Source organism: Tiliqua scincoides, chromosome 3 (assembly GCF_035046505.1).
Source record: "Tiliqua scincoides isolate rTilSci1 chromosome 3, rTilSci1.hap2, whole genome shotgun sequence".
Lineage (NCBI taxonomy): Eukaryota > Metazoa > Chordata > Lepidosauria > Squamata > Scincidae > Tiliqua > Tiliqua scincoides.
The window spans coordinates 216,989,169-217,263,695 of NC_089823.1; the positions used below are offsets into that span (position 1 = coordinate 216,989,169).

At 44.6% G+C, this 274,527-nt stretch overlaps 2 protein-coding genes and 1 pseudogene across 5 annotated transcripts; 1 reads left to right on the plus strand and 2 right to left on the minus strand.

Moving 5' to 3' along the window:
- Positions 1-48,014: 48,014 nt before the first annotated feature.
- Positions 48,015-211,918, plus strand: KCNAB1 (potassium voltage-gated channel subfamily A regulatory beta subunit 1). 4 transcript variants are annotated; one of them, XM_066619808.1, is made up of 14 exons: positions 48,015-48,235; positions 143,054-143,097; positions 156,780-156,817; positions 165,439-165,518; positions 167,566-167,610; positions 168,414-168,458; positions 176,273-176,316; positions 183,017-183,103; positions 196,640-196,725; positions 199,089-199,209; positions 201,188-201,282; positions 206,519-206,639; positions 209,824-209,912; positions 210,258-211,918. In XM_066619808.1, the coding sequence occupies exons 1-14, from the start codon at positions 48,015-48,017 to the stop codon at positions 210,345-210,347; spliced, it is 1,206 nt and encodes a 401-aa protein (XP_066475905.1). In that variant the 3' UTR covers positions 210,348-211,918. The 4 variants fall into 4 exon arrangements, with proteins under 4 accessions (XP_066475905.1, XP_066475906.1, XP_066475907.1 ...); XM_066619809.1 differs by lacking the exon at positions 48,015-48,235 and adding an exon at positions 64,681-64,828; XM_066619810.1 differs by lacking the exon at positions 48,015-48,235 and adding an exon at positions 87,476-87,504.
- Positions 167,890-168,009, minus strand: LOC136647206 (5S ribosomal RNA; annotated as a pseudogene).
- A 3,387-nt stretch (positions 211,919-215,305) lies between the features above and the next one.
- On the minus strand, positions 215,306-221,705 carry SSR3 (signal sequence receptor subunit 3). Its single transcript, XM_066620702.1, has 5 exons — positions 221,462-221,705; positions 218,479-218,605; positions 217,395-217,493; positions 216,583-216,714; positions 215,306-215,789 (listed from the first exon to the last, which is right to left on the minus strand). Exons 1-5 carry the CDS (start codon positions 221,598-221,600, stop codon positions 215,723-215,725), a joined length of 564 nt encoding a protein of 187 aa, XP_066476799.1. The 5' UTR covers positions 221,601-221,705; the 3' UTR covers positions 215,306-215,722.
- Between the last annotated feature and the right edge of the window lie 52,822 nt (positions 221,706-274,527).

The window sequence follows — 274,527 nt, forward strand, 5'->3', positions numbered from 1 at the left end:
GTGGTGAGTAAACTGAACAGGTTATGGAAATACGGTTGTCGACTTCTGTCATCAATATTTAAAGAACACTAGATCACTACTCTGGGAGCAAAGTCATTACACTGTCCCTTAATTCTACATTTTTCATAGGCTGGTTTGAGATTACCTGGGGTGGATGAGAGGGCATTGTCACCTGAATGATTACCCTGCTATAGCATTACCTACCTCAATAAATGCCTTAAAGGAAACATCTGCCTTGATAATGGCCTATTATGAGGTGAACAATTGTTCTTTTGGATTGAAACTAGCTGTGTGTGTTTATTTAATGTTTTAAATGTAGCTCCCTGTCATTTAAAGCCTCTTCTGCCTTTGAAAACCTGCTGTGTGCCTCCAGCCTGCACTGGAACACATTATACACCTTGTTGGGCTATAACAGGGGCAGCCAAACCACAGTTCATGAGCCACATGCAGCTCTTTGACATAGAATGTGTAGTTTGCGGAAATATGTTGGCTGAAGCTCCGTCTTGCGTCCCAATTAATATAAAAGGTAAATAAAAAATTGTCACGATTTATCATTATTTACCCGGTGTAAACGGAGAATCCACTGGATTAAAATGCATGTTGAATGTTCATGATGAGTAAATATATTTAAGAATTTAATGCTTCTTAAATATTGTGGTTCTCAAACATCTGAAGTTTATTGTATGTGGCTCTTACGTTAAAGCAAGTTTGGCCACCCCGGGCTATGATGCAACTGGGTTGCAACTCTGAACTGATTTGCAGTTATATTAGCATTTATTTTTGATGGTTGTTCTCCATATGTATAAACTTACATTTGCTATCCAAGATTATTTTAGACAAGGCCTGTTCAGTAGGGGTACCACGTCTGCTTTTCAAGGAAGGCTTTTGAACTGAACTGATCTGGCTCACACAAGCATTGGTTCTTATTGGCTGGGCCTCTTTTTATCTTCTAGAATGCATTCTTCTGTTTGTTTTCTGTGTTTTCTGAATATATTTGCTTATGTATTTTTGATGTCTGACTAAACTGGAAGTTGCTTCCTCTTATTTTTAAAGAGCAAGTAGAATGCTGTTTCAAAAAGATGCATTCGCTCCCTGTTCATAAATAAGTGCTGGACTATCGCCCTGCTCTGAATGGGGTTGCACTGCCCCTGAAAGAGCAGGTTCGCAGCTTGGGGGTTCTCCTGGACTTGCAGCTCCTCCTGGATGCCCAGGTGTCAGCTGTGGCCAGGGGTGCCCTTGCCAGCTTCGGCTGATGCGCCAGCTGCGGCCGTACCTGTCTCAGGTGGATCTGGCCACGGTGGTCCATGCCATAGTGACATCAAGATTAGATTATTGTAACGCACTCTACGTGGGACTGCCCCTGAAGACGGTCTGGAAGCTACAGCTAGTGCAGAATGCAGCGGCTCGTGCAGTTGCTGGGGGTCGGCGGTTTGACTCTGTCACGCCGCTAATCCGGCAGCTGCACTGGCTGCCCATTCGCTTCCAGGCTGAATTCAAGGTGCTGGTTATGACCTTTAAAGCCCTAAACGGCTTGGGACCAGCGTATTTGAGAGACCGCCTTCTTCTGTATAATCCAGTCCATTCTCTAAGGTCATCAGAAGGGGCCCTGTTGGTTGTGCCGTCATTGAGAGTGGTGAAGGGAATGGCGGCCAGAAACAGGACCTTTTCGGTGGTGGCACCTGCACTATGGAATTCCCTCCCCTTTGAATTGAGAGCTGCTTCCTCATTATTAGCGTTCTGGCGGGGCCCTGAAGACTTTTTTATTCAGGAAAGCCTTTGAGGAACCATAAGGGCTGTTTTTATAAATTTGTATTTTACTGCATGCTATGTATTTTATCCATGTATTTTATTTTGTTTTAATTGTTTTTAACTCTTTTGTATTTTTAATGCTTATCTGTTGTTTTGTATTTTTAACCTGATTGTTAGCCGCCTTGGGTGCCTTTCGGGGAGAAAGGTGGAATATAAATCAAATAAATAAATAAATAAGTGGGCATTATTACAAAGGACTGGAAAGGCTTTAAAGAATGCCTCTTTCTTATTCTTTGCAAATCTTGGCTCATTATAACACATCTCTTTTATGACCAGCTAACTTATCTAAAAGCTGGGCGGGCACCAGATTACTGCAGGACCTCTCCCACCCCCCACCCGATGGTGCATATGGTGATATCACTGGTATTGAGGGTTCTAGCTAGCCAGGTAGGTGCTTCAATGAGCCTGAGATCTTGACCAGTGCCACCTCCCCATCTCTGATGTAACCCCAAGCCTGGAAGTACTGAAAAAAATATGTTCATTCATGCACTCTTAATTAAAAGTCATTTAGAAGTTATGAGCTTCCCAAATTCTCATATAAATGACAGTATTTTGAAAACTGGTTCTAAGGTATGAGTTTCTTGAAGCTGAGAGGCAGGGCTGTACCAGTTAAGTTTGTCTCTCTTGTTTAAATTCAGTATGTATGATTCCCCAACAGAAAGTGGAGAAAAGGTGCAACATCAGTGAATATGTTCTCTAATGCTTCAAACAACCCAGTCCTAAGCGCAGGGGCTGCCACGAGGTGCAGTGGTCAAAAGGGTCACTGCTGTATCCTGTGGGGTTGGGGCGGCCACTGGAGTCTCCTCGGAATAAAGGAACAAAAGTTACCTTACCTCATGTCAAGCTCCTCAGCGATGGGTCTCCCCGGAGTTGCGCTCACTATTTAGTGGATGCAAAACTAAGGAGGTCCATGTCAGGCTTTCTGGCTCGGGTGCCTCACCAGGATTCTGCCACCATCTCCACCCCCCCCAGCTTGAACTTCCTTCTGGCCTACTCTCCCCCACCCAGTTCTGCCCCCTCCCCACCCTGCTCCACCCCAAAAGCCTCTCTGCCAGCCAGCGGTAGTACTTACCACTGGCTATGCTCCACTGCTATCTTCTCAGCCCTGAGGCCCAGTGCCATCTGGTCCTGACCTCAGCACTGGTGCCAGATCATCTCTGTTGGCACAGGAGTGCCTTATCACACTTTTGTAATGGTGGTTGCCAGGGCAGTGTAGCAGCTGCCAGTACTGCCCTGTGGCCCCAAAGCCTTAGTAGTTCTAGTTACTATTTTGTAGTCTAGCCTACGTTGTTGGGTCGTTGTGACATTTATTGTGACCCTAACCTGAATGAGGAAAGAGAAGTTTGAATGCCACCCTGAGATTCTTGGAGAAAGGGTGGAATAAAAAGGTGATATCTTCCTTTTATGTAACATCTGACTGAATTAACTCCCATTTTGCAACATTTTCTTTTTCATTCCTGTTCATATAAATGTTGCAAATTTGCTTTCTTGTGCAGTTTTGGCCTTAATTTGCATCAGTGCCTCACCGGGATGAGGATCCATTTTCAGTACCAGTGTTAAGTCCTGGAAAATGTGAAGTAGCATTAATGAGAAGTTTCTCTAATCATGTACAGAGTAGATCCACTGAAAAACCATATCCTCAGGGGCAGGAATCCCAAGGAAGGTGAGAGGACTTGAGCCCCGCACAAGAAATTAAAGCACTGGGGCAGTAGATTGAAAGGTAGATGGCTTCTACCGGATGTGTTTATGGAAAGGTTACAGCTCTGCTTTCTGGTTTAAGCCCTGTAGACATGTATCTGATTACAGCTTTGTGACAGGATAAGGTTATAGAAGGATGAAAGTGCCTGCTGGAAAAAAAATCAGTTTATATGACTTCAGGCCAGCGACTTAAGTCCCAGGTGGTGGTGGCTCTTTGCACAGACAAATCACCAGGATGTTTGCAGCTCGCACGAGTGGAACAGTGAGAAAGAAAAACCCAGAGTCAAGGAAGCCATGTAACCTTCCAAAGGTCTCCCCGGAAAGGGAGAACAGGCGTGCTGCCATCGGGCAGATGCAGCAGAGGGCCCGAAAGCTGGCCATTCTCCGTGAACTGGAAATGAACTTGTACCTGAGGACGTGTGAATTGTCCTACGAATACACTGTAGCCCACACAAGTGGGATGCCACACAGGTAAGCTCTTTAAGCGTGTCCTCCTTTGGAGACTGCAATTTGAAATGATGATGCCTTTCCGATCTACACCCAGTCGTTCTGCATAATGCTTCTGATGCTCTCTCAAGATACAGGGTTTTGTGGTTGTTGCTAGAAATCAGGAAACCCCAGTGCAATACTTCTGTTCCCATTCATCAGCTCTGTTTCTTAGATTTGCAACAGGTTGGCTACTTTGCCAGTTTTGGGCTTGATTAGAAGGGATTTCTAATATATGAGGGATATGCTGAGGACATGAGGCTTGCCAGACTCGCCTTCTTCCGTGTTAGTATTAGGTTGAACTGTTTTTGTGAGACTCCCTGCTCTTGGATAGTTCAAAGTTAAAATGCAAAAAATGGTAAACAAGCCAGTGTATTTAAAGAGCATTTCTTGTGTGGGTACATGTACTGTTATAAAATATAACTGTCTTTTATGAGTGAGAGAGAGAGAACCCTAATCGAGCTACTTTTAATGTGTCGTGTGTTCAAAACTAAAGGGATTTCACAGGGTTGATGTACGCAGGCCCAGTTGTTTGTTTGTAAGAGCCAGAACTTGATCTGGAGTATGGTCCCAATCCTATCCAACTTTCCAGTACTGATGCAGCTATGCCAACCGAGCATGTGCTGCATCCTGCAGTAGGGGGGCAGTCATGGAGGCCGTTGTTTTTATTTATTTATTAATCACATTTTTATACTGCCCTTCCTCTGGTGTACACAGCTGCTCCCCTCCTTTTGTCCTCACAACAACCCTTTAAGATAGGTGAGGCTGAGAGAAAGTGACTGGCCCAAGGCCACCCAGGAAGCTTCGTGGCTAAGGGGGGATTTGAATCTGGATCTTCCAGGTCTGAGTCCACCTTCTAAACCACTACACCACCCTTACCTCAGGCCTGCGTTGCAGCTGCATAGGTGTTGATAGGATTGGGCCCTAAGAGTCCCCACACACAGTTGGTGGTTTAAGCCCATTGGTTTCAATGAAGAAAATGGTCAAGCCATTTGTTTGTGGAAACGCATGATAAAGAGGCCTGTTTCAAACTGTTAGTGCCTCTTTTTATGTAAAAACTGCTATGGAGTGAGCCTGTTCAGGACTGCAATGCATGGGGAGGGGGAACTCTTCCCTTTCGGCACCATTTTCCCATCAAAAATAATATCTCCCTAAGTGATTGTTACACTTTGGAAATAACTTTCAGCTTCAAGGGCAATTTTCAGAGGGAAATTGCTCCAAGGAAGAGAATAAATTGTCCTCCCTATCATATGGTACAGTCCTGGCTGGAATCTTTCCCTCTTATTTAAGAAAAGGGACATGCTCAGTAGGAAGTGCAACTCTTCCCCACGTGTTCCTGTGAACATGTGGTTTGATCCTAAGTATGCTTAACTTGTGACCTGGTTCAGATGCCTACCAACAGGCAATCCAGCCGCCACAGGAGAGGAGCCAATGAGCACCTCCTAACTGGCACACACATTGGGTAACATGTGATGTGGGTATTTCGCGAGGAGGCCTGAGGAATAATTCCAAGTGATTTGAAACATAGGTTGAGAGGGGATCCCCCCACTGCAGCCTCCATCAATAACATTCAAATTCTCAACCTTGGGACTAGGCATCACTGTCTAGCTTGCCTTGAATACTTTTTCCCTTAAATCCGTGTGAAATCTCATGAAAAGTTCAACCTTCTTAAGTGCAATCAGTACTGGTGACATATAGTGTGAGATTCATATTGTTGGATGGGACCCAACAGATAATATATCAAAGATTTAAAACTGTATTTGATTTTTGACTGCAGTGGTATGAATTTTGCCCCTGATTTTGATGCAAGTGTATTGCACCCAAAGTGAGTATTGGTTTAAATATACAGTATTTGTTAGAGAGGTAGCAGTGGTAGTTTGTCCCACCAAAACCAACAGAGCCTTATAGCACTTGGGAGGGCAACTGTGAGAGAATATACAATACTTGTTCCCACCAAGATCCAGGTCTACAGAGCTTGCATCCTGAGTATACTTCTGTACTGCAGCAAGTCATGGACTCTTCGCTCACAACAGGAGAGGAAACTGAAGGCTTTCCACATGCGCTGCCTCCAACGCATCCTTGGCATCACCTGGCAGGACAAAGTTCCTAACAACACAGTCCTGGAACGTGCTGGAATCCCTAGCATGTATACACTGCTGAAACAGAGACGCCTGCGTTGGCTCGGTCATGTCGTGAGAATGGATGATGGCCGGATCCCAAAGGATCTCCTCTATGGAGAACTCGTGCAAGGAAAGCGCCCTACAGGTAGACCACAGCTGCGATACAAGGACATCTGCAAGAGGGATCTGAAGGCCTTAGGAGTGGACCTCAGCAGGTGGGAAACCCTGGCCTCTGAGCAGCCCGCTTTGAGGCAGGCTGTGCAGCATGGCCTTTCCCAGTTTGAAGAGACACTTGGCCAACAGACTGAGGCTAAGAGGCAAAGAAGGAAGGCCCATAGCCAGGGAGACAGACCAGGGACAGACTGCACTTGCTCCCAGTGTGGAAGGGATTGTCACTCCCGGATTGGCCTTTTCAGCCACACTAGACGCTGTTCCAGAACCATCATTCAGAGCGCGATACCATAGTCTTTCGAGACTGAAGGTTGCCAACTGTTTCCACCATTTTATATATATTTTTGTATGCTTAGAAAGTGGGGTACAACCTTGCCAGAGGAGGGGAAAACTTTCTTGTGAGGCTCAGTCTAGCTTTAGGCAGAAGGGTTAAAAAGTCAGCATGATTAATAGTCAACGCAGGAAAAAGAAATAGAAAGTATAGTTGGAGCCTGTTTATCTACAGATTTTTCATCCGCAGATCTGGCTCAATGTGGGCCCCCCAGACCTGCATTGAGCCACACTCTGCTCCACCTGAGCACTCTGGACGGGAGCAGTGCACAGCTCCCTTCCCCTTCAGAGGGAGAAAGAGGTCAAAAATCACAGATTTGAACATCAGTGATTTTTGGTATCCACAGAGGATCCAAGAACATATCCCCGCGGATACTAAGGCTGTACTGTTCAAGAAACGGAGATACAGGCTAAATGGTAAGTTCAAACATGTTACTTTGGAAAAATGAAACTTAAAATGAGCATCTGGTTGGATAAAATCTTGAGTGGAAAGGTCAGTGTTTTCTTGAACGCAAACTGGACTGAGCCGTAGCATGGAGACAAACTGGGAAGTGTCAGAACAAGCTGCTGAAGGTTGGAAGGGTAGAGAGAGATTCAGGCAGACTGCTGCATGAAGCTGTCCTGGAGGGCTGAATCACATGTGTCTATTGCTTTAATATAGCTAAAGACTTATCTAGATGTGCTTATCCCTGTGTTTGTTACGCATATGCTTTTAAGGCTTCTCCCCTTGAAAGCATTAACGATGGTTTTTCTTTTTAACTAAAGTATTTTTCAGTATTTCTAGAAAACATTTGAGCCTTGTTTCTTGATTGAAGGAAAATTTTAGCTTTATTGAATTCATACTTTTGGAACCTGAATGCTTTGGTTTCCCATCCCACTCCAAGTTGTCACTCAACCCAATACTGGTACAGTGGCTAGATCATAAACAAAACATTTCCTAAGGTAGAGGCCTGCGTTGGTGGAGGCATCTATATAAAAATTCTGTGGAGTGGGCAGTGGGGAAGTGCAAGGAGGAAGAGAAGGGAAGAAGGTTGGTAAAGAAGCTGTTGTTGGCTTGCCATCTCGGTTAACCTTTAAAATGCCAAGGGATTCTTTAGTTAGCTACCGTTTCTTGATCATTTCTCTGTTGACAAGTTTTTAGAAACCTTGCAATAACAGTAGGCCATTTCATTAATCTTTTACATGATAACATCCAGATAAATTTTTTTTTTAAATCTCTACTTGAGAAGACATTTAAAAAAAAAAAAAAAAGAACTAGAATCAGTTTTCCTGCACTGAGGTTTTGCTGGGTTTGGTTTCCAAACCCATGCAAACATGTAAAGGTTTCTGATTCAGATAGTGTGAGGCTCGTGCCCAAACACAACTTGTGCCTTGCAAAAGTCACTTTTAATGCACTGCAGATGCCAAGAGAGGGGGTGCCAGGATTATACTGTTGATCCCCACTTTAAAAGAGATGAGCATTTTTTCCTTTATCTGTGCATGCCACAAAAGTTTGCTAAAATGGGGTCGGGGTGCATTTTATAAAGGTGAAGAAGTTTCATGGAATGGGATCTGTCTCCTATCCTGGTTCAGCCCGAGTAATTAAATAGTAATCTCATAATAAAATGATTTTTTTTTTCAAAATAATTTAGAACAAGGATAATCATATTTTCAGCAAAAAATAAATAAACATGGATTAATAATCCTTTTAAAGAATGGTATCTTTGACCTCTTCCAGATTTTAGTCAACAACCAGTTTTGCCCTTTGATAAAGGGGCTGATATACGGTGGTCTGTTGCCAAGTTCTCTGAATTTAGATGCTGCTTTAGCTTTTGCAGGGACATGGTTTACCTGTGAGTTGTCGAATGCTGTCCAGAATCATAGATCCATAGAAGCTTTTGCAACCTAGGTCCAGGCCTCTTGGTTCCTTTGGCCCAGCTTTGATGGCAAACATTACATTATTTTCTTTTGCTGATGCCTTGGTTCATATGATTTTTACAGCTGAAGCCAGAGCATCATAACTCACTGCTCTGTAAAAAAGAAAAATGTGGTCAAGGGAATTCCCCTTTAAGGGGAACGGCCCAGAAATCAGCAGCAACACAGTTGGGACGACCATGCTGCTGCTGGGGAAAGAAGGGATTTTACACTTACCTGGGGGTCGCTGTAGCTCTCTGGAGGGTCCAGGGAGCCTGTGGCCCCCTCTGCAGCACTTTTGGTAGCTTCAAAGTCCTGTGAAAAAGAAAAAAAAAACCTACTTCCAGTTTTGCAACAAAAACAAGAAGTAGATTTTTTTTCTTTTTTCCAGCAGTTTATGGCTGCCAGGAGGGGTCATCTGCTCCTAGGCAGGGTTGGGAACTCAACTCTGATGACTTGGACTTGATTTGCAGAAATGCAAATTTTTCACTGACTTGTAGAATTGTGAGTCACGCACATGGAAGACTCAGAAAAACACTTGAGTCAGGGGCCTCCTGACTCGGCACTTGTCCCCACACACGCTGGCTCAGGTCTGCTTGTGTCTGGGTGTACTTACTTACTGTTTTTGTGGCGTGAAAAACCTAGTGCATCATTCCAACAGGACGAGCAGCCAGGAGGCAGGGAAGAGTTAATATTTGCTTTTGCATGGGGGGAGGGTGGAGGTGGGACCAGGTTCTCTGTTCCTTTGATGATCATTGGACGAAGGATGGACAGTCTGGTATTTTCTTTGACTGAAGTAGGGCAGAAGGAGGAACCAAGGGCATTCTTCCCTTACAATTGGCTGCAGAAGCCCAGGGAGGGGCAGGAGGCAGGGAAGGGGGGAGGCAGTTCATAGCAATCATGCTTTGCACTGCATGGCCCTGTTGTTATTTGGGGGTAGGAAGCCTCACTGAATGACCAGCTACAGTGGGTTTACTTTTGAGTAGAGCTGCAAGGGTCAGGTTGTCCTGGTAAACCTGCTGCTGCTTGTGACCCTCCACCCTCTTGCAGCTTCTGTCCCCCGCTCTCTCACAGTCCCTCCCACCCCTTCCTGCCCTGTTTACAGAGGGGTGGGACAGCAGGGGAGTGTTTAAAGTGAACTCCAACACATACACACACACACACCCTGGCAGCAGTCCCATTTCCCTCTGAAGAGCTGCAGTAGGCTTTTTAAAGTGGGGGAACTCAACTCAAGTTCTATTGAGTTGCAAAAGGGTGACTTAATGACTTGGAAAGTGCCCTCGTTATGACTTGCTCTTGAGTTGAGTCACGGGGTCGGAGACTCTGCACTCAACTCGAGTCAGGTCACACTGGGTTTTCCCATCCTCTCTTCCTAGAGAGAGGCATCTCTTCCTAGAGAAAATCCCTTCCCAGCAGCATTGTATTGCTGCCCCCTCTCCTCCAATGCAAATACTTACAGGGTTCCCAAAGTCAGAGTAGGACTTTACGTGGCAAAGCCCTAGTGTGGCAAGATTGGGGAAAATGTCTGCCTGATAACCTGCTTGTTGAAATGAGCACAGCTGGGTGAGATGAACCAACTACCCTTGTTGTTTTATGTGTTTGTGGACGATGCACAATAATTTGTCATTTGTGGTGAAACTTCATCTGTCCTATTTGAGGAAAAAAATGGGGGAAAGAGTAGGCTGCTTTCTAATTAAAGCAGGAAACAACTAAGTATATGAGAACAGTATTACAAATTAGGAGACATCTGCTGACTCCTTGGGCAAATTGCTAACAATGTGCTGGGAAAAGGCCAGTATGTAAAACTCACTGCAGTGGTGTCACTAGAGTTTGCATTACCCCGCACAGGAGGCCAGCGCGTCACCCCATGATGGACCTCCTCTCATGCAGTGGATGGGGCAACACCCCAGGCAGTGGCTACGGCGATGTGCCATTTTTTGGCTCTACCTTTTGACAGAATAGATATATTTCAACAAGGTTTGTTTCACTGCATTCCTCAAGAAATTACACATCAAATGATGTATAACATGATGGCACTATTCAAAAATACCAAGATTTTAAAAATGTTGGCTAATAGTGGTATCATTCCCCCCCCTGTGCTCATCACCCAGTGCAGCCTGCACCCCCAGCAACACCACTGACTCATTGTGCTTGTGTTCTTCCCCAGTCTTCTTGCACTGTTTCTAGTTTCTCTGGGTCTAGGACTGTTCCAGCCCTGAGAAGACAGTACAGGGCCAACCATTGGCTTCTGCTTCAAACCGTGGCTTCTGCTTCAAACCTTAAGCACCTCTCCCAGTTCTCTTACATGGCCTCTCATCCTAAGGCCTTTGGAGCGTGCCTCTTACAGACGCAATACCCAAGGGTCGCTCGATTCTTTTTTGGTCATGAAATTCAATTTCATCAAATTTGGAAGGTCCTCCATGTTCATTATTATAGTGCAAGTTAAAATAGTAACTTGGCCCTGCGCATTGAATCTTTCCCATTATGCTTGGAAATGGGTGGTGAACAGTACTTTCTGACTGCTATGGAAACACATATCAGGTCTCCAAAGCAGATGTTAAAAATAGGCTTGACCTTTATAATTTATACCTGTGAATTGCTTAAATCTGGACATAAGGCCCTGATGAAGCTTTGCTACAACTGGCACTGCCAAGGTCATAGGAATCCCACAGGTCAAGGGTCAACTATTGCTTACAGAGCAAGAATAAGCCAGACATCCCTGCCAGAAATCACTTTTTCTCTGCTACACAGAATTATAATCTTTCCAAAACATGTTCTCTCTGCAGATCAATCTTGGCTGATCTGCTTTTGAAAGATTTTAGGATTAGCCAATCCCATGAGACATCATCAAATGAGTTGATTATCTAATCGTATTCCGCTTGAGAAGAGCTGGAGCCAGTAGAACGTGCTGGAATCCCTAGCATGTATGCACTGCTGAAACAGAGACACCTGCGTTGGCTCGGTCATGTTGTGAGAATGGATGATGGCCGGATCCCAAAGGATCTCCTCTATGGAGAACTCGTGCAAGGAAAGCGCCCTACAGGTAGACCACAGCTGCGATACAAGGACATCTGCAAGAGGGATCTGAAGGCCTTAGGAGTGGACCTCAACAAGTGGGAAACCCTGGCCTCTAAGCGGCCCGCTTGGAGGCAGGCTGTGCAGCATGGCCTTTCCCAGTTTGAAGAGACACTTGGCCAACAGTCTGAGGCAAAGAGGCAAAGAAGGAAGGCCCATAGCCAGGGAAGACAGACCAGGGACAGACTGCACTTGCTCCCAGTGTGAAAGGGATTGTCACTCCCGAATTGGCCTTTTCAGCCACACTAGATGCTGTTCCAGAACCACCTTTCAGAGTGCGATACCATAGTCTTGGTGGGTAGTAGGAGGAGGAAAGCTGGAGGAAACAAACAAACAAACAGAACTGATGGATTAATAGACTGAGAAACTAATGGCTGATGGACTACTGGAACTGCTGATGGAATAACTGACTAAAGGACAGATGGGTGGATGGACTTTGTTGACTGCTGGAACAGGGACTGCTAGAGACACTGGAGATTAGTGTGTGGCTGCCATGCCCAAGACCTGCTGAGGACCAAGATGTTGCTGTTGTGGCTGGAGAAGCTGCTGGTAGGAGAGAGGAGGAAGGAAGACCCCGAAGGTTGAACAGGCGAGCTACCCTGGTGGTGGCGGCGTCCAGCAGTGCAGAACTATGGTCATTGTTGGGGAGCTAATTAGCTTAAAGTGGGCATAGGTTCTCCAGGTGGAGCTTAGTCTGGGAATCTGGCAGAACATCCTAATACTGTAAAAATATTGAGAAATGTACGTGAACCACTTTGAATGCTTGAGAAAAGTATCTTGTTCAATGTTCACATCATCTGGGCTTTTCTTTACAGTTGTGGAAAGCACCTGGCTATTTTAGCATTGATGCAACATGTTAGCATGTATCTTTGAAGACTCATAAGAAGAGCCTCACTGGATCAGGCCAAAGGCCCATCTAGTTCAGCTTTCTGTATCTCACAGTGGCACACCAAATGTTTCAGGGAGCACACAAGACAGCAAGGCGCAACCTGTGTCCTGGTGCCCTCCCCTGCATCTGGCATTCTGAGGTAGCCTACTTCCAAAATGAGGAGGTTCCACATACCTATCATGACTTGTAACCTGTGGAGGACTTTTCCTCCAGAAATTTCTCCAATTCCCTCTTAAAGGCATCTAGGTAAGATACCATCACCACATCCTTTGGCTAGGAGTTCCAGAGACTAATTACACACTGGGTAAAGAGACATTTTCTTTTGTCTGTCCTAACTTTCCCAACACTCAATTTTAGCAGCTGCCCCCTGGTTCTGGTGTCACGTGAGAGCAAAAAGAGTATCTCTGTATCCACTCTAGCCATCCCCTGCATAATTTTGTATGTCTCAATCATGTCCCTCAAGCGCCTCTTTTCTAGACTGAAGAGCCCCAAACACTGTAGCCTTTCTTAGTAAGGGAGGTGCCCCAGCCTAGTAATAATTTTGGTTGCTCTCTTCTGTACCTTTTCCACTCTTCTGTACATTTCCAATATATCCTTTTTTGAAATGTGGTGACCAGAACTGGATGCAATACTCCAGGTGTGGCCTTACCATCAATTTTGTCCAACAGCATTATAATATTAGCCGTCTTAGTCTCAATGCCTTTTTTAATGATCCCAAGCATGGAAAAGCTTGCTTTACCCCTGCTGCATATTGGGTCGACACTTTCATCAAGCTGTCCACCAGCACCCCAAGATCTCTCTCCTGATCTGTCAAAGACAGCTCAGAACCCATTTGCCTATATGACTCAAATGGGTTTTGTTTCTAATTTCCATGTAAGAGTTGAGAGAGGGATAGCTTTACTGCAGAAGGGCTCAAGTTCATTCTTCATTTTGCTTTTAATGGGGAGGAAATGATTACAATGGCAAGGGGAGAGAGCACCTGTAGCCTGCAAAGAACTAACAGTGAAAGTATGATTATCAGTTGTTACTTTGATGGCATAAAGTGCCTTGCCAGGTGTAGCACATTTTGTTGTTGTGAAGGCTGTGTGAATGCGATGCATTAAGCTTGTGATGCAGAGAAGGCGTGCTTCGCCTCTAAAGAATTTTGTTGCAGTTTTTAAAAGGCTAGAATTGGGATAGATATCAATGTGAAATGATGGTAACTGATGATTTTGTAAGCACTGGCCAATTTGGCCCTGTGCCCCAACTGCAACCCCAAATGCTAAGTGGGTTTTCATAGTTCCCAAAAACCAAAATATTCTATTTTGGGTGTTGGGAAAATGCCATTTCCTACTAGATCTGTGTTATCTTGGGAAAGGATATTTGGGTCTCCGACCACAAATAATTAACAACTGTATGTGTATTTTGGGCTATTCCAAATATTTTCCCCCCAGTCAATTTAGCCTAAGGCTTTAAATAAACTCACAGGCGGCACACAAATACCAGCCTTGGACTGAATTCCAAACAAATGTATTTCTCTTTACCTAAATATAATTGCATGAGAAACAGGGTTGGCATTCTGTTCCCATGGCAGTGCCCTACCTCTTGTACCAATACATGATCCTGGAAACTTAAGAGTTGCATTAAAAAAGACTAAGGTCCATCTTGGGCATTAAAACAAACTGGTAAGCAGCAGAGGGACTTGGAAATAATTAGTGGTCTGTATTTGGTGGCTTCTGGGCAAATACTGTCTTCTGCTAACAGAAGCAAAATACCTATGGGCTCCTCAGGAAGCCAGTGGAGATGATAATCTGAAATCTGAGAAGCAGACTTTAGCTTTTGGCTTTTACTCCAGAGGATGCATCTGTATAAGCCAGTTTACGCAGATGTCCCACCCCCAAAAACAAGTGTGCAGAAGTCTAATGAAGTACCTTTGAAAGCAAAAGGACAAAGGATGGTTCCTAAAACTTGCTTTCCTGACAAGAGCTGCTGTGGAGGTTTACGTGGCCAAACTGAACAGAAGTTACTGGAGAAGTTTCTGCTTCTGCACGGACTGTCACTACAACAGACTGTCAAAGCGGCAACAGGAATGATATACAGGTACTGACAGATGCTGTCTACAGCATTAACAATTTGTGCTAACAAACTGGTGAGTGTACTGTGCTTGGGTTCTCACTAGCCAGTGTATGATCAGTCATGCCTTGGTCTGCATATCCTTCATGTTGGGCTGAGCTGATGCTCTTGTAGTTGAAGCACGACACATTTCGGGGGTTTGTTGCAATCCTTTTCATGTCTGCTCAGAAGCTGTGGAGTTGAGTGGGGTTTACTCCAAGTACGTGTGCATAGGATTGCAACCTTAGCCAATCACTTAAGCAATCATGCTTATTTTTGGGGAGTAGGGGAAGAATTTTGAATTTTTAACAACATGTTCAGGGTGCACAACTTAGGGCACAATCCTAACCAACTTTCCAGCATTGACCTAGCCACAATGCAGTTCCAAGGTAAGGTAACAAACATGCCCTTACTTTGAGGATGCTCCCTTGACTGCCTGCCCACTGTAGGATGCAGTGCATGCCACATTGGCACAGCTATGTTAGTGCAGGAAAGTTGGTTAGGATTGCGCCCTTAGATACTGAGGGAAGGGGCAAAAGGAGCATCATTTCCAATACATTCCCATTTTGTTGGAATTCAAGCATTTGTGGAGAGAGGTCAGAATAGATTGTAGTCCTATAAAACAGTCTGATCTCCATGGGGAACTGGTACCTGAATGATTGCATGGTCTACCCAGATCAAGAAAGTACAGTAAGTTCCGCAATGCTCAGGTTGTTTCTTCTGGTATGAAGGTAAAAACCTCCTTAATTAAAGGGGGGGGGCTTTATTTTTATTTGGCAGAAGTCTTTCACTGTTCTTAGGGCCCAATTCTATCCAATTTTCCAGTGCCAATGGGGCGTGTGTTGCATCCTTTGGTGGGGAGGCAGTCACAGAGGCCTCCTCAAGGTAAGTGAATGTTTGTTCCCTTACCTCAGGGCTACATTGTGTCCACATCAGTGCGGAAAAGTTGGATAGGATTGGGCCCAGAGTTAACCCACGTTGACCATCTGCACTTCCACGTGCTAAGCTAGTCATGTGCTTTACAACCAGATGGTGAAGCCAATCTAGATTGTCTCTTGGCTTCCAGCTGCAACTGATACCTCCTCCAACACTTCCAGATCTGCAAAGGTGTTTTGTTATCCTGAGTGAGCCATGTTTAACTGTAAACCCTTTTGGAATGCATCAACTTGAAAAGTAGTATATAAATGTCTTAAAGTAACACTAGGACCTGAGAAACTGGGAAAGTGGTCCTGTCTATGATGTGCTGCAGAGTGGTTTTCCAAAGATTACCACTGGCCATCTTTGGATGCAGAATGTTGGACTGGGAGATGGATCTGTTTTGTTTCTGCAGGGTGCTTCTTATGGACCTGCAGTACTTAAAGCTCCAGTGTCTGAAATAGAAGAATAGGAGGCATGAAATGTTTACATCTGGTTTCTGTCATAAACATGGGGCAGAGGTCCATTCAGTTACTTTTGATTGAATGCCTTGTGCTCAGCCAGTATCTACTGCCATTGTTCATGAAAACTATTTTCTCTCTCCCATAAGGTGGCATAGGATAACTATATAAACAGCATAAGCCACAACTCCGCTCGCTTGCAAGTTCTAAATGTGCCTACTGCAAATTTTCCATGTGATTTCATGTTTAATACAAACAAACTTCCAGTGAATCAGTGGAAACTGGTCACAGAGTTGAAGCCTCGTGAGAAGCAGAGCCCAAGGCTAGAGAAAGCAAACATGGAAAACGCTCTTGGAGGCTGGTGTAAGCCTTTGCTCATGCTTTTAATTCCAACAGTCTTGCATAAAGACAACCTGTAAATATGGGGTATATGAGCTACGTTACGAACAAAAGTGAGCCGAGACAAATTAACAGCATTAATGTAATTTCAACTATTCCACAATAATCTGAATTAACAGCATTTGTTAATGTTACGAGATGAAAAAAATCTAATCATTTATCAGATAAATAAAATGGCTTATGAGTATTTAATGAGTGTTCCATATTAACAATTCATTATTTTCCATACTAAATTAAACAGCATGTAATAACGCGTGGCTTTTCTTACAACCTGCACTTAAGTTAGATAAACATGCTCTTTAGTGTCAAAATCCCAAATATAGATGTGACAGGTAAACAAGCATATATATATATATATATATATATATATATATATATATATATATATATATATATATATATATATATATATATATGGACAAGGAATGTATATATTCCATATAAATTCCAAACTGAGCAGGAAACTGAGAGAGCTTAGTTTAAGTAGCAGTCAATGAGAGAATGAAGTTTTTAAAAAAGACAAAACCCATTTTCAAAATAATTCAAATGCAGAGTGCTTATTTTTCCTCTTTCAGACTGTAGAATTCCTTAATTGACCTTTTTGAAAGAGTTTATTACTCTTCTTTCCATATCAGGGGTCTCCAAACCCTGGCCCGGGGGCCAGATGCGGCCCGCAGCAAGCCTCTTTCCGGCCCATGACCAACTTCTTGTCCTCTGAAAGCCTCTGGCCCACTCAACTGAACTTGACCAGAACTGTGCTCTGATTGTGTCTGAAGGGTGTTCTGAGGGCCAGAGAGGTTGAATGAATGAGCCCATTCATTCATTTATTCACTCATCTAAGTTCCATCTCTAATTTCTTTATTTAATTTTATATTTAAATTTTTTTTCTGGCCCTCCACACCATGCCAGATATTTGATGTGGCCCTCTGGCCAAAAAGTTTGGAGACCCCTGCTCCATATGCTTACAGCCCAATCTTATCTTATGACAACCCAGAGTATGTAGCGCTACTGCACAGAGTACATGCTGTATACTGTGGGCCATCAGGGGAGCAGATAGACCATGAGAGGTACGTAAAAAAGCTTTTTACATCACTAGTAGGCTACCTGGTCCCCAGTGGATCTCCTTGGAGCTATGTCTCAAGTCCGAGGAGACTCCTGAGGGTGAGATCACGTTGGATAGGATTTGGCATGTGCAGCTCCTGCCAAGATCCAGCCACCAAACCGCCCAGCCTGCTTCCTACCCAGATCCACCCTGCTGCTGACTTACCAGCCCTGGTGGAGGATGGTGGCAGTTCAATGGGCCACTGTTGCCTGCACATGGTCTCTGGGCAGCTGCAGCATTCTAAATGGTGGAGCAGCTTTTGTGCCATTGGCCCGGGACTTAGGGTGCTCAGTTGTGAAATCTGGCATCCTAAAGTCTAGTTAGGATTGGGCTATTAAACAAGGAAGCAAGAGTACAGGTCATTCTCTAACTAAGCTTCCCCTGCCACTGGACAGTCTCTTGTTTGTTTTGCTTCCATGGTGCATCTCAACAAAGCCCATGTCGGTGCTGACGCACCACTGTAGGTCTGTTTAGCATTGGCTGTCTGTCCTCAGGCAACTGATCATATTCTGTAGCCCACGGTGGGTGGTTTGAACACTGACTACACAGTAATGCATTGTCAAGCTTTTGGAATCTGCTTACAAAACTGGCAAAAATAGTTTTCCAACATCTACACAGTGCCAGGTTGTCCTGATTCACGCTGCCCTTGGTCTGTAGTAGGGAACAAACTACAAACAAACTGACCTTACGGGACAAATCCATAAATGGCAACTAAACCTCTGTGCCGTTTCTTGCTAACTAAACTTTCTTAGTTGCAGTTGTTCAGTTTTCATGGCCAGGAACCCATTCTCTTCACCTCCCGCTTCCAGGATTCTTACAGGGAGCTTTTGTCTCTGTTGACAGCTTACTTCATTACAGGACTTGCATTGTTTTCCTAACAGAGGATTCAAACTGTAGGAGACTGCTGACAGTTGCATGGACCTTGCTAGGATCCCTTGGACAACCTAAATAGAAGTGGCTATGGTGTGCCCTTGCATTGTGTTGCCACCTTTGTTTTAGCCAGAGGGAGACATATGCTCACTTAAGACATAAGTGGTTTAGACAAGAAATATAAAAACACTACAATAAAAAAAAATACATAATATTGTCTTGAGTTCTTTTGAGTAATTAGAATAATTAACCAAAGGTCGTGCCTTGGTCACTAGAGGTATTAGATGAAGAGCAGATTCTACTGTAATGTGTAGTTGCTTTATTAAAATAATACACTTCATAGGTGCCTGTGGTATAAGTAAACAGTATGGCACTAAGCAGTAACTATCAAATTATTTTTCTATTAAAAGGCAGCTGTAATGGCTTTGTTAATTATCATAGTGTTGTGAGTTCTGACACTAGGACCTAGACCCATCGTGAACATAGTAACTGACTTTGATGTTGTTAGCTTTGCAGCTGCCACTATTACTAAACGTATGTCCTTGGTCAGACTTGCCTGCCACCATAGAGGGTGACCACCTCCAGCTTGCCGCAGAGGTGCAGTTGGGTGAGGCAACAGGAGCCGCACTGGACTGCTTGTAGCTGGGTCAGAAGCTGTGTCTGCACTGTGGCCAGCAAGGTGTTTCATGCAGGTGCTAGGAGGGAGAGAGCTGAGTTGAGCAAATAAACACAGAGGGTGGCAGGTCTGAAAGCGCTGTTGCTGACCAAGGATGAGGATCCACACCAGAGGCCACAAACAGGGGACATTAGTCCAGAAGTTGTGGCCAAGGGAGGCCCTACTCCTGCTATAATCCATTCTGTCATTTCATGATCCTGCCAGCTCATACTGTTGCACACATAGTAGACCGGACTTTATGCAAGGAACTGGTTTCTGTAGGAATGCCAACTCCCCAACTTCAAAGAAGAGAAGTGCATTTGGAGACACCATACTGTGTGGCTCTAAAGTAGAACTCTTCCCCTTTCAGTTACTGTCACTTTGCTATGGACTGGCTGTGAAAGTCCAGCAGGCCACCACTACTGCTAAAGAGCTAGGTTGGTCACTTTCTGAGCAGTGTCTGCTTTCCCTATCCTTGCAGAGCTTGTCGTTGTACCTGCTTCCCAGCATCTGCTGCCTACTTCTCCTGTTAGACCTGCAAGAACAATCTTGCAGTTGTATTTCTTGGTAACCAACAGACTTGCAGACCAAACCCTTGTGGCCATTAGGCCAGTCTCTTCCACCCAGATTCAGGCTGCTGGAGGCCCTGGGGTAAAGCCCTTCTGCACCACCCCCTGCCAAAACCAATGGAGGGTAGCAATGAGTGATGGCACCTTCCATCCTGTTCATTGGTAAAGAAGCGCCCCTATTTATGAAGAGATTAGTTTGTAAGGAGTCTGTTCTAAGTCACTGTGTTTGGAAGAACAGCAATTCCCCCCTCTTGCTATAGCTGTCAGTTTCACTTCTGATGCTGTCAGTGTCACTCCAAACCCCAAGCAGCTTCCTACTTCGCAGCATCAGCTGCAAACCGGACATGAAAGTTGAACATTAGTAAATAGAGGAGCCTCTGTACTGGAGAGGCTTGGGGTCAACCTGGACATAGGCCTTTGGTCAGTGACTGATCTGGTCATCCTCTGGTCCCAATTCTGGCCTCCACCCCTATATACAGTGGGCAGGAGGGCTGGTCTAGAGGGTAGAGCCTCCGTTAGCCCGAAGATAACATCAGAAGCTTGCCAGTTCGAGGACACCGGCAGCTCCCTGAACGGCTGAGAGTGGCAAGACCTTGAAGCAGCTGACAAGCCAAGCTGAGTGATTCCACCTGCTCTTGGTGTGGGCAAGAAGCATCTTGGCTGCCCTCCATGTGAGAGATGGAGCTGCTTGTCAGCCTGCGTGGGAGAACTGGAGGCCAGAAGTGAGACCAAACCAGGAAAATCCATCTGAAATGTTGGTTCTTGAAAGAGATAACCTCTATGTTTGTAAAAATCCCCTTAAGGGATTTAGAAACACCTGCCGATGTAAACCGCCTTGAATAAAATCAGAGGAGTAATCTGATGACCAGAAAGGCGGTATATAAATACCTAGTTGTTGTTGTTGTTGTTGTTGTTATATGTGCTGACATGAGAGCAAATGCAGATGTGCTGCCAGCCTTGCCTTTTGTTGATTGTGCATTTGACTTTTGTGTGCACTAGCCAGAGCCGAATGCGTGGAGAGTTCCTTGGTGTGAATTTGGAGTCCTGATTGGCCAGTATGTCTGATTGGTGGAAGGAAATCATATAGCCAACATCCGCAATAATTAAAATACCTTTGGGCGTTTTCTACTGGCAAAATCAAAAGACATGAACAAATAGCTGTGGGAGGAAGGCAAGAAATTCAATTGGTCTGAAATGGGAAATTGAGTTCCTCTGTTACTTATTGCAGTTGCAAGCTATTTTGCCAAGAAGTGTTGTCCTCTGCTTCAGTATTTGCTGCCAGAGTGAGAGTGGGAAACTGCAGAAGTGTGCTTTTCTCCAACCCACCCACCCTGTAAGATATTATGCCAACAGAAGATGTAATTGCTGCCAAGGAAACAGGCACCATAAGGCATCAAAAACTCAGAGGGAACAATTGTGGCATTTGATCAGGTGTACTATTACGGTATACTTTTTAAAATGGTTTGTACTAGTTTTAGAGAGTAGTCTGTGTAAAAGATGCTGGAGCTTCATTATGAATGTAAATGAACAAATCAGTCCTTATGTCTAAATGCCATGGGCAGAACCGATTGCTGATGTCTTGCCAGTACTATGGGAGAGCTTACTTTGACTGGTCTGGGAGCGTTTCTATGTCTTCAAAAATAATGGAACTGAAATCAAGCTGCATGCAGGCATAAGGGACAATACTGTAGCAGAGGAAAAAGTGGTGAGGTCATTGTGACCTACCTCACAGGGACCTTTGTGAGGACAAACAAAAAAATTGCAGAGCACTGTATGTGTTAATGATCACTGTGATCTAATACGGCAAGAAGGGGCTTGCAGCTGAATTTTTGGCTGGTTATTTCTGTATGAATTTCAGCCTTCCTCAGCTCCTGACCACATGCAATTCATCCCATCCCTCCATCTATTCTTTAGCAGTGTTTCTCAAGCTGTGGGTCGGGACCCACTAGGTGGGTGGTGAGCCAATTTCAGGTGGGTACCCATTCATTTCAATATTTTATTTTTGATATATTACCATTATTTTTGATTATACTACCATGACACGTGACTGCATTTGGAGAAATGATACATATCTGTGCTTTTAACAGGCTACTATGCTTGCTCTTTGAACAATGATAGTAAATGGGAACACACTCCTGGTAAGTGTGAGTAGGATTGCAGGCTAGGATTGTTAAAAATGTTCCTGCTTAATGATGTTACTTTCAGTCATGACATCACTTCTGGTGGGTCCTGACAGATTTTCATTCTAAAAAGTGGGTCCTGCTCCTAAAAGTTTGAGAACCACTGCTCTACGGCAGCCATTTTCAGCCACTGCCATGGTACATTGGTGTCACATGAGTGGTCCACACAGCTGCGCCACAGGAATTTGGGAGAGGTCTTTTATTAGTAGGGCCAATGGGGGAGGTGAGCCCCACACCGGCAGCATGGTGTGCCTTGTCAATTGTCAAAAACCTGGTAGTGTGTCTTGACAATTTTAGTGCCTTGTCAGTGTGCCGTGAGATGAAAAAGGTGGAAAATGGCTCTATGGCATTGATTTTAGGGCATAGTATTTGTTTTACTAGGTTTACACATGATTGAAAATTGCATGTGCCAACTGCTTACCAGGGATGGTCCCTATTTTCTGACCCAACTAAATCCTTGTATGTAATTTTGTCTTTGGAAGAGATCTATTTGACAATTAGTCTGAATGATTTTCAATTTTTATACATTGCTGGGATCTGTGTGGCTACATGTTGCTCTCTAATGAATGTAAACAGACATGCTAAGAATGCAGTCCTAAGCAAATCTGCTCAGAAGTCCCATTGAATTTAGTGAAAATTTCTCCCAGGTAAGTATGTATAGGATTACAGTGCAAGCATTGGAAGTGAAGGGTTATTGCTAGCCCTTGGGCAAAGGGGCGGGGGCTCAGGACTGTGCACAAACTCAAGACAACCTGCTACCCCATGACTCTATTCCTTCCCCTAATCTCTTCCTTTTCCTGTTCAGCCTTCTCTCACCACTTACTGACTGATTACCTAACTGTTTGGGCATACCTTCTCATGGTCCCAAGTGATAAGAAGGCCAACTGGGCACTGCGATGGAAGGAAGTGGATGTTCATGTCCTCCTTCCCTCCATTGCCATGGACAAATGGCCTCATTTTTTTTTAACCTTTCTAGATGTCTGGGAAGGTGAAAAGGAGGTGAATCAGGCTCATACCTCTCTTGACATTCCAACAGCACTGAGAAAGGGGCTGTTAACGTCCCCCTTTTTACTAATATTTTTTAAACGTTAAATATGTGTTTAATCTTCTTTGTCGACTGGCAAGTATACTAATTTGCTTGGATCTCTTTATTTCTGCCAGGAGATCTTGTCATCCTATCTCTGCAAGGGCTTTAGAAAATGTTAGCTATGATTTTGACTGACATTCACTAATGTAGGCATCTAATTCTATGGTATATACTTTGATGGATTATCTATTTATACCTAAATTTGTATGTTTTTCTGCCATATGGCCCTGTGATGAATGAGATCCCCATGCTCCCCTATCTTTCCCCAATCCCTTACCCTTAAGAAAAACCTCAGGTTCAATAGAAAAAAAGGCTCATGAAGATTCGTTGAAACATGGGCAACGGAATTTTTCAAATAAGTATTTTAACTTCAAGTATCTTTTGATACCTTGTGTCCCCCTTTTCTGGTTTCTAATTCACTTGATGTTGCACTCCTTCCCGTGTGCTTATTACGACCACAGGTGTCTAATCTTCATGTGAGATAGAATGGGTCAGGGGCTCAGTGGCAGAGCTCATGCATTGAGTGAGAAGGGACTCGGGTTCAATCTCCAATAGCTCTCCATAGGGCAGAGAAAAATTTTTATCTGAAACCCTGGAGAGCCAGTGACAACCAGTGTCGACAACACTGGACCAGTGATCCAACTCTGCATAAGACCGTGCCATATTCTCTGTATAAGAACCAGATCAAACTTTTCCTTTCAATACTGTGGGTGAAAAAGGAACTTTTCCTATGCACAAGATACATTGTCTGTTTAAACAAAGTTAAAGACCCAAGTTAAGAGATTATCGTTGTGGTTTCCAGAAACACTAATTGCTTCGCTGTAAGTTGTGAAATGAGAAACTGGGATATTTCCTGGTAAAACCATTGAATGTTTCCCAGCAGGGGATTTTGAGGGCCAGTTAGACCTTGTGATGTTTTGATTTTGCCTTTAAGTCTGGTGGGGCTCTGAATTTATTTGGAGTAGTAGTGTTGAGGCTCTTTGCCCATCTAACAGTCCAATCCTACCTAAATCTCCGCATGGTGATGCAGTGCCACCAGCTATGCTGCATCCTGTGGGGGATTTTTGTCTGCTGGAGGTTTCCTCAGGGTAAGAAGACATATGTCACCTTGCTCTGGGGTAAGCCCCAACAGCCATGATGCGTCACCAAGGACCTGAGCCATCAGTATTGCTGGTGCAAGTCTGTGTTGATCCATGCAGGCGGATCAGGTCCATGAAGGGGGGTCAGGATTTGGTATACCACCACCAAACTGGCCCCCCTCCCAGGCCTGATCTGCCCACTCCCTGCTCCTGTTTCCTCCCCACTCCACCCTTCTCCTCCCTGTACCACCCCACCATGCCAGGCTTATCTGCTCCTTCAGGCCTCCATCACTCTGCCAGCATGCATGGGAAGGCTCTGGCCTTCCCACCAGTATCCTGGCTCCCTGTACTACCACAAAACACTTTATGGCACTTTTGCAGCAGCCAGTGCTGGTGGAACACTTGTTTCACCGGCACTTCTTTTCAATAGGATTGGGTTGTAAGTTGCCCATTAAATACAAGTAAGTTGTCCAAGCCATTAAATACAAAATAAGACAAAAAAGAATTTCCCCCATCATTTTTTGCTGTGATTCAGTTTGGAGACCCCTGAACCTGCTTTAAGGTAATGGATTAAAAAAAAAAAAAAGTTGGAATTGCAAATCCTGGTTCTCTTGTATTATGTGTACCTTGGCCCTGAGGGAATTAATCAGGATTCTAGGAAAAAGGCTTCTTGACTTTAGACTGTGCCTCACATCAAATAGGATTTAAATATAGAAATCTATGTTCTTTGAGTTGATCCTGAAAGCTTATGTCTGTAATTTTAATATGGAACTGTATAGATGCCTCATGTATTTTAAATTGGTACATAACAGGTGCCAAAATATGGAAAATTACCCATTTGATTTTCCTCAGCTATGAATCAGTTTGATTAAGACTTCCCAGATAAAAGCTTTATTTATAACACAAGTTTGCTTTCTTCCATCTCTAGGGAGATTTAAAGGAAATGTAAACACTTCAGAGGCTGTATTATGAGGTTTGAAACCTTCAAGAGTCTCATTGCAGGTCGTCCTTGCTAAATAGAAAGGAACCATTTCTGTGGAGAAAGCTTGACCTGTTGTTGTCCAGACCAGTCCCAGAAATGCATGATGCTTCTTGGAGAAGGATGACCCCACTACATACTAGAATCATGGAGAGTTGGTTTAAACCTTTGATAGAACACAAATAATTCCGCACAGTTTAATACATTCTTCACTAAATCACCCAACAAATGATACATAACTTTATGGCATTGATTTTCAACCTTTTTCATCTCACAGCACACTGACAAGGCACTAAAATTGTCAAGGCACACCATCAGGTTTTTAACAATGGTCAAGGCACACCATGTTGCCAGTGGGGGGCTTACGTCTCCCATTGGTCCTACTAATAAATGACTTTCCCCCAAATTTCTGCGGCACACCTGTGGACCACTCGCAGCACACACAGTGGTTGAAAATGGCTGCTTTATTGTATTATTCATAAATACCAAAGTTTCCACAATTTTGGCCACTAGTGGTGTCACCCCATAGGCGGATCCAAGGCAGGGGCCATTGCTCCTTGCCCCCCCCCCCCAACCAAGGCTGGGAGCTGAGGCTGACACTATGGCTGCTACTCTAAGGAGCAGAGGACGTGACCAGGCACATTGGCTGACTTCACCTCCAAATCAGGTTGGTGCTGTAGTGCTCCCCCAACATTACGAGGAAGGCTGTGCTCCCACATGCGCCACCTAGAAAGCACCTTGGGTAGAGGGTGCTGAGGACGAGCTGAGGCAGGAAGCAGCAAGGGAGGCAACCACGCCTACTGGGCTCTGAGGCTCTCCATACTTTCCAGGGAGTAAGTCCCAGTGACCCTAAGGGAACTGACTTCTGAGTATACATATACTTGGGCTTTCCATCATAAATAAATCATAAATGTCAGGTGAGATTTTCCAAGAACCCTTCAACCCACAGAAACATCCATTATCTCTCAATAATATTTAGGAAGGTACATTGTGTTACCCACACTCATGAAATGTGCACAAAGGCAATGAGCTATTCTACATGGTACTTCAAGGGACTAGTGATCCCCATATTAGAGATGCACAAAAAGCTCCAGGTTGGACACAAGAAGGTACCTGTAATGTATTTGCTAATTCACTGCCATGGGAGGTGATGAGGACTGGTGGCTTTAAAAGGAGATAGAGCAGTGGTTCCCAAACTTTTTAGCACTGGGATCCACTTTTTTAAACAACAGTGTATCAGGACCCACCTAAGTTTACCAGACTTTTTTTTTATAAAGGAGATCTAGAAAGAAATAGTAGTAGTAGTTATCTTGCAAACTGCTGGAGCTCAGTCCAAAATGTGTGATGCTCTGGCCAAAATATGGTGCAAAAATATGGTTATCACAGGAGGCCAGGTTTTTTTGCCTTGTTCAACCTAATGAGGCCAGAGGCTGTGAGGATACCTGATTGGTTGCTTTGACTGCCTTGGCATTATTTCCCTCGATCTGCACCTGAGCTCAATGGCTCTTCCCACCCATCCAGGAGATCCGTCTGGGATTAGATAGATTTTTTGCTCTCAGATTTGATTGGCTGAGGTTGTTAACTTCAGACTAAACAAATTGGTCAGGTGTTTCCTTTTAGAAACCAAGTGGTCACAACTGGCAGGAATGGTGTGGTAGAGATTAGGAACAAATTGGTGTTCATCAAGGGGGTGTGGAGTGAACAATTGAGGGACCAGACCTGATGCCCAGAGATTTCTTGGGTCCAGGATGCTGACTGAGAACCTCTTGTCATGGATTGCATAGTCAGCCTCAAAGGCTGAAAAGAGGTGCTTCTGCAGGAATCCAGGAGGACACTGGGGAAACTTGGGTGAATGGCAGGGTGCCACATAAGGAGGAAAGGGAAACCTATTACAGTGTTTGGAATGTTAACCAGACCAATTGAACTTGAACTGAGGGCACCCTTCAGGTACAAGTCAAAACTACTCCCTGCCCCCAGATGACCCCATCCATCAAAAATCAAACAGATAGCCCCTCATTTCTATGAGTTCCTCTTGGTTTCTTCCTCTCTGCCAGTCTAAAATTGGGAACTAAGTTATATAGTCTAGGAGAATTACAACCCAATCCTATACACACTTTCCTGGGAGTAAGCCCCACTGACTGTAATGGAACTTACGTCTGAGTAGACATGCATAGGATTGGGCTCACAGGCTACAATTCTACCCACACTTTCCTAAGAGTAAGCCCCATTGACCACAATAGGACTTACTTCAGAGTAGATTCACTTGGTGAATAGGCATAGGTTTGGGCTGTTACTCCTGTAATGATGGATGTTGAAAGGGAGGGTTTGTATGCTGCAAAAATCTAAGAATGCTAAGACACATTATACACATTTTAAACATTCAATCCCCATCCAGTCTAAATCACCAAGTGTCAAGGACTGATCACAGAGGTTTCATCTACCCCCAAAGCAGCCCAAATGCAACATTTAGTAAAATGTTGCATTTGGGCTGCTTTGAGGGTAGATGAAACACTCTGTGGAAGTGTATTGCATTTCATTCATTTAAATGGACAACAGTAGAGGCATGCATGGATGTTGAGGCTGAACTTGTTCCTCGAGAGCCCGTGAGATTCATGCCTGCTTCTATATGCAAGCCTTCATTTGGATCCAGAATTCTGTATCTTGCTTTAGTGACATTCAATGTCACCAATGTGTATAAAAAGGCCAAACTACATATTGCACATAGCATATAATTGTCATCCAAATACTCCCTCCTTTGTTTTAAGATCTACTTCAATAGGGTGCAGCTAAGAATGAAAAAAAGTGACAAGGGAGGGGCCTTTCCCCCACTTGCTGCTTCTTTTTGAGGGTTTGAATTTTGTGGCCATGAATCCCAGGTTAATTGTGCCCATCCTGACTGCAGTGCAGTAGGAGAAGCAATGCCTGTGGGATGTTTTAGATGAATCCTTTCTCCAATAGTATCTATTTTAAGAATGCTTTGATTCTCCTCTTGACTTGGTGCAGCAGAGTTTTATCATCCTGGCAGGGTGAATCCTTCTTTGAACACTGAGGTACTCACTTGATACAAAAGAAAGAATTGGGTTATGACCCTTGTTCCTTTCCACAAACTCTTCAGGTTCTTTCACAAGTTTCCCCTGGCTTCTTCTAGGAGTGCAAACCTACCGTATTTTTCGCTCCATAAGACGCACTTCCCCGCCCCCCCCAAAAAAGTGGGGGGAAAAGTGTGTGTGTCTTATGGAGCGAATACTGGCAAAAAAAACAAAAAAACAAAAAAAAACTCCGCCCCAGCCCTGGCCCCACCCCCTGCCCGCTCGCTCTGCTCTGCTTCCCTGGGCAGTCAGAGGCTACTCAGAAGTAAGTCTCAGAGTCACTGGGGCTCACTCCCAGGAAAGCGTGGGTGGGGTGGCAGTCTCACTGCCCAATCCTGTGCATGCCTACTCTGAAGTAAGTCCCATTAGAGTCAGGGGGGCTTACTCCCAGGAAAGCCTCTCTCCCCCCCCCAAGCCTGGAGCATCACAGCCTCTCTTTCCCCCCCATCCCAAGCCTGGAGCATCACAACTTCTCTGCAACACAAACACTTTCCCCCCTCTCTCTCACACACAGGCTGCCCCCTTCTCTTACACACACAGATGCTCTGCCCCCCCCCACACTCACACAGCAGGGAGGGGCGCTTTCACTCACCTCATCCAGCATCTGAATGTAAGCCCCCCCCCCCATCACAAAAAAAAACCAAAACTGTCTCCTTGGTCAGAATGTCAGTGTTTGCTTATTGCACAAGCCCCAGGTAAGACTCTGTTCTCACCATAAATCCAGAGGTTTGTTGTGTCTTGAGAATTCAAGTTGTGGTTGGACTTTCCATTTGTTCATTTGTATTGGAATCACGGAAGAACTGGGGAGGAGGTAGATGTGGTGTCAGCAGTGGCCCCTTTAAGGGTAAGGCCTGGGCATCCAGCAGAGTGTGCTGCGCCCACTTGAAGGCAATAGGGCCCTCAGGAGTAAGGAGTATCTGAGGCAGAAAGGGTTTGTGGGTTTTGAAGGAGTGCAGGTTGGAGAGGAGACTGACTGGGTTTATTGAATTTGGAATCTGACTGGACTTGGATACCCTGATGGATTTGACTGACCTTGGACTGTAATTTGGCTTATTGGTTCTGGACTATGGTTTGGCAACTCTGGTTGATGGGACTGATTTACTTGGCATCTGTGGACTGGAACTGGACTCACTTTTGCTTGCTGCACTGGTGAGTTGCATAAGGGGGACTGATCAGCCTTAAGCGGGCACGAGGCCCAGTGGATTGGGATTTGGTAGAACATCATTGTAGTAGAAAGATAATGTGATCCTCTATTTGTGTGCACCTGCTTTTGAGAGCTTCATAAATTCTGACTCTAGCAATGATGATTTCTTGGGGTTTTCAGAAAACTAGAGTACTCAAACCTTTGAGTCTCTCCATTTGTTAATGACAGTGATAATGGTTCTTAATGCCACTGTTGACTGCTGTTCACTTTACATGGTTCAAATGTTCTGTTATAGTTTATTAAATATTTTATTACACTATTTGGTTCAGAATATTTTTCTTCCTGTTTTCCTCCTCTAAAAACTAAGTGCGTCTTATGGTCAGGTGCGTCTTATGGAGCGAAAAATACGGTACGTCTCTTGAATGCAGGTTGCACAGTTTAAAAATTCATTCTGTTATGCTAATAAAGATTAAGAATATTTGGGTGAACCTTTAGTACTACTAGTTTCTGATCTTCCCGTTTTCCCAAAACTACGTACTTCTTGAATTTCCATTGTATAACACTTTTTTCTTGCAAACTTTTGTGGAGAACTTGGAATGTACAGATTCAGAATGTATAGGAGGGCTGGAACAAACCCTGGCATATGTTGGAAATGCAGGAACTGCCTGGGGCAGTGAGGGGCTAGTAGCCCAATCCTATGCAGGATTGGGCTGAACTGTGAAGGGTTTTGAGACAGTGGAAGACACTTCTGCTGTAGCAAAATGGCAACCATGAGAGGAGCAGTCCACTCTGTCAGCCTCCTGGCCTATCTTTGGCCCCCGGAGCAGGTAAGGCAGTAGTGGGGGTGGGAGGGAACAAAACAGGGGAGATTGAGGGGTGGAACGGGATGGGGAGACTGAGAGGGGGTGGATTTGGTGGTGATGGCACATGCCAGATCTTACTCCCTTATTTTTGGCAGGAAGCCTCCTGCCCCCTTCTGCCCCCTTTCTCTCCTCAGTCTTGCACCAGCTAGGAGTCCCTGGATACTCCTAGTGAAATGGGAGGCTTATGGAGAGGTAAGGGAATTTAAATCTCCTTTCCTATCTGAATCCTACTGATCCAACCCCCCCCCCCCCCTTGATACAGTGCACATCGTTTTGGCATGGCTATACCACTGGGGCATGTGTATGAATGATTGCATTGGCCTGTAAGCCAAACCACTTGGGGCAAAGCTAGTAGTTCCTTTAATGGCATGTTTAAATCCTGAACTTTAGAATTTGCCATCTTTTTTGTCTACCAGAAGCATCTGTATGGCCTATGAGTGATTGGGACAGAGGTACAGAAACTTTACCTTTAACCTGTGCCATTTTCCCCACTGGAAAATGGGGACCTTAAGTAGTTTTGGGGGTAAATATTTGATCATAGCAGCTCTATGGGATGGCATTTTAGCAGGAGAACATGAAGTATAGGATTAGCATCCCCACGACTATCCCCCCCCCCACCGTGGTCCTCATGGATTCCCTCCCCCATTGCTGCTCTTTTTATGCAGAAAAAGGTGTGGAAAATCCCTAGTATGAAATTTAAACTCACCATGTCTCATTTGGTCCTTGACTTTAACTAATATCCTGATTAAGTACAGGTCCAGCCTATTTATACACAGATTTGAATCAACACGAATGGCCACTGCAAATGAGAAGGAATGTGCTGATCCCCTGGGGAAGGGGGAAAATGCATCCTTTTAAAATCAGTTCAAAAAACTGAACAGTCCTTTAACAACAGCCTCCTTGATGAGCAAGAGAGAGAGGGCAGCTGGCTGACAATCCACCAATCCTTCTCTCTCCAGCTGCCCCTCCCTTCCCCCTGAGCATGTTTGCATTGGTGAAGGGAGGGGCTGAGTGAAGCGGTTGGAGGAGGACTGATTGATGGATTGTCTTCTTAATGACTCTTATGTTACACCACAAAGGTCATCAAGGCTGTTTTTCAATCACCAGAGCAAAGAAACTTTGTTTTTTAAATTGATTTGCTATAGTGTGTTTTTTGCCATCCACGTGAGTGCTTGGAATGGAACCCACGTGAATAATTAGTCTCAACCTGTATATTGATTTCTGTGGATTCAAGAGGCCGAATTTATATATTTATTAAATTGTTATCCTGCTTTTCTCCCAGATGGCCTTTCCAGTCTCTTTTTCTGTTGCTGTTTCTACTTTCCTATATTTGATGGGTTTGGATTATGAGAGGGGGGATATCTTGAGGCGGTAATTGCTGTTGAGGGCATATTTATTTTGTATTATAGTAAAAAATATCTCAAGTTTTAAATATTAAACATTTTATCGACATGGGGGTCCACTTATGTAAATGCACAAAGTTGTTAAATTCATCCTTACTGTTAAGAAAATATCTAGTTATTTGCTTCTAGTTAATTAGCCCTTCATCAACTACTTTTGAGAGTCTCCTGGACTCAGTCAGTCCTACAAGAAATCAACCCTGACTGTTCATTGGAAGGACAGATGCGGAAGCTGAAGCTTAAATACTTTGGTCATCTCATGAGAAGGGAGGGCTCTTTAGAAAAGACCCTGATGCTGGGAAAAATTGAAAGCAAAAGAAGAAGGGCACAGAGGGTGAGATGGTTAGATAGTGTCACGGAGGCAATGGACATGAATTTGGACAAACTTCAGAAGTTAGTGGTAGACGGAGGGCCTGGTGTGCTGTGGTCTATGGGGTCACGAAAAATCGGATACGACGACTGAACAACTACTACTTCTGTGTAAAATGGAAGGGATGCTATCAGAGATGTGCCTGTCTTTCATTATTGAGTTTTCACAAAAAAACAACTTTGAACAGTAGTCTCATCTATCATTTTTATTTGTCTTCAATTTCAAAAGTGACTGTAACAGTTTAGGCAATATATGTATAACACTAATCACGGATGAGCAGATGTGTCAGAGGCTGGCTTGATGAAAGTTATAACAAATCATTTACTTTCTAGTTTATATTGTAATTCCTGCAGCAATTAATTTGTTGAATTTATGTTTTTAATTAGTTTTAAACTTCTGGCACCCTTGATTGATCCAGTACCCTTGAAACTACTGAACATCAGTGAAGTAATAGTGGAAGGCACCAACAGCTGTGTCTGACATGTAACTGACTGGATTCTAAGTTTTGTACGGGTTCATAATGGCAAGTGATATCTATCTTTTAGAGCAATGGTCCCCAAACTGTGGGTCAGGAACCTCTGGTGGGCTGCAACCTGATTTTTGCTGGGTTGCCAAAGGGTGATGGAAGGATCAGATAATTCATTGCTAGAGGTGTTTGGAAATGGTGTTATTTGCCTTACTCAGCCCATTGTGTTCTGTAAGATGTCGGATGTAAACTTATCTTACCCACCAGAATCAAACACCTCTACTAATTGCCTGAAACCCAAAAATCTTCAGTCAAAAATCAGATACTGTAGCTGGTAATTACCCTGCAAAGAACTCAGCTCCTGCAGTATGCAAGCAAGTGCAAGTATAGGGAGATAAATGTTTGAGGGTCTTTTTTCTGGTTATTATTACTTGTAAGTAAATAAAAAAAATACGTCTTTCCAGATCTCCTATTTTAAAAAGTCTGCTAAACCTAGATGGGTCCCGATAGATTGTTGCTTAAAAAAGTGGGTCCCAGTGTTGAAATGTTTGGGAAAAAATGTTTTAGAGCACATAGTTAGGTGAGTTAACAGATGGGCAACCCAATCCTGTTGAAATTCTCCTGTGCCAATGCAGCAGGGCCAGCACAGCTTGCGCTCTTTCCCGCACAGGAATTTTGCAGTCTGGAGGTAGGTCTCATCAAGGTAAGGAAGCATTTATTCCCTTGCCCCAGAGAAAGCCATAGCTGCAGTAACAGGTCTACTTGGACCTCCACTTCCTAAATTGCTGGCACAAGTCCAAGTGACCCTGTGTCAGTGGATGTAGTTCAGGAATGGAGATAGGACATGGTGCGTGCCAATTCTGCTCCCTCCCAGGACCCAATGCACACATCCCCCACCCTCTCCCTCCCCTGCTGTCTTGTACCTCCTCCCCATCCTGCCCTAACCTTCCCCTGCCCCTCCAGCAAGGAGCTTGCCTCCTCCATTGCATGCTGGACCATGCACTGGCCGGATGGTGCAGCTCCTATACTCTTGCAATGTGCTTTATGGCACATTTGCAATTGTGTAGGCAAGAGCGCTTGTTTGCCAGCGCAGAGGCACAACAAGATTGTGTTATTGAAACTGAGATATGATCAAGAGCTGTGTAATTCGAAAGCATTCTCACATGTGGTCTGGAAAGCACCTTTGAAGTCATGTTGTACTATTTGTGTGTACCATGTGAATGTGGTGTTAATATAAAATAGCTGGTGGAAGAATGGCATTCTTGTCTCCTTACAGCAACAGCTGGAGACTGTGGGCTGAGCTGCACATCATGTGCATCTGTATGTACCTTTCCCCCCCTCTCTATGTGAGTGTATGTTTAACTGAGAGCAGCCTCTGAGGCTGTGAGTTTCAACAGAGGAATGGGCTTATGGCACAGAGGTAGAAATACATAAGTCTTTTTTCTTCTGGTCATTATTCACCCATACCCGCTGCCCCCCCAAACTGTTTTTCTAGCATTCTATAGGGTGTGCAAGAAACAGCAGGACATACTTGAGGATACTATTTTGAACATGGTCAGAGAACGTTCAGTGCCAGTGACCACAATAAAATAGGATTTCTCTTGGCTAATCGAGATAAACGCATACTGGAAAGAGGAGCCAGATTTGTGATGGCTGCTCAAAAGCTCAGAAAAAATTGTTCAAGCGTTCAGTGAGTTAACTGTAACAATATAGCATGAATAATAGCAGAATAATAGTTTTATTCTTATAAACTTGGGGGAAGCACAGTAGATTAAATGCAATTCTGTGAATTCCATAGACGCTGGGTGTAGTGTGTTTAAAATATTGCAATCACCTGTATTTTTTAATCATATAATTGTCAAAAAGACAACTGTGTTTGGATAATAGCGCTTCTGTTGAAAGTACTGTGACCTGGATATTAGCAGTAATGAACTATGTGCTGTTACTAATAGATCAGTCCACAAACCAGTTGCAATTAAGTACTTGCATTTAAGAGGATTTAGTACAAGCCTGCCAGCTTAACCAATTTATAATTTGAGCTGTAAATAACTTCCAGCAACAAAGTTGCTGCTAACTTGCAAAGACGTTGTCCGCAGTAGACATCTCTAATGTCTAATTATTAGACATCTCTAATTTAATGCACTTTCTACTTGTATCTGCAGCATGAGGAGACATGGGGGAAAGGTGTTGACTAATTTTCTCAACCCCTTACAAAAAGTCTCTAAAATTGCCCCCCTTGCATTTTTTCCTGCCAAGAATATGGCGGAGAAAATGATGCATGGGTTGGATCAACCCTATATAATATGACCTCTATATGGAAGTTCTTTGGGTGAGCAATATTTTATTTGTATTCATCTTTGCCCTTGTTCCAAGAAGCTCCAGTAGTATATCTGATCTCGGTGAAGACCCGGGAAAGGATTCAGGATGTAGCAAGACACTGATCCTGTATAACTGCCTTTGTTTTGATCTGGGTTCTACTCCTTGTGCCAGATAATGCCTTCCTACACACCAGAGAACCCCCTACTTGTCCGAGGGAGGAAGTCAGTGAAGTCCCATTTGAGACTGATCCTTGAGGACTCACCCATTAGCTGTACAGGTTAGCTGTGGCTCTATTGCAATGGTGATAGGGGTGGGCCCAGTTTTTCCATCAGATCTTCAAATCTTGCTAAGTTTGGGAGAGCCACAGAATGCCAGTGTAGCTCGCTGGCTTGAAAAGAAGGAAGGGAGGGGATGGTAAGAAGCTGCCCCTTTCCTTTGCTTGGAACAAAGAGGGAGCAAGAGAGCCAAACTGCTACAATCCTTCTCTTCATCTTTTAAGCCTAAGACATGTCAGGGGCTCACTTTTTCAATGCTTGTTCCACTGCACTCACACTTCAGTTGCTCTTATACTTTCTAGCAATTGTGAGCTCATCAACCCTCACAAAATATATTATGTATTTGTCGTATATAATTGGGTTTGAGTAGGTCATGCTGATAGTATCTATCCCTATGGGCAGGGCACACTTTTTAAAAAATAGACTGACAGCCCGATCCTAACCCGTGCTGGAACAGGGAGGCCAACTGACTTGCCCCATATCTGCCACGGGGTTGGGGCTAGTTGTGGCTTAGCCCAGGGCAAGAGGAATTCATTTATGCCCAGGGCAAGGGTAACGCCTCAGCAGTCCCAATGGGGTTACTTGGATCTTTGTCACGTAAAGAAGTGGCACAGTTCTGAGCAGCCCAGATATGCACTGGGCTCCCCCCACCCCAGAACGCCTCCTCCCTGCCCTCCCAGATTCCCACACTAGTCTGACTCACAGGGTTACCTTTTGTGCCAGCCCCACAGGGCTTGGGCTGGCCTCCGTCCTCACTTGGTTGTGCACCTCTGGGCTGGCACAAGGGACTTGCTTGTCCTATCCCATCTTCTTTTCGGGATTGCACCCTGAGGAACAGTGCTAGAAGGTACTTGGATTTACTCCTGCTGTATATTTTCTAAAAGAATTAAAACCAGTTGTGTGTTTAACAATCCTTTTAAAAAATGAAATTTACTCCTCAGTGATCTGTGCCATTTTCAGCCCTCAAGGTATCTGCATGGAGAAAGTGTAGAAATTAACAGATTCATACTTCTTTTTGAGCCTTTCCCTCAAGATTTAGGAGGTTGAGCAGATTCAATTTAATTGTGGCTGAAGCCAAGCCAAAAACCTCTGTAGATGTAGCATAGATTTAACTATATTTCAGCAGTGTGCTCCAAAGTGGCAGCCTATTACTTCTGCTTAGCTATGACTTATCAACAGTTTCCTTCCTTCCTTCAGGTCTCTGCATAGTAAGCTATGTGATGCCTAGCTAGCTTAGCAAGGTTTCGTTTATCTGACAAATCAAACACAGGCACCTTTCCTTGGATTACCTGTCCTTAAAAGAGCATACGCAGGGTTTCTCAGAGCATTACTGTGGGTTGGGACCCACTAGGTGGGTCATGAGCCAGTTTCAGGTGGGTCCCCATTCATTTCACTATTTTATTTTTAATATATTGGAGTTGATGCTACCCTGGTATGGGACTGCATTTGGGGAAGCGTTACACCCCTGTACTTTTAACAGGCTACTATGTAAAAGCTTTTAACAATGATAATGGAACTCACTCTTGGGTAAGTGTGGGTGGGATTGTACCCTGGGATTGTTAAAAAAAATTTCCTGCTTGATTATGTCTCTTCTGGCCATGACATCACTTCTGGGTGAGTCCTGACAGATTCTCATTCTAAAAAGTGGGTCCTGGTGCTAAAAGTTTGCGAACCACTGGCATAGAGGAAGACCCTCCAAGGAAAACAATGGAAAAGCAGATGGGTGTTCTGAGGTTCTTTGGCAGTATTATTTTGATTAACATGGGATTGCAACACATACCTCCAACCTGGAGGGGATGAAGGAGGAGACTTGTCTCCTGCTCCCTTCAAGGTAGCCACAAAACCTAAGAGGTGTGTGTGGCGGTGGGGTCGTAACTTGCTTGTGGCATGTCTTACTTGTGTCACTTTAGGAACTCTTTGGGCTTAGTTGCACAATGCTCTAAAAGTGTTACCTGGCCTGGTATGTGTGTTATCTATTTTAATTTTTAATAGGCAATACAGCGTGGCCATGAAATGGAGCAGAACTGCAGTTGGGAGGGTATTCCAAGGACTTTAATATTTTGTTCCTGCTGTGGTTTTGCTCTGAATCCCCCATCCACATGCTATTTGTCAATTGGCTTTCAAATGTTTTGTAGGGAAGGGGCTCAACCACAGCAAGTGCATGTTCTAAAGCCTCCTAGCCCCTCCCTCACTGCAGTTTCTCTCTGTTGCCTGGCCTTGCTTAGGATAGAAGGCACATTCTTAGTGGAAATATTTTTTGAACACTTGTAATGTGTACATGGAGGAAAAATTCATTTGGGTGCAAAGCGGTCGATGGCACAGCCGGGCACTTTGGTGGGAAAAGGGGTGGGTAAGAAGATGGACTGGAATGTATGGGCGAAGGTGGTCCCTCAGATAGCCTGGACCCAAACCATGAAGGACCTTAAAAGTCAATACCAGGATGCTGGCCGAACAGACCGCTCAGCTGCCTCCACTCCTCCTCTGATTATCCACCACCAGGGTTGTGCTGGCATCCAAACTGTAATGCTTTATGCCAATGTTGTGCCAATGTGATTGGCACATCCATTGTATGTATTTATTTTTATTGTTATTAGTTGATTTTCACCATGGTCCAAGGCAGTTTGCAATGATTAAGTAAAACGCAATGAACTAATAATTGCAAAGGTGTTCTGAAAACTCACAAAGAGACCTGATTAAACCTCTAACTCCCCCCACATCCCACGCCTGCAGTAATTCCAAAAGCTCAATAAAACAAGCATGTTTTCAGTGGATACCTGACAATTGAGAGGGGTGCGGCAGTGCAGATTGCATGGGCTGGCTGTCTATTCAAAAGGGTTGTGTACAGTCTGAACCTACTTTTCAGTAGTCAGGTCTGTATGTCCCATTATTCAAACAGGCCGATATGATTACAAGTACTGCATAGATGTTTTAAAACAATGTATATTGTGTGCACGAGCCTGAATAAGCATTTTGAAAGAACAGGAAGGAAGCAGCCAGGGGTTCCTCCCCCCCCCCCCCCACTAAAGAATATATTGCTCTCCTCACAGTTTATTCTTCTGAACGCAGGAAGATGAAATTACATTAACCATCCTCACAATGCTAGGCATGATTCCAGGAAATAATGTAGGGGGGAAAAGCATTTGTTCCAGTTTGCAATTAAAGGGGAATGCAATCTCTTCAAGCCATTTATGATTCTCCCCTAGGACTGAGAAGTGGCATTTGTCACAGTTGGGTCCTGGTTCTTCTACTGATGCTTCTTGCGAATGCAAATCCCTTTTCTTTGAAGGAACTGACAATAAAAAAATGAAACCCATGGAGAAGCATAGAAGTTGGCACCTGAACATTTCTTTGGCATTTAATAAAGTCTTTTCTATTCAGATCTTCATCCCATCACGTAGCTCTCTTTTAGTGCCTTCCGGCAGGGCAGCAGCTGTTATCACATCGAGGGCTGAATATCCAGGGGTCTTAAGTGGGTGAGACTAGTTCTAGTCTTTCTCAGTAACATCACTCAAGAGACTTGGGCCTTGTTCATTCACATTAAAATTCTTCACTTGGCATGAACATGGAAGCAGTGAGGTAGGAGCAGTGGTGTAGCTAGGTCATTTGATACCTGGGGCCCATAAATTTTTGTCTCCCCTCTATATGACAAAATTAATTTGTCAGCGGGTAAGGTCACCCACCAGGATGGGGAGCAAAATCTGGCACCAGACAGAATGGGAGCTCAGGTCTACCTGGCAAATAGTTCTGGAATCAAGTCTAGATGGGAGTCCATGCCTACCTGCCTAGAAGAGGTGGTTCCAGAGATTGGTTGGAATGGAAGCCCAGGTCTACCCAGCAGGTAGATCTGGGCTCCAAATCCAGGCAGGAGCCCAGGTCTACCTGCCTAAGAAGATGGGTACAGATGGCAGTTGGAATGGGAGCCCAGGTCTACCCAGAAGGTAGATCTGGGTTCCAAGTACCGATGGGAGCCCAGGTCTCAGAATGCCAGATGCAGGGGAGGGCACCAGGATGCAGGTTGTTATCTTGTGTACTCCCTGAAGCATTTGGTGAGCCACTGAGAGATACAGGAAACTAGACTAGATGTGTCCTTGGCCTGATCCAGCAGGGCTCTTCTTATGTCTACCTGCCTGGAAGAGGTGGCTCCAGAGGGCAGTCAGAATAGGAACCCAGGTCTACCCAGCAGGTAGATAAAGGCTCCAAGTTTGGATGGAAGCCCAGGTCTACCCACCCAGAAAACCTTGACCACAGAGCAAAAGTTCAACCAGGAGCCCAGGTCTACCCACCTGGGCTGGGCTCTGGAGTTAAGGTAGTAATCATGCCTCCCCCCCAAACACAAACACTGCATCCACCCCTGGTGTCACCCTCCCCCCCCCCCCAGGGTGTCACCTTGCTAAAACCTTATTGGTTCCATGCTGTATCAAAAATAACATCTCATTGGCTCGTTGAAAAACCAGTCTCATTTGTCTGGTTTGAGTTAAGGAAATTGTACTTCAGTTACATAAGACAGTTGCATTTTTGTTTTCTGGCTTTTTTGCCATAATGTTTGATAGACTGGAGGTGTTTCATTCTGGGTTTTTTTTATTGCATTCTGCTTTAGATTACACATTGAATGGTATATAACATGATGCTATTATTCCGAACAACCGTGATTTTAGCAATTTTAGTCACTTATAGTGTCACCCTCCCTGAGGGTGGAATCTGGGACAGACTGTGTCAAATAGTGGGTCTATGCAAATAAAGGAAGACATACATAATACGTGAAGGAAGATAACAGCTCAACACATTTATTTCATCTTCAGAACAGAACCTGGCAATGAATACTCAAGGCAAACACCCTGCCTTTATACCCCTTAGCTTTGCCCAGATTCCCCATGATTGATGCTGTTGAAACACTAAACTAGAGGGTCAATCAGACGGTAGAATTTCGATCCACCACCCAATTGGCCAGTCATAAGACTGGGCCAATCGGTTATGCAGGATTTTGATCCTGCATAACTTGCATACATAAAAGACTGCCTCCTGTCCCTGCTAGCTACGGACTTGTGCAAATGAAGTGAGCAAAAAAGCACCTATGTGTGCAGCTGTGTGATTGTGTCAGTTCATAACACTGCTTCTTTCATACACTGCATGGCAATGTTAGTACTAGTGGCATTGCTGGAGGGGGTGCAAAGCACTAAGATTTGCAGGGAGCCTCACTGTGGCATGCAAGTAGCTCTTCCCTCTGGCCTTTGGAGCCATTCCAGGTGGGGGGAACAAAATGGAGTCATACACCTGGCTCTGAAAAGGAGGGGCTGCTTGCATGCCATGGTGAGGCTCCCTGCAAAACTTAGTGCTTTGCACCCCCTCCAGCAATGCCACTGGTTAGTATGTATGAAGTGTGTCATAGAGGTTGATCTTGCAATTGCTAATTCTTCTTAGTTCAGGTTGTTATCACTGGCGTTCTATCCCAGAAACCCCAGTGGATAAAAAAATCAGTGGATTTCAAATCAGTGGAAAAATAGCTTTAAAGACCCACTTCCAGGTTTCTTGCACCTCCATTGTTGCCCCAGAATGTATTGGTATAGATGCTATACCTCATTCAGCCACTAGATGAGGTGAATAATGGAGTCTAATAGAATGAAATTAAAATTATTTAACAGCGCCAAGGTAGGAAATAGGGTTTTGGTGCTTTTTATTTTTTTCTTGTTACAAGGCATTTAAAGGTGGATTTCATTATCAGTGGTGAGTCAAATCAGTGGTTGCCAAATCAACGGATACCAAGGTCCCATCTGTAGATGGTTAGAGAATATAGAGCAGCATGGATTGAGCCATGGTGAGACTAGAGCAAAGGTCTTAAGAGTCTGGTGGGGTAAAGTCTACAGCAGAATTGGGTAAGATCTGAATTACAGGGGGTAAAGTGACTTGGTGACACCAAACAGAATCTGCAAAGTGACTGGCACTTCTGTTACCAAATCCAGTGCAGCTCTCTGGGTGTTACAATGGTTTGGGACACTCAGACCAGGAACTCTGATGGCAAGACCAGGTGCCTTATTCCTGCACCGCCAGGCAGAGGGAGTTCTTGGTCTGATCTGGGCTGTAGCACTGCCCAGATAAGGGTCAGAAACACTGCACCTTATCAACCCAGTATATTGACCCAGACTGGCCAGATTCTCCCAATCTAAAATCATTGCTTTAGGTATTAGGTTAGCCCCTGCTAACTGGGTAAGAGGCACTTTTTAAGTGGGTGCTCTTCTCTTATTTAGCGGGGGGAGAGTAACTGGCCCTCCTCACCCCAACACTGTCTTTTCTAGTGATTATCTGCTGGTGTTATTTTGCATCCTTTTAGATTGTGAGCCCTTTTGGAACAGGGAGCCATTTGTTGTTTGATTTTCTCTGTAAGCCGCTTTGTGACCTTTCCGTTGAAAAGCGGTATACAAATACTGTCATTATTATTAATATTATTAATATTAATAATAATAATAATAATACAGGTATTTATATACCGCCTTTCTTGGTCATCAGATTTCTCCTTAGACTTTATTCGAGGCGGTTTACATAGGCAGGCTATTTAAATCCCTGTAGGGATTTTTACAATTGAAAGAAGGTTCTATCTTTCAAGAACCACAACATTTCAGATGTTTCTTTCTGATCTGGTTTCACATTCTGGCCTCCATCCTCCCACGCTCAGAGCAGATGGAATAACTCAGCTCAGCTTGTCAGCTGCTTCAAGGTCGCACGGTGCCGGTGGCCTTGAACAGGCGACCTGTGGATGTTATCTTCAGGCAAACGGAGGTTCTACCCTCTAGACCAGACCTCCTGCTAATATTAATAATAATAATATTGTTCCCCAGTTTAAGTTGGTTGTTGCAGGAGTAGCCATGCAGACTCTTGTGCTTTGCCTTACCTCCCTTGCTTGGTCTGCTGACTTTTTGGATCTCATAGTCTGCTTGGTTTTTATAAAGTACCTATTTTTTGACTCCTTCTGATCTTGGTTTGCTGCTGTGGTGGACTGTGAATGGCCTGACTAGATATTTACCTCTGATCCCTCAAATCAACTGGTTGCAGCCTTGCAAGAGCCTCACAGGTAGAATCCAGGGGAAAATCCAGTGTTTATGTTTGGGGGGTGGAGGCATGAGCACTACCTTAACTCCAGAGCCCCAGTCAACCAGGTAGGTAAACCTAAGCTCCCAGTTGGCCTAGATGGCTGAGGTTTGCTGGGCGGGTAGGCCTGGGCTCTGTCTGGATTTAGAGCCCAGATCTACCTGCCAGGTAGACCTGGGCTCCCATTCCAACTGCCCTCTGGAGCTGCCTCTTCCAGGCAGGTAGACCTGGGTTCCCGGCCATGCTTGGGCTGCTCCCCATCCCAGTGGATGCTCTTCCCTGCTGGAACAACATTTTGGGGAGGGTCACACACCCATGCCCGCCCTTGGATCCACCCTTGGTGGAAACACACCATACAAACAGAGCTTCTGCTATTGAGAGGCAGGGGCTGAATGACTGCCCTGACCTATGTCATGATTTTGCCTCACTGGTGCCCTTTTCTACTAGAAGTTTGGAACTGTGGTTCATTCTGGTATTTCTTATCAACATGGTTGAGGTAGGCAAAAAGGCAAGTCTGGGAACTATGGATTCAGGGGCTGGTTGTTGGTTCAGTGTAAAGTTTATCTGCTGTCCCAGCACTAACAGAACAACAACTTTTTGTGCCCGGCACTCTTCTGTGACTATTCAAATTATCCTTGTGACTGGATTTTCCATGGCATCCTCTCTTCTTGGCATCTCTAACTCTGTGCACTGCTGTCTTCACTGTGATAAGCCCAGCATCCTGCGTAACAAAAGATACATAATTAAAGCAGTTGTGGAACCAGAACATAAAGAGTTATATATAGTTAGAGAACAATTTATAGATGTCTCCTTCCAAAACTGCTGGGTAAGGCACGATTGACTTCCAATGAACATCATTTTAACAGAGTGTTTCAGAGAGAGAGAGAGAGAGAGAGAGAGAGAGAGAGAGAGAGAGAGAGAGAGTGTATCCATTTTCTTGAGCCAACAAATGGGAGAAAGTCTAAAAAGCCTGAAACTGGACGTCTGAAAGTCTATCCTTGGATGAACCTTTTGTGTCCTAAGTCCATCAGGAAGCTTTGTCATTGTGCTTTGCTTTAACACAACATGCTTTTTAAAAGAAACTGTAGACGCTTGAAGCTGAGGATGTGGCAGTTCCACTGTTTATTTTAAGATGTTTTTGCTCTGGTGAGCTTGAATGAGATACTTAAAGAACTTGCTCATGTGAAAAGTTTGGGAGTGTACTTGGAGAGGAGGGATTAAGTCAGTGTGAAGTGCAGGCAGGCTAAATTTCATATAACTCTTAAAAGTCCCACACTTGTTCCTGAAGACATTTTAAGGTACAGTTGGAACCCGATATCCTCAGGGGGTTCCATTCTGGAACCCCCTGTGGATACCAGAATCTGTGAATACTGGGGGTTCAATATTTAAATGCCTTTAAAAACAAAACAAGCCCAAATTTGGAGTTCCTACCTTTTTGTGGCCAAACCAAGCCATTTCCAAGCCTGAGAAGCTTTTGTGCTACTGAAAGACCCACTTCCACGTTGCATCGAGGTTCTTCCCTTGTCCCAGGTTTGCCCCAGAATGCATCACAACTCCTCCTTATTGCCATGTAGGATTATTGCAGTCATTTATACAGGATCAGTTTGGCAACTACAGTCCGCCAAGCGCAATGGTATATACGCTGTATGTTTCATCCTGGAAAAGCTGGATTTGTGTTGAGGAAGAGGTGTGCTGTTATTTAGATTTATCTTGTACACTTCTCCTGAATACTTGTACATGCAGGAACTGCTTGTACTTCTGAATCCCCATTATAACCAGAATATTATTGGTACCATAATTCTGGCTGTTCCTTTTTTAGTGGAGATTCAGGGTCAGTCTAGACCAGGGCTGTCAAACATAAGGTCCATGGGCTGGAGACAGCCCGCTGAAGTTCTTTATCCAGCTCACATGATAACTGGGCTCTCCCAGTGACGCCCTTTTAGCAGCACTGCTTCCACTGAGGCTTTGGGATGGAGAGACAGAAGGAAGCCTCAAAAGGTAAGTAATGCTAGAGAAGAACCTTGTTCCTTTAAAGACCCAGATGCTAGGTTTTCCTAGTCTTCAACAAGCCTTCGTTTTCCCTTACAACCTTCCCTAGCAGTTATCTGACTGGGTTTACCATTAGGGGGAGAAAAACTCTCCTCCGGCTTTATTCTATTGGGGACTGGTCTGCTACATTGCTTGTTGAGTGGCATCAGAGATCAGATGCAAGGGAGAGCACCAGGATGCAGGTCTCTTGCTGTCTTGTGTGCTCCCTGAGGCATTTGGTGGACCATTGTGAGATACAGGAAGCTGGACTAGATGGGCCTTTGGCCTGATCCCCTGGAGCTGTTCTTATGTTAGATAGTTAGTTCACTGATCATTTCATATCTGTGAAATAGGTTAGTGCTGCAGGTACAAATCCTTTTTCTGAACTCCTTGCCGTTGCAAAATATTCTGTCACCTCTGAGACTTTTAGATGATGCCTCTTTTAAATGCAAACCTTCTTAGAAAATCCTTGGTTAAGGCTGCTTCATAAGAACATAAGAACAGCCCCACTGGATCAGGCCATAGGCCCATCTAGTCCAGCTTCCTGTATCTCACAGCGGCCCACCAAATGCCCCAGGGAGCACACCAGATAACAAGAGACCTCATCCTGGTGCCCTCCCTTGCATCAGGCATTCTGACATAGCCCATTTCTAAAATCAGGAGGTTGCGCATACACATCATGGCTTGTACCCCGTAATGGATTTTTCCTCCAGAAATTTGTCCAATCCCTTTTTAAAGGTGTCCAGGCCAGATGCCGTCACCACATCCTGTGGCAAGGAGTTCCACAGACCAACCACACGCTGTGTAAAGAAATATTTTATCTTGTCTGTTCTAGCTCTCCCAACACTCAATTTTAGTGGATGTCCCCTGGTTCTGGTGTTATGTGAGAGTGTAAAGAGCATCTCCCTATCCACTCTGTCCATCCCCTGCATAATGCTTCCCTGTACGCACTTTCCTGAGAGTAAACCCGATTGAACACAATGTGAGTAGACATGCATTATTTGTGAGTAGACATGTATAGGATCGTGCTCTGAGTTTCTCCTTCCAACAAGGATGTCCCTTTCACTTGCGTTTTATGAAAGACTCAGAGTGCTAGAAAGGGCATCACCTCCCTTCTTTGCCTCTATTTTCGGTTTTCACATGTGATGATGCTAAGTCAGAGTTGACCTTCTTTCAGGTTCCTGGGATTTATTTTATGATCTGTGAACTCAAGCAAGGAGGAGACAAAAATTGGAGAGGCCTATGCCACAGGATTTGCACTCCCCTTTGAAAGATGTCAACCAGGTGTTTCAACTCGCTTGGCACAGGATTTACTCCATTACCCCATGTTATGCTCCAGCCTGCCCAATGGGTCTACTCAGATCTGTGCCAGTGAAACGGCTGGCACAAGACTAAAAAGCCCAGTGTAGAGCTTCCAAGCCCAGGAAGGGAATTAAGATATGGCGTCCCCCACCCAAGTCTGAACTGCCCTCCCCTGCCCGGAAACATCCTCTCCTGCCTACGTTCAACCCTTCCCTGCTGCTTGGTGCTGTACTTACCAGCTCCAGCAGTCATTGGGCAGGATTCAGTGCTGGTGGGATGGTGTAGTCCTTTCCACCAGCCCTCCCTGCTCACGAGTTGTTGCAAACATGCTTTACAACATATTTGCAATGGCTAGCAACAGTTCATCGCCTGTGGCTATTTTCTTAAACCACAGATACTACAACTTCAGAAGCCTCAATTTTGAGGGAACCCCAAATGTAATTTCCTTGACCTCTTTCCTCCCTCCCACATCTAATTTACCACAAATCCATGAACTTTTTAGAAAAAGCACACACCGGTGCTGCATCACCTCAAGTCATCCTTCTGCCACCTGTGCAAAATACTGTATCGGTGTTTCTCAAACTGTGGGTTGGAACATACCAGGTGGGTCGCAAGCCAATTTCAGGTGGGTCCCAATTCATTTCAATACTTTATTTTTAATATATTAGACTTGATGCTACCATGGTACGTGAATGCATTTGGGGAAATGTTACAGACCTGTACTTTTAACAAGCTACTATGTATATTCTTTTATTTTTGTATTGGCAACCTTCAGTCTCGAAAGACTATGGTATCGCGCTCTGAAAGGTGGTTCTGGCACAGCGTCTAGTGTGGCTGAAAAGGCCAATCCGGGAGTGACAATCCCTTCCACACCGGGAGCAAACAATGATAGTAAATGGGACTTCCTTATGGGTAAGTGTGGGTGGGATTGCAGTCTAGGATTGTTAATTTTCCTGCTTGATGATGTCACTTCCAGTCATGACATCACTTCTGATGGGTCCTGACAGATTCTCATTCTAAAAAGTAGGTCCCGGTGCTAAACGTGTGAGAACTACTGCTGTATATTGTTGTGGCTCCTGTTTCAGGACTCTTTGGCTTTTATCTCAGACTGAGTGCATAGTCTCCCACAGTGACCTGGGCATTGTGGAACAGCTTCTGCAATGCTGCAGTGTTCCAGGTCTGCCTGGAAGCCTGTGGTACGCCTTCACTCAGATGTGCTGGTTTGTCTTTTCTTATTTTGAGTCCAGAGCCTGCCTTGCTATCAACTTGAACAGTCTTATGGGGCAATGAAGCGCTCTGGGGCAATGAAGCTCTCTTGACATACAATGGGAGAGCCAGCCCTGAAAGTGTGCAAGGATGTAGAGCTATTGATCCACACCTTTTCAAAAAGATGGCCCAGTATCAAAAGACCATTTTGTGCCAAGTCAAACAATCATTGGGACTATAGACATGGAGCATAAGAGTTCCCTGACTTTACACTGGATGTGCCAATTATTTAAGCTTTTTTGCAAACCTCAGCAAGTGTTTTGGGCACTTCAGCACATTTGCAGTGCCACACTGCAAGCGTAACCCTGCACACAGTGGAGATTGCACGGGAGTGGTGGAAAGCTGGTGCATGCAGGCTGCTTGAGTGGTTTTCCTGCAGCTCCCACTAGCCCTCCTGGGAATTGGTGTCCATTCACCAACTTTGTCTCCAGTCTATCGGTATAATCTGATTTTACAGCAAAGCGGTGAGATTTAGATCAAAGGGCAAGCACAGGGTATCTATTTTAACTGGGGATGTGTGTTGAGAGGAGAGATTAACCCTGGCGCAACCAACAACGCGTGGGTTTTAAAGGCACGGTCTTCGCGTGCCAGTTGCGAGAGAATAATGAGTTAATTCGGCAATGTGCAATAGAATAGTAATTCTCCCTCCCACTGACATCACTTAAAGTCGTTAGCGTGCTTTAACGGCAATTTGTTCAGTCAGTTTGAGAGGTCTGTGACTCTCTTAGCAGAGCTGCCAATTATTGTGACAGCCTGAATCTGCTGGAAAGTGCTTGTCTTTATGCTGCACACAAAGGAAGAAAGCCAGTCACCTCGCACGCTTCTCCGCAAGCTCCTTCAAGGAAGCAGTGCATGTTCCACCATCGTACAGCTGCATCGCTGATATCTCCGCGCGGAGTCGCAGTTTCACCTCTGCTGGGCTTTCGAGCCGTCAAGGAAGAATAAAAAGGGGGATCCTGATGAGGCGTAGCGTTTCGCAGGGGCTGGCCAAGCCTAGATGGATATCCTGGGTCTTTTGAGACTTGCCTGTGATTAAATGTTTCTTGGGCTCGCAAGCTGTGCGTGTTCAGCATTTCATGGTCCAGAGGGTGTTGGAGACGCATCTTGCAGTATGCCTGCATTGATTGAAAAATCCAGCAACTAGAGGCAAGCCAGCATTAAAACAGAGTGGATACTGCTGCTACAACCATGAAGGTGTAGGTGTGGGTTTCTGAAAGCAGTTGACCCAATGGAGGTCTCTGGCTAAGTGCTGGGGGAAAAAAATCTTGCAAAGGAAAATTCAGAGAAGCACGTTGTCTGCTCTTTTATTTTTTTTGCCCGTTTTGCTTTGGCAAGTTCAGTGCTTTGTCTGCCTCCTTGTATCCCAGGGAGAATCTTGTTCACTTCTGCTGCTGTCCTGCACCAGACCCAGGTTACTGGAGTTGGAGCACAGCTTCGAGACCCCTTCAGCTGCATTGGGAGACCGCTGTCTTCAGCTCACCACAGAGTCCTGGTCTCTGATCCTGAGGAAGTTCTCTCTCTCTCCCATAGAAATCAAAGCTTGGTGAGGGAGAAATGCAAGTCTCCATAGCATGCACAGAGCACAACCTCAAGAATCGGAATGGGGAAGACAGACTTATCAGCAAACAGAACACCACCACCCCAAATGCGGTCAATGCAGCCCGGGCAAAATTTCGGACGGTGGCGATTATCGCGCGCAGTTTGGGAACCTTTACTCCTCAGCATCACATTTCCTTAAAAGAATCCACCGCAAAGCAGACTGGCATGAAATATAGGTATGGGCAAAACATTTCTTTTTCATAGTGCTTTGGTGTTTTTCTCTGTTCCTGTGAAAAATTATGTGCTCGCCAGCAAAGGTGCCCTTTGATCAGAAAAACCAAAACCTCAAATAGCTATTTCTAGAAATGAAGTTAACTGAGGGATGTTTTCAGCCTTTAGAAACTAATTTGGGTTGCAATATCTGTTGGAGCCCCATCAGTTAGGTACTTCATCTTGTTTGGTATTCATCTGAATTGCACAGGTTAAGTCTTTGCAATAAGTGGCGTTGTAGGGAATGCCTGATGGTGATATAGTCATATTCAGGTCTTTGAATGAAGACCTTTGAATGAAGGCATCACTTTAAGCTCTGCTTGGGAGAAAGTTTTGCCTCTCCAGGCAGTACAAAAAAGCAGCACCTGGTAAACTAAGTTGGAAGCTCTTTTGTACTGTAATTGCTACTTGCAGGCCTGTAATTCTGACTCGGTGTCTAAGGACATGGAGGATTTTGCCTGAAGGGAAATTCTGGCAAAGTAATAAGCAGATTCCTAGAGAACACCATTATATGAAATTTTTTCTGTTGCAAAAGGAGACAAGAGCATGAAATGAAAGCTGTTCACTAATGTCTTTGCAATTTCCCCAACTGAACATTTACCTTGAGAAAGTATTTATTAATAGGGCTTCCTGCTTGATAATTGACTCAATTGAAATCCGTCTCATGTGCTTGATTTCTGAATGGATCCTTTCTACCAGACACTGGACGTAGCTTTCATCTGATATCAGAGTGGCTCCTTCCCATTAAGAGGTGATGAGCGCAGCAGCATTCTGGTACTCTTGGGAGTCACGTTCTGACTTCATAATCGAAGAACTCTGTACACTTACTGCAGTTATGAAGTGAAAAGGGTGTGCTGGACTTTGGACCTAGAAGACCTGGTTTTGAATTCCAGGACCCATTGAGTAGCTTTGAGAAAGTCTCTCACAGCCCAAATCTGCGCATGTCTACTCAGAAATCAGTCCCATTGTGTTCAATCAGCTTTACTCTTCAGGAAGAGTGCATAGGTTTGCAGCCTTGGACAAAAATACTCCCAGGAGAGCATGCCTACTAAGCCCCCTTGGACATTGTGGGTTTTACTTCTGAGTAAAAATATGCAGGCTTGTTCTGTTCTTGGTTAGTTTTAACTAACTACCAGTAACTAACACTTTCCAGCTGCAAAATATTATTTATAAGTATTTATAAGTAAACTATCAAAGAGAATGGTTATTCTATTATTCTTAAAAAAATTAGTTTTAGTTAGTATGATTTAAATGGCTAGAAGATTTTAAGAGAAGAATAACATTCTTGGATAGGAGACCACCTGGGAATCCTGGGTGCTGTAGGCTTATACCATAGTCTTTCGAGACTGAAGGTTGCCAACCACCATTCAAAGTTACTAGCCATTCTAAGTTTTTCTTAGGGCCCATCCTATCCAACTTTCCAGCACCAGTGCAGCCTCATTGTAGCCCTGCGGTAAGGGAACAAATGTTCCCTTACAATGAGGAGGCCCACATGGATGCATCCCCCTACCCCCACTGCAGGATGCACATACCCTGTTGACAAGACTGCATCAGCGCTGGAAAGTTGGACATTATTAGGTCTTAAGGTTGATGTTGAGTGCCATTCTGGGTTGGTAGAATTCTCTTCTTGCTAAGGGGCCAAGGAACGTGTTTACATTTAGAACTGGGATGGTACAACCTGTTGAGAGGTCCCTGCAATGGGTCGTGGGTTAATATCACAAAGAACATTCTGTATTTGAAAAAGCACCTCCAGATAGTTCAGAGTTATTTTAATGGAAGCTGTGAAGCGTACACTTGTCCGGCTTTTCCAAAGAGCTGCCGCTGGACAGATCATCGCAATATAATTGTGGGCTAAGAGGCAGGAGGTTGGGCTCATCTTCAGGTGCTCATGAGGTGGACACTGGAGCAGCAACTAATCTTCACCATGATGATCCCAGTGTTTACGGATGATAAACCTTTCCCCCCCCCCTTAGTTGGAGCTCCTTTACTCTGCCCTTAGAATGAGAGATTTTGAGTGTTGAGCCCATTTCTATTTGCAGACCCCATCCCCCTTTTCTCTTCATAGCTCTGCTCAGAGTTCTATTTTTTGACAAGCTATAGCATGAGAAGAATGAGGAATGGAGTATAATATATCATAAAAGTGTGTATTTATAATATTAGACATCATCTTTGCATATAAAACCAACAAGGAGTCAAAAAACACTTCCCGAAAATGCAAATTGTGCAACTGGGACTTCTGTAATCTGTAGAGTTTGTTGATTCTATGGTCAGGTTTACGTACTACCTTTAACTCCTGGCAGGTAGACCTGGGCTCCCAGTTGAATTTTGGCCTCCATGGCCAAGGTTTGCTGGGTGGGTTGATCTGGGCTTCCACCTGGACTTGGAGCCCAGATCTACTTGCCAGGTAGACATGGCCTCCCAATCCGACTGGTCTGGGGTAGGGATTATGAGTGACAGATACAAAACAAGTATTTTATATTCTACTCTGGCCCCTATGCTTTTGTCTAATTGGAAATAGCTTTTGCATATCTAAATCCTTTCCCCCCTGACTATTGGTTACAATTAGTGTAACCTCTGGTTTTATCATTCTGGGATAGTGAATCACAGGACAGCAGTAGATTCACTCCCTCCAAACTCAGCACACACATTTAAATTTCATCAGCACGTGTGCTTTGGATGTTGAAATGTCCTTAGAGGAGACAGATGCACACAGAGATGGAGGCAGTGCTGTCATGGTGAAGAAAATGATGGGAGACACTGAGCAACTAGTGGCAACAAAGTGGGAAGAGGGGGAAAAGCTTACTTCAGCATGTTGCTAAGAAAGGTAGCAAGCTTTTGAGAGGTTCAGATTTATTCTCGGAGGCTGCCTCTCCCCACATGAGGCTGGCTGACACTTGCATTTAGAGAATAAGGCCCTGTTCTATGTTTCCTCTTGCCTGAAGGCAGAATTGTGTTCAGATAGGAGCAAGGCCTTCGCTGCTCTTGCCCCAAAGCTTGGAAGCAATCTCCCTAACAAGATTAAGCATCATTCTTCCTTCTTTTTGACCAGGGACATTATACACACATCTTTTGAAGGCCATTAGGTCACTAGCTGTTGAGTGTTTGGGTGTAAATTGCTGCTTTTCTTCAATTTAGCTTCCATTGTATTAAATCTATATTCTTTCTCAAAATGGTGTTCTTTGATTTTATGTTTTAAAGCTACTTCAGGCTTTTGAGAAGCAGGTAAAAAGTGTTTAAAATAAATCTCTGGACGGGCGCATGAGATCACGTGGATTGAGGAAGAATTTGTTTAGTGCTGAGGGGGCTTTTGGTGTGTCCTTTGCTGTTTTATAAATGTCTTTTGCATATAACCGGTTTGTTTGGGCTGATCCCAGTTCTTACACTGGACTGGTTTCACTTGAGGAACCTCCACCGCCTTGTTGTGTGAAGTTCATGTACTGTAATCCATCTGGGTTACTTTCTTTAACTTTATGTCCAGTGACTTTGCAAGAGCAGAGAGGATTCATCGCTTTTATGTGTTGGCATTGTCAATGAAACATACATCATTCGAGTGCAGGTGTGGGCTTCTGATGTTAAAGATGTGGCAGTCATGTTAACATACTTGAAAGCTGAAATAATTAGTAATAAATAATATCCATTCATCTTTCCAAAGGCCAATTTCCTTTTAATGGAAATGCGTAGAAGAAAATTTTTGTATGTACAACTTTGACACAAGGAGACATACAACTTTTGCTTTTTGAAAGTCATACCTGAACAGTAGCATAGTTGGGGAGGGAGTGGTAAGTAATGCAGGAGCTGCAACACACTGTGTAAGTAGTCCCTCCCAATTCACTATTGGAGCCATTCTGGGCAGTAAGGGCGGCGTGCAGATGCTCACTGAACCAAACAGCATCTCCTGTGTGTTGTGGTAGCTGCCCAGAATGGCTCCAATTGTGAGTGGGAGGGGCCGCTTACACTGCGTGTTGCAGCGCCTGCAGTACTTACTGTTCCCCCCACCTAGCTATGCTACTATTTGCCAACACAACCCCAGCCTCCCCAGACTTCCAAAGCTTGGCGATAAATTCTTCTGTTCAGCGTTTGATCAAATTGACATTGATTTCTATGATTAGGATAGGATCATAGACTGAAGTTAATAATGGAAGAGCCTGAACCTATGTGATTTCCTTCCTCCCCCCCCAACCCCGTATTTCAGATTCTAGTCCTGTGTGAACTTACTAGAGTGGAAATCCCTTGAACTCAGTAGAACATGGACACAAACTGCATGCTATGGATGAGGTGGTTCAGATCTTACTTCTGCTTTTGTGTAGCTACTGTGCAGGGCTGCAGAGTGGAGGGGTCCTTAACCCACTTCCTACATTAAGAGTTTAATAACCATGTTAGAGGTGTGATTTTTGGTGCTGAATAAAGCATCTGAAATCCTGAAAATCTTGGGGTTTTAGAAACGCAAGTTAACTCTTTACACTGGGATGATTAAGAGCCAATTGTACCTTGCGAAATATCAGGAACCAAGTGATTGGGGGGGGGGGTCTGAAGAGATGTCCATGTAGTCAGAGGCCCAGAGCTCCAGTATTATACACTGCATCACTTGTACCTCTCCATGACCAGCAAAAACAGGATAAATGGTGCTAAATAAGCAAATATATGCTGTGGAGCTAGAGTGGTCATAAACCCAGATGGGGTTGCTAATAAAGTTTTAAGTTATGGATCTCTGTCATCCTTTGATACCAAAGTTTCTCCTCTAACTTTTCTTTTTAGCTTTTAGTTATGTTAATGATGATAAAATGTCAGTTCGAGTTAGCAGTGATTTATTTTGGTTTCTGATGAAGATTGAACCCATCCCCTCAATTAAAACTTGCTAAGACCTAAATAGCACGTTTCTAATAGGGGCGGGCCTATTACTTTTACTTTTGTTACTTTTCCTTTCACAGTACTTTCCCTCCTATGGCTAATTGTTAGCTTTTGAATGGGTGCAGGCAAAAAGAACAGTTCTGTCTGTGGTTTTGGATAAAGGGAGAGAGAATGAGAACAGATGCCTATTTGATGCAAAGCTGAGCAGATGGGGGGGGGGGGAGAGCATTGTTATATGCACATAGTTTTGGGCTACATTCCAGACCACAGACCAGATTTAGATTTTAAAGGAAATAACATTCTCTCAAATAATAAGGGATTCAATCCATATCCCATTTAAATCAACAGCAGAATACCTGTAGTTTCAGGGGACCTCCAAAAAGAAGTAAATTAACACTATTTTCATTTTTTTCAGGGAGGCTTAGCATCTGCAATTTTTTTGCATAAATTCGCTTGGTGGAACAGGGCTGGCTTCTTCCTCATCTCCCCTTCTCTGGCTACACCCTGCTGGCTACAATTCATGGGATAACCAGGGCTTTCTTCCCAACTCATGATCTCCCCTTCTTTGTTTGGAAAGGGATACAATTTTCCCTAGATACACCACTGGGAATACCTGGAGGAAAGTCTCTTGATGCAAGCTGTTTTCTTCCCACCCAGTGGGCTCCAGGTGCATTTTTCCTCCTGTAAATATATCTGGAGCGTCAATGGGAGAAAAAAAATCCACTTGGGGCAAGTAGGGGATCCTGAGCAGAAAATAAACTAGGGAATGGATGAAGCACCTTCCATTCCTGCCACTTGTCCATTGTATGTTCTTCCCTTCCCAAAGCTGCTTTGTTGTTTAAAACAAAACATGGCCTCAGGATACTGTTGCATGTATTATCATGTTATGTGCAATTAATCTATGGGAAATGGTTCTCCAGAAATGTATGCATAGACAGGGTCAACACAACTGTTCAAGCAACACAAATAATTGTTTTAGGAAACGATATATTTTGGGGTGCCAATGAAGCAGCAGGTTGTGTGGTATTGCACACTAGGATCCTTTGCTCCATTGCAGAGATCTTGGTCACAATCTGTAGGTTGCATGGAGCTGCATGTGATTGTGCCTGGGCATCCTCTATGACTTTGCAAAGGGATCTGGGGATGTACATATCTGATCATGTACCACAGCTGCTTATTTATACAGGTATTTATATACCGCCTTTCTTTGGTCGTCAGATTTCTCCTCAGACTTTAATTCAAGGCGGTTTACATAGGCAGGCTGTTCTAAACCCCCGTAGGGATTTTTACAATTGAATAGTTCTAGTCTTTCATAGAACTCCTCGTTCCAGCTGGATTCCTTCCTGGTCTGGCCTCTCTCTGGCCCTTTGCCTCCCACGCTCCACTTGACAGCAACTTCTCTCTGCCACCGAGGGTCAGCTCATCAGTATATCAGCATGTTGTCAGTTCTCGGGTACTTCCGGTTGTTTCGAACTGGCAGCCTCAGATCTTCAGGCATACAAGACGGCAGCTCTACCAGTTGAGCCAGACCTCACAGTGTCTTGCAGCTGCTTATGGCCTCACAGTTTCTTGCACTGGCCATCCCCACAGAGGCAGGTATTGAGTAGGATCTGGCACAAAGGTTTTCCGCTTGAACAGGTGCACCTACTTGGCTGTACAGACATATTGAACTTGAGCAGAAATCAGTTGGCTGCACAGTGCCTTCTCCATGAAAACCACATGTTACCTTGTCTAACGTGGCATTAAAGCCTGCAGGAGTTCCAGATTTTACTCAGTGTGAGATGGCAACAACCTGACAACCTAGAGAAAATATTTTCAGTCCTTGTAACTCCATTCAGATTCTGGCTCATTAACTCTGTGGCCTAGAAATGGTCCATATGCTCAAATGCTGCTCTACCAGGTGCTGCAACTCTTTGCAAAATACTTTAGAAATGTCTAGATGGGGGGAGGGAAGTCCTCAATTTCCTACTTTAGAATTAAAATTTAAAAGTGCAATAAATTCTGTCTTACTCAGATTCTCTAAGAACCTTCCCTAAAGTATTCTGTCAAGTATTCTGTCAACGGGCAGGAGGTCTGGTCTAAAGGGTAGAGCCTCTGTTAGCCTGAAGATAACATCAGAAGGTTGCCAGTTGGAGAACACCGGCAGCTCCCTGAATGGCGAGACCTTGAAGCAGCTGAAAAGCCCAGCTGAGTGATTCCACCTGCTCTTGGTGTGAGCAAGAAGCATCTTGGCTGCTCTCCATGTGAGAGATGGAGCTGCTTGTCAGCCTGCTGGGCGAACTGGAGGCCAGAAGTGAGACCAAACCAGGAAGATCCATTCTGAAATGTTGTTGGTTCTTGAAAGAGAGAACCTCTATGATTGTAAAAATCCCCTTGAGGGATTTAGAAACGCCTGCCTATGTAAACCGCCTTGAATAAAGTCAGAGGAGTAATCCGATGACCAGAAAGGCGGTATATAAATACCAAGTTATTATTATTATTATTATATGTAGCCAAGGAGCTGCCCATTTTCATAACTCTATGCTAAATTCATCCCCATTTGTTCTGAACTCTCCTTGACATAACAACGTTTACCATTCTGATGGAGCTCATTACAGGTGACAGATAACAGCAGAGTCATGGTCTGTTCAGATTGACATGGAAAAGTGTGGTGTCTGCCCTGCCCATCTCTTCTTCCCACAGGGGCAGGTCCACATCTTCAGGTTGTGTGAAAGTCATTGGCCCCTCCCCAAGGACAGAGGCAGCCAACATTCTTGCACAGTCCATCTTTAATGCAAAACTTAGGTATAGCCCAGCTGAGGAAGACTATAACACAAATAATAGGTTGCTTCATCTTTTCTTGTCCGTGTGTTCTTCTAGTCAGGGTATCTTGGTTGGGAGGTAGGAGGAAGGTCTCAGGTTGAGGCCCTGAAGGCTTAGGAGGTAGAACGAGAGAGCCTTAGGTTCCAGTTAGCAAGGTGAGCCATTATGATCCTGTAGTCCTCTGCCCCACTGGCGTTCCTGGAGGGGGGCAAAGCAGGCAGTTTCTTCAGGTGCTGGAATGCCCGTGTGAAGTGCCACCTCTCCCTTGGCTTCCAAGCTGTTCAGGTGACCTCCAAAAAGAAGTAAATTAACACTATTTTCATTTTTTTTTTTAAAGGGAGGCTTAGCATCTTGCATAAATTCACTTGGTGGAACAGGGTGATGCCTTCACTCTGCTTTTGCAGCCATGATTGACTCAGAAGCCAAGGGGGAAGAGGAGAGGCATTCTGTGCCTGAAGAAACTTACTGCTTTGTCGCCCTTCAGGAACGCCAATGCTCTGCCCCCTCTGAGTGGTCCTTTTGGGGTGCTCACAGTATGAAGAGGGGTCCTTTGATGCTCCTGCTTTTTGGGGGTCTGGTCAGGCAGGTTCAGCCATTCCTTGGTTTTGCCTGAGGCTGGTTGTCTGCCTCCACTCCTCCCTCCCCCTCTCTTTCCTGGGTTCTTCTGTCCTGCTTTCTTTTCCCAGGGTCCTTTTGCTTTCTTCTGCTTTCTCCAGCTTGCTCCTCCCCCAATTGACTCCATCTCTTTACCTTCTCCTGTCCATCTGCCTGCCACCTCCTCTTGCCTCTTCTGACACCTTGCCTCTTGCCTCTCTTACCTCCTCCAGTGAGCAGGAGAACCATCATGGATGGGGACAGGAAGGCACAGGACTTCCTGTTGGCACTCCCAGCAGCATACTAAAGTTGCACGCTGCCAGAGAGCCTTTTGCAACAGGCACTGACTGCTTTGTGGCAGTCAGCGCCATCATGGAAGAGGAACCAAGGATGGGCAGCTGTTCCCAGGAAATACTATATAAGATTGGGCTCAAAATGTGCATTTATTTTAAAATTGGTTTTCTTTCATATTCTTGTCCATATTTTTTTTTATTAAAACGTTTTTACCCCACCTTTCCATCCCTGAAAGGAAACTCCAGATGGCTTACAAGATTGAAATAAAGCATAATTCAACAAAACAAATTTAAGCAAAGCATAATGCCTTAGCAGGATAGTGTATTGGTGAGTGATGTGCTACATGATTTTGGGCGCAATCCCAGTCAACTTTGCAGCACTGACATAGCTGTGCCGGTGTGGCATGCACCACATCTTGCAGTGGGGAGGCAGTCGAGGGGGGTCTCCTCAAGGTAAGGGCATGTTTGTTACCTTACCTTGGGGCTGCATTGCTGCTAGATCAGTGCTGGAAAGTTGGTTAGGAGTGTACCCTTTCTTTGTAAATCTGAAAAACAGAGGAATTTTAAGAGAGGATATTTATGTCAACAGCAACAAAGACAGAAAAGAAATTAATATTTAGGGAGTCTGTAATTATGTCCTTTTTAAAGAACAATTTAAATTTAAGGTTACAGTTTAAGGTTTATACAATTCAAGGTTATCTGACTGGGCTGAAATGCTCAGGATGAAAGCATGCACTGATGTTTTTGGTCTAATTCCCTGGCGTCCTCGTCCATGTTGCTGAAGGCGTAGACCTACTGGCCTTTCTGAAATGTTCACTAGAAGGATGAAATTCTGAATGAAACCTGACATTTAAAGGCCTGTTCCAAACAGTCAGATCTTTATAGCAAAGTCAATATCTCTCCCACCCCCACTATGCTTTCTCTAAAGCAAGGGTGTCCAAAGTTTTTGGCAGGAGGGCCACATCATCTCTCTGACACTGTGTTAGCGGCCGGGGAAAGAAAGAATTAATTTACATTTAAAATTTGAATAAATCTACATAAGTTTACATAAATGAATATATTAAAGATGAACTTATATGAATGAATGAAGGTCTTGCAATAGCTCAAGCCCTATAAAAGGCCTTGCACAAAGCAAGACTGGCCTTTCCTTTGCTGCCACTACTGCATCACAGACATGAAACAGCAAGCAGTGGAGGAAGCCCTCATACCACAGCTCATGCAAAGAGGTCAGACAGTTGCCTTCACACTGAGAGCAGTTGTGTCGGGCCAGTGTGGGCTGCAACAAATCTCTGGAGGGCCAGAGGCTCATTGGAGACTGGGGGCTCCCTGAGGGCCGCATTGAGAGGCCTCAAGAGCCGCATGTGGCCCCAGGGCCAGGGTTTGGGCACCCCTACTCTAAAGAGTCATGGTTTTCAGCATCTGTTCTCAGAAAAGTTCTGAGGTCACCCACACCACCCATGAAAAATTCAATGTTTCACTTGGAGTGCATTGGACAATTATGAAAAAGTAAGTTCTATTCATCTGTATTTCTAATCTGAACAATATCAAGATATTGAGATGGGTGCCTTGCAGAAGTTGAAAGTGGGTGAATGCGCTCAATGTTGGTATGAGAAAATATTATAAACCTGAAACAAGCGCAGAAAAGAGCAGCCCAAAATACTATGGGACTGGAGCACCTGCCCTGTGTAGAGTCTGACATGTCTGGGGCCTCAATCCTTTCCTCTGCCCCCAGTGCCAATGCACCCATGCCAGAAAGGTGCATGCTTATATAAACGTTCTTAATAAATATTCTTAATAACAATAATGCCCCATGCTATGGTGGTGGGCTGACTTAAAGGCAAATGGAAAATAAGTAAACATATTTTTTTTTCTTAAAATATTTTTTACTTACCACCATGAAAGCCCTGTGACTGCTATGGGTCTCATCAGACGTATACCACCTATTTTGATGGTGTATGTCCAAGAAGCAAAAATGGTGGGGATGTTTCCAAAAGAGGGGATAGGATTCAATTGGCACTGGATCCACCCCTTCCCACCTCCTCCCCAGAATTCCCAGTTCCACCCCTCCCCACCCATGTTCTACCTCCTATGCAGCCTTCTCTGCATGTGTGCACTGTTGTACAGCCTCTAACAACAGCAGAACTCTGTTCCCATGATTATAACTAGCCCAATAGGATGGAGCTGTGAGGTTTTTTAAAGTTGGTATGGGGGGCAGTGATGAAATGATTGGGATTTATCGAGTTATGCATGGCATGGAGAAAGCAGGGAAACTTCTATGCATCTTTCATAGCTGCGGCTTCAGGTTTCATGAATTTCATCTTTAGCCGCCCTGGGTCCCTTTAGGGAGAAGGGCGGGATATAAATAAAGTTTATTATTATTTATTATTATTTCATCAGTCACTGAATGAAATGATTTGGCCAGGGACTTGGGGCAGGTGCTGCTGCTTCACACAGAGCCTGACTGACTTGGAATTTACAGCCTAAGGATGTTTTAGAGAGTTTTAAAAGGGGATCATTCATGGGGGAAGAGTCATCTGTCAATGACTTTTGGCCCTGAAGGCTAACTGGAAGTTTTTGGAAGCTAACTGGAGGCCGTATCGCTGATGGCAGGGATGACATTGGGAGATGAATATCTCCTTCCTTCCTTCCTTGCTTGTGGTTTTCCTAGAAGCATCAAGGATACTTCACTAGATTAGATGGACCTTGTGGTCTGATCTGGCAAGGCTCTTTTCATTTCTTATGGAAGTGGTAATGGGTGCAAAGAAAAACATGAATGGGGAATCTATAACCAGAACTTGAAAGGTCTGGTCTCCTTATGGAGGCTAAGGCTGCAATCCTAACCACACTTTCCTGAGAGTAAGCCCCATTGAACAAAATAGGACTTCTGAGTAGACCTGATTAGGATTGTGCCCTACAAGTCGTTATGATTACACTGCATGAATCTCTCAAAGCTTTCTACACATTTCATGTATCCTTACTGTGTAAGCTCTGGTTCATCCATTGGGGGTGGCAATGCTCCTTCTGATTAGTGAAGGAATGGGGCAGCCCCATCCCATTTCTTCCACTATGCACATGACACCAACAGCTGACTGTGCTGCACTCTGTTCACTCTGCTTTTTGTTGAGGGACAAAAATGGTGCAATTTCAGCACCTGGGGAATTTGGAATGACCCATTCGCACCTGAGGTCATCAGCATGGTGAAAGGGAGAGCATGTAGCTTCGCTCCAGGTAAGAAGGAATAACCTGCAGATCAGTGTTAAGAACATAAGAACAGCCCCACTGAATCAGGCCATAGGCCCATCTAGTCCAGTTTCCTGTATCTCACAGCGGCCCACCAAATGCCCCAGGGAGCACACCAGATAACAAGAGACCCCATTCTGGTGCCCTCCCTTGCATCTGGCATTCTGACATAGCCCATTTCTATAATCAGGAGGTTGTACATGCACATCATGGCTTGTAACCCGTGATGGATTTTTCCTCCAGAAACTTGTCCAATCCCCTTTTAAAGGCGTCCAGGCCAGATGCTATCACCACATCCTGCGGCAAGGAGTTCCACAGACCAACCACACGCTGAGTAAAGAAATATTTTCTTTTGTCTGTTCTAACTCTCCCAACACTCAATTTTAGTGGATGTCCCTTGGTTCTGGTGTTATATGAGAGTGTAAAGAGCATCTCTCTACCCACTCTGTCCATCCCCTGCATAATTTTGTATGTCTCAATCATGCCCCCCAGGCATCTCTTTTCTAGACTGAAGAGGCCCAAACGCCGTAGCCTTTCCTCATAAGGAAAGTGCCCCAGCACAGTAATCATCTTAGTCGCTCTCTTTTGCACCTTTTCCATTTCCACTATGTCTTTTTTGAGATGCGGCGACCAGAACTGGACGCAATACTCCAGGTGTGACCTTGAGTATTTGTACAATGATTTGTACAACGATTTGTACAACGGCATTATAATATTAGCTGTTTTATTCTCAATACCTTTTCTAATTATCCCAAGCATAGAATTGGCCTTCTTCACTGCCGCCGCACATTGAGTCGACACTTTCATCGACCTGTCCACCACCACCCCAAGATCTCTCTCCTGATCTGTCACAGACAGCTCAGAACCCATCAGCCTATATCTAAAGTTTTGATTTTTTTTGCCCCAATGTGCATGACTTTCCATTTACTGACATTGAAGCGCATCTGCCATTTTGCTGCCCATTCTGCCAGTCTGGAGAGATCCTTCTGGAGCTCCTCACAATCACTTGTGGTCTTCACCACTCAGAAAAGATTGGTGTCATCTGCAAACTTAGCCACCTCACTGCTCACCCCTGTCTCCAGGTCATTTATGAAGAGGTTGAAGAGCACCGGTCCCAGGACAGATCCTTGGGGCACACCGCTTTTCACCTCTCTCCATTGTGAAAATTGCCTACTGACACCCCTGCTATGTTTCCTGGTCTTCAACCAGTTCTCAATCCCTGAGAGGACCTGTCCTCTAATTCCCTGCCTGTGGAGTTTTTTTAATAGCCTTTGGTGAGGGACCGTGTTGAACACCTTCTGAAAGTCCAGATATATAATGTCTACAGGTTCTCCCGCATCCACATGCCTGTTGACCTTTTCAAAGAATTCTATAAGGTTTGTGAGGCAAGACGTACCCTTACAGAAGCCATGCTGATTCTCCCTCAGCAAGGCCTGTTCGTCTATGTGTTTTGAGTTCCTATCTTTGATGAGGCATTCCACCATATTACCCGGTATAGACATTAGGCTGACTGGCCTATAGTTTCCCGGGTCCCCCCTCTTTCCCTTTTTAAAGATAGGCATGCCATTTGCTATCCTCCAATCTTCTGGCACTGTGGCCGTTTTGAGGGACAAGTTGCATATTTTAGTCAAGAGATCAGCAACTTCATTCTTCAATTCCTTAATAACTCTTGGGTGGATGCCATCAGGGCCCGGTGACTTACTGATCTTTAATTTATCAATGAGGTCTGAAACATCTTCTCTTTTAACCTTTATCTGACTTAATTCCTCAGTCAGGAGGGGCCGATTGGGCAGCAGTATCTGCCTGAGGTCTTCTGTCATGAAGACAGATGCAAAGAACTCATTTAATTTCTCTGCCATCTCTAAGTCTCCTTTTATCTCCCCTTTCCCTCCCTCACCATCCAGAGGGCCAACTGCTTCTCTGGCGGGTTTCCTGCTTCTAACATATTTGAAGAAGCTTTTATTATTCCCCTTAATGTTGCTGGCCATGCGTTCCTCATAGTCTCGCTTGGCCTCCCCTATCACCTTCTTACATTTCTTTTGCCACAGTTTATGTTCCTTTTTATTCTCCTCATTAGGGCAATACTTCCATTTACGGAAGGAAGCTTCCTTGCCCTTTACAGCCTCTCTAACTTGGCTGGTTAGCCATGTGGGCACCCTCCTGGATTTAGTGGAACCCTTCTTTCTTTGCGGTATACACCTCTGCTGGGCCTCTATTACTGTTGTTTTAAGCAACCTCCATGCACTCTGGAGAGATTGGACTTTTTTTACCCTCCCTTTCAACCTCCTTTTAACCAGCCTCCCCATTTGAGGGAAGTTTGCCCGTCGGAAGTCAAGGGTTTTTGTTAGAGATTTGCCTGGTATTCTTCCCCCGACGTGCATGTCAAAACAGATCGCAGCATGATCACTGTTCCCCAACGGCTCCGTAACATGACATCTCTAACCAGATCCTGTGTACCACACAATATTAAATCCAGAGTCACCTGTCCTCTGGTGGGCTCCATGACTAGCTGCTCTAAGGCACAGTCATTTAGCACGTCAAGGAATCCAGTCTCCTTTTTGTGACCAGAACACAAATTGACCCAGTCAATATGAGGATAATTGAAGTCCCCCATGATTACAACCCTGTCCCTCCTTGTCACCTCCCTGATCTGTTTCCTCATTTCAAGGTCCCCTTCCGATTTCTGGTCTGGAGGACGATAGTATGCCCCCAGTATTACATCGCTCCACAGGCCTGGTAATTTAACCCACAGAGATTCTATGGTGGAGTCAGACCCTCCTTCAATCTCTACTTTGCTGGATTCTATCCCTTCCTTAACATAAACGGCCACCCCACCTCCAACACGCCCCTGCCTGTCCCTCCTGTAGAGTTTATAGCCCGGGATTGCAGTATCCCACTGATTCTCCGCATTCCACCAGGTTTCCGTTATGCCCACTATGTCAATGTTTACCCTTGTCACCAGACATTCCAGTTCTCCCATCTTTGCTTGGAGATTTCGGGCATTCGCATAAAAGCATTTGTACACAGAATGCCCCAGGGTGGGCTGCTTATTCGCTCCTTTGTCCCCGCATCCTCTCACTGTGCCAAACCGTCTATCACATCCCATCAAGCTACCATTCCCAATTTCTTCTCCTACTCTGCCTTTACCTTGAAAGACCTATTCCCGTGGTAGTCAGTGCTGCTAAGTTTCGGTTGCTGATATATTGCATGTTTGCCATGCAAAATTAAAAAAAAAAAAAAAAGCAAATCTTGGATGCAAACTCATCTTTATTATTATTGAGCATTATTGGATATTGATGAGATGCAAAAAGGGCTCAGTGTTTTCCTCTCAAATGCCCTTTGTTGCTCTGTATTGATACCACTATGGTATACTTCTTTCTGGGATCATGTGTTTTCTCTACTCATTTTGAATCATTTCATTCTCCTCGGACTCCTTGAGAGAACTGTTGGGCATTGGGAGAAAGATTCTGTTTCCTTGTTTATGCTCATCCCTTTTCGATCTCATCAGTTCATCTAGTCTGCTTTTACCCAGACTAGAGTTTTCCTTTCCTATATATATTGTGCAGACAGAGCATCTGGGAAATCATAGCATCCTGTGTTAATGCTAGAGGCGACAGCATTGAGCATGACCCGGTGTATAGTCTCTGCTCCAGCCTCTATTCGGTTTATTGTATGGGAATTGCAATATACTGAAGAAAATTACTACCAACACTCTGGGAAATCCATAAGGAGCCAAGTAAGCAGATCAAATAACCTGTTACAAGATTGTCTGTGCATTTTTCTTACTTCTTAAAAGCAAAGCTAGTACTGCCGGAGCCTGTTACGTTTAACCTTTCACTGTGTAGGGAATTCCATCATGTGACAATGAGAACAGATTACAGAAAATGCTATAATTGCCCATCACGGCTCTAGTGTCTTACTTTTAATAAATATCTATATGTTCAGTCAATCAATATGTTCAATTAGCATATTGAAGTCGTATATGCTGGGACCGCCCTCTTAGGTCATCTGAGGGCTTTCCTGCAAATGCCGCCTTTCTCCCAAGTTAGGGAGATGGCGGCACAGGGTGAGCTTTCTCGGTAGTGGTGCCGCAATTATGGAGGCTTGAAGTGTGGCCCCATGAGAGCTGACAGCACCATGTTGATATTTCAGATAGGAAATCTGTTACCAGTAGAACAATTCAGCAATGCCTTCCCTTTCACAAAATGTTTATCATGGTGTCTGGGGGGGGGGGCAGGCAGGTGGACAGGATAACCTTCAACAGAGGAGGAGACCATCTCTTCTACTGGCCCTGCCTCCTGGTGGTGAGAGGGACATTCCCAAAGAGTAAGCAAGGCCCCTCTTCCTCTTCCCAGAACAAGAGTTTACAAGTAAAAATTCTGGTTTTTTCCTCTTCCCCATGTGGTCGTGTACTATTGCTTTAACCCAACCTGCATTCACAAAGCTTGTGCTGTTGAACATGGCTTGACATCTAAAACTTCTCTAAACTTAGCTAAGGGCAAATGCTATATCTGAATTCCTTTTTGCAGGCAGCCTGGATACACTCTGATGAAGCTGAATGTTGACAAGTACTTTTGTCACTTGGCATCATAAACAAACACAACTGAAGCCCAAGGGTACACTTTGGAGCAGGCCTGATTTTTCCCTGTAGGCATGCATGAGCTGCTGGCTTCGAGTAGCACCTCTATGGGGAAGCTTTTGCAAACACACTTTTGTGAAGGGCCTGGGATTTAAAATTGCTGAATTATGGCTGGAGACAGGCTATCATTTTCCACAAGAGCTGTAAGTAGCATTGTTTCACACTCCCCCATTTCTTTGCATGGCAAAAAGTTTCAGGAGCAGCTTCTAATAGGTTTCCTGGTAAGAGGAGTGTATTGGAGACTATGGTGTTTTTGAAATATCTGTTTGTTTGTTTGTTTGTTTGTTTGTTTGTTTGTTTGCAGGTACAAATGGGGGAAGCAGGCAAACACCCAGACAGATGGTGCTACATTTTAAAGAAGCATCAGTTCCCTAAAGACAACAGCATGACCTTAGAGCCCTACAAAACTCCTCCTTGTGAACTAGTTGCAAAAGTCAGACTTTGGTCTTTTTTCTGGCCACATTTCAAATGCCAAATTGTTTCTCTCCAGACCCTATTCAAGGAGGTGATGTGTGTCCAGTAAGCTAGCAGCCACCAGTTTTGGATATTGTTTTATTTATTTATATTTCTATTCCACCCATTCTCACTGACCTTTAAGGAAACGCTTAGAAGGTTTCTGAAGCGTTTCAAAACCCTGAAAAACCCGTTTGTCCCAAAATGAGAGTGACATATGAATTAGTACAGTGGTTCCCAAACTGTGAGCCGGGACCCACTGGTGGGCCATGGCCTGATTTTTGGTGGGTCACCAAAGGGCAATGGAAAGATAATCGGATAACTAACTACTAATTACCCCGCAAAGAGCTAATCTCCTGCAGTTTGCAAGCATGTGCAAATAAAGTGAAATAAATGTTTGAAGGTCTTTTTTCTGGTTATTATTACTTATAAATAAACGAAATATTATTTCCAGATCTCCTTTTTTAAAAATCTTGTAAACCCAGTTGGGTCCCAATAGAGTGACATTTTAAAAAGTGGGGCCAGGTGCTAAAAAGTTTGGAAACCACTGAATTAATTTTCACACAAAGGACAATAGCAATGAATCAATGATGGATGGACGTCTTTTGTCTCCTTTCTGAACTTTGTGCAGTTTCAATGTATTTTCATTCTGGTCTCTTCCACTAAAAATCCTCAGTACTTTTCCCCTAAGTGAAAAAAATACATATTTAAATGCATGTTTTTTCAAAGTGTTTTTGTCCAAACAACTGGTGTGATATCACATTGCAAAATACACATTTGAATGTGTATTTTTCCATAAATATATGGAATGCATAAATATGTATGAATCTTAAAAAAAAAAATTCTGACGTGCTGAAGAGCAGGAGAGGTTCAGAACCAAGAATCCCTTTGTGAATTTTGACAAGAGGATTTGGGTAACATCCCTGCCTTCAGCTTTCCTTAAGGAAAAAAAAAAAATCTTTGTTCTGCTTCAGAAGCATGTAGTCAGGCTAGACCAGGGGTGCCCAAACCCCGTTCCTGGAGCCACTTGCAGCCCTCGAGGCCTCTCAATGCGGCCCTCAGGGAGCCCCCAGTCTCCAATGAGCCTCTGGCCCTCTGGAGATTTGTCAGCGCCCACACTGGGCGCTGACAACACAACTGCTCTCAGTGCGAGGGCAACTGTTTGATGTCTCACGTGAGCTGTGGATGAGGGTTTCCTCTACTGCTTGTTGTTTCACATCTGTGATGCAGTAGCAGCAGCAAAGGCCAGCCTTGCTTTGTGCAAGGCCTTTTATAGGCCTTGAGCTACTGCAAGACCTTCATTCATTCATATAAATTCCATCTTTAATATATTCATTTATGTAAACTTATGTAGATTTATTCTAATTTTAAATGTAAATTAGTTCTTTCCCCCCCCGGCCCCCGACACAGTGTCAGAGAGACCATGTGGCCCTCCTGCCAAAAACTTTGGACACCCCTGGGCTAGACCATAGTTCCAAAGCTCTGTGCAAAAATGGACTAGATCTTTCCTGAAGTTTGTCTCCAAAAAACAGCTTTTCAAAGCTCCTGCCTTTCTGAACCACATATAGCACAGGATTTGATGGTAAGCTAATGGGTCTCTCAGCCTGAATTGGCCCTCAGTTTCTCTTCTGGGAAGGCCACAGTCATTTTGCATCATTGCCTGTTGCTGGTTACTGAAGAGAACAAGGCCAGTTCAATATTAGAGGGCGAGACCCTTCATGAAGGGCTTAGACCAGTCTAAGTAAGTCATGCCCCGACATATTAAGAGGATGCTTTGCTACTGCCTTCCAGCTGAGATATGAGAGGTCCTGACAGTATGCAATCTTAAATGCTCCCCAGGCACTCCTCTGTACCAGCAAAGGTGGAAATGCTGATGACCTGACCAGGTTCCACCCTGCATAATTACATTTTCACAAACTTGAATTCTGTTGGCTGTTTAAGTGGCTAAAGTGTGTATTTCTCCACTGCTAGCCTACCCTTAACTGTAATCCTACGGAGAATTTCAAAACAGATGTTGTCTTCCATCTCACTATCAGCTACATCTTACTGGTGGTTAAAGTGATTTTTCTGTTAAGTGTGAGAAGCATTTTGGCATTGTTAAGACCTCAGTGCCTCTGTTCCATGTTCTGTGCTTCTGTTACATACAGTGATATGTATGTATCAGTGGGGGAGGGGGGAGACAGTGGGAAAACATGCATATTCCATTTTGATGCAGAAATAAATATTGATCACAAAGTGTTAGCGTAATATCTCAGACTCTCAAGAATTCGTCTGGAAACATGGGAAGTGGAAGTGTGGGCCTTCTTAGAGCCCAATGCTAAAGGCCCAGGCAGATGTAGAGAAATCATATGTAGTTTGATGGGTACAATGAATACATGCATGTGCATGCACTAGGAAGCCCTAGTGGGTCTCTGGTTCCCATCATGTATGGACTGGGGTGAATTCGGTTTCCTCCTTCAAAGAAGCAGGTGTAGGAAATTGAATAGAGGCCCTTGGAGGAATGTATTCTCATTTCTCTCTTTCCCCCAATGTCCGACAGTTTTTGGCAGAACTAATTTCTTGTTTTATCTCCTCAGTTTGTCTCAGGCATTATATGCTTATTGAAACAATACACATACCTGTCTAGTTTTGAGAAGAAAGTTGAGAAAACATGAGTAAAAAGATCATGTGCTGCGTTAAGTACCTACACTGTGAAACTCCTGAATGTGGCTTTCTTGCAATGTTTTTGAATGAATGCCATCTGCCTACATATATTTTAAATCTGAGGACCTTTCAATGTAATTGGATAGAACTATGGAAAATTTGCTTCCAGCTAATGCCAAGTTTGCTTACTGTTTGTTTTCTTGCTTGCATTGCAAGAAGGCCAACGTGGAGAGTATGCCAACCACATAATAAGTTCCATAGACAGGAGTGCAAAAGATCAGAGTGTCCATCCAAAGAATATCTTATATCTTAACCCTGATTTAGGCACAATCCATTAGGACAGTGGTTCCCAAACTTGTGGGTCATGACCCACCAGGAAGGAAAGCACTAGTCTCTGGCCCCTTGGGACGGTGGCAACGATGTAATCTCCAGGATCGTGCCAATGTCAGAGACAGAAGGGGGGTTATTTAAGCCATGTTAGCCTCTGGAGAGTGTAGGAAGCCCTGCCCTGTAAATGCCTCCACGTGGCTCCTCAAAATGACTAAAAATAGCTACTGGAATCCACTTCCAGTTTTGCAATCGGACAATAGCAATAGCCTTATTTACAGTATTGCAAAAGAACTGAGGAAATGTATACAGATCACTGAGCACTTTGGAAAACATGAATCGGGGTGGAAGCACAGGGTCAGGGCGCGTGGGCTATTGAGAAGGATTGGGAGCCTGCTGAATGAAAAAGTCCCACTTGAAACCTTTTAAGCGTTTGTGGTTTTATCAGAAGCTGCCCACACATTTTTCAGTGATTTTTTGCGGTTGTCATAAGTGTGGAGGAGACTGCAGTTAATGTTGCTTCGTTCTGATTGCCTTGAAAACAGCCTGGATGGTAGCAACCTGAGGAACTGCTAGCCAGAATCTAATCTCTTCAGTTCAGAGCACAGAATGAGCTCCCCCCCCCCATCTAACCAGTCTCTGGAATCTAAGGGTCAAGCTGGATGGTATGCCTACTGGGGCCTGTGTGTTGTTGTTTTTTCTTTGCAATGTAAAGAGTTGCAGCACAGAGCTTCAGTCTAGATCAGGAGCATCAAGGGAGGAGGGAAACCTTTATTACCTCTCCCTAAGATATCAGTCCAGATCTCTCACACATTGTGGCTGTTTGGCCTGAAAGGGGAGCTCTCAGCTGGGAGAACTCATATTACGGTCATGCAGGAGAACAAAGAGTTAAAGTCATCTAGCCCCACAGAATGGTCCCAATCTGGATTAGGGCTCTGCGGACTAAAGTTGACATTTTGAAAATTTGAGCACGAAGTCCTGATCAATTATGGTTGCTGCAGTGGCTAGACCCGGGTTGCTTCTGCAGTTTTAATAAATGGTGACAAGTCTGAATATCACTGCATCACATGGCTGCACTTTTTAAATTAAAAACTGGTTTTAAATTAACTCTTAATCTCAGTTTAAAGGTCAGGACAGAACACTGTTCTCTTCTGTCTCTGCTCTGCCTTCCTTCTCCTATGCCTCTTAGGCAAGAAATCCTTAATTTCACACTACAGTGCTAAGAAGTTTTCATTAACCCCCTTAGCCTTCCTCCAAGGAGCTTGATGGATCTGTACTTGTGAACTTTCCTAAGCAGCCTCCCATCCACATGCTTGTTAGCCCCCGATCAGTGTAGCTTCAAAATCAGAATTACTTGAAGCACCTTCTGATTGTCCAGTTCTAGAAGGTTAAACCCTGCGGGTAGCGAAGGTACTGCAGGTAGATCAGGTACTGAATTCACCCCACAGGTCACTAGGAGGCAGATGACAACTGCAGTTCCTTACCACGGTCTGCTCAAAGAGCAAGAAGTCCTCTTGCAAGAAGTCATGTTCCAAAGCAAGATCAGGAAGCAGAAATGGTTCCAGGTTCACAAAACAACTCCTCAATAGTAAAGTCCTTACTCTCTAACATGTTCCAAAGTTGGAAGGAGCTTTTTTCATCCTCAGATCAGCCCTGCTGCTTTTCCCAGGCAAGTCTCCTCCATGAGAAAATGCACACATTTTCCCCTTGCTTTTCCTACCCCTAGGTAAGTTTCTTCAGACATGGGAGGTGGACTAGTGCACCCAAAGCCACCTCTGTGGCTGTTGCTTTCCCCTGCTCCAAGGTGTGCTTCAGGTTGCCTTGAAGCAAGGGGAAGGGGAGCCGGTGGAGGATGGTACTTTTTGAGCAATTGCATCAAGCTCTCATATGTCTTTGGGTACTTCTGGGCAAGCCAAGGGATGCTCCTGCATCCCTTCCTGAAGCACACCTTCAATGCAGTTTTGCACAGCCGAGTTCTTACTCTATAATCACATACAGAGAACAAAGCCCTGTTGATAATTATGCCTTTGTTTTCAATCACAAGCATCACGATTGGTTCAGAAGAGTATGAGTGTTAAAGCGGAGCTGCAGGAGGTCTTGAATCTCAAAAGGATTAGATAGGCATGCTCAGGGAGGTGCCTAATTCATCTCCAGAGCTGAGAAGGCTTTGATAGTTCTCTCGGTGGGAAAGATCATGCTCAGAACAGAGTGTGCTTGAGTAATTAAAGCAAATTGGATGTGAGCTTGGGCCAAAGCAGACGTAACATGAGAGATCCATGATTGACTGGCTTGTTTGTTTGTTTTACTTCAAAGCAGTCATTGAGGACTTCAATTTTGATCGCAGTGGCAGTGGTGGAGGGAGGGCCACTTAAACTTTCCCTCCATCTCCCAAGCTAAATTGTCTCCCCTCAACCATGACACAGATATCAGGGCTCTTCTACCTCTGAAGGGCAAGTTAAGATAGGGAAACATTGGAGGGGACAATGGTTAAACATCTCTCCCACTAGCACTGTTGATGCTCGTTCAAAATCAGAGCACCCTGCAGCTGTTTTTAAGTAAGACAAAACAAAGTTGGGAATTCCAATCACACTTCTCTCATATAAGGTCAGCATCAGGGGTTAGACCATTGACAGAATTCACTGAATATTCTTAGCCCATTCCTATATCCTGTTCTTTCTTAACCTTGTTAGATAATCGCAACGTTAACCTTTCTTGGAAATAAGGTGTCTTATGGATATCATCTTGACAGGTCCTCAAAATCCCAGTAGCAGATTTGTTGAAGGATTGCTTCAGAAAGCTAAAGGTCAGTATCTGTGAAATGCCATTTTCTTGGCTAATCTTGGAAAATATATTTTCATTTTGAGCTGCCTTTTCCCAAAAGGCATTTGTCTTTAGCCTTCCGAAGCATACAGCTGCTACTTAAAAAATATTATTTAGTGCTCTGAAGAAGTGGTGGAGCTGTGTGTGTGTGTGTGAGTGTGTGTGTACGCAAAACACTAAGGATGTTGCTCTAACGTCCTGGAATGGCTCCAAAAGAGAGGGTCAGGGACTGCTTGCACTCCACAGTGAGGTGCCGTGCAAAATTTGGTGTTTTGTACCCCCTCTAGCTATGCCACTGCTTCAAAGATCAGTTCATGTAACTGAATGAACCATTTTTAGTTCAGGATGCTGTCTTGAAAAACTCCTGAGCCCCCATGTTCCTTCTTTACCTTCTCCTCTTATACACCAGAGGAATTCTTATGTGTTAAACCTCAGCTCTGAAGCGCACTCAAACCATGATTAACCCAGGATGTGACACTGAACTTGGCTAACAGTTTCACATCCTGTGGTTTATAAACCACAGTTAAGCAACAGGTTCAGGGTCAGGCTCAAGCAAGCTGTGCAGAGCGATGTTTCAACACACACCACCATTCTTCTGATGTGTAGGCTAAGGCGGTGTGAGGATGGGGGAAGGAGGAAGTGTGTGGGCCTAGGACTGTGTTGTTCCCATCAAGCAAATAATTATATGTTGGGTTATCTGAACTGAAACAGTGTGTAGTGGATGCTGTACAAGAAACAGAGGTCACTCGCTGTCCAATTCTGTGTTTAATCAGAAATCCTACTGCGTATAAGGAGCCTTGCTCACATGTAAACATGCATAGAATTGCAGTCATGCAGTGCAATCTTAAGCATGTTTTATTCAGAAGTAAGTCTGACTGAGCTGTTGTTGTTGGCATCCTTCAGTCTCGGAAGACTATGGTATTGCACTCTGAATGGTGGTTCTGGAACAGAGTGTCCTCTCCAGTGCGTGAAACCTGGGTAATGTAGATATGGAAGATAGACTGTTACCCATGCAGCAAATCCTCCCTCTCTACATCGCTGAAATGGTCCAATGGAAAGGCAGAGGCCAATATGGTTGATTCCAGCGGCATCGCAGGAGTTGCCAGAACGTGACTGTGTTCAGCCATGAACTGCCTCAGGGAACTCCGGCTCCGGATTTTGCCTCGAGGTTGACTCCTGAAGCCTCTTCCATAACTGGATGTAGCCACAAGGCAGTGGAGGTTTGGGATCAGACTTTTCCTTCTCTCAGATGAGCTGCCTTCCCAGGCTAACAAGTCCCATCTACCCGGTGGCTGTTTAGTTGCCTCTTACGACAAGTACAGCCAAACTGAGGGCCTATTCTTATCCCCTGAGCTAAACAGTTTACCAAGTTTACTGAGTAACTGTAACTGACTTTACAGTTTACTGAGTTTACTGAGCTAAACAGACGCATCGGCAAAGCAGCTACCACATTTCCCAGACTTGCAAAGAGAGTCTGGTCCAACAAGAAGCCGACAGAACATACCAAGATCCAGGTCTACAGAGCTTGTGTCTTGAGTACAGTTCTGTACTGCAGCGAGTCATGGACTCTTCGCACACAACAGGAGAAGAAGTTGAATGCTTTCCACATGCTCTGCCTCTGATGCATCCTCGGTATCACCTGGCAGGACAAAGTTTCAAACAACACAGTCCTGGAACGAGCTGGAATCCCCTCCGTGTATACACTGCTGAAACAGAGATGCCTGCATTGGCTTGGTTATGTCGTGAGAATGGGCGATCATCGGATCCCAAAGGATCTCCTCAATGGAGAACTTGTGCAGGGAAAGCGCCCTACGGGTAGACCACAGCTGCACTACAAGGATAGCTGCAAGAGGGATCTGAAAGGAATGTACCTCAACAGATGGGAAACCTTGGCCTCTGAGCATCCTGCTTGGAGGCAGGCTGTGCAGCATGGCCTTTCCCAGTTTGAAGAGACACTTGGCCAACAGACTGAGGCAAAGAGGCAAAGAAAGAAGGCCCATAGCCAGGGAGACAGACCAGGGACAGACTACACTTGCTCCCAGTGTGGAAGAGATTGTCAGTCCTGAATTGGCCTTTTCAGCCACACTAGACGCTGTGCCAGAACCACCATTCAGAGTGCGATACCATAGTCTCTCGAGACTGAAGGTTGCCAACATGAAGTCTGGCTGAGCTCAATAGAACTTACTTTGTAGTAATTGTGCTTACAGAGTAGCAGCCTGTCCTTGTCCATGGAAGGCTAACAGAATTTATCATACTATTTTCTTAAAATGATTTTTCTCTTTATGCTAACAAGGTGCAATACCATTACTATAGTAAACATTTGAATTGAATGATTGTGGTTTTTAATACTGTATACGTACAGCCATCGTTTATGAATCTTCAGATGGAATATGCACTGTGAAACGTTATGTGTATTTCTGCGGAAAAAAAACCCTGCAATCATAATTGAAAAATAAAGGCTGTGTTGAATGGTTGGGACAAAAGTGAGAGGAGAGAGCAGGATTTTATTTTAGACCATGGAGGTGACAGAGGGGTGAGAGCTGTAATTGTTCAGGGAAACGGTGCTGAAGAAATAGGTTTGAAGACCGTCGCTGAAAGAAAAGGAGATAGCCGTCCCCATCCCATCTATTACAAGCATAGGAAGAAGAAATACAAGCCAGAATGAAAGAAGAGGGGGAAACTAAAGCGTCCTTTTTAGTTAAGTGGTGGTCAATTTTTTGGCAAATGTGTTTCAAGTCTAGGCTTGAAATATGCATTATTGCCATTATATATGCAGACCAAATTGCCTGCGGTCTTGTGAGCCAGAGCAAGGTCTGACTTATGCCATAGCCCAGGCACTTCTGTTGCTTTTCCCGGGTGCCATACATTCCTGCTACCCAAGGTGTGGGGTAACAACTCATATTCAATCACAAATGAGTTTTACTCGTATTTAGGGAATATCTACTTGGATGTTTTTTTTCCTGTGTTTTTCCCTATTAAACCAGGAAAATTATATACTACATTTTTCTTTGCTTAAATTCTCCTGTCTAGTAATATATATTCATTTAGCACATGTCAGGTTTTTCACATTTTCAGTTGACCTACATTATCTCAGTCAGCCTTACAAGAAGTCTTATAAGATGGACCAAAATTACCATCACTTTACTGCAGACAAAAACTTGTCTGAGGTCAATTAGTGAGTTCATTGCTGGGCTGAGATATGAACTGAGGACTTCTCGGCTCATACTTTACCAGTTCTGTTTAGCAGGAAACTTGGTGTTCATTGGATTCGTACCAGAAGCATAAACCTTTATTTCAATCATGGAATCGGTGCCACCAGTGTCGTCACTAGGATTTGCATCACCTGGTACAGGAGGCCAGCTCATCACCCCCATGGTAGTCCTCGTCCCATTCAGTGGGTGGGGTAACACCCTGGGCAGTGGGCATGGTGATGCACCATTGCCCCGCCCCACTGGTTTTTTGGCTTGATAGAATAGAGGTATTTCAATGCTGTTTCACTGTATTCCTCATGAAATTACACACTGATTGATATATAATAATAATAATAATAATAACAGGTATTTATATACCGCCTTTCTTGGTCTTTATTCAAGACTTTATTCAAGGCGGTTTACATAGGCAGGCTTTATTAAATCCCTTATTAAATAGGGATTTTTACAATTTCAAAGAAGGTTCTTTCTTTCAAGAACGACTACATTCAAGGTGTTTCATTCCGATCTGGCTTCACATTCTGGCCTCCATCCTCCCACTCTCAGAGCAAATGGAATTGCTCGGCTTCAGCTTGTCAGCTGCTCCAAGGTCGCACGGTGCCGGTGGCCTCGAACTGGCGACCTTGTGGATGTTATCTTCAGGCAGACGGAGGCTCTACCCTCTAGACCAGACCTCCTGCCCATGATGGCATTATTTGAAAACACCAAGACTTTAAAAATGTTAGTTGGTAGTGGTGTCACCCCTCCCATACACGTCACCCAGTGTGGCCTGCACCTCCTGCACACCCCTAGCAATGCCAATGGGCACTGGCGTTGCTAGGGGGGTGCGGGCCACACTGGGTGACGCGCTGGGGGGTGACAAGCCCTGGGGGAGGATGTGCTAACATCACGGCATTAGGAGCCACCGTGTCATGCCATACACCATTGGATGCAGAATGTCCAGTGGAACGCAATGCAAAAAACAGAGTTGAAATAGCTCCTTTCCTTCAAAAGTTATGGCCAAAAAACTGGAAAGAAAAAATGAATGGATCCCTATGGAAAGTGAAACCGAGCCATATTGCACGTTTACTTGCGAGTAGGCGAACTTGCCTTAGTGCATCCAAAAAGGCAGGCTGAGAGGAATCCAACGGCACCAGAATGGTGCTGTTCCAATGAATGCAGCCCCCAAAAACACAAAAGGGAGAAGGAGGTCCCTGCCTCCCTCCCAGCTGCAATCTATTGAGCCCTATGGAAAGTGAAGCAGCCTCACAGTTGTGTTTACTTGCGAGTAGGCAGATGTGCCTTGGCTGCTGGTCGGGCCAGGCAAAGGGGAATGTGAGGACACCATAATGGTCTCAACCTGATGGAGTTGGACTGCAACAAATACTCCAGAAGGCAACATTCCCCCCCCCCCCCCCAAAAAAAAAGGACAAAGAAAAGAGGCTTCAACTGGTAAGGGGAAGTTTTCTATTTTGCACTTGCAAAGCCAGGAGAGTCTTTATCTTGATATGCCTGAAATAGAAGAACTTTAAACTGGGCACTGGGAGGGCTGGAAATCTCGCTGATTCTTATCTTGGGGCTGCATTGGTGCTGGAAAGATGGATAAATTTGGGCCCATACTTTGTGATGATATCTTGGTACAATTGTCAAAATGCTCAGCCTGTCACACTGTCAGAAATTTCATGTGTGACAAATCAAGTTTTTTACCAAATGCATCCAGAAGTCATGGCCAGTCTCAACTTCTTGGTGAGAGTACCTTTATAATTTCACGAGATTCTCAAGCTCAGACATTGCATTTTATAAATGTACATGTAAAACTTATGGGTACATTTTACAGATACAGGCTAAAATCCTTTTTACATTTTCCTGGGAGTAAGGCCTATTAAACATCCTTACTTCCAAGTAAGCATGCATAGGCTTGCACTGGCAATGTGTGTCATATAGATTGACCTAACACCTATTTGTACTTGGGTCAGGAGAGTTTACCTCTCCTTGCCAATCTTAATGCCTGTCACTTCTAAACTTGGCTTTCCTCTTTCTGTCAGTTTATCCAAGAATGTCAGCGATCACATGGAGCCTTGTGTGTGGCCTCTGTTCAGTTTCATGACCCAGATTTCAGACAGTTTTCAAACTCTTCCCTTGCAGTATTTCCATTTTTAACTTGCCATTATCTCTGGCACCCACAAAATCCTTGTTCCCTAGAATCCTTTCGGGCAGATGATCATTATGCCATTCGGGCTGTGCAGTAATTCCACATTTTATGGAAGGGCTCCAGTGCAAATATTTAACTGTCTCATTGCATCTGTGTGCTTTTTGTGCATTCCTGTTTGTTGCGTAAGACACCATCACCCCCATTTTCAATTCTGAGCCTTATGAAAAATCTTCCAAAAAATCAAAGGCTGCTTATGAGCTTCGGCGATCTGCACTGAGCAAATGAATAAAGGTCACGCAGTATGAATCAGTAACTGTAAAGGAAGGTAACTAGTAGTTGGGATGTTGCTGCTGCTCTTAGTTCTCGTACCTGCACAAAAATAGAAAATGCAGTTGCCCCAGCAACCAAACTAATCAGCAGTTTCCACTAAAAAGCTGACAAACCTTCTGTGGATAACTGCTTTTCAACACAGTCCTACAACAGCTACACGAGTCCTCTCTCGGAAGCCGGTGTATGAATAAAAGGTCATGCTGAGAACTGAGCTCCTCCACAGGCGTTAGGATAGTGTGTGCGTTCCTTAATCAGAGCTCAAGTTGCAGAGGAAGTGGGAGGGTTTACTTAGGAGATCAGGTAGTTTCTCATAACCAGTCTGTAGGCAATGCTTGCTACATCCTATGGAGTCTTATTTTTCACTCAACTAGCAAAGTGCCAAACGATCTCTGGATTGTATTTCCTTTCTCCCAATAAAATGGGTTTCTGCATGTGAATGGGCTGCAGTTGGCTACACAGGTTTAGACTAGGTGTGGAATTAACCATGGAATTTCAAAAGCAGAATTCTCCGTGAATTTGGGGGATCACAAGTAGAAATGGGTGCTAGTGAACTTTCAAGGAATTTTGAGGGAAGCCAAAAGCAGTTTGATTATTGGTGGGTGATGTTCAGAGAAGACACTTTTAGTGGTGGTATTGAAATTATGGAACCCTCTATCTAGATATGGTGCTATCTTTTAGGTGGCAGGTGAATTCTATCTTACAGCCCAATCCTATCCACCTTTCCAGCCCCGGTGCAACCGCAATGCAGCCCTGGGATAAGGGAACAAATGGTCCCAAACCTTTAAGGAGGCCTCTGTGACTGTACCCCCAACACAGGAAGCAGTGCATACCCATAGGCACAGCAGTACCAGTACTGGAAAATTGGTTAGGTTTGGGCCCTTAGGCTGCAATCCTATCCACACTTAGCTAGATTAATGCTATTTCTGCATCTTCCTAGGCAAGGGGGAGACTACCAGTATCCAAATTAGGGACTACATTTTGTTCTCCTGTTATTTTTTTTTTTTCCTATAAAATGACATGTGGCTCTCACTTATTTTTATAGTATAAGAATTGGATCTTGGCTAGCATTCTTTTTTCCAGCAGCAGCCAGGCAGATGCTTCAGATATGATAATAAGCAGGGCATGAAGATCACAGTTTGGGGGGGGGGCTACATGGGGAAGTAGTGGTGGAGTCAGAGTGACCTGATCCTATTCTGGAGGTAGAAGACCAGTGGAAGTGGCAGGCAGGTTTGTCATCCAATGTGCACAGCCCCTGGAAGAAATGTTTCTGAAACTCAACTGTGACCAAGGAACATAGTCTGAGAGTTAATTTAGGCCTGTGCCTGCCCAAAGGGAGCTAGTGAGGAAGGGCCTAGAGAACCCTTAGAACACTGTGAGCCATTATACGTTGAATTCTTGTAAAAATCTGAAATGCGCTCCAGTCACTGAGCCCAAGTCGAGTCGCCAATCAGCAACCTGTCTCGCGAGTTATATTGCATGGCCATTGTGACTTGAAGTGAGCAAAATTTTGAGTCTTTCAAATTGCGAGTAGAGTCATTCCGAGAAACAAGTCAAGCCATGAGTCAATGGCTTCCTTAAGCAAACATTCACGGGGGGGGGAAACACCTCAAGACTTACTCCTCCCCTCAGCACCTCTGGCTCCCACCCTCTTGGAACCAACCCACCATGTCTGCTGCTGCCATTGGCCTGAAGGCTGGCTTCTGAATCTCCCACAAGTTCTTCAGCACATTGCGGAAGTGCAGGAAAAAAAGGAAGCAAGACATGAGAGAGAGAGAGCTCAAGTCATTTTGAGTCCCAACTCCTTTTTCGAGTAACTGGCCTTAAGTCGTGAGTCAAGTCAGGATCAGTGTCATCCATAGCTTGAGTCAACTCAACATGAGTCAAGTGTCCATCCCTGGTAAAAATACAGAATGGGATATGTATTAAACCTGTGTTTCTTCAGGTGTGATGCAGGAGATGCAGACAATGAAAGAGGCACAAACTCTGTAATCTGATCTTTCTTTGGGTAGGTTTAATGTCTGTCTTGACTGGATGAAGTTACAACAGCTTTATGCTCTTGCTTGTTTACAGGATAGAGGTGAGTGCTAGGAGGACAGCCCTCCAATTTGGACAGAATTTTATACTAGCTTAATTTGCTTGTCAAGCATGTTTACATGTAGATGTATAGCTTTGCGTGTACTGTACGTGTACAGTAAGCAGTAATCCAGCTAAGGAGCTACTTAGCATTTATAAATAAAAATGGCTAACACGTTTTTATTGTCTAGATGCATGGAGTTGAGAGCAGTCTTTCCGTTTGTACTGGACTCCATCAGATTAAAGAGGTATTGGCTAGATTAGAATGTGATTAATTTAGAAAATTGTACATATGTCTGTTTAGCCTCTTCACCCTGTGTTTTCCAGAAAATCAGTACATTCTGTTGACCCTCTGGTTTAAAAATATATAAATCAATGGAAAGCAAGTTTTTTTACCCCTTTCCCGCAAGAGGCAAACAACCCAATCTAGAAAGGGAAAATGACTTCTCCACTCATTTCCATTTGCTGGCTGTTTGCCAAAATGAGAAGCCTGCCCTAAGCAAAACTGGGGGTCCATTTTTTTCTCTGTCGGCATTCACTGTACAGTTCTAGTTTTCCAATATGACTGAGATTGAGTGTTTCCTCCTGGATCATTCTGGACATTAATCTTGGGCTGACATAAAATATTGCTGAGAGAACTGGCAGAGAAGCAAAACTGTTCTTCATCCAACCTTCTGCATCCTGTTGGCTTTGACTCATTTATGTCACCTCCTCTACATTTTTAATGTCACCTGTGATTTTCCTGAGAATAGAGTCCAAAAATGCAGATTGAGATTAGATGGTCATTTGGTCTGATCCAGCAGGGCTTATGAGATATCTTATGAGATATGGGAATCACTGAGAGTTACTATGTACAGACATAAGTCCATATTCCCAAGTATCACAAGTTATGTAGAACAGTAGCCTTCCAGCTTTCCAGTCTTTAAATTTTTATTTCAACGTGCAGCACAATCCTATCTTAAACTAGACAGGCCCCCAAAGTGGCTCAGCTGGAGGTAAGGGGAAACTCTTCCCCTTACCCCTGGGTAAGCCACTGCAGCCCCAATGGGTCTTCTTGTGCCACCTCAGGAAGTGGCATAAGTCCAAAGAGAGCGGAGCAGATTGCAGCCGCTCTGCACTGCTTGGGAACAGGGGGGGGGATAGGATTCAGCATATCTGCCAGGTCCCAGCCCTGCCTTCCGGTCCCCACCTGCCTGCCCTGGGACCGCCCTCACCTGCCCTCTCCCCAACCTGGAACACCTCCCTCCCACCACCTTTTCTCCTTCCCTCCCACCCCGGAGCCTTGCATCAGCCAAGCTTGGTTGATGCAAGGCTCTCTGTCAGAGTCAGTGCAGAGGCTGGATTCAGCCTCTGCGGGCCAGCATGTGTCCCAGCCAACTCTAGAAGAGGCACAAATGTGCTTTACGGCACATTTGCAACCCTCCTGGGCCAGCACAAGAGACTTGCGCAAGCCCAAGGGCGACCTAGGATTGCACCCTTAATTTGCAATATGACACTTTAGTTTTGTTTACTGTGTGTGAGTGAGTGCTTTGAGGGATGGGGCTGCTGTGGAAGTATACTGCTCACCAGATTTTGTTCATACACACAGACACAGGATCGTAGAGACAGAGAAAGGTGTGCATTCAAACTCACTATGCTTATATTTAACACATGAAGGGGGAAGAATGGTCCCACCCTTGTTGCCTGCACTTTCTGTGGATATTGCAAAGGATATATAGCTGTACTTACACATATAGCTGTACTTATGTTCTGGCAAAGAAAATTGTAGAGTAGGCAGTGACTCCATTAAAGGAAGATCATATGTATGGTATCTTTTTGTGCTCTTGATATTTTGTGTTAGTTTTTTATTTATATACAGTGCATGTAGCCCCAGGCAATTTTGGCTGCAGAAGGGAAATATAAAGTGGTTCTCATATGGTTGAAACATGAAAGAAGGCATCATTTATCCCTAGGATTAATACTGGGAGGACCTTGGCAGCTGTAAAAATAATGAAGTAAGATGGCTGGAGGGGTTGTCCAGTTCCTTTGTTTAGGAGGAGCAGAAGTGGGGGAGCATCTTTTGAGGATGTGTTAGAGTATAACCGAAGTTATTTTGTGCTCCTTCCCCACAATTGTTCTCAGAAGAGTAGGTGATGATTAATACCATATCGTGAATATTCTCTGAATTTTCCCTGGGTGTCCAAATATTTGACACCTATTTCCCAAGCACTTTTTAATTCAGGATCTTTGACATCGACTACTTTTTTCACTAGAAGTCCACTGTTGTCTTTCTGATGTCTTTCTGTAAACTAGCATGCTTTACAAATCAACACCTAAATATTCTGAAGACTTGTGACAAAATATGATTGTTGCCAGACTAGGGCTTGTAAAGAAATTACCGAAAGTCTCCAGTATTGCTTCCTGGCACTGCTTCTGAGGCCATTTGTCACATTTCTCATTGCATCAATTAGTTATTGAGGTGCCTATTAATTTTAAAATGTAACATTACTATCGATAGATGGGATTATGCTGGAGTGCACTAAAGATGATTAAAAGAGCAAATGAACTTGCGCTGCCACTACAGTTTGTGGCAAGCCGAGGGTGGCATTCTGAGAAGTGGGACAGCCTCTTCAGCAATAAATTAAAGCTTCATGGTACTTTGCAAATTAACTTAATTCTTGCAGGTAGGTTTTGCTTCAGTTGTAAGGAGAATGGTTGACTGGCTTTCTGGAGAATAGGGTCATCCTTTCAATGTAATGTCATGACGTTCAGTGTTTCATGGGGTGGTGCTTTCACCCCACGCAGCCCCCCAGCAGTCTCTTGCATATTGTCCAAATGTGTGATGAGTATTGATTTAGTTGCTCGTTTGTGGTCTTTTCAGATCTAACCTGGGATGCTGTTGAGTTTTTCCAATTAAAAACAGGTGCAGCTTGTTCTTAATATAACTGTTTTCTGTCCAGTATGGAATAACAAAGCACCTTTGAGGCTTTTAATGGCTACTTTGCCTTCAGTTAAAAGCTTCCTTCTTGCAGCTTCTGTCTGTTTATGACTTTCTTTTCTGCACAGCAGTGGGATTACTGATACCAATTTGTTAATTGCCTCTTGGATAACCTCTAATTGCCATTGACAGTGCACTCCTAACCCTGCACTGGTGCAACCAGGCTGCATCTGCACTGTATCCAATGCAGGTTTGGAGGCTGCTGGAGGTCACCTTAGGGTAAGGGAATTTTTTTTCCCTTACACTGTGTGGCATCCCAGCCTGCCCTATGGGGTTACTCAGATCTGTGCCAGTTATTTAGCTGTTGCAAATTTGAGCATCCTGTATAGGGCTTTCAGGCCCAGGAGTAAGGGTTAGGTTACAACATACTGCCATAGTGGCAGGTTGCTGCCACTACTGATCCTGCTCCCTCCCAGACCCAATCCTCCCCCCCCATTCTGCCCTGCCCGCCCCCTCTCCACCCCCAGAACGCTCTCCTGCCACTCTCTCCCATCTCTTGTGCTATCTGGCGCCACACTTACCTGTGCCAGCCTGCACAGGGATCTGAGCTGGCACCAGCAAGCCAGCATGTTTTTGTGCCAGCACAGCCTGCTCCCAAGTTGGCGTAAACATGATTTACAGCATATTTGCGACACTCAGAGCCGGTGTGAGAGGCCTGACCATGTCTGTTCCTCCTCCTGCAAGGGCTTAAGGTTTAATTGCTGATTTCCACTGTTGTTTTTTTCTTGAATGAAAACAAATTAGACAAGAAGAAAATAAATAAATGAGGCAGCCAATTAAAGCAGTATTTCCCCCATTCTGTGCGGTAACATGAACTGACATTAAGAGGCAATTGAGAGAACAGTTCTAGGGTCAATTCAGAGGTTGTTGATCAGTGATCCCCTGGCCATACTGAACCAGGAGGCATAAATGGACCAGAAACTGCAAGGAGAAAATTTTTAATTAAAGCTGTAAGAGTTTTGCTGAACAGAACTTTATAGAAGAGCCTTGACCATGGAGAAAGGAATTCTTAGATAAGGCAAATGCTGAACTGAGTGCTATATGTGGAGCCATAATTTAATTTTGGTTCTAGCCAATTGCAGGGAAGCAATGACTGAACAGCACTCAAGGGCTCTAGTGCTGAAGAACCTAAATACAAAACAGTTCCTTGTAATGTATGAGAATAAAAGAGAAGATGAGCACAAAATGTTTTGCAAGGAAGAAGCTTGCTGTAAATGAGATGCGGTGCTCAAGCCCAATGCTAGAGGGCACATCTGTGCAGTATAGCCACTATGGAGAGAATCCCTGAACTATGTAGAACCTGACAAATTCTTAGAGCTAATTTGTTGGTTAAAATAATAAACGGGTATTAAAGGAAATATCCCAGGGGCACATGCTTTCTCAGTATGCACATGTTGTATTAGATAATGTCAGGGATGGGCACTCAACTCAGGTTGACTCAGATTGAATTGTGCTAAGCAGCTATTTTTGATGAGCGGATGTTGCTGATCCCTGGCTTGACTTGGGGCCAGTGACTTAAAAAAAAAAAAAGAGCCTGGACTCAAAATAACTTGAGTCCCTATCTCTTTAGTGTGCGTGTGTTCTTGCTTACTTACACATCTCCATCACCAACTTTCTTTTTTCTGTGCATTTTTGCTGAAGGACACACGACTCAAAATCTTTGCAGACTCATGACTCAAAAGGCTTGAAATTTTTTCAAGTCAAGTCACCATGGGCATCACGGCAGGGCCAGTGATTCACAACCCGAGCTTAGTGACTTGAGCACAACCCTGCCTAATGTTCTTCCAACAACACTGGAAGGTAAGTATTGTCCTTGTATTGGAACTGGGGAGCTAAGGCTGTGAGGGAGTGCCTTAGCAGAGGTGAAATTTGAGCCAGGGAAGTCCTGAGTCACAGCTCAAAGTCTTGCATGGCAGAACTACACATTGTTTAAAAGTGTAACTGTGTAGTTACTTTAACTGGAGGTTTATTTTTACAGTACTCCCATATAGCAGTCACACAGGGCCACAGTTCAGACTAAAACTGAAGGTCAGTTCAGACTGAAATGGCAAGGAGAGAGGCAGATTTAACTCTTTTACCTCTGCATTATTCTAATGATAACCCTCCCTAATTGAACCCTTAAAGTGTCATTTGCTGCAATGAGATTCTCAGTGGTTAAATGATGTGGAAGAAAAAGGTTAAATACCCTCTACCTCTGTGCTACAATCCCATCTGAATCATGGCCCTGAATAGCTGCTAACACAAAGGTAAGTCTCCAACTACACAGTCATATGTTTAACTTAAGTGTAATTTGGCCATAAAACAGTGAGCCCTAGTTTTTAATCATATGTGATTAAATGTGTGTGTACTTTCATGGATTTTCCAGTTCTCAGATACAGAATCAGAAAGCATACGCTGGAATATATTTGTCAGTCCTTAATATATCTCAGGGGCTCTTTGTTGATTTAGTTATGTCTTGATAAGATTGGGTCAGTTGCACAGTCCTCAGTAGTGTTGTGGTTTGCTATCGGCTTACTCAGAATAGATTTTTCACTATTGGTTTAGCTTTGGGGTGATGCCTGATTTGAGTCTGAGATTTGAGAAAAAGAATGTTAATGACTGTGCCCTGTTCTCTGAATGAGAAGTTCAGATGCAGGGTGGGAATGATTGGCAGACTGTGAACAAACAGCACTTCTGCTGTTTGGAAGAAACAGGAGGAGGAGCTGTGAGCCAGTTGAAGGCACCTTGAGGGTGCAGGACCTCTCTCTGGAGAGCTGATATGAGGTAGTGGGTGGCTGCCTTGCACAAATGCCAGCTGTTTGCCTCTACTTATAAGATGTACCCTATTTACAAATATACAAGGACACCATAAACCCCCAGTGCTGTCTCTCCTCTAAGTAAGCTCACCCAGTTAGCGCTGCTACTGGAACATCTCACTGTTCAGGGATGTGGGGCAAGCACAACAACATGGTTCTCAGCACACTTTTTGAAGAATCCTCTCCCCTTTCTTTCCACCTTGGTGCTTTCCCTTCTTTCCTTTCATGTTTAATTCTTAACCTTGGAGATTCTTTTTGTTCCAAACTGACTTTATATACTGTATAAACATTCTCATGAAAATATTCTATTTATTTTAGGGCACAATACTGCAGTGCCCATGGGCCGGTACAAGTCCCTTGTACCAAGGATGGTCGCAAACGTGCGTGCCTCCTTGGGAGGAAGCTGGGCCAGTGCTCAGAGGTGCGCTGGCCCTTGGAGGTTGACACAAACCTCCGCGCCAGCTTCCTCGGCGAGCCTTGCATTGGCCTGGCTGGGCCAACACAAGGCCCCGGGGTGAGTGGGGAGGAGGCGGGAGGGAAGCGTTCCTGGGCTGGGGGAGGGCAGGTGGTAGATGGCCCCGGGGGTGGGTGGGGAGAGTGGGAGGCAGGGCTGGGATCCAGCACTTATGCTGGATTCCACCCCTCGTTCCCAGGGAGTTTGGAGCTGCATGAAGCTGCATGAAGCTCCTCAGGAGGTGGCGCAAGTCCAAGGAGACCCACTGGGGCAAAGGCACCTTACCCGGAGGTAAGGGGAAAAGTTTCCCCTTGCCTCTGGCTGAGCTGCCTTGGGACCCTATCCTGCACTGGATACAGCGCAAGCCACTTGGCTTGCCTGTTCCAGTGCAGGGTAGGATTGAGCCCTTATACATTTTTATACTGACCTTTCTCCAAGTTGCTCAGGGTGTTGTGTACATAGTTCCTCTCCCTCCTTTTGTCCTCACAACAACCCTGTGAGGTAGGTGAGACTAAGAGATAGTGATTGGTCCAAAGTTACCCAGGTAGCTTCATTGCTGAGCAGCGATTTGACCCTGGTTCTTCCTGGTCTTAAGTTCAACTCCCTGGCTCTCCAACCATTCTGGCTCTCATACTATAAAATAACTATAGTATACCATACTATAAATGCTATAAAATAGTATAAAATACTGTATACTTGTGGTGGGAGATTATATGGCTTCTTATATTCAGGCTAAGAAAACTGTTTCTCCAAGAAACAAATTGTTTAGCTATTGGCTGCACCAGTTGTAAATGGAGAACTATAGCAGCTTGAGGAGCATTCGAACAAAACTGTAATCTAAAAGTTTAAATAACACTGCTTCAGAGATGATTGCTAGACTTCGCTCTGTCCTACTCACCAGATTTCAAAGAGAAACTCTTGGCAGATTTTTCTTTGTATTTTGTATTGGCAACCTTCAGTCTCGAAAGACTATGGTATCGCGCTCTGAAAGGTGGTTCTGGCACAGCGTCTAGTGTGGCTGAAAAGGCCAATCCGGGAGTGACAATCCCTTCCACACCGGGAGCAAGTGCAGTCTGTCCCTGGTCTGTCTCCCTGGCTATGGGCCTTCCTTCTTTGCCTCTTAGCCTCAGACTGTTGGCAAAGTGTCTCTTCAAACTGGGAAAGGCCATGCTGCACAGCCTGCCTCCAAGCGGGCCGCTCAGAGGCCAGGGTTTCCCACTTGTTGAGGTCCATCCCTAAGGCCTTCAGATCCCTCTTGCAGATGTCCTTGTATCGCAGCTGTGGTCTACCTGTAGGGCGCTTTCCTTGCACGAGTTCTCCATAGAGGAGATCCTTTGGGATCCGGCCATCATCCATTCTCACGACATGACCAAGCCAGCGCAGGCGTCTCTGTTTCAGCAGTGAATACATGCTAGGGATTCCAGCACGTTCCAGGACTGTGTTGTTTGGAACTTTGTCCTGCCAGGTGATGCCGAGGATGCGTCGGAGGCAGCGCATGTGGAAAGCGTTCAGTTTCCTCTTCTGTTGTGAGCAAAGAGTTCATGACTCGCTGCAGTACAGAAGTGTACTCAGGACGCAAGCTCTGTAGACCTGGATCTTGGTATGTTCCGTCAGCTTCTTGTTGGACCAGACTCTCTTTGTGAGTCTGGAAAACGTGGTAGCTGCTTTACCGATGCGCTTGTTTAGCTCGGTATCGAGAGAAAGAGTGTCGGAGATCGTTGAGCCAAGGTACACAAAGTCATGGACAACCTCCAGTTCATGTGCAGAGATTGTAATGCAGGGAGGTGAGTCCACATCCTGAACCATGACCTGTGTTTTCTTCTGATCGTCAGTCCAAAATCTTGGCAGGCCTTGCTAAAACAATCCATGAGCTGCTGGAGATCTTTGGCAGAGTGGGTAGTGATAGCTGCATCGTCGGCAAAGAGGAAGTCACGCAAACATTTCAGCTGGACTTTGGACTTTGCTCTCAGTCTGGAGAGGTTGAAGAGCTTTCCATCTGATCTGATCCGGAGATATATGCACTGAAACAGACTCCCTCTCTTTGGTTGATACTCTGCCCTGGGTAGAGAGGTCCACAGAATCAACAGGGATGTACCCACCGCCACTGAATAGTTGGGAGTTCAGTGCACAGGACATTGAAAATGTGAGGCTTTCTCAAGTTTTATCTGTCACAGCTGGGCTTGATGGAGAAGAAAGGAAGACAGCAGAGGAGTGTGTGTGTGTCCACACAAGAAGTATTTTGGTCCTCAGAGCAGCTAGTGCACATATTCTAGTAGTAACTCTCAATACTGCTCCACTTCTGTGTTGCTTTTTTTACAGGGAAGTATGTACCTCCATTGAAATTACAGTTGCCTTGGCAGAGTGGAGCACAGCTGGCAGGTCATTCTTGCGCCTGTTTCTTGTGTGTGTGGATGGCAAAACCGCAAAGGACAAACACGAGTACAAAGCAAAGAGACAAAAAGGGACTACTGGTCCACTTATATACAATGAGGCATCTTGAACAGGTCATTCCTTCACACAGTCCACTCTTTGTGCAAATGGTTTCCTGTTACTTCAGTGCTTATTTATTTTTTTGTAGAAAGGAAGAGAATTTGAAATGAACAGATGGTAAGAAATGCTATGAGAGTGAATTCCTTATGGCAAGCTGTAACCAAAGGCATGTGCTTTTTCAGAGGCGATTAAAATATGCGCACCTTTTTCTTTTACAGGTTTTTTTCTTTGTGATTTGTAAGTGCACTGAATGAATTTTGTAACTCTAGAATAGAAAATGAAGTCACCAACTTGTGTAACTGTTTAATCGGCACAGCCATTTTTTTTCACTTGCTGTTCCTCTTGCACTAGCTAAGCCAGTGACCAGGGAAATGCACCTGAGTGTGTATGATAGCTAATTGTGACTATCCACATATACGATGTATGCCAATTTTCACAGAGCTGCTTTGCATACAGGAATTCTGTTAAGTGACTCCAAAGGGGGGTGGATCCAGGAGAGCTACAGCATTGTCTGAAGCAAGAGCCGTGACTGCCACCATCAGCCTAATGGCCCAAACTTATTGGGCCTAGCCATCAGCAGAATAGGCCACTGGCGGCAACTGTTGTAAGGCAGTCATAAAAGGTGCTCCAGCAGTGTGCAGAATAGTGCACCGCAGGAGTGCTGGTGGGAAGGCTGGAGCCTTTCCATGCATGTGAGTAGGTCCCAGAGGATCCACCAAGGCAGGAAAGTAGGCAGGAGAGGTGAGATGGGGTGGGTCGGGTTCGGAAAAGGCAGCAGCAATAAGGCAGCATGGCAGTAGCGATAGCCACCGAATTCTAGCCACCATCCTTGAACTATCCCACACCCGTGAACCTGCGGCAGTGAATTTGCCAGTGAATTCACCAGCACTGTAGAGGCTTAGCCCCATGTAAGGGAACAAATGTTCCCTTATCCAGAGGAAACATCTGCAATTACTCTCTCCTTTTGCAGGATGCACCAGTAGCCATTTTAGTGTCACTGCATCAGTGGGAGGGGGAGAGGCATAGGACTGGGCCATAAAGTGACCATTTCAAGTGCCAGGGTAGCCTGAAGAATTTTCAGTTGGAACAAAAAATGCAGCAAAGTTCAAAGGCCAGTAGTGGAGCAAGAGGGGCGAGTGGTGGGGCGAGTTCTCAGCAACCTACTGCCTGAGGTGACCACTTCAGTCAGTCTTATGGATGGGAGTTTCCCCTGGAAGAGAGCTCCACAGGTGGGGCACTGCCACTGAAAAGACAAGATCTCTGGTTACTTCCGACTGGCTTTCCATTAGTTGAGGCATGTAGACCAACTGCATAGACCCATTTATCTGTTGTTAATGATAACCACTTGAGAATGAAACTAATCAGCTGGTCAGAGATGCACTGTAGTTACTTCTGAGGATAAACCACATGTGGTCTGATACACAGGTGGTGAAGGAAGGGGGATATGAGTTGCCTCGGTATCTCCACAAGCTAGAATTCTTCCCTGTTAAGATAATTTTGCACTGAAATCCTATCCACACTTATCTGAGAGTAAGGGCCCAATCCTATCCAACTTTCCAGTGCTGTGGCAGCCATGCCAATAGGATGTGTACTGCATCCTGAGGTCTCCTCAAGGTAAGGAGACATTTGTTCCCTTATCTCAAGGCTGCACTGTGGCTGCATTGGTGCCAGAAAGTTGAATGGGATTGGGCCCTAAGTCCCATTGAACTCAACAAGGTTTACTTCTGAGTAGAATCCTAAGATTGTGCTGTTGTTCTAGTAAGCTCCTGCATCTTTGTGGTAACAGAGCCCACTGTCTGCAGTCACTATTACATTTTGAGTATTGCATTTTGTGGTGAAGACCGGAAGAGATTGTGAAGAGCACCAGAAGGATCTCTCCAAACTGGGAGACTGGGCAGCAAAATGGCAGATGTGTTTCAATGGAAGTAAATGTAAAGTCATGCACATTGGGGCAAAGAATCAAAACTTTACATATAGGCTAATGGGTTCTGAGCTGTCTGTGACAGATCAGGAGAGAGATCTTGGGGTGGTGGTGGACAGCTCAATTAAAGTGTCATCCCAAGGTGTGGTGGTAAAGAAGGTTAATTCCATGCTTGGGATCATTAGAAAAGTTATTGAGAATAAGATGGCTTATATTATAACGCCATTGTATAAATCTATGGTAAGGCCCCACCTGGAGTATTGCGTTCTGGTCACCACATCTCAAAAAGAATATAGTGGAAATGGAAAAGGTACAGAAGAGAGCAACCAAAATGATTACCAGGCTGGGGTACCTCCCTTATGAGGAAAGGCTACAGCGTTTGGAGCTCTTCAGTCTAGGAAAGAGGCACCTGAGGGGGGACATGATTGAGACATACAGAATTATGCAGGGGATGAATTGAGTGGATAGAGAGACTCTCTTTTCCCTCTCACATAACACCAGAATCGGGGGATATCCACTTAAATTGAGAATTGGGAGAGTTAAGACAGAGAAAAGAAAATATTTCTTTACCCAGCGTGTAATTAGTTTATGGAATCCTTGCCACAGAAAGTAGTGATGGCATCTTGCCTAGATGCCTTTAAGAGGGGATTGGGCAAATTTTTGAAGGAAAAGTTCATCACAGGTTACAAGTAAGTGCAAGTTCCTGGTTTTAGAGGTAAGCAGATTACCAGATGCAAAGGAGGGCACCAGGACGCAGGTTGTGTCTTGTTGTCTTTTGTGCTCCCTGAAGCATTTGGTGAGCGACTGTGAGATACAGGACTAGATGAGCCTTGGGCCTGATCCAGTGGGGCTCTGCTTATGTTCTTATGTTGTTTCTATCCTGTTCTTCATCCAAGTAGCTTGGGATGGCAAACAAGATTCTCTTTTCCCTTTTTGTTCAAACAACCACCCTATTAGGTAGGTTACACTGAGAGAAATTGCAGCTGTCCCAAGGTCACCCATTGAGCTTCATCACTGAGCGAAGATTTAAATGTGCATCTCCCTAGCCCAATAGTCTAACCACCAGGCCCATCCCTTGGGTAGGGCAATTGGGGCAGCTGTCCCAACCCCAGACCTCAGACCCTTCAAGGGATGGCCCTGCTAACCACCATATTACAGTTCTTGCCCTCTCAGTTGACCACATTACCCTGAGTTCCTGCTATTTGACTACAGCAGAAGTCACTGTACCTTGTGGATAGAAAATCTGGTTATCTAGATGCATCAAAAGTGATTATCGACTGATTTAGGTACGAAGACCTTTCCCCACTGTTATTATTTATTATTTATTTTATTATTGATTCTTCCACTGCTTTTTGTTTCTGCAATTATCTCCCATGCTACTGTATTACTTGTATTTAAAATTATTTCATTGTATTTTAAGCCATTTCTGCCTAACGCTGCATATACGCAACAGGGACCAAATGTTTACACCTGTGGGCTGGGCAAAAGTTGGTTAATTCTCCTTTTTAGTTGTCTTGGGAATCCCATGATATGGGAGGAAAGGTGGGATATAAATATTTTAGAGATAAATAAGAGTCCTCAGGTGGCTTTACAGAACAGGCCATTATAGTCCTATTTATACTCTCACTGCTCCGTGTTAATTGCTAAGGCAGGACTTTTCCCTCCTCTTCCCTGCCTGGTTTTTGTATCCCTTTGAATGTCAAACACATTAAAATCTGCCTCTAAATCTGCTTATATCTTCCCCCTCAACTTTTCTTCCCATTGAGACCATCAGCAGCCTAGCTGTGGGCTTGTATGTTTCACATACTCAGTCTTTGCTTGCAATGTAGATGTGACATTTGTCATTTTGAGGCAAAAAAGCATTTTGTTTTGAGAGCTCCTCTGGCCCTTTTGTTCTGGTCTCTTTCCTTATAAGGGTCATTTCTCCCTATGGTTAGATTTTCTTGAGGCTTATTACACATGGCAATTCATTCACGCTGGGACATCTTAACCTTGCGCGTCAAAGTGAGACTAACTGTGGAGCAACTTCTGAGGAATTGCAGGAGTAGGTTTGGTGCTGATGGGGACAGAATTTCCATCCAAGCAGTTGGAGTTAAATAAAAAAGCTGTTTCTTATATAATAATAAATAACTTGCTCAAACAGTACAGTTGTGCTACTGTCTTAGATGCTTCTGGCTGTTTTCTAAAATTGAGCGAGTTTGTGTATCGTAACTCATTACATTTCTGAAAGCAACTTGGAAAAACAACTTTTGAACTAGAACAAAGCATGCTGTAGTAAAATAGGCTTAGTCTGCCGGACTTTGAAAATATAATGCACTTCCATGACTTTGAATACTCTATTTTAGCCATGTTTTTTTCAGGCCTGACTTCTTCCATTCACCATTCTTAAACAAAATGCACATTATACCTGACTGACTGTATTTTATAGAAATGTTATGTATTTGTTGAATTTCTGTCCCATGCACCCTGTGAAGAGCTCAGAGTGGCTTCTAAGGGCCCAATCCTATCCAACTTTCCAGCACCGGTGCTGCTGTAATGCAGCCCTAAGGTGAGGGAACTTGCCTTAAGGAGGCCTCTGTGACTGTCCCTCCACCCCAGGAGGCAGTGTATGCCCCATTGACATGGCTGCACCAGCACTGGAAAATTGGATAGGATTGGGCCCTAAGTGTCCCTGGGTTGAGTGAAGACAACATTTATTGATTTATTTTGCTATGTAAACTGCTTTGTGAACTACTTTTTATTGAAAAGTGTATACAGGGTGGCCCTCAGTATCCACAGGTGTTGTGTTCCCTTGGATCCCCCATGGATATAAAAATTCGTAAATGATTGAATAGAGGATTTTGGCTCCCAAATTTTCCTAACCTGACCAGAGGTGACTAGAGAAGGCATCCCTGGCCCTCAGAAGGCCTTGTAAGGCCTCTGGAAGGATGAAAATCATAACCAGAAGTCACAATTTTCAGCCTTTCGGTGCCCTCAGGAGTCTTCTGAGTACCGAAGAGGTATTTCCACCCCGCAGAATGTCTTCCAGCAGCGACAGTGAGGCAGGGTGACCCTTGACCCTAGACTGTAAAGTCACTAGATAGCCCAGTATAAGCAAAGAAAGAATCATTTTAAAAGTCTGACGAAAGCATGGAAAAACACAGAATAGAAGAAGCTGTTTGACTTCATTTAAAGGCAAAATTGTATTATCACAGAGCTGCTTAGGAGTAAACACCTTGGAATGCAAATAGATAAGATAGTCCCCAACTTGGCAGAAGTAGGACAGTCTGCCTGTGTTCGTTTATAGTTTTAAATTGTTGTTCTTCCATGCTTTCAAAGGAAAAGACACATATAGGTGAAATAGTCTTTGCCCTAAAGTATATTCAACATATATGGAAACATAGTAGTCATTAGAAGTAAGTCTTAAGCAACCTTTGCTGCTTGATTTTAGAAAAGTCTTAAGAACAGACAAAAGCTTTAACATTGCAGGAAGGCTTCCCAGGTGTTTCTGTGTTGACATTAGCATAGGAGAAGGCAAGAAGAAGACAGAAAAGCATGAACTTAGGGGAAAGCTTCTCTGCTCATTAACAGCTCTGCTATCAGTTGGCAATGTTTCTTGGCAAACTAATAAAGCATTTAGCTAGCTAACCACAGACACCTGCAAGAGATGAACTTTAGAAGACAGCACACATTTTAATTAGATAAGCAAGCATCCTTGAACAAGTCAAAGTGAGACAAGGCTACTCCCTCTTTGACAGTAATGAGAGGGTGAGAAGATGAAAGAGACAGAGTGGAAAGTATCAGGAAACTTCTGCTTTTGGAGACTCTTTGTTTGAATTGCAACTGAAATAGAGGCGGGCCATAGGGGACTAAAAGTTACCTGAAAAGTTTAAGAGAGCAAAGAATCTGGCTGAAGCCTTAGTTCAGAGAGATTACACTTTAGCAGGTGCTAGGCAACCACTGAAGAGGAATGAGGCCACTTCTTAGCAAGGATATACACCACTATGCCTGCTGATAGCTTTCATGTCTTTTTAAGGCAAAAGACATATCCCTTAATACCAATGTACTCAAGGTAACTGGTCACAATAGTTATTTAGAATTAAGACATAGAAGTCAAAATATTTTATTTTAGTGAAACTGTTAAAGGAAGTTTAAAGGTCTTTGTTTCGCAGAAGTTTGCAGAGGGCCCCACAGTGTTTTACTAAACCCAGGAGAAGAAATGCAGAAGAGATCAGATAGGTGGCTCAAGCAAGGCCATCCTAATTAGGATGAGTCTGAAGGGGATGTATGCCAAGAAATGGGTCTGAAGTTCTGCCAAAGGTGAGGTCTTCACACCTGTCTGAGCATTGTGTCATCTCTTTAATGAGGGTAGTCTAAACCTTGTCAAAACAATTTTTAATTGAATTGATGGATGTGAAAAAGGGTCAACACTGGATAGATGATGTTATAGCGCACCCTACTGGTTTTTGAAAACTTTGTAATTCAATATGTTTGTTTAATTTTACCTTTTATGGGAACTGTAACCTGAAACAATCCTATCAGGTGTCTCTAAATTTATCTATAGCCTTTTAAGAGTTAGCCCCATCTATGATTTCAAACTTCAGCCAATGTGAAGTCTAAATTTTCAAACAAAGAACCCAGAATGCTATAAAGGATCCAGTTAACATTGGGAAATTGCTCTCATGCTTTGAGACATTAGTCCCATGAGATGCCCATTGCTTGCAATGAAATAAAGCCTGCAAATGATCACCCTTGAGTACTGAGTCTTGCTTTCTTAAGAACATAAGAACAGCCCCACTGGATCAGGCCATAGGCCCATCTAGTCCAGCTTCCTGTATCTCACAGCGGCCCACCAAATGCCCCAGGGAGCACACCAGATAACAAGAGACCTCATCCTGGTGCCCTCCCTTGCATCTGGCATTCTGACATAACCCATTTCTAAAATCAGGAGGTTGCGCATACACATCATGGCTTGTACCCCATAATGGATTTTTCCTCCAGAAACTTGTCCAATCCCCTTTTAAAGGCGTCTAGGCCAGATGCCAGCACCACATCCTGTGGCAAGGAGTTCCACAGACCGACCACATGCTGAGTAAAGAAATATTTTCTTTTGTCTGTCCTAACCCGCCCAACACTCAATTTTAGTGGATGTCCCCTGGTTCTGGTATTATGTGAGAGTGTAAAGATCATCTCCCTATCCACTCTGTCCATCCCCTGCATAATTTTGTATGTCTCAATCATGTCCCCCCTCAGGCGCCTCTTTTCTAGGCTGAAGAGGCCCAAACACCGTAGCCTTTCCTCATAAGGAAGGTGCCCCAGCCCCGTAATCATCTTAGTCACTCTCTTTTGCACCTTTTCCATTTCCACTATGTCTTTTTTGAGATGCGGTGACCAGAACTGGACACAATACTCCAGGTGTGGCCTTACCATAGATTTATACAACGGCATTATAATACTAGCCGTTTTGTTCTCAATACCCTTCCTAATGATCCCAAGCATAGAATTGGCCTTCTTCACTGCCGCCGCACATTGGGTTGACACTTTCATCGACCTGTCCACCACCACCCCAAGATCTCTCTCCTGATCTATCACAGAGAGCTCAGAACCCATCAGCCTATAACTAAAGTTTTGATTTTTTGCCCCAATGTACATGACTTTACACTTACTGACATTGAAGCGCATCTGCCATTTTGCTGCCCATTCTGCCAGTCTGGAGAGATCCTTCTGGAGCTCTTCACAATCACTTCTGGTCTTCACCACTCGGAAAAGTTTGGTGTTGTCTGCAAACTTAGCCTCTTCACTGCTCAACCCTGTCCCCCTGCCTGTTTCTTGAACCTTGCAACGACAGAAGCTCAGCTTCCATCACTTCCAGAAGGTACAGGTTGGACCCACCCACAGGTTTGGAACATTTGGATGGGTAATGTGGACAGTGTTAAATAGTGGACGGCCGGTATGTATTAACACCAGCAACAACCAAGGCTGTCCATTGAAATTCATGGCCAACAGGATCTTAAAACTGGATGTCTCACATCCTGGCTTAAAACCACAGTTGCACACAACATTGTCTCCCTTATCATTAAACTATCTTAGCTACCTCTAAAAGGTTAATGAATTTGTATCAGTAGCAGAAACCTGCTAAGCAGCTGTAGTTCCGTCTATGCCTTTCATAAGAGGAGACAATGGTGTTGCTCATTTGCCCTTAGGATATTTATAAATTCCATTACAGAAACTTTTTTTCTAATATATTTGGTAACCCACTTACATATACTTTAGTGTAGATTAGCTATAACAGTTGCGTCTTTCAGCCAAAAGGTTAATTCTACCCCCTACATCGTCCCCTAGTTGTCATAGAAACAGTATATTACCAACCTTTCTCCATGAGTTGTTGGAGTTAACTTCACAGGCTTTGTCCTAGTTACCATGGTACTACTGTCTTACCTCATAAATTGATTTTAGGTGTTTTTCATTAAAATAAAAAATCATGGATGTTGTTCTGTTTTCTTCTGAATTTTATTTGAGGTTTATCTTCTCTGGTATTGTTTTTTTTTTTTTAAAAAATTAATAAATGCAGTATGTCCTTCTTTCTGGGCAGCTTCCTGAAAATTCCAAGCAATGAATTTGAGATTTTGTATCATGTGAATTAGTGCAGACCGCTTTTTGCTTGCGCAGAGACTGAAAGAACAGAGCTTTGTGCTGATGCGTACTGTCTCTTTTAAGAGGCAAGCTCAGGTGACCTCAGGATGAGAAGGCCATGTGAGATAACTGGGCCAACTGTTTAAGGTTTGCAACAGAAGCCTGTGTGAATAGTTTGGTATGTATAATATCCTCAGGGACTGAATATTCCTAGGCCTAGATCAGAGATGGCAAATATAAGACCCAAGGGCCAGATACGACCCCTGGAAGCTCTATCTGGTCCGTATGATAAGTGGGCTATCCCAGCATCACCTTCAGCTGCTCTCTGTTGCTGAACTGCAAAGTGACGCACCTGCAGAAGCAGCATTGCTGAAAGAGTGCCCCCCACAATAATTGGGCTTTCCCATATCTTGAAAATATTATCAAGTTCTGCATACAGATGGGGCCTCTGTATCCGCAGATTGTGTATCCATGGATCTGGCTCAACGTGGGTCCCCTGGATACACAATGAACCAGTTGTAGCCTCACCTGAGCCCTCTGGAGGCAACCAGAGCTTTTCTCCAAGGGCTTCCCTGGACCTCAGATTGCCTTATATGGCATAGGCCCAAATCCTAACCAACTTTCCAGCATGGGACAGCTGTGCCAATGGGGCATGTGCTCTACTCTGCAGTTGAATCGCAGTCACAGAGTCCCGTACCTTGAAGCTGCATTGCCCTTACCCCCGTGCTGGAAAGTTGGTTAGGATTAAGCCCATAAAAACATCAACTTCCAGTTTCCTTCGGGAAACCAGAAGTCACATTTTTCATCCTGAAACTGCCAGTCTGAAGCCTGCAGAGGCAGCAGGCAGATGCATTCTGCTTCTGCTGGCTTCAGAAAGCCCTCCGGAGGGGACTGGAGTGTAACTCTGGTTCCCTTTGGAGGGCTTATGGGGCTGAAAATTGCGGATTTGATTATCTGAAATTTTCAGTATCTGGGGGTGTGTGTGTCCGAGAACAGATCTCCCATGGATACCGAGGCCCCACCTGTATTTTCCATCATTTGCAGCAAATGAGTTCCTACGTGAGCAAAAAGAGATTGTACTGCTTAATGACGTCACTTCCTGCTTAATAACATCACTTCCAACACTCAACAGGTGCCATGAATGTTCTTTGGTCTGCTGTATGGAACAAGTTTAACACCCTGACCTAGGTGGAGTGGATAGAGAAAGTTTGCAGATAGGTTGTGCTTGGTTTTCCCTTGCACCTCTTTTTAGAATAAGGGCTCTTGTTCAAATATCAGTGGAAGTGAAGACAGAGAGAAGAAAGTTTTCTACACTATTGAGGTTAAACTTCTCACCATTAGGTCGGAGAGGGTTGAAACTGTATGCATGTGTACACATGCCCCCAGCTATGTTCACTGTTCTCAGCTTGACTGAATTGAATTAAAACTATTCATCTCATATGCTAGATGCCAAGTGGTATTCCTATGTGACTGTCCAAGTTTATTGCTCTTCTGTGTCCATGTAAGGGGAGGGGACAGCATTTTCCCTTGTTCATTTCACATGTGACTAACGCATTGTAGTTTATATTCAGTATCGCTGACAAGCACCTCCGGCTCACAAGTCTACTGCGTCACCTATGTTAACTTACACAGACATCATGCCCTTAAAATAGCTATACTATGCAGCAATAGATTTTGGTACACTGCTGTTACCTGGAGACAGCTCTAAATTTAAGTTGCATTCATTTGCAAGTTGTTTTACTGATTCAAATATTTTAGAATTAATTAAAGGTGAATAATTATCACCATTTCCTAATCCCAAGTCTTTGAGGATAATTGTTATCTTTGTCATATAGTACAAAATAAAATTTATCCAGGGGCTGGATAAGTTGGTTTACTTATGTGTTTATTTTAAAAAGACTGTCTGTGCTGAACTCTAAATGGCTTACAGGATTCACATTAAACAGCAGGACCAAAACATAATATAACTTATATACTGGAGTGGGCAAACTGTGCCATATGTGGTTCTTTGACATATAATGTGTGGCTCTCAGAAATACATTGGCTGAGCTCCTTTTTGCATCATGATTAATATAAAAGATACATTTAAAATGTTGAATCTTTTTAATTATTTCCCAGTTATAAACTGAGAGTCCTCTGGATTAAGATACAAGTTTAGTACTCATGGTGAATAAGAATAGTTAAGAATTTAAATGCTTCTTAAATATTGCAGCTCTCAAACATGTGAATTTATAGTATATGGCTCTTATGTTAAGCAAGTTATTATTATTATTATTATTATTATTATTATTATTATTATTATTATTATTATTAACACAGTCCTGGAACGAGCTGGAATCCCTAGCATGTATGCACTGCTGAAACAGAGATGCCTGTGTTGGCTCGGTCATGTCGTGAGAATGGATGATGGCTGAATCCCAAAGGATCTCCTCTATGGAGAACTTGTGCAAGGAAAGCGCCCTACAGGTAGACCACAGCTGCGATACAAGGACATCTGCAAGAGGGATCTGAAGGCCTTAGGAGTGGACCTCAAAAGGTTGAAAACCCTGGCCTCTGAGCGGCCCGCTTGGAGGCAGGCTGTGCAGCATGGCCTTTCCCAGTTTGAAGAGACACTTGGCCAACAAACTGAGGCAAAGAGGCAAAGAAGGAAGGCCCATAGCCAGGAAGACAGACCAGGGACAGACTGCACTTGCTCCCAGTGTGGAAGGGATTGTCACTCCCGAATTGGCCTTTTCAGCCACACTAGACGCTGTTCCAGAACCACCTTTCAGAGCGCGATACCATAGTCTTTTGAGACTGAAGGTTGACTCCTCCTCCTCCTACTATTATTATTATTATTTATATGCCAGTTTTCAATAGGAGTGTGGTTTGCATATTAAAATAAATCAATAATGGGTTATTGTCCCAAGATTCCCTGTCCACAGTTGTCTCTCAAGGTACACTAAGCCCATTCCTAGCAGAAACTGGATGGAGCTTATAACCTAGCAGGCAGCATGAGGTTTGCAGTATCCTGGGGCACCCTACCCCAATTTGATTTTACACATTTTGCCCCACAGACATTTTGGTGCCTTAAAAGTTAGACCTATTCTGAGATGTATTTGGGGCACTGACTCCAAAAATGGCCTCACTTTTACCCAATCAGCTCTAGTTTTGGAGATATGTGCTAATTCAACTGGTTATCTGCACATCAGTATCTAAGAGTGCAATCCTAACCCCTTATGTCAGTGCTTTCCAACACTGGCATAGCTGTGCTAGTGGGACATGTGCTGCATCCTGCAGTTGGGTGTCACTCACGGAGGCCTCCTCAAAGTCAGGGAATGTTTGTTCCCTTACCTCAGGGCTACGTTGCCCTTATGTCAGTGCTGGAAAGCACTGACATAAGGGGTTAGGATTGCATCCTAAGGTGGCTATGCCGTATCTCCAAAACTATTGCTGATTCAGCCAAACCAATGCTGTTTTTTTTTACTCTGCACCTCAAAAATATCCAATGGGTTTAACTTTTAAGGCACCAAAATGTGTGTTATGCTGTGTAATCAGCCTGGGTTAGGGTGTCAAAAACAGAACAAAACAAAAAATTTTTTTGTTGGGTAGCATTATCAAAGTGCTCTCCTAAGGTGTGATGTAGGTATTGGACCGAAACCAAGGGAGAGGGCTGCAATGGAAGGGGGGATGTTAACTGAGGGAGGAGGACCAACCCCTCCCCTATTTCTGTTCTTTTGCCATTGGACCCAGTTAAAAGGGACTGAGAAGTGTGCAGCATGATATGTGAATGGTTTTCACCAGTTCCCCTATGCGGGCTGGAGGTGAGATGGCATGCGTTTACCCTCCAATCATGCTTCCAACCTCTTCAGGGAGCGCTTCCATCCTTTCACGGAAAAATGGTCCTTTCAATACCTGGGTCTCAAGCTGTAAGGAGTTTTACAGTAGCCAGCACCTTGATTTATATTTAGAAATGTACAGGCTTTGTTACCAAAAAGGGCTGTTTTGTATAGGGGAATAATTACACTGCCCTTATTGGAAACTTCAGGACCATAGGCTGGATAACAAGATGGCGTAATGCAGAGAAATTCCCTTTTAGCTTAAGGAGGAGACTGAAAGAAAGATAACTTTTAATAAAATATTATATTTTTATTACAAAAACACTCAGGTAAACATAATGCACATGAAAAATGATGAGTCTTGGTCCTAGTACTTGCATCTAGTGTACTTAGCTTTATGGTGGTTGCACGTGAAAAATATTTGGTGCATCCGAAGAAATTAGAAAGGGAACGGTTGTAGGGAAGGATTTTAGGGGTCCCTGGTCTGCCAAACCCAGTTGCTAACTAAAGATGGGGAGAGAAGGGGAGAAAAAGGGAGGGGGGGAGAAAGGAAAAAGTCCCAGATGCGAGATAGTTACCTGACTTGTAGAGTAGTTGGATTGGGGGGGGAGCGTCCTATGGAGGACCCTCACAACACAGATGTGTTGCGTCCTTGGAGGGGGAGCCCAGAGAGAGAGCATGTGGGCAGAAGCCCTCTCTTAAAAGGGGTTTTTTCCAGACCTGGAGCTGACCTGGATGTGACCTAGAGTGGACCTGGATGTGCTTGCTTACTACACACAGTGGGGTACTTGGAATATGTAAAACATTGAAAGGATTATCAGCAAAATTCAATAGGGTCAAATGACTGTCTTCCTAGCTGGGGGAACTTACACAATACAATAACCCAGGAAAGCAGTTCAAATTTGCATACTTAAGCAGTGATTGAGTTAAAACAATACAATGAATAGGAGACACTTAAACAATGATTTACTATCCCAGACTTCTTCCTCCTTAGAGAGGTGGGTGTTCCTCCTCCTAGAGAGGTGGATGTTGTAACCATGAGCTTGTGGCTTGACCTGATTGTGACCTGTGTGTTGAGGTTTAATGCATTTGCATAAACAGCGATTGGATTAGGAGACACTTTTGCATAAACAGTGATTGGGTTAAAACAATACAATGAATACAGTGACCACATGGAAGTGGAGGTTGTGTGATCCATGAGCTTGTAGCTTGACCAGAGTTTTGGAAGTTTGGCCTGTGAGAAGTTTGGCCTGCAACCAGATATAAAATCACAACTAAGGAAAAAGGGGATTTTCATGTAACAACTTAAGCATAGATGCAGAGGGGTGCTGGGAGGATATAGCTGGATAGTGATATATGGTAGTCACCCCTGGATTCTCAGGACAGAAATGCCCCTCAAAGTTATGGGCATCTATAAGATTTACAAGTGCTAAGGACCCCTTCTGGAGCAATATTACAATACGATTTTTTTTTCTTTTTAACATGACTGTGTGTGTTATCCAAATACAAATCAACATCTGTCTAGCTGCTAAATACTCACACACACATCCAGATCATCTCTCTCACAGAGATTCTCCATGTTCAGTGTGTCACCACTGGCTGAGGTTAGTTTGGCAGAAATGAGGTGGTGGGCCTTCTCTCTGATGAGTCTGCAACTTTGGCACTCCCTCCCAGTAAACTTAAGAACTGTCCTCTCCCTGGTGACAGGGGCTGGAGCTCTTCCTGTTTTGGTTAGCTTTCTCCATTTATTATTTTTTATTCTCATTTTATTGCAATTTATTCTTATTTATGTGCACTGTGTTCTTTACTGTATTTTGGTATTTTTATGGGTGTTTATTGTATTGTATTTTTTTATTGCGTGTTGAGTTGCCTTGAGCATCTTAGTTCTTAAGAGGAAAGGCAGGATATAAATCATTCCATTGAATAACTAGCATAAATAAATGGAGCACTACACTGTTTGCACAGCAGGGCCTTTTTCCTTTGGAGTCATCCAGCATTTATGGCCAGTAAGTATATAGGCCATTCCTCAACCACCACTTGTCAGAGGTGGTCAAAGGTCACACTGTGTCATCCACTACACAGCACTTTTGGATGATGGGATGCAACAAATGGCTTTAAAAAAAAAATTCTTTCCATTTCTATGATACTATACTTTATATATCCTTTTATCATTCACCCTGACTTCAGGCCTGGAGGCAAATTCTTAAATTTATAGATTAGAGAAATAAAGTGGAGATGAACAAAATGCCCAAGTTAATTCATTTTATAAGCTCTTTTTTTTTTTTTTTTAACCGAAGTGGCCCCCAATACAATGGGAGATGTCACTGAAGTCAAGAGATCATGCTGGGCATCCCTAATCGAAAAATCCAAAGTGCTCCAAAATTTGAAACTTTTTTGAGACTGACATGCCACAAGTAAAAAATTCCACACCTGACCTAATGTGATGGGTTGCCGTCAAAACACAGGCAGAGAACAATCAGTTTATTCAGCATCCTGCAGAGAAAAAAGGCCCTCCCAGCCTCCCTTTAGCGGTGATATATCTTTTCCACACACACCCATCCCCAGGATATCTCATTATGTTATGCAGATATTCAAAAATCCAAAACACTTCTGCTTCCAAGCACTTCAGAAAAGGATTATTCTACCTATATAAAAATATGGAAGGCAGTGGCATTGAAAACATGCTGTGATATGAAGCCATCTTAAACTGCAATGTGGCTGCAGAGAAGGCAAATGCAATTTTAGCCTGCATTAGTAGAACTGTAGCTTCCAAGTTGGAAGAAGTCGCGGTTCCACTTTACTCTGCACTGGTTAGACCTCACCTGGAGGACTGTGTCCAATTCTGGATCTCACTTTAAGAAAGGTACAGCCAAACTGAAGCAGGTTCAGAGGAGAGCAATGAGGATGATCAGAGGGCTGGAGGACAAGACCTACAAAGAAAGGTTGAGGGAACTTGGTAGGTTCAGCCTGGAGAAAAGAGGGTATATGTTACCTTCTCGGAGCTGAGAGGGTATATGATAGCACTCTTTAAATACCTTAAGGGCTGTCATATCTGATCTTGGAAGCTAAGCAGTGTCAGGCCTGGTTAGTACTTGGATGGGAGGCCGCTTGGGAGTACCGGGTGCTGTAGGCTTATACCATAGTCTTTCGAGACTGAAGGTTGCGAACCATGGACGAAGGGACAAATTTGTTCTCAGCTGCCTCTGAAAGTAGAACTAGAACCAACGGGGTACAAACTGCAAGAGAAGAGATTCCGACAGGACATCAGGAAAAAATTCCTGAGAGTAAGGGCGGTTCGGCAGTGGAACAGATTGCCGAGGAATGTGGTGGACTCTCCCTCACTGGAGATCTTTAAACGGAGGCTTGACAAGCACCTGTTGGAGATACTCTAGGAGGATTTCCCACTACAGGCAGGGGGTTGGACTAGACCCTATTAGGCCTCTTTCAACTCTATGATTCTATGAAACTGAGTCAGGCCATTTACCTGTTTAGCTCAGTATCATCTAGTGGTGACTTTTTGTGGCCTCTTCCAGACCAACGACCTTTTGTTTAGAGCTGCCAAGGATTAAGCTGCAACCCTTGCACATGCACACCATACGGTCCACCACCGAGCTCTGGCCTCTTCTCATACTGTCTAACATTTCCTATAGAATTTAAACCACAATGGATCTTTGACAGGTAGAAAGTTGGTCACCTAAATGAGTGATACCTCAGCCAGTACGTTTATGGGAGTTTGTGGGAAGCCTGAGCCTTCCATTTATGACCTGCTTTTGGAACTCTATTAACCTTAATAATATTATCCTTGATGTCCTGGGGTGTAATTGAGAGCAGTATCATACTGTACAATCTGCTTCAGGGAAGGAAACTGTCACAGTTTCCCTTAACATTTCATTCAATGCTTTCTGTGTTGTCAGCACTTTGGCTAAGCACATAAGCCATAATAGCCATCATTTAAAAAACAGCAATCTTATCAAAAGTTAGGTGGGTATTAGTTTTGTGCGAATGGCACTGTCATTTTTCAGACCTTAAAATAATCCTGGATGATAAATGAGGTTTATGTGGATACCAGGCTAAAAAGGCTTTCATTTGAACGAAGAACAGTACATTTGTTATGTCACCATTTTTTCTCCCCTACTTAGAAAGCTTTTCCTTTCCAGAAACTAGGTGAACCTTTTTAATGAGCTGGAGATTAAACTTTACTGTACGGTTATGAGTTAATTGGAGGAATAGGACTTTCAGTAAAAAGACTGTTCACTTGAAGCAACAGAAACTCAGCAGTGTTACTAACAGAACTGATCAGACATGAAAGTCCTGGGAGGATTTTTGTGATGATCATTGATGTGCTCTCCAACATCCTGTCATAAGAGACAGAAAACTGAAGATAACACTACCACAAAATCAAATCTAGAGCTGGTCTCAGTTGTCACTTATTACACATCTGTTTATTTTGAGGCAATTAACCCACGGCAGAGATTGTTGTGTAGGGTCTCTTGAGAAGAATTTTATCAGGGGATACAAAGTTTCTTTTGGGCCCCTTCCCAGAGGGAGAGAGGGCAAAACAGAGCACAGAAGGGTGGCAATTGGGGTGGGCAGAGTGGGAGTGAAACAGGGCAGGCTGAGAGAGGTGGCATCTGGAGTATCCTAGGGCTTTCAGGTGCAGGAGGGGGGATAGGATCTTTCAGCAGTCTCCTTTGCCATCCCCACTGCTCTCCTGGGCCCAGTGGCATAGCTAAGGAGGTGCAGGGGTAGCAGTTGCACCGGGCATCAAGCTTTAGGGGGGCAACAAGCTGAGCTTGAGACTAGTGGCCAAAATTGTGAAAATCTTGGTATGTATGAATAATACCATCATGTTATATATAATTGGAAAGGTAACTTTATGCTGAATGCAATGAAACAAACTGCACTGGAATATCTCTGTTCTATCAAAAGTTATGGCCAATTAACCAGAAAATGTAAACACAACTGCCTTATGGAACAAAAAGTGGTTTTCTTTAACTCAAAACTGACCTGAGACTGATTGTTCTGAGAGCCAGTGACATGTTACTATGTTATTGACATGTTGTAATGACATGTTATCATGATACAGCATGAAACCAAAAAGGTGTTAATATGAGTCAGCACTCATTTCCATGTATCATAATACAGTTACCTCTACTAACTGGGTAAAAAGGCATTTTTTAAGTGGTGCCCCCCTTATATTTAGCAGGGGAAGAATAACCATCCCTCTGCATTCCAGCACAGTATCTCAGACCAATCAGGGGCACACTTTTCATTTATTTACTTAATTTAAATCTGATTTTGTCTGGGAGAGGCTACAAATCTTCTTTGGCGCCAGGTAGCAGATAGATGCCTTAGCCATGCCACTGAGGCAGCAGAGCAAGTGGGTGGTGAGCTGCTGGGGGGAGGAGGTGGGCTCCTCCCAGTTTCCACTTCTTTAAAAGCCCGGATATGTCGTCACTTCCAGGAAAACATTTTGAGCTTGGCACCTGGCTACATGATCATTAGCTACACCACTGCCTGGGCCTGAACCACCCTCCTCCCTCCCGTCCCCGCACCTAGTTTTGCTCCTGCACTGCCTTGCCTCCCCCCTTCCCCCACCCCAGAACCCCGCCACTCAGCAGGGATTACTCCTTGGCAGGGATTACTGGATTACTTGGCAGGGATTACTCCTTGGCAGCCCTCTGACTGGCACAGAGGCCCAGTGCCCACCCATGCTGACCTCTCCACCAGTGCCTCTGTCCTTCTGGCCACTTTGATGTGCCTTACAGCATGTTTGTGGCAGTGTGGGAGACCAGCACTAACCTGAGATTGGGCCAGGCCATTACTTATGTATATGTAATTGCCAGTGGTGTATATAAGGCATCTGACACCCAGGGGCACAAAAATTTTTATAACCCCCATATTATAGTTCTTTATTTACAAAATTGAACACACACACACACACACACACACACACACACACACCGTCGTATTCGGTCATGCCCATGAGTGGCCTCCCCATGCCTCAGAAGGTCTCCTAAAAGCCTTAGAAAGTCACTTCTGGTTTTTGCAAAAAGCACTTCCAAGCCTCAGAAGGCCACTTTTTGTTTTTGCCTTGTGCCCACCATTGGAGGTGTGGGATGGCACCCCCTATCTGGGGCAATGTACCCTCCTGCCACCTTAACTATGCCACTGGTAATTGAAACAGTTATGTATGCTTTCCCTGTTTACTCCTGCCTCCTCTTTCCTCCCTTATCTCAATTACCAGAGTTTTTGACTCAGGACAGGAACCTGTCTTTTTACTCACTATGAAGTGCCATGTGTGCTGAAGTGCTATATAAATAAGAATAACTACACAACAATGACAAGGAAATTAGACTTCTTTCATCTTATGGTGCTGGAGTGTGAAGTGATGCCACCCACACAAATAGGTACTCCTTCTTTCCACCTTTACCACAACAGAGGCACCCACTGATTTCTTCCTTTCCCTGGAGATAATACATTTGGGCCCAATACGTACATTAGATCCGTAGCACAGGAGTTGTTTCTTTCCATAGTTGAGTAACATCTCTAACATCTCTATGCTGGAATAACATCTCTAACATCTCTGTGCTGGAACCATGTGGGTGGGATGAATATACATAGTTCCTTCCCACCTGAGACTACAGAAAAGCAACTCAACACACTATAGATGCAGGACTTTTTTGAATCAGGTCTAACACAAAAGGAACAGCCATTGCTTGGCAACACTGATGGATATGAGCTACAACTACAGCTACCTGAAAAATAATATGTAGCTAACTAAGGGCCCAATCCTATCCAATTTTCCAGTGCTGGTGCAGCCGTGCCAATGGGGCATTCACTGCATCCTGTGATGGTGGGACAGTCACAGAGGCTTCCTCAAGGTAAGGGAATATTTGTTCTCTTACCCTGGGGCTGCATTACGGCAGCACTGGTACTGGAAAGTTGGATAGGATTAGGCCCCAAGAGCCCAATTCTATGCCTTTCTACTCAGAAGTAAGTCTCATTATAGACATAAGAACATAAGAACAGCCCCACTGGATCAGGCCATAGGCCCATCTAGTCCAGCTTCCTGTATCTCACAGCGGCCCACCAAATGCCCCAGGGAGCACACCAGATAACAAGAGACCTCATCCTGGTGCTCTCCCCTACATCTGGCATTCTGACTTAACCCATTCCTAAAATCAGGAGGTTGCGCATACACATCATGGCTTGTACCCCATAATGGATTTTTCCTCCAGAAACTCGTCCAATCCCCTTTTAAAGGCGTCTAGGCTAGATGCCAGCACCACATCCTGTGGCAAGGAGTTCCACAGACCGACCACGCGCTGAGTAAAGAAATATTTTCTTTTGTCTGTCCTAACCCGCCCAACACTCAATTTTAGTGGATGTCCCCTGGTTCTGGTATTATGTGAGAGTGTAAAGAGCATCTCCCTATCCACTCTGTCCATCCCCTGCATAATTTTGTATGTCTCAATCATGTCCCCCCTCAAGCGTCTCTTTTCTAGGCTGAAGAGGCCCAAACGCCATAGCCTTTCCTCATAAGGAAGGTGCCCCAGCCCCATAATCATCTTAGTCACTCTCTTTTGCACCTTTTCCATTTCCACTATGTCTTTTTTGAGATGCGGCGACCAGAACTGGACACAATACTCCAGGTGTGGCCTTACCATCGATTTGTACAACGGCATTATAATACTAACCGTTTTGTTCTCAATACCCTTCCTAATGATCCCAAGCATAGAATTGGCCTTCTTCACTGCCACCGCACATTGGGTCGACACTTTCAGCGACCTGTCCACCACCACCCCAAGATCTCTCTCCTGATCTGTCACAGACAGCTCAGAACCCATCAGCCTATATCTAAAGTTTTGATTTTTTGCCCCAATGTGCATGACTTTACACTTACTGACATTGAAGCGCATCTGCCATTTTGCTGCCCATTCTGCCAGTCTGGAGAGATCCTTCTGGAGCTCCTCACAATCACTTCTGGTCTTTACCACTCGGAAAAGTTTGGTGTCGTCTGCAAACTTAGCCACTTCACTGCTCAACCCTGTCTCCAGGTCATTTATGAAGAGGTTGAAAAGCACCGGTCCCAGGACAGATCCTTGGGGCACACCGCTTTTCACCTCTCTCCATTGTGAAAATTGCCCATTGACACCCACTCTCTGCTTCCTGGCCTCCAACCAGTTCTCAATCCACGAGAGGACCTGTCCTCTAATTCCCTGACTGTGGAGTTTTTTCAGTAGCCTTTGGTGAGGGACCGTGTCAAACGCCTTCTGAAAGTCCAGATATATAATGTCCACGGGTTCTCCCGCATCCACATGCCTGTTGACCTTTCCAAAGAATTCTATAAGGTTTGTGAGGCAAGACTTACCCTTACAGAAGCCATGCTGACTCTCCCTCAGCAAGGCCTGTTCGTCTATGTATTTTGAGATCCTATCTTTGATGAGGCATTCCACCATCTTACCCGGTATGGATCTTAGGCTGACTGGCCTATAGTTTCCCGGGTCCCCCCTCTTTCCCTTTTTAAAAATAGGCATGACATTTGCTATCCTCCAATCTTCTGGCACTGTGGCCGTTTTGAGGGACAAGTTGCATACCTTAGTCAAGAGATCTGCAACTTCATTCTTCAATTCCTTAATAACCCTTGGGTGTATGCCATCAGGGCCCGGTGACTTATTGATCTTTAATTTATCAATGAGGTCTGAAACATCTTCTCTTTTAACCTCTATCTGACTTAACTCCTCGGTTAGGAGGGGCCGTTCGGGCAGCGGTATCTGCCCGAGGTCTTCTGCCGTGAAGACAGATGCAAAGAACTCATTTAATTTCTCTGCCATCTCTAAGTCTCCTTTTATCTCCCCTTTCCCTCCCTCACCATCCAGAGGGCCAACCGCTTCTCTGGCGGGTTTCCTGCTTCTAACATATTTGAAGAAGCTTTTATTATTCCAATTAATGTTGCTGGCCATGCGTTCCTCATAGTCTCGCTTGGCCTCCCCTATCACCTTCTTACATTTCTTTTGCCACAGTTTATGTTCCTTTTTATTCTCTTCATTAGGGCAAGACTTCCATTTACGGAAGGAAGCTTCCTTGCCCTTCACAGCCTCTCTAACTTGGCTGGTTAGCCATGCGGGCACTCTCCTGGATTTAGTGGAACCCTTCTTTCTTTGCGGTATACACCTCTGCTGGGCCTCTATTACTGTTGTTTTAAGCAGCCTCCATGCACTCTGGAGAGACTGGACTCTTTTTACCCTCCCTTTCAACCTCCTTCTAACCAGCCTCCTCATTTGAGGGAAGTCCGCCCGTTGGAAGTCAAGGGTTTGGAGTCAAGACAAGTCAAGTCAAGACAAGTCAAGACAATGGAGCTTACTCCCAGGAAAGTGTGGATAGGATTGCAGCCTAATAGTTATTTGAACTTCTTTTGTAATGCCTCTAAAATAGGAGTTAATTACATTCAAAGAAGATTTTAATTAATTTAAATTTCACTGTGTAGGAGACACAGATAAAGAACAATGAACAAAAAAAACATGCGGGAGTAGTGAAGGAAGTCATCCACCTTAGATCAAGAAGGATTTGTCATTATGGTAAATTTTGAGGTGCAAAGGGCATTTCTCTATTAAAAGTGGTTTATCAATCATTCCTATTGAATCCAGAAGCAAGAAGTAATAATAAATAATATTGTATTGGCAACCTTCAGTCTCGAAAGACCATGGTATTGCGCTCTGAAAGGTGGTTCTGGCACAGCGTCTAGTGTGGCTGAAAAGGCCAATCCGGGAGTGACAATCCCTTCCACACCAGGAGCAAGTGCAGTCTGTCCCTGGTCTGACTCCCTGGCTATGGGCCTTCCTTCTTTGCCTCTTAGCCTCAGACTGTTGGCAAAGTGTCTCTTCAAACTGGGAAAGGCCATGCTGCACAGCCTGCCTCCAAGCGGGCCGCTCAGAGGCCAGGGTTTCCCACTTGTTGAGGTCCATCCCTAAGGCCTTCAGATCCCTCTTGCTGATGTCCTTGTATCGCAGCTGTGGTCTGCCTGTAGGGCGCTTTCCTTGCACGAGTTCTCCATAGAGGAGATCCTTTGGGATCCGGCCATCATCCATTCTCACGACATGACCAAGCCAACGCAGGCGTCTGTTTCAGCAGTGAATACATGCTAGGGATTCCAGCACGTTCCAGGACTGTGTTGTTTGGAACTTTGTCCTGCCAGGTGATGCCGAGGATGCGTCGGAGGCAGCGCATGTGGAAAGCGCTCAGTTTCCTCTCCTGTTGTGAGCGAAGAGTCCATGACTCGCTGCAGTACAGAAGTGTACTCAGGACGCAAGCTCTGTAGACCTGGATCTTGGTATGTTCCGTCAGCTTCTTGTTGGACCAGACTCTCTTTGTGAGTCTGGAAAACGTGGTAGCTGCTTTACCGATGCGCTTGTTTAGCTCGGTATCGAGAGAATGAGTCTCGGAGATCGTTGAGCCAAGGTACACAAAGTCATGGACAACCTCCAGTTCATGCTCAGAGATTGTAATGCAGGGAGGTGAGTCCAGATCCTGAACCATGACCTGTGTTTTCTTCAGGCTGATTGTCAGTCCAAAATCTTGGCAGGCCTTGCTAAAACGATCCATGAGCTGCTGGAGATCTTTGGCAGAGTGGGTAGTGACAGCTGCATCGTCGGCAAAGAGGAAGTCACGCAGACATTTCAGCTGGACTTTGGATTTTGCTCTCAGTCTGGAGAGGTTGAAGAGCTTTCCGTCTGATCTGGTCCGGAGATAGATGCCTTCTGTTGCAGTTCCAAAGGCCTGCTTCAGCAGGACAGCGAAGAAAATCCCAAACAAGGTTGGCGCAAGAACACAGCCCTGCTTCACTCCGCTTCGGATGTCAAAAGGGTCTGATGTGGAGAATAATAAATAATAAATAATAATAATACAGGTATTTCTATACCGCCTTTCTTGGTCCTCAGATTTCTTCTTAGACTTTATTCAAGGCGGTTTACATAGGCAGGCATTTTAAATCCCCATAGGGATTTTTACAATTTGAAAGAAGGTTTCTATCTTTTAAGAAACCACAACATTCAGATGTTTCTTCCTTGATCTGGTCGCACATTCTGGCCTCCATCCTCCCATGCTCAGAGCAGATGGAATAGCTCGGCTCAGCTTGTCAGCTGCTTCAAGTTCGCACGGTGCCGGTGGCCTGGAACTGGTGACCTTCAGATGTTATCTTCAGGCAAATGGAGGCTCAACCCTCTAGACCAGGGATTGGCAACCTTAAACATTCAAAGAGCCGTTTGGACCCGTTTTCTGGAGAAAAGAAAACCTCAGGAGTCACAAAACCCTTTTGACATCTAAAATGAAGATAACACTGCATATATAGTTTTTTTTACCTTTATGATCTGCTGCAAGCTCCCCTTCCTGTGCTAACCAGACAATATACTTATTGTCAAGATAGATATATCTTGACTGAGGGCCCAATCCTATCTAACTTTCCAGCACTGATGCAGCCCAGAAGTAAGGAAGCAAATGTTCCCATACCTTGAGAAGGCCTCTGTGACTGACTCCCCACTACAAGATGCAGTGCATGCCCCATTAGAATGGCTGCACCGACACTGGAAAACTGGATAGGACTGGGCCCTGAGATGGCACTGAGGCACACACAGGGTGACCAGATGTCATAACAATAAAAGAGGACAAGTCACCCCAAAATGTAGGATATTGAAGAAAAATGTAGGACCACAAAATAAAAGCTAAAAACACTCATCTATATTGATTATATATTGATCAATATATAGATTATATATTTATTATATATTGTATTATGATCTCATGTGCCTAATTTAAAATTACTTATTATTGAATTTAAAACTGTATTACATATAATTTATTAATTTCAAGAGGGGATGCGTTGCCTGCTCACAGGGAAAAGCAGGACATTTAAGTTCTTTTCCAGGACATGGGGCTAAAAAATAGGACATGTCCTGGAAAAAGAGGACCTCTGGTCACCCTGGGCACACACTGGGACGATGCATGCTAAGACAGCACCCTTGAATTTAGCACTCTTCATTTTCCCCAGGTCAACCCCCATCTTTCTTGCTCCTGAAAGAGCACCCCTTTCTAAGGCTCCCACAGCCCCATCTCTGCCCTCCTGCTCCCCATGGCACCCCAGAAAAGCAAGGTAAAGATGGAGTTACACAGGCAGCCCTTCCACAGCCTCCCTCTTCCCCACCCACCCACCCTGGCAAAGTCAACACTTCCCCCCTCTCCCACTGCTCTGCCTCACCTATTGCCCTACAAGACAAAAGTGAGGTCATCCCCATTGCCTCACTGTGCCAAGCCCCACCCCACAGCTGTGTGCACAGGAGATGCCCACAAGGGGACTGCAGGCGCCTTCTGCCCTCTCCTGGGAGCTGCCCCTGCCTCCCCCCACCCAGGCAGCCCTGCCTGGGCTCCCCCTCCTGCCTCTGCGCCCCCCACCAACCCCCCACTGGAAGCCCACCTGCCTGGCGCCCCCACCCCTTGCCAGCCACACTCAGGGTGGCAGGAAGCCAGGAGGGGAGCCTGGCTGCTGTCAGCCACACTCACCATATATACGACGTAGAGGGTGCACAGCGCATTACGGGAGCAGGCGAAGCCCCAGCACACCATCTTCCCAGGCAGAAGCGGCCAAGCCCCCCTTTCCCTCCTCCGCAGCACAAAACAATCTCCCGCTCCCCCCAAGGGGAAAGCAGCAGCTGCCCGTCCTGCCCCTTTAAATCCCAGCCTGCAGGAGCCAGAGCAGCAGCCCACGGTCCTGCCCCTTTAAATCCCAGCCTGCAGGAGCCAGAGCAGATGGCTGAAAGAGCAGCATGTGGCTCTAAAAACACAGGTTGCCGATCCCAGCTCTAGACCAGACCTCCTGCCCTGAAGTAGCCCCTTTAAGAAAGACAACGTGCCCTTCTGTTTCTTTACCTGAATTCGTGTTATCTAGGAGGCAAAGAGAATTGCACCAAATTTCTGATCTCAGAGCCATTTTCTTTTCTGTTGCCTGTGACAGTAATTGGGATTAGACTGAGCCACTGATGAATCAACATCCCAGTGCAGTGATTCACGCCTTCTGAAGCCTGGCATTCCAACCTGGCAAAGATCACAATATTGCCGTTAACTCCCACCATGTGGTCGGTGGGATGCATCCATGTGGCTTGTGCACATTTAGAATGCAGAGCCATCACTCAAGGCTGGATTTTCTAGGTGATGGTGTCATAGTAAAAATCATGTGGTGGTTTGCTATCTCTGTAGGGAAGGCATTCTGACTAGAAGGCAGTCTATTGATTGATTGGTTCATCTTTGAGTTCTTTTTTTGTTTCTACTATGTAATTAACCAAAACCAAAATTGTAACTAGATGAACATTATCTGGAAATGTGCACATTTTGTTCAGTCTCCTCCTACTTGGCATGAAAACTAGGGTTGCCCAAAGATACAGGCGAGATGACTCACAATTTTGGAAGTGAGCCTGCTCAATGAAGTCAATTTGTTACTTGAAACTGGGGACCTGCCCATAGGGTTGCCAACCCTTAAGCATCAATCTCCAGATGAGTACTGAAAGCATCTGGGAGAATTTATTAGGGCCTCTAGGAATTTCCAACCTTATATGATGTTAGGGGGAAAAGCCCTATGAATAGTTTTAGTGAGAGCTGGCTTCTCTATCCCTTCTCATAACACTGACATATGTTTAACCAGAGAGATCATCTTGAGCACCATATCCCTGCCTTGTGTAAATTGAAGGTGATTTGCTACACTGATTCGTTGTTTCATCTGTTTGCAAGTACATATATTTTGAATGCACAAACACTTAAGGCAAAGACCCCCAGACCAAAACTGACTACTATGTTCTATGCCCAATTCCAAGGTACATTGGAATATATAGAGTGGAAGAACACTATGGGGCCTCAGATTCAATTCCTGGTATTTACAGTTAGAGGGTTGTTGGTAGGAGGTGCTGAAACAGTCTCAGACCCTGAAGAACCAATGTATAGGTATAAGACAATGTACAGGTGTATGCCACTTAACAATGGGAATATGTTATCCAGTCCCTATTGTTATGTGATTAGGTTGTTAAGTGAACATTCAGCCCAACCTAGTGCCTTTGTTGTGTAAACAGATACTCCCTGCCACAAACTAGCTGGCTGCACAGGCTACTGGAGACTGATTACCCTTTCTATGCATTAAGAGCTTCTTTATTGTATAAACCAACAGTGCAACAGACTATGGGAGTCCCGACTGCCTCATTAAGAGCCTCTTTGCTGTATTTTGACCGTCGTCATATATGTGGTCCGTCATTAAGAGGAAGGTTGTTAAGTGGTGTGTGCCTGTATTCAGTATAGGACAGCTTCAAATACTTGAAGCAAATACTTGATACTTTGGAGTCATATGTGGGGAATTGTCCATTTGTGTATTCTTTTGTAGGGCTTGAGGGCTATAGTTGGTGAGCCCCAAGGAACCCCAGTACAGTGAAGCAGGATGTTGGGACAGAGACCGTGGAAAAGATTGATATCAATCTCTTATGACACTGGCAGTGCAGGTGGGTGTATCATGATTTGGCTGTAGCAATTTTGACCATAGTTCACATGGTGGTCAAAAAGCATTAGCAGGATGTCGTTCAGACAGCAATTATTTTGTCATTATCTCCTCTTCTAATTGCCTCTTCACATGTGACATTCTTAAGTGTACATCTGATGGCCCAATCCTATCCCCCATGCTGCTGGTGTAACTAGTGTTGTTTTGGCAGAGGCTGCTTTACAGCAGTCACAAAGCAATGGAATGACCAGAATGACCTCCCATATGTCAGCGGGTGGCCGAAGATCCATCGGTCCAGATAAGCCCAGTAGGGAATTGGAGGGAAGCAGGGTGGGGTAAATAGAATGGGCCGGGACAGGAATAGAGGAGAGGACAAATCAGGCTAGGTGGGTGGGTTCGGTGGCAGTAACACACGCTGAATTCCAACCCCCTTCCTGGACCTGGACCCTTCATGGTTCAATGTGGACTTGTACTAGCAATATCACCAATGCATGTCTGAGTTGCCCCCTAACGGCTGCTGGAGCTTACCCCGGAGCAAGGGGGCAGTGTCCCCTTACTCCAATATCTCCAGCAGTCAGAAATCCTCCTGTGGGATAGTGGTAGCCAGGTCAGCACCACTGCATTGCCACACAGGGATTTTGAAAAGATTGGGCTGCCCAACACTTCAAGTATTTTGTATTGGGCTTTCATAGGCTGTTTGTTATTAGCTGCCTTGAGCACAATTTTGAGATAGTGGGAAGGTGGAATTCCTTATAAAAGGTAAATGTTACAGTATTTGAATGTGATATACATGGGTATCCTACAAATCCACTCACCAAGGAGTCAGGATTAGATGCAGTTCCTCCTGAATGGAAACTGGATGGAAGACCCAGGTTTGCCCTGGATAATGTGTGAAAGGGCATTAAGATTCTCAACATGCAACAAATCACATGATGATATTTGTGATTTGATACTCATAAGCTCTCAAGTTGTTGGGGAGTGAATTTGAACTCTGACTTGGCAGTAGGCAAAGACTACTAAACTACTAGCAAATAACAAGGAACATTAGTATATCTTTCTGTAAGTAAGAACTGGAGCCTTGTCCCCAAATGAATTTAGGGATGCTTTGCATAACCTAAAACTGATGAGAAGTCATGGGTGGGAAGGTGTGAAATAGTCACTGGATGAGTCCATTTTGCAGCCAGATCGGTTTCCAGCATGTGATGAGGGCTGTAATAATTTTTCCCACTCATCTCCTTGCTCACTGAAAATTGATCTGGTCACCAATGATTTGTGATTGAATGAATCCTTCACTGTGAGGGCAGGGATCTTTGAATTCGTCACAAATTCAGCTGCTTTGGGGGTCATGTAAAATGGTTCTTATTTCATACCTTAATACAGCGGTTCTCACACATTTAGCACCGCGACCCACTTTTTAGATTGAGAATCTGTCAGGATCCATCAGAAGTGATGTCATGACTGGAAGTGACATAATTAAGCAGGAAAATTTTTTAATAGTAATAATAATAATAATAGTAATAATAATAATAATAATAATAATTAATAACAGGTATTTATATACTGCCTTTCTTGGTCTTTATTCAAGACTTTATTCAAGGCGGTTTACATAGGCAGGCTTTATCTAAATCCCTAAATAGGGATTTTTATAATTTCAAAGAAGGTTCTTTCTTTCAAGAACTACTACATTCAAGGTGTTTCATTCCGATCTGGCTTCACATTCTGGCCTCCATCCTCCCACGCTCCGAGCAGATGGAATTGCTCGGCTTCAGCTTGTCAGCTGCTCCAAGGTCCCACGGTGCCGGTGGCCTCGAACTGGCGACCTTGTGGATGTTATCTTCAGGCAGACGGAGGCTCTACCCTCTAGACCAGATGTCCTGCCCAATCCTAGGCTGCAATCCTACCCACACTTACCCAGGAATAATTCCCATCGACTATCATTGTTAAAAGAATATGACCCAAATCCTAACCTACTTTCCAACACTGGAAATGTCAGTGTTGGAAAGTGGGTTAGGATTGCGCCCTATATATAGCAGCTTGTTAAAAGTACAGGTCTGTAACATTTCCCCAAATGCAGTCTTGTACCATGGTAGCATCAAGTCTAATATATTAAAAATAAAATATTCAAATGAATGGGGACCCACCTGAAATTGGCTTGTGACCCACCTAGTGCGTTCCAACCCTTGTTGGCATCCTTCAGTCTTGGAAGACTATGGTATTGCGCTCTGAATAGTGGTTCTGGAGCAGAGTATCCTCTCCAGTGCGTGAAGCCTGGGTAAAGTAGATATGGAGGATAGACTGTTACCCATGCAGCAAATCCCCCCTCTCCATGTTGCTGAAATGGTCCAATGGAAAGGCAGAAGCCAATACGGTTGGTTCCAGCGGCGTTGCAGGAGTTGCCAGAACATGACTGTGTTCAGCCATGAACTGTCTCAGGGTTCCAACCCACAGTCTGTGAAACACCATCTTAGTATATTTTCAACCTGGAGGTGAAAAATGGTCTTAATATTATCATCCAGAGGCACATTTTCACAAACTTGCCCCAGTTGTGTGTGTTTGTGGCCCTTGGGCTGTGTGTGGAACACCACCCTCAATGTGCTGGGTGCTTGATACATCTTCTGTTTTGCAGCCCGTGTAACTTCAGGGAAAAATGGGAGTCCAGCTCATGGTAGACCACCTGGTGTGCTACAAATTTAGCAAGCTTTTGCCAAATACAATAAACCTATCCAAATGCCCAGCAACTCTGTCTTTCAAGTCCACTTATTCCAAACATTTGCAGTTGCACTTTGCTTTATTAGAACCAATGCATTTAAATCCTACCAAGTCTTTAAAAGGAAAAGAAAAAAAGAAATGGAAAAGTACAGCTTTGGATTTTTGAAACATCGGATGTATAACTTTTTTTTAATTAACCATTTTAGAGCTATTGTGTTGCCCTGCACAATGACACCTTGTCATATGATGGCAAAGGGCGCATATTATTTCAGATTATTATTATGTACTTTCCGGTACATAGTGAGGCTGCAACAATAGTTGAAGCTTCATTTAAATGCTTGGTGGGATTTTTTTTCCCCCATCTTCTCTTTTTCTTTGTCAGATGGGGATGAAGGGAGAATTGTATAATGTCAAGCCAGAACTTCACCTAATGAGCTTCAAATTCAGCCTATTCAGCTAAGTTTATATATTAGAGCTAATAGTTCCTTGCACACAAAAGATAGCAAGAATAATTAAAGCTTCTAAATATAAATACACCGATTTTGGGTATGTGAAGGCATAATTGACTTGCAGTGTTTCTTTTATCCACTATAAGTCAGCTCTAGGAGCAAATTTCAGAAGGAAATACATAAGAAAAGTCTGCTGGATCAGGCCAAAGGCCCATCTTTTCTATCATCCTGTTCAGACAGGGGATTACCAGCTGCCTTTGTGAAGAATTACTTCCCTGCAGCTGGTATTCAGAGGCGTAAGACACCCCACTTCTGGAAATGCTTCAGTTGACTCCGGAGCTTGGCAGGGCTGGAAGCTGTCATTCCACTCTCTGCCAAGCACTATCCTTTTGATCATCCCTACATCTTACTTCTTGAACAACTTAACTGTAGAACAGACAGGTCAAATGGATCAGATGGAAGATTAGTTCAGCCCTGTGAAGTGGAGGGCAAAATTGTGGTCCAAGAAGTTCTGGAGGAATGCCCCAGTTCCATCTGTGGTGTTGCGGGTTGTGTGCTGGGGTTGCTTGCGGCAGCAGGCCGTCTTTGTCTCACCCAGCCTGCCTGAATGCTTCTGAATGCCTCGGAGTCGTGTTTGCTTCATGGCATGGTGGAAACAGAAGCAAAAGGGTTGGCATTCTGCACGTGTTCTTGCTGCTGATATCCTTGGTCATGATGTTATTGCAAAATGCAGGTTTGGCTATTGAGAGAACAACTGCATGAACAACAACAACAACACACACACACACATTTCTCCAAGGTAACAGAAAAATACCAGAAATGAAATCATAGAGGGGTGAGAACTATTAGTAGGACACTAAGCTCATTTTGTCTGGAGAAACCACCAGAGCCACCAGTATTATTCTGCCACCAAATACTCCCTTGGTATAAAATAAATGCTTTCTTCTCACTTGCATCAGTGGAAATTGAGAGCAACTCCTTGCAGTCAGTGACATGGCACTGATGGGAAACCAGTGTGAGAGGGAAAATAGGTATTGCAGTTGTCAAGTCTGCTCACAGGACATCAAATGCTCACAGCTGGCAAAGCAAAAAAAGAGGGAAGGTGGCCACTTCAACAGCACTTCAGAGGGCATGTCAGTGATGGTGTGTTTCCTCTTTGGAATCTTTCAGATGGCCAAGAGTCAGGGGCTGAAGAAAAAGGACAGGTGTTGGCTGTGCATTGGGGTTTGATGCTATCAATCAATAGTACAGTCTTGGCTTGGGTGGAGGGGCTATCTATCTGCCTTACTCCAGGACACTCCCAGTTGTATCCTATAGTGTTTAACCGGAAGAATGAGAATTCAAACTCTTGTCTTCCCTGGTGTCAATCTTAGATGTTAAGCTAAGGGGAAGGCAGAGATCTGTCTGTTTTTGAACTATAAAAATCAATTCAATGCCATTTATGTAAGTTGTACTGTAATAAATCAATAAAAACCCTCAGATTGTATTTCTCACCTAAGCTGCATTTACAGTCATATCGCATGTCTCCATCATTGGACTCTCTGAACTCTCCGGTAGCAAGTGAAACTCACTACTGTAAATAGATTTTTGAAATAAATAACATATAACTATAATTTTTACGGAAGAATCAATCTGTTCCTGGCAGAAGTGGTAACAATAACAATCAAAACACTCTGACAAGAACCCTCACTTGACCAAGAGGAACAGGATATTTTTCCTTTCCAGTGCTGAAATAAGAGGCAGGACTTCATCCTATCGCAACTGAGCCAATGACAAGTATGGCCAGTTTTTGGAGTGTATCAAGCTGAACGGTGCCATCATAAATCTCAATTATTTAATGAGCTGGGCATTTTTCCCAAGACGCAGTCATAATTGTGTAGGAATGTTAATTAGTCCATTTAGCACCTTTATCAACAAAGTGTACGACTTGAGCAGCAGCACACAGAAGCTGTTGTCAGCCAAAACACATGCTATGAACGAATGTGAAAATAAATCATATCGAGGCATTTGTGAAATCATCCCACATATTGTTTTATTGATATTACAAACATGTGTGCATCCTCCTGATGCTTTTTATGTTGACCAACAAGGCTGTCAGGGAAAGGGGAGAAAATGTGGATCCCAAGAGAAGTCAGACTGACCAAAGGGGGGAGTAGCACATAGTGGGTACTGTATATGCCCTCCTGTAGCAATGCTATGCTACTTTGGGAAGCACCCAAGGCTTAGAGCCTTGTTGCTTGATGGAGTGCAGGCTCAGAAGCTAATGAGGGGGGTTGAGAGAAGGAACCGGAGCAGCAAGGAGTCAGAGCAATGAATGAGATGGCAGACATGGATTCAAATGTAGATGCAGAGAGGAAGCCGGAAGCTGGAAAGGAGAGGATCTTTGCCCAGCCTCCAACAAGCCTTTTTATTGAGTCTCAAGCAGCACAGAACAAGCTAGGTTACTTTCGGTTACAAAGATAACACTAGCTGGCAACTAGCTGGCTCTAGCTGACCACAACACATTCCTGGATAAGAAGCGCGTCTCTAAAACACTGTCGCCCATCCTGTTTACGTAGGTACCAGGCAGTGAATCAAGGCTGCGGCTCAGAATGTGTTCTGAAAGCAAAGGCAGATTTGCCTGCATTATGTTGCCAAGGTTCACTAAGCCCTTATGTTACTATGCATATTTCCTATACCCTCCTATCGACTCCCTACTTTCCCTTTACTGAACCAGCAGCTGAATAGCAAAAAAAACCTCAGTAGTCCATATCCACTTCCAGGCAAAGGAGGGCAGTCTGGTCACAGCCTGGGTGGACTGTTGGAGTGTGTACAGGGCCTCCTCCTGTTAGTGCTGGTGGTCCCACAGCCCATGACAGCAGTGTGTCTTTGTACGCCTCTCATCAGCACTTAATGGTGGCAGATCGTGAGATCCGCCATCTTAAGCACCCAATAGGATTGGGCTGTTTTGTTATATTTGATTTGACAGGCCGTAAGCACCTCCAGAAGTGTACTTCACATGCTTTAGACTGTAATTTTCCAATCACTTCCTCTGAAGGAGTCCCAATAAGCTAATAGGAACATTCTAGAGAAAAACACTGAGCTATTATAGTTTTTATTTGTTCCCTTCGCTGTTCCCAGTAACCATTCAGCCTTCCAAAGATGCATTCATTTCAGTATGTATCCCATGTCTTTTAATAGACACTAGAATTATGTTCGTTTTCTCATTTTGTATCAATTTTTACTCATAGAATTTGTTTAATTCCAGTGTTTTGCAAGAGCAGAGCTAGAATGAAGAAGAGCAGAGATGACAGGTAGCAACAGAGGCAGTGATTTCCAAGGTAGTTAAATCCAGAAATCCCTTTGAGATGAACAGGATTTAGGGCAGAACTGATAGAAAAAAGTCCTTCCTGTTCATAAATAATGATCACATTTTTCAGGCTTTCTGGGAATCATTGTGGTCAGTCCCGGAGGGAAAACTCGAATGGTTTTTATCACACTTGATTAATCATGACATTGTGTGACATCTCACTGGGCGATGTATTCAGCTAACTAGTATTTCCGGGTTTTTTGGGGAGGGGAGGGAATCTGCCCTCCTTTTTGTTCATATCTTTATTTGGATATTTCACTTCTACTATTGGGTCATTCCATATGGAGTTGTTAGTGTCAAGAATCTCAACTTGGGGAATATGGTGTCTGGGCACAGAAAGAAGAAACTGTTGGTCAAGCCAGAAAGGTGTACAGTAGCGTATTAGACTAGCCAGCCAAGGTAATCTGGGGAACCAAGAGGGGCCTGGCTGGCCTTATATAACAGCTCCTCCAGTCTGCATAGCTTGTCATAGCAGCCTCTTTACAGTTCGCTTTGCCTTCCTCCCGCCCCTTTCAGAATCTGACCACCTAGACTCTAGCACCCTTGGCTACATGAAACCTGCATGAAACCCTTGGCTGCGTGAAACCTGAAACCTGACTGTTTCCTCTGACTGTAACTTCATTATACAAATCCACATGACGGCTTTAATGTTGGTGTGTTGTAAAATTAAAGTCTGTCCTGCATCATTGGCAAAGTGTAAGCATCAAATAGGATCCCATGCATACCTGACTTCAGCAACAAGCACAGTCTCCCGTGCTGGTTATATGGTGACCACGCCATAGGCTGAGCTCCTGGCTCTGTGATGTACACCCTGAATGTTCCCACATGTACTAAGATCCTGGCTCACAGCCTACTATTATTATTAGCAATATTCATATACCAGTTTTGAGCAAAAAAACCAAAACCTGTTCACGAAAGGTTTTATATAGCAAAATAAATAAAAAGAGAGTTCCTGTCCCAAAGGATTATCATTCTTAAAAAAAAAAATTGATCTCCATACTAAATGTCAGAGAACCACCACTTGAAAGTGCCACTATGTCTGGTGAGCTCAACCAACCTTTGCATCTCCTGTACGGTGATTGCTGTTTGTCTTCTTTTTTAATTTTTTTTAATAATCTCCTTTCCTCCTCTCTGTTTCTTGTGTCCATACTGTAGCCATGGTGTAGGAAAGTATCAATATCAAACTGAAGATTCCTGCTAGGAAGATTTCTGCTGAATTGAGTGTTTGTTAGACACCCATAAAACAGGCACACCTGCTTTGAATTTTGCTAGATTCATTCCTTGCCAGTTGCTTTGGGAGATGTAATTCAAGGGCCCCAATCAGGCAAGGGAATATCTGCATGCCATGATGTGGATGTGCAACCTCCTGATTTTAGAAATGGGCTATGTCAGAATGCCAGATGCAAGGGAGGGCACCAGGAAGCAGGTCTCTTGTCTTGTGTGCTCCCTGGGGCATTTGGTAGACCACTGTGAGATCTAGGAAGCTGGACTAGATGGGCCTATGGCCTGATCCAGCGCAAGTAAGCCTCATCGACCATAATGGGGCTTATTTCTGAGTAGACACGCAGGGGGGTGGGCTCTAAGGCACCCATCCCAGCCATACTTTCCTGGGAGCAATGGTTGGCAACCTTCAGTCTCGAAAGATGGTATAAGCCTACAGCACCCAGTAGTCCCATGCAGTCTCCCATCCAAGTACTAACCAGGCCTGACCCTGCTTAGCTTCTGAGTTCAGAAAAGATTGGGCATGTGCAGGGTAACAGTTGCTGTCCTGGGAGCAAAGGAAAGTCACTTCCGAGGAAAGCCGGACCAAAGCCTCCGCTTCCGAGGGGTGGAGAGGAAGTGAGGAGCGCCGGGCTTGAGCCGTCAGGACTGGCGCTGGCAGAGGTCAGAAATCGGGATCTGATGTTTCCCCCAAGGGGAGGGGGCTGCAGGACCGGACTGCGGTGCCTGGGTCCCTCCCTCCTTTTCAAGCCCCTGCGGCAGGTGAGCACTGGGCAGATGCCGTGGCCTTGCTCAGCCACAGGGTGCTTGCAGGGGGACTGCACCCTCGAGGTGTCAGTGGGGCAGAAGGGGCTCTGGGGGAGCTGTACCCCCACCCACACCCCCTGCACATGCAGGCTCTCTGGGGGAGAGGGGGGCTGTTCTTATGTACCAGCATGCAAACCATGGTTTACGAGGGCCGGCCAAACCAGGACAGCAAAGCCCGTTTTGGAGCTGTTTGCAAATTTCTGCTGCTAGATGTCAACCAGTGCAGTCCTATGTATGTCGCCTCAGAAGTCCCACTGTGGTCAGTGGAGCTTGCTCCCAGGAAAATGTGCATAGGATTGCAGCCTTCATGAACATCTTAACACAGTGGTCCTCACACATTTAGCCCCGGGGCCCACATCTTAGAATGAGAATCTGTCAGAAACCACCAGAAATGATGTCATGACCAGAAGTGACATCATCAAGCAGGAACATTTTTAGCAATCCAAGGCTGCAATCATACCCACGCTTACCCAGGAGTAAGTCCCATTGACTATCATTGTTAAAAGAATATACAGAGCAGCTTGTTAAAAGTACAGGTCTGTCACATTTCTCCAAATGCAGTCACTTACCAGGGTAGCATCAAGTCTAATATATTAAAAATAAAATATTGAAATGAATGGGGACCCACCTGAAACTGACCCGCGACCCACCTAGTGGGTCCCGACCCACAATTTGAGAAGCACTGCCTTAACACTTCCCTCTATTTCTACTGCTGGTCAGGTAACTCGTGACTCCTTCTGCATTGCAGGAAGACAAGGAGAACATGCCAGCGGGACTGTTCTTATGTTCCTTTCTGCATGAGCACATGAAATGTATGCAGGGGAGGGGCATGCAGAAGGATCCCAATTGCATCAGCAAATGCATGCAGAGGGAGACCCAATTTACCCTGCCACATCTATGGAGGCCCTGTACCCATCCCACATTAAGAAGAGAGTGTGCGGTTTCCTCCCTCCTCCTGCAACTTCTGCCTGTTTCACATAAGTGGGTGGAAGAGATTTGTGAGTGCTAGGGTGTACTGTGGATTAGTCTGAAAGATTTTAATGTACTTGGAGAAAAAGTCAACATGAGGTTATTCTTGCTGATGCCTTGCTTGGTCTCTTAATAATTTGCACTCATGTAACTCCTCTTGCCCATGTGCCTTATTATCCACCCACAGCCAGGCATATTTTAACAGCTCTTCCATGAGTGCCAACTAAGCCTCCAGGGTATTCACAACTGTGAACAACTGTTTCCACAGACTGTTCAGCAACTTTTGCTAGCTGGGCTGTTACCAAAAAGGGCTATTTTGTTTAGGGGAATTAGTATATTAGCCTTTTGGAAACTTTTAGGATCGCAGGCTGGATAACAAAACAGCGTAATGCAGAGAAATTCCCTTGTATAGCTTAAAGAGGAGACTGGGAGAAAGATAACATTCAATCAAAGATTATATTTTTATTACAAAACACACAAAGGTAAATATAATACATTTCTCGGTTCTAGTACTTGAAAAATGTAGCTAGCATTTATGGTGGTTGCATGTGCTATGTATTTGGTGCATCCAAGAAGGAATCAGAAACGGATAGGTTGTAGGGAAGGATTTTAGGGGTTCCTTAATCTGCTAAACCCAGTTTGCTAACTAAAGATGGGGGAAGAAGGGAGGAATAGATGGGGAAGAAGGGAAGGAATTTCAGAAACACAGGATAATTACCTGTCCCGGGGAGCAGTAGGGAAGGGGAGAGTCCCATGGAGGACTTTTTGCCTTGCAGGGGGCAGCCAGAGAGAGAGCCATGTGGTGGAGTTCTCTCTTAAAAGGGGCTTGGCTGACCTGGAAGCTGGATATGAATGACCCGGATGTGACCTAGATCTGTCCTAGATGTGCATGCTCATTATACACAGTAGGACACGTGGAGCATGCAAGAACATGAAGACTGGGTATCGGCCATGACTGGGGGAGGGAGGCAGTTTGCATAAGGAGTTTAAGAGTGATAAAGCTACAACAATAGAACAATAGACTTCTTCCTCCAGAGGTGCATGCTTGTTTTGCATAACAGTGATTGAATCAGGAGACATTCCTTGACAGGAGGAGGGGATGTAATCACCATGAGCTTTGCTAAACTTGTGACTTTTACCAGGGCCTTGGAAAAGTGTACTGGAGGGAAGGGTGTCCTGTATTTGACCTGCATGAAGGTTTGACCTGCATGAGTTTTTGTCCATAATACATACAAAATCACAACTTGGAAGGAAAAAGGAGATTTTCACGTAACAGGGCTGCCCTTGTGAATTCATACCCAAATCTACAACTCAAATTATCTTAAAAAGTTGCTTTACTGATATGTGCTGCACAGCAAACAAAACAAAAGTAGAATTAATAAAATCTCATCTCAGAACACCATGGAAAATCCATGGAAAAAGTCTAGCTGTGTTCATGTCGGGGGGGGGAGGGGGGAGGAATGTCTATGAGAATCAATTCTGTTGCTTGCTGCAATCCGACTGATTTACTGTACAGGTGGGTGAGTTTAGGATTCGGTTGTTAACATTCGGTTGTTACATTCTCAGCAGTCTCAAATTAGCAGTGAACTTATGGATTATACGTGTTGATGAGTGCCTGTTCCCTCTCAGAGCCATGACTGTAACCAGGCATACCCAGATCTATACCTGGAGAGAGCTCAAGGTTCCTGAAGGCCATTGGAAAAATGTAGCAGTCAGATAGCACTACCCTGCTGACCAGACAAGGATTCTAATACTTATTCCACTCCTGTCCAACGAAGAAATGTCATATTGTCTGCCAATCTTGGGAGCTGATGTTCTACATCCCTGTTCCTACTTGTGGCTAAATGGGGCTCTGAATGGCTAAGCATAACATGTCCAGTCAAAGGCAGCAGCCCAGGCTTTTAGTATTTATTCGAGGCCTGTCCAGTTTAAAGACTTCATATTGCCTGCAAGTTGCAGGTGCCAATGTTTTTGTATACCCTGATTCCCTTCTACATTTGAACAGGGCTTTGAGGCCTGAGCATGTACAGTCAACAGTAGATTACTCATTAGTAAACTTGGTCCCAGGAACCATGCAGCTCCTGGTTCATGTTTTATGGCCTATTCCAACCGAAGAAAATGCTGGCGGAACAGGTGCTCCACCAGTGCTGGCTGCCGCAAAAGTGTCATAATGCGCTTTGCGCAGCATAAGCAGCCAGCATAGTGGTGGGACGTCTGAACCCTTTCCACACACGTCAGTGGATTGACACAGACCCACTGGCAGAGGTAACAGGTGTGGGAGCACAGGGTGCTCCTTGTGCACGCCAGCACAGGGTGTGGGAGGAGGGCAGTGAGGGGACTGAAGCAGAGGGGGAACAGGGGAGGGGGTGTGCAGAACAGTTTAGTGACAGAGATGGGGAGGTGGGTTTGATGGGACCAAGGCTTGTGCAGGATCAGTGGTGGCGGCACACACTGAATTCCCCTTCCTGTGTCTAATGCACCTGCATGGATCAACGTGGACTTACGCCAGCGATATCGCTGGCACAGGTCCGAGTTGACACATGGAAGCTGCTGGAGCTTATCCTGCAGAAGTAAAGCTTACACCTTACCCTTAGGAGACCTCCAGTAACCCAAAAATCCTTTACAGGATGTAGCAGAAGCCACTGCACTCTTCATTGCCATGTAGGGTATTTAGGAAGGATTGGGCAATGCCTGGCAGGCACTGATCCAGAGTTTCTAAAATCAGAATTTGCGGTCCCTCTGCCTTTCTCTATCCCCCTCTGTATTCTCCCAGGAAAAAAGCAAGTGAGTCATTTATATCATGACATTTTTTAAAATTATTCCTGAATGAGTGTCTTTTCCAGGACATAAGGAAATGCAGTTGCTGCTAACTTTCTTCTAGCTTCCCCATGTCTACAAAAGACCTATGCAGTCTGTTTTGTCTATCCCTTCCAGCTGCATCTGTGAAATTTTGACACACACACACCCCCCCCAAATTAAAAGTTTAGAAGGTCAGAAATACTGTAGAAATTGCTGATAATTTGCACCAATGTCATTTAGAAACAGCCCAGAAACATAAGAAAATGTAGTCGTGAGCTGTCAGTTTGCAAAAGCTGCTTACTGGAGAAACCAGGACAATTTCAAATGCAGGCTCAGAAACTATGCTCAAATACACTGTTTATACTCTTTGTACACTGCAATCACATAGTTTTGTACAAGCTCCTGTTGCAAACTTAGGAATTAAGTTTTACCATCCAGGATGAAGCCGTAGGTTTTAACAAAGGAAGTGATAATAAATGCAGTTAAACAATACCAGCTCTGAGTCAGAGAACAGAGATTTCCCCCCTCCCTCACCCTTCACTTTGTGATCACAGGGAGAGAGCCCTGAAATATCTGCTGTGATATTGCAGAAGAGCTTCAAATGGAATTTTGAGTTTTCAGTGGTAGGTAAATAAAGATTCGACAGCCAGTGGTGTGACAGGCTGAACAAACACAAGTGCTGCACAGCTTGTGTGAAGCTTTCTGACAGGGGCACCATGTAGAGAGGGAGAGCAGGGTGCCTTCACACACCGACACCAACCCTTCTGTGGTTCAGACAACATGCAACCGTTCCTCAGGAGTAGCACCTAGTGCAGGGGTGCTCAATAGGTGGATCGCGATCTACCGGTAGATCGCGGAGTGCCGACCTCCCCCCTTTCAGGTGCCTCTGGGAGGAAACGCCGGGAGTAAGGCCCATTGTACTCAATAGGGCTTACTCCCAGGTACATGTGGCTAGGATTGCAGCCTCACAGCCTAATCCTAGGCATGTCTACTCAGGAGTAAGTCCTGTTATACTCAGTGGGGCTCAAGGTACACCAACATACATTGTACACATAAATGTTATATGTTATGATGGCGTGAACATTGTAAAAAAAACTCTGGTAGATCTCCGGGCCTTGCTGGGTTTCAAAGTAGCTCTCGAGCCAAAAAAGTGTGAGCACCCCTGACCTAGTGGGTTTTAATATTTTCTGTTTTTATAAGGAATAAGAAACAACTGCAAAAAATATTCTTACAAGACACTATGTTTTCTCAAATATATCTAACTCCAAGCTGTGAGTCTCTGTGGTACATCTTTGTCCTGACACACACTGAAATTTGACACAGGGCCCCTGAATTATGGCATTTTTCACAATATGATCACAGACTTCTTGTCTGCATCTCATACTTACCAATGGTTCCCAAACCAGTGGTTCCCAAACTTGCCGGCATCGCCACGCACCCACAGTCTCTTCCTAGCTCAGCCAGGCACTTCCATCACGAATCATGCAAGATCTTGTGTGATCTTGTGTGATCCACTTCCATCACGAATCATGCAAGATCTTGTGATCCAAGATGGCTGTACCCAAATCTCGCAAAATTTCATGCAATCCAAGATGGCAGCACCCAGGAGAGCTGGTAGGAGGGTCCCCTGGGGAGTGTGCCACAGTGCCCAGGGTGCACTGCATACTTTGGGAACCTCTGGAGTAGTCTGTTAAGCCAAATACTGATCTAGAACCAGGCTTATGAATCTCCACAGGTATAGCTGCCTTTTAAATACAACAAAACCTTGCACTTTTGTCTTTGGTCATCCATGCTCTGATTGGTTGTCTCAGTTCCTGTTGGACCCCGATTGGAAACGATCCCAAACCATCGGTCTAGGGAGGGCTTCTTCAGGAGAGGGCAGGTTACCACCCCTTTAAGGCTTTTGGCAATATCTCCTTCCTTTGAAATAAATTTGCTCCCCGCCCCACCCATTCAACCAACATCTTCCCCAGGCCGATTGTAAGAGCCATGCTGGGCAAGGATTGAGAGAAGCAGGAGGCTGCACAATCCAGAGAATCCTGTCCACATCCTCAGGCTGTATAAATGGAAAAGAAACCCAAATAACTGGTTGCTCAAGGGACATCTATTGACCCTGTCAATACAGAGTCCAAGCTGAGTTGCAGTGAGCATTAGAAGAATATTCCTGAAGTGTAACAGACTCCACACCAATGTGGTACAGCTCTGCTAGACAGCATTCTGCAGGCACAATGGTGGCAGAGAAGAAGAAAGTCTTCGCTACCGCTGCAGAGTAGGTACTGCATTGTGCTCTAGCCTGTGTTCCATCAGATTTGTCACGCCTTCCTTCACCATTACTCTAGACCAGCAGGTGCCAAACCCCAGCCCACGGGCTAGATCCAATACCTGCTGCGATCCTTTCCCCGGGTGAACAGAGCTTACTGTTCCCCCAGGAGTATCTTCATTCTGGCACAGATTGTCCCCAACCTTTGCATCAGCCCACCGTGCATGCCTGGAAATCTGGTTGCAGTCTGCTGAGCAATAGAACTTGGAAGTGGCTGGCCACTGCAAAGTTTGGGGCAATCTGTGCCAAAATGAAGAGGCCCACTGGGTGGAACGGTAAGCTCTGTCCACACCAGGGATGCTTTTACTGGCACATTTGACATCTGCCAAGCCACTTCATTATCCGAAGTCTTTGGTAAACCAAAGAGCTGACCAGACTCTATGACCCAGCTGAGGTCACATACAAGTTATTTGATCCACCACTCTAGCCTTTTCCCCATTCCAGAGGTCAACCACAGCAGGGGGTGAATTGCAGGAAAATCCCCCAAAGCCTCAGGAGGATCCACCACCCTTTGGGAGTAGACTATACCATTAGGTCACCAACCTGGAGGTTAGGTGCCATAAATCACTCTAAATCCTAAAAAATTTTGTAATGTTCTGTCCGTGACAAAAGAGTAACCTTTATCTCCTCCACTACCAGATAATCTTCCCTTTGCCTAGCAGTGAAAATCAGGCCCAGCATGTGCCCAGCAACATGTGGCAGGACCTCAACTCTCTGAAACAGGCCCATGGTTGTCATGGCAGCCGTGAAATCCTGAGCCGGACCTACCTTGGGGACCTCAGCATTGAAATCCCCCAGCATGATCAGCCAGGGACACTTTTTTTTTTGGTACTTTCTCTGTACTTGTTTTTTGTACTATTTTGCAATTCTAAACACCTAGCTGTGAATATGAGATCGCCAACCGATTTTGTCCCATCAGAACAACCCATGTTCAGATATTGTTGTGATGTCACTCTTCTTCAGTTCTCCGTGTGGTAGTTTGAGTCCCACAAGTATGTTGGAAAGGCAATGCTCTTTAGGCCTGTCGTGCCTACAAATCGTTAGTCAGCCTTGCTTTGCCCCCCTGCCTGGAGTGATTGACTTCGTTAAGTATATGCTGAACCATTTTAGTGACTAATTCTCTGGGCCTTGGAGGTTTCCTGACAGTTTGCATTGCATGAAAAATGAACATGCTGCAGTTTGCTTAATTTTTAATATATGGTGAAATAATCTTTTGAAGTTTCGTTTCTGTTGTGTATTTAAAATGAGTACAGAAGAGTTTTTCCTCTGCTGCCAAGGCAACACTAATCTTCACTTGCAAAAAAAATATATTGTGCCTCGGAACATCTTGCAGTGCAATCGTATACCTGATGAAAATATGTGTGTCTTTATTAAGAGTATATCTGCAAAATGCTTCGCTGATAGCATGCTAAGTGAATACCAAGAGAGTCTGGCAAAAAGAGGAAATCAAGCACATCTTCTCCTTTGGGACATCTAGGAGACAAATCTAAATCCTCAAAAGCTATGTTGTGGATAGAAAGCAATGTTGTTTCTATTTTTAAAAAGCTGTGAAACATTAAAAACTGTGTAGCTTGTTAAACTCAAGGCTCAAAGGAAAGTTGAGGCACCTGCAGTCTCAAGAGGTAGATATTTTGTTTAGGATAGTGGTATAGTTTAAATCAGGGATCCTGAATCTCTTTGTGCCAGACTGGCATTTAGAGGGTCATGTACTACATGAACCCAGTAATTAGAGGGCCAGGGGTTCTTAGGAATAAGACAAGGTATAGAATAGTGTACCCTTAAAATATGGAAGGCTCAATGTTATGGTTCTTTCTCCGTATACAGCAACAGATAGACTACCTACCTTCTAGAACTTACTTTGTCCATCAAGTCGAGTTTATGTCTTGGGATGAACGAAGATTAATCCACGGCATTCTGAAATACTGGCCTGGATCACGGAATGAATTCATCGCAAACATCACATTTCAGCACATTGATGATGGAAGCCTAGCACTTCCTACACAGCCATGTTACAAGTGACTGCTACATTCATGTATCCATTCAGGCAGTTAAAAGAAAACAACACACACACATTCTCACCATCCTTGTAGAATCAACACATTAATGCAACCTTATAAAAGCAACAAGATACATCAGCTATTTTCAACCTTTTTCATCTCATGGCACATTGACAAGGTGATAAAATTGTCAAGGCATGACATCAGTTTTTTGACAAGTGACAAGGCACACCATACTGCTGGTGGGGGGCTCACATCCCCCAATGGTCCTACTAATAAATGACCCTCAAACTCCCATGACATATCTGTGGACCATTCATGGCTCACCAGTGTGTCATGGCACGCTTGTTGAAAATCACTGAGATATATTACAATACAATACTGCAACAGTTCCAAATAAATTAGGAGTTTATTTAGAATTCTGTTACTGTATTCCAAACTGTATTCCAAATAAATCAAGGATTCTTCTAGAGCAGTGTTTCTCAAACTGTGGTTCAAGACCCACTAGGTGGGTCTCAAGCCAATTTCAGGTGGGTCCCCATTCATTTCAGTATTTTATTTTTAATAGATTAGCCTTGATGCTACCATGGGATGTGATTGCATTTGGGGAAATATTGCAGATCTATACTTTGAACAGTGTGCTATGTATATGCTTCTAACAATCATAGTAAATGGGACTTATTCCTGGGTAAGCATGGTTAGCATTGCAGCCTAAGCTTGTTAAAAATTTCCTGCTTGATGACATCACTTCTGGACATAACATTACTTCTGGTGGGTCCTGACAGATTCTCATTCTAAAAAGTGGGTCCCAGTGCTAAATGTGTGAGAACCACTGCTCTGGACGCTTCAGAGGGGGTTCCCAATGAGATGAGATTGGTATGGGCAGACTAGCTTCCAGGAGGTAAAGAGTCTTATGAGGAATACTCAAATGTAAAGTTCAACAGGGCTGGGATAGACACATGCTTAGTTATTCATTTCAGCTTTAGGGATAGCCCTATGCACACATGCAAAGCACTATGTATGGATCAGAGCCATCGCTGTGTCTGCATTGTTGCATTAGAAAACCATTGGGAAGGCATGAAGGCCTTTACTTATACAAGTAAATAATCTTTCCCATTGCTATTTCATGGTCCCCTTTCCCAGGCGCATCCAACTCCATCCTAGGGATGCTCTATGCTGTAACCTTTCATCTTGAAATTGCACATCTCTTTCTAAATAAATGCTAGTACCCAGAAGAAGTAGACATCACATTAATTTACTGCTTCACATTTTAAGGAAGAACAAGAGATAGAACGCTTTGCTTTAGTCAACTGACTTTGCTCAGTTCTGACCTAAACACAGTTCTGATGATTCAACTTTTTATTTAAAAATATAAAAGGGGTCTTGGGAGAAAAAATGCTACAATTTAATTACCCAGATAATACATATCCAGAAATTCATAATGAAGAGGCATCAGAGCAAATATCAATAAATAATCAATGTTCCACACAATAAATCTGAATCTTACTCATTCATCTTACAAACTGCCCCAATAATGAATTTCCAAGTAGATACTGTCAAATTAAAACAGCAATCAGTTAATAATGAGGATCTCATGTGTCTAGGTAAATAAGCTGCTGGAACGTGCTGGAACGTGCTGGAACGTGGAACGTGCTGGAATCCCTAGCATGTATGCACTACTGAAACAGAGACGCCTGCGTTGGCTCGGTCATGTCGTGAGAATGGATGATGGCCGGATCCCAAAGGGTCTCCTCTATGGAGAACTTGTGCAAGGAAAGCGCCCTACAGGTAGACCACAGCTGCGATACAAGGACATCTGCAAGAGGGATCTGAAGGCCTTAGGAGTGGACCTCAACAAGTGGGAAACCCTGGCCTCTGAGCGGCCCGCTTGGAGGCAGGCTGTGCAGCATGGCCTTTTCCAGTTTGAAGAGACACTTGGCCAACAGTCTGAGGCAAAGAGGCAAAGAAGGAAGGCCCATAGCCAGGGAGACAGGCCAGGGACAGACTGCACTCGCTCCCAGTGTGGAAGGGATTGTCACTCCCGAATCGGCCTTTTCAGCCACACTAGACGCTGTTCCAGAACCACCTTTCAGAGCGCGATACCATAGTCTTTCGAGACTGAAGGTTGCCAACTACTAGGTAAATAAGCTATACCACATATTTAGCTTAATTGATTATAATATTAAAACTAATTGAACAAACTGCTTTAACAAGCTGTATAATTTAATCTTCCCATATACCTACAGTAGACTTAAATTTTACAATGCCAGCCGAAATTATCCAGCCTAATTGACGGGCTCAGTTCTTGTGAGCTGGCAATGGGAAAATATGCTTGAAGAAAGTAGCTAGCTGCTCCCAATGAGCTAGTTTTTTCCAGTTCCCACTTTGGCTTGACCCTTTAGCAGTTGCATGTTGCTCCTTAACTTGCTGAAACTATAGAAGGAAACAGGTAAGCTTCAGTCAAACCTGTCCCAACTACAGAGGCAAATTGGGACAAATTGGTCAAGGGGCTATAGTGGCAATGTAAATATCCTGGAGGAAGCCTCTGCCTGCACTTCTGAAGGAGGTGTACAAAAGTATGTTGCCAATTTGATGGTTGGGTGATATTCCCAGAAAGTTTATGTACTGGGATTTTCCAATGAGCAGTTAGAAATAAATCTTTGTGTTATCAAAAGATGTCTGCAGTGTACTCTTCTCATATATCCAGAAGACTGCCTGGAACCCTCAAAACACAGGTGTTTCACTGCACAATAGTAGAGAAAGCTGTTTGGGCCTTTTAAAATTATAAACATTTTTTAAGTGGGTCCTCCAGGCCGTATTTACCCATGGCCTGGCCACGAGGCTTTCAGGTATTTCAGGCCCCCTCTGGCACTTCAGTCTTTCGCCTGACTTCAGCTGACAGCCTGACCCTGTTACAGTAGGTACTAGACTGCACTACGTAGCCCTATATCCATTTTGATGGTCTCCTGCTGAATTCTATTCACAATTTTAAAAACTTTTTATTGTGCAAGTGTAACTCTTCCGCATATTTTAGGAGTATAATTGTTCAATACTGTATTATTTGGAAGTCAATAAAAGGGCGCAGGTAACAGTTGCTCAGTGAAAAAAAATGATGGGCCCCTAGTCCTTGTGGGGCCCCTAGACTTCAGCCTAGTCAGCCTTATGAATAATACATCCTTGGGGTCCCTGGTATCCACAGATTTGTGGTATCCGTGGGGTGCGTGCGTCCTGAACTGAGCCCCTGTGGATACGGGTGCTCACCTGTACATGCAGACTGTTGTATTAATTAGGTAGGTCTCGGTCTGATCCAGCAAAGCATTTCTCATGTCCTGAAACTAGAGGGTATTGTCAAGAACCCTTAACAGGGTATTATGCCAGTTGTAAAGAGATCCTGAGATTGCATTCTACCTTTGTACGTTTATATCATAGCATTGGATTATGGGGGTTCTAGCAAGAGTAATGTAATACCAAATTCAGCCAATTTCCACTAGATGACCTTTACTATTACAGCTAAACTATTGTAGGTGTGTGCTTTAAATTTTAGTATTTGATAATAATGGTTGCATCCACTGATAATAAGTTGCATCCACTGATAATAAAGTTGAAATATTGGATGCACCTGGGCATTGCCATGGGGGGCAAAACACACTCTTCATCCCTGACACTGGATTTGGCCACTACTGCCAAAATGTGGTGTGGGAGGTGGGCAAATGTGTCAGTAGAGACATCTTGCCCACAGTCCTAGAGGCCCTTGTAAGATATATAGGTCCTCACTACAGTACACACGTGTCCTCTCATAATGACAGGAATTCACTAGTAAATAACTAATTACAATTTTGTACTCACTTTAATGATTCTCCTGATGGGGATTGGTTTGTTTTTTTTTTAAAAAAGGCACAACAGCACTTATTAATATTTCAAAAGATAAGCTGAGTTGCAGTTCCCTAAAGAGCATGTTATAGTGGGTGGAACATTTCATTGAATTAGGTATCATCATCCCATGAGATCAGTCTTGATCTCTCCTGCCAGAAATGTTTCAACTATTTCTGATCCATATAGACAGTGTAATGCTGCTGCATTCATGTCTTAAATACTATGCATGATGACTAATGAGTAATGGGGGAGGGAGGGGGGAGAGATTTTGTCTCATAGCCAGAGCTTGTTGTAGTTTTGTATAGTTATAAAATCTAATAACTATATTTTAAGGAATTTATCACAGTATTAAGATGTAAAAGCTGATCGTTCTGTATCTTGACAAGGCATTTAAAACCGGCCTTTTAAGTTAGAAAAATGAGCATAAATGGAGAATAAAGGAAAATGACTGCTTTTATGACACACACATAATAATAATACGCAGTATTTATATACTCAAAGGATCCCAAAGGATACCCAAAGGATCCCAAAGGATCTCCTCTATGGAGAACTTGTGCAAGGAAAGCGCCCTACAGGTAGACCACAGCTGCGATACAAGGACATCTGCAAGAGGGATCTGAAGGCCTTAGGGATGGACCTCAACAAGTGGGAAACCCTGGCCTCTGAGCGGCCCGCTTGGACGCAGGCTGTGCAGCATGGCCTTTCCCAGTTTGAAGAGACACTTTGCCAACAGTCTGAGGCTAAGAGGCATAGAAGGAAGGCCCATAGCCAGGGAGACAGACCAGGGACAGACTGCACTTGCTCCCTGTGTGGAAGGGATTGTCATTCCCGGATTGGCCTTTTCAGCCACACTAGACGCTGTGCCAGAACCACCTTTCAGAGCGCGATACCATAGTCTTTCGAGACTGAAGGTTGCCAATACATTTATATACTACTTTTGGTTGAAGATAATCACACATAGCCTTAGTAGTAGATCCTCTTTGACAATATACTGGCTGCTGTTTAGACAGATATATAGACTTCTTTTCTGGCTTGGGTTCAAGGGAAACATGAATGTGCTAGCACTGCTAACACCCTTGTGTTAGTCACTAACAGTGCAGTCCTGTACATAGTAACTCAGATGTAAGGCTCATTCAGTTCAGTGGGAGTTATTCCCAAGTAAATGTGTATAGGACTGCAGCCTAAACCAATTCTCTCCCCTCTTCAAGCAGTTTCAAAACAGTAAAAAAAAATAATTCAGAAAATTAAACACTTTGGAACTAGTGTCTGATTGGACAGTATATGTTACAGAGAAGAGGTTAGCAGGCAGCTTAGTTGAAGTTGAAACAGGTGAACTGGAAGAGGCAATTAGGATTCCATTAACAGGCTCTGCATGTGTTTTTACAGGAGCAAACGTGGGGAAAGGGTGCTCTGCAAATGAATCCTCCACATCTCCTCCTTCACATCTCCTCATTCTGTTCCGAAACCCCCTGTGGATATCTGAATCTGCAGATACGAGTGGATGCCTTTCCCCACTTTCCAGGGGCACTCGGGCACGGAGCGTGCGCTGAGGGGGTCTGGGGATGCAATGTGCGGATAAGTGAATTCATAGTTAAGGGATTCACAGATACAGGGGTCTTCTGTATGTCCACCTTCACCCTTAGTGTATTTAACCCACTTCACATTCACTGCCACAGTAATCCTTACCACAATCTATGTGATAGGTCAGTGCAATTATATATTACAGATTGGATGGGGTCAGGTAACAGTGGCCTGCCTAAGGCCCATGGCACAAATGAATCGGGTTTCTTTTGTCAACAGCTCAGTCTTTTGCATATTCTTGTTGATAGAAAATTTGTAAACAGTACAAAGATAATCATTACAAATAATAGAGTTTGCACAAGCCCCCAATATGCTTGGGAAAAGGGAAAAGGATTGTGGAGCAGTGGACAGGAGATTAATTACCTGCTTCAGATAAATCCAAGCTTTCTGGGAAAGACTGGGGGGATACTGGAATGAAAAAGTGAAGACAAACCTATCCAAAAGACTTGGGGGTGGACAAACAAAACACAGTTATGGAAAAAAGAGGTGAAACAGTATTGCAAAAGCATGTGTATATTTTGTGGAAAAATAAGCATCAAGTTCAGTCTGAATCACTTCTGACCTTCCTTCTGAGTCACAACACAACCAACAGGTTGGAAGAAAAAGTGCAGTTTTGGTCACTGTGTTTTATTTTTGTGAACATGTCTTGCTCTGCCCTGGCACTTGGTGTTTCTGTGTCAGAAAAGCTGCATCACATTCTTGGACACTTTGGTGTGAACATGTTTGTGTTTCTGGTTACAGACTTTGTACTTCTGGGCAGGAGGTCTGGTCTTGAGGGTAGAGCCTCCATTTGCCTGAAAATAGCATCCACAAGGTCGCCAGTTTGAGGCCACCAGCACCGTGCGACCTTGAAGCAGCTGATAAGCTGAAGCCAAGCTATTCCATCTGCTCTGAGCGTGGGAGGATGGAGTCCAGAATGTGAGACCAGATCAGAGAGAAACACCTGAATGTTGTGGTTCTTGAAAGAAAGAACCTTCTTTCATTTGTAAAAATCCCTACGGGGATTTAAATAAGCCTGCCTATGTAAACCGCCTTGAATAAAGACGAAGAAAGGCGGTATATAAATATCTGTATTATTATTATTATTATTTTCAATTCCACACACCACCATTGTGCAGGCAGGCATCAAAACCAAGGGAATGAAGCAAGTCCAATCGGAGCCAAATATCGAAATTGATTGCCACTCAGGTGGATGTGGAACCAGAATGCAGTGGGTCCTGTTCATCTGAAATGAAACCCGTAGAGCACAAATTTCAACCACATTGATGTGCTGCGATTGGTCCATAGGTGTGCCACAGGAAGGTCATGTGTTAGTAGGGCCAATGGGGGGTGTGAGCCCCCCACTGGCAGCATGGTGTGCCTTGTCAATAAAAAACCTAATGGTGTGCCTTGTCAGTGTGAGATGAAAAAAGTTGAAAATCACTGCCGTAAAGCATTACTGACTCGCTAGGATGTGTCTCTGAGAAGTAACCTACAGGTTGGTTCTGAAGAGATAAGCCAGGTGCCTCTGGAGACTACCTAGGTGCATCAGGATTGGAGAGAAGTAATTCAGAAACAGAGAGGTTGCCTGATTCTATGCCTGTCAATTTAAAAAAAGACTGTGACAGTCACATAACAAGTGTTTGTGCACTTTGCTTGTTGATGTAATTAGCAGTTACTGAAAGAAGCACTGTTAAAACAAAAAACCAATAAACAGAAGCAGGTTGCCATCTGCTCACATGGAATTAGCTCCTGTTCTTTTAAGCACTCCAAGGCACGGAGGCATTGCAAATTTGCTTTCTGATTCCCATCTCTCTTTTTTTCCCTCTGGGAAGACGGCATCAGTTTGCATAATGGGCAGAAACTAACAGGTGAAGCTTTTCCTATTGTTGCATCTTCATGTCTGGAAAATCTTCACCTGTTGATTTTAACCTGTTATGCAACTATTAGTAGGCAACCTTCAGTCTTGAAAAACTATGGTATCATGCTCTGAATGGTGGTTCTGGCACAGCGTCTAGTGTGGTCGAAAAGGCCAATCTGGGAGTGACAATCCCTTCCACACTGGGAGCAAGTGCAGTCTGTCCCTGGTCTGTCTCCCTGGCTATGGGCCTTCCTTCTTTGCCTCTTTGCCTCAGACTGTTGGCCAAGTGTCTATTCAAACTGGAAAAGGCCATGCTGCACAGCCTGCCTCCAAGCGGGCCGCTCAGAGGCCAGGGTTTCCCACCTGTTGAGGTCCACTCCTAAGGCCTTCAGATCCCTCTTGCAGATGTCCTTGTATCGCAGCTGTGGTCTACCTGTAGGGCGCTTTCCTTGCACGAGTTCTCCATAGAGGAGATCCTTTGGGATCCAGCCATCATCCATTCTCATGACATGACCGAGCCAACGCAGGCGTCTCTCTTTCAGCAGTGCATACATGCTAGGGATTCCAGCACGTTCCAGGACTGTGTTGTTTGGAACTTTGTCCTGCCAGGTGATGCCGAGGATGCGTCGGAGGCAGCGCATGTGGAAAGCGTTCAGTTTCCTGTTGTGAGTGAAGAGTCCATGACTCGCTGCAGTACAGAACTGTACTCAGGACGCAAGCTCTGTAGACCTGGATCTTGGTATGGACCAGATCAGACGGAAAGCTCTTCAACCTCTCCAGACTGAGAGCAAAGTCCAAAGTCCATCTGAAATGTCTGCTCTTTGCCGACGATACAGCTGTCACTACCCACTCTGCCAAAGATCTCCAGCAGCTCATGGATCGTTTTAGCAAGGCCTGCCAAGATTTTGGACTGACAATCAGCCTGAAGAAAACACAGGTCATGGTTCAGGATGTGGACTCACCTCCCTGCATTACAATCTCTGCGCATGAACTGGAGGTTGTCCATGACTTTGTGTACCTTGGCTCAACGATCTCCAACACTCTTTCTCTCGATACCGAGCTAAACAAACGCATCGGTAAAGCAGCTACCATGTTTTCCAGACTCACAAGGAGAGTCTGGTCCAACAAGAAGCTGACGGAACATACCAAGATCCAGGTCTACAGAGCTTGCGTCCTGAGTATGCAACTATTAGAAAGAACACAAATAGTTGTCCACCTTGTTCTTTGCTGGAGCATTTCAGTTAAGCCATTTCTGCCCAATGCCATTTCTGCCCAATGTTGCATATATGCAACAGGGATCAAATGTGTCCACCTGTGGGCTGGGCAGATATGGGTTAATTATTCTCACTCCCTTCCCCTGTACTGTTCTTTCACAGTAGGTGGGAACAGAAAGTGACTATTGTCTACCTCTGTCTGACAGTAAGAAAAACCATACTAGCACCTCAAGCTTCTCTCTCCTTGTTCCATAACTGTAAGAAGGCAATGCACCATTGTGGGTGAGGAGATGCCAAAACTAGCTTGTGATACAATTCATGAATGGCAAAGGGACACAAATGGGTATGAGTCTGATTGCCTGTATTTGTTCAACAGTAAAAAAAAGGGAAAGGACTAATCTGGGCAGCCTTTATAAATTATCAAGATTCAGTATGTTTGTAATTTTACACATCTTGGCCATTCTCTGCAAGCGAAAAGGTGCCTTTGTGCATATGTTTTGCGTTCCGACATGCCCCAGTCATCTCTCTTGCTATGTGGCTCGCTTGCTAAGGTTGGTTGCAGTTGAAATAAGCCATGTGAAAAACAATTATTTCTGTTGTGTGGCTTTAAATTATTCACACTCATCTTTCTTGACGGATTCTTGAACAAAAAGTGGAGAGATTGTTAGCAAATTATACCTTTTAACTTAGTGAAACAGGACCAAAAAAAAACCAGTTGCTCTTGTTAAAGTTGATAACGTAAATGCTCATGTAGAAAGGTATAATTAAAAGGGAGTTATGTGCTACAAGGATCTGTTTGAGCCAGGGCCTGTGTTTAATGTAGCATGCTCGTTAGCCGTAGAGATAATGATCTTTTCTGACATCTTGCCTTATTAATTCTGCTGTCTTTCTAATAAGTTCTCTGAAAATAAGCAAAATCACACCATATCTCTGATACATCCAGGCCAGATTACTGTGTAAGGAACTGCATGTGGAGGTGCCATTGACCAGCACCCGAAAAGTTTCCGTTGGTGCAGAATGTGGGAGCCAAATGGTTTGCTAGGACTGACCATTGCCAGCTACTTACACCAATATTGGAAGATCTTCACTGGTTGCTTAACTGCTCAACTCAGACTGCTGCTTTTGACTTGCAAAGACCTCCATGGCCTCCAAGCCTGCCTGACAATTAAAATCTCAGGAGCCCTTTTCTGGGTGTCCTTGCTGATATGCAGCCAGCAAGGGTGCCTTTTGAATGCTGGCACTCAATCTGTGCAAGTCTCTTTTCAGACAGGTCTATCTGGTATGTCGTTCTCTTTAGTGCACCAGGCAGAGTTCATCTTGTTCTTTTTTGCATTACTTTAATGGTTGCTTATTCTTATATTAATGGTTCTTAACAGCATTGGAATCACAGGTATTTTCCTTTTTATCTGTTTTCTTTTGTTGCTGACTTCATTGGCTTTCCTTGTTTTCTCTATTGCTCTTCATTTTCTTTTTCTTTGTATTTTTTATTGCCTGGGGACTATTTTGCAGAAGGTGGAGTAAAACTGGGAGATCGCAGTTTGGAACAGACAAAAGACCAACAAAATGAGAACTGGCTGAAGGCACCTTGGGGTGTAAGATGTGGGGGTCTGTTGTGGGGTAATGGATCTGATGCTTGAAAGGAACATATGGTCTTTAACTCCATTTATGCTTTACTTTGTGTATCTTAAATGAACTGGTTATTTCAAAAGTGCTATAAGACTCCACTCTACACTCTATGTGCACTCTGGGGGCCCAATCCTATCCAACTTTCCAGCACTGATGCAGCTGTGCCAATGGGGTACATGCTGCATTCTGTGATGGTGGGGCAGTCATGGAGGCCTCCTCAAGGTAAAGGAACATGTATTCTCTTGAGTCTGCATTGCAGCTGCGTCAGGCTTGGAAAGTTGGATAGGATTGGGCTCTGGGTTCTCCTCCATTGGAAACCAAACCCAGGTGTGCTTCCCTTGTGGCTTCTTACCACTTGGGTGGCATTCTAGCTACAGTATATACTGGCTACAGGTCTGTCCACAAATTAGTTGGCGAAGGAGCCAGCAGAATAGGATGGCCTCATATTGTGCTAACCTAGCAGATGCTATGTGAAATTTGCTCAGCAGGACTGAGCATGGGGGGAAAAAAGGTACCACTGTTTGTCTGCATGATGTGTACCCTTTTCTTTTCAGAAAATCATTTCAGGAATCTTGTTTGTTGCCATGATGGGTCGATATATTTAGATAAATGTGGCAGTGATTGTACAAAGTGAAGACATTTTGTTACGAATCTTGCAAACGCATTAATCAGTATTACTACAATGCAGCCATTTTCAACCACTGTGCCGCGGCACACTGGTGTGCCGCGAATGGTCCCCAGGTGTGCCGCAGGAGTTTGGTGGAGGGTCATTTATTAATAAGACCATTGGGGATATGAGCCCCCCACCAACAGAAAGATGTGCCTTGACAATTGTCCAAAAACTGATGGTGTGCCTTGACAATTATAGTACCTTGTTGGTGTGCCATGAGACGAAAAAGGCTGAAAATCACTGCTACAATGAATGCTAAATGATGGCTGAAATAGCTCAAAACGAAGACGCATTGCGTACCATGCTTCATGGTACAAACCTCTAAATATAGCTGCTTTATTTTTATGCCATTTACAAAATGTAACTTCTTGAGAAGCCGCTCTGGTATTGCATGATAATATATCTTTGCTGAAAAGTGTCTAACTTAGTGGGTCTGTGCAACCACCATTACAAGAACATTAGAGTACACAGAGATGAATAATTCCTCTTACACTGTACATATTACAGTGTTCCTGTTTCTGCAGATGTGAAGAAGGCTCACTGAGAAGTATTTAGCACTTCGCATTTGTGCAGAAATTAGCATAGCTGGATGTACCAGGAAGCCAAAGCAAAGCTGTCAAGCTTGGAAATAAAAAAAGACACTGTGTGACAATCCAAAAACTCACCTGGCTCTCAGAGTAGCATGAAAATATGTACATAAAGAAGGGGACCCCTGAAATGAGGAGAAGGGTGTATGCTCCAGCTTCCGAGTGCAGGGTCTCCAATGGTGATCACACTACATGAGCAGGGTTATGTGGGACCACAAGCTGGTCTATGTGCTCTCCCTTGTATTTTTCCTTACATCCTTCAATCATGTAGCAGGGGAATCCTGTTTGTTAAAGCTCAGCTCTGCAGTTTGTCTGAACCTGGAGCTGTGTTTCCAACCCAGAATTAAACCAACATTTGAAATTGAGATTGAACTCAGTTTTCCAATGCTGGTTTAATCAATGTTTGTAAACTACAGTTAAAGCAGAACTCCAGGATTGGATGAGCTGGAGAGCTGTGGTTTCAAACAAGCACACTCAGTGACAAAGGTGGGGTTGTACAGGGAGTATATAATGCATGAACTTGGGCCATATTCACAACTAAATAAACAATGGTTTGTTGGGTTGCCTGAACCATCCATTGTTCACATGCTGTATGTACACATGACATACAGGAAGCTGCAGCTAAATAAATCTTTCCAAAATATGTATTGGCAAAGGGTCCGTGAAGATAATTTAGCACTCATTTATGATTTGTGCACAGTGCACAATTGAGACATCAGTTTTATTTATCAGATGAATTGCTCTTTGATACTAATTGTGTTCTTATTATAATTCTAGAAACCTTGGGAAGTCTGGATTAAGAGTTTCATGTTTGGGGTTAGGTAAGTACTTTATATTGTTTTGGGGTGTGTGTGTGTGTGTGTCTATACAGATGGGGCCTTGGTCCGTTCTCGGACCTCTGTGGATACAGAAAACCGTGATAAGCAAATCTGCGGTTTTTGACCCCATAAACCAGGGGTGTCCAAAGATTTTGGCAGGAGGGCCACATTATCTCTCTGACGGTGTGTCAGGGGCCGGGAGGAAAAAAGAATTAATTTACATTTAAAATTTGAATAAGTTTACATAAACAAATATATTAAAGATGAACTTATATGAATGAATGAAGGTTTTGCAATAGCTCAAGGCCTATAAGAGGCCTGGCACAAAGCAAGGCTGGCCTTTCCTTCGCTGCCGCTGCTGCATCACAGACATGAAACAGCAAGCAGTGGAGGGAGCCCTCATCCCACAGCTCACACAAGAGGTCAGACAGTCGCCTTCACGCTGAAAGCAGTAGCGTTGGGCCAGCATGGGGTCCAACAAATCTCCAGAGGGCCAGAGGCTCATTGGAGACTGGGGGCTTGCTGAGGGCCACATTGGGAGTCCTCGAGGGCTGCAAGTGGCCTCAGAGCCGGGGTTTGGGCACACCTGCCATAAACCCTGTGAAGGGGACTGGAGCTAGGCTCTGGTCACTTCCAGAGGGCTTTCTGAAGCCCACAGAGGCCTCATGCATCCACCCACAGCTTCTGCAGGCTTCAGAATGGCCAAAAAGGCAAAAAAATAAAGTAACTTCTGGTTTCTGGAGGGAAATCAAAAGTGACGTTTATAATGCCTTATAAGGCATTAGGAAGCCCAGAGCTTACCTCTGGGGCCAAGGGATTAAAATGTCAACCTCTTATTTTCTTCTGGAAACAGGAAGTCACTTTTTTTTTTTTTTTTTTTGCCTTTCTGGCCATTCTGAAGCCCGCAGGTAGAAACACGCAGCCTCTGCAGGCTTCAGAAAGCTCTCTGGAACTACATCCCCTTAGAAGGGTTCAGGTGGAGCCAAGTCTGACTCAACACAGGTCTGGGGGCTCCACCTGTGAGTGTATGTGTACACATGCATTCACACACACTAGCAAGTTTTGCAAAATTTCGATGATATTTTTGCTAATTATGTAGATAAAACTGTGCTTCTTTATTTCAGATAGAAATATATCTGAATATATGCGCTGTGAGCTTGTGTGAATGTGTGGCGTACACCTTTCTTTGACTCTGTTTTGTATGTTAGGGTGCATTTATGTTGCATCCAGTTCTTTGTTAATCAACAGAGACCTCTAAAAGACTACAGTGTGGGCATTCTTACTCTCTAGGTGCAGCAGCAGTAAGACGAAACTGAACCATGCACCTTGAGGACTCAGGGCCCCATCCTATCCAATTGTCCAGTGCTGGTGCAGCTGTGCCAATGGGGCATGCGCTGCATCTTTTGGTGGGGCAGCGGTCACAGGCGCCTTCTTAAGGTATGGCAACATTTGTTCCCTCACCTTGGGGCTGCATTGTGGCTGCACCGGTGCTGGAAAATTGGATAGGATCCGGCCCTCAAACATTATCTGAAGATTGATCATGCTGTCAAATAAAAAATGTATTTAACGTTTTGGGAGCCATATATATGCTTAATGCAAGCATAATTTGGTACCGAAACACTATAGAACAGTGTTTCTCAAACTGTTGGGGGTTGGGACTCACTAGGTGGATTGCGAGTCAATTTCAGGTGGGTCCCTATTCGTTTCAATATTTTTTTAAAAATATATTAGACTTGATGCTACCACGGTCTGTGACTGCATTTGAGGAAATGTTACAGATCTGTACTTTGAATTAGGCTACTATGTTTATGCTTTTAACAATGATTTTGTTTAATGTATATATTCTTAAACGTGCTGGAATCCCTAGCATGTATTCACTGCTGAAACAGAGACGCCTGCGTTGGCTTGGTCATGTCGTGAGAATGGATGATGGCCGGATCCCAAAGGATCTCCTCTATGGAGAACTTGTGCAAGGAAAGCGCCCTACAGGTAGACCACAGCTGCGATACAAGGACATCTGCAAGAGGGATCTGAAGGCCTTAGGGATGGACCTCAACAAGTGGGAAACCCTGGCCTCTGAGCGGCCCGCTTGGAGGCAGGCTGTGCAGCATGGCCTTTCCCAGTTTGAAGAGACACTTGGCCAACAGTCTGAGGCTAAGAGGCAAAGAAGGAAGGCCCATAGCCAGGGAGACAGACCAGGGACAGACTGCACTTGCTCCCGGTGTGGAAGGGATTGTCACTCCCGGATTGGCCTTTTCAGCCACACTAGACGCTGTGCCAGAACCACCTTTCAGAGCGCGATACCATAGTCTTTCGAGACTGAAGGTTGCCAATACAATATTCTTAAAGTATACATTAATGTTAAACTATATATTTACCCCTGCTAACTGGGTAAGAGGCACTTTTTTCAAGTGGGTGCTCCTCTTTTATTTAGCAGGGGGAGAGTAACTGGCCCTCCTCCCCCCAGCAGTGTCTTTTCTAGTGGCTGCCTTCTGGTGTTCTTTTGCGTCTTTTAGTGAGCCCTTCTGGGACAGGGAGCCATTTGATTTTCTCTGTAAATCACTTTGTGAACTTTTTGTTGAAAAGCAGTATATAAATCATCATCATCATCATCATCATCATCATCATCATCATCATCATCATCTGTTCTTCTAAATTGCATCCCAGACTGTGTTATTTAGTTTAAAACAGTGCTTCTCAAATGTTTTGGGAGCTTTACTCCCAAAGTAAGTCTTTGGGAGGGAGGGCAAGGGTGGGTGGCTTGCTAATGTGCTTGCCTTCTCTGAAGATTCCAAGCCTTGAGGAGCCCTATGGAGGGCCCTGCACCTCCTGCTGCTTGCCTTAGCACACAGCAAGTAAAAGCACCCCCCTCACCCCCCTTAGTGACGTGACCCTGGGGATCACATCACTGCCCACTTCCCCTTAAAGGGGATTTCAGCAATTTCCTGAGAGATTAACATGTTAGCCCACTGGTCCCCAAACTTATCGTTGTCACGGTGGCCTTCTTTTGCAGTGGCCTCTTCTTTCTGGCTCCTGTAGGCACTACCATCTTGGATCATGCGCGATCTCATGCGATTATTGTAAGAATCCTGCAAGATATCTCACAGAATCCAAGATGACTGCACCTGGGAGAGCCAGGTTGCCAGAGACAGCCAGTGGCACCCCAGTAAGTTTTATGCGGCATCCCTGGGGGCTGCAGCACATAGTTTGGGAATCACTGTGTTCACCTTAGGATGCGATTTAGAGCCCAGTCCTGAGCTCTCACTGCCAGCGCTCCACCGGCGATGAGTATCGCAAATGTGCCATAAAGCACGTTCGCGGCCGGTGATAGCTCAGTGCCGGTGGATCACCAGTGCTCTGTGGCTCTGCAGTTGTGCAGACCGCCAGGTGGTGGAGAGGTGAGTGGAAGTGTGGAGGGAGGTGGGGAGGAGGTGTTCTGGGGCCGGGGGAGGTGGAGAGAGAGGGTGGGCAGGAGGCGTGCCAGGGGAGGGACCAGATCCTGAGCCTCCGTGTTGGGTCCGCCGCCTGACGTGGAGGCTTTTGATTCTATGGCAATGCAAGGGTTGCTGTAGAATTGAGTAGCCCCATTGCTGGGCTACTTCCCTTCCCCCTGAGGAGCCGCCGGTGACTGCCTGCTTGTGCTTAGGATGCCGCAGCAGACATTTTTGGTGCAGTGGCAGTCCCATGCTCCAGATTGGGCTGCCCGGCACTTATAGTGCTGTTTTTGTGGCTTATATACATGCTCTTTAATGGCATACAATTTGCATCATTTGCTCACAACTTATTTATTTGCATCTAAATCTGAGACCTCTTTGAAATTCATAGCTGTTATATTTGCCTGTACTATGGCTTATTTATGAAAATTACCACTGTGTAGAATCTGGCAAAGCTTATGTACCGCACTGTGTTGCTATGAGACGTAAGCTTTTAAATGCTGTGGGGGCCATAGATGAGACAGAGAATGTAATAATCAAATATGACAGTTTCCAAGGCTTTGTATAACCTGGAATCAGATTAACCATTAAAAAATGTTTCAATGTATAGAAAGAATCTGAGAGATCTACAGTGCAATCCTAGGCATGTCTACTAAGAAGCAAGACCCATTGTATTCAGTGGGGCTTACTCCCAGAAAAATGTGTACAGGATTGCAGCCCTAGAGGCCCTTTGGTCTGTAATTCTGCAACAAAGCACAGAATCCAATCTGGTGGGACCTATGATGTCCTACAGCAGCAGATTTCTTTGCCATCATCTTGCTCCCGAAGAGCTCAGGGCAAGATTACAGAGCATCATTTGTCTATTCTCATAATACTCATGGAAAGTAGGTTAGGCTGGGGGAGCAACTTATAAGTGCTTATAATCTATCAGCAGACCAGATTCCTGGTCAAATCACTGAGATGTTCAGATCATGAGACATATTTTGAGTTGTAATTGCCGTACAATCTGACATTATCAATATTTTTGTAGCATATCTTTAACGTAACCAACAAACTCCTTGGCCTTTCAACACTATGTAAGACCATTTTTACAGAATAAATGCACGGTAGCAGATAGAGTAGAGCTTTCAACAATATGTTATTAGGGGTTAGAGAGAGATCTTGGGCAATATTCGTTAGCAGGGGTATCCAAACCCCAGCCTGGGGGCCACATGCAGCCTGCAGCAAGCCTCTTTCCAGCCTGCAGCCAACCTCTTACCCCCTGAAAGCCTGTGGCCCACTCAGCTGAACATGACCAGAACTGTGCTCTGATTATATCTGAAGGGTGTTCTGGGGGCCAGAGAGGTTGAATGAATGAGCCCATTCATTCATTTATTCACTCATCTAAATGCCATCTCTAATTTAGTTATTTAAATTTTATATTTAAATCTTTTTTTGGGCCCTCAACACCACACCAGATATTTGATGCAGCCCTCTGGCCAAAAAGAGACCCCCTTTGGAGACCCCTGTTCTTTAGTATGGTGATACAGATGTTTAGAGTTGCTAACTCAGACTGTGGTTCTTCCTGGAGAAGATTTTACCCAATTGATATGATGTTGGAAATTCCTGGAGTTCAGGAATCATTTTTATGGATTGCTTTTTGGAATAATCTGGAAATGGATTCTGATTCCTGGGGACTTCAGGCCTATGGTGTCATTTTATTGTTGCCATTTCTTTATTACAGCTGTGTAAAATAACATGCCTATTTTAACATGCCCCTAGAATATGAGATATGGCTGCCTGCCATACAGTTATTAAAAGTAAAGATCTGAAAAAAGGTTCACTGGGCAAGAGGTCTTGGATACGTACCAGGAATGAACCAGCAAGGGTGACCTGCAGGTGTTCAAGTGAATGTGACTGGCAACAGAATGGCTGGTGGAGTCTATTTCCCAGACTCTCAGCCTACTACACTGTCCTAACAGAATTTCCAGCACTGGCATAGCTGTGCCAGTGGGGCATGTGCTGTGTCCTCTAGTTGGGGGGCAGTCACGGAGTCCTCCTCAAGGTCAGGCAATGTTTGTTCTCTTACCTCGGAGTTGCATTGCCTTTACCTGGGTGCTGGAAAATAGGTTCAGATTGTGCTCTAAGCTAATTTAATTGCCTTTTTTTGTTCCCTTTTAGCGAGTGATCAATTGGCAAATATTTATGGTTGGTATCTAAATCCAGGGGCGTTTTAGTAACAACATATTTAACAGCAAATCTGCAACAGTCTGATATTTGGGAATAGTTGCTGCTCAGAGGAGGAAATGCTTAATCCATTAATCGTTCCAAAGGAGCTTGCAGAATATGCTCTGCTCTTATCGTGTTCTCCGCCCCCAGACCCTGAGTCAACACAGTTTGGCTGCAGTTCCATGGGCATCTGTGGAGCACGTGAAAATTGGCACAAGGCCTCCTTTGAATAGTATTGATGTTACGTGCCTGATAGCAGGCTATGAAACTCCCATTTCCTTATGGATGGACAATTATTTTAAATCATATGGTACTCCTGAAACACTGCTGCATAACATAAGAACATAAGAAGAGCCCTATTGGATCAGGTCAAAGACCCATCTAGTCCAGCTTCCTGTATCTAGCAGTGGTCCACCAAATGCTTCAGGAAGCACACAAGACAGCAAGACACAACCTGTGTCCTGGTGCCCTCTCCTGCATCTGGCATTCTGAGGTAGCCTACTTCTAAAATCAGGAGATTGCGCATACGCATCATGACTTGTAAGATGGACTTTTCCTCCAGAAACTTGTCCAATCCCCTCTTAAAGGCATCCAGGCAAGATGCCATCACTACTTCCCGTGGCAAGGAGTTCCACAGACTAATTACACGCTGGGTAAAGAAATATTTTCTTTTGTCTGTCCTAACTCTCCCAACACTCAATTTTAGTGGATGTCCCCTGGTTCTGGTGTTATGTGAGAGGGAAAAGAGCTTCTCTTTATCCAGAGTGTCTCTCTAGCCAACATGTGACAATAGGGAAATATGTGGAAGTGATAGGACTGAGTTCACTGCTTTGTTTTTCCTGTGGGACTTTGTGTGTAAAGTTCTACTTTCGGTTTTGTGGTGAGAATCATCCTGGGCCTCTTCTGGTTTGAGGACTCTTTCGAAAATGAGAGCTATTGCTGTAGTTAAAGCTGTTAAACTTCTCACCCCTTTTAAAACAGCCATCAACATAAGTAAATCAGTGTTAGATACGGAAACTGTATGGCTTGGGTTTTAACCCAGCACCTGGCTCCGCAGTCCATAACAGGTATAAGAACTGTTCTAAGAGCACTGGTTTGTTTGCCCATGTTCCTGTTAACTAGTGGAGGCATAGCATACTTCTGTACAGTGTATTGTTCTCTGTAAGTAACTAATAATTGATAAATAATGTAATTCAGTGGTTCTCACACATTTAGCACCAGTACCCACTTTTTGGAATAAGAATCTGTAAAGATCCACCAGAAGTGATGCCATAACCGGAAGTGACATCATCAAGCAGGAAAATTTTTAACAATCCTAGGCTGCAATCCTACCTGCACTTATCCAGGACGCAGTCCCATTGACTATCATTGTTAAAAGAATATACATAGTAACTTGTTAAAAGTACAGTTCTGTAACATTTCCCCAAGTGCAGTCACAAACCATGATAGCATCCAGTCAAATATATTAAAAATAAAGTATTGAAATGAATGGAGACCCACCTGAAACTGGCTCACGACCCAGCTAGTGGGTCCCGACCCACGGTTTGAGAAACACTGACATAAATATAATTACTATTAAGTAATACATAAATAAATTTAAAACAATTGGACATAAATGCTTTTCAAACCACACAAAACTTCAGACATTGAGGCAAGCAAATAAACTTTGAGCTAAGCAAATTGAGTTCCTTCAAGAGAAGGAAATAGTCCCTTGGATATTTTAATACCACTGAAAATGAAGCAAACTTACTCCAATGTTTTGAGACTTTCAAAATGTGGAGAGGAAAGCAACATATATACTGTAGTTGCCTTCTAGTGAGGCAGCTCTGAGTGAGGTCATTGATTTGTTGAGATCAGTGCACTGATTGACAGGGGCTCTCCAGGTTTTCAGATAGAGGCGTTTCCCAGCCCTACCTGGAGGTTGCCAGGGATTGAACCTGGAACCTCTGCATATAAAACAGGTGCTTTCTATTACTGGGCTATGGCTCAACCCCTAATGTTCTTATTCGGAGAAATGATAAAGTGTTAAAAACAATAGGTGATGCTACAATTAATGTAGAATTCAGGAGTCCAAGATTAGAACAGACATCAGCAGCATGACAAGATGGTCTCAGTATTGCCAGAGAACAAGTGATCAAGGTTTCTCAGAATGACCTTGTTCTGTACTTGTGCTTAGGTGCCTGTTGTGTGGAAAAACAATGCCCTTAATCCTTTAATGCTTCCAGATTTTCTTTTGATTTTTAAATTGCTCCTTTGATCTCTTGCCCTAGTTTATTAGTATGTCTGTTTTCAGTTTGTGGTATTCACTCTAGAGTAATTTAGTTGAGACTTTAGCCCTGAATCATGGAAAAGTCCTTGCACCTACACACACAGTCCCAGGGATACAGGATCTGTGGATATTGGGTCTCCCTGTATGTAATATGTATGCTATCTGTTATATGTATGTACATATGTAGTACATACGTTATATGTAACCACTGATCTGGTTCTCTTCTGTTTTTCCTGCCAATCAATTGGAAGACAGGTCCCTTGACAGGCAGGAAGAAGTAAAGAGAAACATGGTAGCCTTTATATTAGCAAAGCCAGAGATTAATTTTAGGTTGCACTCTAAGTACGCGGTTTATAGAAGCCAAGGGTAGTATTACCTAGTGTTTGGAGCCTGTGGAATCAATGCAGAAACAAGTCAACATGTGCACTTTTACCATTTTCAGGTGGCTGAAGGTAATCTTCCTTCAGTTTTAAGATCCCTCTCTTGTATCTTAAATAATGAATTCTCAAAAGCACACAAAAACTGTGGGTTGTGATGCTCATCTATTAGAAAAAACATCTCTAAGCTGCAGAATGGTAATGCCTTTATTAGGAGCAATTAAAATGTTACAGAGTTGTGAGCAAAATTCAAAAATTGATCAAAGACTAAGAAATAAAATGACAATTTGGTGCCAGACTTCAGTGATTCCCTGTGTGGATGGGGACCTTCAATGTACACATAACAGTTTCTGTGCACATAATCTGCCCCAGTATCATAAAATGCACTGCTGTTCTGTCTCCTTTGTTGAAGTGGATCAGGAAGCTTGCCTGCACAGAAATTCTGTAGGTACACTGAAGCAGCAATAGGCCCCTGGGGTAGAAAACATAGGGCACAATCCTAACCAGGTCTACTCAGAAGTAAGTCCTATTTTGTTCAATGGGGCTTACTCTCAGGAAAGTGTGGTTAGGATTCCAGCCACAGTGTAAGAGAAAAACAGGCTTTCTAATGGTTTAAACCAGTCTCAACCAGTGTATGGGTACCTGCAGTGGTACTTGAGGTGGTGTCTAGTGGTACTCACAGGACCCCTGCTGCCCGGCATCAAGACCAGGAACGTGACACGACAAACACCACTAGGAGGCTTGGCTCAGCAGGCAGAGCTGCAAAGCATCCCATCCATCCTGAGCCTCTTACTGGTGTTTATCACATCACATCTGGCCTCCCAATCCAGAAGTAACTGGCAATGACATCATCACCAGTTACTTCTGGTGGTACTTTGAATAGGTGGACCATGTGAAGTGTTATGGCAGAGGACAAATGTTGAGAAACACCAGTTTAGCCTGTTATCTTTCTAAAGAGCTGGAGTTGTTTGGCAACTTGTTCTAATGTTCATTGCTTTAACCACCAAGAAAGCATTTTGAGTTACTTGTGGGAACAGTTAATTCTTCAACAGTGCAACACATTGTGCAGTGCACTTTTCTCTTTTCTGAGCAGCTTGTGTTCTGTTTGGATTTTGTTTTCTCCTGGGGTGCAGGAATAAGGCTGTGCATATTTCTCAGACAGCATTGGAGAAAACATTGTTTCACTATATGCCATGGGCAGAAAAGACCAGTCCATCACAAAGACGGCCCCAAAAGGGAAGGAAGGGAGGGAGGGAGGACAAGGATATGCTCCAGGAAATCCAGAAATAGTCTGTCTCCCTGCAATATAGAATCATTTTGAAGATGATTTTGCAGGACAGCTTCAGAGACAGCAAAACTCTTAGATGTGGATCTGGGTGATTCTCATTCAAGGCAGACTTACACCTGTCTTGTATATTGTGGCTTTAGATAACTTGCTCATTGTATCAGTTCCCCTATACAGACGGATTCTCAGACAGCTCTATACAGACGGAGAACTGGTCATAAAATGAGCACATCAGTGTTATGCACAAAACATGTTTTTGTTACATAGTCTTGACTTACATAGCACCCAAAGTTTTCCACTGAATAACTCAATAAAAGTCTTTTCTTGGCCATAGTTAAGGACAAATCTTTCCAGGTATCTCTATGCAAGTCTGAAACCAAGGAACCCTTTAATGTCTGAACATCTAAGTGATTTAAGATTGTTAGGTCAGGCTCAGTGTAGTTTGTTAGGAAATGAGCAGCCCAGCCCTACCTAAACTTCCTAGCTCTGACGCAGCAGCTCCAGCTCTGGCTACGCTACAACCTGTTGTGGGAGTTTAACAGATGGAAAGTTTCCTCAGGGTGAAAGAACATTTTTCCCCTCTGCTCTGGGTTAAGTCCCAGCCTGCGCAGTGGGTCAACTCAGCCTCACCAGTGATATAGCTGGCTCAAGTCTGAGTTGATCCAAGTTGTTGAATCAGGCCCCGGGAAGAGGAATAGGATATGGTGCACACTGGTGCCACCAAACCTGCCCCTCTTCCGGGCCTGATATGCCCACCCCTGTTGTCACCCTCCCCTGCCCTGTTCCACCTCCTCCCCACCAAACCCTGTCCCTGCTCTGCACTGCCCAGAACTTACCCACTTCAGCGGGCACTGCTCTGTAGGCTGGCACTGATGGGAAGGCTCTGGCCTTCCCACCAACACTATTAAGTGGTGCTTTATGACATGTTTGCGACAGCACATAGAGTTGGAAGAGCCTATAAGGTCTTCTAGTCCAAGCCCCTGCCTTAGACCGACAGAATGTTTGCTCTGCTGGGACAGTCAGATTCTGCCACAAATGCAGGCAGTAGAGGCTGCAATGTTTGCCTCGGTTTTTGGTTTGTTACATTTCTCATCTATCAATGATCAAACACCCATAGCACATAGCCAAGTTCTTTGCATTTTGCAGAGGAATTTTTCATAAACAAATGAATATGTAGCAGGCAAACACGGAAATAATACAGAATATAAATCAGTAGCATTAAATCTAGTCTGCATCTTTTTATGGCCATAGAAGAATGTGTGCGTGTATTCACATACGCTTTCCTGAGCATTGTAAGCATGCAATCACTTTGTAACTGTGATTGAATTAAAGTGGCATGGTAACTAGGTAACAAAGAGCAAAGAATGATTTTTATATAATTTCCATCTTTCACACTCCAATAATCTGTTCTGTGAATCTACGTGTAAACTCAAGGACTGAGGCTAGGAAAAAGCATTGATCAGGCTTTTATTTTTGATTCAAGAGACTGTGACATCTTTCAACATAATGCATTTAAAATCAAAGAAAGCATTATTATTATTATTATTTTGTTCCCTGACAGCAGATTACAGATCTGTACTTCAAAAAGTGTGGCATAAGCTTTTAACAAATGATTGTCTAACTTTAGTACCAGAGCTCGTCGATGCAGCTGTCACTACCCACTCTGCCAAAGATCTCCAGCAGCTCATGGATCGTTTTAGCAAGGCCTGCCAAGATTTTGGACTGACAATCAGCCTGAAGAAAACACAGGTCATGGTTCAGGATGTGGACTCACCTCCCTGCATTACAATCTCTGAGCATGAACTGGAGGTTGTCCATGACTTTGTGTACCTTGGCTCAACGATCTCCGACACTCATTCTCTCGATACCGAGCTAAACAAGCGCATCGGTAAAGCAGCTACCACGTTTTCCAGACTCACAAAGAGAGTCTGGTCCAACAAGAAGCTGACGGAACATACCAAGATCCAGGTCTACAGAGCTTGCGTCCTGAGTACACTTCTGTACTGCAGCGAGTCATGGACTCTTCGCTCACAACAGGAGAGGAAACTGAGCGCTTTCCACATGCGCTGCCTCCGACGCATCCTCGGCATCACCTGGCAGGACAAAGTTCCAAACAACACAGTCCTGGAACGTGCTGGAATCCCTAGCATGTATTCACTGCTGAAACAGAGACGCCTGCATTGGCTCGGTCATGTCGTGAGAATGGATGATGGCCGGATCCCAAAGGATCTCCTCTATGGAGAACTCGTGCAAGGAAAGCGCCCTACAGGTAGACCACAGCTGCGATACAAGGACATCTGCAAGAGGGATCTGAAGGCCTTAGGGATGGACCTCAACAAGTGGGAAACCCTGGCCTCTGAGCGGCCCGCTTGGAGGCAGGCTGTGCAGCATGGCCTTTCCCAGCTTGAAGAGACACTTTGCCAACAGTCTGAGGCTAAGAGGCAAAGAAGGAAGGCCCATAGCCAGGGAGACAGACCAGGGACAGACTGCACTTGCTCCCGGTGTGGAAGGGATTGTCACTCCCGGATTGGCCTTTTCAGCCACACTAGACGCTGTGCCAGAACCACCTTTCAGAGCGCGATACCATAGTCTTTCGAGACTGAAGGTTGCCAATACAATAGTACCAGAGCTCACAACTTTGCAAAATGTGCCCACAGTCTTCAAATCCAGAAATATTTGTTTCTGGAAAAATATGTGCAAGTTGTATCCTGTGTTGATTTGGCCACTGGCACGTATTGGAAAGGGTCATGCACGTAACTAGCTCTCATCAAATGACTTGCTATTGCTGCACTCAGCTCTCCCTTACAAAAGAGTGGCTGTGGTGTTTGCTTTGTGCTGAGTTACCTATGCCACAAGCATGTGCAGAGTATATTTTTAGCCGCAAACTGACAGGGCTCTGTGATTCAGTACTAAGGTTGGTACATAATATGCATATTGCTCCGTAATCATGCATTCCACCAGAGTGGAAAAATCTTCCGTTGGTATTCTTTTAATTACCCTATATAAACAGAAGGGTGATTAAAGTGTGTAAAGGGGTATCTAAACTGAATGGGCAGCCCAACCTTACCAAAATCCCCATGTGGCAATGCAGTGGCACTGGCATGGGCTATGCAACGTCCCATAGAGGATTTTTGGCTGCTGGAGGTCTCCTCAAGCTAAGGGGACATTGGTCCCCTTTGCCCCGGGGTAAGCCCCAGCAGCCCCATTGGGTCAACTTAGGTCAACATCGCTGGCACAAGTTCATGTTGATCTGTGCAAGTGGATCTGGCTGGGGAGGGGTTTAGGATTAGGCATGTGCTGCTGCTGCTGAACCTGCCCCCTATGGGCCGATCTCCCCACCCACTGCTCCATCTCCTCCCTATTCCTCCTCCTCCTGCTCCATTTATCCCCCTCCCTGCCCTCCTGCCACCCCATTCCACCCCTCTGCTGGGATTACCTGCTCCAGTGAGTCTTTGTCACTCTGCCAGCATGCACAGGAAAGCTCCAGTCTTCCCACTGGTGTGGTGGCTCACCACACTGCTGCAAAGTGCTTTATGGCACTTTTGCATCAGCCTGCACTGGTGGAAAGTGCAATCCACTGGCACAGGCCTTGGATGGGATTGGACCATAAATGGTCTTGATTATGTTCCCTCGGATGTTGTTTTTTTTTACGAAGTGATTGATATAGGAACTGTCTTGGTTGTGTTTTGGTGTTTTTTTGTTTTTGTTCCTCACCGATCTAATCTAACAACAAGATCTTCCTGTACAGCAAGCTATTATCATACTGAATTAGCCATGGCTAATTGGCAACAAGAACAGTGCATCCACTGACTGTAATTTCTTCCTATCAAGACACCTCATCCATGTGCAATTCAGTTCACATTAGACATATTGCTATCCCTGCCTAGTTATGACAAAGTGTTTTGAAGCCACGAAAGCATGGCCACTGTAGCTTGTCAACCAATTAAACTGAAAACAATCAGAGGCCCTTGGAGGACATTCTCATTATAAGAGGGTTCATCGAGCAAATCGGCTTCAGGATTTTCCCTAAGGGGAAGTATCCTAATTATGATGTGTTTTGTATATCAAAGAAAAAGCCCTAAAGAGTAACAAATTGTTCTGTTTCTTTCTAGGGACCTGGGTCACATTTGGAGGTCAGATTTCTGATGAGGTAAGCAGTGTTTCGTTTGACGACAATTCATATAGCAGGGTATGCGTGCGCTCTATATATAACATTAGAAGTCCAGTCACAGATGATGGAATAAACGAGTGTATTTCTGTCACAGGAAATGGCAGAGAATTATTACACCTGGGAGCAGAGAGTTTGCATTTCTCATGCGTTTCAGAACATCATCATTCTTTTCAGAATTTGGAATTTAATGTACAGTGTTTTCTGTGATAAAGTGATACTGCAATCAAATAAGGTTGTTTTTTTTAAAGTAGCAAAAATGAAATATATACACGTGTAATTGCCAGTGATATATGGATATGTGTGGTACAGGAACGTACAGTGGGTGGAGAGGCAGATTAGGCAGAGCCTCCTCACTGGAGTCCTTTGAAAAGGACTCAATTGTGTGAGGTATGCAAGCACACACAACACATCTCACACAGCAGTGGCGCATTTCAAAGGACTCTGGTGAGGAGGCCCTGCCTCACCCACCTCGCTTCCCTGATGTGATAGCTACTATAGTGTGGTGGTTAAGAGAGAGAGCTGGGCATAAAGCAGATCTGAGTTCAAACCTCACTGCAGTCTTAGAATGAACTGATAGCCTCAGGCTCAAATTACACATTCCAATAAATGTATGGCCACCACTGCCTGCGTCTCCCCAGTAATCTTTAATTAAATGCATAACATATAAGGCTGAAACCAAAGATGATTTCTTTAATTTATTGATTAACTATGGATTTAAGTGATTGATTAAATATGCATAGATATGCACAAATTTGCATATGATGGAAACGGTTTTGCAGAAAAGCATATATCTTTCACCTCCTGTGATGGTGGGTTCTGATTAATGGCATCTGAAGGCTACTCCAAGCCACTAAAATGTGTGTTGCTCTACCTGGCTATGAAAAAAAAAACCAATAAATAGGTTTTACAGACTGAATGTGAGCTGGAGAAAAATGTCTTGCTAGAATAACCTGCTAAGAGATTCTGCTAAGGGAAAAGTCTGGGATGCTGGAGATTTTGAATTGATGTTGCTTAGAGACTATTGATGCCTGTATGCATGCTTGCTGATCTGCTCAGTTGGTGCACTTGGAAAGGAGCAGTTTATTACACAAGAGGCAACACAAGTCCCCAGTCTCCAACTCTTATTACACAAGAGGCAACACAAGTCCCCAACTCTCTCTTCATAAGTAATAAGCTACCCCAGAACTTTGTACTGCTTCATAAGTAATAAGCTACCCCAGAACTTTGTACTGCTTTGAAAAGCAGGGAGCTTTCTTTCTTTCTTTCTTTCTTTCTTTCTTTCTTTCTTTCTTTCTTTCTTTCTTTCTTTCTTTCTTCCTGTCTGTCTGTCTGTCTGTCTGTCTGTCTGTCTGTCTGTCTGTCTGTCTGTTTATAAGGATTTGTACCCTGCCTTTCCAACAATGCTCAAAGCAGCTTACAAAACCAGTCAGAAAACACATAAATATAAAATATATCAATAAAAACTACGGTAAAAACAAGTAACAAATCCAATAGACCCACCCACAAATAAATAATAACTACGAAACCCATCATAAAAAGCATTCTCAGCAAACATAAAACCAAAAACAAGTAGCTGTGTAAAAACTCCAATAAATACGCAGCAGCACAGAAGTCAAAACAGCACATCCCGGCAGTCAGTAAAGCAAGCAATACAGCAACCCACTTAGCCCTGATGCAATCAGCCACCTAAAAAGCCTTCTGAAATTTTTTTTCCCCACCAGAACATCTCCAGAAATGAATCAGTTCTAGGTGCTGCAAACATGCTGTAAAGCATGTTTGCGACAACTTGGAAGTAAAGAGTGTCCCACCAGCACAGATCCAAAGCGTACCCCAAGGAGACCTCCTGTCTGTTCATTTTCAGCACTGGATACAGCATGGGCCGTGTGGCCCCACTGCACCAACACTACATAGAATTGGGCTGCCCGTCACCTGGTAATTGCCAAAGTCTGTAGCAATGCAGTCGTGATTTGGATAAGTGATGCTCTGTTTTGGAAGCTTAGTCAGAATGGCTATTGAGGTCAAGCACCGTGTTGCTGGCTCCCCTCATCATATTGCTGCGTTTGTCCTGTAAAGTCAGAACTATGGCACGTCAGCATTCAACATGGTGCATCGCTGATTCTTCTGCAGCAGAAAGGAAACAATTGTTCATTTAAAAAAAAAAAACACTCACTAGACCCCTACAAGCGTCTGGGTTAGCCCTAAAATTATATCTCATTAAAATGGTTTTCCGATAGCAGGAATACAGTAATCAGCTGGAGGGCTCACTCTAATACTAGGTGTTTCCTCTGGGATACATTGAGTCCTAAGTCATTTCCAGAATAAACTAATCCAGCAACACTGTGTAGCAGTGAGGAAAGGGACTGTGCCTGCAAATGTCTGATGAAACATACAATGCTGGTGTGAAGTCCTTGCAGCGATTTCCGCCATCAGCAACGAAAGGCGAAAGAAATGCTGTTAAATGGGAGCAGCAGCCACAAAACATGTTGCTTGTTACTTTTAACCATTTTCACTCTTGCACCATTGCGTATCACTTTGAACTGAGCACAGGGTGGGCACAGGACTGCCTGATGCTTAGGGCACTATTCCAAATGCTGCCACCCTTCACCTGATGCGGGGCCAACCTCTGCTTCTCCCCCTCTCCAGTGTTCTAACTCAGCAATCTCCTGTCCTCTGCATTTGCTCTTCCTCTCAGTCTTCCCTACTCCTTTTCCAGTCCAGGGAGTGGAAGGAGAGGGAGACGCCATGGAGGCAAGTATGTGGACAGAGATGGGCACTACGCCACCATTCTGCTGCCTGAGGCAACTGCTTCAGTTGGCCTCACACATGAGCCAGTCCTGACTGAACTGAACATAAGGATGTTCCAGGCATATTTTGGGGCAAATACATCTTGACACTTAAAGAGTAGCTGCAACTATTGAAAATATTGAAGTTCTACCAGGAGGAGGATATGGTGGCAGCCCACCTTGGTTGGAAGGCAGATTTTTGGAGCCACCATTATTGAGCGGAAAATAGGCAGTCATTTAGCTTATTATGATCTTCTTATCATTGTGGAGGGCACCCTTCTTCCTTGGGCTGTCTTTGCCTGTCTGTTCGGAATGTTTTTCATTTCAGTCATTTTTACCACGGTCTGGGGAGTAGCTGAGGCAAAAGTTATGGAGTATGATCTTATTAGTCAAGCCCAGCTCCTAGAGCTCAGAAATAACTGACAGAAGGTTGCACAATGTGTAGATAATGTATCTGTGGCTGCCCACAGCATTGGCACACATTTTGTAGCCTGGAGAGGTTCTTCTTGTCATACTTCGTAGGTTCCTGGTTTAGCTCTTTAATCAATAATTGTCTTCCTCTACTGTGTCCTGAAAAAATTCAGTCACGGTTGGTCACTTCTATCACAACAGTGAATAAAACGTGTGTCCTTGAACAATTTTGAAGGAAAACATTATCCATTTCTTTTTCTTGTTGATATTCTGTGTTTGAGCTTTCTTCTAGAAGTGCTCTCATGTTGCTGTACCTGTATTTCATACTACTTTAAAATAAAAACCTAAAAACATTGATGATATAAGGACACAAAAAGCTAAGAGCCCATACTTACCACCTGCACTGCCAGGAATGCCAGTGGGAAGGCCTGTGGCTTCCTGCTGGTGCCAGTAGATCACCAGAAGCCCGTCAACGAAGGTACAATGGCAGTGAAGGTAGAAGAGGGTTGTGGGAAGGCAGAGCATGACAGGGGAAGGCAGACAGGGTGGGGAATGGGTGGCTCAGGTCCAGGAAGGAGGCAGGTTCGGCAGTCACAGCAGCTAACCCCTAACTACCTTAGTCGTTCAGTTGTGCAGGCCAGTTGTAGTACAGCAATAGACAATCAGCACCAACCCCAGAATAAACTACTTGGAGTACGTGTTTTACAACCCACTCCTATCTAGATTCCCCCACCAATGAAGATGCTCCATCAGAGGGCGCTCTGCATCCTGTGGAGGGGTGGCCCCTGTGGTCTCCTCTACACAAGGGAACATTTGTTCCCTTGCCTGGACATAAGCTCTTGGGTATTCTCACTGGGTATACTCACACCTGTACCAGCTACATAGCTGGCTGAAGTTCAAGTGGACAGGAAGGCAGACTGAGGATGGGAAGCAGGACAGGATATTGGTGGCACCGCTGCCACTGATATTCCCCTGCCTCAGTCCACCCCACTCTGATCTCGACTCTGTTCAACCTCCTTCCTGCCCTTTTGCCCATCCCCACTTCCCTACTGCCCCCATGCTGGCTTACCTGTGCCACGGGATGTATGGTGGCGCTCGCCACTTGCCGCAGTGGCCTAGCTGCACAAAATGGCATGTCACCTTTTCCAACAGCCATACACTGTGTCGCCGCAATGCTAATTCCAGCAGCTCAAGACCCCTTAGGACTGGTCTCTTTGAAATGTTGTTGGACATCGTTGTTCCTCACTCACAACAAAATGATTTCAACTATTTTCAAAGGTCGTATTTTTTTCCGACTTTCCTATTGTTAAAACAGCATAACATTTTTGCTTCCGTAAAACAAACTGTTCCTTCTGGCCACTTCTTTTTTTATTAAAATAATGGCAGGGTTATTGCAATTCCCTGGGCATTGTACTTCATATAATACCAATGCTGATTCAGCAGTGCTAGCAGGCACCCTAACTAGTAATAAATCCACTTGCACAATGAATCATAACTGGCATCCATAATTATCACTGAGGCCACGAATGGTTGATTTTTCAACTGCATATTTCATCAGAAATTTCTGGCCACGCATCAAGGCACCAGGCAGTAGTTGTAGTTTATTCAGAGCTATTTTTGTCATACTGTAGAAGCCAAATTTACCATTGTTCTGGATACTGAGTACCATATGATCAAAATGGCTAATTTCATCTTGACTCTGTTGCTCAGAAGCCAAATTATGTCAAGGGCATTAATAGCAGCTATGCCCAAACTCCTGATAGTCTGCACTGAAAATTATCCAGGTCTCATGATTTGTTCTTTTATAATTTTAAAATGAAGCAAATTATAGTTCACCTATACAGTGTTTTGAGTTAGCATCCCTGTTCATCTCACTCTTCAAACCCACCTGGTCCCTCACAACTTCAACACCAAGATAATTTAAACTTTTCACTAAGAAAAGTTGGCTTCTGGGACCTAACAGGCAGCCCAGGCTGAAGTCAGTGGCTCCACCAGATGCAGCGGCGCCGAAACGGCTAGTGTTGCATCCAGCCAGAGATCTCCCCTTCATCCCTTTCATCCCTTTCCTCCGGGAAAAACCCCAAGCCCTGCAATTGGGCTTCTCGTAAGAACATAAGAACAGCCTCACTGGATCAGGCCATAGGACCATCTAGTCCAGCTTCCTGTATCTCACAGCGGCCCTCCAAACGCCCACCAAACGCCAGCTATTTTGCTGGCAAAGACTTGAGAGACTCCGTATTGGGTCTTCCGGCCCAACACGGAGTTCAAGATCTGGCAAAGCAGAGCTCCACCTGTCCCACCCCCTCCTGCTCTGGTTCCTCCCCTTGGCCCACCCTTCCCCTCCCCAGTTCCACTCACTCCCCACCTCCCCCACCCTTTAACTACTTACCATTGGCTGGCGCTACTGGAGCACCAGTTGGCCCTCCATGTGGCGCTGAAGCTCAACACCGCTGGCCCAGCGCCAGCAGCCCCTCCTCTCTGAGTGCCATGGACTTACAGCCTTACAGCACATTTGCGACACCCAGTGCCAGTGCTGAGGAAGGTTAGGATTGTGATCTTAACCTTCCTCAGATCTTAAGGCTGCGATCTTATGCACATGTACGCAAGAGTATGTCCCACTGAACAATAAAAACGAAAATTGTGTTGGCACCTTGGAGACTAACAAATATGTGGCTTAAGCTTTTGTGGGCAAGAACCCACTTCATCAAATACATGAAGTGTGGTCCTCAATTGACCTCTGTTGTGGTCAGTTGTGGCTGCTGAAACAGCTTCAGCTTGTGGAGAGAAGGACCCCCTTGATCAGAACAGGCAGGGTAGGGAGAGCATCTGAGCCCCAGGAAGAGGCCATGCCTTTGAACTTCATTAACATCCAGTGGCTTGAGAAACTACTGAGAGAAACCAACTGCAGTTGCAAGGATCTGGTTATATCACCAAGAACTAAGGGCAAGGACGGAGGTCACAACTCCTCCAGAATGTGAGCCATCAGGTAATGGTTGGATCGCTATAGAAAACATTTGCCCCTTGAGGCATTCCTGTATGCTGTTTGTTGGCTTGGACAGTTCATTAACAATTGAGGATGAATAGTGGTTGGCATTGTGTCTTTACATGAGCACCAATGTCCATGATAAAAACTTTAAAGTGAATGATGTCATGAAGGGGAGCATGCCAGTTCCCTTCCTTTCTGGTCATCTTCCGCTCCACTCTACCTCCTGTCTTTTGTAAAGGCCAAGGCTGGTCCCAGGGTTGAAGAAGGAAATGGAGGAGGGCAGTAGAGACTAGAGTTGGCAGGTGGTCTAGCCAACTACTCTAGTCTCTACTACTCTCCCTGTTTCCTTCTTCCTCCTTATGTCTGCCTTGTCTTTTCAAAAGGCACAGGAAGGAAAAGGAGAGCCAGCCAGACAAAGGATCAGCAGTTGTTCAAAGTAAGAACAAGCCGGCGAAGGAAGGGAAGGAGGGAGGGAGCGTCGTCCATCCGTCATCCAAAGAAAGATGCTGGGCAGCCCAATCCTATCCTTGGCCGGTCTGTGGGATGCACTGGCACCAACACACCTCTCCTTATATCTTGTGGGTCTACAAGGTACACCTCCCTTTTGCTCCCACCACCCAGAATGGTTCTGAAGGAGAGGGGCCGCTTGCATGCTGCAGTGAGGCTCCCTGCAAAACTTATTGCTTTGCGCCCCATCTAGCTATGCCACTGGGTGTCGCCTGTGCTTTCTGTCACAAGACAACTACTTCCTTGATATGTATCAAAGCTGAACTCACCAGGACTTCTCCGTTAAGTCAATTTGCAAATGACCGGGTTGTGAACTGTGCAAATGTTCAGATGTTTGTCCTGCCACTGTTGGCTGTAGGCACAGGTGAGGATTGTGCAGAGATCATATGACCTACCACTGACCATTGCACCCCTTGTATGGTTTCTTAAGATTTCACCACATATTTCAAGCTGTCTTTCGTAGCCTGAAGGACTATAAACTAGCTTTCTATTTTTAGCAGAAAGCTGACATTCTCACAGTGCTGTGTTTTGCCTCTGATACCATTCCTGCTTGTATATGAACCCAGAGGCATGGAATAAGCCTGGGATCTCAAGGTGTCATTCACTGGACCCCTTAGGCTCTGTCAGCTGGGATTTTTCCTGAGTACCAGGTTAAAACTCCGTGTTCCTGCAGAGGGAGGGCAGCTGCTGAAAACAGTACCCCCTTGTCACATTTCCCCCTCTCTACTTACCAAGGGGAGCTTCACTTCTCTGCCCCCTGTTCCTATTGTTGGCTGCTGATGGTAATGTGGAGGGTGAGAGATGTGACCGTGTCATATCATGGGGAAGTGAAATGGCATTTTGTGAGGGGAGAGGGGGAGAATGTGATGCAAAGATGTCCTTTCTGGCAGCAGCCCCACCTGTGTCCCCAATGTGTTGTTTCACCCTGCCACCCTCGCTATCAGCTGTAGCAAAAAAACCTAGCAAAACCTAGTAGTGCAGTGCTATCTTATCAAATTGTGTGGTTGAAGGAGAGGCACATGGCCATACATCAGCCGATCCTGCTACAGAAATGCATATGGGCATTGCACGCATTGGATGCCCTAACTGTTGTTTGTCTGTCTTTTCCTTCTTGTCTTAAAGCATTCTTCATGATATAGTGATATGTATAGTGACTATGTATAGCCACTATGTATAGTGACATGACTATGATATGTATAGTGATCCTAGTAGTAGATCTCTCTTTCCATATTTTCCACTAGACTATGTATAGTGACTATAGTGACTATGTATGGTGACATGACTATGATATGTATAGTGATCCTAGTAGTAGATCTCTCTTTCCATATTTTCCACTAGACTATGTATAGTGACTATAGTGACTATGTATGGTGACATGACTATGATATGTATAGTGATCCTTGTAGTAGATCTCTCTTTCATATTTTCAATTGTCTACTCCCCAAAATTCAAAAATGGGAGCTTGAGTGGACTCTAGGTTCTTCTTGGTGCAACTACTGAATAACATTATATAATGTCTGGCAGTGTATACAGCATGTTGTGTACATTATAGTGGAAGAACTTTTCTATGCCCTAGACCAGGGGTGTCAAACATAAGGCCTGTGGGCCAGATGTGGTCTCCAGAAGCAGTTTCTCCAACCCCGTTATAAATGGGCTCTCCCAACGTGATAATTGAGCTCTCTCATATCTTGAAATTATTAACACGATTGGCACATTTCCTCTTCTGTCATTTGCAGCTAATGAGGTTTTATGTGAGAACAAAGTGCTTACTTCTGGCCATCATCTGTATAATGATGTCACTTCCTGCTTAATGATGTCACTTCTGGCTCTCAGCAGGCACCATGAATGGTAACAGTATATGGAACCAGTTTGACACCCCTGTCTTAGACTAATTTCATGTCTGTTTCCCAAAGGTTGCTGAACAACTAATGACTATCGCATATGAGAGTGGAGTAAATTTGTTTGACACAGCAGAAGTGTATGCTGCTGGAAAGTAAGTATTTGTACTCACTGTGCTGGAGTCCCAGGAACCCCTACTTTTCTGCGCAGGGTTATTCCCAAGTGGCTCGGTTCCCCCAGTCCCCTTATATATTATGGAACTTGTTTCTGCTAGTTTTATATATCAGCTGTTTTAGAATTCTTCAGGGTGTCCTCCTGCCAAGAGAACCTTTGTACAGCTGAGATTGGTTTCATAGCCTATATATGGGAGGTGTATGAGATTCACACAGTTTTATTGGTAAAATAAAACGCAAATCTTTTTCTAAGCTTGCTCATGCTACGGTAGAATCCTAGCAATATGAGCACTTCAGGAGGAAAAAAAATGGCTCACAAAATATCTCCCAAAATAGGCATAACTTTGAGTGTTCTCTCCAGGCCCACTGACAGATGGTTACAACAGCTGGACCATTGTACTGGGCCTGGAGCTCAGAGATCAGAAGGAAACGAAACCAGTCAGGCCAAAATCAGCACAATAAGAATCTTCAGTACTGCTTTTGTCCCGGCTGGCAGTCCGCACAAAGTAGTAATCTGTGCCCCAGATTTCTCTGCAATAGTTCAGAGACTGCCTCTGAAGACCCTCTCCATTTGGATGGCCTGCTCCTTTCTATCCCCCCCCCCCCCCGCACCAGGCTTGCAAATTTTTTTGATGGTTTGATACACAATCTTGTCTCCCCTGGAGCTCCACAAAAGGAGCTCTCCTCCAGAGAGAGGCCAGACCGGGAAGGAATCCAGCTGGAACGAAGAGTTCTATGAAAGACTAGAACGATTCAATTGTAAAAATCCCTACGGGGGCTTAGAACAGCCTGCCTATGTAAACCGCCTTGGATTAAAGTCTGAGGAGAAATCTGACGACCAAAGAAAGGCGGTATATAAATACCTGTATAAATAAATAAATAAATAAAAACTTTCTTTAGGTCAGTGCTCCTCATGCACACACTGAATTTAGATAGTGCAAATGCAGCAGGGTTTGCTCAGGAGTCTCCAGATCTTCAATCCAAATCTCTTTTTTCCGCATCAGAGTTAATCACTAGAAGTTGAACACTAGAAGTCCTTCTCCAGCTGCACCTGCCTTTGGAAGTGAGGCAGGTGGCTGCTGGGATATCTGGAGAGTTCTCTTGCCTGTCAGTCATCAGAGCTAGGAGAAGGCAACTCCCCCTAAACTAGGAGAAGTGGCTGATGTAAAAGAACAAAAGCAACAGTTTGTAACAGAGAGAGAGAGCTGGCCAAATCTTGGTGTGTAAAGGAGCCACTTATCCTGCCTATGCTTGCTGTCATCTTTACTTGTGAAGAAATCAAATATTGTACTATATTACTAAAATGTCATGAGTCTCCGATGCTCTCTCCTCCAAAGGAAACCATACTCAAGTGGTGCTATCCATCGAACTTTCCACTGTATAGCATGGGCAATGATACTTTGCAGTCCCAGCACAAAATACTGTAAACCATGTGTATTTCGTGGCCAGATGATGCAGGTGACATTTTCAGGCTAAATTGAAATGACAATATTTTGCTCTCCATAAACACCAATTCTGGGCTGGCATTTGTAGACAGGGGAAATGGCACAATTAAAAAGGAGAAAAAAAAGAAGGTGCCATTGACTCCCAATTGACTTAACAAGTGTGACATTTACACTGTCTCTCTTCCTGTACACAATGAATTGATAAACTACAACACATTGCCTCATAAATCCAGTAAGGGAAATGCATAATATGACCATGAAAGATACATATAATCCGGTTTCCCGTGGAGGAAGAATACCGAGAACAGACTGGACTTGCATCTGCTGGTGATTTTTTTATAGGAATTCGTAGAACTTCTATAATACAACGGAGCGAGAGCAGGTGACTCAATTACAGTAACCTTTCAACTCTATCTTTTTATGGAATTATGCAAATACGGTAACTAAAAATTAATGTTATGACTGACTGGATGTACAAATGAAATGCCTGTAGGGTTGCATCACAAATTGTAGTGATGCACAGTTTTGCTTCTTTACTTTTGTGTTCAAAACATTTATTCTGATTTTTTAATTATGCCTACAGGGCCGAGATAATTTTGGGAAACATCATAAAAAAGAAAGGCTGGAGGTAATGTAATAATTTAACATCCAGTTCTTGGTGTGTGCTTGCTATTAATGGTAGATTCGGGAGTACTCAATTCAGACTTACAGAACAACACTGAATCTTGGGCCTGTGCCCATAAACAATTTGAAATCAAATCCAGACCCAATATTAGACTAGTATTCGGATTCTTCTTCTAATGTCCTGAACGCAGGCAGGAGCAACAAGCGTCAGCCTAGGCCCTCTTTTCTGGTCCCCTTTGCTGGTGTTGGTTGGCAACCTTCAGTCTCGAAAGACTATGGTATAAGCCTACAGCACCCGGTATTCCCAGGCGGTCTCCCATCCAAGTACTAACCAGGCCTGACCCTGCTTAGCTTCCAAGATCAGACAAGATCAGGCATGTGCAGGGTAACAGTTGCTGTTTGCTGGTGTGCGTGGAAGAGATCAGTACAGCACCTGAAACATAAACTCACTCTATATTGGTTGTGTTTTCAATTGGCCAAATCAGCAAAAATGTCTTCTTGACACAGTTCTCTACCCCAGGGTAGACTTTTCCTGCACTCAGAATCACACACTGTACATATATCTGACTGCTTTGTACAAGTAAAATTTCCTGATGTGAGTGTGTGTGTGTGGGGGGGGGGGGGTCCAAGTTTTTTGCTCTGGTGCCACTATGTGGATGAGACAATAGGATTTTTTTTCTTTGTCAGCTTGAGGCATCAATTAAAAACTATCATTTGAAGTTGCTGTAATAAGAAGGGGGGTAAAAGATCTTGACTGCAAGCAGTTTTGAAGTGAGAGTGCAATTTTAATGTCTTTTGTTTGTTTAGGAGATCAAGTCTCGTCATTACAACAAAACTCTACTGGGGAGGAAAGTAAGTTGATGTTTCATCATTGTAGTGCAGAGGTAAAATGTTCTTATGGTTTGTACCCTTAAGGCAGCTGTGTTACCTATGGCTTGGTGAAAAGTCAAGAATAATTTGATTTCTTGTAAAAAAAAATGGTGTGGCAAACTTTCCATTTTAAAACCGGAGGGTGGGAGTTAGATGTTATTTCGCAAACAAATATGCCCAAACAGCGTTTGACAAGATACAGATAGATTACCCTTTATCCAGACATCTGAAATCTGGACATTTTTGTCCAAAGATTTGTTTTCTGTCATGTGAGCACTAGAAGGTCTTGTGATCATTGATTTTAGAAATGGGCTATGTCAGATGCAAGGGAGGGCACCAGGATGCAAGTCTCTTGTTATCTGGTGTGCTCCCTGGGGCATTTGGTGGGCTGCTGTGAGATACAGGAAGCTGGACTAGATGGGCCTATGGCCTGATCCAGTGGGGCTGTTTTTATGTTCTTATCATTCCCATGTACAGTGCAGGCGCAGGCTGTAAGTTCTGTTCTCTTCTGTCTTGTGTACCTGGACAGACATTGTTGAAAAATGTCCAAGAGGCCAGTAGTCGCACATATGGGTCATAGTGAAAACAGCAAGGGGAAGCATTTCTCATTCTATGAGCAATAATGCCAAAATCCAGACATTTTCCTATACAGAGCAGTGCAGATAAGGGATACTCCGCCTGTAATAGGCATGTGGGATAAAGGTACTTATACATAAAGAAAAGGGTTTTTAAGATATTTTATTTGTATAATATATTTATTCCATAATTTGTAAACCATCTTGAGTCCCTTATGAGGGAGAAAGATGGGGTATGAATAAATAAATAAATAAATAAATAAATAAATAAATAAATAAATAAATAAATTGAGGAATACTGAATCCTTCCATGTGTATCAAGTCTTCAAAATGCTCCTGCTGGGCTGGTTTCTGGCTACAGCTGAAAAAAGAATGAATTAAACATGTTTTAGGAAGATGTTTGCAGGGGAACAATTACACTCTCGCCTCCTACAAGCTGGTTCTTCCCTACCAGTCCCTACTCTTGCCCTATCATTATAATGGAACATGGGGTTGGGAACCTCATATTCCATATTCATGTCTAATTTCACCTTGAGATGATCTCAGTTTTTCAACCTAGCAAGGTAAGTCTTTGTTTATCCCGTTTATCAAGTTTGCTTGAGGGTTTTTTGTGTAATACAAGTTCTCTTCTGAATATTGAATGATCCGAATGAGATTTGGTAGACCCACTCATAGCATGACTCTGTTTCAAGTTCGAATGCTTAGCTCAGTCTCTGCCCCCTTTTTCAAAGGGCAGAGAAAAATACAAAATATACTGTCAGGGTAGACCGAGCCAATCCACTGCCCAGCCCCCAAATTCACCAGAACATAACAAACCCCCTTCTCTACTAAGATGCACCTCATCATCTTCATCCATTATCTTGTTCTGCTGCCGTTTTTGCACAGTGGCTCACCCAAGAGAATCCTGGAGGAGCAACCTCAGCTCGCAGCATTCTCTGACCACTTTGCAAGAAGTGGTTGAGGAGAAGGAAGAGACAAGCCCACTTTGTCCTCCTGTTGTGTGCTCCCTGGGTAGAGTGGTCAGGCAGGTGGCAGGCTGGGGAAGACAGTGGTTGGGCATGAGGTGTGGAACATCCCCCTCCGTTTGGTGCCTCTGGTAATGGGTTTAACCAGCCCCTTGACTAGACTGGTCCTGTATACTGTAATGCAGTATCTCTCTTGAAGACTGAAACAGTGGAATTTAAAGTTGGTGTTCAGGACACATTTCAACCTTTCAAGAGCGAACCCATCAAGCTCCAAGCACCCATTTTCAAGAGAGCCAGGAAAGACACAAAACACCATACAGTATAAGGTGATTCCTCCCTTGAGTACTGAGAGACTCCAGTGAAACTTTGTACAGTACATGTTTTAGGTTATAATTCTCTGACTGACGTTGTAATACCTGCTTGACACCCCACCCACACACCTACAGACACATTCATTTTTTTAGGTGGTGGGAGGAAAGATGCCAAATGAATGTAATATCTCAAGTGAGGCCTCTCAGCCTCAATTGCTAGTTAACAAACTTCTGTTTTTGTAGTATGTGAGATTCTGTGTGGCCCTATCCTTATATTTTTCAAAATAGTAAAATTGGCTTTGCCTTGTCATCTGCAGAAAGGTAACACGAACTGGTTAAGAAGTGACAGCAGATCCACTGCATAAACAATTTATAGCCCAATCCTAACCCACACTGGGACCGGGAGGTTGGCTGGCCTACCCGTATCCAACGTGGGGATGAACTGTCTGCTGCTCAGCCCGGGCAACGGGAATTCATTCCCCTTACCCCAAGTAGCATGGTCCAATGGGTCTACTCGGATCTACGTCACCTAAAGAGGCGCAGATCCAAGCAGCCTGGCACTGTTTTGGGTTGCCCAGGAACGGGGCTAGGATCTAGCACAGAGGCCAGATCCTAGCTTCACCCCCCGCCCAGTCTGCTGCCCGCCCTGCCTGATGCCCCGCCCTCTTCCATTCCGCCCTCCCCCACCCTTCCCAAGCCCCCACGCTGGCCTCACTCAGCCGGTGTGCACTTACCTGGGGGCCATCACTGCAGGGCCCATTCCAGCCTCTCTCCTCTCCTGGTGGCACGAAAGTGTTTCACCGCACTTTCACAACACCTCCAGGCCTGCACAATGAACTTGTGCCACCTCAAGGTCTCTTTAGGATTGCACCCTGTTGAAGTCTGAACCCAGGAAATCACTCAGGTCCTGTGCACAGGAGGGAATGTGACAAACGCTGTGGTGAATAGACTGTTTGTAGCTAGTAACAAGTAGCAGCTGTTCCTGATTGCTGACTCTGTGCAGCTGATTGTGGGCGTGCCTTGTGCATAAAACAAGGCCGCAGACAAATGCTCAACGGTGAGCATGTAGGGTGTCGGGCGTTAGGATGCGTAGGAATCAGAATGCCGTATATGTGTGTTGCTGTATGCTGGACCATGTTATGGTAAATATCCTTGTACGAGGATATATAATATCCTCGTATATAATATAATATATAATATCCTCGTATATAATATATATATATAATATATATAATATAATAATAATAATATATTATTATATTATATATTATATATGAGGATATTATATATTATATTATATATGAGGATATTATATATTATTATATCTAATATAATTATAATTATAATATAATTATAATATAATTATAATATAATTATAATAATATAATTATAATAATATAATATATAATATAATATATATAATATTTAATATCCTCGTATATAATATATCATGGTGATGGAACCTAACTTTCGTGTCAAGTGCCTCTTTGCCTTGTGAGAGATTGCCTTGGACATCAGCCTCGAGTTTTTGTTGCGCTGCCGTTTGTTTTTTGCTCTGCTGGAGACTCCTACACACACCCTACCACAACACACCCTTAATTCGAAATGGATGATGATTTGGTTGATCAAATGAATATTTGCTTTCTTTATAATACTGAAAAGTCATTGTGAGAGATTCCCATTCTTACTGTGTCTTTGAACAGACTTGTTTCCTATGTTATCTTGCCAAATTCACAAGCTGGTTTCTTATTTGGTGTCAATACCAACTTAATTGCAGTTGTGCATTATATAGTCCATCAATAAAGAGAAAGACAGCTTGGAAAAGTGTCAGCATTCGAGTAATCTCTCGACTTGGTCTTAGATCATAAATAAGCCTGCTGCCGAGGTGCAACACATTTGGAGGTGAAATCATTCATTCACAGCCCGATGCCAATAAATTTGAAGCACTTTACAAAAATAGAACATCAAGCTCAGGCACTGAAAGCAAAGAGAACAGTGTCTACAGAGCATCAAAAGTTGCCTGACAAAATTCCCATCGCCAAATGAGCTATGCCAAAAGACAGCCAGGATTAACGAAGTGCACCTTACAGCCCTTCCTAAAGGCAGGTAAGGTAAAGCTCATCGCAACAGTGGAACACACTTCCACTGTCACAGATTGGCCACCGATAGCATGCATAGTGCTCCATAAGCAGCCATTTCAGAGCACTGCCGCAAGAGGCAGCAGCACTCTCTGGCCAGTTCCCGCCACACCAGCTGGAGCAGGTAAAGCAGTGACAGGGCGGGGAAGGCAAGGAATAGGGCAGGGAGGCTGCAGGAGGGAGTGGATCACGCGTCGATGTTGGCAGATAAATTGCGGAGCAGGAGGATTATGTAGGGGTAAGTGAAGTTAGGATCACCGCCTGCTCCCTAAGTTTAACTGAAATACTGCATGTCACATAATACTCAACAAGAAGAAAAAAAAAATACTCTTTTCCAAAATGACAGCATTTTATTTGAGGTAGACAGCTAAAAATACCTGCCTGACCCATGGGCATGAGCTCAGAACACTCCCTGCAGTGAGACCAGATCAAAAGACCATCTTATTTAAAATAAAATAGGGCCACCTCCATGTTGAACTAAATGAAAAAGATCTCTCTCTCTCTCTCTCTCTCTCTCTCTCTCTCTCTCTCTCTCTCTCTGATAGGGATGCTGTAGAAATTTTGCTCTACATTGCCTCTGATGTGCTGAAATCAGCCTTTGAACCTGAGGCTAAATTATTCAGTCAGAAAGGCTTTACTTTAAAAAAAAATCCTCTCTTATTTAAGATTTTAAAAAATGCCACACCAGTACATTTCAATGTGCAGTAAATGAATACGTATTGTTGCAGACACACTGAGTATGAAAGCCAGGGGACAAATGTGATTTAGTCCACCAGTTTTTGAACTGGGGCAGGAATGGCCCTCAGTTATTTTAATTCATTACTTACAGCAAATGCAAATAGGATAGAGTTTAATTTAAAATTATGATTTAGAATTATTGACCCCTTGAGGTTAGAGGCAAACTTCATGTGGGAGAAGTCCAGACAAGGCATGGAGTGGAGCCAATGCAGAATCTGGAGGCTGAGGAGCCTGCATAAACTTGTGGTGAAGAGGAGAGCTTGGTGTGTTGGAGGTGGATTGCCAGAATTTGGTGTCAGACACAACCCAAAACATTTTGGTACTTAAGACAGGAAATCAAATGGCACCCCATCTCTGGTCCCTTCCTCATCTTAGTGGCAAAAATAAAACAAGTTCTGCCAAATAAAAGAAACATTTAGTATATCTCAATATCTGCCACCTGAGGTGGGCTTCCTTGCCCTGCCCTGGGGCTGGCTCTGTTTATGGGCTCTGGAGGTGCTTGGGTCTTGAGACCTGTAGTTGGTCTACAACGGAACATAGTTTTACTGATCAGATCAGTAAAATTCAGGCCTAATCTGAGACATAATCCACCACCAAAGTAGCACTGCAAGAAACATTTTCATTCATTTGAGGGTTGAGTCACTTGCTCCATTTTCCAAAACAGAGATTAATTTCTATGTAATCCATGTTCACACTGACACTGGCTGCTGAGGTGCAGGACCCAGATCATGAGTGGTGGAACTAGAGAATGAGGAGCTACAGAAACCTGAGCCTGATCCCCACCTGCCCAAGATGGTCCTGCCTGAGTCAGAGAGATGGTGAAGTGCTCAGCTGTAGACCCAGAGGCTATCCCTTTAAGGATGCTCTCTCTGAAGTGATGGAGTGGAGTCTGTGAAGGATGGTCTGGGCAGGGAGCTCAGCTGGAACTCAGCTGAGCAGGGAGCTCAGCTGGAAAGGAGCTCAGCTGGGCAGGGAGCTCAGCTGGAACTGGGACTCCTTCAGATCCAGTTATCCCCTCTCTGGGGTCCTGTATGTCTTTCCCTGCCACGTCTCTTGGGTTCTTACATAAGTCCCTTAGAGGCTGCGCGACTGGAGAACATCTCCAGTCATGTCCAGAGATCATATTGGACCAGACCACAGATTTGCTTATCCATAGGTTGGGGGGGGGGGCTGGGAACAGATTCCCTGCAGATTCTCTGAGGTTGAACCTTGGACTAGCAGGAGCCTCAGATTCCTAGGGGAAGGAGGAGGGAGCTCCAAGCCAGCTTTGGTTTAGGTGTAAGGTGAAAGGAAGCCACATGCTTGCTTCCTTCCTTGTATACTCCCCAGCCTGTAGGCATCTGGCAAAGCAAAAAGAATCTAAATGATTCTTCTGCTGGTAGTGCCTTGCAGAAAGCAAACTGTTCCAGTGTCTTTCAGCTGCAGCATTCATGCTGGGGAAGAAAATTAGCACCATCAAGAAGCAAAGAGGAGCTTTCTGAAATGCATGCTAATGAAGCCCCAAACTGCTGAAATATGTGGGCATTTTTAGAATGCCCCTTCTTACTCTTTTGGGAATTGGGCAGCCCTCCCTCTCTTTTCTGTACACTTGTGAGTTTCACCAGGATGCAGCTCATTTTTATAGGGAGAGGCAGGAGAGATGAAGTGGTCCCTTTGATACCCAGGACCCAATCTCAGCTAATTAGTATGACGATTTCCTTCTAACAGAAGCCAGCCAAACTGAAGCTTTGAACACAGCCTACACCCCAAGCATCTTTGAAATCCTCTCTCCTAAATTGGATGTCAGGTTCTATCCTGATATGTAATCTTGGCTGCAGTTTATCTTTCCACAGATTTCACTTCCAAAATGTGGGGCTTTTAAAAATTGCCTCATGGATTTAGGGTCAGAATCGGCATCATTGAAATCATGCCATGAGCCCTGATAAATGCTTGCTTTTTCTTATCTAAATAAGGTGGGTAGGAAGACCAATCTGCATTGGGACTCCCTTCATATTCCTGATATGAATGTCCCCATCACGTGTGCTATGACAACAGAGGATGAAGAGGAAGGCAAATGAGATGCAAACAAACATTTGTTCCAATGGGAGCTTTTTTCTGGGTATCTTAATCTTAATTGGGTTTACTGTGGATGGTGGGCTTAGAGCCCCACTGGAATATGCACAAGAGCCAGGAATGACATTGTTGCATAGTGGCCCATCAGATGCCTCAGGGAGCTCACAAGACAACAAGATGCCTGCATTCTGTTGTGACTCCCATGCACCTGGCATTCTGAGGTAGCCTATTTCTAAAACCAGGAGGCTGCACATACCCATCATGGCTTGTAACTCCTAATGGACTTTTCTTCCAGAAATCTATCCAATTCCCTTTTAAAGGTATCTAGGCCAGATGCCACCACCACTTGCTGTGGCACATCCTGTGGTCAACTTGGATGTATGCCAGCTCTTTTGCTGGCATAAATCCAGTACGTCCAAGGAGGCATGTCAGGCCCAGGCCAGGGGTACCAGATCTTGTCGGCGCCACTGCCACCGAGATCTGCCCTGGGCCCAGACCGCTTTCCACCCCAGTCCACCCCCACCACCAACTTACATGGCACGGTAGCAGTTCTGAAGCTTTACGGTTTTACTGTTTGAGTTTTGAAAACATTCAGGCCACTAGGGCTGGCTGCTCTCAGCAAGAGGTTTTGGAACAATCTGTACTGAAAGACTCCATCCCAACTTGGCCTGTCAGTTAAAGTTCCCTGCTGATACCATCCTCCATCACAGTCCCAGCTGGCTAAACATGAATTAGCAAGATCTGATTTTGATTTTGATGTAGCTATTCACCACTATCAAATGGACTTGTATAAACAACTGCCCCCATCCGTTTTTAAGTAGCGTTGATATACTGTGCCAATAAATGGCCTCTTAAATTTGTCAGCTTTAACCACACATCATTCGTGGAATACCCTGTAAAACCTGCAAGATGTTAGAATACTCTGCAAATGTAACACTTGCAAGCTTAAGAACATGAAATCAGAGTCTACGAATGCACAAATAAATAATAATGTACACTTCTTTTTAATATTTTCAGAGCTGAAACTGAGAGAGGACTTTCAAGAAAGCACATCATTGAAGGTATGTACTGTACATAGTACTGCATCAACCAGTCCCAAATAATGTTAATGGTAACTCGACTTTGCACTTATGCAACTGAGACCTGGATGAAGGATTAGCTGCTCCCATATAATCTTACCCAGGAGTTAAATTAATCAGCAGAGATTTTCAGAGGTATTGTAGGTAAAACCAGAGAGGGTCTTTTAACTGGTGGCACCCTATTTGATTTCAATGGAATTTAAGCACCCAAACTGAGTGCAGGATTGAACTCATTACCAAAATGTAAATAAAACTCATTCCCCCTACTGTTGCTGAGTTTTAGGCACCAGGTGAAGACTTTCTTCCTTACTCTAGCAATTTACTGAGTATGTTCATTAAGACATTAAGATGGTAAGACAGATGGTTTTGTTTTCTGTTATCTCTTTTTCCCCTGGTGGTTTTTAATCTGCTTTTCCATTATTTGCTGTCTATCACTACATATACTATTTTGTTATTCTGTGCTGTTTTAAGAACTTGCTATTTGATTTTGTGTATTTTAAGATATGTGTATATTTTTAAAATACATGGTATGCTATTGTGGAAACTTCTCAAGTTGAAAAGCAAATGATGCAGTTCCTAAATAGAAAACTACCCGGGGGGCCCAATCCTATCCATGGGTTATGCAGGCAGATTTTATGGTCTCCCAGAGTATCCCATGGTCTACCACTGAAACTACCCCTTGGACAGTCTGTGGAGCGTGGCCGTTCTTGGAAAGGTGATACTGCACCAGCCATTCGTGCAGTTGTGATCATGATGTCAGGATAGTTGGAACAGACAAAAGAAAATATTTCTTTAGCCAAAATGTAATTAGTCTGTGAAACTCCTTGCCACAGGATGATGTAATGGAATCTGGCCTAGACGCATTTAAAAGAGAATTGGACAAATTTTTGGAGGAAAAGTCGATCATAGGTCACAAGCAGTGATGGGTATGTGCAAACTCCTGGTTTTAGAAACAGGCTACTTCAGAAGGCCAGGTGCAGGGGAGTGGCTACAGGATCCAGGTATCCATTATGCTCTCAGAGGCATCTGGTGGGCCACTGTGAGATACAGGAAGTTCACCTTTGGCCTGATCCAGCAAGGTTTTCTTACGTTCTACCATGGAGGAATATCAGGGGCAGATCAAGCCAGGCTGGTGGCAGGTTGGGGACAGAACAGGGGCATATCTTGGTGATGTAGTAGCCAGGGGATCCTGAGCCGCAGACCTTAAATACCCATTTTGTCCTAACAGATCTCATACCAGCAAAAAAGCTGACTGATTTGAGCAAGCCGATAGGGTACCAGGGAGCTGCAGAGGTAGTACATAAAAATTTTCTTACTTCTTCCAGCTGGCCTGGTTTCTAGACAGCCCATGGAATGCATTGGAAGCTGCTTCACCATTCCTGCACTGTGCAGGCCAGCCCTTGATAGGATTGTGCAGTAAACATAGTAGTTCTTTATAGTGTTTAAGTGTTTCACATGCATTCCATACAACCCTGGATCAACCCTCTGCTTAGTAACAATAGCCCTGAATTGCAAGCAAAGAACTGATGTTGAGAGATCCTGACCAAGACCACTTAGTGAGTTCATGGTAAAGGAAGGGACCATGACTCCGCAATCATACACCTGCTTTGTGTGCAGGAGTTTCAGTCCCCGGCACCTCCAGGTAGGGCTGGGAAAGAGACATCTGTTTGAACCCTTGGAAAGTCACTGTTGGTCAATGTAGACAGTATTGAATTGGGGATCCAATGGTCTGGCTTGCTCTGCCTGTCAGTTTCTACTAACCAGTGCGCACATGGAATTCATGAGCAGTTTAAGGAGCCTGTCACTGTGAAAGGGTGATACTTATGTTTGCTCTTTTAAACAACAGTAATTTACTCCCACATTAACTTGGACACTAAAATGTCCCATTTCTCTACAGTTCAAGTGTCCCCTTTAATAAAGTACTTCTACTTATCTCTGCTTGTCCCCACTCTGAGCTGATAAGTAATGACTCCTTCACATTCTCTTGCGTTGAGTCAGCGGATATGCAAGATGCTGTCTTTGGCAGAGATCACTGGGTGGGTTGCTCTTTTCAAAGGGGAGGGAGAAAGCAATGAACTCCTGTTGTAGTTGAACTCCAGCAATAGTTTAAGATCAAACTATGACTGGTCAGCTGTGAACCTTGTGCTTCTTGGGGCACATTTAGCAGTAATTTCAGCCTTACCAACAGAAGCACTTTCCACAGTACCGATGTGTCCTGTTCATGAGGCACTCTTAACAGCCTGAGAAGCCAGAGCTTTGACACTGATAAAGTTTAAATGGAAATCTGCATCTGGTATGTCTCAGACTGAAGCCAGTTCTTAGTATCTAGGGTATCTAGGGTAGGTGGTGGAGAGAAGCTTCCCTAGAGCATCCCTACTAATGAAGATTGACATAAGCATAAGTATACAAGTTTGGAGGTGTCATGGGAATTTCATGATTAGAACTCTCAAAGCCCAATCCTGTGCATGTCTACTCAGAAGTAAGTCTCATTATAGTCAATGGGGCTTACTCCCAGGTAAGTGTGGACAGGATTGCAGCCTCAATGCCTTCCTATCCCCCCCCCCCAAAGAAAAGCAGCTGTTGAAGGGGAACTGATTTAGATTGAGAATATTCTATATGGATGTAACCCACCTAACTCCTGTGCCACAGCTCTGAATTAAATGCCGCCATCTGAAGCTGCTGTTAGCCACAAGGGGAAACTTGTGGACACTAAAATTTGTGCCTTAAGTTTTCCCCGTTAAGTTTTCCCAAGGTAAATTGGGGAAATTAAAAGTAAATTCTCCTTCCCCCCTGCCTCATGGCCCTATTCCAAATCAGTCATCCCCAACCACTCTTTGGGGGGGGGGGAAAGATGTCAGAAGTTCTGATCACAAAATTCCTGCATCACAACTAAATTGCCCCTTAGCATGAGTACTAATTGCTTGCTAATTGAGACCAAAATCTCCCTACTCTGGCATTCTGTTTCCAATAGAGAACATGATGAACGGGTGATCTGTGAAAAATCACAACCATCTTTTTATTGCGTGCGCACGTAGTAGTAAGCTTCAGTTCACAGTGGTTTCTAACGCTTCTACATGAAGCCAAACAGAGCTGTCACATGTGCAATCATCACACATGACACCATGCACTTTTTCTCTGCCTCTTTGCAGGAACAATGTGCGAACCACCCTCTGAGCAAAAAAACCCTCTGAATGAGGGTGCTAGAATTATTAACACAGGGCTGACTTCTCATTCTGTGCAACACACATTTCATGTTCTGTTTATTCCCCTCTCTTAACTGGTGTAGCCTTCCCAGTTATCATCTGTCACTGTTCCATTTACCTTCTGCTCAGTGCCTTGTTGTTATCTGTCACTAACTCATACACTGCGTTGTTCACTCATACCAGCTTCTTTTCTAACACTTCATAGTCTGTATCTTGAAATGTGCAATATGTTCCCCTTGTTTTGTCACTATCTAGCCTGTAATGCTCTAAATACCATAGTCACCAAAAGAAAAATCTTGGCTTGTGTTCCCTAATCTTGGTTTCTGAGCCTGCAGTATATATTAAATAATACACTCGTACACTGAATACAATTTGTAGCTTGGCTAGTGTTCCTTAATCCTGGTTTCCAAGCCTGCGATACATACAGTATTAAATAATACACTCATATACTGAACACAATTTGTTTTTCATCTTTGCACTGAAACCCTGATCTTTGGATAGCTAGAAGATCAGAGATTTTAGAGTTCCTTGTTTGGAGGCTTTTTAGCGCCAAGGATTTAATATCTGGAAGGCTAGAATGTTCTGAGTTAGAATGTTCTGTTATGTAGTTCAGCAGCAAGTTACCAAGTCTGGAACCAATTTTTTGTCACCTCTAGTAGTTTAAAACCACAACTGGTAAATACCCCAATTTTCTGATGCAGTTCAATTTCTGGCTAAACAGTAGTATGTAAGCTTGTGGATTGTATGCCCAACATCATCTGTGTTGATGCAGAGGATACTGTGGTGCTTTTTTCAGAGTTCATGTAGTGCAAATAATACCAGAACCAGTGCACTTCCTCAGGCATGTGCTTATTTGATGTTTTCATTCAGTGCTGCTACAGCTTCCTCCAGACTAGATAGGAGGCAGAGCAAGACTGGTTAATGTGACTGTGGATCACCATCCATACGGGTCTTCTCTTTGCCTTTTCTCTTGAGCCCCTCCCTCTCTTCCATCTTCCTCTCCCAGTGGATCAGTTTCTTTATCAGAAATATTGCGCAATACGTCTATTTTCTAACAGCCGCACTCTAGAGTAGCTTAAACAGTCTGAAAATTTCACTGTTGTTTGTTTTAGCCCCATTCTGTTCTCTCGAAACCATCAGAGACAGAGCCTACCTGTGCTCAGAGGAAACTTCCTCTGGCATGTCCAGAACAGTAACTCTCCCAGAAAGTAACCTTTTCTGAGTACAAGTAATTTTACACATTTCTGCATCAGGTGTCCACGAGTCATGAAATTACTCTTAATGCAGAAGCATAGTAGGATTGCCGTCATAAGATACTAACTGTCACGGGATGTCTTTAATTATTTGTTTTTATTCTTCATAGCACAGTAGTGATTCCCTTGAGTCACTCCACTGTGCACTCACTCACAGTTTGAGCGACAATGATTGTCAGGAAAGGAAACTCCCAAAGAAGGCAGGCTGACCTAGGGGAGAGTGCCTAGTGGTTAGTGCATCCACATCCCTTCCCGCTTCCCACTTTCTATTTATTGGACTAGCAACTGTTTGGGAATAAACCTTAGTAGTTTGTATTTACTGCTACCACCCCAGGCTGAAGAGACTGAGCAGAGGGGGGTTGTCTGGGAAAAGAACCCTCCTAGGAGAGCACTGAACCCCAGGGTTTCCTAATAGAAATTAATCCCACAGTAGCATCTGCAGCGCAAAGAGATATGACAATCCATCTAATTACCCACATCTAATTAATGTGGACCAAGCAGACAAGGGGTCAAAATGAAAATAGTTTATTAAAAGTCAACAGACAAGATAAAGAAAATGGAAAAAGAAAGGTGACTTTAAAAAAAGTCACACACAATACAATCAAGCTGAATAAAAACACAAAGAAAAGTTTTTTACCAAAAGGATGCAATAACCATTAATGCCCAGTAGATGGAGCTGGGATGCTGCTCAGTCTCACACATCATGCATAAATCAGAATAGTTATAATAGGTGGAAGGCAAATGGGGGAGGACCCAACTGGTTGCAAGTCTAATTACTGTATATGGTGCCTCACTTATGCTGCTTTCATGGCAAGGAATCCCCAATCTAATTATGGTTTGCAAGTGGGTGAGCTCCCAGCAAATGGGTCACTCAGACAACTAGTTAAACTCTCCCTCCCCCTCCTTTCTGTTCATTTGGAAATGTTTAACTTGGTTGAATTGGTGTCATCAGGCCACCTGATTGGAGGACTGGAAGCTACCTGGTCACTCCATCCCATCCCTTGGACCAAGATAGACAGGAGTGCTACCCAGTTGCTAAGCATATTCCAAGCTCATCGGGAAATTATCCCCTCAGATAGGAAGAAGAGCCAAATATTCAACTAGCACAGCAGTCTCCAAACTGGAGACTGCTGCGCAACAGGAAAGGTGTCCCCGGAGCGACAGGCGCTTACCATTCCGCTGGGAGACATCCTTCCCCACTGCCGATCTCCCCCAAGCTGAGCTCCAACCTGCTACAGCTGCCCAGAAATCTGCATGCAGTGACTGCTGGTATGATAGAACCCAAAGTGGTGTGCCAGAGTTTAGTTTGGGGGATATAGGCAGCAGGGAAGGACGGCTCCACCGTGGAACAGTAAGTGCCATTCTCATGGGGGAGAGAAAAGGCACGGTGCTGGATCCGGCCCATGGGAGAGGGTCTGGAGAGCCCTGAGCTACCATGTTGCCAGTGGATTTTGCCAAACAGAAGAATAGTAAAGAATATCTTGCAGCTGAATGGCACAGAAGCTGGGGAGTTAAAAACTGTCCAAAATACAGAGAAATAGGGGAAAATACAGGGGCTTCATCACACGGATCAAGATGATATATCACACTGCTGCTAGCAGGACCCATTCTGGAAAAGCTAAAGACACATGGTTGAGATGCACTTTGACTGATCCATGTAGAAAAACTTTAGGAAACCTGTCATGTACCTTGTTTTCTGCAGTGCTGTACAATGTTGGAAATTGTAACTATAGAACAGGCTACTACAATTCCTGTTCTCTGGAGTTTCTCTTCTAGTGGTTCCTTGAATGGCAGAGCTTAATTATGTGGAACAATACCAGTGCTGCATACCACAGGGGGGTGGGGGGTATGGGCAGAAAAATCCACTCTGACATGGTTTTGATTAGACGTGCTCTGAAATAAAATCTGTGCTCTGAACTCTGTCCCTGGAGGCTGCCGTTTGACAGGCACACCAGGATACACTTGTTAAATGCTTGTCTGCTTCAATCCAAATTTCAATGTAATTTTTAAAAAAAATCTTGTGGAGGGCCATGAATTCTGCATGAACCCACACTTTGATTAGTTTTAATAGACTGGGTAACTTCTCCAATATCCACTGTACGTTTAAAGAGAGTTCCAGCCAGTGATGGTTCTGAGCTGTCAAAATACCCTCTTGTGTGCTCTACACCTGATTTTGGCTCTTTCTAAGGCTGTAGGGCATTTTTGTCTCCTCTGTTTTACTTCTAGGTTTAAAGGCCTCTCTCCAGAGACTGCAGCTTGAATACGTGGATGTCGTCTTTGCAAATCGACCAGACAATAATACCCCGATGGAAGGTTAGTAAGAGGTTTAATAAAAAGGCTTATTGCGTGATTGATTCTGGCTCATAAGCTTATGCCGACTGTAGCAGCCTATAAAAATGATCTTCCTTAAGTGGGGCAAATGACATGAAAAACACCTCAGTTCTGATTCCTCTGAGTCTTTAATATTTCCACTCTTCACTAAATATGTGTGCTCAGCTCTGTGAAAGGCCATGTACGTCTATAACCCCAGGGCCATGATTATAAGTGTCCCTGAAGCAGCCTTGATTCCATTCACTCCCGGTGTGTAAATATTTCTTTTCCTTGATTTAGTCAAACACATTTAAATTAGAGTTTGAGCTTGAGATCACAATTTTTGTTCAGCTTCAGTCAGCATAGTGTGCCCATCTGCTGCAATGCACTGAGCTTGAGACTACATTATGGAAATTGTGGGGCCAAAAATTAGCTTCTAAAGCAGCTTCCAATTAAAATCTACACAAAAGTACAATATAATTAGGAATGCCCTGAGGGAGAGTCTCTTCTGATGCCTGGCAGAGTCAGTGATGCAATTCAGGCTCCTGGCTCTTCCCTCCAGAAGAAATAAAAATCCAGTGTACCCCAATTGGCCACCACCAGTTTAGACTCTCATATACACTGATAGTGTATATGAGACACTGATTTGTTTGCCCTAATATACATTACTTTTCATTTGCTCACAGTGACCCTCATTTGCCATTTTGTTGCACCCAGCTTAGAACGATCTTTTTTTAAAATTCTTCACAGTTTGCTTGAATTTTCAAAGACCTGAATAATTGTGTGTTGCCCCCAAACTTGACTGTCTCACTGCTTTTTCCTGACTCCAGATCTTTTGGGAGTTTTAAATAACACTGCTCTGAATTCTTTCATTACCCTCCATTGTGAGAACTGCCCCAAATCAAGATATTTCCCAAACCCACCCTTGGTTGCCGTATCTAGCAAGAATGTGGAGATTCATCACAATGAGATGATCCCCAGAGTCACACAACCTTATCCTATGCATGCCTACTCAGAAATAAGTTCCACTGAGTTAAATGGAAACTTTCACATTAGCATGTATAGGTTTGCAGCCTAAATATTACACCTACAGGACAGGAACAATTTGTGATGGAAAGGCTGTTTTCAGCAGCGGCCTTTTGGCATACAAATATTGACATCATTGTGGCTGGCTTTTAAGTTTCAGGGGGATTTTAACAAGATGCATTTGATGAACCCCTCTTCTGTGTCTAGGGCCCTGCCAGGCTCAGTCGTGGGGGTGATGCATGACACAGGAGGGGGTGACTTTTCAAATCACCTGGCCCCAGGTGCCAGGAGGCTCTGGGACACTGTTGGAGCTTTTCAAAATTAAACCTTGTGGTTTGCAAACTCCCATGTTTTTTTCGGACCATAGTAACAGCAAAAAGATCATGCTGAGCAGCTGTGATTCAGAAATGGTTTTGAAACCAATGGGAATATTTATTTCTTAAGACTGCCTGATATGTTTTCTGTTCCTATCTAGAGATTAGTCTGTGTTTATGAAAACATGTGTAGATTTTTGCGTATAATTTGTTGAAAAGTAGTAGAGGAATATTCTTAATTATAATATGACTTTTCTCTGCATTGAGTATGTGAATCAGGTACATTTTTCCTATATGGAGATTAATCTCTAAGTAGATTAATCCTCATGTAGGAAATTATGTACGATGCAGCGCCTTAATGCAAATTGGAACACATACCAATATCTGTTTCTGAAAGATTGCTTTGATGTGATGCTCACTGACAATGCCCTACGGTTATAGGGTCGAGAGCTTTCACGGGAGACAGAGACTAGTGCAAATATGTCAGCAGTTGATGGGGTCACAGAATAAGACATGTCTTGTATCTTGGAGGGATACATAACCTTTAGGCCCAGTCAGTTGTAATATAAAGAGGGGGGCAGGGAAGTAAGCCTGCAATCTTTTGTACAGTTAAGACTGCTTAAAATCTAACAGCAATCATGACATCTGAAGTCAATGAGATTTAAGCCCCCCAACCTTTCTCAAGTCTGTAGCCATAGTACGTATAACCCCACAGATCACTCGTGGAATGTCTACATAGTAGACCACTGTGAATAGTTCTGAATTATGTTTCTGTGTGGCATCTGTTTGCAGAAGTTCGCCTCCTTAAAAAGAGGTTAGCTTCCAGGGATCTGTTTGTCAGTTGTATTGTCCTTAAGTATACTATTGGTGCAAACAGGTTTGAAATATGAAAAAAGAAGTATATTTACAGTACACATCTAGCATAGTACTCAATGTGGTCTTACCTTGAAAAGCAGTCTAACTGGGTGTGCTGGGGCTGGCTGGAATAAGATGGGAAATGTTCAGGAATGCTGGGAAAGTGTGCCTAATGCCGTCTATCAATATGCGGCCAGGCATGTTTGTATCTTGAAAGTTCTTGAATGCTCTTAAGTAGGGAAGCTCCTGTCGAAACAAGAAATGGATGTAGCCCAAGTGTCCGACTCAGTTCCTTTAGCGCAGGGGTCTCCAAACCCCAGCCCAGGGGCCAGATAAGGCCCACGGAGACCCTCTATCTGGCCTGCAGTCAGCCTCTGATCCCCTGAAAGCCTTTGGCCCAGTTACCAAACACAACCAGAGTTATGCTTGTAGGGTGGGGGGATGGGGTCCATTTACATGTGTGCTTTATTTCTTGAGCTGTGTTGGTGCTTGGAGAGATCCCAGACATTTGAGTCCATTCATTCATTCATTCATTCATTCATTCATTCATTCATCTAAGTGCCATCTCTAATGCATTTATTTAAATTTTATATTTAATTTTTTTTCCTGGCCCTTGACACTGCACCAGATATTTGATGAGGCCCTTCGGCCAAAAAGTTTAGAGACCCCTGCTATAGTGAAAGGCAATAAAGCTCAAGCCAGGAAACAAATCTTACCCAAAAGCCCTTTATAGGGAACACTCACTTTGGCCTATTGGTGCAAAGAAGTTTTTTTGCTGGGACCATTCTCTCTGAAGTCCTTCCTTCGTGACAAGATCGGGGTGGTAGCCCAGGCACTGGCATTCCTGGAGGGAGGGCAAAAAGCTAAGTTGTGCAAGTTGTGCTAAGTTGCACAGCTGGCTCTGAAGGCAAGGTGGGGGGTCCCCTTGTCCCAGGGAAAGCCCTAGCAACTGCAATGGGGCAACTTGGATCTGTGCCTGCTAAATAGTTGGCACAAGTCCTCATTACCCCCTATCAGTGGATCAGGCCCATTACACTGCTTGCCCTCCACGCCCCTTGCCATCTCCCATGCTGGCATACCTGCTCCAGCACACGCCACTGAACTGGTGCTGTCAGGATGGAGCAGGCTTGTTCACCAGTGCTCCTAACTGGCGCATTGTTGCAACATGCTTTACAGCACATTTCCGACAGCCTGTGCTGGCAGAGCGTGTGCTTCACCGGTGCAAGTGGTGGATAGGTTTGGGTCATGAGTCTTGGTTAACTCCTTTTCTGGATAAGAAATCCTAAGTAATGGATTAGCAACTACACAAAGAGTAGTCCTAATCTAGACACAATTCAGACAACATGACTTGTGCGCAACGATATAAGCTCTTGTGCCAAGAGCATTTTTATACTTGGAATGCCCACTGTGTTTTCCCGCTGTGTACAGCTCTTCTTTCCAATGGGTTTACAACCCTATTTTGAAGTCTGATCCCTGATTGTTTCTGCAGACTTACAGCCCAATCCTATGCCTGTCTACTTAGAAGTAAGTTCCATTCGTGTCAATGGGGCTTACTCCCAGCTAAGTGGGGATAGGATTGGGCTGTTAGGGCCCAATCCTATCCAATTTTCCAGTGCTGGTGCAGCTGTGCTAATGGGGCATGCACTGCATCCTGTGGTGGGGAGGCAATCACAGAGGCCTTCTCATGGTATGGGAACATTTGTTCCCTTACCTAGGGGCTGCATTGCGGCTACATCAGTGCTGGAAAGTTGGATAGGATTGGGCCCTTAGAGGCTACTCTGCAATCTGGTTGTACACTGGCACACAAGTGATAAAAGGCCTCTCCGACTTGGCACGATAGTCCTCTGGAGGGATAAATATATCTCAGGGAGCAGATGACTGCGTTGGAATGTTTGTCAATGCACATTTTGATGGCTCCCCTTTTAGGTTGTAGTGACAAGTATTTATGCTATGAAAGACCTCAGTACTTCCACTTGAGTCTGTAGTGCCAAGTTGAAATATTACCTGCTAGATTGGCAAAATGCGGAACATCCTCCCATGTAACCCAGAAGTATAAGAGGGGATATCATTCAAAGTGATGGCTTCTTCCTCTCATCCCCACTTCACAGTTTACCTAGAAAGCTGTCCCTACTGTCGAGCCATCTGAGCAGTTCCTGCAATATATGGCAGCCAGAAAGCATGCAACAGATTTCCCTGAGAAAACAGTCGCTCCTTGTCAGCTCTCCAGTTCTTCCTCCTTATGGGGTTGTGTTTTTTATCCAGTGGCTCAAACAACCGTTCTGCAAGTACTGTGCATTTTTGCTCGACACAAGCAGTTTTCAATGTTTTCCTTCTCACAGCACACAGAGCTTGTATGGTCTTCAATATGGTCTTCACCTCTTGCGATGTCACTTCCGGCTTCTGGGAGACTTTTCAGAGTTCTGTGGCTCTGTTTCTAGGATGACTGTCTGAAGTAACAAATGGTCTGTCATAAGAACATAAGAACAGCCCCACTGGATCAGGCCATAGGCCCATCTAGCCCAGCTTCCTGTATCTCACAGCAGCCCACCAAATGCCCCAGGGAGCACACAAGACAGCAAGAAACCTGCATCCTGGTGCCCTCCCTTGCATCTGGCATTCTGACATGACCCATTTCTAAAATCAGGAGGTTGCAGATACGCATCATGGCTTGTAACCGGTGATGGATTTTTCTTCCAGGAATTTGTCCAATCCCCTTTTAAAGGCATCCAGGCCAGACGCCATCACCACGTCCTGTGGCAAGGAGTTCCACAGACCAACACCACGCTGAGTAAAGAAATATTTTCTTTTGTCTGTTCTTACTCTCCCAACACTCAGTTTTAGTGGATGTCCCCTGGCTTTGGTGTTGTGTGAGAGAGAGAGAGAGTAGAGCATCTCTATCCACTCTGTTCTGCATAATTTTGTATGTCTCAGTCATGCCCCCCCTCAGGCATCTCTTTTCTAGGCTGAAGAGGCCCAAACGCTGTAGTCTTTCCTCATAAGGAAGGTGCCGCAGCCCAGTAATCAATCTTCCTCTGCTGGCTTCACCAGTTGCCTTACTAGAGACAGTTGCCCTGGAAGAGCATTCAGCAAACTCACGACCACTGTGTTGCACTAAAGCAGTCCCCTTTTGGACCAGTGCTTACTGTTCCATCGCATGGCTCAGAAGAAGCCCCTTTACCTTCATCACTTGATGCTCTGGGCAGTCATGTCTATAGTCACCCACTGTCCCAGCAGGCTTCATGCCCAGATTTCCAGGCAGACACAACTGCCCAGATGTTCACACGATGAAGATGGAGGGGCTAGTTGTGAGCAGCACAACAGAACAGTAATCCCTGCTCACAGTGGGGAGGGATTCAGCGTCATGCTGGATCTGGCCCACAGGCTATGGTTTGACGGATGCTGCCCTAGAAACAGTCACAGAACCTAGGAGTTTTTCAGCAATTTTCCACACTATGCTCAAAACTCCCTAGGCACACCTGTGGACCTTGCTGGCCTAAAGGAACCCTTTGAACAAACAGCAGATCCCAAAGAGAGATGTTTTATGCTGTACAGATCTGAAGGTTTCAAATGGATGGCAATAATAAATTCACAGGATTTTGTCAGGACATCACCACCATCAAAGTCCCCTTCACACTGTTCCTCAAAGCAACACTCGCATGAACATTGCGAAGTTGTCATTTCTCCTAGCGTTCAGAGTGTGCATATGGCTTGGAGAAGTGCAAGGGTATACTATTAAATAAAGGCTCTGAGGCAAAATCTGTTTTCATTATTTATGTTATAAGTAATGGCCAAAATATTAGAAATGTTCACTTTCTGTGAATTATAACCTTAGGGTTAGCCAGCATAGATGCAGGTAGTAGGAATGTATCTGTCAATAGCCGTATCATAATTACCAATTGCTTTAATGCTAGCACAGTGTTTGGCTCATGGTTATTTTGACATTCTACTTGGAAAATCTAGAAACCCAGCGCTGTCGTTGTTTGGAGTTTGGCTGTCCTGGCTATGGCAAGTGGTCTCTCACTGGATAACGATGGATGGTCTGTCACTGGGTGGTCCAGGACTTACCAAAGCAGCATTAATGAGTCTTGAGGACTTGATATCTTTCTCCCCTGCCTTCAGCAACAATCTTCAGCTAGTGGGAGGAACCAGCAAATGATGTGTAGCAAATATGAGTTTGGAAACAGAAAGCTGTAACTGTTTAGCCTTAAGGGGGTAGTGTCCCCCCCCCCCCAAAAAAACCCCATGCACGCGTGCCAAGGGGGTTAAGCCTCCCAGGTTGGGAACCACTGGTGCATAGGATTGTGGTTTTAATGTGGGTTTTCTACTCACCACTTACACTTTTTGGGAAAAGCAGCTTTCTTCTTGTGTGTGCGTTTGTGGTCATTCCCAAACATTTATCATTCATTTTTCTGTTTGATTTCTTGTCAAGCAACCCTTTATCCACCCTCTCTCCCTCTCCTCCCTTCATGCCTGGCTTTGTAACTCAGGAGAGGAATTTCCACTGAGTTAGCCAAGGCCTTTCTACAAGCATATCTGAGAGGTTCATTTCTGAATCTTTGTGTTTGTTGATGAGAGGAATGTAAGAGAAAAGACTGTATCTCTGATGACAGAAGAAAAACAAAACAGGACCCACATCTTTTTGTTTGCAACCTATACTGGCAGGGAGGTAGACAACTATGGGAGGCTATCCCTCCCTCCCCCCACTTTAGGAATATACAGAAGAGAAAACTGCACATGGTATTTGTGATAATTACACCCCTTGAGCCACTGTCTTTTGGAAAGGCTCTTACTGTGTCTCTTCTCATGTGATCTGAGTGTCATGCCAAAAGCAACCTTGCTATGATTCACTGACTGCGAAGTGGAGCTTCTGTGCAAGCTTTTATTATCTGCTATGTGAGGGGAGTAGTCATAGAACCATAATTAACCTTTGGGTTTTTGTTTCATTGTGTTTCATTTCATCTTCAACGGCAACCTTGTTAACTAACATGCCAGAACTTGTCTAAACTAAGTCCAGAAAAGCCATTTAAGGCTACTGGGTTTTAAAAAAAATGAATTATCAAGTCGAGATTTTAATCTCCCCTAACTGGGTGAGCTGCTGTGTTTCTGCATGGGATCGTGGGACTGGACATGAGCTTTCCAAAAGACTAACAGTTGTTCTTGTACTGCTGTGTTGGATTTCCTGATCCTAAACACACGGCTAGGGGCTTGTTTGGTGCACGTTCACTGCATGGTGGCAGATCTGGAATTGCCCTTCATGCAAGTAGGATATGACTGGGCATGGAAAAATATATTACTCAGGCAGATGAAGGAGTGGATCCATGTGGACTGTAGCATGACTCCGGGGGTGGCGCAGTATGTATTGCAGGTGCCACAGCATGCTGTGAAAGCAGCCCCTCCCACTCACTGTTGGAGCAATTCTGGGCAGCGAGCCATTCCGATCCATTCTCCAACAGCGACTGGGTCACTTACACAGTGCATTGGGGCACCTACAGCACTGACCATGCGGGGGGGGGTGTGTAGCTATGCATGTGGCCATCAACACAAAAACACAGCCTGTGCAACATAATGGGAGACAAAGAGCGAGTGAAAGACCTTCTGTCCTGTGAATTTGTACGATAACGTTGCATGCCTACAAATGTACAGTTTCAAGGGGTTTTTCCAGGAAAGGTTTCAGGGCAAAATCAATCTGCCCCTTTGTGTGCCATTTCCAAGTGGGGTGTTTCTTCTGGGGTTGTCATGCATCATTAGCTTTTTAACCCATTTCTGTCCAGCCCGCAGGTGTACACGTTTTATCCCTGTTGCGTATATGCAAGGTTGGGTAGAAATGTCTTAAGGAAAGTGCACACTACATCACCATCCACTTGTATTTTCCCCACATTTACATTATCATTAAACCAGAAAATCTTTTTTTTTTTTAGAAAAGTGGTAAAATAGCACAGTGACCATACAGACAACATACATCAGTATTTATATACTGCTTTTTTTTTTTTTTTTTACTTTTTAGACAGCATTCAAGGCAGTTTACATAGGCAGGCTTAGTCTAAGCCACCATTTTTCAATGGGGTATTTATAATTCACAGAACCCTCAGTCATCAGATGTTGCCTTAATGGTGCGGCTGTTCTCTTCTGGTTGCAAGCCATCAAGCTAGAGCAGGCATTGTAAATCATACCCAGACAGATCCTCAAGGTTTCTCCATTTTTTGCCAGCTGGCCTTCACACTCCCCCGCACTCTCACTGTGGTGGTTAGTCCACCACATAGCGTTTACTAATCGCGTTTACTCGCAAGTATGCAAACGTGCCTTGGTTCCTATTGAAGGCCAAAGGAGTGTCAAAGCAAAATGCAAAGCCACCAGAATGGTGTCGATCCGATGAATATGGAGCTCAACAAACACTCCAGAAGGCAGTCTGCCAACCATAGTAAAAAAGGTAAAAACAGAGGCTTGAGCTGGTAAGGTGAAACTTTTTTTTTTAGCCTCATAAAGCTAGGTGGGTCCTGATAGTGTGTCATTTTAAAAAGTGGGTCCCAGTGCTAAAATGTTTGGGAACTCCAGGGCTATTCCGCTTTATGCTCAGAACATGTATGTGGCCAGTCCAGTGAACCTTCTGGCAGAACTGGGATTGCGTTTCATTTTATTTAAGAATTGCACATCCCATCTTGTCACTCTAGAGTGCTCAAGATGGTGCATCTCTCTATCTAGCCATCTATAAACATTCATGTTAAAAATATTAAAAAGTAATAGTATAGTACCCATGACAGGTAAAAGCAACCTGAGGTACATCCTAAGGTACAGACCTGGGGTTGGTGGTTTTTCTTATCTCAGTTGTTTTGATGCTGCTCTGTGGCTGTTTATTGATACTGATTTTGATCGTGAATCTTTTTCTGTTAACTGTTTTTAACTGTGGTAAGCTACCTTGAGCATTTCTCAGAAACAGAAAAGCAGGATATACGTTTGCTGAATGATAATTGTATGAAAAGCAGCTGTGGGGAGCCAAAATCAGTAGCAGAGGATGGGAAGAGGGAAATGGTTACTTTGGGGTCAGTCAGATTTGTCCTTGAGCTGCTTTATCTGCCCTAGGGAAAATTGCATTTCCTTTCACCTTGCATTTTAGACTGTAGAAATGCTCATGGGATGTCAAACCTTCCTTATCTGGGGGATCCTTCATTATGTTGGGAAAACTGCATGTTCTTCTCCAGCTGCCCTTTCAAAAGTACCTTTTGGTTTTTTGTCCTTTTCTGCTGTAGAAATCCCTTTAGTGTTCCTCAGATTGCCTTGCTGTGGTGCCCTGGGGATCTGGCAGTGGTAGCCATTGCCATATTTCCCTCTCCTAATCTTAGAAATGAACAGTGCAGTCCTAAGCATGTTTACTCAGAAGCAAGTCCCAGTGAGCTAAATGGGGCTTAGGCAGCAGTAAACATGATTAGGGCTAGATTCCACTGAACTTGATGGAAACTGCTTCTTAGAAAACTTGAGATCTGTTATAAGTTTGCTGTCTTATACTTGCTTATTTGGAATAAGCACCATTGTAATTGGTGATAATGATTACATACAAGACAACTTGCATAAGAGCAGGATGAAAGCGGGGTCTCAGGTAGTGTATTGGGATCCTAACAATGCATGAAGTTTCCATGACGACTGAGCCCTTTGTGCCACTCTCATTTGTATGGGCACATGCAGAATTCTGAAGTTTCAGCTTCAAGGGATGAGAAACTGCTTTTTGACTTGTTCTCTTTTTCTTCTTCCAAAACAAGAGCTTTGCCATTAAGACTGAGTGGTATGTTTCAGCCCAATGAGCTGCCGAGCTGCCCAAGTACAGAATAGACATAATTATGCACGGCAACCAGATGCTGAGTTTACAATTATGATTATTTAGAAAAATCGGCAGCATCTCCAGGGTCTGGGATGGGATGGAGACTGCAAGAGACGAGTGCTGAGAGCAGCAAGACAAAATAATGCATGTAAAGTTTTTATTTTTTTAATAGAAGAATGGCATGGGGGGGAGAAGAGACATGATCCTGGTCTGGATCTCTCTCACACACATCTGTGGCTGCTGGTTAAATAAAAAAGAGACAGAAATGAATGTTGTGTTTAGTTTGATTGGAAGAGCCAGGATGGTGTAGTGTTTTGGGAGCTGGACTTATACCTGGAAGATCCAGGTTCAAATTCCTACTCAGCTATGAAGCTTTCTGGGTAATGTTGGGTCAATCACTGTCTCTTAGCCTCACCTTCCTCATAGGACTGTTGTGAGGGTAAAAGGAGAGAAGGAACCTTGTACACCACCTTGAGCTCCTTGGTGGAAGGGTGGTATAAAAATAATAAAAATAAAAATATTAGGCTCTAAAGCCTCTTGTGGGATGGGATGGAGATCAGCAATCACCTGGTCAAAGCAGGAAAGAATTATGTTAGAAACTAATATAGTAATGGAGACTGCAGTGATGCAGTTTCATATGGTTGTACCTAGCCGTACTTCCTAATACTGTGATTATCAGTACCTAATACTGTGATTAGCTGTGATGATCAAATAATCATGATTCAGAAGCAATACGGTGAGACCAATATACTGAACTATTCTCTGAAAGGTCAGGTGCAGTGGGACCAACCATCTACACAAATCTGTTTCCTTCGCTTGTGACTTTAAGGTTACCAACTTCTTTTCTGGCCTGGATCACACTGCATGATAGTCAGAAATTCAGCAGGTGTGTGTTGTTTGTTTTTTTAAATCATTGCAGCTCCATGTCAGAAACACTCAATTTCTTTTCGTTGCATAGCTGTTAAAGCTGCAGGAGCCTGGCCAGAGACAGATGTTGAAACACTGTGTTGGTTTTGATGCCTTTTTCGCATTCGAAGAGAACACCTTATGGGAGAAGGATAAAAAGGGGTTAATTTCCGAAATCAGCCCTGCCTTGTGTAAAAATAAATTGGGGGGGGGGGGGAGAGAATAAAGTCTATAGAGAAACATTTGTGGAGGCGTTGACATTCTAATGTAATCATCCCCTGTGCTGTCAACCAATAGATTGATGACTAAGCGATGCAGCTGGGGAACTGACACAGTTTACCCACTTAATTTATTTTTTTTAAAAATGAGAAAAGCTTTCTGGTTCCCACATGACTGACTTTCCTGATCTCCTTGAGTTTATAGTACAACCTCAAGTTACAGGCTGTTTGGTTTGTTTGCTTGTTATAAAATAAAAAAGATTTTTTAAAAAAATTATAGATTGCTCAGATCCCATGGGTTACATTAGACATGACAAGGTAGCCATGGATATTTATTTACATGCCTGTCCCATATAAAGCAAGTTCTGTTTTTTTTTTACATGAAATGCGAGTATGCGAGTAGGAGAATCTGAAATGCGAGTATGTGAGTAGGAGAATCTAAACCACCCACTTGCCTTACCTTATCTCCCTGCATTTCATTGCTTCCTCCAAGCACTTTTTACCCAGCCCAGCTCTGTTTCAAGAAACTCTGGGGCTCTTCGGAAGCTTATCAGTGTTCGTCAGTGAGAAGATGAGTAAGATAAACAAGCTTTTCTGAAAGGAAGCCCACGCACAGCCATTCTTCCCCTGTAAAGTGCAACTACAAGAGAGTACAGGTGTACCCCAGTATCCATAGGGGTTCCATTCTGGACCTGGCCCCCCGCAGATACTACGAATCTGTGGCTATCAAGGACACCCTTTAAAAACGTAGGGAAAGTGAAGGAAAAAGCCAAAAATAGCTGTGCCTACTTTACACAGTGAAACTGCTGCATTTTCAGGGCTGCAGGTAGTCTTCCATGCTGCCTTCAGCCTCTTTCTGGTTGCACTGAGGCTTCTCCTTTCATTCATTGTTGCCCTAGAATGCATTGCGATGCATTCTCTTCCTGGTCGCGATGTGACAAGATCATCATGTCTTGCCATGACCCAGATTTTTCAAGTTGTCCAGAAACTATCTTGCCTACTATCTTGGTACAGATCTGAGGGTCGGATCTTGCAACCACCTTAGTATACGGTTGCTGTGGCAAATGCCACATTAAATTGTTTGATTATTCTGTTATATCATTACTTTTATTCTAAGCCCTCTTGGGTTTTGACAAGAGGGGTGTCTAAGTGTTTTTAAAGAAATAAATTAGTCCAAAGACTTTCCTGAACAGCCAGGTTTTAGGATACATGCTAGAAAACCAACAGTGTTTGCAGAGATTCAAAGAACCTGTTTGGACAGGGCATTCCACATTCTTGCACTTGAAGTTACTTCATTGTTGGGACTCTGATATCTCTTTCTACAATGCTGCCCTCTGGTGTTTTATGCTTTAAAAATGTCACGCCACAAACAGGTGGTGAAGTGTGTTTGTGTTTTGCTTTAATAAGAAAGTACTCAACTCACAAAATCTTGTTTTGATGATGTACACAAATTACAGAAACCTCTTCTACTCTCACAAAACAAGAGAAAATAGAATTTGCCTTAATGGTTGTGGCCAACTATCGGTATTCATGACCAAGAGCTTGCAGTGTTCTTCTGAATGAAAGCAAGATGATGAAGTGTCCTCTGCTGGGTCTGCTACAAAAAGACTGGGGGATCAAACTTGCCAGCATTTCAGTCTCCCTATTCACATTGCAGCCTGAAAGCAGAGGCAGTGTAGTCACCAAAACATCTGAAGACCTATCTCCAGATAGTGGCCCACTCCAGGTTTTGGCGCAATTATCTCTTTGCTGTCATCTGTTCCAAAATACATAGGACGTTGCAAGCTTCTGTACGTTGGCTATGTCAGAGCCAGCCATCATTGAGGTTATGTAGATACTTCATGAAGACAGTGCTGCCAACCAACCAACTCCAACACATCCTTCTGGTACTCCAGCATATTGGCCCACTATTGGTTATTCATCTGGTCTCCTCTGTTATTTCACAGCTAGCCTCCCCCGGACACATTCCACTGCCTGTGGAATGAGCTTGATAGCTATTACCACCTGATGAGCTGCAAAATGTTCCTTGGGGGATAATAGTTGGCGCATGGAACCAGACCACACAGAAATTATTTTTGATATTTAAAGCCTTAGTTTTTATTTAATTATAGGGCTTTATCCCTTGATCCACATGATCCCCCAATCTGGCTGTTATTTACCCCAGGAATAAAAACTCCCATTGGCACCACAAAGATTGTCAAGGCTTTTAATGCTTTAAACATCACATGTACTTTGGTCCCTCCATCCACCCACATGCACACCCATACCAGTGTCATTTAGCAGTCAGTTCATGAGCACCGCCTGCTGTACTTACGGTGCGTACTTTTGATTGGTACTTTGTGCATATTTGCACTAGACAGATTTCCTGCCGTTACCCATTGTACTGTGCTTTTTTCTCCCCTCTATTCAGAAATCGTACGAGCCATGACACATGTGATCAACCAGGGCATGGCAATGTACTGGGGAACTTCCCGCTGGAGTGCTATGGAGATTATGGTAATGTAACTTCTCAAGAAGGAACAGTAATTACAGAATTGGTTTAAAAGTGGAACTTTTAAACTGCAGATATGGATCTCATTTTTTCTAATGGGTTCCAAAGTCATTTAATTGTTGTTTGTCCTCTATGCTAAAAAAAAAAAAAAAGAAAAAGAATCAAACAGCCTGAACCTATCCATGTGGTACTCTGGCATGGCTGATGAACCTTCAGAGATCTTGGGGTGGTGTTGGACAGGTCGATGAAAGTGTCGACCCAATGTGCGGCAGCAGTGAAGAAGGCCAATTCTATGCTTGGGATCATTAGAAAAGGTATTGAGAACAAAACGGCTAATGTAATGTGGTTGTACAAATCTATGGTAAGGCCACACCTGGAGTATTGTGTCCAGTTCTGGTTGCCACATCTCAAAAAGGACATAGTGGAAATGGAAAAGGTGCAAAAGAGAGTGACTGAGATGATTACCGAACAATGAATGAAGGCAGCTTGTATTACAAATTTTAATGTATTTTTTGTGTGCTGGGGTGGGGGTGGGGATTGCATGTGGTTTGTGACAATTCTAATCTTTGCTTCAATGGTCCGCGGTCTCGTAAACCACTTTGGGAACCACTGGTTCCCAGGTTGGGAACCACTGCTGTATACCATATGATCTGAGTGTACAGTTTAGGTTTCCTTGTTGCAAAGTGAAGGTATTGATGTTTTGTGGTGGCGGTTTTGTCTATTTTTTTCTATTACATCTAAATGTTTTAGGAATGCTATGAGTATCCCATTCAGAAGACTATTTGCTTCCTGACACAGTGGTCTTGACTGTCTGTGCTCCTGAGAATCTCAGTAATGCCCCTGTGTGATTAATTTTGAATGAAAGGCATTGCAAGTGGAATTGCAAATCTTAAGCTTCTCAGAATTCTTGCTCTGAGTTGGCAAGGTTGGCAGAGATGACAGGACTGCCATCTGTTGCAGGATGAATAATGAACCAGTGAGATGCAAAATCTCTCAGCCCAGGGTTGAGACTCACTTAGGAGCTTGTCTGTACATCCTGAGATATCTTTCCCTGATGGACTTGGATTTATATGGTCTGATTGCTACCTAATATTTCAAGAGGTGGTCCACCTTACAGCCAGCTGATAGTTGCTCTCATGAGCACAAGTACTTGCTCATGTGAGGGGTCTCATGAGAGAGAGAAGGGACTCTCCAAAGTTTGCAAAAGCTTCTTCAGGAAATGATAAAAGCAAATGTTGCAAAATGCGTGTAAGTTTGTTTCTTTTGAGAAAGTGGTGGTAGCCTTCCCTACTCTAACCAGATTTTTCTACCTAAAAAAGTGAAAAGGGCCTGTCATCCTATTAAATGATTAATTGTATGTTTCAGTCAATTAATTAACTGAGCAAAAAAAAATTAAAATCTGCTGTCCAGTGACAGTTCTTGCAGTTTTCCCACCAGGAACCACCCCCTCATCTGCCACCCCTCCGATCGGGACATAATTGTGGTGATGTCATTGTCAACGCAACTTCTGTACCACCTCATTCCTTTCCCCTTTGAAAAACAAGGGGGAGGAAGGAGGCAGCCCAGGCTCTATTGGAGCTGTTTCATGCCACTGAAAACTGAGCCTAGGAGGAAAGTGCTGCCTGCCTCCTAAAAGCAGTGCTTGCCTCCTGAGTGCTGCTTCCAGCAGCATGAAAAAGCTCCGATAGAGCCTTTCGCACCACATAGCAGCAGCATGAAAGGCTTCATTGGAGCTCAAAGCAGCATATGCCTCCTCGGAAATCAGAGGAGGCAAGTGCTGCTTCTGGCCAGCTACCCAGCCATTCTGAGGGCTGCCCTCTTCTCCTCCCCTTTTTTTTAAAGGGGAGGGGAGGAAAGGAAAGTAGCCCTCAGACGCTGTTGGGAACCATGTTGACCATGGCAGCAGCAGCACAGCCACTTGGTGTGCTTCCCCACCAATCTAAAGGCCATCTCCTCCCCTTTCTTTAAAGAAATTTAAAGAAAGGGGAGAAGAAGAGGGTTGCCCTCAGTTTGATGCTCCGGCAGCCACTGTTGGTGCAGTTCCTCACAAAACCGTTGGCGGGGGGGGAGTGGGTCATGGCACTGCCCCCTCAAGCGCCTAAGCACCTGGTGCCCAGGGTATTTGCCCCCACTGCCCCCACAGGTATGCTACTGTTACTGTCTAATTTATTTGGGAAAACTTTTTAGTTAATTAAAATGTTGTCCTTCACTTAACCAATTTGCTCACAAAAACTGCAAGCCTAATAAGAAGGTTTGAATTGTCTACTGACTTAGGCAGAGGGGAGAGGTGATTTGATTAGTGTGTGGCTCTGTTTCCCTGGTGAACTCTCCACTAATGGGCTATTCTTTTGCTGCTTGTTCTCGACAGGAAGCCTATTCCGTAGCGAGACAGTTTAATATGATTCCACCAGTGTGTGAGCAAGCGGAGTATCACCTTTTCCAAAGAGAGAAAGTGGAGGTCCAGTTGCCGGAATTGTACCACAAGATAGGTAATATCTGAAAACTGCGTGGTTAATATTCACAAGGGAATGAGCAGTGCATCATCTCGACGCGCAGGGTGTATACTTGGGAATATTTCATAGCCCCTACTGTTCAAAAATGATCAGAGGTGCAATTAGTCTCTTGCCTAAAGCAATTATCTTTGTGCAAAGGAGCAAGTGACAGCATGTATTTGTGGCTGTACCCATGGCTTTCCATATAATTTATTATTATTATTTATATAGTGCCATCAATATAAATGGAAAAGCAGCAGAGCCCTCTTTCTGACCCATGGTTATAGTAGTGCTACTGTGGTTGTCTTAAGGCTAAAGAAGAAGCACGTACAGCTACACTGGCTTGAGAGGCAAATAACTGTGAGCAGTAGGAGAAAATGTATTAGGGCTGTACCACGAACTATTGCACAAGAGCTTATAAGAGTGCAGCTCTTCACAGTGAAGCCCATAGACCTATGTTTCCCAAACTTTTTCGACTGATGTCTTCCTTGACCTACTGGGCCTTTGGCCGTGGCTCCCCATTAGGGTGACAATCCTATACATTGTATAGGGTGGTGGGTTTTCATGAGGATTTTGTGGCTCCCCTGACTGACTTCTGTGGCTTCCCGGGAAGCCATGACTCACAGTTTGGGAACCATTGCCATAGACCATCTGTTAAGATTAGAGGTTCAGGGGTTTATATGTTTCGTTGTGTCATCATGGCCAAGTGAATCTCTGTTCTCAGAGCTGAAGGCCTCATGGGATAGTTAGAGACTGACAGACACCAGTTCCGTTGTGTTCCTCTCACATTTATAATGAAAGCAATGATGACTTTTTAAAAACAAAGTGAGGCGTCCAAGGTTAGTGCTTCTGACTCAGCAAATGGAAACTTCCTTCATGAACGGAAGGCACATTCCACTCATGAAAGAGGTTGATGTCAGAAGGAGGAAGCTTCCACTGGAGAAGTGAACTCCTGACTGTAGAAGTGCTAATACATACATACATGTTAACATATGCAGGCTTAGTCTAGACCAGGGGTACGCAAACCCTGGCCCTGGGGCCACTTGTGGCCCTCAAGGACTCCCAATGCAGCCCTCAGGGACACCCCAGTCTCCAATGAGCCTCTGGCCCTCTGGAAACTTGCTGGAGCTCGCACTGCTCGCAGCGTGAGGACGACTGTTTGACCTCTCACGTTAGCTGTGGGATGAGGGCTACCTCCACTGCTTGCTGTTTCACGTCTGTGATGCAGTAGTGGCAGCAAAGGAAAGGCCAGCCTTGCTTTGTGCAAGGCCTTTTATAGGCCTTGAGCTATTGCAAGACCTTCATTCATTCATATAAGTTCCACCTCTAGTATATTAATTTATGTAAACTTATGTAAATTTATTCAAATTTGAAATGAAAATTAATTCTTTTTGTCCCCGGCCCCCAACACAGTGTCAGAGAGATGATGTGGCCCTCCTGCCAAAAACTTTGGACACCCCTGGTCTAGACCACAATTTTTTTCCAATGAGGGTTTTTACAATATGTTCTGTGGAAGACTCACAGAACCCTTAGTCACCAGATGTTGCCTTCACAATGTGGTTTTATCAGCCCAGACAGGTCTTCAAGAAAAATCAAGAATTTTTCTTTGCCAGTTGGCCTTTGCACACTCCCCCACACTCTCACTGCAGATAGCAACTCTGTTGTGTCACAATTGGTACAGCAGCTTGTCACAGCCTGGCATTCCATCTCCCATCCAGAAACAAGACCACAGTATCTCCTGCTTAGCTCTTCAGGCAGTACTGGCAGCTCAACCATCAGTCCATACCTCCTGCCCTGGGTACTACCCACAGTATTCCGACCTTTTCAATGGCAGAGATTATTCTCACCCAGTTTTGGTTTGTTTTCTGTAGTATAGCATGTCTGCTTATGCATGTGTGTATGCAGGAAATTATCTTCATTGTTTACCAGTTAACTTGATCTCAGTTTTGTCTCATCTGATTTGATTGTTCCGTAGGAGTTGGAGCAATGACATGGTCTCCACTCGCCTGTGGGATTATCTCAGGGAAATATGCCAATGGGATTCCTGAAAGCTCAAGGGCTTCACTGAAGGTACTTTTCCCATGATCAAGAGAAAATTATTTTATAAGCTGGGGGGTGGGGGTGGTGGTAGAAAAAGGACAGGGAAGAGGCTGAAACTTGTTAAGAAGGAAGAAAGTAAACTGATTTGCTATAAAATGAACATCTTTTGCCCAAATTTCTCACACAACTGTATTTGATCATACATTAAGATCTGTTCATTATAAGTTCATTGCTGTGGTTTACCGTCTCTCCTCACAATACATTTGATTAAGGTCTTTTGAATAGTAAAATTTCCAACATTCCACTTGAACAGTCCATGGGAGCTCCCAACTTATCGCAAGTTGTGTTGCTCAGTACACACAGGAGTCACCAAAAACATGATACCCAAGTACAAAATATGTGTGCTGTTCATTGGAATTGTGAGTCTATATGCATTTTCACTGTATTCTGCTTTAAAATACACACAAGTATAGGATCACAATGGCCTTCCCAATCGTATTGAGGAGAATGCATTCAAGAATGCATGTATATACATCCTTTGTACTTGACAGGCAGCACATCTGTGAGTATTTGGACATCCATACCTAACGCCAGAAGATATCATGAGAAGCAGCCCCATAAGTGGTGAACAATTACTGGGGGAAAAGAGGACGATCAAATGCAGGACAATCATGTGCGCAGCTTCATTATGGCTGAAGAAGAAAGGGGAGATGCCCACATCCCATGTAGAATATTTGGGGCTGAAAGATTCTTTTCCCCAGAAATAAACTGAGGACTGAGAATGGATTTCACTGAGAATTTTTCTTAAGTACTTAAGATCAGGGGTTCTCAAAGTCCTACATGGAGTTTGATAACCCTTTAAGTCTTTGTGTGGATGTCATAGACTCCGTACACTCCCAGGGTTTTGGGGTACTCAGAGTTCTTGGTTTTGAACCCTAGAGCCCTCAAGGACCCCTGTTCGGTAGTACTGCCACCACCCTGTATGTGCCAGTGCCTCAGCCCAGGGACACTGAGACCCTCTAGGCTTAATTCTATCCCTTGCAGGCACTGAACACTTTCTTTAATTAAAGCCTCAGTCCTCAAGTTACTAGTCCTCAGTGAGGATTTGGTAGCTTGCTGAATGGCTAGGCAGGATTCTGAACCTTTGTCCCCAACAGACAATAAAACAACTTAGTAAAAGGATTTTTTACTTTATTAAATACATAGGGTTACATAAAGTTACAAAGGGCAGCAAATGCCAGAGGCATAAAACTTCTAGGAAACATCTCAGCATTAAAATAACAAAGCTAACTGGCTATCTCTATTATTCCCTAACTCTCACCTGGGTCAGCTTTCCTTTGTAGCTCTTTCAGCCAGGTTACCTAAGAGGCCACATGGCCCTGGTGGAGCAGTCTCTCTCCTGCAGGATGATGCACACACCCTTTTCCACCCAAAGAGACAAGGACCAACACACCCCTTCAGGCTTTGTTCTTATATTTCACATGCTAACAGGACTCAGGTGACTCTGTACTCATTTAAACTATCCAATCAGAGACCCTTGGGGCCAGAATCTACTGAAGTGGGGCTGGATGCTATCCCTCTTAGTTCTTCCCCTTCCCACTGGAGATTCATGGGCGCCTCTCTGTCTGCTTAGGTGCCACATTATCACCTTCCATTGAGTTGTAAATTCCTTGTAGCTAGGAACTGCAAGCCACTGGTTTAGCTTGGTTCAGGCTTTACATTCTACTAGGCCTAAACTGTACATATTCATGACAGTGGACAAGGGGGGGGAGCAATGTGATCACCATGATCATGCTGCTGCCAGAAAGCTAAGAGTTTTTCTAACTTACTTGGGGTTGCTATGGCTCTTTGGAGGGTCTGGGGAGCCTGCAACCCCCCTCTGCAGACCTCCCTGTGCCTCCAAAGTCCTGTAAAGAGGGGAAAACACTTCCTGTTTTCACTGCAAAAACAGAAGTGTTTTTTCTCCTTTTTACAGGACTTTGGAGGTGCAGGGAGGGCTGCAGAGGGGGTCATAGGCTCCCCAGTCCCTTTGAAGAGCCATAGCGACCCCCAGGTAAGTTAGAAAAACCCTTAGCTTCCCAGCAGCAGCACAATCATGGTGATCACGTTGCAGTCGATATCTTGGCCACTCCACTTAAGGAAGAATGGTCCTTTTCTGGTTCCCCTGGTGGGTCATGACCCACCAATTTGGGAACAACCACTGCTCTAGTTGGATGCCTATCAGATACTCTTGAAGACAGACTAGAATAGTTTGGGAACTACTGGGTGAAGGAATTAGCTTTCAGTGCTAGGGACAAAGTATATTTAGGTAATAGATTTTGAATGTATTGCACACTTGTGGGCAAATGGTTAGGTGTAAACATTCAGATATACATGCAACTAAAAAGCCATTTGTTTGGGCAGTGACCTGATGTGACTCTACAAGTACTGTAGAACATGTGCAGCGCAATCCTAAGCTGTACTTGGGCCAACACAAGTCCCTCGCGCCAGCCCAGGAGGGTCGCAAGCATGCCATAAAGCATGTTTGTGCCTCCTCACGAGCAAGTCGCATAGGCACACGGAGGCTGAATCCACCCTTTGTGGTGGCTTGCACAGCAAGCCTTGTGTTGGCCCTGCTGGGCTGACGCAAGGCACTGGGGTGGGTGGGGAGGAGGTGGGGGGTGGCCTCGGGGGCGGACAGGGAGCGAGAAGCAGGGCAAGGATCTGCCATTATGCTGGATCCCAACCCCCGTTCCCAGGAAATTTGGAATGACTTGAAGCCACTCCGCCCTCCTCAGACTTGCGCAACCTCTGGAGGTGGTGCTGGTCCGAGGATACTCAAAGGGCCAGGTCGCCTTGCCCAGGAGTAAGAGGAAAAGTTTCCCCTTGCCTCTGGCAGAGCCAATTCTGGCCCCTATCCTGCGCTGGATACAGCGCAAGCCTCCTGGCTTGCCTGTTCCAGCGCAGGATAGGATTGCACCCCTAATGTTACACAGGAGAAAAAGTCAACCTTTAGTTCCCTAGTGGAAAAAATAGGGTTCTGTATATACTAAAGTAGTTAATATGTGCAATGAACACTGATCAGAAAGTAATGGTGAAGAACTAGAATATTTTAAGAGAATAAGTTTTACATCAAAGTGAACAAAAAGGACCAAGGATTTATATATGAAATTCAAAGAGAAAAATATCCTCTGTTGCAGGGCTTAGCATATTCCTTCAAAAATGTAAGTGACATTGATACTCAACTGTGCAGCAGTGTTTCCATGCCAAACTGATCCAACAGGAATGAAAATCTAAATGTGCTTCTTTCAGTGAAAATCAAAAGAATGCCTTTATTGTAACTTATTGATTTTGAGATGAAAAGCAAAGTGGGCACAGCTTCTCCTATCATTAAACATTTGTTTGGAACATTCAAAATTTTTGTTACTTACGGTTTAAAATAATTTTATTCTCCTTTGTTGCCTGATAACAGATATCCAAGGCAGCCATCAATAAGACACAATTAATACACAGCAAACTAGATTTTTTGAAAAGCACGCGTGATTTAAAAAAAGAATAGTGGTACTATTTTTTTTTTTTTAGTCTTTCTTTCTTCCTTTTTGCCTGCTGATTGGATTCATGGTGTTATGCTAGATAAGATTAAATGATGGGCTTTTACAAATTAAAAGAGAGATGGAGAAGGCCTTGGGATATTTCAATTGACAATAATTACACAGAAGTACAACCTTGTATCAGATCCAGATGCAAGTCATTTGTTGGTCAGCTAAATGCTGTTATGTAACTAAGAGCAATTAATTATTGGCTGAGTTATCAAGGATAGTTTGTATTCATGTTGCTTCTAAGGCTAACATTGCCGGGTTTTGATCTACTGCGTGGTTTCCGAAGGACTAACAGCACGATCCTATGCATGTCTACTCTGAAGTAAGCCCCGCTGAGTTCAGTGGGTCTTGCTCCTAGTTAAGCATGCATTGGTTTTGTTGCTGTTGTTCTAGGTTGCAATCCTAGGCACACTTGCCTCCGAATAAACCCCATTGAACATAGTGGGAATTATCTCTGAGTAAACATGTATAGGATTGTACTGTTAAGGTATCTTGAGTTCCATTTCATTTGTTTTGGAAAGCCGAATCGATCTGACATTTCAACTGGCATAGCCTACTTTTTTCCTTCCTTGGAGTCTAAAGGATGATTTAAGGAGCTCCTCCACAGCCTTCTTTTAGAATCTATTTTGGTTCAGAACATTTTGACCTGATAACCTTATGCCAAACACATCTCTAGCCAATCAGCTGCAGCAGAGTTGGCCCAGGGTGTCATAAAAGTTCAGAAGTCCTATTTTCTCCTTCCTTCATTGACAAACTGATCCCAGTTCACCAGAAACTGGGTGGAAAGACCAAGATACTGTCCTTTAGCAGCTGCACAGGGGCCAGAGGGAATTTTGGCAGTCCAAAACTGCTCTTTCTGAAATGTACTCTTCCCCACTGTTAAAAAATGCAAGTCCCTTCTTGTGTTGCATCTCTCTGTCCTAACCAAGAGGTTGACCCTGTCCCTCTGTGAAGATTCTTTTGCCAACATCTATGTACTGAACTTGGTACTCTGGCATATGGATAGGGCTCTACTGAGCAACAGATACCCCCACATCAGCCTTAGTCAGCTCTGAAACTCTCAGATCAATTTCTCCCTTTGTTGCATTATTGATTGAATCAAGCTAGCATGCCAACCACATTTTGTAGCCAGACTTGCTGTTTGGCATTTTTAAAGGACATTTTGCAAGGACATACTGGCATGCAGCACCCCAGACACCTTAGCTGCCTGCTGCTACCGCCTGGTTAGTACCACCTGTTAGCTGTGACACATTGTCACTGTTGCACGACCCTTTCATCAGAATCCTCTTTGACATTTTGAAGGATGACAAAACACAAAATCATTGTGATGTGTTTTGAAAGCAGTCATCAAAACTCAGTGTGTTTCTCTCCGTAAGAAACCATGAATTTGTTCAGGTCTGGAGATCTCCTGGCAAAGATTTTGCAGATTAGTTCAGATTCAGCTATATAATTTAGTACACCTCAGTGCATGAGCCTGAGCCATCATTTCATGAGTCCCACTACCCTTGCGGACGCCAGCAGGGAAATGCTACACAATGGTCTCAGCTCTCACACAGCATTGTTCCTACCCATCTTATAAAACAGCTGTTAAGTGAGGCCCCAATATGATGTCTGATTCTGGTCTGATTTAAATTATAATGTTCAAATTTTTGAGCTAATTCTAACATTCTATTGTGTTTGCTTACCAGTGTTATCAGTGGCTAAAGGAGAAAATTGTGGGTGAGGACGGGAGAAAACAGCAGACAAAACTGAAAGATCTCTTCCCCATTGCAGAACGCCTGGGATGCACCCTACCTCAGCTAGCAGTTGGTGAGACAGTCATGCCTCTTTCTCCATTCTGTATTTTTCAGCTTTTTGACTTTGTGGTGTGAGATTGGGATTGCATCATGAGCCTGTTCTCCTGCAGAGGAGGAACTGTATATTCTTTAATTTGTTGTTTGAAAGTTCTAGAACATGTTACAATTTAATATCCAGTTATTTCATAACCGTCTCGGAGAGCCAGGCATGGTTGCCTCAGATACTTGATTTTACTCATATATTTAAAACATTTCCATGCTGCCTTTTCAAGGCTCAAAGCGACTTGCAGGAATAATACAACAGATTTAAAAAAGCAAGATAGCATCACCATAAGCGATACAGGATCCCTTTGAAAAAGAAACAAAAGAACAAGCTAGAAAGATCAAGCTCCGAACAGAAAAGGTGCATCTTACAAGGCCCTATAAAGTCATCAAGGAGGAATCTGATCGCTGTCTGCTTCAGGAAAGTCATTCTACAGCACTGGGACAATTGATGTAAAGGTCCTACTTTCAGCTGCAACAGTTCTCCCTCACATGGGATTTGGAACACAATGCAGGGCTGATCAGATTGCTGTAACTTGTGCAGGAGAGTCATACCTCTCACGTTTACAAGAAGTGTCCCCATGATTGGCAATGGCTCATATGAGGAAGCCAGAAGTAACATTCACTGAAGTCTCCTCCTTCATCTCACTGCAAAGCTGGTAGTTTGCAAGCCACAAAATTGCAGCAATATGCTATGTTTATAGCACTGGGCCCTGAGTAATACCAGAAGTACTTCCCTTTTAAGTTCATGAACACAGCATGACTTAAAAGCACATTCCCTTGAGGAAAGACAGTGTGTTGGAAAGGGTACATCCAAAGTGACAGCTAGCTAGATCAGTTTTACACTTCAGAGAGCTGTGACGTAAATTAAGCAGTCGCCTAGATGAAGTGAAGTAATTACCAAGACAGCTATCAGAAGCATCTGGGATTGTAGGGGCCAGACACCACTGACCATCTGACATGCAGGACTTTTTTTAATGAAAAACATTGCATCGATGAGAAGGGTCAGAAACAGAGCTGTTGTGAGCCTTCAGAACCCCTTTCTGAACTTTGTTGGCTTTTCTTCCACAATAGTAGTCCTGTTGTACACAGGTCTGGGTGTTAGCATGGTGGTTATCCTAGGATAGAGTCTTGAAACTAGAAGTCTCTGACTTTCTACTTCTGGCCTTCCAAGAAGTGGCATCTGACCATCTTTTGCTGGGCCCAGAGTTTTACAGAAAGAACACATGGGCTATCTTCCTTTATGCTGTGACATGTTGAACAGCAGAAATACATGTAGTCAGGCACCTCAAATTTTAACACGCAAATCTAGAATGCTGCCATCTAGCAAATGAGACCATTAGTCCTTCCAGTTTATTATTGTCTAATCTGATTGAAATCTCCAGGATTTCAAACTGTGACTTTCTTAGCCTTACCTGGAAATGCCAGGGCTCGAAGTTGTATTTTTTTTGCATGCAAAGCTGTTGCTCTGTTGTTGACCTCCCCTAAATTCTATCCACCTGCAGCAGCAGCAGTAGCAGCAAAAGGACTGTAGAGCCTGTCCTTTCCAGTATGCTTAGTGCTTTACCCAACAGACTATAGAACATCTATAGAATGCTGATGCACACAGTGATCAAACTACAGAGCCACGTCTGAGGCCCAACTATTGAGTGCATCATCTCTGAGCAAAAACCACAGCCAGTCTTAAGGGTCAGAGAAACAAAGTTAAACCAGCAATTATTATAACAAGTCAGACTCCCCCCCCCCCCCATGTCTTGTTTTGTAGCATGGTGCATGTAGCCGTGAAGTCCTGGTTAGCTCAGGCTGTTAAAATATAGCTAAGGCGGCACAGAAATTCAAGAAGGCCATTAATCATTTTTAACTGTGCTGCCTTTTTTCTGTCTTGTCAAAGCTGCAATTTGAACGTTTCAAGCAGATGATGGGGCGGGAGATAAATGATCTCATGAAGTTCAAATGGCCTTGGGGACATCATTCCTGGCCCTGACAGATGATTTTGAAAAAAAATAAATCCCCTAATGCAATCAGTGCAGGTATAAGCTAAGAAATCAGATGACACAAGCTGGAAAACCAATTTATACCAGGGGTAGGTAGGAGAGTGGGGGGCTGCAAAGCACTGATGGAAGCACTTATTTTCCACCTGAAAGAGAACAACAGATCTTGACACCAGAAGTTTCACTGTCAAAGTAAGTCTCCCAAACCAAGCAGTATAGCTTTCTTTTCAACTTCACCATCACCCGTATACTCAGGCATTCTTTGGTCATCATTGTATAATTTTTTTTTTAATCCAGAATTTGTTGCCCCTTTATATTAATAACTAGGGTACCTACTTTTTGACTGATGAAGCAATTAATTGCTGCCATCAGAGGAGCCACACATGCAAAGCTACCCGTAGATGCTCAGAATGTCTCAGATATATGGTGGGACTTCTTAAACTGGGGAGCAATTCCCAAATTTTGATGAGGGGAGTGCAGTAGTGGAGCCCACGCTTTGTAAGCAGAAGGTCCCAACCTCAATCCCTATCATCTCCAGGTGGTGCTGGAAGAGACCCATCTGCATCCCAAAAGTATGTATGGTTTTTATGGGTATATGTTAATGTGTTTTTAATATGTTTTTATTTGTGGTTAAATTATATTTTTAATCTGTTTTTAATATGTTGTGAGCCACCCTGGGTCCCTTTGGGGAGAAGGGCGACATATAAATAAAGTTTAATAATAATTTAATAAAAAAGAGATACACTGTCAGTCAAAATAAATGATACTGACCTGGCTGGACCATGCGGTCCAATTTGTTATAATTTCATATGACTTCCTTACAAAACGTCCCATTTCTAACTTGGCATGCAGAGGCTACTGTTAGGAGGCTCATCTCAGATATTTTAATGGCCCTATAAAAGTTTTTCTATCATTAATAGTCATGTATAGTAATAGTGATGGTGGTGATGATGATGATATAGCATTTTTAAAATGTGTGATCTAGTCTCATATCTTGGTATCACAACAGTGCTGATTGTGTGGATTTTGGGAGATGCTGACAGACTCTCCATGCAGAAATATCCTTGTGTCTGGAATTCCTGGACCACTGCAAGAGATGGAATACTGGACTATCACAGGTATGAAGCAATGCCTTTAAAAGCTGTGTACTTTCTGTTTTCCCAGCATGGTGCCTACGTAATGAAGGTGTGAGTTCTGTTCTCCTTGGATCTTCCAATCCAGATCAGCTAATAGAAAATCTTGGTGCCATACAGGCAAGTATAAAATCCATTTCTGTGATGAGTAGAAGCAGAATAATCAAATATGAAAATACTTTTTTTAAAAAAGCAAATATTTTATACAATTGTATCCCACAATTCATTCATCATGGAACTTAAAGTAGGATACCTTGGTTTTGCCAGTGCTCTTCTATCCAGGCTTTGAACTAGGCCTGCCTACTTCAGCAAGGTGGCTTGTCTCATACGCCTTCAGACCATTGCATATATCACAGCATTCAGCTTGTCTTGGGTAAATGCTGGACTCCTTTGGAAAAGAATTTTATTAATTCAAACCACAGTAACCCTTGGTAAGTTTATGTGTTTCCTGTTTAATGCCCACAGGTTCTTCCAAAGATGTCATCACACATTGTGAATGAGATTGATAATATTTTGGGGAACAAACCTTACAGCAAAAAGGACTACCGCTCCTAATGCATTGCATGAATACACCAGACTGCATGGCTAAAATAGCACTCTGTACGTAGTACAGTACTGAGTCCGTACTATCCAGTTAGAATTTTTCCGCAGTCTCTATTGTTTACTGGATTCTTCAGGGTGGTGTGTGATCCACTGAAATTGAAAAAGCACAGCTGATCTCTGAACACCTGAGGATGTCTTTACTGTTGTTGTTTTTTACTCAGCTCTCACTCAAGTCAATGGAAACAGGTGTGGGAAGTTCTCCTGTGCAAACTCCACTGAAATGAGACATGCACAACACACAATGCCATTCATTTTAACAGGCCTTGTGTGAGAGAACTTCCTGCTGGATTGTGCCCCAGTACCATCCTCCTGGCATTTCCTGTTTATGCAGTGAAAATACACATGTAAAGAAACAGTAAATATTTCTAAGCTTTAGTACTTGGAAATAAAAAGAAAGGATGTACAGATATATTTTTTCAATGAACAAAAACGAGAAACAGATTAAAGGCTTAGGATAAAGACAAAAAGACAGACAATTTCAAGTGTAAAGATTATCCAAGCTAACTCAAGGATGAATGCATTCAAATTTTTCCATTTGCATATTTTTTAATGCTGAATTGAGTACTAGGTTAGTTTAGTTTGGACTCTGGCTGAAAAGGCTTTCTATGTAAAGTCAAAAAATGAATTAAGGAATTGCATGGTTGGCACCTAAGTCTGCAATTATTTCAGGATTTAGAGACCAATACACTTGGCAATTCCACCATCCTTAAATAAAAATCTACCACCGGGTAGATGGGACTCCTTAGCCTGGGAAGGCAGCTCATCTGAGAAGGAAAACTCTGATCCCAAACTTCCACTGCCTTGTGGCTACATCCAGTTATGGAAAAGGCTTCAGGAGTCAACCTCGAGGCAAAATCTGGAACTGGAGTCCCTGAAGCAGTTCATGGCTGAATACAGTCATGTTCTGGCAACGGCTGTGACGCCGCTGGAACCAACCATATTGGCTTCTGCTTTTCCATTGGACCATTTCAGCGATGTGGAGAGGGAGGATTTGCTGCATGGGTAACAGTCTATCCTCCATACCTACTTTACCCAGGCTTTGCGCACTGGAGAGGACACTCTGTTCCAGAACCACCATTCAGAGTGTGATACCATAATCTTCCAAGACTGAAGGATGCCAACATGGCAAATAAAAATCTGGGCATGAGCCAAAGTCGAGCACTCTTAAGCACATGCTTTATGCTCCTATTTAAATCAGTGGGATTGAAAGATGCTTGTCATTGGCTAGATCATGTCCTTAAGCTGCAATCCTATCAATTGCTTAGAGGTGAGTTCCATCCAAGGCTACAGAAGTCACTTTGGTCTAAACACACTGAGGATCAGGCTGATGAAAGAGCAACTGAATTTTAGCTAAGCAAGTCCAACTGATGTTAAAATTACTGCTACTGTACAAATGGAAATCCCATAGTAAATGCTCTTTTATGAAATACCTACTTTACTTTTGGCAGCCTGTAGACATAGCTACTGCAACTTTTATTACTCAAACTGAACTAATATGATGTATAATAAATGTATATAATGTGTAGAGTTGCTGTATAATTTTCAGATGACCAGATATCCTTATAGGTAAAAGAGTTTCATTTTCCCTCCATACTGTTGTTATCAGTTATATGGGATGATTGTGTGGGTTATTGGAAAGCTTAAGGCTGCTTGCAAGGACTTCATGAAATTCCCAAGGCAGCAATTGTTACCCTGCACTTGTCTGATCTCAGAAGCTAAGCAGGGTCAGGCCTGGTTAGTACTTGGATGGGAGACCGCCTGGGAATACCGGGTGCTGTAGGCTTATACCATAGTCTTTCGAGACTGAAGGTTGCCAACCAATACAGGTTTTGTTTGTTTTATTCAATCCATATTTTATGGGTTGTGAACTGAATGTATAATCATTTCCACATAGACCTGGCCTTACAAATCTCTCAGCACCTGACTATGGGGGTTTTTGCATTCTGCATTGCTGAACAGCCCTTATTGCCAAGTACCAAGGCCTGTGTGCACCTGACAAGAGCACTTGATGACTTCCCTGACTAGTGTTTTCCATGCCACAGTGCACAGCTTTATGAGTACCATGGTGGAATGCCAAATTTAAGTGCTGTAGCAGGTTGATTACACATGAGAAGGGCTGCTGCTGCTGCTATTAATGCTGATGGCTCAGATTACCTGTTGGCCATCACCCAAATCAGGTGTTCAGCACACCACTCTTTTGCATAGTGGGGTCTGACACTGGAAGAACGATCCACTGACAGAGGAATGCATCACAGACAGATTATTGGCTAAGGGTAAATGGCTACAATACAGAGCCCCCAATGCACAAAGGCTTCCGGTTCTCCTTTGTGAAAAACACACCACTCCACAGAGGCATTATCCATTATGCATCTACTCCAATCATCTGATCAGGGTGCAGTATCTCCACTCCATACACAAATGTTCTTCCCTGCCTGGGACAGCAATCTCCATGCATTTTGATTCAAGCGGCAGATCCACAGGTGTGCTCTTTACTGTAACAGATTAGCTCTGGCTGTTGACTAGGGCAGGTATTACATGGAATTCTGGACTAGGACAAGAAACCAGGGAAACTCCTATGCACACAGAGCTTCCTGTGACACAGTCCAGCATATCCTTTGCTTTTGACATTTTCATCTGACAGTCCTGTGGCCAGAAGGCATGGAGTATGAAAAATGAATAAACCTTTTCTTTTCATGTGTTTAACTCAGTTAATTAATTCAATGTATAAAAATTCAGCTGCTGTATACTAGGAACTGCTTTCTGCCCTCTATTTCTGCTTTAACAGAATAAAGGCATTTTGTGCATCTCACTTAATTATGACTTTGCAGCCATTAATTTGCAGCAAAGGGAACTTCTAATACTGGCATTTTTAAGTGGTGTCTTTATGACTCATTACTTTCAACGTCAATTCACTTGACCTTTTTCCAGTGGGGACAATCATAGTAAGCAGACTTCATGTTGCAAAAGAAAAGGCTGTTCATTCTTGAGTACAGGTATACAGTATTGGGAATGCTAAGAACAGATTTAAAAAGTCCTCATTACAAGCCAGCCAACAGGTGGCATTCCATCAATGACTATTAAGAGTTTCAATGCACATATGAAACATGGAGGCACAGGGAGATTTTGATTCCTTTCTAAAGACATCCTGCAGTAAAGGAGCTTTGCTTTATCTGAAACAGCAACTGTAGCAGCATAGAGATTGTGCTGTCCCCATGACTTCATTGCTTCTCAGCAAGTGTCTTTCCATGTAAGATTCAGAAATGATTAGTGTAATAAGCATTAATTAGTCCATTACCACTTTTCCAGGGGAGTTCAAGTAGTTGCAGCTGAGCTGCATCAGAAAAGTGAGGCTTAACCTCACTTTCCTAGGAGTAAGTCCCAATGAACACAATAGGACTTACTTCTGAGTAGACCTGCTTAGGCTTGTGCCCTGAGGCTAGGAGGGGAACAAAACTTAGCAGGGAACTACCCCTGCTAATTGGGTAAGAGGCACTTTTTCAAGTGGGTGCTCCTTTTTTTAGCAGGGGGAGAGTAACTGGCCCACCTCACCCCAGCACTGTCTGTTCTAGTGGCTGTCTGCTGGTATTCATTTGCATCTTTTTAGATTGTGAGCCCTTTTGGGACAGGGAGCCATTTAGTTATTTGATTTTTCTCTGTAAACCGCTTTGTGAACTTTTAGTTGAAAAGCGGTATATAAATACTGTTAATAATAATTAATAATAACTTATGACTCACAGAAAAAACTACTGTGACCAAAAGATTTTCTACAGCCCATTTTACAAGTCTAGCCTCTTTAGATGTCACCTTAGAATGTGCACAAGTGGAGGAGGTGGGGGGGCAAGCCCTATCCCACTTCAAGCTACAGCACCCCTTCCCCAGCATTTGTCACTGCAGAGAAATGCTATTACTCGATCAGCAGGGATGGAGGGGAGCAGGCTTGGCAGCACAGGGTAGACTTCCTGTCATGATCTCAGTGCCCCACACCACTATGTTTATATACAGTACATGTCACAATCCCTTCCATTTAGAACTGAGACAGCTTTGTATCTACCGTATGTGAGCAGAACTTATTTCCAAAAAGTATTGAGTGCAGCTCAGCCCACAGGGAGCAGAAGTTAGAAAAAGAAACATGGCTGAACCTCAGCTCTTAACTAGCAAATCAATTTTAGCTGGATGTTTGTTTTGTGCAAAAAATGCTACAGAAAACTGCTTCAGGCATTTGACCTCACTTGGGTACTTATTAGATGTACTACATGTTTCAGAAACTGCTGGTTTTATCCACTGAATGCACAAAGTGATCTATCCAACATATATAACTTGCTTAGACTGTGGTTTATAAACCGTTATTTGTTCCTTGCTAGTTTGTTACAGGTAAAATAGCATTCAATCTTTGTAATTATCATATCCAACATCAATCAGATGTCAACATTTTTTTTTCATTTACAAACTTGTACCCAGGAAGTTCTCCACATACAAAGAACTACCACCATGTATTTTAGATTACCCCATTTTATTTCCAATGAGAGGCCCTCAAGCATCTGAGCTTGTGATTAGTACTGTATATGATAGTCCACCATTGATTCCAAATTCATTGCCATGAATCTAACAGGTTGGAGTAAGATCAGATAAATTCATTACCAGTAGTTCTCTCGTAGTACAAGGGGAGTAGAAGGAGCAGACAACACTTTGGATTGGCTCCGCCTCCTAAAGGGACATCTCCCAAAAGTTCAAGAATGCCCCCTTTCCTCTCCCTGGAACAAGAATTCCCATTTTTTCCACAGTGGATGTGGAAACTATATGTGGAAACTGTATCTAAGGCATATCTTAACAGCACAGTGAAAGAACTCAAACAAGATTAAGGTTAGATATATAAAGAACATATAACACATACAAGTGGAGAGGCTTAAAGGTTGAACTTTTTTTTAAAGCTTTTATTCAAACATGTTTACAAAACATTAATGGAGCTGGTCACTGATTGAGGCAAACAAGCTTTATTCCACTGATCAATAAAAAGGACAAAATACTTGTAGTATTTCCCTTGCTGAATTCCAGCCACACAGTTGGTGTGCCTCTCAACCAATACTCTGAATTCAAGACCCCACAGAAGTTTTAACAGTCAAAAGTGATTCAAAGAAGCATTTTGTGGGGCTAAATCAGAATATCTGGATTTACTCATTTGCATCAGATGATTTTATGAAGGAACCATAATCCCCATTTCTATTCTGTGTAAAAAACATTTTGTGTTTTCAAGCTATAAAAGGGCAGTGCCACCCTCTCAACATGCCTGTATGTAACTGGGTAGGACCCACCCACCCAAACAATTCCATCTACTTGGATCCAGTCGACAACAGAGCAATCAATCCAGATGAAGCGCTAATGGAGAGGATGTAGTTTCTGAAAAAGCAACATGTTAAGGATGAAAATAGCCATTTAAGAATTTCAGAACAGTATTTTTGCCGAGACTAACTATATAACAGATATGATGCCTTAGAATGGGGATCTGCCCATTATAGCCCCAGAACCAAGCCAACCCCAGAATACTATCCATCCCAGGCCCCCAGAGGGCAAGAAGAAGTGGAGAAAGCAGCTCGTGGACATGGGACTAGTTAGTAAACCCCTTTAAGTAACCAATGTAGAGTCAACAACATCCACCCTCATCTTCTTCAAAAGCTGCCTTCCAGGAAAATAAGCTGCTGCCTAAAGTCTTACAGCATTTTCCCTTTTCCTTGGGAATTACTGCTGAAACATGCAAAGAGAAACATTTCAAAAACTACATACCCCACATCAGTTGCATGGAAATATGCATCAGGAAGCATTTCTCAAAATGATGGCTTCAGAGAAAGTGCTGAAAATGCTAGCAACTTTTTCAAAACTTAAAATTTGAGTTTCCCCAAATACCTCAATTGTGGTTAAATATTTCAGACTGTAACAAAATCCCTTGACTCTCCACCCATACTATTCCATTGCAATGAGCTGCAACACTGTTTGATTTAATGAAGACTTTTGCCTTTTAAGGTTGGCTCACTGATCACTGCAACACAGGCAGATTGGTTTGCTCTAGCTCCAATCACATCAAACTGCGTTTTGATTACATGAGTTACTCTCCCAGCAGTTGCAGTCTTAGAAGTATCTACAGATACAAGTGACTTATGTGGCCCATATATCTAGAAATTCTGAAAGAGGATACACGGTGGGATTGAAGTTCTTCAATATAAAAAATGAGGCAATGATGATTAGGACCAGGAAGAGAGTATTGTTGTAGAAGATTGAAAATGTTGTTGCTTCGTAGTCTGCCACTTCATTCTTTTTCCACAAAATTCTGCAAACACAGGGAGAAGATGATGCATGTCAAACATTTCCAAGTATACAGGAAATTAACAGCACAATCCTAACTTGCGCTGGAATGGGGAGGCTGGTAGGCCCGCCCCATACCCAGCATAGGTTTGGGGCTAAAAGCATCTCAGCCTAGGCTTCCCCTTAGCCCGGGGAAAGCCGCTTCAGCCCCAATGGGGCTACTCAGATCTGCCCCAAGAACAGGGATAGGTTCCGGCATAAGTGCCAGATCCTGACTCCATCTCCCACTCAAGCAGAGGGGTCCGCTGACTTCCTGCACTTCCTGAAATGCTTGCACTACTAATGGTAAGTTTTTTTAAAAAAAATTTAACCCCAGCAGCAGCGCAATTGTGGCGATCATGTTGCTGCCTTTCCCATCGCCTGCCCCTTAAGGGGGCAAAGATAGGACTTCCCTGACTGGGATGTCACAACGTCCCAATTTGGGAACCTCTGGGTTAAGATAATGTACATCATCCCAAGTTCCCTGGAGAAAAGTAGAACCAAGTATCAACACAACCATCACCAAGTTACAGTCTCCAGTCAAAACAGACATTAGAGGGTGGAAACAAAGGGGAGTGTGAAAATTTAATTTCTCAGCTCCCTTTTCATGAAGATAGGGGGTGGCAAATAAGAACCTGTGTCACACCTGATCATCACCAGGCATACCTCTCATCTTTCTCCTTACGGGACATCTTCCTATTGTCAGCTTCAGAAAGCTTGCGAGTTACTTCCTTGGAAACAGCATCTTCTCTCTTCTGGGCTACCCTGAAAAAGACAGCATTTACATTCCATGTTTAATTTTTTAATAAGGTCAGTTCATGGGCTGCCATCAGATTTCATAAAATGCATTCCCAAAGCAGCACAGAAGTACCACAGTAGGTGTAGACTGCAGGATGGGGTGAAGGAAGGTCCCACTGCCTGTAGAGGCACAAACCAGAGTCCAAACTCTCAATTCTAGACAACATTCATAGGTTCATGCTGGCGCAAACAATATTCTCCAACTGCTAGCGGATAATTACTGGGACCAGCTAAGTGCAACAGATATGCTGATTGTACTATTACAATCATAGATGTGTAAAACTTTTTGCCAAACTAGACAGGCGAAAGATATTTTAATTCCTAAAACGAAATGTACATGTACAAAATTAGTCTGTTTTCTGCCCAATTAAGGAACTGCCTTGCTCAGGGAGGTCCATCCATGAGGTGAGATGATGCAGGTAGCATACACAGCTGATGGGGTTGGACAAGAAAGTAGTGAATCCAGAAGCAAGCAAAACACAGATGATCTGCCTCCTTCCCACGTTCTACATGTGGTTTCTTCAAATGCAAAAGTGCAGGACTTTCAGTTTTATTTGCAATTACCACACAAGCCAAGGAGCTCTTTTATTTGCACAGTCCCTTAAAGTAAAAGAAGGTCCCATGAGCCTGCATTTGAAGACACCATGCAAGGAGCACATTAAGAGGGCTCTTTTTTTGGTTTGTTTTTATGGTGCAGAGGTGGCAGCAGACTCAAGGCGGCACTGGATGGCATCTTGGGTCGTACCACCTCCAGCTTCAAAGCCTCACCAAAAGCAAGCCTCTGGATTTTTGACAAGAACAATAAGGCTCATTTTAAAAGACTTTCTGCTAGTCAGGGTGAAACTAAGGAATACTAGCAGATTATGTAGTCTAAATCCACACAGTAGAGTACATTTTAAGAAGAGCAGTATCATTACCTGTACTAAAAATGGAAAGAAATCTAACCACTTACTTGTGTTTCAGAACAAACTTTACATTCTTGTAGGCGAAAGCGACCAGATACGTGCTGACAAGGGTCATTACGCTGTAGAGGACTGCAGACTGAACAAGATCCATATGCCATATCCTCCAGTAGAGCCCTAAGAAAAAGATATTTAACATGGTTAATTATGTTTTAGGGCTTCCACAATCAACAACACACCAGGCCAAACATCACCATCTTGAATATATTCATGATTACGTTTGTTAGAGCAGTTACCACTGGACACAATGCTTTCACAATTCAAATATTCTCACTGATTCAAAACAGAAAAGAGCAAAACTTTGGCTGCAAAAGCATGTATCTCCAGTTGGTGCTCTGCTGTGTTCCAGCTAATTATAAGCTATATACATCATCCTCCACGCTACAGCTAACTATAGCACTAGCATGTATGTGCTCCTTTATTTCAGCATTAAAGAAAGGAAGCAACAGACTTTGAAAGAAAGGAGTAATTTTTAGGTCTAGCCCACAGCAAAACCTCTTTGTAATGAATGCCACATTCATAGCAACATATTCCACCAATGTGCTCTAATCTGTGCAGGCTCCCATGATCAAAGCTGGCTTCCTGATGTACAAAGTGTGTGAACTGGCCTCTCCATAGATACAGCTTCAGCAAACCATCACTGTTAAGTCACAGTAGCTAAAAAAAAGAACTGCTGTGATTACGAAAACCACTATGTTCCCTGGTCGGTTATACACACACATATATATTATTTCTACACAATCGTGAGCATGTATGTTGCAGTGAATACCTTCAGAAACACTGCAGGAAGCCCATGTTTCGCTTTTTTATTATACTTTGACAATCAATTAACATGGTGAAACGCAAAAGAGGAGGGGTAATACCACCTAGTGGCCACTAAAATAATTCACTGCAATGATACATTGCAATAAAATAATTCCTTAGAAAACTCATAATTTCTAATCAAAATACACACACCACTAGACACTCACTTGATATGGCTTATCTGAACCATATCAATCCACTGCCCCTCTGGCCAACAACAGAATTACTAGTCTTCAGACCCCCTTATAAACCTGAAGGGGATAAAAAAAATTTCATTTATTTTACGACTGTTCCCCTTTTCTGCTACTCTCAGTCATTATGGAGTTGGAGATGTGCTCAAAAAGCAATATCCAGTACCAGTGGTGGAACTCAATAGTATTCAAAAAATGTATGCTATCCAAAATGCATCAATCTACAACATGTACATGGTGTGTCTGGAAAACATATGCCTCTGCTAGTTCTTACCAATATCATGATATTAACATGCTCCACTTTCATTCTAAAATACAGATGTCAGAAAACAACACAAGAACAGCCCCACTGGATCAGGCCATAGGCCCATCTAGTCCAGCTTCCTGTATCTCACAGCGGCCCACCAAATGCCCCAGGGAACACACCAGGTAACAAGAGACCTGCACCCTGGTGCCCTCCCTTGCACTGGCATTCTGACATAGCCCATTTCTAAAATCAGGAGGTTGCATGTACACATCATGGCTTGTACCCCGTAATGGATTTTTCCTCCAGAAACTTGTCCAATCCCCTTTTAAAGGCGTCCAGGCCACATGCCGTCACCACATCCAGCGGCAAGGAGTTCCACAGACCAACCACACGCTGAGTAAAGAAATATTTTATTTTGTCTGTCCTAACTCTCCCAACACTCGGTTTTAGTGGATGTCCCCTGGTTCAGGTGTTGTGTGAGAGTGTAAAGAGCATCTCTCTATAACAAAAAGGAGCTTGCACAGCACATGCTCCTTAAGTTAATCCCCTTCCCTGCGAATGGGAAAGGCCCATCCACGCAGAAGTTCTGAAGACATAAGACCCACCAAAACCAGTCCTTGACAACTCCACTGATTTCAGGCAGCGAAACTGCAAAAGACCATTGTCTTGGTCTCCAGTGAGCTTCTGATTGCAGACACCACTAGGCTAAGTGGACAAAGGTTTTGAATCCATAGGAAGCATCACTATGCCTTCACAAGAGGTATCTAAAGATCTCTACACAAAAAATGTTATGGAATGATGAATGCAACACGTGATTCATTGCCACATGAGCAGGACATGAGCATACGGAAGGAATCACACAATGCTCGTAACTCCCTGAAACTAGCCTATGTGGTATTGCCACAGATGACTCCTATTTATCCACACAGTTGTTTGCGATTCAAAGGCAAGCCTGCCAACCTTAACCTCAGCAGTCAGAGGAAAAAATAAGTGTGTTCTCAAGGTCTGATCCCACCAGCCCCGACCTCTTGAGGTCAGCATCTAATGCAGCGTTAACGCAAGCCTGGAAAAAGCTCAGTTTTCATCCAGGTTCCCGAGCTTCAACAAGCACTCCAGGCTGCCCCTGCAGCACACTGCCTGGCCCATTCATGCCCATTTCACAGCTGGATGAGCTGAGAAGGGAAAGAAGCAAGAAAACGGCCACAGCCGAGACTGAGAAGACAGGCTCGGAGATGCAGGGACGGGGCACAGCTCAGGGAAGAGCAACTGCCCAGAAGCAGCAGCCCGCAGGCAGCCCCAGACAGGGCTGAGTCACTGTATCAAGATGCTGCCTGGACAGTTTCCCCTCTCCCCTCATCTGCTCTGGGTCTCACTGCAGTGTGGGGCAGAGTCAAGGTCCTCCTTACGGGCGCGAGGCTGAAGTTCAAACAGCACAGTCGGTCCTTCTCAGGAGTCCAACCCCAGTGCGAGGCCGAAGTTCAGCCGGCAAAGCCACCCCAGTTTGCTCCCGCTTATGGGTCCTGCCCCAGCCCGAGGCTGCAGTTCAACAGGCAACGCGGCCCCGTTTTGGCCCTTCCTGTGGGTCCAGCCCCAGCATGAGGTTGAAGCCCAACCGGCGAAGCCACCCCAATTCCCGCTTCCCGGTGGGCCCAGCTGCAGCAGGAGCTGCAGACCAGGAGCTGCTCGCGGTCCAGCCCAGCACGAGGCCGCCCCGGCAGCTGCCGAACTCACAGATGGGGATGGCGGAGACGATGAAGGCGTTGCCGAAGAAGAGCGCCGAGGACTTGGCCGAGAGGTTGCGGCTGAAGTCCTGCAGGAGCAGCTCCTCCTCGGACTGCTGCCGCGCCCCGCCGCCGCCCTTCGGAGCCATCGCCGCCGAGCGAGCGAGCGAGTTAGAGTGAGGAGGGGGCTCAACTGACACGCGGCGCCGGGGCAGCACTTCCGGTCCCTACGGCCGCTTCCGGGTCAGTCTTTCCGGAGGCCTTTCCCTCTTCGAATGGCGCTGCTGGCATCAAGCGGCAGCGAAAAGCAGCCTCGAACGGAAGTCCCGCCTCCGCGGAGTAAGCAACGCTTCCGGGTCAGCAGCCCACCGTTGACGTGTCCTAAGCAGTGGAGGGAAAGGTAGAGATAGAAAAAGGCTAGAGTCGCACGCGCAGTCCGTTTCCGGGCCTGTAGATGTTCCTCCTGCAAGTGGGATCTGCTGCTAGGCAGGCAGGGAGGACTCTTGTGGAGGGGAGCAGGAGTGGCTGGGCTCCCTTCGGGGCAGAGACCACAGCTTAGGCCCGCGGCTTCGTTCAGGTCTCCACACAAAGCTCAGGGGAAGGCTGAGGCCAGGGAGGGACCGCAAGGGGCCTGTGCTGCGGTGGCTCCCAGTTCTTAGCCTCAGGGTGCACTGGCAGTGACGCCATCGACCTGGGAGTGACGTCATGGCCAGAAGTGACATTATCAAGCTGGAAAGTTTTTAGCATCCCTCAGTACGACACAATCAAATTTAATGAATTAATTAAGAGTTTACAAGAAGTATAAGTTTACAAAGTTATTTGAAATAAAGGCACTTTAAAATAAAGCCACAGTGATGTCATCAACTTGGAAGTGATGTCACGGTCAGAAGTGACATCATCAAGCAGGAAAATTTTTAACAGCCCCCCCCCCCCGAGAAAAAACCCTGAGAAAATACACTTCCTGTGATAATCCATTCATTCACTTGGCCTTCTCTTTCATTTTCTTTATAATGTTTTTGGATGTGTTATCCTGTGGCTCAGGCACTGGAGCTTGCACCTAGGCAGAGTTATTCTTGTTAGGGTTGTGTGTGCACAGCCACAGCTGCCTCCTTGTAACAAAGAGTGAACAAACACCTTCAATGGGAAGAAAATGTGTAAATACTGCTCCTGGAGTTATAGGGCTTTGGACAAAGAAAACAAAGGCATTACTGGGTAAATAATGGTACCTGGAACATTTAAAGCCAGGAGTTTCCTGGGCCTGACTGAGAAGGTGTGTCCTTTTAGGAAGGCACAAAAGCTTAATTGCACCACAATCAGAGAAGTTCCTGAAAGGGCAAAAAATATGGCAGAACTTGGGCTGCACCCATGCTCAGGTTGTTGGTGGGAGAGGTTTCCTGGAGAATTAGGGCACAATCCTAACCGCTTATGTCAGTGCTTTCCAGCACTGACATAAGGGCAATGCAGCTCTGAGATAAGGGAACAAACATTCCCTTACTTTGAGGAGGCCTCCATGAGTGACACCCAACTGCAGGATGCAGCAGACGTCCCAGTGGCACTGCGATGCCAGTGTTGGAAAGCACTCACATAAGGGTTAGGATTACACCCTCAGCCTGAAAAGACTGCCCAGATGGCCTGGCCCCTGGGCAGTTAGGCTCAATTGTTTATTCAGACAGAGTGGTGCTTGCAGATGAGATTATGCCAAGGTGAAGAGTCTGACGGCCCAATCTTGAGCTGCCCGGGGCACGCGGCTGCTGCAGCGCCAAAAACAGCTGCTGCCGCATCCTGCATGCCTCAGCATGCCGCGAGTGGCACCTCAAGAGAAGTGGACTTTTGTCCCGTTCTCCTAGGTAGGGAAACAGCCCCGCAATGGGGCTACTCACTTTACCGCCGACCAAAAGGTCAGCGGTAAGGTAAAGGCGTTCATGTAGGGTGCCAAGCCCCACACAAACACCTTGGATCCGGCGGAGCAGAGCTCAGCACTCCCTCCCCCCAGCACGCCTCCCGCCCGCCCTTTCTCCACCTCTCACCTCCCCATCACATCTCCTCCCCGCCCTCTCTCTGCCCTCCGCCTGCCTCCCCCTCCCCAGAACGCCTCGCCCCCCTCCCCGCCCCCGCTTACCGTGTCATGGCTCGGCAGTCTGTGAGACCACCAAGCAGTGGAGGATGGGCACCCGCCTGGCGCTAGCCCAGTGCCAGCCAACACTGGGCTGGCACAGGCGCTGGCCTGGCCGTAAGCCTCGCAGACATGTCTTCCAGCATGTTTGCGACAGTGCGCTCCGGCGGAAAACCAGAGTGCCGAGCTCAGGGTTGGGCTCTGAATCCCTCATAGGGAGTTTGAGAACTGAAGTAAGTCTTGGCGGGGGGATGGTGATGAATGCTTGCACCACTGGCGGGGTCACGGGCTTTTAAAAAAATCACCCATCTGCAGCAGCCTGGGGGGGGGCGTGCAGGGAGCCCCACAGAGTCCACAGCAGGGCTCCCCATGCCTTACAACATTGAAAAAAAATTATTGTGACCCACCTCTGATTTTGTGATTGCAACATCAACACCTTGCTCTGCCACCATGCCTTAGAGTGGCAGAGGCGGGGTTTCTCAGGCTGGTGGGTCATGACCCACCAATTTGAGAACCTCTGCTTTTGAGGAAGGTGATACACAGATACTACAGATTTACAGATACACAGATTTCCATTCCAATCAATGGCCCATACTTAGCATGACTGTGATTAGAAGGAGCTGTGGCTCACCCTCTCCAGGGTGAAGTCCTGGCTGACTCCTAGGAATGTCAGCTAAGGAACCACTGCAGAGTTAAGAGAGACTGTGTACATTTGGGAAAGTGAGGTCACTGGGAACATCAGGTCTCCAGCCTTCTTGCTCGCTAATTACTGACTTCTATAAAAATAAATTGTCCAGGAGATGGTGCTACAGCATATCATTTGTCTCCTGCATATTTTGTCACCTACAGTAGTAATGTCAGGAGAAAAATTAGCTGTATTATTTTTTTGGAGCTGAAATTTCTTTGCTTTCTCCCTAATTCCCCACGCACGCACACACACACACACCTTTATTGTACGTTGTGTACTTTATTGCAGTTGTGTGTTAGAAGCAGGGCCTAGGAGAAGGGGGTAAAGAGGGTAATTTGTATCTGGGCCCAGGGTCAGAAAGGGGGCCCAGGACCCAAAGGAGGGGGCCCAGAAATATCCTGGGATCTTACATTTTCCAATCTCACCCAGACTCACTGCCACAAGCCATACACACCAGGCTCAGGAATGCAAACGTTCCTTAAGGGCGCAATCCTAACCCCTTATGTCAGTGCTATCCAGCACTGGCATAGCAGTGCCAATGGGACATGTGCTGCATCCTGCAGTTGGGTGTCACTCACAGAGGCCTCCTCAGAGTAAGGGAATGTTTGTTCCCTCACCTTGGAGCTTTATTGCTTTTATGTCAGTGCTGGAAAGGAGTTAGGATTGCGCCCTAACATAAGGGGTTAGAATTGTGCCCTAACAGTGTCACATCTGGGAGGAAACTGGACTGCTACAGTAGCTCTTTGGCTTGTGGATCTGCTCCCCATGAAGGAGTGTAGAAGAGCTAGGCGACACAGGTGTGGAACTGCAACTGATGCAGAAGTCCGTTTTGGTGTACACAGGACACTTTCCATTCTAATGTGAGCCTAAATACAATGGTACTAATCTCCTGCAGATTTTCTACATTTGAAAGATTTTAGAGAAACTTAGGAGTGTGTTTGGTTTTCCGTATTACTGTATCTAGCTGCCAGTGCTGGACAGGCAGGTAGACCTGAGCTCTGCATTAGGAAGACTGGTAGACCTGGGCTCCAAAGACTATTTTGGCTGTTGCCACCTTTCTCCTGCCTGTTTTGCCCCCATTATGCCTACCCCTTTTGCCACCTCCCCCACTCTGTTCCACCACCTCCTTCTTTGGGAAGGGGCCCAAAAGAAACTTTGTACCCCCTGATAAAATTCCTCTCAGAGGCCCTGGTTAGAAGCATTTCTTTTTCTTTAGTTTCATGACTAATTTCTTACTTTGGTGGGATGTTAACTACTGACCAGACATTTTCCAAATATTTGTCAAATATTTATACTATGTATGGATACTTTGTATTTGACAATATGTTATTGTGAACATGGAATGGTGGATATAATTTGATATGTGCATGTACAAGATGGTGTAGTGGTTTGGGAGAAGATCCAGGTTCAAATCCCTGCCGTGAAACTTCCTGGGTGACCTTGCATGTCACCCTCTCTCAGCTTAACCTACCTCAGAGGGTTGTTGTGAGGTCTAAAGGATGGGAGGGACCATGTACACCACCCTGAGCTCCTTGGAGGAAGGATGGTATAAAAATATGAAAGACAAATATGGTTGTGGGAATATTCCTGGACTTGGGAAGTTCCAGTAAACATGTTCTCAAAACTAGACCATAATTTGAACTAGGTGATTATGAAATATGGAGAAAACAGCTTTATGGGACACTGGGTGACCAGCCATAGGTATCTGGTGCTGGAATATCTTCATAAGCCCAATTTTTAGAAAGAGTGCCAAGAAAATTAATTTAAATTAATAAACTAATTTTTCTCCAGTTAGGGAGACAGTCTCCTACTGGAGACAGTCTGGAGGAATTATTTGGATCTGCATGTCAAGGGTTACAACTGCTGTGCCATGAGTCATCAGCTGCTAAACTCGATTTACCAATTAATTCTTTGGAAGCAACATGTTCCTCAGAAATGTCCCAACAGCTGACCCAACCTCCCCTATGAAAAGCTCAGTTACGCAGCTGAAATGTTGTGGTTACAGCACAATACTGAAGGTGTTATGTTTCGTCGTGTACCTGAAACAGGCTGTTCCCAAATGCATGAAAGTCAGTCCAGTAGCGTACCTAGGGGCAAAACGGTAAGTATTGCAGGTGCTCCAACATGTGGTTAAGTAGCCCCTCCCATTCACCCTCCTAGCCATTCTGGGCAGCAACAGTAATGTGCAGCAATTGCTTTAGCTGCCAGAGCGTCCCTGAGGGCAAGTAGGAAGCGCCACTTACATGCTCATTGGGGCACCTGCAATCTTAACATTGCCCCCCCCCCATGCACACTACTGAGTCACAGCCCAATCCTGCATTGCCCAGAGCGTACGGCTGCCATGGTGCCAAAAACAGCTGCTGTGGTATCTTGTGTACCCGAGGCAGGTCTTAAAGTGGAGTCTTCTCTTCTATTTTGTCTCTTCGCCCCAGTTTGGTGTCTTTTGCAGTGGCTGTGGCTGGTGTCTCTTTTGGGCTGGTGTCTCTTTTGTGTCTTTTGTTATATTGAGAGCCCTTAGGGGACAGGGAAGCATTTGGCCAGAAGGCAATTAGTTAAGTGAGTAACTTTTGAACTATTTTTGTGGTATATAAATATTATTCTAGTTATCTTCATCTTGGAGTGCAATCACTTTGCAAGATTGTTTTCATTGCTCCATATCTAGCTCAGAACATGCGCGCGTGCACAGAGAGAGAGAGAGAGAGAGAGAGAGAGAGAGAGAGAAGGCCTCTGTTTTGTTCCCACTGCCTGGAATGTCTCTGAAGAGGAGGGGGAGGGGTTGCTTGCACAGTGCGTTCAGGCGCCTGCAAAACGTAGGGCACAATCCTAACCAGGTCTACTCAGAAGTAAGTCCTATTGTGCTCAGTGAGACTTACTCCCAGGAAAGTGAGATTAGGATTGCAGCCTTAGTGCTTTGCACTCCCTCTAGCTATGCCACTGCATGCACGCACAAATAGTAAGGTTATATTTCTTTGGAGCACCTTCATAGAGGCAATAGGATTCTAAAACTAGCTTGATATGTGAATAGATTGAGTAGGCTGGGGAAAAAAAACCTTAAGCCTAAATTATTATGAGAAGCTCTGGTATTATTCTTGGACAAATTGAAAAAATAACTGTGGTAGAGAGAATCTTCTTGTTTTGCTATTTTATATGTTCTTATGTCTCTTCAATCTTGGTAACTCTGACAATAATTTTTAAGATGCATACATGTTAAGATGCATACATTTGCTTTGGTTTGGAATCACCGTGAAGACTGAAAAGCAGAGTGGAGATGTCCTCAAGAAACAAGCAAGCAATCCAGTCTTTAAATTGCCGCAAGACTCTTTGCCTTTTGGCTGCCCCCGACCCAGACCAACCCAACTGTTCTTTCAGAGTAGCTGTGTCAGTTTATTTTTAACGAGGAACCTCACAAGTTCCCCGTTCATTTATCTTTATCAACAAATAGCAGGGTGAAAGGTCAAAGCCAATAAACTGAAATGTTATAAGGGCCTAAGACTGCATCAGAAACTGGAACAAGTCAAAGCAGAGGTATTGATACATTTTAGTTAGTTTTCTCCATTCTTTTGAAAACAAAAACAAAACTATCCACAATGGTAGAAATGAGATGGCACCAGTGGCGTAGCTAGAGGGTGTGCAAGCACTAAAGTGTTGCAGACCCTCGCCCTACCCTTCAGAGCAGTTCTGGACAGTGGGAGCAAAACGGAGGCGTATGTCTGAAAGAAATGTGGAAGTTCAGTGTGTTAATGTGAGAAACAGCAGTTTACAGCATGGGACAGATTGTGGCTCTGACATTAACACACTGAACTTCCACATTTCTTTGATGCTGCAGACCCTGCGCCTTCATCTCTCTGCCTCTTCCTCTGTTCTATGCTGTAAACTGCTGCTTTTCTAAGGGCCAGCCTTAGGAGCTGCAAGGCAAGACAGCAAGAGGCTGTGCAGGATTATATCCAGAATTCAATTTAGTTAAGGCAGTACCATTATTGGAGTGAATCCAAGCTGTCTCTTGCACAGGCTTTGAAAGGTTCCTGTGACTCCATTATGGTGTGTCCATTATGGGTTGCTCCATAATGGGTTGCTCCATAATGGGTTGCTCCATTAAAGGTTGCTGTGACTCCATTATGGGTTACAAGCCATGATGTGTATGTGCAACCTCCTGATTTTAGAAATGGGCTATGTCAGAATGCCAGATGCAAGGGAGGGCACCAGGATGAGGTCTCTTGTTATCTGGTGTGCTCCCTCGGGCATTTGGTGGGCTGCTGTAAGATACAGGAAGCTGGACTAGATGGGCCTAGGGCCTGATCCAGTGGGGCTGTTCTTATGTTCTTATGACTCCCCAAGAAGCTTTGTGACTCCATTGGGGTCCCGACCCACAGGCTGAAGAAAAGTGATTTAGACGAGAGGTAAATACAATTCTGCTATCCAGATTCCCAAGAAAGTCCATGTTTTGTTTCAAGATGACTGCCAGAATTAGGTGCTTTTTTTTTTTTTTTTTAACAAGCAATTTGGATAACCAGGCATCACCCTTGAATCTTTGATAATATCACCATTGCTTGAACAGGTTTGCCTCACCCATGTTCACAAGCCAAGTTTCTCAACTGCAAAGCCCACAACATTCTCCACCCCACCCAAATTCACAGGGGAGGTGGGGAATGTACTCAACAGGAACAAGGACAGATGGAGGACTGATTATGCGCTTCATGTCGAGTTCACAGGTGACACTTGGAGATCGAAATGTGTACATGAATGTGCCAGAGTAGCTAAGAGTGCTTTTAGTATCACTAACAAAATGTCCTTAAAATGTGAGAGCACTGCCTAATTTAACACCTCTTTAATTATATAATTTGAAATAGCACTCTGAATTTACCCAAGGTATCCTGTGGTATAATAAACTCTATAAAGTCCCAAAGATGCTTATGCTCAAAGAGAGGAGCATGAAAACTATGCGGCTGAAGAGACTATCCTACTTCTTTTGGTCAACGCAAAACACTTTTCTGTAGACGTTGTTCATTTCAAGTGCTTTTCAATGGTTCTTAGAAACTCAAGTGGGGCTATTGTGTGCTCTTGAAACAAGCTAGAAAAACCTCTTATCTACCTACAAATCAAGAACACACTAACAGTGTAAGCCTGTGCTTGCCTACTCTGAAATAAGCCCCATTGAGTTCAATGGGATTTACTCCAAGGTGAGTGTATATGGATTGCAGCCTTTATTGGGTACATCTGAACAAAGGAAACACTAATGCAAAAGCTGCCACACAGTATAGGAGGGGTGATTATTTAACCTTCCCTACTAGCCACAGAAAGTGTTGCCGTGTGATCTCCAAGGAATATACCCCAAAACTAGGAAAATTCTGTGAGCTTCTTTTCTCTGTACTTCTCCACATCATAACCTCTTAAGCCCAGTTCCTTGGATGGACTGATGCTAGTACAAACTCCCTTCAGGCAGGTGTGCTTGCTATCGCAGCCAAAGAGCATCATGTTCTGTTCCAAGACATTTCAATATGTTACAACAAGAATAAAGTGTTCTAAGTGGTAACAAAATGGCTGGGGAGTTGGCTAAATGGAATACAGTATTTCAGAAAGAAATTAGGGCTGCAATCCTACACACACTGACCTGGGAGTAAGCGGCACTGAACATAGTGGGACTTAGTCTGAGTCTACGTTGTTACAAATGTCCCATCTTTCCCAACACATATGCAATCGCACCTACGGTCACTCCATTTTGGTGTGCAGGACCAGGATGTTTATTGCCTCCAAAGAGCAAACCCTCAGGGGGAACCTCCCACTTCTCCTGGTAGGCATGTGCTGCTGGCATACATGCAGACACAGGAGGAATGCTGAAGGATGATTGACAGTCTTGGAGGAGAGACTAGCATGGCTTTTCCACAGAACACCCCAGAGTGGAGTAAATTTGTAGTTGCAGATCTCACATGGCTTGAAATTCAGGAATGCAATTTTGCCTGGAGTAACTACACATCTGGTGTGGGCCTCTTTTAGTACATGTGATGTGCAGTGAGCTCCAAGACTCACTGGGAAGGCACAGCACGCAGAGCTTGGTGACCCATAAGTATGGCAGTGACATGATGATGTCACTGCCAAATTTCCAGGTCACCAGACTTCCACATTTGCTTGTTGAACAGAGGGAGAGGCAAAGGGAAGAAAGCACTGGGTTCAGAGCATCAAAGAAATGCGGAAGTTCTGTGTGTTAATGTAGTCAAGCCATGTTGACTTGGGCTGCTTTAGAGGGTACTTTTTATAGTCTTCTGAAAGGCCCGGTGGTTTGCCAGGAAAGGGAGGGGTGCCCCATTTTCAACAAAGCAGTTACTAACAGATCTTGGTCACTGGCAGCCAGACATTATCTTTGATTGATTAGACATGCACTTGAAGCTCTTCTCTACATGCAGCTGAAATTCTTCACACTGCTCATGCAGGGAAGAGTTGTTGAGTACTAAACAATGTCTCGAGTGTCTCTCTGACTCATGATGAAACCCCACAAGAGTCCAAGACTCCAATGTGTTCAGAAAACATAATTGGATCATAGTTCAACCCATCACTATGATGCCTTAGCTGAGTCAGAAGACTAATGTACTCCTCATAAAAGAGAAAGGGCACTGTTGGGATCATGTACTTCATGTGAGATTATTAAGTTTTTATGGATGGTGCTGGATTTGTAAGGAAAAAATATTGATCTCAGATGTGGTTCTGTACTCACAGCAAGACTAAACTTGTGAAGACGGAGGAATCTTTAACACGGTTCATCGGCATGCTATAGAGGATGTACCGTGGGGTGTAATGCAGATCTGATGTGGGAGCGACCCCTATTACAGTACAATTCAAGCATACCCCATATTAGATGTGCATATTAGATGTGCATTTATTCATGTCAAGGACAAGCCCTACGAGGAAAGGTTGAGGGAACTTGGCATGTGCAGCCTGGAGAAGAGAAGGCAGAGAGGGGATATGATAGCTCTCTTCAAATACACCTAAAGGGCTGTCATATGGAAGAAGGGAATAATTTATTCTCGGCTGTCTCTGAAAGTAGAACCAAAACCAATGGGTGCAAACTACAAAAGAGGAGGTTTCGATTAGACATCAGGAAAAAATTCCTGACGGTCAGGGCAGTTCAGCAGTGGAACAGATTGCCGAGAGAGGTGCTGGACTCTCCCTCACTAGAGATATTCAAGCAGAGGCTCGACAAGCACCTGTTGGAGATGCTCTAAGAGGATTTCCTGCATAAGGCAGGGGATTGGACTAGATGACCTATTAGGCCCCTTCCAACTCTATGATTCTATGACTCTAAGAAGAGGCATGCTTAAAAGGAGAAATTCTTCACTGAAAAAGTAGCTGTGTGGAGGAGTGATTCTGATTGGGACCACAGTGAACAGAAGGAGGAGGCTATCCCTTTCCCATTCCCTTTCCCACCGAATAAATCAAGAAATACAGTATGAAACTGGGGACACAATACTGATCCCGCCCCCCACCTGGGACCCTGTCCGTCCGCTCTCCACCCCTGTTGCGCCATCCCAGCACTGTTCACTACAACCAAATATTCTTATTTGAGAGAGCAGAAGAAGTTACCATGAAATCAGGCACTAGTGAAAGCTGTTTTAGCACAACCGCTAAGAACCTGAGCAGGACTGGGACACAGTCTCCTGATACCTGAAGGGGTACACCCAGTGGCGTCGCTAGGGGGGTGCAGGGGGTGTGGGCCGCACTGGGTGACACGCCGGGGGGGCTGACGCGCCCTGGGGTGTTGAGGTGCTAAAATCACACCGTTAGGAGCTACCGCATCGTGCCATACACTGTTGGATGCAGAATGTCCAGCGGAACACAATGCAAAAAACCCCATTGATACAGCTCCTTTCCTTCAAAAGTTATGGCCAAAAAACCAGAATGAAAAAATGCATGGAGCCCTATGGAAAGTGAAAGTGAGCCATATCACGCATTTACTCACAAGTAGGCAAATATGCCTTAGTGCAGGGGTGCCCAAACCCCAGCCCTGGGGCCAGTTGCGGCCCTCGAGGACTCCCAATGCGGCCCTCGGGGAGCCCCCAGTCTCCAGTGAGCCTCTGGTCCTCTGGAGATTTGTTGGAGCCCACACTGGCCCGACACAACTGCTCTCAGCATGAGGGCGACTGTTTGACGTCTCGCATGAGCTGTGGGATGAGGGCTCCCCCCACTGCTTGTTGTTTCACGTCTGTGATGCAGTAGCGGCAGCAAAGGAAAGGCCAGCCTTGCTTTGTGCAAGGTCTTTTATAGGCCTTGAGCTATTGCAAGACCTTCATTCATTCATATAGGTTCATCTTTAATATATTGATTTATATAAACTTATCTACATTTATTCAAATTTTAAATGTAAATTAATTCTTTCCCCCCCCCCGGCCCCCATCACAGTGTCAGAGAGATGATGTGGCCCTCCTGCCAAAAACTTTGGACACCCCTGCCTTAGTGCATCGAAAAGGGCAGGCTGAGAGGAATCCAACTACACCTGAATGGTCCCGATCCAGTAAATGCAGCCCCCAAAAAACACCCAAGAAGGAGGTCCCTATTCAGCCCTATGGAAAGCAAGCAAAACCATGTGGCCGTGTTTACTTGTGAGTAGGCGCACTTGCCTTAGTCCCTCAGAAAGGGCAGGCTGAGAGGACTCCAACTCAGAATGGTCCTGATCCAATGAATGCAGCCCCCAAAAACACCTGAGGAGGAGGTCCCTCCCCCCCCCAGCTACGAGTGTATGGAGCCCTATGGGAAGCGAAGCAGCCTCATGGTCTCATTTACTCGCAAGTAGGCAGACATGCCTTGGCTGGTGGTCAGGTCAGGCAAAGGGGAATGTGAGGACACCAGAATGGTCCCGATCCGATGGGACTGAAGCGCAACAAAAGCTCCAGAAGGCAGCCTCCCCCCCCCCCCCACTAGAAAGGACCAACAAAGAGGCTTGAACTGGTAAGGGGAATGTTTTCTATTTTGCACTTGCAGTTTCCCTCAGAGCCCAATCTTACCCACACTTTCCTGAGAGTAAACCTAACTGACTCTAATGGGACTTACTTCTGAGTAGACAGGAATAGGATTGGGCTCTCAGACTTATAAAGCCAGGTGGGTCTTTGTATTGATGTGCTTGAAATAGGAGGACTTTAAACTGGGCACTGGGGAGGGCTGAAGATCTCACTGATTCTTTGGGGGGGGGGGGGTTATTGCAGGCAGACTACAGAAAAAACTCACTTGGTGGAACAGGACTGGCTCCCCCTTATTTAATTATTTCTTTTATTTTAATTTAATTATTTATAATTATTTTAATTTGCTTGATGATGTCACCTCTGGCCATGACATCACTTATCAGCTTATTTGAAGCTGGCCATGGTTCATGTTCTTTTGAAAAAGCCCTCCCTGGATAAGTACCAGACAGTCTCAAATCTCCTGTTGGTAGGCGAGGTGATTGAGTGGGTAACGGCTTCTCAGCTCCAGAGATTGGTAGATGAAACCAAACCAGTTCTCTAGATTCCCTTTAGTTCAATTTTTGGCTTAGAAAAGAAACAGCTTTGGTCATCCTGATGGTTTACCTACACCAAAAACCAAGGAGCAGGAATACATCCCTTTTGGCCTTGCCACACTGCTCAACAGCTTTCAACACCATCAAGCATGGTGTTCTTTCAGCTGAACTGTGCTGGGAAGCAGAGTTTTAGAGTGACTTTGGCCCTACCTAACCAGGTAGAAGCAAGAAGGTGGTTCTGAAGGACTCCTGCTCTTGTCCTTGGGATGTTGCAAGGCTCTGGTGTATCCATTATGCTATTCAGCATCTACTTGAAACTGCTCAGTGAGGTCATAAGAGGATCAGAGTTGGGTGTCATTATGCAAATGATGTCCAGCTCGACCTCTATGCCACCCAGAAGCTGTAAACATCTTGAATGGCTGCCCACACTCCACAGCCCAATCCTATCCTCAAAATATGCCAGTATATCTTCTTGTACACAAGGACAGCTCTGCCAGTGTAGAAGTCTGTCCACCAACAGCTGCACCATGGATGCCAGTGCAACAGAGGAGGCTGAACAGTGGTCCTCTGCAGAGCTCCACCTTCCCGCCAGCAGTGGAAAAGGCCCTATTCCATCAATCCCAAGAGGACATCACTTCATTTACTCTCTGGTGGCACCACCCTCCCTCACAAGCACAGAGCATGAATCTCAATCCAGGGAACAGGTGTGGTTGATGCTGTTGTCAGGTTCTTGTTATTCTCTGTGTGTTTCTCCTTGATTCTCACAGGCAGCTGTCCCATAGGTGAAGACACCATGTAGCTCTCAAGGGAATCTTACAAGGTGAAGTGACCAGAGTGAGCCCAGCTGCTGCTTAGTGAGTTTGTGGACCTAATTCTTCCAGTAAGGCCCCTGTGGCTTTGCAAACTCTATGGGAGACAGTGAGCCAACTAGTGGAGCCAGACATCACATGCACCTGTTTCTTGGCCAGCTGCATCCATACTTGCGTCAGTCAGACCTGATCACAGTGGTTCATGCATTGGTGACTTTGAGATTGTTTACTGTAATGTGCTCTAATGGGGCTGCCCCTGAAGACTTTCTGGAAACTGCAACTATTGTAAAATGCAGCTGCATATGTTGTGACCAGGGCCAGGTGGCTTGATTCAGTCAAGCAGTTGACAACAGTCAACCCGCTACTTTTCAAACTACTTTTCAAACTTCACTGACTGCTGGTCCATTTCACTGTTCAAGGTACTGACATTGACCTTTAAAGACCTTTAAAGCTTATCTTCTGCATATCTGTGTGACTGCCTCTCCCTTCTCCCAAGAAATGGCACATGAGAACATCTGGAGAACCCTTCCTGCGGGTTCCACCTCTATCTGAGGCATGTTGGTGGTGACATTGGGGAGGGTCTTGTTGTAGTGGTGCCAAAATTGTGGAATTCCCTCCCTCCTGAATTTTGATTGGCCCCCTCTATGCCAGTGTTCTAGTGAGGTTTGGAGATGTTTTGGTTTTGTTCTTCGTTTTCTGTTCTGATGTGATGCTTTTCTGTTCTGATGTGATGTGGTTCTTTTGCTGCTGGTCTGTACTTATAATTTCATTGATTAATTGTATCATTTTTGTTACTGTAAAATTTGATTTTAAATATTGTAATCTTCCCTGGGAGCCTTTTTAAAAAGGGGGAAGCAGCTGGTCATGTTTGGTACACAGTTGGTTCAGTGAAGAAGACACTCTTGTTTGGTTTTCAAGGTGATGGCAAATGAGGGTAAGTCCACATGAAAACTGCCTAGGGTAGTGGTTCCCAAATGTACTGGAGTCATGGTGGCCTGCAACCTCTTCTTCCTGGTTCAGCAAGGTGTGATCATCTTGGATTTCAGCACCCAAATCTCACAAGATCCAAGATTGTGGAGACCAAATTTCATGAGATCCAAGATAGCAACTGTTTCCAAAATCTTGTGAGATTTTATGAGATCCAAGATGGTGGCACTGTAATGGAGCTGCACAAGATCCCGTGAGGAGATAGGGTGTGATGTCAACTTGTCTGGCAGGCAAGCATGGGGTTAACACTAGGTCCTTAGATTTGCAGTGAGTGTGCTGCACAGCTGCAGCCACTTGGAGGCAAAAAGGCCCACAGGGATAAAAGCAGAACCTGGAGGAAGGAAGAGGGTGTAGGAGTAGAAGGAAGGCGGTTGGAGAGACTGAGAGCAGAAGGAAGGAAGGAGCTTGGAGAGAGAGATCTGACTGATGGACTTGCTGACTGGTAGACTTATTAATTGACTGAGGGACTAAATGGACTGGCTGATGGACTACAGGACCCGATGACTGACCAATGGACTGACTGGTGGATGGACAAATGGACTTCTGAGGATTGCTGGAACAGGGACTGCTAGAGACACTGGAGATGGGTGTGTGGCTGCCACATCCAAAACCTGTTGAGAACTAACATGTTGCTGCAGTGGATGCAGAAGCTGTTGGCAGGAGAGGGGAGGAAGAAGGACCTCCGCAGGTTGAACTGGCGAGTCTGATAGTGGGCTCCTGCAGTGCAGAACTAGGGCCACTGTTGAGGAAAAAAGGGGAACTAATTAAGTTAAAGTGGGCATAAGTTATCTAGGTGAAGGTTGGACTGGGAATCTGGCAAAACAGGCACCTGGGAGAACAGGTAGGAGGAGCCACCAGGGCCATCTCGCGGTGCCCCTGTTTGTGTGCCACGACACACCCTAAGGCATTGTAATGCACACTTTGGGAACCCCTGGCTTAGGATATTGGGGACCAATCTGGCTCTCAGCCATCCATAGAGAGGGAAGCAGCAGAAACTGTAGCACTAGGCTATGACAGTTGAAGATGGAGGGGATGCCAGCATCACAGGGAGGGTGCCAATCAGTATCCAGGACCACCAAGCACACTGATTGCGCAGGATGGCCTTCCCTTGTTGATAGTGAATGGTGTGAGCTTCAGGCACCAGAGGCAGCTGCTCTTCCTCAAGTACAAAATTCCAGTGTGTGCTACATTTAGCAGGAGCAGAGTGTCATCCCTGCAACACCTATCGAGCAAAGAAAAAAAGCAAGAAATTCATGATCAAGTGCAATAAATACAGGTTTATTTTCAAAATGTTCTATTTGGACCAGTGGATGTTTTGGGATGCACTTTCCTCAAGGGCCAAAATAACATGCCTTTCTCACAGTGAATGATCATGAATGCAACCCACACTATCTACCTGATCTTTGCCATCCTTGGACCAAGCAGTCAGTGACAAGGTGATGGTGCAGCTGCCCAGTCAAAAGTCTGCCTTCTGCCTCAGCCCAGAGTCTGAGGGAGGGAAGGCACCTGTGCAGCGTACCATTTTATTGTCCAAGCTCTTGGAACTCAGCCCCAAGCCTGGGAACAAAGCAACCATGCACCCCAGAGTCAAACCCTAGGGAAGCCTCAAACCAAGCCCTACCGAGCTCAGATCAAGCCTTAGGGAATCTTTCTGTTTTCTAACAGACTGAAGTTTTGGTCAGTCCTCTGCCCCGAAACACGGTGGTGCTAAAACTTTGTGCCCAGCTTCTGCCCACCTGTTCACTCCCCCCCCAAAGTGTGCCAGTCAAGCCTGTTGTCCAAATTTGCCTGCCCAGTTGTCCCTTTGCCATGCCTATAGTTTTATCTTCAGCAGTTGCGCGATCTCTGTATGCCCTTTCCAATGGGCTCTAAAACTGGGCCCTTTGCCCGCCCTCCCTCTGAAATATGGAAAGTCTGGTCCTTTGGAGGGGTCCTGGAATGCCTTTCATGTCGACTGGCTGGAAAACAGCAAAAGAGAGGCAGGAGATCTGAAGATTCTCCTCCCCTTGAAATCAATACGGGAGACATGAAACAAATGCATTTGGTGAAGAAACAAAATGTGATTTTATTTAACTGTGATACTGCAACATATCAGACAGACAGATATGTCTGATATGTTTGATCTGGATATAGAGAAGCCAGGCTCAAATCCACACATCTTTGGGGCTTACCAGGTGATAAACTTGCATCACAAAGTAGTTATAAGGCTAAGGCTGTATTTCTCCTGCAAAATTTGGTAAGGATAAACACCATGGAACTTCTATATCCTATATTCTGTAAGCTACCTTGGTTGTTCCTATTGGGAAGAAAGACAGGGTATAAATTGCCTTAAATAAATAAACTTAAAGGGACTTGCTACTGAATAAACTAGTGTAACATTGCACTGTAAAAATGCTTCCCTGAGTCGGGGAAGAATTTGGGCAGGATTGCATATGTAACAAATGCTTAATTTATACTTGTGTTATATTCAAATATTGTCTGTACCATACAAGTCCTGTTAGCAATTTTATTCAAAATAACCGGGTAGATGGGACTCGTCAGCCTAGGAAGGCAGCTCATCTAAGAGAAAGAAACTCTGACCTCAAACCTCCACTGCCTTGTGGCTACATCCAGTTGTGGAAAAGGCTTCAGGAGTCAACCTCAAGGCAAAATCAGGAGCCGGAGTCCCTTAGGCAGTTCATGGCTGAACACAGTCACGTTCTGGCAACTCCTGCGACGCCGCTGGAACCAACCGTATTGGCTTCTGCCTTTCCATTGGACCATTCCAGCGACGTGGAGAGGGGGGATTTGCTGCATGGGTAACAGCCTATCCTCCATACCTTCTTTACCCAGGCTTCGCACACTGGAGAGGACACTCCAACTTCGCCATATGGCGTCGGCACAACACGGGAAGCAGCAGTTTACCGGTTATAAGTCTTTGCTCGATTGGCGTAGAGCATGACGCCAGGGGCTGCTTCCAACGGTGGGAGAGATCATTGCATCTCATTGGGCAGCTACCGCCCGCCTTAAGCTGGGCAGTCCCCAGCCAGTAAGGTGTTGCCTCACCACGGTCCGTTAACCTCATGGGGTGCGTGGGGTTTAGGGTGAAAACCGACAAGCGGATCGACAACTCTGCACCATGCAACAGAAAACAGAAAACTACTGCCCTAAAGCTGGGCACCTGGAACGTTAGGACAATGACACCTGGCTTCTCTGATGACCTGCAAGAAATAGACGACGCACGCAAAACAGCTGTCATCGACATGGAGCTGAGCAGACTGCAGATGGACATCGTCGCCCTTCAAGAGACTAGGCTGCCAGATTCCGGATCTGTCAAGGAGAGAAATTTCTCATTTTTCTGGCAGGGAAAACCACCAAACGAAATACCCTGCTGAAATCCATCATCCCACCTACTGTGGGAAGTGAAAGAATTTTGTCCCTGCAGCTCCAGTCATCAGCAGGACCTGTCACTCTCATCAGTGCTTATGCACCGACTCTGTCGTCTCCAGCAGAAACCAAAGACAAATTCTATGATGACCTGGCCACCACTGTCAAGAAAATCCCTGTAAAAGAGCCATTGTTCATCCTCGGCGATTTCAATGCTAGAGTTGGTGCTGATAACAGTTCATGGCCCACTTGCTTAGGTCAGTTTGGCACTGGGAGGATGAACGAAAATGGCCAACGCCTGCTAGAGTTTTGCTGTCATCACAGTCTCTGTGTCAGCAACACGTTCTTCAACACAAAGCCCCAACACAGAGTCTCTTGGAGACATCCAAGATCAAAGCACTGGCACCAGCTCGACCTGATCCTCACTAGACGCTCCAGCCTTCCCAGCATCAAGATCACACGCAGTTATCATGGTGCTGCCTGCGACACTGACCACTCCCTGGTGTGCAGCAGAGTGAAACTGCAAACAAAGCGACTGTATCACACGAAAAAGGAAGGAAGACCTCGCATTGATACCAGCAAGACCCGGGATCAGAGAAAAGTGGAGGAATATGCACAAGCGCTTGAGGAATCTCTTCCAGGCCCGGCCGACGCAAACGCATCCAACAGATGGGAACATTTCAAGAATACCATTTACAACACCGCCTTGTCCATATTCGGCAAGAAGACCAACAAGGCGGCAGACTGGTTTGAAGCCCACTCTGAGGAGTTGACACCAGTCATTGAGGAAAAGAAGAGAGCTCAAGCAGCATACAAGGCCTGTCCCAGTGAGCGCAACCTGCAGGTCCTCCGAACTGCTCGCAGCAAAGTCCAACAGACTGCCAGGAGATGTGCTAACGACTACTGGCTCCAGCTCTGTTCCGAGATACAGATAGCAGCTGACACGGGCAACATCAAGGGGATGTATGATGGTATCAAGCAGGCCCTAGGTCCAACACAGAAGAAAATTGCCCCTCTGAAGTCTGCCACAGGCGAGGTCATCCAGGATCGGGCGCAGCAGATGGAACGCTGGGTGCAGCACTACTCTGAGCTATATTCCAGAGAAAATGTAGTCACCGAAGAAGCACTGAACAACATTGAGTGCCTGCCTGTGCTGGAAGAGCTTGACAGTGAACCAACCCTAGAAGAACTTCACGTGGCCCTGGACTCCCTTGCCTTTGGCAAGGCACCTGGAAAAGACAGCATCCCTGCTGAAGTCCTAAAATGCTGCAAAGAGATCATCGTCACTGAGCTGCATGAAATCCTCTGTCTCTGCTGGAGAGAAGGTGGAGTACCTCAAGACATGAGGGATGCAAACATCATCACGCTGTACAAGAACAAAGGTGACAGGGGTGACTGCAACAACTACCGCGGCATCTCTCTCCTTAGCGTTGTAGGAAAGCTGTTTGCCCGAGTTGTACTAAAGAGGCTCCAGGTACTTGCAGAGAGCGTCTATCCAGAATCGCAGTGTGGATTCCGAGCCAACAGGTCCACCACTGATATGGTATTCTCCCTTAGACAACTGCAGGAGAAATGCAGGGAACAACGACAGCCACTCTTTATAGCCTTCATAGATCTCACAAAGGCTTTCGACCTGGTCAGCAGAGACGGCCTCTTCAAGATTCTCCCCAAGATTGGATGTCCACCCAGGCTCCTCAGCATCATCAGATCTTTCCACAAGGACATGAAGGGCACTGTTGTCTTCGATGGCTCCACATCAGACCCTTTTGACATCCGAAGCGGAGTGAAGCAGGGCTGTGTTCTTGCACCAACCTTGTTTGGGATTTTCTTCGCTGTCCTGCTGAAGCAGGCCTTTGGAACTGCAACAGAAGGCATCTATCTCCGGACCAGATCAGACGGAAAGCTCTTCAACCTCTCCAGACTGAGAGCAAAATCCAAAGTCCAGCTGAAATGTCTGCGTGACTTCCTCTTTGCCGACGATGCAGCTGTCACTACCCACTCTGCCAAAGATCTCCAGCAGCTCATGGATCGTTTTAGCAAGGCCTGCCAGGATTTTGGACTGACAATCAGCCTGAAGAAAACACAGGTCATGGTTCAGGATGTGGACTCACCTCCCTGCATTACAATCTCTGAGCATGAACTGGAGGTTGTCCATGACTTTGTGTACCTTGGCTCAACGATCTCCGACACTCTTTCTCTCGATACCAAGCTAAACAAGCGCATCGGTAAAGCAGCTACCACGTTTTCCAGACTCACAAAGAGAGTCTGGTCCAACAAGAAGCTGACGGAACATACCAAGATCCAGGTCTACAGAGCTTGCATCCTGAGTACACTTCTGTACTGCAGCGAGTCATGGACTCTTCGCTCACAACAGGAGAGGAAACTGAGCGCTTTCCACATGCGCTGCCTCCGATGCATCCTCGGCATCACCTGGCAGGACAAAGTTCCAAACAACACAGTCCTGGAACGTGCTGGAATCCCTAGCATGTATTCACTGCTGAAACAGAGACGCCTGCGTTGGCTTGGTCATGTCGTGAGAATGGATGATGGCCGGATCCCAAAGGATCTCCTCTATGGAGAACTCGTGCAAGGAAAGCGCCCTACAGGTAGACCACAGCTGCGATACAAGGACATCTGCAAGAGGGATCTGAAGGCCTTAGCGATGGACCTCAACAAGTGGGAAACCCGGGCCTCTGAGCGGCCCGCTTGGAGGCAGGCTGTGCAGCATGGCCTTTCCCAGTTTGAAGAGACACTTTGCCAACAGTCTGAGGCTAAGAGGCAAAGAAGGAAGGCCCATAGCCAGGGAGACAGACCAGGGACAGACTGCACTTGCTCCCGGTGTGGAAGGGATTGTCACTCCCGGATTGGCCTTTTCAGCCACACTAGACGCTGTGCCAGAACCACCTTTCAGAGCGCGATACCATAGTCTTTCGAGACTGAAGGTTGCCAATACGATAATGCAATGAATGGCACTTTCAGCCACAAAAACGAATGGAGGAATGAAATGAAGTTCATATCCTTGTACATCCTTAAGTTTATTCTTTCAGCACAGTTTCTATTGTGGCTTTTGATATTTCATCCCATGACCACTTGATAGTCTTCCTGATTATTCTGTGACTGTCAATGTTGACCCCGAAACAGCTGCAGTTGCAGGCATATTCACTTGCTTGGTGTTGGTCAGGAAGAATTTGAGGGCTTTCCAGCAGGTTCTCATTGGTTGTCACCAGGGGGAGCCAGAGCTAAAGTTACTGCACAATTACTGCCCAATTGCAAGGATAATATCTCTAAGGCATCCTTTGGGGTTTTTTTATGTGACTTCTTGTATTATATTCCATAATCTCCCTACTTTATTGCCTTTCCGCAAGGATGCATACAGTATGATTGGGAGACACGCCATGTGGGGAATTAAAATGGAAAAAGTGTTTCAGCAAAAGACATCTAAAGGCTGGGGAATTCCAGAAACTACATGTTAAGGAAGGTCAGAGGGCTGATTGAGCATAGTGCTTAGTGGTTAGTGTCTAGCACAAAGCTCCTGCTTGCCTCTTCCCTTCCTTTCCTGGAAAAATTGGAGAGAAACTGGTAATTGAATAGCCGATACATCCAAAGCTTAGAAGCTGGAAAGAGAAAGAGGCCACCATGGAGAAGCCGCTTTCCTGGATAAACAGAAAGTTTGTAAATTCTGGGGATTTCCCTTAGAAACCCAACAGTAAACAGAAACAGCAAGCAGTAGTGGAATGTGAGAGGACTGAGAGATGAAGAAATCCTGTTCTCTTCTAACTTGAACTAAGGAGAATCAGTAAAAAGGCTTTGGAGCAATAGGGGAGATAATTGCAGGTGATACAGAAAAAGCACAGATCTCTTGGCAGGTCAATGGTTAAATAACCAAATCCTGATACATATAAACTAGACATTGTCCCTTTCTAACTTAACTCACACACTTCTGGTCTGTTCACCCCAAGGCAGCCAAAGGCACAGGTGCACCAAACACTGCACATCTGAACTGCACACCAAGGGGCTTTAGCTCCTACTTTCTGTGATTGGTCATTAGGGATCATCCACAGTCACTCACTCACTCCTGAGGAAACTGTGGAATAAGATCTTAAAATGCAGCCATTACGCACCTGTGAAAAACCACTCAGAAATCCTGCATGTAATATAGTGAATTTATTGGTATTTCCTGCTGACTGTCATTTTGCACATTCTTTGTAAAGAGCCAATTCCAAACATTCTGTCTCTTGGTCATGTTCCGTGTCTGTTAAAGATTAATGTTACTTAACATTTGTAGAAAGCTTTCTATGGGTGTAAAGCTTTTCACATGTATTATTTGATGTTCTCCTTATCATGACCTTACAATATGATGTTTTCCTGTAAGGTGAGTGTTATTATTCCCATATTGCAGTTGGGGGGAGATTGAGGCCAAGAGGGAGTGACTTGCCTAAGATGACCTAGTAAGTTCATGGCAGACACAAGACTCAAACTGGGGAAATCCTGGTTCGCAGCTCAGTCACGTAGCTATGCTGGAAACTACCTGATGGAGCTCTTGATGGGAAGACAAGGGAGGCAATAGGGTTTCAATGTTCTCCTCCCTGCCCAGGAGCTGGTTTCAAGAGCAGGAAGCTTTTCCATCAAAGATACCTTGTCTCCCTTATCCTTCCAAAGCAAGTTCCTGATCTGGTCTGGCCTGGAAGAAGCTCACCCTAATCCAGAAACTGTGATGGTGAGCATAAGAGGCTGAGAATGGGGGTAGATAGAAGCGGAAGATAAGCAAATGTGAAAAACAAAAGCACAAGAATGGGCAAGGAGAAGGGTAAGAGGTCAAAGTTCCCGCCAAGCACATCCCTCAACCAATTTCCTTTTATTTATTTATTTATTTATTTATTTTTAATTAACACACACAGACATACATATAACATACATTTAGGAGTGCTAAATACCATATACCATTACTCATTAATCATATCTCCTAATCTACTACTCATCTACTTCTGCCTCTTATTAGTTTATCCATTTATTGATATAATATATACTAAATTTTCCCTAATGCCCTGTACTATATTTTCTAAATTTTCACTTTCTGTCAAACATAAACTTACTTCAATTACTCATTAATATTAAAACAAAATAATCTAATTACCAAAGTATAACATATAAAACAATTCTTCCATTTACTTCTAATTCTTCTACTCATTTATATATTTCTTATATAAAATATAATAGATTTTTCCTAATTCCCTATAATATCTTTTCTAAATATTCATTTTTTATCATCTCAACTAGTTCAATTTCTCATTAATATATAACAATAATAATTAATAATTATAATAAAGCCAACAATCTCTTATGTTCTTTACCATTCTCCAATCTAATTCTCCAATCTGATTACATTTTTTTTCTTTAACCACCCATAAAGCAATTCATCCACATGCTAACACTTCCAGCTATTTTTTCTAATTCATTCTAATTCATATATATCAATTTTGTATATATTTATTTTTTAAGTAAATTTAAACCAGTTATTAACTAAATAAAATCCTCCAATTTTCTTTAACCCTCAGGTTAACCCTCAGGTTTCTTTTTCTTTCTTTCCAGTTTTTTTGGGGGGAAACAGACTGTCTCTCAGGAGCCCCTGGAGACATGTCCGTTCATCCACTGTTGGCTCCTCTTCCCCCTCAACCAATTTTCACGCGCTTTTTTAAATAATATGCTAGATCAGGTCTTGTGAAATGTGGGTCTGGGAGGAAGTTCTACCACTTCCCTCTTTCCATTTCCCTCTTTTCTCTTTCAAGACAGGGTCTTTGGGATTGGCTCTTCTATTACAAAGAATATTCCGAATGTCAACAAGGAGATATTGAGAATCCCTCAAGTATCTGGTGAACATCCCAAAATATAGAGGCACAGCAGGGAATGTGGTGTGGTCAATCTCATGATGTTCATGGTTAACATTCACTAGCTTAACTCCATAATCAACAAATGTTCACCAGATGTGTGAGTGATGGTCCACATTCTCCTTTGATTGCCAACAGTCTGTATTTGGGAAATACACCATTTCAAATGCCCATTTCAATGACGTTCCTTACAAAGAAGCTAGGCAGATGCAGCTCCTTTCTCCACCCATTTTTGCCTGGCCCACAGGTGTACACATTTGGTCCCTGTTGCATATATGCAACAGGATGTATATAAGGATGTATATAGGATAACAGGATGTATATATAAGGATGTTGGGCAGAAAGGGCTTAACTTACCAGTTAACTTACCAATATTGTTAACTGTGCACTTGATGTCTGCATCGCTAGCATTCATTTCCCTTTAGGAACTTATATAACCCGAGTTGCTGGCCCACAGCCATGTCAGAACTGATCCAGGATGTTCAAATTTTGGCTACTACTCAACTGCATGGAGAGCAGGCCAAAAATAAAAAATTGCACCATCTATTTAATTATATCCTGCAGCTAGGAAAGCTTGCTTTAAAATGTGTAAAAAATAATTACTCCCTTTTTATTGTTGTTGTTATATTATTAAACATGTTTTAATGAAAAAGTCCACAACGCAGTTTAGATAGCAAAATCTTTAGCTTGTATTTATTGAAATAGGGTTTTTTTTCCCCTTTTTAAAAGGTTATTGTATGATTTCTGCAAACTGCAGGTGTAGCTGGGAAATGCCTTAGAGAAGGCTGGATTTAGGTTTGAATTAACTGGTGTGCTAAAGAAGTTACAGAGAAAGGACCCAGGGACCAATCCTATCCAATTTTCCAGTGCTGGTGCAACCATGCCAATGGGGTGTGCGTTGTGTCCTGTGGCGGGGAGGCATTCACAGAGGCCTCCTCAAGGTATGGGAACATTTGTTCTGGTGCTGGAAAGTTGGATAGGATTGAGCCCCCAGTCGTCTTCACTACTACCATGTTTTGCCATAAATAGCCAAGACTTCTATAAAGTAGTGAATTCCTGTTCCTTTGTTACTCTGGCCTCCTTTACATACTCTGCTGCAAGAATTCAATTATATCTCTTTTGCTGTAAAGCATGTCAGCAGATGCAGGAAGTTAGGACAGACAAAAGAAAATATTTCTTTACTCAGCGTGTGGTTGGTCTGTGGAACTCCTTGCCACAGGATGTGGTGATGGCATCTGGCCTGGATGCCTTTAAAAGGGGATTGGACAAGTTTCTGGAGCAAAAATCCATTACGGGGTACAAGCCATGATGTGTATGTGCAACTCCTGATTTTAGAAATGGGCTATGTATCAGAATGCCAGATGCAAGGGAGGGCACCAGGATGCAGGTCTCTTGTTATCTGGTGTGCTCCCTGGGGCATTTGGTGGGCCGCTGTGAGATGCAGGAAGCTGGACTAGATGGGCCTATGGCCTGATCCAGTGGGGCTGTTCTTAAGTTCTTATGAAGTATTAGGATCCTGGAAACAGTGGCATAGCTAGAGGGGGTGCAAAGCACTAAGTTTTGCAGGTGGCTGAAAGTGCCATGCAAACAGCCCCTCCCCTACAGAGCCAGGTGTATGCCCCTGTTTTGTTCCCACTGCCCAGAATGGCTTTGAAGGGAAGGGAGAAGGGCTGCTTGCATGGTGCCTGCAAAACTTACGTAGTGCTTTGCACTCCCTCTAGCAATACCACTTCCTGAAACCCTGGTTAGTAATCGAAGCCAAGTATTGTTTGTTTAATACAACATTTAGGGTGGAGAGAAATTGAACATGCCCCTATGTTTCTGTCATTGCAGGGAGAGGAAGAATGATCCATAGTGCACTTCCTTCTCTTACTATGTTCCTGCCTGGTTCTAAATTGCTTCATTATGCTGTGTGACGGGTTTTCACCAGGTGGTTCCTGTCCAATTTGAATATCTCCAGAACTTTCAGCAAGTGCACATTTGTTCTCTGTTTGTTGCCCACAGTCCTTGTGGTGTTTTTCTTCAGGACTGTGTTTTTGGTGTGGAGATAATCCATTTTCTCAACACAATATTTTTGTACCTGGAGAAATGTGACACTTTCATCCGAGATCAAAATCATTGCTGCCTGTGGAGAAAGTTGCATGAAATGCCATGGGCACCTTCTGGATATTTTGGATGAATCATTACTAGTGAGTGACACAAACCTCCCCTCATGTCTCCACCCCTTTTTTTGAAAGCTTTTTTTTTGTTCGTGATTTTTAAAATTAATTTCTTTGGAATTTGTGAAGAATTATCATGTTCACCTGATGCTCAGACAGAGAGACTTCACCATGGTGAAGCCTGGTGCTGGAGAGTTCAGAGCTGAACAGTGTGGACCAGGGTGGGGGGGGGGAGTCCCTGATAGGGTCTAGGGCAGGCATCCCTCACATGGTGCCCACAGGTGTCTCAGTGTCTATCTGCTACTGCAGTCAGGACCTGCTTTTAGGCAACTGGGACAATTTCACCCAATTGGGCCCCATGCATGGTGGGGGCCCCACACTGCCCTCCCACCAACCACTGCTACCAATTGGCCCAAAATTGGTGCTGTGCAGGTGGCAGCATACACACTTTGCTCTTTCCTTGCCCTCTCAGCTCCTAGCGTCATCCTTTTACCCACCTCACTCTGGAGCGGGCGCTGCAGACGGGGCACCAATAGGCAAAAGTCAGGCTGTGGGCTGGTCATGCACTTTACTACTAAAACTACAGGAGTCTTGTACCTATCCACCTGCACCATTCTATCCACCCACACAGTAACAGATATTTTTTTTTCTGGCTCCATTCAGGCTAAGAGTTAAAAAGATTAGTAGAAGGGCCCCTGCAAAAGTGTTTCCAATTGGGCCCCGCAGCTCATAAAGCTGGCCCTGGCTGCTGTAGCCTAACCTCTGCTGTCTATTCTAAGCAGATCTAGGTTTGGTCAGTGCCTGGAGGACTGACCATCAGGTACCCCCATGTATCCTGCCTTTTGATCCATGATGGAAGAAAGGTGGGATGTCTTAAAAATAATTAGACAAATAAATTGCTGAGGACAGAGCCTGATTGTTAAGGAGCCTTTGAACCAATACAGAAGTTCTCAGGCCAAGCAGTACCACTTATACATTATACTAGTTTTAGCACACAATGTGCTTTATACAACCTGTATCTCATTCTTTAGCATGGGTGAGAAGTGTGGAGTCAGGTCCTGGAGGAAATAGCCAGAGGCCTCTTGTTCCACACCTGATTTATTCCTTGGAAATCCTGAGAAAGAGACAAAAACCTTGGAACATCCATTCAAGCCCTGAGACCTGATACAACTAAGGCAGCCATTTTCAACCACTGTGCCATGAATAGTATGCAGGTGTGCTGCTGGAGTTTGAGGGAGGGTCATTTATTAGTAGTGCCATTGGGGGAAGTGAGCCCCCTCCACCAACAGCATGGTGTCAGTTGTCCAAAAACTGGTGGTGTGCCTTGACTATTTTAGTACCTAGTCAGTGTGCCCTGAAACAAAAAAAGGTTGAAAATCACTGGTCTGCGGGTTCTTTGACACATGAACAGCCCAATTCTATCTAAATCCCTGTGTGGCGATGCAGCAGTGCTGGTGCAGCTATGGCTGTATCCTGCAGGGGATTTTTAGCTACTGGCAGTGTAAAGATATAGGGATTAGGTATAAGTAGGTTCACGTAGAAGGATATAAGGAAGATTGAAGAGCAGTAAGTTTCTAGGATCAGTGCTCACTTTCTCCTCTGCTCTTTTGTATGGAAGGTGAATGTTGTCAGCTGGAGTATTAGCTGAGTCATGGGGTTAAGATAAGCTGTTCAGGAGAAAGGGAAGAGGTCCTGGGAGTCACTGTTTGTCCATTCTTCTATTTGTCCCTTGGGTTTGCTTCCTACTCCTGAACTTTGGAGTTAGTTGTTTTTTTGTTTTTTTTTTTAGTAATCTGGGGTTCTGCAGTACTTTGATAGAAGGGGGTTGGTTTTAGAGTTTTGTTTTTTTTACTGGTTCTGTGCCTATCTTTATACTTAGTCGCTGAGAACCTTCAGTTCTCTCTTATGTAATCCTATTTGTAGAACAAATATCTTTTCAATAAATTTTGTGTGGAGTGTATAGCCTGGGATTTTCAAATATACACTCAGCTTTTATTTGATGGCCTTGAATGCTCTTGGTGATAGGAGTCCTTTACAGGAGTTAACTAGGACCTGCACCAGCTCAGTGGCTGGTGCAAGTCTGCCTTGACCTGGAAAGGCAGAGCAGGCCTGGAATGGGGGAAAGGATTCAGTGTGTGCTACTGCAGCTGATTCTGCCCCCCTCTGGTCTGATCTGCCCCCTCTCCCCACCCCTGTCACTGCCCCATTCTGCCCACCACCCGCCCCATTCAACCCCCTGCACAGGCTTACCTGCTCCAGCTGGTCTCCAAGGGGCTGTTGACATTCGGGAGGCTGCTCCGGCCTCCCTGCATGCAGAGAATCTGGGTGGAGGCTGTTTTTGCAACTGCCATAAAGCAACCTCTGCCTGTGCAACCCTAGTTATGCTGGCAGAGGAGGGGAATAGGATACCTGAGTGCATGCTTAGCAGGAAGCCACAGCCAACCCTGGTTCTCAGTTGTGACCCGTTCTAAATGATACACTCTCCCCATGGTTGGGTGTTTATTCCCATAATATTGTGAGTTGTTTAGCTGTGGTATTGCATGTGAGTTCCTTCTCTTTCCACCTCATCCATCACTAAATTGTTTTACTTATCAGTGTAGGAATCATATCGTTCAGGCTAGGTCTGTTCCTTTATGACGCATGTGTTTTCAAACACTTTTTAATGATTCATTACATTTATAGTCATCCTTCCTCTGAGGAGCACATGTGATTCTCCCTCCCTTTAATCTTTGCAACAACTCTGTAAGGTAGGCTACGATGAGGGAGCATGGCAGCCCAAGATCAACCAGTGTGCTTCATGGCTAAGCTGGGTTTGCATCTGACTCCCCCCCAGTTGAAAGTTCAACATATTACCCACTACACCACAACCTGTACATTCTTAGAGTTACATTTTCAAACTTGTGTTGTATGCACCTGTAAATGTAATGTGCAAAAAGGCCATAGGAACATAAGGCTGCAATCCTAAACACACTTACCTGGGAGTATACCTGGGGAGTACCTGGGACCCACTGAACAAAATGGATCTAACTTTTGAGTAAACAGGTATAGGATTGTGCTATTACTGTACCATTTCAGGATACAAATACTCTGTAACTATTTATGCTTGTAAGTGGCAACAATGGGGAAAAAAGACTCATCATTTTGCGAACTGTTTGTTTTATTATATCTTTTTAGTTTACTCCCCCCCTCCCACATTCTGCTGCTGTAGAGCACACAGCCACATTGTTCTTAAAGGGGAGTAGACCAAGGGCAGCACTGCTGACCCCTCACCCCATACATTAAGTACAGGCTTGATATTGCTCAGTGTGTGATCCTTGAAAAGGGGCTTGCAGGCAAAGACTAAAAATTGGTTGGGACATGCTTTAAATGATTGTGCCAAAAGGCCCTTTGTTTCAGTTGGGGGTTTCCAGGGAGACGCTGTGTGATCAAAGTACAACCTGTGTGATGTCAGGAGGGGAAGAGGGCCTGGAGGGCTAATCTTGGGGAAAACTCCATGGGATTGGATGAGAACAAAGGAATCGAAAAAGCCCTTTTGAGGCTGGGGTGAGGAAGAGGTTATCATGTAGGAAATCCCATTAAAATATAGACATAATATACTTTGCTGTTTGCTTGGGAGAGAAACCTCGGAGGTTGGGATCTATAGCTTTCGTGGCTAGATTCCCAACCCCTTGACTACATGCTGGAAAAACTAAATTCTATGGTATGGCAAAGGACACAATCCTAACAAGGTCTACTCAGAAGGAAGTTCTATTGTGTTCAATAGGACTTACTCCCAGGAAAGTGAGGCTAGGATTGCAGCCTAAGGCTCTATTACTATACAGTGCAGTATATGCATATTGTATCAGCTTAGCCTTCAAAGAGTGCCTTCAAAGAGTGGCTTCCTCCAAAGAGTCCTGGGAATTTCGGCTTGATGAGAAGTAGGGTGCCTCAGAATGCCAGACGCAAGGGATGTCACCAGGATGCAGGGATCTTGTTGTCTTGTGTGCTCCCTGAGGCCTCTGGTGGGTGGGCCACTGTGAGATACAGGAAGCAGGACTAGATGGGCCTTTGGCCTGATCCAGTGGGACTCTTAAGTTCTTATGAGGGTGTGAGAATTTCTGCTAGGTTGGTAGGCAGAAATTTTGTAGTGGAGAAAACACACAAATGTACACACACAGTACGGTTTGTGTAAATAATTGCATAATATCTGAATCTAAATACTAGTATCCTAATGTGTTTTAGGTTTACTCAGGTGTCCGATTAATACAATCAAAGTTAATGCCACAAAACTGAGAAATTGGGACCTTGTGCCCCTCAGTTATCCTTTGCACTCATTGGCTAGAACACTGGAAGGCAGCAATTGGCTAGAACATGATAGAAGCTTCCTTTAAAAAAAAAAAAAGTATGCTGCAATTTTTTTAAAAAGCACTTTAAATATGCTGGAAAGAGCTCAGCCCCACATGCCCTGATATCTCTCCTTCCTAGAATTCTCTGGGAATCAGAGGGAAGAGGGATTGACTACCGGTACTCAACTGCAGTTTGTATTATCGAATAAGAAACAGCATCCAAAAATTCTACTGACCCATCACCCCAGTTGTTTAAGGCTGCGGTTTTCAAACTCCCAGGGAGTTTGAAAGCTGCAGTAAGTTCTTGTGGGAGCAAGAGGGAGGCAGCGGAGGTGGGGGGAAGGCAGTGGCACGATCCCTATGATTGTGCCGCTCGGAGGGGATGCAGGGGCTTGGGTGCACTTACCAGAACCTCCTGCAGCCTTCCGGGCATACAGGAGGCCCTGGGCAGCTGTCCACAGGGCTCCCCGATGATTCAAAAGTGAAAGTGGAGCGATAGCGCAGAAGCAGAGCGCAATTGCTCCACTTTCACTTGTGAAGCTTCGGGGAGCCCTGCGGACATCCGCGCAGGGCTCCCCGCACTTGCAGGAGGCTCTGGTAAGTGTACCCGAGCCCCTGCAGCCCCTCCGAGCGGCACAATCCTAGGGATTGTGCCACTGCCTCCTCCCTGCCTCCTGGCTGCCCCCGCCTCTTAAGGGGAAACAGACCACCAGGGCCCACAGACTGGGGCACCGCAACACCCCAGTCTTAAAAGCCCTGGTTTAAGGATAGTGGTGGTCAGTGGTCGTATCAAGGTACTTTCATTCTTATTTCTTATCCAATAGATAGAGGGAATAGCACTTTTAATCTCCATCATGGCTGGAAATCAGGTAGCATTGCATCAACACCATTGCTGTTGAAACCAACCCTGCAGATTGGCATTTCTTGAATAAGAATAAATAACTGCACACATATAGCCACGTTCGCCTTCAAAAAAAATTCAGTCCCTGCAGTATAGCAAGCCCTTGGCATCTTCTGCCTGAGGGGCCTAAGAGATACCTGTGGAATGTAGAAGCAGCTGTGGAATCACCATCTTTACTAGGATTTTTCCACCATCCTACAGTATAAATACAAGCAGATTACATAACCAGAGTGTCTGTAAGACAGAAAAAGTGAAACTTAATTCTTTTGATGAGGTGCTATATGGTGTGAGGTGTGATTCATAAAAGAACTTTGAACTTATAGATGAAAAGGCATTGCTCAAGTCAAATGTGCTGATGAATCCCATGCATGTTTACTTGAAGTGGCAGTGAATAGTACCTTTATCCAGTCCAATCACAGTTTACCCTAGAAAGGGGATGAAAGCAGAGAGTGTGGTAACCGTCGCTAACCACTAGTGGCTCCATCTGTTTTGCCCTTTGTCTTCCTCTACCGGTAGCACTGGGTTTTGAAATTTTTAGAAACACTAACAACCTGAATTCTCTTCATACGTGTCCCTTGGGGTGTCTTGTCACTATTAACTGCAGTCTTGCTGATAAGAGTGTCTCTCTGATCACACACAAAATGCCCCATCCTCACCACTAAATCAGTTAAGCCCCTATAGCAGGGGTGGCCAACCTCTCAACTTTAGGGCTCCTGGACCTTTAACAATTGTGTATAAAAGGGAATTTCAGCAGTGGTGGACTTCCCCCTCCCCATTCCTGGGCAAAAGATAGGTGAAGCTGCCCCCTCCCTGTGAGATGCCTCCCTCCCCACACACGAAGCTGCCGCCCTACCTCTGGAGCACAACAGAGCCTTGCACAACCATAGGACCAGCTGGTGAAGCATTGTGAGGCTTCCCCCCCAGTTTAACTACACTTCCTGAAAACTTGAATTGCAGTTTCCGACCGCGTCAGGAGCTTCAGTGAGGCTTCCTGCCTGCTCCTAGGAGCATGCGGATCCAGTGCCCTGGGCATTTGCCCCGTTTGCCCAGTGCTAGGTCTGCTGATGAATTTCAGCAGGTGCAGCTTGTCATCTCACGGCTTGCCACCCCTGCCCTATACTCTACTACAAGCAGGATTAGCTCCATATTTTTTGTGGGGAAGGAGTTTGCTTGGCAAGATTCCAGGGTCCCATCCCCCTGCTCTGTCAGCGGCACCCTCTCCCCCTCGTTGTTCAGTTTGTGGCCTGGAATCCATTGGCAGATGGCAACAGCTGCTACTCCTAGCAGCTGTCACCAATTGCTGGCCTGCCCACCAGCCTGCCTGACCGGGAGGCAGTGATGACACAACGGAGCAACAGTCACAACTGCTGCCTCCCTTTTCTCTCTGCCAGGGTTCTGGTGGTAGCGATTGGTCCTAGCTAGCCCAGTCCTCACTGTGGCCCAGAGGAACAGGGCAGGAGAGAGTGCAGCAGTGATCACTTCTGCTCTTCAACAGTAGCAGAGAGTCCCTCAGTAGCTGTCTGCGGGTGTCGACCTTATTGGAGGGATACTTGGGGGACAGAAAATGCTTTCTACTATCCCTCTTTGTGCAGTTGTGTCTGGCTTCAAAGCAGGCCCAAGAACCAATCTCGTGGAATAACTAAACAACAGCTTTGCACTCCTTCCTGATCGCCTGGTGGTTTCACAAGGGAGGTGGCCTTCCGGTACAAAGTGGTTTACATAGCAGTGACGTTGTTCCATCTTTATCTAAAGGAGGACCTGGCTGGGGCGATTGTACCTACATCTACACCACAGCACAGCCTGAGTCACTTAGATCCTTTCCTTTCAAAGTTCAACTCCCTGTACTTGAGAAAATGAAACCACAAACACACTTGCACCTTTCAGGCAGCTGCCTAAAGAGGCTAATGTAGCTGGGGACAGCCTGCATTTGACTGGAGTGTGCTTCTAAGTAAGTAGATTTATAAACACAGCCATGCAGAGCAAACACCTCTTCTTCACTTCACAAAGTTGGCTTTATTTTTTTGTGGGCTATAAAGAAGCCAGTGGATAGAAAAGGAAGTTATTTAGAACTTGAAATTACTAGCCAGGCCCGTCTCTAGACTTCCTGGAACACTAAACCATTCATATTCCCCAAATCTGATCTCTGCAGGGAGGACACCCGCTGAAAGGCTTGAGCCATGAGAACTAAAGCTGCAATTTGGGGGCTCTACAGTCTAGAACAGGGGTGTCCAAAGTTTTTGACAGGAGGGCCACATCATCTCTCTGACACTGGGTCAGGGGTGGGGGGGAAGAATTAATTTACATTTAAAATTTGAATAAATTTACATAAGTTTACATAAATGAATATATTAAAGACGAACTTATATGAATGAATGAAGGTCTTGAAATAGTTCAAGGCCTATAAAAGGCCTTGTACAAAGCAAGGCCGGCCTTTTCTTTGCTGCTGCTACTGCATCACAGATGTGAAACGGCAAGCAGTGGAGGAAGCCCTCATCCCACAGCTCACACAAGGTGTCAAGCAGTCGCCCTCAAACTGAGAGCAGTTGCATTGGGCCAGTGCAGGCTCCAACAATTCTCCGGAGGGCCAGAGGCTCATTGGAGACTGGCGGCTCCCTGAGGGCTGCATTGAGAGGCCTCGAGGGCTGCAAGAGGCCCCAGGGCTGGGGTTGGGGCACCCTTGGTCTAGAACAGGGCTGTCCAAACTTTTTGGCAGGAGGGCCACATCATCTCTCTGACACTGTAGTGGGGGGGTGGGAATAAAATTTGAATAAATTTACATAAATGAATATATTCAAGATGGAACTTATATGAATGAATGAAGGTCTTGCAATAGCTCAAGGCCTATAAAAGACCTTGCACAAAACAAGGCTGGTGTTTCCTTCACTGCTGCTACTGCATCACAGATGTCAAACAGCAAGCAGCCCTTGTAGCACAGCTCACGTGAGAGGTTGAACAGTCACCTTCACATTGAGAGCAGTTGTGTCAGGCCAGCACGGGCTCCAGCAAATCTCTGGAGGGCCAGAGGCTCACTGGATACTGGGGGCTCCCTGCGGGCCGGACTGGTAGTCCCTGAGGGCCGCAAGTGGCCCCCAGGTCAGGGTTTGGGCACTCCTGGTCTAGAACAGGGGTGTCCAAAGTTTTTGGCAGCAGGGCCACATTGTCTCCCTGACACTGTGTCGGGCGCCAGAGAAAAAAAGAATTAATTTTCATTTAAAATTTGAATAAATTTACATAAGCTTACATAAATGAATATATTAAAGATGAACTTATAGGAATGAATGAAGGTCTTGCAATAGCTCAAGGCCTATAAAAGGCCTTGCACAAAGCAAGGCTGGCCTTTTCTTTGCTGCTGCTACTGCATCACAGATATGAAACAACAAGCAGTGGAGGGAGCCCTCATCCCACAGCTCATTCGAGAGGTCAAACAGTTGCCCTCATGCTGAGGGCAGTTGTGTCGGGCCAGTGTGGGCTCCAACAAATCTCCAGAGGGCCAGAGGCTCATTGGAGACTGGAGGCTCCCTGAGGGCCGCATTGAGGCCTTGAGGGCCACAAGTGGCCCCAGGTCTGGGGTTTGGGCACCCCTGGTCTAGAACAAAGGTGCCTGAGGACAGAACACGACTGGGCCATATATAGTTATGCATGGGGTGGATAGAGGGAAGTTCTTTTCCCTCTTGCACAACACCAGAACCAGGGGACATCCACTAAAATTGAGTGAAGGGAGAGTTAGAACAGATTGAAGGAAATATTTCTTTAACCAGTATGTAATTAATCTGTGGAACTCCTAGCCACATGATGTAGTGGTGGCACCTGGCCTGGATGCCTTTAAAAGGAGATTGGGTAGATTTATGGAGAAAATGTCCATCACGGGTTACAAGTCATGATGTCTTTATGCAGCCTCCAGGTTTTAGAGGTAGCCTGTCTCTGAGTGCCAGTTGCAAGAGACTGGCTACCAGATTAAGGGCCCAATCCAATCTGTTGCAAGCATGCCATAAGGCACGTTTGTGGGCCCTACCACCGGGCAAGCACCACTGGTCGCCCAGCGCTGGCTGGCATTGGGCTACTGCCGGGAAGCCACCAGAGCTCAACTACTCTGTAGTTGCGGGGACCACCAAGCAGCAGAGAGGTAAGTGGAGGCATGGGGGAAGGCGGGGGGAGGCATTCTGGGGAGGGGGAGGAGAGGGCAGGGGGGAGGCATGCCGGCCGGGGAAGGGAGCAGGGAGGGAGGGAGGCGGGACTGGTGGAGTTTTGCTCCATCGGATCCAGAGCCTCCGCATCGGGCTCACCGCCCAACAAGAACACTCTTGATTCACTACCGACATTTTCATTGGCGGTGAATTGAACAGCCCCATCATGAGGCTACTCTGTTTACCCAGGGGAAGGGGATGAAAGTCCCCTTCTCCTGAGGAGCCACTGGTGGCTGCATGGAGCATGCAGGATGCGGTGGCAGCCATTTCTGGTGCTGCTGCAGCCCCGCGCCCCAGGCAGCCCAGGATTAGGCTGTAAGGCATCATGATGTCTTAAGTGCTCCCAGAGGTATCTGGTAACATACAGGAAACTGAACTAAATGGGCCCTTGGCCTGATCAGTAGGGGTCTTATGTTAATTTGCATGTTCACAGATAGTGCCACTTGGATTACCACTGGAGACAAACATCATGGCCCAGATGTGAGCTGCTGCAGGCATCTGACTGTCTCAATCAAAAGCCTGAACTAAACTGACCTTTGGGTTGATTCAGGAAGGCAGTTCCCATTCATTTCTTATTCCACCTCTTCTAACATAATGCTTAGTAGAGAAATGTTTGGATGCTCACCAGGAAGGATATAATTCACAGGCTAAACCTGAAACAGTTTGGAACCAAGCTATCTAAAGGACCATTTCTTGGAAGTATTTAAAGGAAGGATCCACATTGTCCTACCTTGCTTCTGAGTATCTTGCTGCTTCCTGAAATCTGGCTGGTGTGGACAAGGGGTAGTCCTTTGTGTTGTGGGCACAGTGGTACCCAGAATGTGGAACACCCTCCCTAGGAAAGTATCTTGCTTGCTCCCTCTTTGTTTTTCATCAATTTTTGAAGACTTTAGGCAGAAATTTAGCTTCCCTGTGGCTTGACGTTTTGGGGCTAAGAACTGGTTTATTGAAATTTGGTTTGGCCCTGCGGTGGTGGTGTAATATTTTATTGTGGGCTGGTGGTTTGGTGGTTTTGAATTGTTTTTATGCTGCCCTAGCTTATTTTTTGGACCTGCCTCCTTAGTGAATTTTATTGTGTGTATTGTTTTTGATCCTTTGGAAAAGGACAGAGATTTTCTAAGAGATAGAAGGGAGTGAGCAGTTCCTACTAACTAAAGTTATCCTTTCTAAGCAGCTCCAAGGCTGCCATACCAATCTCAGCACTAACTTCTGCGCTGTTCAGAATTCTGCTACAGTTCCTTGCAGAAATGCTTGGCCTTGGTTTTCTTCATGCCTAACTATGGGAGGCTATCAAGTAACCCTAGAAAATCAGAGGACACAAGGGATGCTGTAGCCATGCATTTCTGAGGTGACTTTTACACAATTGGTTCTCAATGGGGATGTGGTGTGTGTGTGTGTGTGTGTTTTGCTCCCATATTTCAGTTCTGCTCAATCAGATATCTAAGAGACCTCATGGGCAAGGGGAGAGCATTAGGTCATACAGCCTTGGGCAGCAATTACTTGTGCAGAAAGGCCTTCTTGAAGAGGAAGTGGTGACTCAACCTCCACCCCAGGTAAATGACCATCAAACCCAATTGCTCTTGCTAGCCACTCCTCCTTCCTCACATACCTTGCTTGGCTCTGAATTAACAACTGCAAGGCCAGCTGAGGACAGATTTGGTTGGGGTTTCCAGTTCCTGATCTCTAGCCAAGAGGCTGGAGAGGTAATTTGAATCCCAAATTAGCATTGCTGATGTTTTATTGTGGCAAGGTGCCTTCTATGGTTTTGAGAGTACTGCATCAGTTTAGAAACCCTAGATATAAATCAGTATTTAACTCTGCAGCATCTGACAAAAGAAGAAGGAGGTGCCTCGACACTGTATTCTCTCTCTCTCTTGCCATTTGTCTGGCTGGGAAAACTTCTACCTCCCCTCTTTCCAGCTCCTTGGATTCCATTAGCAACCAGCTGGTTTGCAGGAAGGAATGAGAGAGAGGCCATTTCTGTTGATTCATGCCCAGTCCTATCCCAATGTCCAGTGCTGATGCAACCATGCCAATGGTGTGTGCGCTGCATGCTGTGGTGTAAGGGGCTGTCACAAAGTCCTTCTCAAGGTAAAGGAATGTTTGTTCCCTTAACTGGGGGCTACACTGTGGCAGCACTGACTCTGGAAAGTTGGATAGGATTGGGCCTTTACTTGCTACCTGGCCCTGCATCAGCATCCAGTAATTATGAAGTTTAGCAGAAAGAGCAAGCAACGGCCCTTCCATTTGCCTGCCTGGTTCAAAGTTAAGCTAAACAGGTCAATGGAAAGAGTCTCACTTTCTCTTATTTCCTGCACAACTTTCCTTATCCTTTTCTTTTACTTTCCTGCAAGTTATTTTTACAGTCTCTGTGCTTTGGGGAGCCCTGTGGAAGCTCCCATGGGGCTCCCTGCACCCCCAGGAGCCTGCTGCAGCTTCTTGTAAGTAAAAGGAAGCCCCTGACAGCAGGGGGATTGTGTTGCTGCATTCTCCCCTCCCCTCCCCTTCAAGAAATGAAGGCAGCAGTCCGCAGGCTGGGGCATCCTGATGCCTCAATTTGAGAGCTTCTGATGTATTGCAATTTAACAGCACAATCCTACACGTGTTTACTCAGAAGTAAGCCCCACTGTGTCCATGTTATCTATGGTAAGGCCGCACCTGGAGTATTGTGTACAGTTCTGGTTGCTGCATCTCAAAAAAGACATAGTGGAAATGGAAAAGGTGCAAAAGAGAGCGACTAAGATGATTACTGGGCTGGGACACCTTCCTTATGAGGAAAGGCTACAGCATTTGGGCCTCTTCAGCCTAGAAAAGAGATGCCTGAGGGGGGACATGATTGAGACATACAAAATTATGCAGGGGATGGACAGAGTGGATAGGGAGATGCTCTTTACACTCTCACATAACACCAGAACCAGGGGACATCCACTAAAATTGAGTGTTGGGAGAGTTAGAACAGACAAAAGAAAATATTTCTTTACTCAGCGTGTGGTTGGTCTGTGGAACTCCTTGCCACAGGATGTGGTGCTGGCGTCTAACCTAGACACCTTTAAAAGGGGATTGGACAAGTTTCTGGAGGAAAAATCCATTATGGGGTACAAGCCATGATGTGTATGCGCAACCTCCTGATTTTAGAAATGGGTTATGTCAGAATGCCAGGTGCAAGGGAGGGCACCAGGATGAGGTCTCTTGTTATCTGGTGTGCTCCCTGGGGCATTTGGTGGGCCGCTGTGAGATACAGGAAGCTGGACTAGATGGGCCTATGGCCTGATCCAGTGGGGCTGTTCTTATGTTCTTATGTCCAGTGAAGCTTGCTCTCAGGTAAGGTGCATAAGATTGCAGCTAAATCACATTTTTAAAAAAAATTCAGAAAACAAATAATTCAAAAGCCACACTCAACAGTAACCATTCAATAATCAATATAACATTCAGCAAATGATAATTAAATATCAAATAAAATAACACAAATTATTGATCTCAGCCCAAATCAGCTTAAGTAATGCATTTTCTGCAACAATAAATGTTAGATGTAAAGTAGAGGGGAAAAAAGACCAGCAAAACAAGAAGACTGTCTGCAAGAGCAGCAAAAGGGAACTGCAGGTACTATAAAATATTTACCCTGAGGATCCAATGACTCCTTCTTTCTTGGAACAACATCTGACCATACAGTAATGTCTTATCTCAAAGCAACAGAGGTATGCCATATAACATTAGTAACATTTTTGCTCCTCTAAAAGACAATTGCTTAGTTTTAGAAAAACTCCAAATGATATTAAATGTGTTGCGTGGTCTACATGTTTTAATTGTAAATAACAGCTATGAGGCAGCTCACTGAAGGCTGGGATTGGACTGGGATGTGTGGGAGAAGGGGTTCAACGCTTTCCCCCTTGTGTAGCAGTTCCAACAAAAATTGCAGCTTTGGGGTAGGAGGTTATATTAGATCAGTAGTAGGATAGGAAAGGGTTTAAACACCTTAGCTGTGCATCACAGTCCCAATTGTGTTCAAACCGCCCCCCCCCCCCCCGTGGGGGTTGCTGTTTACAAATAAATATGCTGGGACAAACTATTCATTTCATGTAGTGTGCAAGATGCCAAGAAGTAAAACAACCATGACCATGTTTCTTTGTGCAGCTCTTCCTGAAAAGGGACAATGGTTAAGGAAAGAAAAGCTCACATTATTTATTGCACTGTGTATCAAAATTTGAACAATTTTGTGCTGATCTGAATATTTTGATGTTTATTAATTTTGGTGTAAGGTTTTCAAAAAGGCTGCTATTTTAGACATAGCATCAGTAGTTTAGCCACAATTTACACTGTGCAATTGTGTAATATGACAGGTATTACAGTGCATTAGACCAGGGGTGGGCAAACCCTGGCCCACAGGCCATTTGTGACCCTCCGGGACCCCCAATCTGGCCCGCAGGGAGCCGGAGGTCTCCAGTGAGTATCTGGACCATCGGAGAGACTGTTGGAGCCCCATGCTGACCCATGGCTGCTGGATGCGAGCTGGGGCCAAGTTAAAGCAAGTCTCCATGTGTCATGCTTTTCCCTGGGCATTATTTTAACTCCCCCCCCCCATTGCCTCTGACCAACTTATGTCTCCATGTGTTTCTGGCTTGGTCTGTATGTTTTCACTGTGCAAGAGGTGTGTGACAAGCAGTTCATAGTTCTCATGTGGATCTACATGCCTATATTATAGTTCTCATGTGTATTATAAATGGTTGGCAACCTTCAGTCTTGAAAGACTATGGTATAAGCGTACAGCACCCGGTATTCCTAGGTGGTCTCCCATCCAAGTACTAACCAGGCCTGACCCTGCTTAGCTTCCAAGATCAGACAAGATTGGGCATGTGCAGGGTAACAGTTGCTGCTAAGTTCAGCAAAATTCATTCATTCATATAAGTTCTGTCTCTAATGTATTCATTTATGTAAGTTTATTCAAATTTGAAATGTAAATTAATTCTTTTTCCCCCCAGTCCCCGACACTATGTCATAGAGATGATGTGACCCTCCTGCCAAAACGTTTGCCCACCACTGTATTAGGCAATAGGATATACACACAAAATTTAAGATAATTTAGGATGCAATCCTAACCCTTATGTCAGTGTTTTCCAGCACTGACATAAGGACAATGCAGCTCTGAGGTAAGGGAACAAACATTCCCTTACTTTGAGGAGGCCTCTGTGAGTGACACCCAACTGCAGGATGCAGCACTTGTCCCGTTGGCACCGCTATAACAGTGCTGGAAAGCACTGAGATAAGGGGTTAGGATCGCACCCATAAAGTTATAAATTTTGATGATACAAAAAACAAAGATTACCATTGGAATCAGCACCTCTGAATTGTGTAAGAAACATTAAAAATCCAACACAAACTAGTTTTGTGTTACAGTGTTATCTATTAGCGCAAATGTAAAACAACTAACAACCCATTTTTGTATGTGCATGAACCCTTTCAACAGTGTGAGATAGATTTTTGTATGTAGTTCGGTGGGAAGAAAAACAGGAGTGTCAGAGGTTATTTGATTTGTTTGTTTATCATTAGGATCCCTGCTGGAGCTGGGATTTGTTTTTCTGAAGAGCACAAAAGATTCAGGCCAGAAAGCATCTCATGTGACCCAGTATGGATATGAAGGCCCCATGCAGATGACAGTTCTTCCCGCCTGGATAACTGAGCCCCATGCTCCCGTTCTACACGCGCTCTGGCGCAGTTTGCTCTTGGAAAAGAATTAATTAAAGCCCATGCTCAATCACTGAGGGCACTGAAGTGTGTATTTAGAAATGAGATCATGCCTTCATGGTGGTCACGGCTGCTGCCTGTATGTGTGGCATCGCCTCAGATATTGCTTTGTAATCCTTTGGCTTGTGTCACGACTTCTCATCTTAAATTACACAGCAGCCTCATGAAAATACAAACACTTGCATTCAGATTCTGTGCAGCTATATATAGCCACTGGGAACTGGGTTTGCCTGTGTGAGGGGAATAATTTGCTGCAATTATCCTCAGGAGTGCTGTTCCTTCGCAAGCCCTATTCTCTGCCCAGACTGAGCTGCTGAGGATCAAGGGTTGCCAAAGGTTATGTGTTTGTTTTGTTTTCATATGTGTGGTCAAAGGATTGCAGAGTAATGTGACTTCAACGATACGCTTTCTTCATGCAACACGCAATTAATTTATGGAATTTGTTGTGATACGATGGCCCATGAGCAATAGTTAATATTACCATTAATTTCACATCAAGTAGTTCTCATACGTACATCCTGGAGCCTGCACAAGTTGTGAATATGCATTAGTAACACCCTCTAGCACCAAACGGTTCATCCAGCCCACCCACTTGTGTTAGAATTCCCCTGGTTTAAAGAAATACTTTGGTCTGATCCAGCAAGGCCATGGTTTCTCAACTGTGGGTTGTGAACCACTTGGTGGGTTCATTGGGTTGGGCTCTCCAACCCAACCTTGCAACTGATTGGCTCCAAATTGGAGCCCTCTGGATACAACTGGAGACCACACTGGGCTTCTGCAGGGCTCAGACGGCCTCCGCAGGCCTCCAGAAGCAGCCAGAAAGTAACTTCTGGTTTACTTCCAGGTTTGTGAAAGTGACTTTCGTGGCTTCTGGAGGCCTACAAAGGCCTTCTAAAGCATGGGGTGTCGAACTGGTTTCTTACAGTGGGCGGAATAGAATTCATGATGATTGCCAAGTGCCAGAAGTGATGTCATTAAGGAGGTCACGGCCAGAAACAAGTATCAGAAATAAGAACTCATTCACTACAAATGACACAAGAGAAAATATGCAAATCTGGATCATATTTTCAAGATATGGGAGAGCCCAATTATCATTCAGGCTGCCCTTTCAGCAGTGTCATCTCATCACAGCTCAGTGGCTGAGAGCAGATGGTGCTGGGAGAGCCCAAGGGCCACATAAAGAGCTTCCGTGGGCCACATCCAGCCTGCGGGCCTTATGTTTGACACCCCTGTTCTGAGACCTGCAGAGGTCCGGCCCTGGAGAAGGAGGTGGGTCACAGTACCCTCCGCTACAGAATACCACAGGGGAAAGTTTGAGAATCCCCGAGCAAGGCAATTTCTGCATTCTCATGAATGTGTCCCTTCTGTGCGACACTTAGCATAGGATTGGCATAAGAACACAGGCTGCAATCCTTTCCACATTTACCTGGGAGTAAACCCCACTGAATATAATGGGACTTCTCAGTAGACATGCATAGGCTTGGGCTCCCAATCAGTAGTTTTGGACAAAACAAATTTGCAGTTGGGACTGGCTCATCCATAATGTCAACTGAGGTGGTTGCCTCAGACAGCATACTGATGGAGGTTGCCTGCCTCAGTCTGCCCACTCACCTCCACTGCTGCTGTTTTTCCTTCTACTCTCTGGTTTGGAAAAGGAAGAGGGAGAGAGAGAGAGAGAGAGCCAGTTTCTTCTCTTCCATGCAACCTCTTTTGCTCCATTCCTCTCTTCCTTCCCCGATCCAGGCCGTTAGAAGGAGCAGAGGCTGGCACATCATCAGGTAAAAGGGCAGCATTTGGCATGATGCGTCAGGTGCCAGGAGATTTTGGACCATTTATAACAAAACAGACTCCATACAGTATTTCCACAAGAACTTTGGGGTTTCTTTTGCAATGTTCAGTGTTCATCATGTCACCCATTCTCACCAGCTGTATGTTGTAAAGTGTTTTAGGATTCAGTTTTGCAAAGAGCTCATGCTGGATTATTCTGTACTGTGCATAAGTTTTCTATGAACACCGTTCCCCACAGTTCATGCTGTCAGACACAGGCACATGATTTTTACTAATGTGGTTGCAGAAAAGGTCAAAGGCATAATCCCATCTAATTAAAGGGCCAACGTAAATGTTTGGCTTCAAGCACTAGATGCTCCCAAAGTGGGAGGAATATGCTTCCGTGTGAAACTTTATTCTCACTAAAGGTTCCAGATACTAATTAATAATGGAAGTTCCATTGTGATGTAACTTGACAAATGTGATTTTTCTTTTTCCTCAGTATTTATGGTGTTACTTGTACATCCTTCTGAGTGCTGTCCATCCTCCCAGTGATTGATAAGAAAACTTGAGCCCCAGTCCCTAGACAAAGACTATGTCCCTATGGGGAGAAGCTTCTGGCACATGTCAGCACAGTGGTGCTCTCTTCCCCCGCCCCCCCCATCATGTGAACATGATTACTATATAACACATGACTAGGACTCAAACCTCATATTAATCCATGGAGGAAAGCTCAAACTACAAGTTACATATACTTCCATGATTGAAAATCCACGGGGGTTTTTCCCTTCAAAAAGCAGCCTGGGGGTAGGATTCAGAATCAGATCCAACCTTGAGGAAAGGGCTTAGTCCTCTGGCTCCATTCTGATTCCCCTATTTGATAATCTCCCTGAAGCTACTAGTGGCAAAGTGTCACTTTGGGAGGAAAGGGTACTACAGCCCTGATCATTGCTGCTTTTTGAAGCAAACTTGCAGAGTCCCAATCATGCAAGTCTATGTTGTAACATGTACATTGGCTCTGAGTGATTCCTCTGTGAAAGGCCCTTCTTGGAATGCTGACCATGACATCACTGGAATTCCATTATGTGAACTTGGGGTGCAATCCTACACACACTTCCTTGGAAGTAAGTCATATTTAATTCAATGGAACTTTCTTCTGAGTACTGAGGTGTGCATAGACTGTGCTGTTAGAATGGCACCCACAGACTGAGAGACCATAACAAACTGTGGACCTCAGCCTGGAGGAACAGATTCAAGAGTGAAACATGCACTTCCTTAATTAGGAATTGTTACCAAGTACACATGTGTATGGGGAACAATTAATTCACATTCTGTTCATGAGGTGACTTCCCTGTGAGGAGGTATCCTCAAAAGATTATACTGGAGCCTCATGGGAAGGGAAAAGGCTGGATCATGTACATAAATAGAGGGTTGGCATTGGAGCTCAGCAGCATTTAACTCTTCCAGGGCCAGAAGGAATGTATCACATCTTTCCCTTCTCCTTTCTAAGCAGAGGTCTGAGTGTCATTAATGGTGGGCAGCATTTGGCCCACTGCCTCAAGTGTGAGGGGACTTTGGGCCAGCCCTTGGTAACTCCTCATGGGCCAGACCTGCTGAGCAAAAAGCATTTTGGAGATATTCAAGGCACTTTCTTATCTTCTCTAGTCTTCTGTGATTGGGTGAAAAGGGGGGTACCAGTGGAAACAGCAGTATAGTTAAGATCTGGTGAACCTGAAAGAATTGCCCGATTTCTGTCTGGAAATGGTGGTTATGCCTTTAGGTTTTAAAGGGAGCCCAGAGCTCTGGCACATGTGTGGACTGGTTCAGCACTGAGCCCAAGACCAAATACCGGTGAAGAATTAGAAGGAGAATGAAGAAATGGGAGGGGAGAAATGGGAGAGCCACAAATGGGAGATGGGAGGAGGAGGTGAGCAAACCAAGTGGGGGGGCACATTGCAGCATCTTTGGTTGTGCTTGTGGAGTTCCTGAAGGGGTCAGCCCCAGGGCACCTAGGAGGTCATTTTGAAGAGCACTGCCTTAGAACATTTAAAAGTATGGGAAGTCCAACTGGTTCAAATTACGCCCTTTGAATTTATTTATCTAGCCATTTATATCCTGCATTTCAGGCCTAAGGAAACCTACTCCAAGGAGGCTAAACTGCACTAGTTACCAAGTCATCAGAATATGATGATAAGGATTCAGGTTTTTCAAGCACTGATTTAGGAGTCCTACATGAGACATGAAGTGACCTTAATCTCAGTTGCTGATCAGGTCCACCCCACAGCTTCAGATCCTCTCAGATTGTTCACCCAGATGTAAGGATTTGGGGTTGTATAAAATAGCCACATGCTATTTTCAAAGTTTACTTTCTTATACATCTTGCCCCTTTGGTGTACAATTATGCATTTCCTTATAGCCAAATTTCTTTTTGAAGGAACTGAGTGCGACATGTGACCAGTTGTCTACTTTATTAGTCAGTTCAGCACAATTGACTCATTTGAGGGTGTTAATTACCAAGACCTGCAGAACTGTGCTACTCTAAGCTCACTTAAACCTGATGGAAAGGGAGCCTCGCCTTGCCTTCCGCTGAAACCCACTCATCAAATGTAAGCCTGTGACTCACACAGAGAAACTTCTCCGCCAGTGGCACCATCATGCTTAATTAACCCACCATGTTCTGGCATGCATACACAGCGCGCAGCAGCAAAGATGACAGAGCGGTTAACATGCAGCTGCCGCACCAAAGCCAAAATTAATAACAGTTTCTGTAAAAACCACACACATCTAAATGTATATGCACAGTCTGTGGGAACGTATCTTACTGAAGCATGCCAAAATAAAATAAACTGCATATGTATTAGCGTAAATACAACTTGCATAACATTATTTTTGAAGTGCTTTACAGTTATGAATCCATGTTCAAACGCGGCGTACCTCAAATGGTGGGGACAGAAGCTTAGAAGGCAGAAGCTTAGAAGCTGCAGGGCCCAATTGGAGCTGTTGGGCCCAATGGGAAGCATTTTTTTTTTGTGGGGCCCCATGTGTACAGCCAAGGCCTGTAGAATCTAAGAGATATAAAGTTTATTATAGACTTTATAACTCTATGGTAGACTGGAAAGAAATCAAAATATTCACTTAATAAGTGCATGTGAATTAATGGACCAAATGGATCTAAGCATACAGGTGGAGCCTGTTATTCATGGATTTTATCCCCCAGGCCCGCAAACTTGGCCCAACCTGAACCCTCTGAAACCTTGACCAGAGCACATGTTCTCTGGTTGCCTCTGGAGGGCAATGGCCAAAAAAGCTGCTTCCAGTTTCTGAAGAGAAACCAGAAGTGACGTATTTATGCCTTATAAGGCATAAAAACATCACTTCCAGTTTCCCACCGGAAACCAGAAGTAGCGTTCTTTTGGCCTTTTTGGCCATTCTGAAACCCACAGAGGCCACGAGTGGATGCATGTGGCCTCTGCAGGCTTCAGAAAGCCCTCTGGAGGCAACTGGAGCACAGCTGAGCACAAAGTGGATTTCATTATCTGTGGTTTTCAGTGTTCGAGGGGGTCTGAGAACGTCCCTTGCGGATACGGGGGCCACGCCTGTATTTTAATATAAAATTGTATACCAGAATAATTACCCTAGTGCGGGGGGGGGGGGGAGCCCTTAGGCATGGGGTCCAATTGGGAGCGATTCATCCAATTGACTTAAAGCCAGCCCTGGGGATAGGTCCCAAAGATAGGCCAGGGAATGGCACAAAATATCGGCCCCTGCAGGTCATAACCCCTGCTGCGCACAACCTTCCTCCCACTTGCTGCTTTTGTCCCCTCATGCTGTCCGTCCCACGCCCTCCCACCTTGCCCAGTCCCTTTTGATCTATGCCCTGGCATGCCTGGCTGGTGCTGTTTTGGGAGTCATGATGTGAAGGTGGGGTTTTGTTGCTGGGGTTTGTACAGAACTGATCATTTTTCTGCACTCATTACACTGTTACACTCACTCAAATAACAACAGCTGGCTTCTGTTTACATAAATGAGATGGTGGTTGATTTTTCCGTGGAGTTGCGCCTGACCTGTGCCACAGCTTGCTTCACAAAAGACTCTGACTCGAGTCAAAATGACTGAGGAATTTCTGGGGGTGAGTCACCATGGGTGCGCTCTGACTCATGCATGAGTCGAGTCATGGGGGCAGAGACTTGGGACTCAACTCAAGATTCACCGCAGTGGCTCCAGCACATTCCTGCTTAGCCATGAAGTTTCTCGGGTGACCTTGGGCCAGTCACTATCTCTCCATCGCAGTGAGTCTCAAGTCACCCAGGAAGCTTCATGGCTAAGCAGGAATGTGCCGGAGCCACTGTAGCAAGTCTCAAGTCGAGTCCCAAGTCTCTGCCCCGCAACTCGATTCATGACTTCACACCAGCCAGGCATGCCAGCTTCACCTATTTTACAGGGTTGTTGTGCGAACAAAAGGAGGGGAGAAATTATGTACACCAGCCCGAGCTCATTGGAGGAAGGGCAGTATAAAAATATGAAAAATAAAAATAAAATAAAAATACACCACCCTGTGTGACAAAGGCTGCAATCCTAACCACACTTTCCTGAGAGTAAGCCCCATTGAACAAAATAGGACTGACTTCTGAGTAGACCTGGTTAGGATTGTGCCCAAACTCTCTCAGGCACTGCATGTCCCTTAGTTCCTCCTGGCATTTCCTATGCACAGGGAGGAGGAACCAACCAATACAGAATCGAATAGAGAGGGCATGAACCACAACAAATCAGGGACACTGATGTCCCAAGAAAGAGAGAGAGAGAGAGAGAGAGAGAGAGAGAGAGAGAGAGAGAGAGAGAGAGAATATTGCTGATCTGATTTACAGGCTCCAGAACATCTGTGAGTAAATGAAGCAGGTCTCTAGAGTGTGAGAGCTGACACTAGATCCCAGCAACAGGGATCATGCAGAAAGAGCATGTGTCACTCATGCATAATTAATATCTATCCATGCTCTACTGCCATGTCTGGCTAGAAATACGAATCAAGCAGCCAGAGAGGTAAGGAAGGCCCTACAGACGCAAAGGGATACCAATCAATCCTCTAATTTTTTTTTTTTTCAAGTTACACAAAGCATTTTGTGCTACAAACCTGTGCTAAGCCCAGAGAAGTGATGCTGTTAGGTGGGTCTGCTATAAGTGGGCAAGGCAGTAGCCTTACCCTTTGGACACAAGCCACAGTTCTTGGTATGTCCTTTTACAGTCTGTAGCTGGAGGTACTGGGAAGGATCAGAAGAATCCTCCACCCCACTGCCGTAGACAGAGACATGTTGTGAGCAAGTTAATAATTATGCATTATGTGGAGGCTATGTTTGTTCAGTGTGTCCCAGGCATACTCCCTGAAAGGATGGGAATGTCCGTCCCCGGAGATGGACCTTAAGAGAACAGTGCATTACGTTGTGAAATTCATGCTGAGCAGTGTCAGGATGGGAGGCTGCCTGGCAGCCTATAGCATGGAGCTCTGCCAAGGAAATCGCTCTAATCATAGTGGTTAGAGTGCTGGACTAGGATCAGGAGGGCTGGCCATAAATCCCCTCTCACCCATGAAGCTCATTGGGAAACCCTGGGCTCAGTGGCATAGCTATAGGGGGGTGGCACAGTAAGTACTGCAGGTGCTGTAATGCACTGTGTCTCTTAAGTGTAATGCACTGTGCAAATGGCCCCTCTACTAGCCATCAGACAACCCACAATCTTGCCGAATGTCGCTATTGCTGCCCAGAATGGCCCCGACGGCAAGCAGAAGGGGCTGTTTACACAGCACGCTGCGGTGCCTGCGGTAGTTATCGTGCCACCCCTCCTGTAGCTATGCCATGGCATGGGCCAGTCTTTATAGTCTAACCTCCCTGTCAGGGTTGTTCCAAAATAAAATGGATGGAGGGGGAAGGCGTGTGTGCCACGCTTCCTTGAAGGAAGATGGAATTTTTTAAAGTACTAAATACAAATAAGCAAATGGTGGTTTAGCGTACTGGAGAAGAATCACCCACAGGACTATTAATCCCTGCATATGTTTAATGCCTTCTGAGACAATAAGGTTGCAAACAGCAAGCACCACAGACTTGCAGCTTTCAGAAACAACCTGTTTTCTTTACCAGAGCTGGGTGTAGTATGTACTCTGTATCTTCATTGTTCGCCACTGCAAAACATGAGGTGCTACCTTTCTGTCACGTATTCATCTCTCTGTCTCTCGTGCATGCGCGCGCGCACAGAGAGAGGGGGGGGCATTGACAGATTTCTTACCCCTCCCTTTTATATGCTTCAAACCCCCCCCCCCCCATGAATGTTGTACTTGACAGGAACATTTGAATTAATATGTCAGGTCTGCCCCACATTCCACCTCGTGAAAATATCAGGCGGTCATGATCCGTGAAGACTCTCTCTCTCCTGTCCCTCCCAATCAATCCCCTTGTGGCAGAACACCCAGATTCATGCAGAACACCCAGATTCATGCTCCTAGGCAGACAGAAGAGACTGTTAATGTTTTTTTGTTTTTTTTAAATCCTTGCTTCTGTTCTGTCCTGTATTTTGAAGAATTGCCTGTTATTTATCATGGTGAATAGAATATATTATTTTTTACCTCAAGTCCTTCACAAGCTGTAGTTAGTTTGCCTCTCTCAAACATACACCCACCCACCCATTTATAAAAGGTGCTGGAGTACCCAAGCCTTTTATGGACAAGGGTGCAACAGAAAGATGTGGCCTGCCATACAAGAGTGGATGGGATGGAGCCATTTTCTCCTGGATGCTCCGGCTGATTAGACCAGGGCAATTAACACTGTGAGAAGCACAGTTGTTCCAGGAACCCCTTTAGATTCCATGCTGCTTTACTCAAGACACAACTGCCTGTACTGATTCTTTTTTCAAGAAACAAAAAAGCAAACTGGATAGTTGCAGAAGGTACAAGACGTCCTTGTTCCCCTCACTGGGTAACAGGACATGCACAAACACATGTAAAATCATGCTCTCCATTCTGTGCTCCCCAACCCCCAAGCACGTTAAGAAGCAGCAGCCCAATTCTACTGGTAGGCTTCCCTTTCTGACAGTGGAACGTAGTTTTGCCATTTTAAATGGCCATGTGGCAAGGTTCTGCCATTTTGGGTCTGCTGCCACAAATGATGGCAGGGCCTGAGACTTACTGCTGGCTACCACCAGCAATAAAGATAAGCTGGGGTGGGGGATAGGTGGAATGGGACAGGGAGGGGCAGGAACAGGGAGATTCTGGTTGGGGAGGGAGCAGGCGGGAGGCAGAAAGGGGAGGGAGGGGATATGTATTCCCTCTCCCCTTCCCTCTCCCTTACTTGTGCCAGCAAAATAGCTGGCTCAGATCCAAGGAGACACATTGGAGCAGTGTTTCTCAAACTGTGGGTTGGGACCCACTAGATGGGTTGTGAGCCAATTTCAAGTGGGTCGCCATTCATTTCAATATTTTATTTTTAATATATTAGACTTGATGCTACCATGGTATGTGACTGCATTTGGGGAAATGTTATAGACCTGTACTTTTAACGAGCTACTATGTGTATTCTTTTAACAATGATAGTAAATGGGACTTACTCCTGGGTAAGTGTGGGTAGAATTGCAGCCTCGGATTGTTAAAAATCTTCCTGCTTGATGTCACTTCCGGTCATGACATCACTTCTGGTGGGTCCCGATAGATTCTCATTCTAAAAAGTGGGTCCCGGTGCTAAATCTATGAGAACCACTGCATTGGAGGCTTGTCCCAGAGTAAGGGAACCAACATTCTCTTACCCTGAGGATGCCCCCATATCTCCCACCCCCCACAATACAGTTCACGCTCCATTGGCACCATTGGTGAGGGGTGGGATTTGGGGCTGCAAGTTGCCTCTGTTGTATTTTCAAGCAGGCTTGCCACTCTGTCTTCTTTGTGACTCTCAAATGGAACTTGTTGCATCAGTCTGCAAATGGGAGTTTTTAAAACGGCGGTGTTTGTTTCTCCTCTCATACAGAAATCTGTTGCTTCTGTTGGAGGCCAATTTCCTCACCCACAGTCCCTAGCAGCCTCTTGCTACAGCCCATTCATACACAGTCTGCTAAATGCATTCAAAACGCGTTGCAGCTTTTTACAATATACTTTTCTCCATCACACAAGTTTGTTTTTTTAATTACATTTTTATTGCACTCTTCCTCCAAGGAACAGAATACATGGCCTTTCCCCCCCAACCATTTTATCCTTACAACAACCTGTGAGGCGGGCTAAAGTGAGTGGCCCAGGTCACTCCTTAAGCAGTATGGCTGAGAAAGACTTGGAATGCTGCACGTTTTGAATATTCAGTACATATTTGGGTGATCTGCACAACAGCCCTCAAAAATATGCAGGTACTATTATCTCTCTATTGCAGTTGGGTGGCTCAGACTGGGAGGTAACTGCTTGCCTAGGGCTGCAATCCTATACACACTTACCTGGAACTAACAGTCCAATCCTATTCTCTTCTCCCCATGCAGCCACACCGAAAAAGTGCTTGCTGTATCCAGCAAGGGGGGGTGAGGATGGATTGGAAATGCAAAGAGCTATTATTATATCATTATCTGATGTAAGTCCAAGGAGCAGAAAAGGGCTGGCAGCCTCAAAAAAGGGATAAGATCTGGTGTGTGCCTGTTGCTGAATCCACCCCCTCCTGCCAATTCCCTGCCCCCAGTTCCTTCCTCTGTTCTCCTACCTTCACCCCTTACCAGTGGTGGGAAGCATAGCTCAGGATCCCACCGCCATGCACAATGCTTCTGCGGCCTTTCCAGTGGCAGGACAGAAGAAGATGGCTCCGCGCATTTCCATAAGGCTGTTTACGACAGCCTTAAAGCAAACTTGCCACTGGAATACTTGTTCTGGCAGTGGGACAGGGATATATGATTGGGTCATTAGTTCCATTTAACTCAATGGGAATTAATTCTGAGTAGACATGCATCACATTCCACTGTTAACTATCTTGCAAGTTCCTGGCAGAGAAGTAACTGGGAACATTTCACAGCTGACAGCTCACATTCTTACAGCCTGATCATATGCATGTCTACATAGAAGTAAGTTCCACTGAGACCCACAGGACTTCCTGCAATGGAAATAGGCAAGAGAGTGCAGCTTCGGTCACTGTTCTGTTCCAGTTCATATTTCATGAGTGGCTGGGGTTATAACAAAATAATATGAGTTGATTTTCTCACAATGAAAGCTAGCTTGTATTTTCCCCTACAACATTTCCGAGCAAGCGCAAAGGGTGGGGGAAAAGAGAAAAAATGAGAGAGAGAGAGAGAGACAGACAGAGAGAGAGAGTTCAAAAGGACACTGTTTCTTTCCCTGTGTGATATGGTTGCCTTGTATCTATAAATAAGAGGATGCAGGTATTTCTTGTGTGGTTGTTGAGGAAGTTATTTACCAAAATACAGTACATCTAAAAGGCAGTTTCTCCACCAGCTGAGCATTTCCTCGTAAATGTATGAGAGTGAAGGAGTGAGAGAGAGAACAAGAATGTTGAATGAACTGACAGATCTGAAATGTGGGATAAGGCTATCTATGTTTTTCCAGGGTCTCTCTCTCTCTCTCTCTCTCTCTCTCTCTCTCTCTCTCTCTCTCTTGCACACACACAGACACTTTGCTGTATGCCTGTCACTCTCTCAAACTCACAGGTGACTTTTTTTTCCCCAAGAGTTTGACAGCTGTCTTTCTCACATCAAGCAGTGTGCTTGACACAGGAACATTGGAACAAATGTGTCAAGTCTCCTTGCCTCCCACCCTTACAACCTGTCAATTCAGAAGAGTGAGACACTGGGTAGGCCCAATTCAAATGTCACTGCCAAAATCATCGTTCATGACGGAGGAAGGCAGAAGTGCACAGGAGCAAGGAGGTGATGAACACAAACACACATAGGGCGTATGATGGAAAAGTAGTGGCAACAGGAAAAGTAGAGCACATTTTGTTCTGTTTGTCTTTCTTGTAACTGATTCAGGACAGGAGAAATGGGGAGAAGATTAGTTTGGTGCATGAACAAGACTCTCAGGGTGGTGGTTGTAGAGAAGTGCCATACAGGATCTGGGAACATGCCCAGCTTAATTTTCAAGTATTAAACCCAACATTGTTCACATTTTAACTTCAAAATGTGTGTTTTCAGTTCAGAAGGTGGTGCTGGAGTTAGATTACTATATTTGAATATTTTTATAGTGGAGCAGCTCCTCATTCAAACAGTACTAAAATGCTGAGAATTTCAAAATTCAGTAATAGTAGGCAACCTTCAGTCTCGAAAGACTATGGTATCACGCTCTGAATGGTGGTTCTGGAACAGCGTCTAGTGTGGCTGAAAAGGCCAATTCGGGAGTGACAATCCCGTCCACACTGGGAGCAAGTGCAGTCTGTCCCTGGTCTGTCTCCCTGGCTATGGGCTTTCCTTCTTTGCCTCTTTGCCTCAGACTGTTGGCCAAGTGTCTCTTCAAACTGGGAAAGGCCATGCTGCACAGCCTGCCTCCAAGCGGGCCGCTCAGAGGCCAGGGTTTCCCACTTGTTGCGTTCCACTCCTAAGGCCTTCAGATCCCTCTTGCAGATGTCTTGGATGGCCATCATCCATTCTCATGACATGACCGAGCCAACGCAGGCGTCTCTGTTTCAGCAGTGCATACATGCTAGGGATTCCAGCACGTTCC

Coding starts and splice junctions, on each gene's coding strand:
- SSR3 (XM_066620702.1), bottom strand. CDS start 221,600: ATGGCTCCGAAGGGCGGCGGCGGGGCGCGGCAGCAGTCCGAGGAGGAG. Junction 217,494..218,478: donor AAGTTTGTTCTGAAACACAA/GTAAGTGGTTAG, acceptor TGTCTTTTTCAG/GGTAGCCCAGAAGAGAGAAG. Junction 215,790..216,582: donor AAGAACTTCAATCCCACCGT/GTATCCTCTTTC, acceptor TTGCTTTTTCAG/AAACTACATCCTCTCCATTA.
- KCNAB1 (XM_066619808.1), top strand. CDS start 48,015: ATGCAAGTCTCCATAGCATGCACAGAGCACAACCTCAAGAATCGGAAT. Junction 167,611..168,413: donor ATAAAAAAGAAAGGCTGGAG/GTAATGTAATAA, acceptor TTGTTTGTTTAG/GAGATCAAGTCTCGTCATTA. Junction 176,317..183,016: donor AAGAAAGCACATCATTGAAG/GTATGTACTGTA, acceptor TTTTACTTCTAG/GTTTAAAGGCCTCTCTCCAG.